At 33.5% G+C, this 241,341-nt stretch overlaps 9 protein-coding genes, 1 long non-coding RNA gene and 2 other non-coding genes across 18 annotated transcripts; 7 read left to right on the top strand and 5 right to left on the bottom strand.

Moving 5' to 3' along the window:
- Positions 1–1,541: 1,541 nt before the first annotated feature.
- LOC128162863 (ankyrin-2-like) lies at positions 1,542–15,353 on the bottom strand. Its single transcript, XM_052826283.1, has 4 exons — positions 14,895–15,353; positions 13,279–14,224; positions 8,113–8,175; positions 1,542–4,214 (listed from the first exon to the last, which is right to left on the bottom strand). Exons 2-4 carry the CDS (start codon positions 14,185–14,187, stop codon positions 2,247–2,249), a joined length of 2,940 nt encoding a protein of 979 aa, XP_052682243.1. The 5' UTR covers positions 14,188–14,224; positions 14,895–15,353; the 3' UTR covers positions 1,542–2,246.
- A 4,271-nt stretch (positions 15,354–19,624) lies between these two features.
- LOC128156813 (ER degradation-enhancing alpha-mannosidase-like protein 2) lies at positions 19,625–32,948 on the bottom strand. The gene is made up of 10 exons (XM_052819118.1): positions 32,836–32,948; positions 32,057–32,167; positions 26,311–26,456; positions 25,828–25,953; positions 25,062–25,273; positions 24,593–24,734; positions 24,312–24,436; positions 23,868–24,012; positions 21,555–21,676; positions 19,625–20,935 (listed from the first exon to the last, which is right to left on the bottom strand). The coding sequence occupies exons 1-10, from the start codon at positions 32,934–32,936 to the stop codon at positions 19,640–19,642; spliced, it is 2,526 nt and encodes an 841-aa protein (XP_052675078.1). The 5' UTR covers positions 32,937–32,948; the 3' UTR covers positions 19,625–19,639.
- On the top strand, positions 32,260–32,334 carry Trnas-aga (transfer RNA serine (anticodon AGA)). The gene has a single exon. It is a non-coding gene; the product is annotated as a tRNA-Ser (tRNA).
- Trnas-aga (transfer RNA serine (anticodon AGA)) lies at positions 32,489–32,563 on the top strand. Its single transcript has one exon. It is a non-coding gene; the product is annotated as a tRNA-Ser (tRNA).
- Positions 32,949–33,115: 167 nt separating the features above from the next.
- On the top strand, positions 33,116–38,200 carry LOC128168229 (40S ribosomal protein S10-like). Its single transcript, XM_052834420.1, has 6 exons — positions 33,116–33,204; positions 35,229–35,370; positions 35,614–35,788; positions 37,153–37,215; positions 37,534–37,589; positions 38,107–38,200. The coding sequence occupies exons 2-6, from the start codon at positions 35,230–35,232 to the stop codon at positions 38,155–38,157; spliced, it is 486 nt and encodes a 161-aa protein (XP_052690380.1). The 5' UTR covers positions 33,116–33,204; position 35,229; the 3' UTR covers positions 38,158–38,200.
- Positions 38,201–61,641: 23,441 nt separating this feature from the next.
- LOC128168248 (uncharacterized) lies at positions 61,642–80,527 on the bottom strand. 5 transcript variants are annotated; one of them, XM_052834463.1, is made up of 8 exons: positions 80,465–80,527; positions 71,243–71,853; positions 67,653–67,747; positions 64,603–64,807; positions 63,844–64,493; positions 63,431–63,598; positions 62,922–63,050; positions 61,643–62,479 (listed from the first exon to the last, which is right to left on the bottom strand). In XM_052834463.1, exons 3-8 carry the CDS (start codon positions 67,689–67,691, stop codon positions 62,411–62,413), a joined length of 1,260 nt encoding a protein of 419 aa, XP_052690423.1. In that variant the 5' UTR covers positions 67,692–67,747; positions 71,243–71,853; positions 80,465–80,527; the 3' UTR covers positions 61,643–62,410. The 5 variants fall into 5 exon arrangements, with proteins under 5 accessions (XP_052690431.1, XP_052690423.1, XP_052690415.1 ...); XM_052834455.1 differs by lacking the exon at positions 80,465–80,527 and adding an exon at positions 77,866–77,993; XM_052834447.1 differs by lacking the exon at positions 80,465–80,527 and adding an exon at positions 77,847–77,983.
- A 599-nt stretch (positions 80,528–81,126) lies between these two features.
- LOC128181797 (secretion-regulating guanine nucleotide exchange factor-like) lies at positions 81,127–117,982 on the top strand. Of its 2 annotated transcripts, XM_052850332.1 has the most exons (10): positions 81,127–81,229; positions 85,452–85,617; positions 86,358–86,507; positions 87,282–87,367; positions 94,238–94,316; positions 105,012–105,110; positions 110,919–110,984; positions 111,105–111,269; positions 112,008–112,160; positions 117,417–117,982. In XM_052850332.1, exons 1-10 carry the CDS (start codon positions 81,206–81,208, stop codon positions 117,584–117,586), a joined length of 1,158 nt encoding a protein of 385 aa, XP_052706292.1. In that variant the 5' UTR covers positions 81,127–81,205; the 3' UTR covers positions 117,587–117,982. The 2 variants fall into 2 exon arrangements, with proteins under 2 accessions (XP_052706292.1, XP_052706301.1); XM_052850341.1 differs by lacking the exon at positions 94,238–94,316 and having other exon boundaries at positions 87,282–87,371.
- A 13,152-nt stretch (positions 117,983–131,134) lies between these two features.
- On the top strand, positions 131,135–140,999 carry LOC128190537 (WD repeat-containing protein 48-like). The gene is made up of 18 exons (XM_052862619.1): positions 131,135–131,256; positions 131,371–131,511; positions 131,866–131,941; positions 132,617–132,699; positions 132,820–132,949; positions 133,327–133,529; positions 133,842–134,066; positions 134,579–134,653; positions 135,193–135,283; positions 136,189–136,286; positions 136,802–136,909; positions 137,110–137,212; positions 137,462–137,533; positions 137,693–137,759; positions 138,413–138,539; positions 138,654–138,733; positions 139,187–139,370; positions 139,714–140,999. The coding sequence occupies exons 1-18, from the start codon at positions 131,203–131,205 to the stop codon at positions 139,807–139,809; spliced, it is 2,013 nt and encodes a 670-aa protein (XP_052718579.1). The 5' UTR covers positions 131,135–131,202; the 3' UTR covers positions 139,810–140,999.
- LOC128190543 (D-beta-hydroxybutyrate dehydrogenase, mitochondrial-like) lies at positions 140,985–146,611 on the bottom strand. The gene is made up of 7 exons (XM_052862631.1): positions 146,554–146,611; positions 145,823–145,946; positions 144,467–144,673; positions 143,492–143,644; positions 142,198–142,391; positions 141,828–142,058; positions 140,985–141,511 (listed from the first exon to the last, which is right to left on the bottom strand). Exons 1-7 carry the CDS (start codon positions 146,596–146,598, stop codon positions 141,395–141,397), a joined length of 1,071 nt encoding a protein of 356 aa, XP_052718591.1. The 5' UTR covers positions 146,599–146,611; the 3' UTR covers positions 140,985–141,394.
- Positions 146,612–147,557: 946 nt separating this feature from the next.
- LOC128165098 (D-beta-hydroxybutyrate dehydrogenase, mitochondrial-like) lies at positions 147,558–163,940 on the top strand. 2 transcript variants are annotated; one of them, XM_052829313.1, is made up of 7 exons: positions 147,558–147,693; positions 148,050–148,174; positions 156,058–156,258; positions 161,211–161,363; positions 161,626–161,819; positions 162,542–162,778; positions 163,297–163,940. In XM_052829313.1, the coding sequence occupies exons 2-7, from the start codon at positions 148,051–148,053 to the stop codon at positions 163,378–163,380; spliced, it is 993 nt and encodes a 330-aa protein (XP_052685273.1). In that variant the 5' UTR covers positions 147,558–147,693; position 148,050; the 3' UTR covers positions 163,381–163,940. The 2 variants fall into 2 exon arrangements, with proteins under 2 accessions (XP_052685273.1, XP_052685279.1); XM_052829319.1 differs by having other exon boundaries at positions 161,211–161,369; positions 161,632–161,819; positions 163,297–163,938.
- Positions 163,941–170,929: 6,989 nt separating this feature from the next.
- LOC128165112 (uncharacterized) lies at positions 170,930–172,450 on the top strand. Its single transcript, XM_052829328.1, has 2 exons — positions 170,930–171,312; positions 171,462–172,450. The coding sequence occupies exons 1-2, from the start codon at positions 171,219–171,221 to the stop codon at positions 172,229–172,231; spliced, it is 864 nt and encodes a 287-aa protein (XP_052685288.1). The 5' UTR covers positions 170,930–171,218; the 3' UTR covers positions 172,232–172,450.
- A 16,894-nt stretch (positions 172,451–189,344) lies between these two features.
- Positions 189,345–192,610, bottom strand: LOC128155171 (uncharacterized). Its single transcript, XR_008239553.1, has 2 exons — positions 191,909–192,610; positions 189,345–189,641 (listed from the first exon to the last, which is right to left on the bottom strand). It is a non-coding gene; the product is annotated as an uncharacterized LOC128155171 (long non-coding RNA).
- Between the last annotated feature and the right edge of the window lie 48,731 nt (positions 192,611–241,341).

Below are 241,341 nucleotides of genomic sequence, written 5' to 3'. Positions count from 1 at the left end.
AAATTGAAAATTCATAAAAAAGCAATCAGTGTGTAAAATTTCATTGATGGATTCAGTAACCTTAAGAGATGTTAATTATCAAATAATTCTGCGTTTTCAGTTTTTTGATGAAACATACTTTGGGGGGGGGGGGGGGCGTTTTTAACGTATTCGACAATTTCTAAAATTAAACATTCTGAACATTATAGTCTATCCACTCAACAAAATTATTTTATTAATTGACAGTTCCACTAAATGCAAAAAGAAATGATATACAGAGCAAAAGTAAGGTATTGAATAAAAAATAAGTGACATTATTGGATGCTGTGGCAACATTTGATATTGACCTTTTTGCCTAATAGAGATCTTATGCAATATAAAGTTTAAATACAAAAGATTAGAAAAATACAAATGTCATGCGTAAACATATATTATTACTGGTATATAGGAATTGACCTTTACCTTGACCTCAAAACTAATAGAAGACTGTTTACTTTGACCTTTTGATTTCATCCCAAACAAGAGGACTACGAATAAATTAACTGAGTTTATATGCATGTTAATAGGTATTTATAAAGATATCGTAAATGAAATAAATTGTCGGAGGGTTAGATACTTAAACCATCACTTGAGAATAACTGCTTCCCGCAGCCATATGTACTCTCACCTCTATTTTTAGAATATGTAAACAACGTATTCTGCTGCTCAGCATCTCTACATTGAAACTCGTATTAGAACTCTATTATTAAAGTATAAAAGGGGCATGTTCACTACTGTGGACATATTTTATTTTACTATTTTTGTTGTTTACAATGCTAAAGTAATGCATTTTTCTTTTTTAATGATCAACCATTTGAGAGCCAGTCTTGGAGTTATAAGCAAGATACAGAAATTACAATTCTTTGTTGTGTTAACAAGGTTCGTACCATGTTTTTGTTTGGTACAATATACTGGTAAAATCATTTACAATCTGATTTTTTTCAGTCTGCTAGTTCATTTTGAACATAAATGCAGCTCCTAGCGTTTGTCACATTCATTTTTGGTCTGTCAAATTCATCTTAGGTCTAAACATAGAAATTTTCATTCAGCATTTTAAAATGTAAACAAAAACATGACCTGAGTTTTGTTTACATTACAAAGAACTATGAGCTCTGTATCTCGCTTAAAACTTGACGACTGGTACCCAAATTTAGGTTGTCTATTGGAAATGACTTACTGAAGCATTGTAAATATTGAAAACGAAAAAATAATTTTTGACAAAAATCGTAACCACTCCCATTTTAATAGTATTAGCAAAAAAGGGTCAAATGTTATAGAAGCAGTACATGAACCGAAACGTTTATACATGTATCATAGTCAAATTAAGATAATGATGAATCGAATGTCTTTCATTGAATTTCAAGTACAGCGATACTGTACTCCGTTGAATAAACGCAGTAGAGCAAAGACAAAAACTTGGTAAGCATCTTTGTCAGATCATGATTAGGTATCTGTAGATAATATCATATCAAGGAAAAATATAAAGTTATGAATAAATTACACAAGAACCGTTTTATCGTTTCAGAAAAAAAGACGAAAAGAGAGACAACTTTAAAGCATAATCTCTTTGACATTTTACCGGGGTAATTTTGCTGCAAACCTGCTATGGTTATTATAGATGAAACGTTAGCAAGTCTAGAAATAAGATCAAAGTACGTAAATCATTAAATATTATCCGAAAAATAAAGACATTTCTATTAAGTAATAAGCAAAAATTGTGTACAAGACAATAATGTAATTCTGCTTATGTTAGGGTTTCTAAATAGTGTTTCCCACAAAAGATTATAAAATACCAAAAGAATTCTCTACTAACGATACATGTATTGTAATAGTATAAAGCAAACCATCTTTTGTTCAGGTTGGCAATTTTTCTTTAGTCAGGACCTTTAAATAGTATTATCCACAACAATATATTCTCCACAAAAATATGACTTATAAAGACGATTGTGGCCACGATAATCATTTTTGTTTTTTTACTAAATACCTCACTCATTAAAACATTTCGACGTGAAAATTGCAGCACTTAACATTGCTTTAAAAATGTAACAGTGTGTCAATTTTTATTGGTAGAGATTATATTATAAATATATTACAAAGGAATGAAACAAAACACACTTAATAGTACGGGAACGACCTGGTACCAAAAATCACCATCTTCAACTTCTAAATCCATAACTGAATAATATTTGCGGGTTACAGTCAAACAAACAATATGATAATATAAAGCCTCAATTCAGTTTTGACTTCTGAATTAATAAAGGCACAGCACCATTGGGGTAGAAATCCCTCGTAGTGTCTAGAGCAGACTGCGTCGTCTTGGTCCAGCATGGGATTTCACTACTACATCCAAATTCTAAGAACAATTTAATAATCCCGTCATGGTCGACTTCTTGTGAATACTTTTGTTTTGGAACCCATTTTATATTGGAAGAAAATTTCAAACAAGCCATGTCCCCTTTCATCAACAGGTCTCTTTTGAACATGTATGGAAGTTTGATATTTTCAAGGAGATATAGATTTCCTCTGCTAGAAGCCAACTGAAGACCCGTATATCCGAACGCATCCATGACGTCTCCGTCAACCCCATGTTGTAAAAGCGTTTTCGTAAATTTCCAATTGCCACTCGCAGACGAGTAATGAATAGGATATCGACCATTGCTATCAGGAGAGTTACAAATTGAGCCATGTTCTATCAGTAATTCCGCAATGTGAAAATGGCCTGCAGAACACGCAGTATGAATAGGAAGGTTCTCGTGTTTGTTCAAAGCGTTAACGTCTGCTCCGAACTCCAGCAAACATTGAGTTATGTTCAAACATCCAAGAGAGCATGCAAGATGCAAAGGCTTGAGTCCTTCTGTCGTTTCAATGTTAGGATCAGCACCATGTTTCAACAGAAAATTTGTTATGAAGATACTTTTCCTTGAGATTGCAATTTCGAGTAATGTATGGTCATTTAATGGTATATTGACGATTTGTTGGTTCGCCTTCAAACTTATGCTTGCAATATCGCCCGTGTATGTTGCTATATGTACATCGGAAAGTAACGATAGAGATACCTCCGAGAAATCAGTGTCGAAAAAGATGTATCTTCGTAGCAGATTGGCTGTGGGTAAACCCAACTGATTCTTTTCATATAATGAATAGTTTAATTTTCGTAACATGGAATGTCTACAGAGAATCTGTAGTGTCATCGACTTTTGGTCAAAAGTTCGACTGTCGTTGAAAGGAAAATGAACTGCAAGCATTTCGCTCAAAGCTTGTTCAAGTAACAACCGAAAATTATTTGTCTTGACTCTTTCAACCTTCGTGACATCCTCCTTTGCTTTGCAGTAAAACTGAAAAGAAAATCTGCAAAAGAATTTGTAAAAGTACAAGAATATGAAGAAAGCTATTTCAAAATGGTTCCTTGCTACGGTCGTCTCAAAGGCCTGTTGAATTGTTTCTGCCGTGAATGAGTTATGCTGTGCTCCCCATTGGATAAGTTTTAAAGTTCCCAAAACATTGTTATTCTCTATTGCATGATGCAGTGCCGTATAACCCTTGCTGTCGGTGAGGCTTAGATCTGCACCATTCTCTAGTAGAATATTTAAGACTTTTAAGGACCTAATATACATCTGTTGGCTGTTAGCATCGATGGAAGTCGGAAATTTTCCTGCACACAGAATCAACGGAGTCAGAGTGCGGTGTTCTTCAGCAGTGTTGACGTTGGCTTTGCATTTTATCAGGGCTTTGGTTACGTTCACGAGCGAGTTTTGTACCGCAATATAAAGCGGTGTTCTATTTCTTTCATCTACAGCATCAACGTTGACACCATGTTTCACTAAAGCGAAAACTATAGCCTCGTTATCACTCTCTCCGTACGCACATCCATGAAGTATTGAAGGCGTGGATTGGTTTATATGTGCTCCCAGTGATATTAGTTTTTTGACCAATGAAATTGATCCAGTTTTGGCTGCGAAATACAACCCAGTTCGACCAAATCTAACTACGGCGTTGACATCTATATTAGGACATGCCACAACAGCCTCGATTATTTCATTGGTCTTGAGTTCTAGAGCTAATGTCAACGCTGTATGGTTAAATCTGAGCTTGTTGACTAGGTAACCATTGTTTGCAAGGATACTCACCACTAATTTTAGATCATTCTTTTCTATAGCAACATGTAGAAGATCCAAGACTTCAAATGATTCTGTCATCTGGCGCTAGTAAACGTTTAACATAAACTGCATCTGCACGAAGAAAACAAAATTGCGTGCAATTTAGCATCGGAAAGGTTAAAACAAGTTTTAATTTTCGAGTATTGATTAGTTGAATAAATTTTGAATGCAAGGTAAAATTACCACCTGATCAAACGGTATTTTGTTAATTGTTGAAGTTGTGATTCAAAACTAAGATGTTCATTTAATGTACATGGGCCAAATACAGATCAACCTTATTTTATTTGTAACTGAAGAAATGAAATTGAAAAGTTGTATATTAGTCAGTATAAAATACTAGCAAGGGATTTTAATGTTGTTTAGCACCAAGAACTAAATACCATGAATTACAAAATAATGAATAAACCAAAAAAACCAACGCGAACCTAAAAAGATAATTGATGTCTTAGGTTTGTAATAGTTTTAGTATTTTTCACGCAGAGCTTAAAAGGAATACTTGGCGTTAAAAAAATCTGTAAAACAGGCAAGCTTACACTACTTCTTGACTTCCGATTCTTTATTACCCTTTTTCCGTAACATTAAATTTGAAAATAGTTATAGATCAGACCACTCCCCAGTTGTCTTTATTGTTTTAGCTCTGAGTTTAATAAGTTAGGAATAATTACCTGTATTGACAAGCAAGCTAAACTTAAACAGTGTTTGGGAAAAATTGGCGTCCCAAAACTTTATTAACAGTTGTATATAAAATAGCAACAGGCTGTACAACAGAATGAATTAAAAACGAATTAAAAAGTTCTTAGATAAATTAATTTGTACAGATCAAACAGGCTTTGTTAAGGGTGGGTTTATTGGGAAAATATCAGACTTGTATATGATAATATGATTTACACTAAAGTAAACAAAAAATAATGCTTATTAATTTTGAAAAATCGTTTGATGCAGTATCTTGAAAATTTATTTTTGAAACATTAGGGTATTTAAAGTATGGTAAGTCAATCAAAAAAATAGATAGAAGTTTGTTTACAACAATATAACTTCATGCATTCCACAAAATGGCATAATATCTGTATATTTCCAATCAGAGAGAGGATGTTGACAAGGAGATCCAATTTCCCTATATTTATTTATACTCTGTGCTAAAATTATTGGTATCTTAATTCGAAATAATAAGACTATAAAGGGCATAAATATAGATGTGGAAGAGTATAAAATATCACAGTACACAGACGGCTCCCCAAAATCTCTTGACTGAATTCTCCAAACACTAGACATATGCAAATGTAAACTTTCGTAGAAAAAAATAATATGGATGAAGAATGTTAAAAAAAAAATTCTCAAAAGAAGTTTATCATCACTATAAGTGGAAATTAACTGAATTTTACACAAAGTTTAATCTTTGGGTATAAACTTTTCAGCAAATCTGGAAGATATGATAGATATAAATTACAAATCAGTAGATAAATTCTTATCCAAATGGAATACTAGAAATCCTACAACGATAGGAAAATCAGTTATTAAAAAATTTAGTAGTTCCAAAAATTAATCATTTAATTTTGACTCGACCAAAACCAACACTAGAATTTATTAGAAGTTTGAAAAGAAAACTATTTGAAATTATTTGGAATGAAAAACCAGAACAAATTAAGAAGAGCACTCTCATTCAATGATATGAGAATGCCAGATTAAAAATGATAGATTTTGAAAACTTTATGATGGCACTTAAATCAGGTTGGATTAAAAGGCTTATACTATCAAATATAACAAATTTGTTTAAACCTTATTTTGGAAATCATATGCAAACACTAATGAAATCTGGTATTGATTTTGCTAAAATAATAATCAAAAATTCAAACAATAGATTTGGGGAAGATGTCTTTCACTGTTGAAAAACATTTATTGTTGTACAAAAAGGAAACAATGATAGAACGTCTATTACAGATACATAAAATCGACAATATATCAGTTTCCTTCCAGGATTTTTTTTAAAATTAGGTTTCATTTATATAGAGGATATGTATGAAAAGGACAATCAGACGTTTGATATAAGGAGTTGAAAAACATTCAACTTTTTGTTCAATTTTCTCGTTCTATCAAAAGCATTACAAAATTATTATGTGAAACTGTCAAATAAAGAGTTAACTCAGAATTAAGATATTTGTTATCTAAATACAGTAGACTTATTTTGTAGAACTAGGGAAAGGTTGTACACTCTTTTAATATCCAAGGAAAAAACTTATCCTAAATCTGAAACAAATTGTTATCAGAAATTGAACTCAAAAGCAATTCAAGAAAATGTATAGTCTGCATTTTAAGTGCACAAAGGATTAAAAAAACTACTATGGCTTCAATACTTACTATTACATTGGATCTTACCAGCTAAATATTATTTACAAAGAGTAGGGACAGTAAATTCTTCATTGTGTTACTTCTGTCAACAGACCAGTGAGACATTAGAACATTTTTGTTGACTGTTATTTAGTTAAAAGAAATTTGGATTAAATTGGTGTGTAGGTGATAGATATCCTTGGTTTACAAACAAATTTTGATAAATATTCCATCCTTTTTGGAAAGTATGATAATAGGGATATCCATAGGGTAGAAAACGTAATCTTTTTTTCACAAACAATATATTTTGCGAAGTAAAATGGGAACATCAAGGCTAAATGCTGTATCTAAAAACATTTTCACATAAATTTTATACCACCACTTGTTTAAATTACATTGTAACTTTTCTAGGGAGTGATATGTAAATGTACTTAAACATTAAAATGAAAATCGAATGTATCAATCAAACAAATACTATACATCTATATGTATACAGTACAACTACATACTTATGTTTATGCGCTTTGCTTATACTTTGATATGTGAAAATGTGAATGATCAATTAGAAAAAAAGAGTAAAAAAGCGTAATCAACTTTAGGTTCCTGACGGTGTGTTGAAGCAAGAGGAACCCACTTTAGTGCAAAACTGTAGTTATTTGACAAGTTTTGTTACCATATTATCTGAAAAGCTTAAAATAACATACATTAATTATTGGACTCATTCATTTTTACCCCGACATATACACCCTTGGTACAAAAAATGCAAACTATCTAAGGTTAATTTAAAACTGCAAGGTTTATTTGCAACCGTAAAATCAACACTTCAAATCCATGTACCAATAAAATCGCGTGTCTAGCTTCGATTATTTAAGGAAAAAGAATCATTCTTTGAATATTATGAGGTGAAAATTTTGGTCGGGGCGTGATCAAATCCAATAAAACCCGAAAGGCTTTATAATAGATTTGATCACGTTTCGACCGAAATTATCACCTACTTCATAATATTAAAAAATAATGCCTTATTACCTATGTTTATGTAAATTTCAGCCATTGTACGATTAGATGTTTGAATATAAATAAATAAACCCCGCTTGCACCCTAATTATACTTCATTTGACATGTACAAAATCGATACGTATTGTTATCACAGGCAAAGAAACTTAAAAATGTAAATATATATGAATGAAAAAAATATCTGGATTCCAAAAGAAAGTGTTACTTTTAAAAATAGACGGTTTACATTTCAAATAAAGATTTCATTACCTGAACAAAATGTTTTGAATGTCGACTATCGTAGAAGAATGCATGGTCTCTTCTTAGCAAGCAAGTTACGTACACGTATAATCAAAGTTAGCAAGAAGTCTTGTATCAAACTGTACATATCCTATTCTGTTTCCGGAAAGCACAACAACACGGATTCAAATCATGTTATATGGCTACCATTTCTAGCTGCCCTTCATTTGCATACAGTCAATAACTTATTATATGAACATACAATACATACACAGAACGAAAGTTCTAAGTGTTCTCCCTATAAAATGTGTTCTTGCCTTTGCGGTGACTAATTTCCACCTAATTCTTTAGTGGTTTCAAACGATGTAGCAATCTTTACCTCTGGTTGCGACTCGAGGTATAGATCTGTTTCGATACCTGGCAGACCAAATTCTATATTCAACTAAGTTACCAAGCAAATTATGTTAACACTGTATTCTTTTGTGTAATTTTTTAACATGAACGGTTTATTTCTTATCTTTTGATATTTCCATCTCCTAGTGTCTTTGTCTGAGATACTTAACACTATGAATCGATTGTGTAATGTATGGTCCCATACATTTCATCCATGGCTATTTGAAAATATAATGTAATATTTTATATATCGTATAATTATTGAAAATAATATAAATATGTGCGTAAGGTGCACAAATAAAGAATCATTCTTTGAATACTAGATTTAATGGGATCAAATACGGTTGGCATGATCAAATATATCATAAAGCTCTTCATGCTTTATTAGATTTGATCCCCCCGACCGTATTTGATCACCTCATAATACTCAAAAGAATAATTCCTTATTTCTTCAATTGCAAATAAAGCAGTAGAAACAAATATTTTAGAGACGATATGGTTTTGCGTAGAAGTGTCGGCTATTTCAAGTGTTAAAACTGCAAGCTATTTTACTTGATAATTACAAAATTAAAAAAGCATGACTGTCTGTCATGACTAGAAGCTTGATAATAACTCGGCAATGATGCTCTACAATCAGCAAAAGTCTTTAGCATAATCCACATGTGTGATATTGAAAAAAAATGTCATGAAATGTGACCAAAGAAGTGTGTTTCCTTGTATACTGCAAAAGCCAACACACAAAATATAAACCCTCCAACCAGTATTATATTATTTCCTTGTCATATCTTCTTGGAATGGAACACGACCTTCATTTTAATGGACTTTAAAGTCCTACACCCGAGGCTGCGTTGTACTAATTTAAGTTTAAATTGACAAATTGTTTATAGAAGACAATGTTACAGCAACACCAAGCAAAAGCTTAGGTAGGCATGAAAACAGCATTGTATGAATACTAAAACTGCAATCAAATAAAGTTATGTTACACATCAGCCTAATGAAATTCAGTTTTTGTTGTTATTTGTAACAATTCTATGATGTCAAACAGTTTTGCCTTTATCCTTTGGATCATCCCCCTTGAATATATATGCTCCACCCCATTTAATCTCATTTAAACAATAAAATGCTTTCTTTGATGATTCATTCGGGATATGAAGGTAGCAACATTGCAGAAAAAATACATAACTCGCGTTAGCGGGTTATGTAAATTTTTTCTGCAATGATCGCTACCTTCACATGATTCATCAAAGAAAGCATTTTATTGTTTATAAAAAGTAAATAAAATTCACTAAATTACTGTTAATGTACGTAAGTACGTTAACTAAAAGAAACAGCCAAATCGTCTCCTGTGAGGCTTTAAGTCTGACGTCGTCATGATTATTTCGTGCAGTCCGTGATTTTTCCTAGGTAGTTGTAGGTATCGACCAATCGATAAACTGGGCGTGTCAAATTTGGTCCTGTCACTTTCTTGTTAGTTTCAGCCGCTGTAGATTTCGACCAATCAATAAACGGGGCGTGTAGATTTCAATCTGGCTGTTTCTATAGAGCTATGAATTAACTATAAGTTTCCGTAAGAAATATTTGTTAGATGTAAATATAGTCTCTTATCATGATGTTCAACAATTTTGCCTTTTTCCTTTGGATCACCTCCCTTGGATATATCAGCTCCACCCCCATAATACTTTCATAGTCTCTTCTCTGGTCCAACTGGGTAGTGCTCCTACTATATCTTGTGCCACCGGTGAGGTAGGGCATGCTGTTCTGGTTTGAATTGTCTAACACATTTCTCCCTCTTTTATCCAACTGTTTCTCTAAAAGCTCGATTTGCTTGCTTGAGTTTAGAGAAAATACGCGTAAATACAGACACGATATAAAATCCCGCATTGTCCATCTTGTATGTGTCTCATTGTTCAGTTGAATTATGACACGTTTAAAGGGGCGTGGTCATGATTTTGGTCTTGTTCTATTTTTATTATTTACATTGCTTTAGAAATGCATTTCTAATGATCATAAGAAATTTAAGAGTCAGTCATAGAGTTATAAGCAAGAAACAGGGCTTACAATTCTTTGTCATGAAAGCAATGCTTGTTTCCTGTTTTTGTTTACATAGTTTCAATACATCCGTGAATAATAATATTCATGCTAATTTGCCCATCCTCTCATTCATTTTAAGCATAAATAAACAGTTCTTGACGTTTAAGATATTCATTTTAGGTCGTAACCTGGAAATTTTTTCTTTAAGATTCAAAATGTAAACAAAAAAAGGTTGTTAACATAGCAAAGAATTATAAACTCTGTAGCTCGCAAATAACTCAACAAATGACACTCAAATGTTGTTTATTGGAAATGCCTTACCAAAGCGTTGTAAACATTAAAATCGGAAAAATAATTTTTCACCAAAATCGTGAAAATGCCCCTTTGATGTTTTATTTCCCAATAGGACTTGCATATGCATTTTCAGCATTTCAAGCTTGATGTTTAGCACAGTGTACTTCACATTACTGCATCCATCTGCGCAATCACTCTTCTAATTTCTTACTGGAGACAGAGATCGTGAAAACAAAGATTACGCTCCCTAAAATCTTTCTATGGGCAGGCAATCATCAAGATTTAGGGCTAACGCACACCTGATATATAAAACGCAGAAGAAATTTGCATCCTAAGGTTTAGAAATGGATAAAGGCTAGTTCTGGGAGTGGAAGTAAAATATCGTGTGATACAATAAATCAATATTATTAAATCATCTACTTATATTTAAGAAGTATAACATGAACCGCACATTAAAAAAAACATTGATGAAGCGAAAATAGCACAGGACAAAATTAACCCTAGTTTACAGTATTTTGCTTTGTCAGGGTCTTCAAATATTGTTTCCAAAAAAAATATGACTACAAGATGGATGTTAATAATCACCATGATTATCCATTTTGTTAAATTAAAAGTAAATTACAATTTCCACAATAAACATTTTTGAAAGAGAAATTTGTCACAGTGTGCAAATTACTACATATCCCAGGGGTAGGTAGCAAGGGACAGTTTCGCATAAAGTAACCGTCAATATTTTAGTAAAAATGGGTGTTACTGTATTTGAAGGCCTGTATGTACTATGAAAATTAGTAAATTGATTATATGTGATAATTTTATGGTAGCAGGGAGTCATTCTTGTATTTTGATGTAAAGCATGTAGGTCCCATAGTGTTATAGGAGGTGCTTGGGAGTCAGATGCAAAACGGTGGCTGTTGACAGGTGTGCTCACTTTTCATGCAAGAAGAAAGTAGGACAGACGGTAAGTGAAATAGTGTGAAAATAACATGGATGGAAGGTGGGGCGGTACAGACTGGCAGGGAGGGGACATGTTAGACTACAGATTGCACCCTGTCCCGGGGGTCATCTCTCTGCAGGGAACACGGTAGGGTGGGGTCTAAATGCGCCGAAATGGGTAAAATTTTGACATTACACGGGGTGGGGGTCAAGGAGACATTTTATTTGACCAGAAAAAGATATGGGTTTCATTTTGGGTAAATTTTTAACATGTATGTCCTTCCTTAAGTCTAACAGGTAGTTACAAGTCATTTTGATCCAGGTTCAAGTTATATTTTCCCCGCAACATTGTGCTAAATGGGAGTACCCCCACCCCACTATTTCATGCATCAAAAAAAACTGTCCCCTGCTACCGTATTCCAAAACTATAACTAAGACATGCATAAAAAAGTCGACTTTTAATAGAATTATGTTTAGACTAGTGTTTTGATGACAGATCTTTTAGAGATGAACAAATACATGTATACTGAGTGTGGTAGTAACTGCCACGTAAAAGAAGTTCAATAAAATATACATGTAATAATATCGCAGGACCTGCAATATATCACGTGATAAAACATGGGAAAATATTATGATCAGACTGCGTGGCTCAAGAACTATCGAGCAAAAATTTAAAAAAAAAACACACTCTTTAATTTATAGTTCCATCACTAAGTTTCATTTGCGGGTGAAAGTCGAACATACTATACAGTATATATACCTGTACATATACATATTATATAGTATACTAGTATATATACCTGTACATATTCATACTATTCAGTAACAAAAAGCCTCAATTCAGTTTAGACTTCTGAAGAAATAAAGATACAATATCAGCGATGTCGATATCTTTCGCAGTATCTAAAGCATACTGTGTTGACTTGAGCATGCGTAAGATTTCACTACTACATCCGGATTTTAAGAGCAATTTTATAACCTCGACATGGTCAACTCCTTGCGAATACTTCGGTTTAGGTACACTTTTTGTATTACAGGAATACTTCAAGACAAACATGTGCCCTTTCATCAACATGTCTTTTTCAAACATAAATGGAAGTTCAATATTTTTCAGGAGATATAGATTTCCTCTGCTTGAAGCCAACTGAAGACCCGTATATCCGAAAGTATCTATGACGTTTGCGTCAACTCCAAGTTGCAAAAGCGTTTTCGTAAATTTCCAATTGCCACTCGCAGACGAGTAATGAATTGGATATCGACCATTGCTATCCGGAGAGTCACAAATTGAGCCATGTTTTATCAGTAATTCCGCAATGTGAAAATGGCCAGCAGAACAAGCAGTATGAATAGGAAGGTTCCCTTGTTTGTCGTAAGCGTTAACGTCTGCTCCGAACTCCAGCAAACATTGAGTTATGCTCAAACATCCATGAAAGCATGCAAGATGCAAAGGCTTGAGTCCTTCTGTCGTTTCAACGTTAGGGTCAGCACCATGTTTCAACAGAAGATTTGTTATGAAGATACTTTTCCTTGAGATTGCAATTTCGAGTAATGTATGGTCATTTAATGGTATATTGACGATTTGTTGGTTTGCCTTCAAAATTATGCTGGCAATATCGCCTGTGTATGTAGCTACATGAACATCGGAAAGTAACGATACAGATACCTCCGAGAAATCAGTGTCGAAAAAGATGTATCTTCGTAGCAGATTGGCTGTGGGTAGACCCAACTGGTTCTTTTCAAATAATGAATAGTTTAATTTTCGTAACACTGCATGTCTACAGAGAATCTTTAGTGTCATTTCCTGTGGCTCAACTGTACTACTTTCTTTTAAAGGAAACTGTACTGCAAGCATTTCGCTCAAACATTGTTCAACTATCAAGCGAAAATTATTTGCCTTGACCTTTTCTACGTTCATGAGACCCTCTTTCATCTTGCAGTAAAATTGAAAAGAAAAGCTGCAAAAGACTTTGTAAAAGTATAATAATATGAAGAAAGCTATTTCAAAATGGTTCCTTGCTACGGTCGTCTCAAAGGCTTGTTGAATTGTTTCTGCCGTGAATGAGTTATGCTGTGCTCCCCATTGGATAAGTTTTAAAGTTCCCAAAATATTGTTATTCTCTATTGCATGATGCAGTGCCGTATAACCCTTGCTGTCGGTGAGGCGTAGGTCTGCACCACTCTCTAGTAGAATATTTAAGACTTTTAAGGATCTTATATACCTCTCTTGACTGTTCGCGTCGATGGAAGTCGAAGATTGCCCTGCACACAAAATCAACGGAGTCAGAGATTGCAGTTCTCCAGCAGTGTTGACGTTGGCTCTGCATTTTATCAGGGCTTTGGTTACGTTCACGAGCGAGTTTTGTACCGCAATATAAAGAGGTGTTCTATCTCTTTCATCTACAGCATCAACGTTGACACCATGTTTCACTAAAGCGAAAACTATAGCCTCGTTATCGCTCTCTCCGTGCGCACATCCATGAAGTATTGAAGGCGTCGATTGGTTTATATGTGCTCCAAGTGATATAAGTTTTCTGACCAATGAAATTGGTCCGGTTTTGGATGCGAAATATAACCCAGTTCGACCAAACCTATCCACAGTGTTGACATCTATATTAGGGCATGCCATAACAGCTTCGATTATTTCATTGGTCTTGAGTTCTAGAGCTAATGTCAATGCTGTATGGTTAAATCTGGGCTTGTTGACTAGGTAACCATTGTCTGCAAGGATGCTCACCACTAATTTGAGGTCATTCTTTTCTATAGCAACATGTAGAAGATCCAAGACTTCAAATGATTCTGTCATCTGGCACTAGATAGGAAACGCTCAACATGAACTGCACCTGTACGAAGAAAATAAAATGATACGTAGTTCAGTATCAAAAAGAATAAAGAAACGTATTTCAATTTACGATCATTTGTTGGTTGATATCGATTCGTTACGATTGATGGAGAGAGAAACGAAGCGTAATCAACCATAAGTTGCCGACGATATTATTGAACCTCGAGAAATATTCTGTAATGTTGTAAATTTTGTATTATCACCCAACCAGTAAATTCAAAACTTTGATAGCTTTTTGCATATAGTTTTGAATATTCATTTTATAAATATCAATTCATATAGCTAAGGCACTTTTAACTGGATGTCATGAGGTGTATTTACACCCAACCAGCATATTTAAAAACATGAGACTACTTTAACATGAACCCTAGATTATATAATATGTTTTGTGACCGTAATAGTTCTTTCTTTCTGAATACATTTAAAGCACATGTATATAGTGCACTGAGTCATCTGTTCATGATCCCGAAACATACACCCTAGTCACGTGCAGAAAACTGCAAACTACTGATGTTAAAATAAAAAATTCAAAGTTCACTTGCAACTGTAAATCATCACTTTCAATGCAATATTAAATAATAAATTGCGAGTCTATATTTTCTGTATATCGGGATTCTGAAGGAAGGCGCATTTTTAAAAATTAGTTTACATTTCAAATGAAACTTGTTTACCTGAAAAATGTTTAGGGAGATGTCAGCATGGTCTATTCTCAGCAAGCAATCTACATACACGAATGATCAAAGTTGACAAGAAGTCGAGTAACATCTGTACATATCCTCCTCCGTTTCCGGATTACATACAAAACGGATCCAAATCCACTGTTTTCTAACTAAATTTCATGCAGTTAATAACTTAATCCATGTACAAACAATATACACAACAGGACTGTAATCCACTTTTCAAACACAAATAACTTTAAAAAAAAAATGAAACGCGTATTCCCACGGTGTACATCTCTTTAAAATAACATAAAAAGTTTTTAAATGTGCAGTAAAGTAAAGAGATTGCATTGATCCATAAAGCATGTGCACTGAGCATGACTGGGGCATTTGTACATTATCTTTCCTGGTCCCTAACTAAAAGCTTAATCCTTTTGAAATGTACAAGGAAACATACCTCTTTCTAACGTTTTCATGACATTTTAAAAAATTACACGTCTGGATTATGGTATACTACATTTAGCTACATCATTTTTGCTTTTTTTAGGACCATCATTACTGAGTTATCAACAACGTTCCAGCCGTGATAGCCATGCTTCATAAATTTTGTAATTATTAAGTAAAATAGCTTGTAGTTTTTACACTTCTTGATACAGATTGCGAGCAAAGCTTCAACACAAAAGCCCAACGACTCTAGAATATAAATGTATAATAAGCATATTAAGAGAACGTTAATGTGTTTCAGTTACCCAATTTTATTCTCTTGTATGAACACGTAATGCTCAATTGGGAGTAAAAGTGAAGGTTTAATAGATACAGCGAACATTCACGGATCAAGAGGGGGGGGGGGGGGGGTCCAGACCCCCTCCCTTCCTGCAAAATTCAAATTTCTTTAAATTTACATTATAATGTTACTAAAAATATGCCTCATACCCCCTTCCCGGCAAACTCAAATAACCGGATAAATAATAATCGGAACCCCTCCCCCCGGTAAAAAAAAAATTCTGAATCTGCGAATGGCGTATGATCACAAAATATCAGTAGTTTTTAAATAACTTGCTTGATACATGTGTAGCTTATGATAACGTACACTTTAGTTTGCCAAGTATTTAATCAAGTTTCTAACCCAGTCATAGTGGTTAAAAAATCCCACTTAAATCTTACAATCTGTGTGTGTGGGGGGAGGGGGGTATGACCGTTTCTAAAAAGTTAGAGTGAAGATTCCCTTAATTAACAAGAAGGTCGACCTCTTGACAACATCCTTGTATAGTTTACTATTTGCTTGTATATATTTTTTCAGTTAACAAGCTAACCCAGCGAACTGCACAAACAGCCACACAGTCATCATGCTTGAGGATTTTAATGCATCATCAAAAATAAAAAAACGGGGTTTCTTAAAGTATCTGGTTTATTTATTTATTTTTTTTTTGTTATATGAAATCCAGGAGAGTTACGGATGTTATGTGTATAACATTCCGTCTGAGCATGGTCAACACTTTAGAACTAAGCCAACGCTCAAAATATAAAACCTCCAACATACCCTGTATTACATTATTTCCTAAGCATGGTCAACACTTTAGAACTAAGCCAACGCTCAAAATATAAAACCTCCAACATACCCTGTATTACATTATTTCCTAATCATATCTTCTTAAAGGTGGGAACATGGTCCTTCAGTTGATTGGACTTTACAGTTCTTCACCCAAGGATGCTTTAAGCCAAGTTAAGTTAAAGTTGGCGATGTACTCATAGAACACCATGTTGTATTCTGGAGAGGGTTAACATAGGCATAGCCTGTTGCCTAGCTAATCCTTTTGATTCTCAATAAAATATGTTAAAATTAATCAAATAAAAGACCATGTTACAGAAACACCATGCAAAAGCTTAGCTTTGTTGAGCATGCAAATCACATTGTATAAATACTTAAACTACAATCAAACTAGACAACATTGAGATGATGACCATCTCAAAGGGCCCCGCTTAAATAATGGACAATAGGATAAAACAATTGCAGAGAATTTTGCTTTGACCTTGACCTATAACTTAGAAATCTTCTAAATCAATCTCATTACCCCTTACATACATTTTTGTTCAATTTGACCCAGATTAAGCATCTGGAAAATAATCTACGGTCTAAAACTGATTATAAAGAGATCTGCTATGACCTTCACATTGACTTGGTTCAAGGTCACTGCATGCCATTAACAAAAAAGCTATGTTTAGTTAAAGTATTAACCAAATAGGGTTAAGCGGAGTGTATATACATATGCTCTTTAACAATAGGCCAGTAGGAAATACACAAACTTGTCGAGGAGTCTCATATATGCATTTAATTAAATTTCATTCTGGAGTAAAAAAAAATTTAAATATTATAATGACGACCACTTTCCTGCCTGAAATCTTTCAAAAAGGACTGTGAAACCTATAATTTTAGCGAAAAACTTTAAGATCATATTAGATCATAAATGCATGACCCGATATTGAAAAGTTACAAGAAAATAGTTGAAAATAATTTTTCCATATTTGTTAGCTTTCAAGATAGGTTTTATGTGTATAATTATGTTTTCTTAGATAATCTAAAAAAAGATGGCTAGTAGACATGTTTTATTAAAACAACCTCCCACCCCCACCCCCCATCCCCAGGGGCAGACACTCTCCCTGTGGGCAAACAAAAACATAAGAGAATATGAAAGCTTAATTATACTTTTCACTTCTGATCAAACTTCTGAATTTTCATCCATAAGTGTATGATAAAACACCATCTGTTATACAAAACAAACTCATTTTACATGTACTGTTTATCAGTGATTTTGGTTAGCCATTTAATACTTTAACTATTAATGAGTTTATTTATTTATTTAAAGACTTAAAAAACTGGGGGGGGGGTTCAATAAATAAAAATACTTGCACAGTTGTTTTGACCAAACAAATTCTTAATTACATTATATTTAATGATTAATTACTCCATTATGAAGAAGACGGGAAGATAACTCCATTATGAAGAAGCAAGGGAAGATAACTTAATTAACTTTCACAATATCTTAACTTTGATACATTCTTTTTCTTTTCTAAATACACACGAATGTGAATTATCTCATTTCTTTCATTGAAATTCCTGAGCAGAATAAAATGACAACACAAATATACCCCCTTCTCCCAGCCATAACACTTGCCTTACATGTAGGTGGCATGAAATATTATAAAAGATGACAGCTTTAATAATGGTTTTTTTTTTCTAAATATGCAGTCAGTTTTTATTCTGTGTCAGTAGACCTTTTTTAAACATTCTCTATACATTAACACAAAATGACCATGCTTTTGGCCACACCCTGCATTAAGAATCCAAACCCTATCCACTATATGAGTGTTTTGGTCCTGCCCTATATTCAAAACCCCTACCTTTGGGGAAATGAAATCTAAAAATTTTGGTAGAGGACTTCCTAGTCTACAAAATAATGAATTCAGGTTTCCCTACAGGTGTGTGGGAGTAGAGAAGATAATGTTTAAACATTAAATGCATTAACACTATACATCCATTTTGGCCCCGCCCTAGAGTCAACATCCATTGTCTAAGGGACATAAAATTTATAATTTTAATAGGACTTCCTGGTTAACATAGTTATGAAGTCAGTCTTTCTTACAGATGTGTGAGAGTTTATAAGAAGATTTGTAAACATAATATGCATTAAAACTATATGGCCATATTGCCCCCCCCCCCCCCACAGGCTGAACCCCTGACCCAGGGGCCATGAATCTCACAATTTAGGTAGAAGACTTCATGGACATCATAACCATACATTTAGTTTTTATCAAATATATATGGAAGTAGAGAAGATGATTTTCCAAGATCTAATACATGTTTACTAAATAATTAAATAGCCATATTTGCCCTAGACTCCTGAACCCCTGACCCAGGGGCCATGAATTTCACATTTTGGTAGAGGGCTTCATGAAAATCATAACCATACATTCATATTTTTCCTTAATACATGTGTGGGAGTAGAGAAGAAGATTTTTGAATATTTGGATTTTTTTGCATATTTTGCCCAGCCCGTGGCGCCCTGGGAGTGGTAGAGCCAGGCCTTGTAGTTTTCAAAAAGAAGTTAAAAATGTAAATTGTTAACGCACAACAACGGACGAAGACCAATTGCTTTAAGTCACCTGAGTGTAATTTTGCTATAACCTTCACAGCTGACCTTGAAAATTGGTTCAAGGTCACTACACACCCTCAACCCATAAAGCTCTGTTGTATGTAGTATGAGCCAATAGGGCTAAGTGGAAAGTATAAATGCTCTGAGAAAAGGATTTTTGTGTGGTCCAATATGACTTTGACCCTTTACCTACCAAACATATTCAAGGTCACTGCACACTCTTTGATTTTTTTGTGAATTTTTTTGACAATCTGTGAGTGAAGTATAAGACAGATTGGATCAAATGGAGAAAAGATATTCCTGGACGAGGATTTTATATATAATTCTGCTATGACCTTAACCTTAGACCTAGAAACATGGTTCAAGGCCACTGCAAACACTTAACCCAAAGGCACTCTGTGGGTGCGGTATGAGCACGATTGGACCAAGGGGAGAGAAGCTATGCTCCAGGCAAGCAAACTTGGACAGACAGATGAATGGATGGACGGACGGACAGACTGATCACTATAGAGTGCCTGCAGACCTAATAAAAATTTGTGATATAACTTATCATTTATGCCTCATTTTAAAAAAATTAAAAATCTATATAGCTAATAAATAAATGATTTATTCGGTATCTTTGTTAGTAAACATTTCACCTCTAACTGATAATCGCATATGGAATGGCTGAGCTTTACAGACCATTAATTCTGGTTTCTGTAAGTATTGTAATGGGTAATGATTAATTGTTTGATATAAATGGTATATATTTGGATTAGGAACAGTTTCCTTTTGCTGTCCAGTTCCTAATATATTATATAAACTTTTTAAGTTAAATAAATTATTCTTTTTTACTGTTTTGAAGTTATTAATATGATGCACATGCTTAGCATTAGACTGCACGTTGTCACTAGTCTGCACACTGGCTTGTCCAGTACTATCAGTTTTTACACTCAGAACAACAGTCTTAGGGGCTTCTGCTTGTTGCATATTCCTGTTTTCACTTTCACTTTGAATTCTTTTGCTGTCATTTGTAATGCTTTCATGATGTTCAACAGTTTTGTCTTTCTCCAATGAATCACCATCCGTGGATAAATCAGTTCCACCCCCCAATCCCTTCACAATCTCTTCTTTAGGTCCACTGGGTGGTGCTTCTGCTTTGTCCGGCACCACATTTGATGTGGGGATAGGTGGCTCTGGTTTAAATTGTCTATCCCCTTTCTGCTGCTCTGTGTTTGATACTGGCTCACTTTTCATGGAATCCTTTGATCCCACGCTTCCTTCAACGTTCTCACCATTTGTGGTTTTTCTCAAATCGACTTCCACTTCCACATCACTCATAAAGTTTTCTGTGTCCTTGGATTTTGTTGATTCTAATGTGGAAATTTGTGATTTGAGCAACTCTAAACTAGCCCCCAACTTCAATAAAGTGTTATCCGCATTATCTGATGTTTTCAGGTAATTAGACAATATTTCAATCACAGAGTTCTGAAATCCATTTTCTGAAGACAAGCCATCAGAGGGCAATTCATAATTTAATTCTCCAAGTTTGTCACCATGTAAATCTTGTGTAAAGGATTTCAGTTTTTGTCCTCGGAACCTTGTTTCCTCATCTTCAATGTTGAACAGTGAGAGCAGGTTCAGGTTATCATGCATTTTCTGCAGCACTGCATCGTCTTGTTTCTTCTGGGTACTACAGCAATAAACCGAGGCTGCATCAATAGGGTGAGCTTCTGAGGTGAAAAAATATCCACCTGCGTCTATCACACATTCTCCATTTGGTGTCTGAATAACTGTTCCTCTGCTGCCATTGTTGTGAATAAAGTTGTCAGGATCAAACAACAAATACAGGTATTTTGTTGTCTCTGCTAGGAAAAAACTCTCCATTCTATTGTCTAGCTGGTGTGTGTTTACATTTTTAACCTAAATTTGTGAACAAGGGGCACTGTTATAGATAGTTATATAATAGTTATATAAACAGAATGTAATCATTACCATTCACTTCTTCTAAACATGCCAGTCTACAATATACTGTGGAATCATTAGAATTCAAGGTGGCTCAATTTTTGTCGTATTCGTGGGTAGCCCTTACCCATGAATTTACATCCTCGACGAAAACTAATTATAAAGATTTAGTATTTCTACTGAAACTAAAAACCAACGCATCCACAAAATTACATCCCCATGAATAACCAAAAATCCCACAATTCACGAAAAATGGCCCCCAGGAAATTAAATGATTCTACAGTATGCACTTAATCATACTTTCACTCTGGTCTTCAGAAAAAAATTAAGATTTTTTTTTATCCTTTTTCTATTCTTCTGACATGCAAAAACATAAATGTTTATTCATAACTTGCTCTCTTTACATATAAACTACATATTTTTTTCATACATGTACAATGTTGTTCAAAATAATTTGGGAGCATACTTGCATTCAAACTGATCTTTTTTTTAATTAATAGGACAAATTATGAGGCAGTACATGTACTAACAATAAACAAGATTTTTTTGTGAGGAAAACTACCGGTAATATACTCACAGTTGCATATCCACATTTTGTCTTTGTGCTGTGTTCAATGGCTTCCAACATGTCAATCCCTATCTCAAGTAAGAAGGGATCTTTGGTGGCTTGGTAGAGATATACAGCACTTTCTATCAGTTCTAAAAATAATATAAGCTGTGTAAAGAATGGCACGTTATGGTCACTCAGTTATACAACTACTAAGATTGGTAAGGGAATTACCCAGTACATTTACTGCATTTCTTAAACATAATTTTCCCAAATTATAAAATACATAATTATATTTTAGATACATGTATTACTTTTAGTTTTGGTTTACCAATTACTCGTGGGATTTTAAAAAAATATATGAAAATAAGTTAACAAGAGGCCCAGGGGCCACATCGCTCACCTGAGCAACAATTACCTTAATTCTGATCAAATTAGCATTACAGTATCAAAATATCTTGAAAACTGAGTACAGTAGATCTTGCTAAAAAAAAATTGAAAATCTGCCAATTTTTCTCCACCTCTTATTTTTTGGTAAATACCAAGCCCCTTTTGTTGTTGTACCTCTAAGATTTTTCTCCATTCCTATATACCCCCCCCCCCATTTCGTGGCCCCACTATTCTCTAGGGAATCATGGTTTCATCAAACTTAAATCTACCTTTAATCTCATAACCTGTGCTTTCACACTAAGTACTGAGTTTTGGACCAAAAACTTTCCCAGAATATTTTTAAAGATTTTTTCTATATATTCCTATGTAAAAATTCAAACCGCCATCACTCGAATAGTCTTTAAAAAGAAGATTTTGAAATATTTTCTCTATATATTCCTAAGTAAAATTTCATCCCCCATTGTGGCCTCACCCTACCCCTGGACTATTATTTAAACAAACTTGAATCTATATGATCTGGGGATGCCTCCACTCAAATTTGGGCTTTCCTGGCCTAATACTTTTGAGAAGAAGACTTTTAAAGATTTTCTCTTTATATAAAAAGGTATCCCCCATTGTGGCCCCGCCCTACCCCTAGGGACCATGATTTGAACAAACTTGAATCTACATTATCTGAGGATGGTTACAAATTTGAGATTTCTTGGCCAAATAGTTATTAAAAGAATTTTTTTTAAAGATTTCTCTATATACTCTTATGTAAAAATTGATCCCCCAATTGTGTCCCCACCCTACCCCCGGGGACTATGATTCGAAAAAACGTGAATCTACACTACCTGAAGATGCTTCCATTTTAATTTGAGCTTATCTGGCCTAATAGATTTTGAGAATAAGACTTTTAAAGATTTTCTCTATATATATTCCTATGTAAAACCTGATCCCCCAATTGTGGCCCCACCCTTCCCCCAGGGATCATCATTTGAACAGACTTAAATCTGCACTACCTGAGGATGCTTCCATTTTAATTTGAGCTTATCTGGCCAAATAGTTTTTGAGAAGAGGATTTTAAAAGATTTTCTCTATATATTCCTATGTAAAACTTGATCCCCCAATTGTGGCCCCACCCTACCCCCGGGGACCATGATTTGAACAATTTTGAATCTACACTTCCTGAGGATGCTTCCATTTAAATTTGACCATTTTTAGCCTAATAGTTTTTGAGAAGATGATTTTAAAAGATTTTCTCCATATATTCCTATATACATTTTGATCCCCCAATTGTGGCCTCACCCTACCCCCGGGAACCATGATTTGAACAAACTTGAATCTACACTTCCTGAGCATGCTTCCAATTTAGTTTGAGCTTTTCTGGCCTAATAGTTTTTGAGAAGAAGATTTTTAAATATTTTCTCTATATATTCCTATGTAAAACTTGATCCCCCTCTTGTGGCCCCTCCCTACCCCCGGGGACCATGATTTGAACAAACGTGAATCTACACTACCTGAGGATGCCTCCACACAAGTTTAAGCTTTTCCGGCTGAATAGTTTTTGAGAAGAAGATTTTTGAAAAATACCAACAAATTTATAATAATTCTCAATTATCTCCCCTTTAAAAAGGGCGTGGCACTTCATTTGAACAAACTTGAATCCCCTTCACCTAGTGGTGCTTTGTGCCAAATTTGGTTGAAATCTGTCCAGTGGTTCTTGAGAAGAAGATGAAAATGTGAAAAGTTAACAACGACAACGACGACATCAACGACAACGACAGACAACGGACAAATTGTGATCAGAAAAGCTCACTTGAGCCTTTGGCTCAGGTGAGCTAAAAACGATTAGGTCCCTGTAGAAAACTCAGTACTCTCAGTGTAAGATTTAAAAGAAAAAAAAAATTAAAAGAAATATTTTTTTTTCTGTATGTGTGTTTTATACATTTGAAAACAAAATCAATGAAATACCTGGCCTAAGTGGATACCCCTCCCTCCCTGTGTGGGCCTCACTCTTAGGGATGTTGTAGTATTCAGGTAAAAAACCAAACTGTCTCCAGACTTGATGGAAGTTGTGGATAGTCTTCATAGCACTATCTACATCACCTAATAAGCTCTGAAAAATAAAGACAATTAGTATGCTGAGTTTTTCTTTTTTTTTTAAATATTTTGCTAGCCTAACTCCTGTAGTTCAGCAGGAAATAAGAAAAATTAGGATTCAGTTGAATAGAAGCTTTTAGGAATAACAAATGATTGAAATTACTAGTATTAAATTGTCAAAAGACAATTCTGTTTAATCAAGCAAGGAAAAAGTACATCTGAAACCACAAGTCTCAATCGGATCATAAAAAAAATCTCGATCATATCTTAGATTTTTAAAATTATTTTTCTCTTACATCTATAGCAGTGAATTACCTGAATTCCTGGCCAATATGCATCTAATGAGGTAAACATTGGAAGAGTTATCCCTCCTTTGGACATGTGTGCCCACATATACCAGTCTTCTCTCTTCACATGCTTCACAATGGCTTTTTCATAAACTATTCCAATACAAAAGTACATATAGATGACCCAGGTAGCCTTTTCTATGAGAAAATATTTCTTTTCACCATAAATAAGTACAAAGTCTTGTGTACCGGTGGTGAAAAGATGGAAAGAGTATTCATGATCCTTTAAAAAGAATTCTGGAATTTTACCTCTGAAATGTTCCAGTAGCTCTGGGATATCAAACATAATGGCTCCCTTCACAAGGTACTCAAAGTAGGAATCAATTCCACCTCCAATTCCAGAGTCCAGGGCTGTCCATTTACCTGTTGCTACGTCAATATGATTGCCAACCTGTCAATCAAACAGTAATCAAATCACAATCAAACCTCATTATCCGAAAAAAAAGTCTTCACGATATCTGAAGACTCGAGATACTATGGTTGAACAACAATATAATACTATGGTTACAACTACAATAGTGATTGGGTCTTTCAAATCACTTTGATATAACCAATATCCATGAATATCATTACATCAAAGTTCGAGATTATATTTTTTTTTTTACGATTTAAATGGTGTAAAATGAGAGAGAATAGTCAAATGAAAGAAAACTAATTATGTATAGAAAACAAGAGCATTGCTGCTCAGTACAGCCATTAAGTTAATGTATTCACATACCAAGTCTAGAGAAGATTTTGCATTCCACAGAGCTCGCAATGCTCTTACTGCCACTTTTTCAAACACAGGGTCTCCAATTAATCGACTTAACGTCCCAAACTCAATCAGAAAGGTACCCACTCCTGCTGTACATGTAACAGTTGTCTCTCCCTTGGGTACGCCATGTCGAAGATTAACTGTACCATAAGGCATGCCCGTTGGTGTGTCAAATGCTGGTGGGAATAGTCAATGTTATGTTTCAATTAATCCAACTTAAATTTATCTAATATACAGAACTTTTCATTACAACAAAAAACTTTAAATTTTCTAAAATATATATGGTATCAAATATACTGCAACATGTTTAAATTTTAGCTCTAATTCCAACAATTGTACAAGCATGTATGTACTTTTGTACACTTTTCTCTGATAACATTCCACTACACTGTATAACCATAACAATAATGTACCGGTAAATAATAAATTGCTTTGGCAAAAATGAAACAACCTTTAGTTTTCCTGCAAAATTCTAAGAATGTAATGCAGCAGGCAGGTATTTTATTTTCATTTGCAAGATTCATTTAAATAGCGGAGCATGACAATTTGATCATTATTTTATTACTATAATAAAAAATAACTTAAGTTATTTCCCTTCACATTGTCAATTGCATTAATCAATTCAGTAGCATTTGAGACCACGCCGCAATGACTGAGACACTCATCATTAAAAGTTTTTGGCCTTTTGAGCTAATAGTCTTTATACTTAACTTGTGTCAATCAACAGTACCTGGAAGTAGCCGCCTGGCCACGTCCTCCGCAAGCCGTAATAGTGGGCCAGTACAGGGCCAGCCTGGCTCTACCTCCATGCCCGCCCTCTTTGTGAACAGATGGGCAGATAACAGACCCCCTAAAACTGTAGGAGAAGGCACCTGAATACTTAATGTTAAGAGACACAACGAACATACAAAATTAATGCATGCATTTTTTATAAATCATTTTATTTCTTGGTAAATTTAACTAGGAAACTGAATGAGTGAGACAATAGACCATTTAGTAAGGATGTATTTCAGAAAGTTATTAAACAAAGTATCGTTAATACATGTAGCATTAATAAAATGTATTGCATTGTATTTATTACATAAACAAAACACTTTGAAAATGGAAAGTAGAAAATATAAATATCATTTAATACTAATCCATGCATGTACTTAAGTACTTCCAATTTTTATTCCAAACTGTGCTCTATAGTTTAAGTATAAGCTGTACTTACTTCTGATATTGGTTTCAAAAACTGATGCATTTATGTCAAGATCAAAATTCATTTTATCTATGACCAATTCAGCCACTCGTCGGAATTCTGTGTAGTTCCCCATTATAGCTAATGTGTCTAATGCATCTATCAGGGTTAGTGAATAGCTGTGTAAAAAGAAAAAAATTTAAATGAAATAATTACATTGATTACACTTCAGGAATGTTCATTTTCAAGTGATTTCTGCTACATTAAAGACACAGCTAGTGTATAACTAATACATATGTGTCTATTCTCTAAAAAAGGAAACTGGTTTTTATTCTTTTCTTGTACATGTATCTATAATTCTGTATTGGTATCCAGCTTTCTGGGTTTTCATTTGAAAAAAAAAACAAATTTAATTAAACAAACAATACATGTATAATAATTATATTCATGCTTATAATAATGTACAGATTATAATTAAATACTTATCACAAAACTGCTTTATACCAGTATGTATACAGATAAATATTTTCTACACCTACTCATTGTAATATGTCTCAACTAAGAGCATTGTGAATTTGTGATTCAAAGTAATATTATAACCATATTCCTGAAAAATAACTTTGTCCTTCAGATGAAATACTAATATTAAAGCTGCTTGGTCTGATTTTTTTGTTATTACAGTATCAAATTTTTTTCCATACAAACCATTTATCTTAGAAAGTTATGGACTTTCTCCTATCTACACGAGCAGAATCAGTCTCCTTTCAAAGTTAGAAATATTCAAAGTAAATAAAAATAATTTCTTTTTGGGCAAGCGAAAAAACAAACCAAAGTGCATCACAGGAATTCTTAGAAAAGGAAACCGTTTGGTTTCGTCCCCCGAATGATTGGGGTTATTCAACCCGCATGCTATAAATCGATTGTAAAGAAAGCAAACTTCAGAAATATTAGCAAACAAAACGTACACATGTTTATTTGTAATTTGTCTGATTATTTCGACCTTTATTTAATGGGATGTCAAAGTCGTAATACAACCATATCCGTCTCGTTGTCAGGGGTGAAATTTAACATGAGGCGAAATAATGCGGTACCCTTTTATGTTGTTTGTTTGTCAGCAAATTTTGTACATATTTTTCTTCATTGAAATTTGGCTTAAGGTGGATCTCTACACCAAATAAGTGTAGGAGATTTTTGTTGCATGCATTTGTTACCAATACTAGGCACAGTATTCAACAATAATAGACCTCAAAATACAGTACACTATTTTCTAGAGAATTTTTAAAATATCAGTCTGGTTCCAGATAACCCCTTATTTATCAAAATTTTAAACATTTCTGTTTTAAAATTCTTATGAAAGTGAAATGTTATTAAGTTTAGAAATGAAAAACAAAAAAATCATGAATAAAGTTTGTATGATTTTTATTGGAATCCACATAAATATGAAACTAAAATATAAAAAAATTCTTTTAAGGCAAACTGCTGGACAAAATCCCACAAAAGCCTGAAAATATAAACAATATTCGTCGGTCAATGGGATGAAGAAAAGAAATTGAATGAAATTGAAAAATTAAAGGAAATACTTAATTATTGCAAAAATCTTGGTATGAAAGATCCTGTTTAAGAGTTGTCTTTCTTTATTTTACATGGTCTCAAATATCTTGGGATCAATTTTTTAATTAAGAAAAATCACGAAGAAAAATTAAAAAAAGGAACAAGTCTATGCTAAATATGTAGATATAAGATTGATAGTGCTTCTGATAATGTTTGAAGCTGAAAAATTATACTTTTGATGAATGCATTATAGCGAGCGCAGCTCGCCGGCGCGCAGCGCCGGCTAGCGAAGCGAGCTCTAAGAACCAGTGTGCGCGGGAAAAAGAACGAGCTAAACCTACAGTTCATCAAACAAAATTTTTTGTCTACGTCCCATAATGCTCTCTAATGTTTTCACCCGTGGTGCTATGCCAAAAATGGCCGACTTTCAACTCGTAATTTACGGTGACTTAAAGTTTGAAGACACGTTTTGAGTACCGCATATGCTTTGGCGAGACTCAAAAGATTTGTTACATGCTTCCATACCTTCGTATTGAGTCGAGAAACGTAAACAAAGACGAACAAAGTCATGGATGACGTCACAGTGCACTCGCGCTATATTTCCCGCGAAAAATTTAGAGGTGGATCAAACATCTGTAATGAGTGTACTGGCTATTTCAATATAGTCTGCGATACCTGCCTCATTGACATATGATTTGTTTTTAATCTTTTTTTAATATAGAGATTTTATATATATATATAAACTAACAAGGGCCATACTTTACTGTCATGTCGATCCATTTTTAAAGTAATTGTGCATGCATGTACCGTGCAGTAGGCAGGTAAGTATATGAATAGGAAGGAAATAAACAATAGGACATTTTGAACTAAATAAAAAGGAATAAAATGAAAAAATAAACAGTTAAAAAATTATGTAGATATTGCATATAGTCAGACCATTAAATAAAAGTGGGAAATTACACACCTACAAACAGGTACCGGGCTCTCTCTCTCTCTCTCTCTCTCTCTCTCTCTCTCTCTCTCTCTCTCTCTCTGGGTAGGGGGTTGCGCTGTATATATCATAACCATTAAAATTAGTACATTTGGCATACTTATTGTAGAGCAATACTCTCTCAAAAATTCTTTGACGTTCGTTGATACCTAAATAAAACTATAAGTTGACAATGATGCAAGGTACAGTATGTGTAATTCTTGCTGCACTCGCCAGAACGGTAGCACCGTAAAACATATTATATATTTAACTCTTTAAAACAAAATATAAGTAGTTAATTATATTATAAATTGCCTTTTACTTTTTTATATACAATAGCAATTATAAACAACAACCAAACGTATATTAATACATACATTAGATGTCCATAGTGATACACATGCATGTGTGGAAATGAAAAACATGCTCCTTTTCAGACTTCTGTCTTTCCCTCATTTGGCTTGCAAATCCGGGCTTCCACTGCTATTGCTACCTAGCTGTATTTATGTTAATCAAAATACATTAGTTTAATGTCAAAGTTTCAATGAAAGTCTTTTACTGCAAATGTTTTTTTTAATTTGGAAAGTTAGAATCAATTCAAGAGATCGTACTACGGTACTTTCGTTTTATAGCGAGCGCAGCGAGGCGGCGCGAAGTGCCGCTCGCATAGCGAGCTCCATAGACAACGTATACGAACGGAGGAAATTCGAGTTGAAATCTGCACATTGTTCAAAGAAATTTTTATGAGGCCACGTGAAAAAGTTCTACTATCCCAATGATCCTTTGCAGTGCATAGCAACATGGTGGAACAGGAAGCGTTTCTAAGGAAAATTCTTACCTCTAAATCGCATACATCATTTTCATTTAACAATAAAAAATCCTTTTATAAAATTGAAGTAAATAGCACATATGCTAACGTTAAAAAAAACGTACGTACCTATCTGAACTCTTGCTGACATGCATTTCCCTGCCCGAATTTGTCCGACAATTTACGAAAACTGTCGAGCAAAAGAAAGTTTAGAATGACGTCACAGTGATCTCGCGTTTTAATTTCCCGCGATACATTTAGAGGTGGATCAAGCATCTGTACTGAATATAACGTGTAGGAAGTACTCAGTATCAGTGTTAACGGTGATTCTTTGGCTAATTAGTTTTGTTTTGATGATTTTTTTTTTGCTCAGTAAATACATATGCAAGTTCCATATTCTAAATTTACTGTCATATTGATCCAATCAGATCATATATGCATACGTTAGGTACCGTAGGTGACAAAAAATAATTAAAACAGAAAAGTCCAATCATTATTAGATCTACGTGCAGCCACGTCATTTTGTACTGAATGAATAAATAAAAGAAAAAAATTAAACTGTTAAAATATCTACATTGTACATGTATTTGTTATAGTTGCATACGTGGTCAAACCTTTCAATAATATTGGATATCACACACTAGAAAAGGGTGAGGGCACACGTCTACATTAACGCTTATATAGCGTAAAAAAATTAAAAAGATTGAAAACAAAATTGATGTCACAGAGGAAAATGATTAAAACACTGATAACAACAAGGAACAAAATGAGAAATAACACAGACACACAATCTATTGTTTACTGATTTTAATGATTATTATTAAAAGGTAAAGGAATGATAAAACATAATTGTATTTACATGAAAAAAAACCAAACGGCTTCGTGTTTCTCAAAATATTTTAATGAATCTGTTTAACAATGCTCAGTGGTCGCATAGGCGTCGGAACCGGGGAGGGGGGGGGTTAGCCTAAGGTTTTTAGGTATTTCATGATTTGGTAGGTAAAAAATTTGTTTGGAACTATAGGTATACTTCCACCCCCCCCCCCCCCCCCCCCCCCCCCCCCCCACGAATTAGCATTTTCATGATTTTGGGAATTAGGTTTTTTCTTTTTGCTTTTCAAGATTTCTGAGGATTAGTCAAGCCCCCCCCCCCCCCCCAACCACTTTCAATTTGCTTCCGACGCCACTGAGTGGTAATTTGTTTAAGAGTATAAGCCTAGGAAGGGAACATTGGAATAAAAGTTTGATAACTTCGGGTTCCTTGCGGTGGTAAAAGTTTTCGAGGCAAATCCAAAGTTTTTTGGTTAGGGCAAGTCCACGGGTTGCATTTAACAATGATGACAGATGTGTGGTTCCTTCTGCGCTCGCCCCAACGGTCACACCGTAAAACATATTATTCATCATACATATATAGTTTAAATGAAAATTTGACATCTGCTTACCTATATCGATAATCCGTCACATATGTATGATCGTCTGTTGCAGATGACATGACAAAAATGTATTGCCAATATAGCAGCAGAGCAGGGAAACTGTATATTATTTAGATTCCACGTTTTCCGTACAAAACAGCTGATAATCAATGTTAGTTAAAAGCTTTAAACAGGAAGAAAATTGACATATTTTCTAAGCGTTTTGGTGATTTCCTATCTTATCTCCTTAATTAGAAGAGTTCAATTAAACGGTGTATAGCTATTTTGTACCACGACATAATGTTATCAATCCGGAACACAATGGCGTTTCGAACGGAAGTCAGACATGTTGTGACGATGTAGCCTTCCACCTTAATTAACTAGAAAAAACTACTGCAATGTCTATTATTATACATATACTAAGCATAATCATTAAATCATCATTTAAAAGCGTGCATAAAACTTGATATAAAATCGGACCAAGCAGCTTCAAGTTAGTTTGAAATAAACAGAGAGAAATTTTCATCTGAAGACATTTTTAAAGGTTCTCTTTGAGCAGTTAAGAAACAATTTTTACAATACAGTCAAAAAACTTCGAATTTCTTTTCTTGAATACAACTGAACATTCACAGAAACTCTGACTGAAAAATTCCATTGGATCAATGTGCAGCTGGTCATAATTTTCTTTTCACACACACCTTGCCGGTAGAGCTGACTTCACTGCCAGTGCAGCAATCATTATGATGACCTAATCTGATTAAAACTACCCTCCTCTTTTACAATGATACAATAAGAAAACAGGGTACGTGGTTTTAATCAGACTGCATGCCTCTTTCATGCCTCTAAACTAAAATTCTTAAATTTATTTGTTTGCTGGTAGAAAATGGTGGCCATCTTTCTGCACATGAATTTAACACATATCACTTTCTGAACTTGATGACTGTATTTTAAAAGATTATCTATTTAGCTATACAGTAATTCAGCAGCTAACATATGTTTGTCTTTCTATTTGCCTATTGAAAAAAAATACATCCTTACCTCCCCCAAGTGTCATGGCCATCACATGTGAGAGGACGCAACTCATCATATGGATAAGCATATTTTATGTATCCGTCATAAGCATGATGAAACATAGACACTACTTTCTCTCTGCAAAATATTAAAGGAAAAAATCACAATTATATTGACGACGGACGTAACATTGCATATATGTGTGACGGTCAGACCGGTTCGAATACCGGCGCCAGATAGCTCAGTTGGTAGAGCACCTGACTAGAGATTCAGGGGGCCCGGGTTCGAATCCCGGTCTGGTCCGTCATTATTTCTCCCATCCCGTTACATTTGGTGCCGTGACCAACCCCTGGAACTGACAGGTTAACTCCTGCCAGGGGAAGAGCCTGGGGTGTTCTTCGGGGACGAAGATCATTTAAGGGGGGAGGAATGTGACGGTCAGACCGGTTCGAATACCGGCGCCAGATAGCTCAGTTGGTAGAGCACCTGACTAGAGATTCAGGGGGCCCGGGTTCGAATCCCGGTCTGGTCCGTCATTATTTCTCCCATCCCGTTACATATGCAAGTATCATTACTTATCATAGCATTCATTTTTAAATAAACGCTCTTTATCAATTCAAACATGTAATATTTCTTCGTAAAACATTGGAATCAACTTAAATAGAATGTTATATACTGCACAGTGAGAAGGCAGTGAAGTTTTGTTTCGAATTTTCTCTATCCATCAGCAGACGATTTTCCATTTCTAACATTACTGAAAGTTGAAGGATAATTGTCATGTAAATATTTACTTTACAATATATTACCTGTATAATTTTATGTCATCTTCGGTAATTTTTCTCTGTGAACAGACTGTTAAAGTGTTTATATTAAAGAGAATAAATACACAGATGACACGTTCCCTCATTGTCGCCCCTGATTTGTTATGAAACTAATGAACGTAAAATACAAAATATTGGTTTTTATTTTACTAAAAACTGTCATAGAATATAATATATGACAATTTATATATATTTAGCATTTGATTTAATCGAAGATAAATTGTTAGAGTTCTAAGTATTTAAATAGAATTGATTCATAAATGAAGTGAAATTTAAAAGAACAAGATTTGCGTTATTTAACCAGTTTCTTATAGAGACTTCCTTTTCCGGTTTTAGGCCATATTGAATTGGCAAGTGAGTGTCTTGACGCAGTTAAATCTAACGATATCGGCTTGTATACACTATTTTTCTACATGTTTTAACCGATATTGCAAATAAAAAACATTCTTCTACACCTTGATAGGCTATTATTGATTTCGTTTGGAGTATGAAACCAATTTAACTCGTTTGTTTACACTGTCTCTCCTGTAAACCCATTTTCAGCATAGTGTTTCACGAGGTTGTTGAGTAATTCCAAATGTAACAATCGAATGAATAATGTATTTAAGTGATATTACTGTGTAAATGCCCAATCTGGTTAATGACACCAAGTCAAAGAGTTACGACTTAAGCATTTTTTGTTATGGAAGACACAAGTTTATATTACTTGGAATATATATTTTTCATCATATATTTTACATCTCCAGAGATTACTTAAATGTAAAATAATGAATTCATAACTTTAGGTATAAAAGCTGTAATATGTCACACTTTTAAGAATTGTTCATGAAGTTGCACTTCATTTTATATGTCTATACCGCACTATATTTCTACTGCTACTGTGTATATATATAAGGTTATCTTGCAAGACGTCACAGGGTAGTTTGTACTAAATATAAATACTTATAGGCTTAAGTGTTCAGAAATTTGTCCATTCCAAAGCTTTCGTAATTAGCAGTATTAAAATATTTTTAAACTGATCAGCTGTATCTATACTGTATTTTTCGGGGCATAGGCCGGTATTTTTTTCTCCGGTGAGCGAGCCCTGGCCTATCCCCCGGGATCGGCTAATGAGTAATTGTAGACTCAGAGTTGAAAAAATTAAACAGTAAAATATAAAATCCACTGTTTTTATCCATTGTACTGTTGTAGCAGTTTATTATGAGGGTTGGGTTTTTTTCATCTGTTTGAACTATTGTTCGATAGTTGTCCCGTTGATAAATTTTGTAATGACATCGTGAGTAATATAATGTACAGTACTGTACGAGGTATTTCTTTACAACTCCAATGAAAAGATTTTTTTTCCCACGTTCGTGTATGAACCCTGGAAACTATTATTGCGTAGTAAAAAAGAAAACGAAACCGGGTAGAATGTAATATGACGGAATTTTTGTGAATTCTTCATGTCTGCGTTTGTGGGAATTACTGGTCTTGGGTGTAGAATAAATTAAATGCTTTGTGTTTTTACAATTAATTTTCTGTTGGATGAAATAACGGTATTCTGGTGTCGTGTGTATATACAAAGGTGTGAACCCCGTGACTAAAACACAGTATGGGGGCACGTAGTGTACACCGTTGCACTTCTTTGCATGAACTGTGTTTTTAACATTACAACTTCTCTGCATAACGGCAAGTCACTATTTAATTAATGAATAGAAAGAACACAAATTAAATATTTTATGTTTGGTATTTCGTTTTCTCATTTCTCATAGCGATTACGGGGGATAACTCTATTTGAATATGAAACCACGTGTTGAGCTAATGGACGCCATACCCCGTATTTACAAATAGCTTTCAAAGTATAACTTGATTAAATGAAATTTAGCAATAAGGTATTAATAAAATATAAAAGGTTTGGTAAAATATTATACTTAGTTCTACAAGACAGAACCACGGTGGTTTGTGTTGCAATTAAATTTACACTATGTAAAATTACGATACGTAATGATACACCGACGAATACGGAAGAGACCAAACAGCTACAAAACACAGATGTATTTTTAAAAATTTCTTAAAATATATATGTTAAGCAAATTTAATAACTTTAATTACTCTTTTGACTTTCTACATCGATTTTCTGAAAGTATATACTTAATACGATGACTTCCTTAAACAGCGGTCATACTTTCACTATAGTAATCATTGATTGAAAATCGGCTTATCCTCCAATTCGGCTAGTCTAAGGATTTTCCTTGAATTTTGTCTAAAAATGAGCAATTCGGCCTATGCCCCACATCGACATATGCCCCGAAAAATACAATACTAGCTTTTGGCCTTTTTTTTTTTCTGAAAAAATGAACATCATCATGGTAATCTGCATTGATGTTATTGTTTTTCAGGATGTTGATGCCTAAGAAAAACCGTGTGCAAATATTTGAATACTTGTTCAAGGAAGGTGTTTTGGTAGCTAAGAAAGACTTCTCAGCCCCAAAGCATCCAGAAATTGATGTCCCTAACCTTCATGTTATTAAGGCATTAACAGTAGGTGAATTCTTGGATAAATGTATTTATTTGGATGTATATAAACAACAGAGAATTTTTTAAATCCTTGAATCTTGTTCAGTAATAAATTTATCTTCAAATCAAGAAAATTTCAACACATAAACATTTTAAACATTGTATATAAATTAGAGATAGTACAAGTGTTATTCTCTTTGGCCAGTGCTCTATGTCAATAAATAACTATTTTCTAGTTATTTACAAATATTAATTTCAAATTTGCAGTCTTTGAAGTCACAAGGCTATGTAAGGGAACAGTTCTCATGGCGTCATTATTACTGGTACCTGACAAATGAAGGCATCCAGTATTTACGTGATTATCTCCATCTGCCAGCAGAGATTGTTCCAGCTACGCTAAAGAGACAGACAAGGCCCGAGACGGCTAGACCCAGACCCAAGGGTAATTTGAAACAATTTTTATTTTATCACCATGTTTTATAATGTAGTTATCAAATGTTGAGTTGATTATTGTGCATGCAGAGGTTTGATCCGAAAGTAGTATATCGCAGATGTGATAAAATCGTGAAAGTGTTGGGTACAAGTGAACTATACATCAGCTAAAACTCATATGGTACAAAATTTCAGCCTTATTAATATTGTTTATGAAAGATTTAAAAATAATAGTCTCTTTTGATGATATCAATTTAATATGTAGAAGAGATGAGATGATCAAAAGTAATAAGATTATGTGAGTAACAGTTTCGATAGATAATTGACATTTTATTTTTGAAGCCTAATATTTGTGCTTTATGAAGTAACGAACGTGATGTTTTATTCATATTTCATTTCATACAAAGAGACTTGAAACAAATCCTTAGCACATCCCTAATGCTCATAAAAACCTTAGATGGCAGCTTTTAAGTTTCGATCTAACCAGCTTTATTTCAACCCACTGCATTCTATTTTTAAAAGATAATAGATGTTCAATTATATGCTTTCTAGAGTATGATAAATTTGTCTTCTGTATTATCTGAGTAAAAAAAACAGAATTTATGAAATTTTTCAATTCAAATTTATTATTATCCCCTTGCCAACTTGTTGCGAAGGGGATAAAGCATTGATGATGTGCATGTGTATGTGTGAGTGTGTGTCTTCAGCTTGGAAGCAAGTGTAAAAGAAAACCCTTGCATGGATATTTATCAAACTTCGTACACTTATTTGGCATGGTAAAAGGACAAACCCTGTTAATTTTTAAGTCAATTAAATGACTTTTTAATATATCGATCGTTAAGATAAAAGAATTTTAAACAGGAATTTCATGTACGACTTGACAATAACTACTTCCGCTTCACTTCTGTGAAACCAAAGGGAAAGTAAGCAGTTCAAATCAACAACCTGATATTTTTTGGATTTAGATCTAGTACAGGTGAAGAAAAAGTAGTTTTTGTAGTAATGGAGGGTTAGTAGAATGTGGTCTCCTCATTTACATAACTATATATTCCTAAATAATGCATCCCCCATACAATAACTCATGTCGCGAGGGGATGCTCCGCTTAGCGGTGTCCTTGTCAAAATTACATTGGTGCATCTGATATTTTCTATGATTTAATGCTATTATCATTGTAAAGTATTTTGCGACATAACCTTTGGATCAAACCTTGCACTGCTAGCAATAAATGAATGTTTGATTATGTATTAAAAATTGAAAAATTTCTAAAATTGATCTCTGTAAAATGTTTTTAAAAGTGACAAAACTAGAAATTATATGAATGAAGATAAAATATCTGTGTTAAATTTGACTGTATTATTTTATATATTGTACAGGTCCAGAAGGCCCCCGTGGAGCCCCTGGGGCACAAGACAGGGCTGAATACAGAAGAGCAGCACGTAAGTACCCTGGGACAAATATGGGATAGAGCTGAATATGATACCAAGAATTGATATTTTGATACTTTGGACTTCCAATATATTCTAATTAGATTCATCAATGACATGTACTTTGGTTTTATCAATAAGGAGTCAATCTACAAAATCATTGTCCACAAATTGAAGTATGCTCAATACTTTCTTTTTCACTATCGCATCGTTGAAGCTTCAGTGCAGATAGCAATTACTTAACAAGAAGCAGACCTAACTTAATTGATATTAATCACAAGACAGATTAAGTGGTTGTATACATAAATTTTGTTGTGTGAATTTTATTAGCCGGAGGAGACAAGAAGACCGAGAGTGGTGCTGGTGCTGACCCATCCTTCCAATTCGTAAGTACTGTATTCGTAATCCAGGCTTGGGGCGAATTACATTGTAAAGTATTACATTACCATTACAACTTGGATTTTGACATTAAATTACCATATCTATTGCTTAATTTTCTTGAAGTAAAGTAATGCATTACCATTACTTTGTGGAAAGACGATAAGTTGTAAAAAAGTTAACTTAAGAGATTAGCAAATGTTTCAAATATAAAACATAATTTAACATATATACGACGTTATTATTTGTTCACATCATAAATGTTTTTGAATTGAGTACAGCAATAAGTATTGATTTTATCAAACATGTTAGCGAGTCAACAACTACAGTTCTTTTTGTATTAAAGAAAGGATGAGAAGGTTTTCATTATATGTTCTTCATTGGTATTGTAGTTATTTTTAGACTATGAAATGAAAAATTAAACAAATGATAGAACTTGGCATTTTGAATCATTAACATTCCTTGGACTTTTGCCACTTCCTGAACTGTTTGAAATCTTAGATGTATTGATTTTTTTATCTGTAGAGAGGAGGATTTGGTCGAGGCAGGGGATCATCTGCACCCCCACCACAGTAGGGAGTCATGTGATATTTATAGGGACAATAAATCATCAACAGTCTGTCTGTCTTCTGGTTTGGTTTTGTCATCAGTTGATGTAGCTGCAGGGCTGTAGATCCTGGTCTTGAAAAAACTTCAGATTGACGTCATGGGAGCTACAGTGCCTACCATAGTATATAAATAGTTTCTGCTTGGGAGGGTAACAGTTGAAATTGACACCCCGAGGAAACTATTGTCAACAGACGCGAAGCTGTTACCCCGCTACCCTCCCAAGCAGGCACTATTTCATTATACTGAATGTCTTAATTTTAAAGAAAACTTTACTGCTTTTATATAGGAATAACTTGAATTCTGTGGCGAACTGTACGCAATTAATTTTCGCGCTTGTAACAATTCGTATTATTATACTTTCATGTTAAGTACTGAAATCTGATTGGTCTAGACACAGTTGATTATCCGTTCTATTACCCTCAGCGTTAGCAACATACTTGGCAACGGGTAACAACGAATTGTTACATGGGCGAAAATTATTCGCGTACAATTCGCCATAGAATTCACGTTATTCCTATATAAAAGCAGTAATTAGATAGGTTTGAACCATATTCTATAGGTACTGTGTGACATGTACAGAATTAAATCTTACGAGAGTGATATAGACATATTTTCCAGTGTCTGCCTGTGATAACACTACGTATCGATTTTGTACAATATATAAACCTTAACAAAATACGCCAAATTAAGGCGCCAGCGGGGTTTGTTTATTTATATTTAAATATCTAATCGTACGATGGCTTAAAATGTTATAAATATAAGTAATAAAGTACAATTCTTTGAATATTATGTAGTGATAATTTCGGTCGGGGCGTGATTAAATCTATCCTAAAGCCCTTCGGGCTTTATTGGATTTGATCACGCCCGACCAAAATTATTACCTCATAATACTCGAAGAATGATTCATTATTCCTTAAATCCTGCAAATATGTAGAAAATGTCTGAATTTTTGAAAAGCAAATTTTGCAAGAATTGTACCTTTGAGGCCATATAAAAAATTTGACATCAGTGACCCCTTTGTTTTAATTATGTCAAAATGATATAGGCAAACTGGATTAATTTTGTAAAACTCGATATTCAAAAAGTTTTTATTTCAAATCGAAATTGTATATTTTAAGTGCAAAAAGGTCGCACACAAATTAATGCAGCTTCGAACAATTTATTTTCGTAATTCTTCTATCCGTTGTGCATAATTAAAAACAATATTTCAAGAAAATAGTTTGCTTAAGGTGGCTCTATACCCCACTTTTTGATGACGCAGAACGCAAAAAAGTAAATCTGGAAGAATGCAATTCCGGTACTGGCTGATTTAAACTGAGGCGAATTATATGGGGACCGCTCTTATGAAAATTTGTTAAATGGATAGATTTAATTTAATTGGAAAATTCATTACTTAAGGTGGAATGTCCCTCTGATAAGAGAGATAACTTCTGTAGAAAATAATATCACTTTGTTTCTGTTAACTCACAATTATTAAGGCATGTAACAACAAGGGAGGTGGTGCTGGGTCCTAATTTATGTTGGAAGGCGATAGACTTATTTAAATTAATTCAAATATAGAAAAAAAATTTGACCGGAACGAATTGAACCCCAGGGCTTTTTTGAAGCAGGGGGCAAAAAAGTAAAGAAAACTTTTACAAAATATTACAAGAAATGTATCATAATGATTAAGTATTTATGAGACAATACATGTATCTACATTACTATTCCCCCCCACCCCCTCCCTCCCCATCCCGATGGATAATTTTTTTTCTAAATATAATTTTTTTTATATACTTGTTCAGTGAGTACATGTACAGTTGATGTTTGATGTTTTAGGCCAGAGAATATTTGGATGGAATGTTTTTATTTCTTTATCTATAGCTCGTTCACAGAGCTGAATGAATTATAATTGGGAAAAATGTGACTTATAATAACATTTCAAATGTTTAAAATTTAATTAGGCTTTTCTATTCTGAGGGAGCAGATATGGGAAAACAAAATTAAAAAAAAACCCACCAATATCTCATTTGATTCAATACAATAAATCCCTATATTGATATTATACCAATTCCTGGAAGATTATTCGCTTGATCCACTTGTGTTATGACAAAATTTATGCTCTGGTTTAAATTTTTAGGATTTCTTACAGAATATATGGATCCATTTACTATTATCTTATCCAAATTTGAAAACAGAAAACCTTTTTCTGAAAATTTAGAATCTATGGCAATTTATCATGCAGTGTATGTAAAACATGTATGTAAAACCTTCAAAAGTCTATGATAAAGAAAGATAACTCTTGCTGATTGAAGCAATTTTTGTTGCAAACCTATACAACAAAGTAGTATTCTGAACTAAAATGCAGCGCTTCAATATGTTTTGTAATATGAAATGAAAATGTATATAACTATATATTATTTTCATATACATTTTAGATTTTTAATTTTATGCTGCGATAATAAAATTTTGCTTTTTCTAATCACTATGTCTAGATTTCTTCATATTATGATTAGACACATTATCAATATTTGAAAAATCTAGCAGCGCTTCATCACTTCATTTTTGTTTCATATGAATCGATTGATATTGACTTTGATGAAAATCAATATGAATTTTTTTTAAAAATATATGGCAAAATTAATAGCAGAGGGATATTACACCTTAACAAGTAATGTGGTATGTGACACCTTCACGTTGTGTCGTATTATTTATCGAAATAAACAATAAAATCAAGTATAGTTTTAAAAATAGTAGTTTCTTTCCCATCACCGACATCTTACAGCGTTGCGCAGTGGGGTAGTGGGTTCACTACAAATCTGGAGATCATGAGATCGAATCCCGTTGAGAACAATAACTTTTTTACTTTCCAAAATTTTATAAAACGTATTTTTTGGTTGAATACTGTGAAAGAAAATTCTAAACCGGTGAAAGTATTTCAATTATGACATACTTTAATCCACATTCATATCGACAGATGTTCCTTACCACCTTACGGGGATGCGAGGGTGGCTTTGAATTTCTCTCAGGTTGGGATACATAAATCCTATTTGTTAATTTATTTATTTGACTTAGTTTTGCATTAAAGCGAATATATTCACTTACATAGGCCTATAATGAAATATGTATGTATTGATTATTCCAACATGATATTTAGGAAATTTTCTTCAACTCAAAAATGAAAAGTCCCCAAGGTGTTTGGGCCTTGGGACTTAAGAAGGATAACTCTTAACTAAGGAACTTTCACACCAAATAAAATTTCAAATATTTTTTGTGTTTATTTGCAATTATTTCATTCAATTTTTTATGTCACATTTATTGAAATACATTTCCTTATAACATCAAGCAGCTTTTTCAGATGATTTGTCAACAGAGTAAGAAAATATGAAAAATTATGTTTTGGGGAAATACTAAAAAAAATTGCAATAATAAGTTTTTTGAATGTTAAGAAGTGTTATATTTTTTTAAGGTGTCCGAAGGAAATATCCATCATCTGTCAAAAAAAATTCTCTCAATTTGTTAATAGTTAAGTTTTTAAAAATTATTTTACAAACTCTCGAAAAAACATTAAAAAATTCTTTAAAAATACCTATAGTATCCCTATCATCATTTTAATATATGATAAGTATATGTTTTGTGGTCTTCTATTGAAAATTGGAATAAACTGTGGGTGTATAGAGCCACCTTAATCAAAAATACTGACAACAAATCCGAATCAGGCTGAAATTGCATTTTAGGTGCAAAAAGGTCAAATTAAATTGGCCACAACTCAGAGGAATGAACACTGCATGGCCCCACATTATCTGTGTATTTTTTAAGTATGTTTTGTCTACATATTTCAGTGATATACTTCCTAAGATAATCTGGAACAAGAACATTCAGGAGTGGGGTACCTTAAAGAAGAAGTCTTTTCTGGACTTGTCAATTTGATAAAATGGTCATTAAATCAAGATGAAAGGAAGTATCACATTTTTCTTTCATTTCTACTATCATACAACTTGGAATAGAAATACTAATCAAAGTTTTGAATCTGACAAGGACTACATTTTTGACGGAGCATTGGCGTAGGAAAATATTACAATGTTTTGCATAGATTCACGAGTCTATTCAGCATTTTTAAAACAATAACATCAATATTGGATTTTTTCAACTAATGTGAACTAATGATAAGGTACTTTGGGTTTCTGAAAATGTTTTTAAAATATGATTGCCCATCAATTTACATTTTTATTAGCTTTTTTAATCGCTCGTTCTTTAAATAGATTTGCGTGGAAAATCACTAAAATCGGATTTTCTCTTATTATAAGGTCAATATATTAGTTTTTCTGTCAATTTATAACTTTATATAAGGTCTTTATTATGTGTAAAAATCAGGAATATTTTAAAATTGGAAGCATAAAAAATAATCAAAATACTGTATATCTTCAAATTTTAAGAAAATTGAAGGAAATGCGGGATAAACAATATCAATTTTAGTTTAAATATTAACTCCAATTTAGAAGTATAAGCTAATAGACATTCTGATATTCTATCATTTCATTGAAGAATAGACATTTCATAGTGACATTGACCTGACCTTGATACAAAAACAAGATGGACAAATTTGAATAAACTGATAGAATCATTTGGTTATATGATCTGTTTTATTGTGTCAAAATTTCATGAATTTCTTAACATAAGAAGTATGTCTGATAACGAAAAGACTCCTTCCTTGTAATTTTACAATTCGATACTTCCATGGATATATGGTCAAAATACAGGGGCTTATAAGGCGTTCAATACCCCCGCTTGAAGCTGTAAAAAGAATTATTTTCAAATGTTGCTAAACTACTATTTTCGGCTAGATTACATTGCTTATACTTAAAATTATACGATGCATGCCAAAAACATACTTTCATACTGTTAAAACAAGAGGTGAAAATTCCAAATTAAATCATGCGACGTTTTATGCTTAATCTTGACCATTGGTTGTAAAAAATTGCATTTTTTTTTTTTAGCATGAACGGATCTACACTCCATCTTAAAAGGACTTTAATTCAAAGGATACGTTTTTCATTCTTTGTTATTATAGACTTGGAGTCTATACCCATTACGGGTCAAAATTCGCAGTTTTCACAAAAACTTATAACTTGTATAAAAAGCATCATATCAGGTAAATTCCAATCACCAGATTTACCAGCAAAAGGTAAAACAATAAATGTATTATCAAAAGAGGAACACATCATAAAACGCTGGAAAGATTATTTCGAAGAAGTGTTTAACATAGCAGATCCAGTAAACGAAGCAGTCATAACACAGATTGTGAAAACTTTGGATAATAATAGCGATCCACCAAGTATAGAAGAGGTTGATATGGCTCAGTATAGCAAAGCTAAAAAAAAAAATGGAAAAGCAGAGGCATCGATCAGATTAATGCAAAGCTCGAGGCAACAACTCTCTGACAACAAGGCCTTATAGTTAGCCTACCGACAAAGGAGACTCTCTCAAACTGCAACAACTTAAGAAGCATAATGCTGCTCTCAGAGACCTAAGCAGAGTGATACTGAAAGGAATTACAGAAACAACAGATCCATGGGTGCGAAAAGAGCAAACCGGTTTTAGGAAGGGAAGGTCATGGGCTGATCATGTTTTTACTCTCAGACAAATGCCAGAGTATATCATCAACATGCAGTACACAAACTTAAATGCCAGAGTTACATGTGGAACAAACCTTGTATATGTGTTTAAACTGAAGAAATAAGAATGTCTGTTCTCTTTTCTTCTCTTCACATTCTCTTCACATTCTACATTGACTGGATCGGAAAAGAAACCATAAAAATGAACGGAAATCAGTTGGACCATGTCAGAAATGCTGGTCAATTTTGCCGATGAACTGCAATAGCACTGCTATCGCACAGATTCCGTGGCATGCAAGAAAAAAAAAACAAATAGCGTGTAAACACAGCAGAAAAGATTTGATGAAAATTGATCAAACAAAAACCAATGTAATGAAGGTCAACACAAAGTCTAGAGAACATGTCACTATAGGCGATACAAATATTGAAGAGGTCACAACTTTTGTGAACCTAGGAAGCAAGATCACTACAGATGGGAAATCAATGGCTGATATCCTGAGCTTTTCTGATCAGGATTTGTCTGATGTCTGTTGTCGGCGTTGTAAACTTTTCACATTTTTATTTTCTTCTTCAGGACTACTTGGCCGATTTCAACCAAACGTGGCAAAAAGCATTATTGGGTGAACATGGTGAAGGAGATTCAATTTTGTTCAATTGAAGGGCCATGTTCTCTTTAAAGGGAGATTATTTAGAAAAGCTCAAACCTGTGTCGAAGCTTCCTCCGGCAGTGTAGAATAATGATTTAAGTTTGTGCAAACCATGGTCCCCAGGGGTAGGGTTAAGGGGCCAAAATGGGGGATGAAGTTATACTTAGCATTACATAGAGAAAATCTTTGACAAATCTTCTTCTCAAAATCCATTTAGTCAGAAAAGCTCAAACTTGCGTGGAAGCTTCCTCAGGTATTGTATATACCAGTTTGTTCAAACCATTGTCCCCGAGGGTAGGGTGAGGCCATAATTGGAGGATGAAATTTACATAGGAATATATATATAAAAAATCTCTAAAAAAAAAATTCAAAAATATTTCGGCCAGAAAAGCTCAACTTGTGTAGGCGCATCCTCGGGTAGTGTAGATTCAAGTTTGTTCAAAACATGGTCCCCAGGGGTAGAATGGGGCCACAATGAGGGATACAGTTTTACATGGGATTATAAAGAAAAAGCCTTTAAAAATCATCTTCTCAAACACCATTTGGTCAGAAAAGCTGTAAATTGTGTGGAAGCATCCTCGGGTAGTGTAGACTCAAATTCAATGAAATTGTGGTCACTGGGGGTAGGTTTTAGCCACAAAGCGGGTATGCATTATACATAGGATTGCATACGTACAGACGTTCCTTAAGAATCTTCTCAAAAACCAATTGGTGAGAAAAGCTTTTACTTTTGTGGAAGCATCATGGGGGTGATTTAGATTCAAGTTTGTTCATATCATGATTCCAAGGGGAAGGGTTGGGCCACAATGGGGATCAAATTTCTACAAACGATGATTCAGAGAAAATTCTTTAAAAATCTTCTTCTTAAACCCATAATGGCCAGAAAACTGTAACTTGTTGGAAACCACCCTCTTGTAGTGTAGATTTAAATTTGTTCACATTTTGATCCCCAGGGGTACGGAATAGCCACGGTTAGGGGAGGGGGTCGAATTTGACTTCGGAAGATATAAGGAAAAATCTTTGAAAGTCTTCTGGAAAAGCATTCAGCCTAAAAATTGTTATTTATCAGAGAAATATGTGGATTAATATCGGAAGATCTTTTTACCATTGTGCAAGATTTACTCAATCGTCAAGATATTTTGAATTTGATACTGTAATGCTGATTTAATTATCTATATATATAGCTATTGTTGCTCCGAAGTGCGATGTGGTCCCTAATAAAAAATATGGCCGTACACATATTCTCACAACAACACACTTGCCCACTCACATGCAGGCACTAAATCTTGTTTCAAACCAAGAGATACATAAACATGTATATAATATTGAAGCTTGGTTACCCATGATTTATAACAACATACATCTGTCTTCAAATGATAAATAATTGTAATCATTAATTGCGGTTTTTATTGTTCGTAAGGTATGATGAAATATTGATTTGCTGAATGAAGTGATAATACATATACTTTCTCTGGAAATTAAAATATATATTTTTTTACAAGTAAAATTATCATATCTAAGCCTATGTCTTTATGTAAAGAGCCACTGACGAATGACTTTACTGAAACTGAACTTAACTACATGTATTAAAAAAGAGGATCAGGTGTTCCGATGTTCAGGTTCTTGGGTATTTTGATGATCAGTAATATTAAAAGAAACAAGTATTTATTCAAACCTAGTTTCTGTGCACAATTATACACTAAAACTAAACTAATGATGTATCTTTTGTTAAAGATTAAGAAATACACAATTCATTTGAAATCTTCTTGAAGGGATATAGCCTTAATCCATTTATTTTTCATTGCGGGCTACCTTAGGTTTGAAACATGAAGAGATCGTAAATTCTTTTGGAATATTTTTTTAATTTAAGTAAAATATTGATAAAATCAATCTTGACTGGTCTTTAAACAGAGGAAGGATCCGTTATCTTACTACTTGAATTGTACACAAACTAGAATGCTCGAGTCCTTCATTTACAGAAAAGATTAATTTTACTTAAAAAGATCATTCATTTTACTCTTCTTTTTTTTTTTTTAAATAATCACAACTGTTTTGATTTTGAACGTTGATTTTATTAATATAAAAGATTCATAATATTACAGAAAAAATTACATTAAAGTCTACACAATTTAAAAGAGTATCGTACCAGAAAGGACTCGAAATTGTCTTCATTTTTTGTTCAGTGTAAACCGGTCAAAACTGACATGACAGATATGTGAGGCATTTATTTAGAGCCACGGGTACTTGGATAACCCTCTCCTCTCCCCCTCCCCAGCTTACAGGGGCATGGTCACGATTTTCCTCAAATTCTATTTTTATTATTTACAATGCTTTAGAAATGCGTTTCTAATGATCAAATAAAATTTGAGAGTAAGTCTTAAAGTTTTAAGCAAGATACAAAGCTCACAAATCTGTGTCATGTAAACAAGGCTCGTGTTTACATAGGTTCAATAAACCAATCCAAAATGAAAATCGTTTATGACTATATAAATATGAAAGATGCAGCTGCTAAATAAATGTAAAAGTTATTTTGAAAAACAATAAACTGCATGGTTTGATTCAACTTATTTCAAATTATAATTGTAAAACCGCTCCTCTACGTTATTACAGAGATATAAATGTCTCTGGTTATTAATACAAACATATTTTGTATAGTAGAGGAGCGGTTATACAGGGGCGGTTTTAAAATTCTATTTTAATTAGATTGAGGGTTAATCCAAAAGTAATACCTACCTCTCTATATGATATGTTGTCTTTCGAAACAATGATTATTTTTACTTAAAATATTATAATTTGATTTGAAATAGGTAGATAATTAATTGATAGTACGAACTTTCGCTTTATATTACGTTTTCGTGGTTTTTAACTTTTATATCACCCTTTAAACAATATTCCTCGTGTTCAGTTTAAATGTTCGTCCTCTACATTTATGAGATATAATGCCATTTAAAAATCAGATGAAAGGTTCCGAAGATTCCCCATGGTTTAATTTGTATTTAGTTTAGGAAAAAAATAACTAACGAATTTTAGTTCGAAATTTAAAGTCGGCAAAATAAAATCGAAAATGGTGCTTTACCATCTCATTTCCTATGAATAGTTTTCTTAATGCTTATGTAAAGGTTTATCTAATTTTATTCATATAAAAAAATCTATTATTTGATTCTAATATTAAACTACATAAAACACGATACTGTACCTAAACGGCTGCTATCGGTAAAAAAAAAACGGTGTTCGGTGTTTCTATTCGTAAATTGAACGGTCGCTAGTTGTTATAAATTTCATGGGTCACGCCACAAAATCAACGAAAAATGTCCTACAATCAAGTAAATTTTGATACAATCCATGTGCACGGAACATGTAAGGAATTATTGTAATTGATAATAAATGTAATTTTCTAAATGGGCTGATAACCAAATATAGAGATATTTCTTATGTACGTGGGTGACGAATCAAGTGGCACACCAAACAAGGTTTTATGATTATATTTTCATTTAGAAAGCAGATCGTGTGAATCTATTCTGATTCATCAAGGAAGACAAAATGAACATGAAAGTATATTTTAAAAGAAATATATGGAATACACATGAATTTTTGAAAGTTACGGTTGCTTTTTGAAATATTGGATTATTAGCACCGGTGATAAACTGAAAACAATCCACCGGCTGCTAAATGAAAGTTTTTACTAAATGGGTGGAAATTAACGGGAATTTTTTTTTTATTATGAAGCCCCCCCCCCCCCCCCCCTTTGCCTCTCTGGACAAGTCATGTGTATACTTAGTTTTGATGGCAAAAAGCTAGTTAGCACTTAAGGTCAAGATCTAGTAAATGGTACATGTGTATTATTAGGTATAGGGTATTTTTTTTTAATATTTAGATTTTCAACTATCTTAAGTTTGTCTGTGATAACAGCACGAATCAATTTTGAAGCCTATAGCGTAATAACTTCATAAAAGATGAGTGACACAGAATGGGCGTATCTTATACATAACCGAAAAACGGCATTGGCTGCGCCGCGTAGTAATACATAGCGTGCGCTACAAGAAAAAATAGTGGTTGTAGAATGATGTATTAAAGTGTACAAATTAGAAATAATATAAATAAATATAAATAATTTAATTCTGAATGTAACGCCTCATTTGATTGGCTAAACAAATTCATATATATCGTATAACATAACATGCCTACGTCACAATAAGACGTGCGAGCGAAACGTATGAATCCGCTTGACGTTACGTTTAAATTTTGTACAAATTAACATATTTTAACTAATTAATGGGTCTTATTATCTAATTAAAATAGTATGAAATTAAATTATAAGGAATAAATTTAATTTCTACCTATGTTATACGAGTAAACATAACTTAGAACAGTTTACGCTTTTTTATAAACCGCTTCGCGGTTTATGAAGTGTAAACTGCCCCAAGTTATGTTATATCGTATAACATAGGTAGAAATTAAATTCATTCCTTAAATAAATGTAACAAGGAATCATTCTTTGAATATCATGAGGTGATAATTTTGGTGGGAGCGTGGTCAAATCTATCATAAAGCCCAAAGGGTTTTTGGGCTTTATTGAATTTGACCACGCCCCGACAGAAATTATCACCTCATAATACTCAAAGAATGAATCTTTATTCCTTAATTTTGAGAAAAATATATAACGTCGGGTACTTGTGGTGGAAACATCAGTCTATCTTAGGATATTATGTATCTCTTCGTAAATGAAATGATTATTCTGAACAATATTTTTTTTAATTTAATTTTTACCTATCCTGAGGATGTTTTTCTTAATTTATAAATTAACACAACACATATATATTAATTGAAATCCATTATACTGGATGTAAATGTAAACAATTAATGGAAAAAAAAACTTCTTGTCGAACGATTTAATTTCTATAAAAAGTAAAATTTACTAAACAGAAAAACATTGATCAAAGTACTTATTGACAATGAAAGAAAATACATACATGCAATAAGTATGGTACGTGTAAGTTTTAATATAATAGAAATCTACTGACGCATAATTTTTAGATCATATATTCAATAGAATATAGAAACACTGAACACACGTGTTTAATTCAATGCATAACGGGGATGTAACTTCATTAAAATTGGGAACATTTCCAATAGAAACCGGGGTATTTAAGGAATGAATTTATTATTTATTTGTTTTATACGACATAAAATGGTTTGGGGCAGTTTACGCTTTATAAACCGCGAAGCGGTTTATAAAAAAGCGTAAACTGTTTCAAACCATTTTATATCGTATAAAACTAATAAATATTGAATTCATTGCTTATAATTTAATTTTTGTACTCTTCATTGTAGATATAAACGGTCATTTGACCTTTAAAATGACGTAAAATTGTACAAAATTCAAACGTAACGTCAGGCGTATTGATACGTTTTTGACGTTAGTCTTACTATGACTTAGGCAACATTCTTTATACGATATAAAATAATTTTTCACCCAATCAGAAAGCGCGTTACAACCAGAATTAAATTATTGTCTAATAGTAGCCGTAGCATAAGTTCTTTGGAGTAAAATCTTTAAAGTTCCTTAATAAACGATTAAAATGGGAAACTCTGACCAGCAAACTATACACAGTACAAATAACAAGTAACCTGTCGCTTCAATTTCTTAGAAGTGTCTTTAAATAAAGCTCAATTAGTTCAGAATACTTGTACAAATTTTGTACAAATTAACATATTTTAACTAATTAATGGGTCTTATTATCTAATTAAAATAGTATGAAATTAAATTATAAGGAATAAATTTAATTTCTACCTATGTTATACGAGTAAACATAACTTAGAACAGTTTACGCTTTTTTATAAACCGCTTCGCGGTTTATGAAGTGTAAACTGCCCCAAGTTATGTTATATCGTATAACATAGGTAGAAATTAAATTCATTCCTTAAATAAATGTAACAAGGAATCATTCTTTGAATATCATGAGGTGATAATTTTGGTGGGAGCGTGGTCAAATCTATCATAAAGCCCAAAGGGTTTTTGGGCTTTATTGAATTTGACCACGCCCCGACAGAAATTATCACCTCATAATACTCAAAGAATGAATCTTTATTCCTTAATTTTGAGAAAAATATATAACGTCGGGTACTTGTGGTGGAAACATCAGTCTATCTTAGGATATTATGTATCTCTTCGTAAATGAAATGATTATTCTGAACAATATTTTTTTTAATTTAATTTTTACCTATCATGAGGATGTTTTTCTTAATTTATAAATTAACACAACACATACATATTAATTGAAATCCATTATACTGGATGTAAATGTAAACAATTAATGGAAAAAAAAACTTCTTGTCGAACGATTTAATTTCTATAAAAAGTAAAATTTACTAAACAGAAAAACATTGATCAAAGTACTTATTGACAATGAAAGAAAATACATACATGCAATAAGTATGGTACGTGTAAGTTTTAATATAATAGAAATCTACTGACGCATAATTTTTAGATCATATATTCAATAGAATATAGAAACACTGAACACACGTGTTTAATTCAATGCATAACGGGGATGTAACTTCATTAAAATTGGGAACATTTCCAATAGAAACCGGGGTATTTAAGGAATGAATTTATTATTTATTTGTTTTATACGACATAAAATGGTTTGGGGCAGTTTACGCTTTATAAACCGCGAAGCGGTTTATAAAAAAGCGTAAACTGTTTCAAACCATTTTATATCGTATAAAACTAATAAATATTGAATTCATTGCTTATAATTTAATTTTTGTACTCTTCATTGTAGATATAAACGGTCATTTGACCTTTAAAATGACGTAAAATTGTACAAAATTCAAACGTAACGTCAGGCGTATTGATACGTTTTTGACGTTAGTCTTACTATGACTTAGGCAACATTCTTTATACGATATAAAATAATTTTTCACCCAATCAGAAAGCGCGTTACAACCAGAATTAAATTATTGTCTAATAGTAGCCGTAGCATAAGTTCTTTGGAGTAAAATCTTTAAAGTTCCTTAATAAACGATTAAAATGGGAAACTCTGACCAGCAAACTATACACAGTACAAATAACAAGTAACCTGTCGCTTCAATTTCTTAGAAGTGTCTTTAAATAAAGCTCAATTAGTTCAGAATACTTGTTTGCTTGGACATGTGCCCAAATCAACGACAGTTATTCGATAAGTAGTTTAATTTTAGTTCTTTATTTTGTAGAAAAATAGAGTGATATATTAGTGTTAAAATGTAGGTTTTGTTCCGTAAGGGTTGGCAACTAGACGACTTAGCTAAAATATTTACATAAATGGGTATTTTGTTCAATGTGCGAAGAAAAATACTGCTTCGGTCCTTTTTTCAGCTAGTAGCCGTATACTAGTAACTTTCGAATAGAAACATTGACCATTTATACCAATACCAGCCGTTTAGGTACTACACCGTGTAAAACAAACATTAAACGTAAAATAATACAGCTATATTATTTGAAACTAATTATAAAATGCATTCGTTTTCACTAAATAGTATTAACCTTTACAATGGTTCTTGTTTGAAATTTGCCTAAAATCTGCAGACCAAACATTCTTATATTTTTTATTATGAAAAAATAATGCGTAGAATAACAATAAGGTAACAACAAGTTCTTACACGTTTCATTTCTTTTCGTTGTTGTTGTTGCTCAAATACATATTGTTATATGATTATTTAATATTTTCGGATATGAACTACACACTCTAGAAACATTTTGATTTGATAGGAATATATTTCAATTATACATAATTTTTCTTTTGTCATTTAGCAGTTTATAACATTAAGTTCTGAAAAAAAAAGCTTTAGGGACCTGTGAAGTTTTACCTATCATGATCAGAATTCAAATATTGTTTACCTATAAATGTAAATAAAGTTATGCATACTGCACAATAGATAATGAATAATTTAAATTCATAATTAATTTTGACGGTTATTATCTTCACATGTACATGTATACGTTAATACTCAGTAAACTATACCCGCAAAATCGCATTCACAACCCCTTTAACTAAATATGAATATCTAGCATCCAAGTTTTCCGGGGTTCAAATTTTTACCTAAAAAAGACATCTTGCTATTCGTAGAAGAAGGGGGAAATTTCCTAGAAATGAAACTGAAACACTTCTCTGAGCGGAAGAAAAAGAGACACATTCATCTTGTCTGTAGGAATCATAAGAATCTAGTAGTGTCAAGACCATCAATCGAGTCTCTTAGCTACAGGAACTGGCAGGATGAACCCTTTCGGTTCTATTTGTTATCTCCGTTTCCTGTCAATTTGAAGCCCTTGAATTGACTTTCTATGAGCACCTGAGTCACCCAGAACAGTATGTTCTTCCTGTTGCGCAGTCAATGTAGGTATTAGAATATCTCTTGACCCTTTTTCTTTACTTGTTTCCTCTATACTCTTGGGTTATCTAATTAAATCTCTCAAGCAGGGGCTATTTATAGTTATTTTTAATGCTGTTTTTGGAATGGGTGAAGTGAGCTAGTTTTTAGAGAGGTATTGCTGAAGTACGAAGATATAATGATATCTATAATTCATAGCAATACGTTAAATAATTATTTTTTTAAAAAAACACTGCTGTGGTGTCTTTCCTTTGTTCAAACCGTCTAAATTTTACACGGACAGTCCGATATAAGTGAGCTTCTTAAAATATCAGACCGTTACCAGTAGTTACGGTACTGATATCCTTCAAAATCGGACTGCCTTATGTAAATCAACAATTAATTTCAAAGTCTTTTAAGTGCGATATACATGTATGCCGAAAACAGTTCTGTGTGAAAAAAATGTCAGAGAGTTTTCGGCCCTAACGGACTTCGAAACTTTGTGATATTTTTTAATACAGAACTGTTTTCGGCATATATCCATTATAGAAATAATTGTGCAAATATTTGCTCAGCAGTTAAAACGCTTAAAATTTGACTTATTCAAATTATTTGTGGATGTTATTTTTTAAAATGTTTCCAGCTTATCTTACAAAAAACAATATCATGCATTCTAAAATCGACGGATTCGAAATAATAATGATAATAATAGAAGAAATAACGTTTATTTATGCATTTTTTATATTTTACAATTTAGGTTCATTGAAGCATTAGTTTTGATTTCTTGTAAAGTTTATAGGTATTAAAGAAAGAGTTTTAAAAAATCCGTGTTTTTTTCGTGGTTTTTTTTTTTTTTTTTTTTTTTTGGTTTTTTTGTTTTGTTTTGTTTTTTTTGGTTTTTTTTGCTTAATGGCAAATCAAAAAAAAAATCATGAAATTCAATACCATTATCTATGTACTTTTTATTATCTGCTACTTGAAACTAGTCGGTAATTTTGGATAATAATACTATTTAATACTTTATTTCATACTATTTTTCTGTGGACAAAATGCCAATGTCTTATTGGTGGTACTTAAATTAAACATTCGAATGGTCATGTGCCATTAAGATTTCATTTTTAGCAGATGGTTTCTGGACTAACTAAATATACATAAATAGGCATGTAACAGGCTGACTATACTTCTACAGATTAATAGTAAATGTTAAAACATTTCAAAGGTACAATTTTTTTTTAAATACATTATTTTCCTTTTATTCGGCCCATTTGATAGTACATTTGTATGTTGATATTGTGTGCGATAATTGTACACAAGCAAATACAGAATTGCTTGAAAAGGTTCAGGTAAAGACTTCAAGATATATTTTGTTTGAATGATGAGCTGGACTGGGAACCTTTATACGTCTTAGAAGAAGAGAACACACCAACTGCATTTAAAGTATAAGAAAATTAATGGATCTGTGAAAGATTATTTGCATGAATTAAATTACCCTGTTTACAGAGATATATACAATTTTAGGTCAAGATTTATAAATCGTCGTTTACAAACAGTTTTTTTCCTTCAATAATTACTTTGGAATATGGAAAAATATTAATTGGGATAAAAAAAAAACCAGGTCTTTATTCCTAACCATTAAAGCAAGGCTATAAAGTTTTGGGTAATATAATCTTGTGAATATTTCAATGTTGGTAACAGAAGAGAAAACATATTCTATTTTCAATAATATTGAGAAATAAAGATAGCAATTTTGATGCCCACTTAAAGAGTCATTTTTCGTCCGAAAAAAAAAAGCTTCGTGGAAATGTCCATATTACAAAAATATAAACATACTCTAAATAAACTTAGTAACATTGGTGTTGAAATTGACCTTAACATTCTGTTAAAGGGAATTTCAATATTCTTTTCAAACAGTGATTTTTTTCTTTGTATATGTAATTATTGAATCTTATTAGAAGATTAGTGATAGACTTATGCCAAACATGTTAATCATGTTAATTGTTGGCCTATACAAGAAAATGGTATATACATGTAGGCTTGACTGTTTCCCAATATCTATTTTCTTATTCATAAAAGTATGTTGTTTGAACAATTAAAATATTCATAAATTCAATGTCCTTGACAGAGTGAAAAACACGTTGTTACATGTAGCTGAGTAAACAAACAGGTGCTTAGCACTTATATCCTTTCTGATATATTTCATTTTATCAAATCAAATATACAACATAAGTAGTCATGTTGTATATTTGATTTGATAAAATGAAATATATCAGAAAGGACACTTAGATACCATTTGTAGCTAAGTGCTAAGCACCTGTTTGTTTACTCAGCTAACTACGTGTATTTCACTCCTACAAAACATATTTATTTATCATTTTTGAAATGAGATCATACAGAGAATCAGACAAGTACAAAAAGACCAAGTAAAGTTTTGTCTCTATACGTGTAAGGGAGAATTGAGGGTTACGTTCAAAAGTAGACCGACCGCCAATGTCTTCTTTTCATGAGCCTATTGAACAAAGTGCGTTTAAAATTGAAACCGAAACACTCAAAAACTAGTGAAAGACATAAGTAATGTCGTTTATTCTCCGTCATTCTCTCTTGAACCGCTGCGAATAACAGAAGGATGATTTCAGAGGAAACAATCAGTATGACCCTCGTCTTCCGTTTTCTTTCTCGTGAACGTTTCCTGTCTTTATAAAATCAACTTGTCGTTTAGAAACTCGTTGTTGTTGCCTATACTTATAGGGTCTTTCAAGAGCTGTTTTTCATTATAGGAAGATTCGGTTGGAACACGGACAATCGACAGAGCTTAAGACTCTATTCTCACATGTTTTTGTAATAGGCGGGGAAACTAAATTTGACTTGTTGATTGGTAATGCTGTAATGTAATTCTGAATCCAGAAATTCCTCTTGACGCAAGTGTTCGAAAGATCACGAAATAGGCTGTGTTCCTTTGATACTTAAACTACAAGGCAATACTACATGATATTTGGCTCTGTTATTTTTAAATAAAGTTGGTTGTTAAAAGTTTATTGAACATCTTTTGTCGTTCAGATATAATTTATGCTAAATATTTCTGTAGGAGATGATAAGATAGATTTTCAGCGCTGCCTGATGAAATTGATTGGAAGTATTGATATGAAATGTACAAGATATTAACAACTCTAATATAATATAATAAATGTTGAAAAGATTGTGATTAATGTACCTGCTATCCCCTATGGAGGAAATTTACATGGTTAAAGCGTTTTTTAAAAAATTCTCAATCTTTATGGCGATATATCAACAATTTTACATGAGTTCCAAGATTTTTTTTTTAATCAAAACATAAAATAAGTTTATTTCCACCCCCTTTAGTTTTGGGTATTTCGAATGATGCGTTTACACAAAACTGCACCCGAATAAATCAGGGCTTACAATTCACAGGTGTGGAATTTTTATTATTCATTTTATTCATGTCAATTCATATAGTAAATATAAACAACAGATATTATCGTTAGAATTTTTACAATTTGAAATTCATCGGGCTGAGGATTTTAAGACCTAAAACATTTGTACTAACTTCTTTTCCAAATTACCATTTTGGGACCGTGTCAATCGCATCTTCTCGGGCCTTTCCGGCAGAGCTCGGAAAACTCGTGTTTTATTTTCGGGCACGAGAAGTTGCGATCGGAGGATCATGCAATATATAGTACAACATTTTTGAAGATTTTAACTTACAATTTTTTAACCTGATTTTCCAACGGAAAAATCCGGTTATAAAAATAGTGAAAATGGCGGGCGGGCGGCTGCCAAAAGGGTACCCTCATTGTGCGGATAACTCCTCCTACAGTTTTCAAAATAGGAAGTTGTTCTTTTGCAGATCAATTGTATATATATTAGAGGTGTGCATCTTGCTAGGATTTTATTTTCTAAATTTTTATGAAAAAAATACCGGCTTTTGAACTTAGTCATTTTTTGGGGCAAAATATTGCATATAGGGTACCCTCATTGTACGGATAACTCCTCCTACAGTTTTCAAGATAGGAAAATGTTCTTTTGCATATCAATTGTATATATATATCAGAGGTGTGCATATTGCTAGGATTTTGATTTCTAAATATTTATGAAAAAAATACCAGCTTTTGAACTTAGTCATTTTTTGCAAAATACTGCATATAGGGTACTCCATTTCACTGGATACATGTTGACATTGATTATGGATACAGTTCACATAAAAGAAAACCCGATTTGCTGTCACATTGACAGCTTTTCACTTGTTAAAATTCTTATAACTGTTTCAACAAAACAAAGCCATAGACGTCAGAGAATCCAGGAAAAATCGCCACTGTACCCACCCACGATCAGATGAAAACCGTACGACAAGGTACGACCGGCTTTAATGACTGTACCCACCCGCGATCGGATTAAAACCCTGCGACAAGGCACGACTGGCTTTAATGACTGTAACCACCCGCCATCGGAGTAAAACCCTACGGCAAGGCACGACTGGCTTTAATGACTGTAACCACCCGCCATCGGAGTAAAACCCTGCGACAAGGCACGACTGGCTTTAATGACTGTAACCACCCGCCATCGGAGTAAAACCCTACGGCAAGGCACGACTGGCTTTAATGACTGTAACCACCCGCGATCGGATACGGGTTGACATGGATTATGGATACAGTTCCCTACGACAAGGTACGACTGGTTTAAATGACTGTAGCTACCCGCGATCGGAAAAAAACCCTACGGCAAGGCACGACTGGCTCTAGTGACTCAGTAGGAATATTGAAAACCAAATGTTAAGAAGACATGAGTGTTATAAGCTACTGAGCAGTTAGTGCAGCATCAAAAGGTTAATCTGTCAAGAAAAATATGTTGTTTTTTCAAAATGGAAAGGGTCGCGTACTTAATTTCATGCAAACTACTATAAATAAATCTAATATGTTTTAAAGTGCGAACGTTGGGACAAGGGCAGCAGGCTCTAGCATTATACATATATTGCATCATTGTCAAATACGGTGTTATTTTGACAATTATCATATAACATCAAATAATTTGTGTGTGTGTGTGTGTGTGTGATTGTGTGTGTGTGTGTGTGTGTGTGTGTGTGTGTGTGTGTGTGTGTGTGTGTGTGTGTGTGTGTGTGTGTGTGTGTGAGAGAGAGAGAGAGAGAGAGAGAGAGAGAGAGAGAGAGAGAGAGAGAGATTTAAAAATTCTTACAAATACCTTACATAGACTTGCTCCACCCTAAAACCGTCCTTTACTTTTGGAGGGAATTGATCAGTTTGTATTACATGTATATAATTTGTGTGTAACTTGATCAAGTCTGTAAACGATAAATATTACTTCTTTTATTCCTTGTTGTTATTTGACTTTGATTTTTTTTTCTTCTGGTTCATTATTTCGGAGTTTTTTTTATTTTTTTTTACTTTTGCATGCTAAATATTCGTTGTTTCTACCCCCCACCCACCTTGTATGTGAGTGATTGACCATTATCCAATTTAATAGAGTGACAACATGCAATATCTACATAGATTTTTTAACTGTTTAATGTCTCTCTTTAATACTCCTTATTGATTACAAAATTACGAAGCAGCGATATATTTTTTTTTATTTCCTCCCTACTTACACTTACTGTATGCAAAGTATATAAAATAGGACCAATATGACAAAAAAGTATGGAACTTGTGTGGACATGTATATAAGCATGTATCATCCCTCTCTCCTATGTAAAGCCAAAGTGATCAATATTCTATCTATGTAATGATATATTTGTCTTTTCTTAATGCATTAGGCCAATTAGTTTTAAAAATGTAAATGGAGAAATGCTAATATTTAACTCCGTAATTGCTAAAATTATATACAACCTTTTGTATATCGTCATTTGTAAGATTATAAGATTTTTCGGGTCTCGATAAATTGTTGATTCATAATCCATTCGATGAAAGTTTGACATCCGTATATGCGTCATTCGGGATTTGTATTTCTGGATTAGTAAGTCAACGTACCATTGATCTGCAGTAATGTAGCCCTCTTCGATTTTTATATCTGATGTTTACTGGAGAGGGCTATAATTTCATAGGATCTCCGTAATGGTGCAACATTACGAAAGCCAATTCAGCTCATATTCGTAGGTTAAAAAAATATTTTTTCTGCGAAGAAATGCAAAACTTTTGCAATATAACGCGTAACTTTCGCAAATAAACGCGAACTTCGCGATATGACGCGTTAGTTTCGCAAATAAAGGCGTAACTTTTGCGTTATAACACGTAACTTTCGCGAAAAAAAACCGCATGGTACATGAAGTAGTTTTGTATAAAATACAGAGGTTGAGATTTTTTAAAAACGTGTACGGGTGCATGTACTAAGGGAATCACCTTAATTTTTCGCTAATAGGTCATCAGTTTTGTGACGACAATGTTTCTACACGTTCTCTAAACTTGTAGAGTGTCGTCTGCACGTAAGTACAAACTTGTAGCATTTGCAATAGATTTAATTGTTGCTCTCAGGCACAAACTTGACTTTTTATGATCTGTCTCCTTTCATTTGATATTTATGTACATACATGTAACTTATTTTACTTTGTACATGTTTAATATTGTGCATTTATTGCATCATTCAATAAATGACCATTTCTATTCTCCATAGAGGTGTTATGTTTTATATCGATGGTGGTGGTAAGGCAAGCTGACATAAATAATCTAATTGATGAGTGAATATCTTTTTGTGATGCACATTGATAAGAAATTCACAATTTATTTGAATTAATTAAATAAATTCATGTTACAAACTGCGTTGATTAACGTACACGTTTATATCCTACAAGTTATGAAATCTCAACTGATAAACAGACGAGGTCGTCCATCCGAATTTTTTCAGACTGGGAGCTTCAGACCTGCCGCTATCTAGAGAAGTTGCGATTGATTGATATTGATATTGATGTTACTAATATTATATTAGTGACGTCATAGATATAATTTCACTTGCTCTGTTTACGTATCCCGACACAATACGAAGAAATGGAAACGCAAAGAAATCATCTTAGCTCCCAACAAAGCTTGTGCGATACTCGAAACTTGTCTTCAAACCCAAAGGAACCGTAAATTACGAGTTAAATGAGTTACGTGTTAAATGGCGATTTTGGCAGATATGCACGATGGGAGCTAGAAGGCATGCTGGGATACTGCCCCCCAAAAAAATCTTGTGAACTCTGTCCTATTAGCTTGTTCTTTTTCCAACGCAGGTTTTTCTAGTCTGTCCGAAGTTATTATTGCACCCCGACTGAAATTATTACCTAATAATACTAAAAGAATGATTCCTTAAATAATTACAATTATACTGCAGTAGTACATCAAAGAGTCACAATGAAAGTATACATAAAAAAGACATTTGTTTGTGTTGATTTAGATTAGACCTCCTTTTTTTGTTCCATTTCTGTCTTCATATCGTTTTAGTTTGTCACATATTTTTGGTGTATATATACTACAGTTATTAAAACATTTTCAAAAACGAAAATCCCTGTAATCATTCATTCCACACATTTGCCTTGTCCCATATTATAGATTTAGCAATTGTAATTTTAATTACATCTTGTTAACACACAAAACTTAATATGCCTATTTATGTTCTATCATTTCAGTTAGTAACAGTAAATTGTTTGTTTCAAACGAAAAACCCTATTTCATATAAACATTGTTTAATAGTCCAGATAAGCAACATGTAGAAAAAGTTTGCACTTATTATGAAAATTTCGGAGTTCTACAATGCATCAGGATCGATATGCGGGACATACTAAAAACCTTAAATACTAATGACCTGAATGTCATTAAATTTTATATAAATGATATATTTGAATTTCTACGTGCCGTGTCAAATAAAATGACTTTGCGTGTGTACTTATCATATTTCCATGTAAAATGTGGTAGAAAATATCATGAAATGACATTATATCAATTATTCACGCAAGAATATGACAGAAATGAAAATTTGAATTGACTGGAAAATTTGAACTGATCCATTTTTATTTTATTATGAGGTCCCTTGAAATCATGTACTAGTATTAAACTAATGCATTAAGTTTTCATTCAATACAATGCAACAACAACAAAAAACCAAAATGGTTTGAAATACATAATCTCCAAGAGAAAAATGATGAGTTGAACTTTGTATTAAAGTTATGTACAAATCAATGTGTTCTCCATTACTTCATACTATGGCAATGGTCATACAATTTCCGTTAGAAATGCTTACAGTAACGAAATCTATTCTTTATGATAATAGTAAAATGTTAAACTTCATAACAAGTTGCTGAAAGTATATTAAGATTTACCATAAAAATTAGTACAACCAACTCTTATTTTCTTCTTTGTGGTGTGTTTTTATGTAAAAACCAATGATTCATACAACAATTATATTTTTTGCGGCCCATTTGACGCTTGCGTCAATATGATTTCTTGTTAAACCATTGTTTAACATAATAATTGATTTATCACACAAATGATAGTAGCTTAAAAATTTTAGTGCTAAAAACACATGTTATATCAAATCAGAGCCAGTCATATGTCATATTATGACCATGCTATTCAGAATTATACAAAACTTAACAATAATATCTAATTTATTTTAAATCAATGTGCATAATGTTTTCCGGGGCGGTGCTGTAGAAATATTACACAACCTCTGAACAAATCCGGATGGACGACCTGGGAGCTACAGTGCCACCCATTGAAAAAAGTGTGTATTTATTCCACACAAAAACATGCGCTAGTTGTTTTGGGCTGATTTACCTTATTTTTACGCAATTTCTTTGAAAACAGTTAGTAACATTAAATTCGTTGTGCAATTCAAATATTAGAGTTGTTTTGTTCGTTGAACACATGCTGGATTAAGAAGTAAGGGAATAAAACACCATTTTCAAACAATATTTTATTGACATTGCAAAAGTTACGTTAACACAAGCTTATTAGCGTGATGTCAGCTGGGACGGAATTAGCAAAATATTTCGTAGAGTTTTATATGCATTTTTCAACCAAAAACCAAATCTACTTTGATAAAGAAAAGCTATCCGAATACACTAAATTAACCCAAGATCAGATCATCATGACGTCATCACGGATCCCATCCTGCTATTGAAATAAAACACAAAAATTGCGCCACAAGCGATTATTTACAATGCATATATTTACAAAGGCAGTTCATAAAATCTTATACAATACATGACTGCATAACAACATGATGAAAAATTTTCTTCTTTTTTTCGACAATGAAGAATTTTTTTTATGTTAATATTGCAACAATTCATATAACAAATAGAACACATTTTCAATAAATATAACAATAAATTATTTCTATACCTACATAACAGTATGTGAACACATTATTCTTGAGCAGATTTCTCATAACGTATAATCTTTATCATAAAAATAAGTTCTAAAGAAAGTGCATATTTAACAACCAAAGCGCTGCAAACGCTCGTCGAAGTTGCTTACTGTAGGACCTAATAGCTCATTTAAAATATTCTTAATTTTTGATCGGGTATTTAATTCACGAGTTTTTTTTTTTTATGCAGATAAGAAATTTGGAAATTTTTGATCTTGAAAACAAAAATAAGTAAGCCGATCATGAAGGAGTTTAGCATCGTGTCCATTATCCCATAGAACCGTTGTTTAGTGGGTTATCGTAGGCACTATCGATACCGCCAAGTTCCTCATAATCCTACAGAGAAAAAAAACATGGTATAATTACCATCAACAATATGCGAGTATTATTTAAAATGTTCAAAAAATATGACAGAGACTTTTATTTACAATGTTAAGGGGTTTGGGTTATTCCGTGTTCAGTGAATTCTGAAATATTATCCATCTTTGTAAACCATAAAAAAAATTCAAAGATTTATGACCTATGTTTTAGTTTAAATACTGTCTGTGAACAAGTTATTCTTTTTCTTACACGTCAAAGCTTTAGCAAAAAAGATTAGATTTTATGTCAGTCATTCTACTTTAAGAGCGTGTGTTTGATTATTTCAATACTTAATAAAATAACATTTATAGCATTGTATTGTAAACAAATTTTGACCAAAGATGTTGATGTTTTATAATATCGAAACCAGGTAAAAGAGCACAATACATGTATGTTTATTTATACTATAACATTATACCTTTGGCTCCTGCTTGATTGCGTCATCAGGTTCTGTTTTGATTTCTTTGGACATAGTGGAGAAGAATCGACCACCCTCCCCTCTACAGCGGTTCATGGCGTGCCGATGGCGGGACTCGTGAAGATATTTCTATATGAAATACAAAAAAAAGAACTATAATATATGAAAACAAATACAATCAATGTGTATGCTGATTGCAGCTAATATTTTACAGGCATCGGAAGGAGGGAGGGGGGCTTGCCCCCCCCCCCCTCCCTTTTTAACAAAGTTAGACATAATCACCATAACTTTAATTCTTTCTTTTGCTTTTTCAATTAATAAAGAAGGTAAAGAACTATAAGGCATATTTTCTTGTCTATCATAAAGAATATGTTTCATAAAATATGTTTTCGTTTCAAAAAAATATCACTAGCGCCATACATTTGTACACTAAATACATGTATTTTGATTTGCTCTGCATTGACTGTCATAAATGATTTATAAGTTATAAACGGGTATTTGTTAGCTACCTTTCTCTCTTTTGGAATTTTCCCCTGAGCCTCCAGTTTGGCTCGGGCTTGTCTTCGCTTCAGAATTCGATGGTACTGTTTAGCATTGACGTATAGCGGCTCTTCTTCTTGCACATCGGTCATGGGAAATTGGCAAGGCACTGGGTGAAGATTCTCCCCATTTAGAACCTGTGGAAACAAATTAGTCCCCCAAAAATTAAGTTGATGTATTACCTTCAAAATTGATTCTTTTGGCCGTTAAGTATCATTTAGCAAAGAGAAATTCCAAATATTTTTAGCTTTAAGATTTCAATATTTTCCTATATCGCAGCTCTTCGTCTAAAGTACGTTAATAAAGCCTTCAAATGGTCAGTGCGATCCAGCCTTTTTAACTTAGAAAAAGTGCCCGTTTTTGTTGCTGTTCATGAACATACCATAACTTGTTGGTGCGGAGACATAGGGTAGCCGTCTGGGTACTGTTGAAGATCAGTGTGAGGGAGGATTCTTTGATTGCCAGACTCATGGGAATTTGGCAACTGCTCTTGACAACTCATTATAGGCGAATGTTGATTGCCGCTATCTTCTTGGGAAATGGCGCATGGGTGAGGCGGCGAGGGAAACGTTTGTCGTGAGCATCCGGAGGTTGGGGGTAAGGCTGGGTGAGGGGGATACAATTGGGAAGCCCGGGTGTATGAGTTTCCTACCAAACCGCCGTTTTGTAGATATGAAGACCGAGGTACTCCGCTGTAAGCTTGATGAGGCGAAGAAGAGTTTTGGTGATAGGGCGTGCTTGGGGATACTATGGAATTGCCATTGTTTGGAGAATTGATCCGAGTCACGTGACCTCGACCTCGCTGCTGGTGTTCGAAATGACTGTAATTGTTGTCAGTAGAGTGCATCTGATTGCGCGGAAAGGCTGGATGGGAGAAACCTTGTTGGTTTGAATGGTATGCCGAATTAGAAGTCGGGAGATGGGACATGTTGTCGTAATGCTGTGGGGATGAAATCTGTTCTGGAAAATGAGATGATCGTGGACTTCCACAGCTAGAAATGGGTGAAACTGGGCAAGATGACGATTGGCTGTCTGTAAAATTAATGAAGAAAAAAGTGAGTTATGCAAGCATTATTTTTCGCAAAGCAAACAAATCAAAAAATGTTTACACTTGTTGTATGATATTAGCAGAGGAACTTACTCCTATGTGAAACAGGGCTTTCAGACTGCCTCATTATGCAATTGTTCTGTGAGTGGGAACTGACAGGCAGCCTCAGTCGTTGATGATCATCATAATAAGAGATCTTCAAGTCCTCCATTGCATGAAGGAAAGGCGCGGATTGGCAATGACCCTGGTAATTTCTAAACTGATTTTGGTGGTGCTGAGACTGCTGCTGAAGATAGAGCTGAAACTGACAAATAAAAAATACAAGGGTTATTTTAAAAAAGCTAAAGGTCGATAAAATTCTTTTAAATCTTAATGATATCATTTACTGGCCATTTCTGTACACATAACATTAAGTATGGGTTAAGTTATCTTTCTTCCGGTTTCAATTTTGTACACTTTGAACTTCCGGTTATTACATTAGCGAGTGGCATTAGATCGGAAGAAAAACCAGAAAAGAAAAGGCAAGAGCAAGAAATTTTTTCAGAAAAAGGGGGAAATAAGTTACAGGTCCCAAAAATCTTAGCTTTTCGTGCTTATTTAGAGAAAAGTTTTTATATGTGTTTTTTTTCATTTTGAGAAATCTTCTAGAAGTAACGCATATTGTAATTAATTTTAAAGGTCATGATGATTTTGAAGATAAGTCTTTATGAACGATTGATATCTTAAATATCTAGTTTATCAAATAAATCAATCAGTTTACTATCGATGAATAATAACCAGACATGACATGATCTGAGAACTCTTTGTAAAAAAAAAAATATAATTGCAAAAGTTTTGTTTAATACGAACTTTTTAATTACCCCTATGAATATTACTTTAAAGTGATAACACTACTTAAATTATTCAATATTCAAATGAAAAGAATAAAAGAATTGCGTGATTGACGTTCTTAAAAAGTTGGCTGTGTCCAGAACTAAAAACCATACATTTCACACATGCCAGATATTATCGTAATTTCTTAAATTTTGCATGTTTTTGAAGACACAAAACCATACTTTACACTAGTTCAGGTCGTTTTACCCTTATTGGAAGCAAAAAATACAAGCTACTTTGTCGTTAAAAGTACTTACTCTAGAACTGTTTTGACTATCAGATAAGTAGTCCATACACATTCTGTATGGTTTGAAAAAGGAATCAATAACATTATCCTTTCGGACCCGAACGAGTTCTTTTTTGTTTTCATCAAAGTCAATTTCAAAGTGAAACGAGTCTTTGTTCAGCACAAATTTATCCTCCACGTAATAATGATAGTAGTCTTCCATTTTGCTACACTCACAATCCATCATGTACAAGATACTAATAATTTTCATTCGTGATTATGAACAAACAACATATATTCGGTGATTAGGTGTAATGAATATACAAGCACCCTCGAGTGATTGTTGGGTATAGGTAACCTATCCTTTCCTAATTTCCATAATCAACAAAGGTGCATTACCCGCGCTAAATACAGATATTGCAAAAGAAAAACAAAAAACGGAAAAAATGAAGAACACAGCCAACATACACGTATTTGTCATGTTTAATGATTAAATGTGTCAAAATGCCATCAATGAATTAATTCATTTTTTTATGGGGGAAAAAGAGGGGGGGGGGGGTGAATATCAAATTTAAAGATTCTAAAATAGAAAGGTTAATTTCTGGATATTTAATTATCAATCAAGTCACTATGAGATACGAGATACAAATTTCGTTGGTAAGAGGTTAACATCCATAAAATTCGCCGAACTGAATTCACCACAACCTCACCTCGTAAGCTAAGGAGATACAAAGGGGCACCTCTTAATTGTGATGTTCTTTTAATCGAAATAAATGATGAAATTATCTCTACGGCATTATATTTTGGTTTTTCTCCGAAACCGTTAGCTTTTGATCTGTAATCATAAGTTCGAAACCGACCGTTATGAGTTTTTTCGGTGTTTTATTTCTTGTTGGTGTTTTTTTTAACTTAAAAAATGCATTATGTGGTTAACAAATCGTACCTATTGTTTAAAACGCTGATTAACAACGTATATTTACATCTACCAAGCATAATTCCCTTTATTTCTTACAGAAACTTAGAGTTAACTCATAGCTCTATAGAAACAGCCAGACTGAAATCTACACGCCCTATTTATCGATTGGTCGAAATCTACAGCGGCTGAAAGTGACAGGACTGAAATTGACACGCTTTGTTTATCGATTGGTCTGAACCTACAGCGACCTTAGTAAAATCCCGGACTGCACGAAATAATCATGACGATGCCAGACTCAAAGTCTCACAGGAGACGATTTGGCTGTTTCTTTAAGCTAACGTACTTTTGAACATTAACAGTAATTCAGTGAATTTTACTAACTTTTCATAATCAGTTTATTAATAAGTTAAAGAAAGATGTTAATATAAACAATAAAATGCTTTCTTTGATGATTCATGCGGGTTATGAAGGTAGCGATCATTGCAGGAAAAATTTACATAACCCGCTAACGCGGGTTATGTATTTTTCCTGCAATGTCGCTACCTTCATATCCCGAATGAATCACCAAAGAAAGCATTTTATTATTTAAATATTTCTTTTGCAATCTTTATGTTAACAGGGTAGCGCAAAATCCGAATTCCCTTAGAGCTACAGTTCTGCAGTTTCGTTGGCTATTGATCGTACACCTTATATATAGTTTTGAGTTTAAACCAGTAAGGTTTTTAATTTTCAAATTATGGCCAAAAATTGTACGATTAGAAAATTTTAAAACGATGGTTAAAATTTGAATTTTTAATACGTCATTCACATCTATATCTCAAAGTTTCCCACGCCACTATAAGGCGATATGGATTACGCAGTATTTTCAATTGAGTTTTCCTTCATGAGGTTGGGTGGTGGACATATACCCATCATGTCCACATTAGATTTTTTTTAAATATTATTTGCTAAGTTGTAAAGTATTATTTAATAATAAAAGAAATCAATAAATTTGAGCTTTTTTTTTTTAATTTGAGTATGTTTCTATATCTTTATATAGAGCTCTTCTTCCAAAGGAGATTAATACAGTCTAAAAAAATGGCCATGACCATGCGACCCTCTTAATAAATGATATTTTTAAATTTTTACTTGCGATTGCATTGGGCCATAGGGACTTGGAACATGCATCTTTGGACAGTAGACGTGATGTCAAGTTGTCGTGTAGCTGAGGAAGATCCAGTGGCCTGCAATAAAAAAGAAAGAAAAGAAGGTAAAAATACTGGTGAATGGAACTAATACTGTTAACTTTATAACAGATTATATGAGGAGAATACCCGCGGAGTCTTTCAATACAATTACCTGATGATTTCCAGTTCCTATGGATACCGAAAACTGCAATTTGCAAATTTATTACATGTATTTAAACTTTTTATCGTAAATTTGGGCATTATGGAAAGTTCTTTTTAAAAACAAATATTCATTTCATATTGATTTTATATCGCTTTAGAAGATATCTATATAAAAAAAACCTCAAATTTAAAAGAAAAACTTTCAGAAACTTCATACTCACACAAAAGGTAATTATTCTTTACTTTTCTATTTTAGAAATCTTAAAGATCAGTACGATTACGATTCCTGAAAAGACTTAATATCCTCCAATGCAAAGATACTGTCGCTGCATGAATAGTATGATTTGGAACTTAAATACTAAAAGTCTACGTAATGCATCATTGTTTACAACACCTTTTCTTTGAGGGTGTTAACAAGTAATTAACATCTTTACCAAAGTGAAAATAAGTGAGTCCAGATACTAATACTACTTGTTCTGGCTGGAAGAAACCAGTGATTGGGTTTTTTTCCTTGTTTCCAAATATATAAGATTTTTAGATATATATTCACTTTATTCATATTTTCATATTACGAGCCTTACCATTTTTTTCGCTGAAAACATTTTTTTTTTAGTTGAAATTTACAAAATTTATTTTTTTAAGGCGTGCTCCCCCCTCCCCCTTCTACTCTTTTTGGGAGTATATCAAATTCTGTAGTGAAATTAACATTAAATTAGAGATTTTAGTTACAATGCTAGTTTATGCTAACCACCCCCCCCCCCCCTTTCTTTCCACCATCCTCCACGGATTAGGATTATGAAGATTAGCGGGTTAGATTTTGTTTTAGATTGTTTGTTTTTTTTATTGATCAAAATTTCGGATAGATCCTCCCCTTCCATTCGTTCAAAACAATGCTACGTGTCTGTTTGTAAAATGACTACAAGCCAGATTTCCGTGTTTTAAAGAAAAATCAAAGAGAATCCAGATTATGCCATACATTTTCCAACATCAATCCATCTTTAACCAAAGATTTCCATGTGGTCAAGTGATCAAGATACAATTATGTATATACCGGTATGTGTAAACTAATCTTGGCCTTACAACAACAGCAAAAAAAATCTTTTTTGATGTGTTGGAGACAAGAAATGTTAAAAAGGTTAAAATGATAATAGTATATCCTCTCCTTGAGTTGCAGCACGACAGGGCATTGGTGAATGCATTGTACATTCGTGATTCTTTGAACAGCACGGGTGGCGTAGTTTACATGTAAGATGTAAAACACTAAGATGTGACTTTGAAAAGTTCATTGATTAAAAACAAAATGCGTGGGAAAAGGCGTGCTACCATCGATAATTGATTCAACATTTTAGAATTTTCCTCGCAGTTTTGATCAACCCGTACAGGAGATAAGTTTTATGATCGGGCAGTCACATTTTACTGAATTTTCATTTTGATAAAGCGATAATTCATCAATCGAAGAAATCATCATTAGAATTATTTATAATTATTACGTTGCCAACATGTTCCGAGAAATTGGGTGTGGCGGTTTTCATCGAGCGCTAAATGAAATTCAAATGGACAGTGCCTCGGTTCTATTTGTGTTGCTTTAAAAAAAACTTACATGCACATGCATCAGTGCATCAATTTCAGGCTTTTGTGTTAAATCTGAATGATTCTATCTTGTTGTATTTGTCCTGTGCAAATTCAGAACACCCCCCCCCCCCCCGGTGTCGGGGAGGGGTCCGGACCTCCAAGATCTGCCAATGCTTGGGGGAAATGGGGTTTAAAAACCTATTATTGTCTGACAGATATATAATTTAAATACTTCATATCTGAGAAATGTTTTATCCGCATTATACGTAAGTAAGGTAGACAGACTGCAGGACTCCCGGACCGGCTGGTGATGATTAATAAAGCAAATTATGAAACGTTGAAAATCCACTGTAAACAGAAAAATTAAGAATTTCATTGATAGACAGTTTTGAAGGGGGGGGGGGGATATATTCTTTGCTCAATTCATTGAGGAAAAAAATTAATCACGCAATATTTTAATTACATAAAAAAGCATGTCGGAAAGAAGCTAACCAAAAAAAAGGTTGCGTGTCATATTGTGAATTTTGCATCTAAATTAATTAGCTTAGCTCAGCATACATGTAAACATATAGCAATACAGGCAAGGAGCTTCAGGGGAGGAAGAACCCCCCCCCCCCCCCCCGACACACACCTTTTCTCTCAGCAAACTTTTTTTCTTAAATTGAGTTATGAAGGGCCCCCCAAGTAAAATTAACGAAATTAACATTAAAATTGAAGTTGTAAGTACAACCCCCCCCCCCCCCCCCACACACACACACACACATCTATTAAGATTTTGAAAATTGGGGATTGAGATTGGGGAGGGGTGCAAGATTTTGGATGAGTCTGCCCCTTTCGAAACTGATGTTTCGTGCCTGCAATTTGAAATAGCGTAGGGCAATTTTTCCAAACATTGACTCAGTTATATAATGAGTAGTCATTTGAATTTCGGCGTTCGTTCCCCTCACGATTGTGCAAAGGGACGAAGAAAAATTCTACGAATCAAAAGTTCGCTGACCTTAACCCAAATTTATGCAAATACATTTAATTAACTCGACTCATTACCAACAGGTCGCGCGGAAAATATTTTTTTCTCGATTCGGAGAAAATCAAGTTGAATTCCTCGTATCATTTATAACGAAGGAGTCATTAATAAATCATGAAATAATTTTTGTCCATTATTAATTTTATTTTTTGGTCTTACTGTCAAGTTATTTTATAACTTAATCGCAAAGATGAATGCAACAACCGAAGTCTGGGTGTCATTGGGTAAAGTGTATATAGTTTTCAGCGCACAACAAGTATTGATTTCATTAGCATTTTGATTTTAAAATTTTAAAAAATTATTATAATCGGTTTATTAGAGGAAATATCGATGGGTAAAGTACATACATGTTTGTATAAAATAAGAATGTCTCCGTAACGATAACCTGAAATTTGTGTGTTAAGTGTCCATAATGTGACCCGTCTCCTGTATAATGCATGACCTCTGAAGTCGCCTCAGAAGAAATCGAAACAACAAAACACACATCGGGTTCAGTGCAAATATATATTCCCAGTGTGTTGAATTCCTAATTAATCAATGCAAATCCATGGACTATCTACATGTTACCCGCTATTCGATAACCATACTATATACCCGAGGTGCACATTTGGTTAACATAAAATTTACGTAGATCATTAGAAATCCGGGGTATGAACATTCATTCGACAGGCATAATTAGAAGACTTTTTATTGTCACCTTCTATAGTAACTTCTACAGTTTGAACATAATCAATGGTATTATTTTTTAAAGTTTTAGATAAAAAAAATTATTATTATTATTAAAGTCTACATACCCAAATTATGGAATGTTTCCCACAATATATTTCCACAGAATTTTCAATTCGCTCAATGCGAAGAACCGTTTTCACGAATTATTAATGTTCAATAGCTTGTTCAATATTCATATATGCATTCACATGTTTCACAAAATACAAACATGCTCAACAATATATACGATGCACAGTTGCATACATGTCTGTTTACAATCGGAGCTTTTTTGAAAATAAGCACAGAATATTTAAGTTGGGTTTTAAATACATAATGAATTTTGCCTGTCGTGTGTCTTATGTGTATTTTTAAACATGGGAAGTTAAATCAAGTGGTTAAAATAAACAAACCAGGGAATCCGCACTTTATTGGATAAAAAAAGGAAGCAATGCACTACATAGCGATACGGCAGGAAGTAACGTTCTGATTGGCTAATATTATTAGAAAACAAAAAGGTCACATGGAATATTCAAAGTCCTGTGATAGCGAGTTGGTTATTGTCTTCATTCATACTGTCTGCTTTACAGGTGAATCGATTGAGCTAGTTGTATGGTTTTTTTCTGTCTAAAAGCGCCAACGCCATTGGCTTGGTTTCCTTCGAATGTGTTTGGTCGTCAAGCGAAGCCAGTCAAGCATGCTGAAATGATATAAAACGACTGCGGTAACATTGCTATAAATGAGTGTTTTGTCTTATAAAAAATTCTACCTGCACAACGAGAGGTGGTATCAATCAAACATGATTAGCAAGATGTCAACTTTATGACGTACAATTCTTTTAAATACTCTGATTTTAATGCACATGTCATAAGTACAAGAACATTGAAATTCTGATTTGATCGTTATTTTACGCAATTTTACGTCAAAAATTTAAATGCACCATACCAAGTTGCATTTGCTGCACCAATAGGAAAAGAACAATCTAGAATTTCATTTAAATCAGGCATGAAGAAAAAAAAGTTAAGTTGACAATTTCAGACACACATATATCCTTAGTAAAAAAAACACACAAACTCAACGTTTTATATAGGTCTTTGATGACGAAACAATTACATCACACCAAATTCCGTGCATGCTAAAAAATATGTATCTATGAAATATTAATGGTCACAACAATACAATAGCTTAGTTTTACAATTCGTCTGCATGATTTAATTGACTACAATCGCTCTCATTGGTGGATATAACCGGGTATACGGAAATAAGACAGTTATCCAATGGCTAGCCTCCTCTTTGTACACAAGATTATCGATTTTCATCCCTATAAACTAATGATGATGTTAAAAAATGCCAAATGGCAGCAATCTAATACAGATCGATTCTCTCAGAGAGAGAGAGAGAGAGAGAGAGAGAGAGAGAGAGAGACTGCGTTTGTTGTCTCTTTTTGCATTGACAATTCTTTAATGCTCATGTCTAATTAATTATTCGTGACAAAAGTTTGAATAGGGTTGAACTTAGTACAAGAAGCTGGTGCAGATTGCAAATCTACAATTAATTTTTATATTATAGGACTATGATAAAGCGGATTCGGAAATTGGTTTTATTTAAAATATTTTTGGGGTTTTGTTTTTTGTTTTTTTTGTTTTTTTTTTTAATAAAGCATGTGATATTAGAAAAAACTTTAAAGTTGGGGAAAGGGGTCGACATATAGACGTCAAAAAGTTAAATGATCCAAAAATAAAATTCATTGAAAAATAACGCAGGGAAAGAAGGATAAGGTTGTTGAGCATCTTGGTAACCCATCCCTTGATCCCAAAATCGATGCCTGTTTCGTTCAGTTTTTTGTTATTTAGTCGGATAGACAATTAATCTGAGGGCATAATTCACTCATATATAATACATTAGCAGAAGGTTGGTATATATATATTATTACCTCTTATTTTACATTATCTGTAGCAACTCCAATCTAACAACTATCTTTGAGAGAAGATCTTCGCTTCTTCGTAGGTAAAAGTGAAACACAAACGGTATTTTTAAATCGTTATCTTGGTATCACGTTTTCATAATTAAGATTATCGTAAACATTGCTATTTGTCTTTTTTAATTGAAGGAAATAGTCCAATGTGATAATCTCAAGCCGGCGATAATTACAACTTAATTTATCTAAAGCTATGCAACAACTGGTGGATAAGATCACAAAATAAGCATTTTATTACGTTTAAAACGAAGTCGTTAGCATATGTTATGAATTCAAATAAAGCCATGGACATATCGTTTGTCTCTGTGATTTATTCATTTTCGTTTACAACTGACTCAGAGCATGGAGTACAAACTTTCAACCAATCAAAACTCGCGATACAAAAACCTGCGCGTGAAATATGTCGACGCCCCTTCCTAGAGAATGAGGATGTTTGTCCACATGTAATACAAATCTTGGTGGACAGTTGTTACTGCTCTGGGGCGTTTCTACATGAAAATCATTTTTTCTGGCGTCGGAAAAGGTCAGTTTCTTAAATGCCGAAGCATGAAAAAATCTGATAGAGATATGCTTGTATCATTCACAGCAATCGTATGCTAACCTTCGCTGAAAAAACAAAATGCAAAGAAAACCCGCCTAAATCGGAGGCAGATTGGACGAATGCAAGGAAAAGTCGAGAAAAGAAATCAAGACCCCGCCAAATTTATTCTCTATTCATCATGAAAATATGTAATTAATTCATATTAGGTTATTAAAGAAAAACAGGATCTGTACAATATATTTTTCTTTCAGATCAATCAAGTTTAGGTCTACTGTGCTTTACTATCTGTTCGTAGGGCGTTCTCTATTTACATGACTTTGCATCAAGATCTGCGATAAAGATGAGGAAAATTTTTCTCTGAAATGGTCCTCTTTTTTCGTATATATAAAGATACTCCGAGGTTTACTTTTTGATTCATGGGACATGTTGCGGTCTGGCAGGTTAGCTGATTGTTTATTGCTCCTCTCTAGAAGGTAATGTTTTAGTCATATTCTTTTGTTTCTATCTAAAGTACAGAGGTGGACTTACACTCTAAACATGCACAGGTGTTAATTTGTGTTTGTTTACCGAGATAAATCGCTGTAATTAACGGTCACTCAAGATCATCGTTGCAAACAAGACATAATTCTTCAAATTTGTTTCAGAACCTGCAGTGGCATTATATATCATGTGTTTAAAACGCGATTACTTTGTATGATTGTTCTCAACTATTAACCCTTCGATAGCTTAAGATCATACAGGTTCGAGCTGCTTGCTAAACAGACATACATTGTATTATTATTTTTAACACAGTTTGCGATTGCTTCACTGCGAAGCTTGTGAGTATACAAATTAAAAACAAACCCTAAGCTTTTGAAACTTTGGGCCACACGTCTACATGGTCTAGAAATAATTTAATCTTTAACATGTAGTTGCCTTTGCATGTTTAGAATATAATGCAGTCATATAAATATATATGCATTCTAGGCCGACAGACCAAATTCAGTGTTCGCATACTTATGAGTAATTTAACCCAATTTTTGTTTTCTTTTAAAAATTACAAGGTACTGGTGATAAAAAAAGAACATACAAGTACATTGTAGCATTGTTTTTTAAGGTGTGTGAGACAAAATTTGACGAGCCAAAAGAAGTGGGATACACCAACTTCGTTTGTGTCCTTTGTATACTCAGATACTTGCTACTTTAGCTAAAATGGGGTTTTAAGATAAAGAGATAAAGGCCCAGTGCCATGAAAATTAGATGGGGCGATGACACCCCCCCCCCCACCAACCCGTTGTTTCCTGCCTGAAACATTCTTGGTTCATAGCGTTATGAAATGAAGCTGCTCGAATGGCATATTACAGCAGTTGATTTACTACAGAGCAATTATACCATACACATGATAGATAATTCTTACAAGTCATTTTATCGCCACGTTTAAATCTAGAAAATGTAGCATTGCGTTTATGGAGTTATAAATGCAGTCAGTGACTGTGCGATCCGATATATTTCAAAGTGAAGTCGCAGCACGAATACAAATATTTTATTAACGTAAAGTTTTTGATTTTGTTGGTATATATCTGCAAAACATATTCATGCTGTGTACGATTTCATAAAATTATTTAAAATTGAAATTGCAAGTGGCCATTGATTTGCCATTCTCATCTGTTTATATCAAGTTCCTACCGTTGTCTGTGCACTTTGTTAAATTGATGTATCCATATTTTCTTTTCCGATTTAGAAATGTTTAATGTAAATATTTTTTTACGAAGAAAAAACACCTCACTTTCAAATCAAACACATATCAAACATGACGTTTGTATTGATGAATTGTTGCTTTTAAGATTCAAAATTTAAAACCAATTTTCTATAGGACCAACGTTTACATGTAACTGGTTGCTTATCGTATTTTTGAACCTTTGTTTCAATATATATGAGACATTCAAATATTTTTTAAAATTTCTTTTGCGTTTTTGAAATAATAACGTAAAGGATTACCCTCTATCAATATTACTTTGCATCGATGAATAAACCAGTTATATTCACAAATGAATACTAAGTGGGCCCATAGAACACATTTTCGCAATCAAAATTTTGCGTTTGGGATACACGTATTGGAAAATATAAGAAAATCGCACCCCAAAATTTATATCTATGGATACAAGGACATTAAAGATTAATAATGATTCCTAATTCTTTGAGGATAAAAAAATAAATAAATCGACAACTGAGTCATATTTTGGACTGGTTCGCTGCTTTTCACCCTCTACAATATACCAGCGCAGCGGATATAATATAGTAGAACAATTTTGTAAAACTAGTACTTTTTGACGTCGAACACTTGAAAGACTGAAGTGGTTTTATGAATGACAAAAACTGAAACAGGAACAGTTAAGCAAATAGTCATCATAATTGACATTCTAAACGTGATGGTGGAACAAACAAGGAACTTGAAACGTAGATTTGTTTGAGATAAAGACTAAAACATTCGTAGAACGTAAACTGATAGCAGAAGCGAATACGATTAGCGTAAACCGGCCTATATTATATACACCGACACTGATTATTCAACTCCGCGGGCATTAAAATGTCACTCTGCCAAATTATCATAGAATTTCGTAACTTTATAATGACTGCTTTTAAGCAGATACCTAGTTGTTTTGTTGATAGTGTACCCTTAGTTAATACATGTACATTAGAACATTTTAAGTAATACACAGGGAAATATCTTTGCTAGAGAGCATACACTATGCGTTTTTTATAAGTAATAAGAACTGTATGACTGTTGCCTATTTACCATCAATGTATTTTAGACGACCAATTGCAAATGCTTTCAATTTTTAAAAATTATTTTCATGTAAAAAATTATCTGTTATTAACAACCTGTGTAAATTTATCAATATCATAAATAAGAATGTCAACTCTCAAGGTTGATGTGTACAGTATAATACACTCTTTCTTTTTGTTTAATATTGTCTGTATTGTATATTTTTTCTATGTTGTTTTATACAATGTGAATATAAATAAAATGAAGGAAAATGGATAATGAATGTGTTTAAATGAGCTTCAGATTAAAATTAAATTGTAACCTTGTTATGAATTGTTAACAGGATTCTGAAAGGTGCATAAAATCTATAATCGCTTAATTTCGTAAAAAGATACAGGTTTAGATGAGTACGAACTAAGCTATACTAATTAGTTTTGACATAAGATAAAAATAAAAAACCAGCAAGGCATATATCTTAGCAAATGGAATACTCCAAACACGATTAGACTCGATGAATGCTTCAGTGTTTGTAAATGTATAAGAAAAGATCTACAATCCATTGCAAGCGGAAGAAGAAACAATATGGACATTTTTATAAGAGAAGAGGTTCGAGTTTTGTATTTATAAACATATGCATTACTTTGTTTTTATCATACATGGGGTTGATTTGACAACACTGGTACTCTACTAAAATGCATGTATGACACTGTTTCAGGAAATTGTAAAAGTATACTAACTTGTGTATAGATGTAAGGATAACAGCCAGTATCAAAGACATTACCAAGGTGGCTTCGTTAGATACAAAAAAACTCATAGAAATGAGTAGAAGTGAAAGTTACAGTACATTGTATAATAAATTTAGATTGACCGAAAACAACGCAGCACAACAAAAGCAACACAACACAAGAAAGTAACACAATGCAAAACAACAAAACACACAACGATACAACATAACAAGACAATACAAAACAGCAACACAATACAATACTACAACACAGCATTAAACAACAGAACCAACAAAAATACAACACAACAACAATACAACATACATAACACAAGACAATACAAAACAACGACACAATACAACACTACAACACAACATTAAACAACAGAACCAACAAAAATACAACACAACAACAATACAACATTCATAACACAAGACAATACAAAACAACGCCACAATACAATACTACAACACAACACTAAACAACAGAACCAACAAAACACAGCACAACAAAAATACAACATAACGCAATACAGTACAACACAACAATACAACGCAATAATACAACACAATACAACAACAACACTAAACAACAGAAGTGACACAACGCTTAATCCTCGAAATAGCAATATCTTACGATGGTTATAAATATTCTAGAATAATCATGAACGATTTGAACAAAGGGGTTCCAAATTGTCACTTACGGTAAACCATTTTGTTTACCATTTGTCCGAGTTCATGAGAGCTTCAGTTCTGTTGCCGTGTATCCTTGTACATGTCTTGATTGGGCAATGAGAAAACGTTGACATAGCTCGCCTATTTTATTTGTTGTGGTTAGACCTTGAAAGAAAATGAAACTAATGTGCGAATAAATGTTGTGTATACATAAATACCAGAGAAAGTAGGCACAGCTGATACCTACGGTCAAACATGTTCGTAGCGGGACGTAAAATCTGATCGATAAAATTATTCTGTAATAGAGCGTGTCTTTGTATAAACGCTTTACTTGATTTTTTAGAGATGTAAATGAACATCAAAGAAATTGAACTGCATTATATCCTTGATAATAATTCTACTTTTAAAAATTAAAGAAGTTAATATATGTCAATTCTTCAGAAGATTTTTTCACTTAAAAAATTACTTAACAAAGGAAAAGTTAAACCCAAAATCCTTATGATTGACATTTTTTGTTTTTTCATCCTTTGTTTGTAAGCGTGAAAACCTTTCAAATGAAGTATAAAATTCCATAGCTGCAGCTGCAAACCATTATTCGTTATTCTCTTGGAGAGAAAAGATGGGGGATGGAGTTAGCAGACTAAAGAGGGATACATGTACGTCCTACAGAAATTTTAAAGTTCATCATGGAACCTTTAGGTATTCGGCCGCGGCCATGTTTTCTGAAGTCTGCACTACCTGTGGCTAGACATTTTCTTGTCCGATTACTCATGTTGTTCCGTTTTCCGACTTGGATGTTCCCCTCGGGGTGGTGTAAGTATGCGCGCCTTGCTCTTTCCTCCTGCTTTTTGTATCAGATCTGTCATTACAATCATCTATAATGTGATGTTTCATGTTCTAAAGTTGTGTACGCGTACAAACTAGATCCCGATCTGCGCGGATCTAGGGAGGAGGGAGGTTCCGGACCCCCTTTGGAGGATTTATTTTAATTTTACATAGTTATATTACCGAAAATAACTTGGCAAACTCAAATATCCCTCAGACTCCTTGGAAAAGGTCTGTAGATCTGCACATCTCGATTCAATCTCTTTATACGATTATGATTTAAAAATTTGATGATAAATGTTTTCTTTTTGGAGGACATACTTTATTTTTTTTTTTTTTTTTTTTTTTTTTGCTATTCAAAATGATCAGAATTTTTAGTTGGTTGTTTTTTTTATTCAGTGAGAAAATTAGTTGTGAATAACACTGATAATTTAGTCGTTGAAAAAATTATTTCAAGGTCAAATGGGAATTTAATTTGTTAGAAATATTCCTAATTTCGATTATAATTTAAAAATTTTCTAGTAGACATAGAGCCGCTTCTGGCAACAAACGGTTTCGTAATATCTGCATGCATATACTTATTATAATTCTTCCTGTTCTAATAAAGTGGTGTATGAGTTTTTCATTGATAATGCTACAATGCTTCCTTATTCTGAAGGACTTCATGTTTTAATAAATAATTAAAACCTAATGATAATTAAAATGCGAGTGTGTATCCGAAATGAGTAAGCATGTGATTTTCATGTTAATTTTGTTTTTGGTTAGTAATGGTTTTTCGCTCATATGATGTACATTTCTTTCTTTCACCCAGATATCAGACTGTTTGGCAGGGGAGTCCAATAAAAGACCAAGTTTAATTTGATTGGCTCAAAAAGTTACATTTTCACAGCTTATCGGCAAATCAGTGTGTTAACACGGCCAATAGACGTTCGCCCATTGGCTGAGCTGGTTTGGACACACCTCCCCTTACAAGATTTGTTAATATGTACCAATCACACATCTCGACTCATTGCCTGACCTGACACGAGATCAACATGTGACAGTTTATGAATTGCTGGTAGGAATGTGTCATTACTATATTGGTTTACAACGTTATGCGTAGTAAATCAGTACCTTACGTAATCAGTGGTGTTAGAGGACAAGGTATAAACTACGCTTAACCTCATCGGCATGAACTCTGTCAACCCTCTACCATCTTGTATATTTCGAACCCATAATGTCTTTAAAGCAAATTATATGTAGCTATGCATTTTAGTCCACTGGAAAATCTAAGGTTATGACCTCTTTGATAAAAACACGTGTATGCAAATCGAAGACGTATTACTTTGTCAACATATTGTACATCTTAGAAATTAAAAGCAACAGTAGTCTAAATATTTGATAATACAGGGGCCGTATTTGAACAAAACGATACGTAGATTTAACTATAATAATAGCTACAGTCGAGAATGCAGAAGTCTAGTTTTAATGTATGATTAAAACCCAAACTTTTGCTATACATGAATTGTCATTACCGGTAAGTAAATTAAATACCGGTATGTGTATCGTATCTGACAGAGATGCTTCAGAAATGCACAGTGAATGAGGAAGTGATTTAAAATTGTCATAAAACGCAAGTACATACATGTATATTATGTGTACATGTGCGTGATACAATATCCCAGTTTCATTAATATGTATATTTCAAATCAAGTGGATCGTGTGGAGTATAGAATAAAAAATTATTTTATTTACCGATTGGTCTTTTTTTTTTAAATTCCAATAGAAATTATACAGTTAGTTACTGCCACTGTAAACAATGTTATTTAAGACTATTATTTACCCGAACTCCATAACCTGTGTTAATTTCTTTGTCGATTTCTCTTATTTTCATCCTAGGACCTACCTGAAATTATACAGTTAATTAATACAGGTAACGCAACATGTTAATTAATACAGGTAACACAGCATGTATATATACATGTATATATATATATTACATAAACCTCTGATCAAAAGTTGTAATCTGAACGCCTTAACTAGAAATCCGTGAGAAAGGATTGATTTTATTACTCTGATGAAAACCATGCAGATATCAATTTAATCAACATTCGCGTTGAGAACTGACCAAGACACGTGAACATCATTGACCCCCTCGCCCCCCCCCCCCCCCCTGAAAATTTTACATAGGAAATATACTGAAAATATGCTTTCAACTGTGTAGTTCTAAAATGACTTATGAAACCAGTATGGACGCCACAAAACCATAAAGAGTGGATCTTACAATTAGCTGGTTAGATCTATCTGAAACTTCAGAAATAAAATTTTTAAAAAGATGAAACTAACGTTACCGTTGTGAAATATTAAAGAAACTAATGTAATTTTCTTGGGCAAGTTGTTGATTAGCGTAAAACTGTAATCATTTAATGGTTCCTCGAGCTTGGGATATATTACCGACCCCCTGAACACAAATAAAAAGTTGGCCGAATGAATATAATTATGAACCAATCAGTGTCCACCAAACCACGTGGTTCTCTGTTGTCTTTTTTTTCTCTCGCGTTAGGGAGATGATCGGACGAGCGAAATGACCGTTAATCTCTATTCATGGGTGGGTAATGAATATCCAAAGAAGGTTTTTATAAAATGTATAGCATATCAATCGTAAAGACTGTAAAATGGGAATCATGGTTGCAATTTATTCCGAATTATCTCGATGATTAAAAAAACGTAAACAAACAAGGAGCACATTCACCGGGACTCGTCAGGGACGTATACATTTGTATGTCTATGTTTACGTTTTACAATCCTGTTGCTTTATATGGCTCTTCATTAGTTATAGGCTTTATTTTATATCCATCAAGTTGGTGACAAGCACTTAATTATACTATTCTTCAGTTGTCTTAGCTGAGTGATACATAAATGCATACTTGTACATTTATTTCACATTACTACAGTGTATATATACAGATATACTGATATATGTATTATTGAAGGGTATTTTTCTTTTTGCGGGAGTTTGTCCTTTTCGCTTTGCAAAGACAGTGACATGTATGATAAAGGTTCCTAAAGATCATATATATAAGGAAAAGTTCCTTAGCCTTCCATATCGTTGTGGGAAAGAGGAAATTGAATTAGAAATATTATGGATCTTTAAGTATTATGATGGACATCCTAAAAATTTGGTAGTTCTCTGAATTTCTCATTTTTAGCTCACCTGAGCTAAAAACTCGTGAGCTATTCTGATCACTTTTTGTTCGGCATCCGTCCATCCTTCCATCTGTCTGTCTGTCTGTAAAATTGTTACATTTTCAACTTCTCCTCCAGAACCACTGGGCTGATTTCAACCAAACTTAGCACAAAGCATCCTTAGGTAAAAGGGTTTCAGATTTGTTAAATTGAAAATTTCAAAGGGAGATGAATTAAAATCATTGAAAATTTGTTGGTATTTTTCAAAAATCTTCTTCTCAAAAACCATTTGGCCAGAAAAGCTGAAACTTGTATAAAAGCATCATCGGGTAGTATAGATTCAATTTTGCTCAAATCATGATCCCAAGGGGTAAGGCAGGGATAATCTTTTAAAATCTTCTCAGAATCTGTTCAGCCCAAAAAGCTGAAACTGGTGTGAAAGTATCCTTAGTTAGGGTAGATTCAAGTTTGATAAAATCATGATCCATCCCCAGGGATGGGGCCACAGTGAAAGGTCAAATGTTTACATCAGAATATGAAGAGAAAATCTTTAAAAATCTTCTTTGAAATTGATCAGGCAGAAAATCTGTAGCTTGTGTGGAAGCATCCTCAGGTAGGAAAGATTCAGATTTGTTCAAATCATGATCCCCTGGATATGGTAGGGTCATAATTGGGGGGGGGGTGTCAAATTTTATGTTGGAATATTTATGGAAATTTTCTTCTAAAACACAATTTGCCTACAAAAGCTGTAACTTTTGTCAGTATAGATAGTGTAGATTAAGATTTGTCCAATTCATATTCTTCAAGAGTTAGGGTTTTGCCACAATGGAAAACATCTAAATTATTCACAAAAACTCAAATGTTATTATGCAAGTATTTTGACATATTGTTGATTCTTTAAAATTGTTTAGACTCAGGCCCCTGGAAATTCTTGGGCCTCACATGTGGTTCAAAATTTGATGTAAGTTTATGAATTAATATATGTATAAACAGTTGTTTAAGATCTTCTCAAGAGCTGCAGTGCGCAATATATGATATGACTGTACCATCCTGTTACATAAGGGGCTCAACGATAAGCACAAGAATATGCAGGGGAATTTTTTTTTATACAGGACCTATTATATGACATTATTTAGATATTTTGTATATGACTCTATAAAGCTGATTTTATTTTATCTATTGTTGCTCAAGTGAGCGATGTGGCCCATAGGCAGCTAGTCTAGTCATTCATTTCCAATATATAATTAATGAATTTAATATTTACTGTAATGTTTTATGACCAGAGTAAACTTATCCATTGAAATCATGATCAAGTTTTTCATGTTCATACTTTGACCATCTAAGAAAACTGTAGAATCATAATTGTTCGTTGAGGTCCAATATTGGTGGCATTAGTGGGTAACCCTTGCCTTTGAATTTACATCCCCATGAACGTATATTCAAGCATTTGTTTAGTATTTATTTATGAAAAACAACTTCTTACCAACGAAATTATGTCATCACAAACTAGGCTACTCACAAACATCGACCCCAACGAATAAAAATGATTCCACAATATTTCATATTTTTTGTGAATACTTAATTCTGAGATTCATCCAATTTACATCAAATTGCTAAAATATAACATCACTAATGTCCAATTTTTATCATGGTTTTATTTAATCAATATTTGAAAAATTCAAGCATTTGCTAGACAGTGCCTCTTGTGATTTAATTTGCACGGATATTACATGTTAATTTAACAGTATTACATCATGATTGATGCGGAAATACCTGTTTATGCCTCCATTGTTTGGACCCAAGCAGTGCCCCTGACCCCCCACATGTGTGTGGGTACATAATGACTTTGCTTTTATTAGTCCCCTGCCGGTTTCACCAGAGGGGACTATAGCTTTCCTCTGCGTCTGTCAGTCCGTCTGTCCGTCTGTCCCACTTCAGTTTTCCACACTTTTTTTCTTTATGCGTTTGAGGAATAATATGAAATTTGCTGAACAGCTTCAAAATGTCAAACTACAGATCAAGTTTACACTTTTGTAGCATCTGGTTGACATATTTTCGAGAAAATTAATTTTTTATATTTCAATTTTTTAATGTTCGGGTTCAATATTCTGCATAACAGTGCATTGTTTTCACAATTTCCACAAACCGGTAGGGGATGTGTATATCTCAGAATGCTTGTTTTAATTGTGTGTTTCACACTCTTTATTAGAACTCTCCAGGAGATTTCATAAACAGCAATTAGCAATTGTCTCCATGGAAATTTGTTGATTCAGTGCAAGCAGATCAAACTGGATTCTAGTTGCAGTGTCCTTTTTAATTGGTTATACTTACCAGTATTCCTCTTTATGGTTTAACATAGGTAATTTGCCTGTGTCACAATATGTCGCACATGCAATTTAATTCTATTCATTTTGACGTTATAACTTGTTGGATACACAAAGACTATATTAATTTAAACTTTTTCTGATTGGTTGTTTGTATATATAAAACAGTTAAAGCTTCGCCTCAGGAAATTGACTTGCTCTCGGGGAACTGGAATCTTACTCCCTCAGTGGTATACTGTAATTGTATACTGTACTTACAAAGCTCATAACTGGTATTAAACCATTACCAACATACTGATCATTAAAATCTGTTTATTAATTATAGTTACAAAATTCATTAGATTTTCCAATGAGGTGTGACCTATGGTACAGTAATATTTGTATTATAAGACTTAATACTTATGCTGTATACAGACCCTTTCGCCTGCACCCATGTACCCCCATTGGACAAATCCAAGAATGAGCATTCTAACATAGTGCAAATACGGCTTAACTGTTATAATCTTTTAATTTAATTACTTTCTGTTGGTTACCAGGTAACATGAATGTGATATAATATGGTCAATACAAGCAAGAATTATTATAAATGCATTACATTACAGTATTTACAGTGTTTACAGTATTTGGCGGGGTAATTAATTTGCTTGATATACATTATTATGTTTCTTAATATACCTTTTAGTAAACATACATTTATGGTACATGTATATATTTACACTTTAATATGCAACAAAGTTTTGAATTTTAAATTCTTCTTTCCTCATTCAGTTAAAATATAATCTTGTTGTGAGGGATACAACACAATTAAAAAAACATTAGCACTTACGGTAGTAAAACTCTTTTCTGTCAATATTATTACATGTACCCACCAATACGCACGTCTGTAAACCAACTTTTTCTTGCGTGCAATAAATTAGTCTGAGGTTCATAAGAACCTCGTCATCGCAAATATCTCTCACAGCAAACCGGTCCATAAATGTCTCTGGCATTTCATTTTCCAGATTTAAAATCTACATCTGATTGCAAGAATTAGTTGCTGCAAACCAGTTTATCTCAAAAATTATAAATTGTGAAAGAAAGACATCACGATTAAAAGTTAGTCTAAGTATATACATGTACAAGCTACATGTATTACAGAAGTGTTTCATCATAGGAGGCAAGAGAAGCAAGAATGCATGCCCACAGGTTTCAGATGACGGAAGAATTATTGTCACTATAAATCAATAATGTTTGAATGGAAGTTGCATAATTATTTCCATGTATTTATATAGTCGAGTATGATTGATCTAAGAATTCTATCCACTACCTCTGGAATTACAGGGAGCCAACAGCTACGGTCAGCTGGGGCTTGGAAATCAAGACGATCATCTCTTACCACAGAAAGTTGTCCTCCCTGAAACCTCGGATGGCACCATATTGAACCAGCCAGTGGCCAATAGGATCAAATCAATAACTGGAGGGGGAGGTCACTCCATCATTATTCAGGGTAGGAAATGCCAAATTTTAGTCGCAGGTTTGCGAGGTATTTTAAAATGGAATATGTATAGGGGCCAATTTACGTGGATTGTCAATTTTTCAAAGAAAATTCATGGTTGAGTAGTTTGGTGGTTTTACTTATATATGTAATAATTGAATTTGAAAAATAATGTGTTTCATAATTTGTTTAATTTTTTTCGTGAGATTAGGACCCATGAAATCCACTGGAATTGAGTAATCATGAATGAGGATCATTCTGAAGACTCTTCGCACAGTTTTAATCATTATCATTCTTGTATTCTGTTGTTTACAATGCAAAATCCTTGTAGACTTTTAATATTTGGTTGTGTATTGATACCTGTAGCGATGGGGGGGGGGGGGGGGGGGGGGTTCAAAACAGAAAAACTAGACTTTTCATTCTATCGAAAGAATGTAGTTTTGGCGCAAATGTATTGATGATTTTAGAAATTTTAAGCAAAAGTTGTAGAAACAGAAACTTGGGACAGAGTATAGCCCAAAATTATATATGACAACCTAAACTATCCTGATAAGATAACGGTTATGTTTTCATTTCATACTGGGATAGGCCCAGAGTAAAAAACATATCAATTTTTAGAAGTAGCTATGTTTTCATTGATTGTTACCCAAGTTTTCAAAAAAAAAAAAAGAAAAAAAGTCAGTTTTCAGAATTACTCGTTAAATGTATAGTACTTTTTTGAAATTAGAGATGAAGTGTTGCCATTTTTTCAGATGATGGAAGTTTATTTACATGTGGAAACAACTGTAATGGCCAGCTTGGTTTGAATCACTACAATAATATAGCCGCATTCACACGAGTGAATCTGCCAGCAGTCATTCTCCAAGCCTCTGCTGGATGGGATTTTACAGTTGTTCTCTCAGGTAAAGGATATAGATACTGTGGTTTTATTGATATACTGGGTATCAAGTTTCGTGGATAAAGTGAAAATCATAGATTCAAATCAAGGATACGTAAGTAAATTCTGATCCTATCAATACAAAATGTTAGTAAAAATTGTACTTCAATGAACATTAAAATTTGTGGATCAACTTATAATGGCAATCCAAGAAAACTGGTATTCAACCAATATTGATGAAACCAGTACAGTATCAAGTTCTGCCAACATTTTTGGCGTATTGAGGTTTTCATAGTTTTTTAAATTTTTTTTTAAATTTTGTGTTTGTCCTTAGGTGCTTTATATCAATTTTGAATTTGAACTTTTTTAATGAGAGTTAATAACATGATTCATTAACATCAGGTTATGTAAAAAGTTTATTATCTGATTATTGGCAAAATTCAATAGCAAATTTGATTCCAACTTAGTTCTGGTTTTATTTATGGAACTGAATCTGATATTCAACTAAAACTACCATAATGTTTTATAAATCAATAGCTACTATCTTGACTTTAGTGACATAAGTTTGAACCTTACGTAAAAGAAATAATAATGACCCTTTGGTTTTTTTTATATGTAGTGGACTTGCATTTAATTTGCAAAACCTGATTTGGTTGCAATGCAAACTGATAACTTGCAGTTTTTAGTCCCGCTGGGACTTACTGCAAACTGAATGCAGTTTTCAGTTCATTCAGGTAACCATAACATCCCTTCTTTTCTAGGTTGGGCTGTTTTAATGCATGGGGCTTTTTATTCACAGACAGGGGAGAAGTATTTGCATTTGGCTCCAATGAATTTGGACAACTTGGTTTTCATCCTAAAGAGCTGCAGAAATCCACCGTACCTGTAGGTAGGATTGATCATACAGAAATTAATGTCCCTTCATTCCAATACTGATAATGGTCATCAAACCCAACAACCTGACTAATACGCAAAAAAAAAGTATATCTTTAAACAATAAAATGCTTTCCTTTCGTGATTCATGTGGATATGAACGTAGCTAGGATTGCAGAGAAAATATGTAACCAACTAATGCATGTAATGATATGACCCCCCCCCTCCAACCCCCACCCCAAAACAATACAACAGTATATTTTTAATGTATGAAAAGGTAACCATGGTAACTAGTCTAAGGTGAGTCAGTGGAAGTCTGTTGTTAAGTCTGTGTTTTCAATACAGCTTTAGTTTAAAAAAAAATCCACCTCAAGTCAACAGCAAAAGTATAAAGAAAACATAAATGAACAATGTAAAAACAATTCATTATCGCTACTTAAGTTAATGAATGACATTAATTAAGCTAAATGATTCATCTAAAAGTAGCTTTTAAAAGTTGAAAGAGTGAGTATATTCTTACGCTAGGTTTTTTTGCTAGATTGCATTGATTGCTTCCTTAATTTATCTTGCCCCGAATGTCATGATCAATCAATTTTCATTAGAAATAGTGGAAAAAACTTAGTATATGTAAAGGTATCAATTTTTACCCATCATTTGTATAGAGTACGTGTGAAATTGGCCATACCCGAATGGAATGGAAAGAATTTTCTTGTTGTAAACAATTTTAAAAGATAAAAGTGATAATTAAAGTGGCAAATGAATGCTAACTTTGAATTGTAAGTGTGATATGTGACATCTGTCTCTGTAAAATTTTCATGTTATTAAATGACTTCTTTTCCTGAACCATATAGTGGGCTAATTTTAACCAAACTTGGCAAAAAGCATCACTAGGTGAAGGAGGCTTAAGTTTATTAAAATGAGGGACTGAGTTCTTTTTCAAAGGGAGATAAATGAGAATTTTCAAAAAATTGTTGGCTTCTTAAAAAATCTACTTCACAAAAACTAGCCAGAAATGCTGAAACTTGCATGGAAGCATCCTTAGGTAGTGTAGATTCAACTTTGTTCAGATTATGATCTCCAAGGATAGAGTGGGGCTTGAATGGGGGGGGGAGGGGGTTGAATTTTTATATGGAAATGAATAGAAAAAAGTCGATCAAAATCTCTTTCTCCAAAACCAGTTGGCCAGAAAAGCTTTACCCCCTTATTGCCACCTTTCGATGCATAAGCCATATCCTTAACACTTTACCCTGGGCTACCCTTAGACTGTTTTCAGATGAGTTTAAAACAGCTGGTGTGTGTTTTTGAATTGACTTATTACAGGTCTTTAATTAACAAATCAAATGTATGGAAAATTAAGTATGTGTTGACTTATTTTAAAAAAATTTAATTTACCGTTGTATTCATGTATTAAAGGGTTGCAGGTAATTCGGCTAATGCACGCCTTGTGTTCTGTTTTTAACCGGGTTTTCCAACGGAAAAATCCGGTTATTAAAATGGTGAAAATGGCAGGTGGGTGGGCGGCTGCCAAATGCGTATCCTCATTGTATGGATAACTCCTCCTACAGTTTTCAAGATAGGAAGTTGTTCTTTTGCAGATCAATTGTACATATATCAGAGGTGTGCATATTGCTAGGATTTTGATTTCCGATAAGTTGTGAAAAAAATACCAGCTTTTGAACTTAGTCATTTTTTGGCAAAATATTGCATATAGGATACCGTCATTGTACAGATAACTCCTCCTTCAGTTTTCAAGATAAGAAGTTGTTCTTTTGCAGATTAATTGTACCTTGATTTCTGATTATTTATGAAAAAAAATACCAGCTTTCGAACTTAGTCATTTTTTAGCAAAATATTGCATATAGGGTACTCATTTTTTAGCAAAATATTGCATATAGGGTACTCCATTTCTCTGGATATGGGTTGACATTGATTATGGATACAGTTCACATAAAAGAAAACCCGGTTTGCTGTCACATTGACAGCTTTTCACTTGTCTGTAATTACATAGATTTTTCCACAAAATTTTGCATGAATTTTACAATGTTCTGGCTTTCATCATTCACTACTAATAATAAGTCTAGAAAATTTTGACTCTAAACTTGCTTATAAACAAATATTGAAAACATGTGCGATGTCCGCATCATAATCCGCCATCTTTTATTAGCTCACCTGAGCTGAAAACTTAAGTGAGCTTTTCTGATCAAAATTTGTCCCTTGTCTGTCGTCGTTGGCTTTGTTGTTGTTGTACACTTCTGACATTTTCATCTTCTTCTCCAGAACCACTGGGCAAATTTCAACCAAAGCATCAATGGGTGAAGGGGATTCAATTTTGTTTAAAAAAGAGCCACACCTTCTTTAAAGGGGAGATAATTTAGAATAATTAAATTTGTTGGTATTTATCAAAAATCTTCTTCTCAAAAACTATTAGGAGAGAAAATTGTAACTTGTCTGGAAGCATCCTCAGGTAGTGTAGATTCAATTTTGTTCAAAACATGGTCCTTGGGGGTAGGATGGGGCCACAATGGGGGGGGGGATGGACTTTTACAAATGAATGTATAGAGAAAATCTTTAAAAATCTTTTTCTCAAAAACCATTCGGCCAGAAAAGCTTAAACTTGTGTGTAGGCATCCTCAGGTAGTGTAGATTCAAAATTGTTCAGGTCATAGTCCCTGGGGATAGGATTGGGCTGCAATGGGGGGATGAATTTTCACAAAGGAATGTATAGAAAAAAATCTTTGAAAATCTTCTTCTTTAAAAATAATTGGCAAGGAAAGCTCGAATTGGAGTGGAAGCATCCTCAGATAGTGTAAATTCAAGTTGTTTAAATCATGGTCCCTGGGGGCCGGGTGGGGTCACAATAGGGGGATTGATTTTTACATTGGAATTTACACAGAAAATCTTTAAAAATATTCTTCTTAAAAACTATTTGGTCAGAAAAACTCAAACTTATGTGGAGGCATCCACAACTGGAGTAGATTCAAGTTTGATTAAATTCTGGTCCATGGAGGTAGGGCTGGGCTATATTGGGGGAATGAATTTTTACATGGGAATATATAGAGAAAATCTTAAAAATATTCTGGGAAAGTTTTCAGTCCAAAAAGCAGTAACTTGTGTGAAAGCATGGGTTGTGCAGATTAAAGTTTGATCAAACCATGATTCCCTAGAGAAAAGTGTGGCCACAAAATGGGGGGGGGGGGTTATATAGGAATAGAGGAAAACAAAAGGGGCTTGGTATTTACTATAAAATTATGTGGATAAAAATCAGTAGATTTTTAAAAAATTTTGATCAAGATCTACTGTATCTAGTTGTGAAGATATTTTGATTTTGATACTATAATGCTTATTTGATCATAGTTAAGGCTTTTGTTGCTCAGGTGAGTGATGTGGCCCCTGGGCCTCTTGTTATTGTTAGTGGTGCATCCCGCCACCTACACTGGTAAATCACATGATATCTTTACTTACAGACCCTGAAACGTACTACTACACCAAAAAAGCGTGCGACTTTCGTGCGAGAAACGTTTCGTGTAAACCGTGTAGCGTTTCGTGTAAACCGTTTAGCGTTTCGTGTGAATCGTGAAGCGTTTCGTGTAAACCGTTTAGCGTTTCGGGCAAAGCGTGCAGCGTTTCGGGCAAAGCGTGTAAATCGTTTCGGGCAAAGCGTGCGAGAACCGTGTGAAACGTTCATCAGATTTCATTCGGAACTCTCTGAAAATTTAATTGTTTTAAAATAGCGCTCGTGTTAAACATTACTTTAAACTGATTGGCAAAACTCCTTTGAGATATTCTCATGAAAAAAATTTATAAGAAATGATATACTTATCTTTTTACAAAATTGAAATAATTTTTAACAAACAAAAGAAAAGTACGCGTATTGAAAGAAGACTAGTTACTGAAACTATTCGGCTGTGTACAACCAGTGCACATAACCTCGGACATCGGGTAAGACCTGCACCTGGCTGAACCTGTCAATCAAACTCTGTGTATTCGTTTTCATTGGATGGTCACGCGTCTCTTTTTTTTGTCAATAGCCAATAGAAATTTAATGACTTCAAGGTAGTCGGAATCAGTATTTGTTGATGCACACAATGTCAATGATCGATTATTTACATGTAACATTAATTTGAACAAAATTAAATGTAAACATAGAAAGAAAATATACCGTTCATTTCTATGAAATGCGGGAAGTAAATTCTTTTGAATCCCGATTAAAAATATTTCTACAAGTTATTATTTTAATTATTTAAACACTGATAACGGAAAACAACAAGTAATTAACACACTGAAATTTTCCTAAAATGTACACATGCAATTAATTATTATGGGAATCTATATGCATGGTACTTAATTCAAATAGATTATGATAGATATATTCTACGCCGTTATGCGGGGTGCCGGTAATGTAAACGAATATTACGACAAAAATCTAAATCATTTTTTATTTTTTGTTCTTTTCGAAATCCGAAATAGAAATGACAACTTTCTTTATTGTTTAATCTATTGATTTTTCTCTGTGATATTATTTACGGAACATTTATTTACGCGAATGATTCGACATAAAAAAAATTAGTCGGTTGTTTTATAGCATTTTTCTAACTTATGTGACTAATTAGATTTTACATAACTTTCAAAATTGTCAATGTAAATAATAACAGGTTTATTTACAGTAAGTATTTTTACATCGTATTCTCTAAAACCAATAAAAATATTAATGTGAGAAGAAAAAACAAATCCCGCCGAATACTGGAAAACCAAATTATCAATGTAAATAATCACAGGTTTATTTACAGTTAGTATTTTTACATTGTATTCTCTGAAACCAATAAAAATATTAATGTGAGAAGAAAAAACAAATCCCGTTGAATACTGAAAAAACCGATATCAGTTTGTAATCATACGGATTTTATTTTTGGTATTGAATATTGTGTTACGGTAACTTTTTTCTCTGAAATATTTATTATTTACGGTACTAATAAGAATCATCGATATTTCTTTGAGCAATAAATATATTTATAGAAGTATTATTTTTGGCTAATTCTGTGAATAAATAATTTTTTGCTTTAAATATAAGTACCAAATTAATTAAATCAATCAATTCAATACCTATGTACATATATGTTTCTAATATCAGTTTTTCTATTATTTCGTGTTTTCTTAAAATTAATTCTTACTAACAGAGTCAGGGTAAAAATCCGAGAGGACCCGAATCGATCAGGATAAAAGCGTGTCAAAAGCGTGTGAAAAGCGAGCAAATCGTTTCGTGCGAGAATCGGTTCGTGTAAACCGTTCAGCGTTTCGTGTAAATCGTTTAGCGTTTCGGGCAAAGCGTGCAGCGTTTCGTGTAAACCGTTCAGCGTTTCGTGTGAACCGTTTAGCGAGCGTGTAGCGAGCGTGCAGCGAGCGTGTGGTGTAGTAGTACGTTTCAGGGTCTGTAGAATTAGTGAACAATCATCTGAATACATGTCGAGGTATATACAAGTCAATGTTTATTGCAAACAACAGGTGTTGAGAGGTCTACATTAGTGCTGTATATAGGGTGCTTCAAAAGTCGTCATTGAGGATATGGCCAGGGTCGTCAAAATGCATCACTGGGGGTTAAAGGATGAAAACCTCTAAGGGGAAAAGAGTTAAACTTGTGTGGCAGCATCCTTAGGTTATGTAGATTCAAGTTTGTACAACTCATGATCCCCTGGTAGGGGAAGGGTTGGGCCAAAATTGAGGGGGTGACTTCTTTTTTTTACATAGAAATAAATAGAGGAAAATTCCGATAAATCCTTTCACAAAAACAATTGGGCCAAAAAGAATTAACCTTGTGTGTAAGCATTCTCAGGTAGTGTATATTTGAGTTTATCAAGTTCACAATCCTTGGACATTGGGTAGGGTCACTATGGGGGCTTCAATTATTCAAAGGAATAAATAGAGAAAAATCTTTCAAAATCTTCATCTCAAAAGCTGAACAAGGAAAGGAGCTCATTCTTGAACATGGAGAAAAAAAATCAAAAATCTTTTTACCAAATTTTGACTAAATTGTCCAGATATTTTGTACCGTAATGTATCGTGTATAATACGCACTCGTGTATAATGTTTACCGATAATTTTATAACCCAAGCGCATTACTGTAATAGCATGATTGGAACACAGTCCAAGCGATATTAGAGTCAAAGTTCTTACAATTTTTCTTAAAAGGGAATGAATGATTTACATGGGTAGTATCAAATATCATTTCACACTTCGTAATGAGTTTCTTATACAACAGCGGAGACGTTAAAGATCATCATATGTAGACTCGGCGCGTGGTCAATGTTTGTTTAACAATTTCCGGTGTCAGAAGCATGCACCTGTCTTGTGTCGGACTTCACAGGGTGTTTTTAAGTGCTGATTTTATTAAACTTGATTACTACTTGTCCATTTATGCAGTAAAACGTTATTGCTTTACATATAATAGTGTTGAGAGAGGATAAGTATTTCAATACATGGAAATAAAACTAAGAATAAGGTATTTCTGATGCAGTAAATTTAGTATACACTCATACAACTTGCATAACATGCTATATCGGCAGTCACTACTCGCATGGTATCAAGAATCACGGCTTGAAAAAATGGGGTAAAATTTTAGTCCTATGTACAACACACACCCCCCACTTTTGATCCAATTTTGGCTGAAAAAAAGTGTGTGTTATACACGCGACATTACGGTATTTGATACCATAAGGTGATTTGAGTTCTGGTTATTGTTGCTCAGGTAAGGTGAGCGATGTTGCCACTTGGCCTCTGTTTAGAATTCACTTGAGATACTACATTAAATTTTAATAATATCAGTAATAATTTTCAGTTAAATCAAATATTTTTAATGAAGATTTACGAATAAATCTCTTTTCTCTCAAGGTAAAGGTGACTTTGCCAGCTGTGAATGGAAATATAGTGGACATAGCTACCGGTCTCCGTCATACGGCAGTCTTAACAGGTATGTGTCCTTCACATTGTTGTTATACTGGACTTATGAATGCAACTTTTGTCTGACATTAGACTATTCAATCTGTCCTCTAATAGTTTACAGCAAAACTAGATTATAAAAAAACCCACATTTTATTTTTTTAAGCTGGAACAATACTGGTTAATATACATGTGCGAAGGAAAAGAAAATGTCCTTTATCTGTGACAATCCTCAGCCAATCCTTGTGTGACGTTTTCAAGTTCATATCATTTAAAATGCTCCAGAATATACATTTAAATTAATCCTTTATTAACAGAGATGTCCTGCTCTTCTTCCCTACTAACTACCTCTTTAGTAGAAAACTTGTGATTATCTGCTAAGTAATGAGAATATCATGCTGTGGGTCCATCATGAGTTCTGGCAATTCACATTTGACCTTTCAGAGAATCCATACCTGTTAACCTTTCAAAGCTGCTATGAGGGAGAATCTCCCCCATAACAACTTGGCTAAGGGGGAGATTTGGCATAAACGACGTTTTTTCACGTGAAATGCAAATATATATTTAAAAAACTGTTATATACCTTATTTTACCATTGTTCTTAATGCACTTACAATCATTTTAAATTTTATTATTTCTATGACTACTAGTGTGCAATTACAACTTGTGTTGCTGTACATGTTCAGAAAACTATTTTTTTTGTTTGCATGGTACAATACAAGAAGTCAATACTGCCACTTTTTAGCTCACCTGAACCGAAGGTTCAAGTGAGCTTTTCTGATCACCCGTTGTCCGTCGTCCGTCCGTCCGTCTGTCTGTCCGTCCGTCTGTAAACTTTTCACATTTTCAACTTCTTCTCCAAAACCACTCATCCAATTTTAACGAAATTTGGCAGAAAGCATTATTATATTAAGGAGATTATAAATTGTAAAATTCAAAGGGCAATCCCTTTTTAAACGAGAAATAATCATGAAACTGTGAAAAAAGGGGGGGGGTATCTTTTAAAATCTTCTTCTCAAGAACCGCTGCTACAATATTACCAATATTTATATGACAACTTCTATATATAAGGCAGATTCTAAATTGTAAAAATGGTGACCCTCAGTCTAATACTGGGACCCTTAGAAGGGTTCAAACTATGTGTTGTAAGCGTGTTCTGATCGTGTGTTCATTTATATAAGATCGGGCTCGTTATTCGGAATTACGAAACGGAAGCTCTTTGTTTGTACTAACTAACCGCCATTTTGAAGAAGATTTCAGACGTCAATTTTGACAAAAGAAAAGTTTGTGATTTGCCGGTTTAACTATAAAAGTAACGTTTTTAACGAAGAATGATATAAAGAATATTTTATGAAATAGTGGTAAATCGTACTTCCGAATTCAGCTCTACAGTAAACTATCAGCATAATCACCATGCCATTTGTTTTTACACCGCGTTTCCAAGATTCTTTTTTTTTTATACTTACAGCTATTTAATTTGTCATCGATTATTGGAATAATTGTTGCGTAATTTAATTGTAAAGTTTACCGATCGAATCAAACAAGTGCAACCACGACCTTGGTAAATATGAATGGTACTGATATCGGAGAACAATGTTACTACGATTTGTTTTTGCAATGAAAGATTAAAATCGGGGTTAGATGTTCTACAGACGTTTATATCATGTTGATGCTACATTTTGACAAGCATAAAATGAAATAAAAGAAATTGTTTTTGTTTTTCAATGTTTTGTTTATTAATAATAATTAGTTTGCATGACTGTATTGCATTTGGAGTAAACATAATTTTAATTTTAAGCTGTGATAGCAGTCTAACAATTTTTACGATAAATTGGCAGGCCAATCAACATCAAAATTGTTAGACTGATTTTTATGGACCCTTATTTGTAAAATATGAACTATAAAGAACAATATTTATTGTTATATTACTGGCGTGCGACCAGTTCTCGCCGAGTACCATTTCTCGCCGGGACATTGTGGCGTCATTTTATCAACACATAAAATTATATACGAAAACTGACGTCACAATATACTGGCGAGAAATGGTACTCGGCGAGAAATGGTCGCACTCCAGTAAGGTTCTCGGACACTGCTAAGGCAAGAAAAACAAATATGTGTGTTTCCTATTTCATCAGATTTTAAAATAGGGTAGGTAGTTTTTTTTTATGAGCTTTTCAGTTTTCCCCTTTCCTAGCATATGATTTTTATATACATTAATAAAATGTATTTTACAGGTGGAGCAATTGTGAATAGTGACAACATGCGAAAGATAAAATTGTTATTATCTTCTTTTTATATATTGTTTAATATATGGCAAAATCTTGAAATATATGAGTTTTACAATATTTATTAAGAGTTCACATCATAATAAACCCTTTCGAAAAAAAATGATGCAAGGACTATTGTTCAGGTGAGCGATTTGTGGCCCATGGGCCTCTTGTTATATTAAGTCTTCTTATTGTTCAGTAATGAACCATTACTGCATGCTGACATCTAGGGTAAACACAGAAAATTTATCTTGCCTATTTTGAATTTGCAGTGAAACCCAGTTAAGAAAATACCAGAAAATAATATTCATTAAAATTATTTTTGGCATTATATATAGGATAGATTTTTAATTCACAAAACAACATGTATTTCTCCAGTATCATTTAAAAATGACCTAGCTCTGTTGTAATGTCTATAGCATCCCTGTAATTCATAGTACCGGTATTATAAACTTTAAAAACTCTTTTGAAATGCTTTTACACTTTTTCCTCGAGCTTCACTTTATTGGTAGCTTGTATAAACACTCAGTGTTCCAAACTCACTTTGATTTTTACGGACCGTGCTGGCCAGACAGAATTAGTCACGACTCACTGCACGTGGCTTGGGTGCTTTACCTGTGCACCACTGGCTGTTATTGTTTTCTTTGGTGTTACAGAGTAAAATCAAGATGTTTAAAGCTTTCTCTTATTTTTTTATAAGGCAATCAATCTAATTTCCAAACACATTCTGTACAAATATATGATCTTAAAGAAATTCTCAGACATTTTACTAGTACATGTGTCTACAGATTTCGTTGCCTCTAAAATTCATTTAAACACCAAAACAACACCCCCAAGGTGCAGTACCATGGTTTGTTTACATGTAAAAATGGTGACTCTTGATTTGCAGGTGAACATAACATATTTCACATTCAGTGGTCTTTAAGCGTGTTTGAGAGAAAGGCTGAGGCAAGTTAAGCAATGAAATCTATAATAAATTGTTTGAAGAATTTTATTGTAAATATATTAAGTATTTTCACAAAATAAGCCAGGAAATATTAGGTTAATCAGTTCAAAACTAGTGCAGTTAATACATGTACTTGACGTGTAAATGTGGTGGCTCTGGTGAGTTATGTAGCCCATGGGCCTCTTGCTTATATTTATACATCTTAAGTTTTATTATTAGGTCTTGGATGTCCTAAGATTGAATGTGTCTAGATAATAACAAAAAATATCAAGTGAGCCTAAAGTTGTTTTAAAAAAATGTGTGATTACAATTTTTGTTAGCAGTCACCATTCAGTTAGAATTAATTTTACTAATTAAATAACGTTAAAAATACCAATGTGATGTCGACCAATGAATTACAAAATTTTTCCATCTTAGCCATCTGTGATTTATGACAAAACAAAAGTTCTTGTTTTAAAATGATTTATGTATGATAGCATACAGGGAATAAATAAAAATTAATTAAACATTCCAGATCCTGATCTTTCTGCTTTGAATTATGCAATCAAGATGGTATACACCTGGCCTAGAGGCCATAAATCTTATACTATTTCACTTTTAATTAGATCTTTGCCTACATATTCTTAGACTATTTGTTAATGTGAGACTTTATCAAATCCAAAGTGAGCTCATCTAAGTTTTATAGCGCCAGAGCCTGCTAAAATATTAATCAAGGCAAAATTAACTTGGGTATCGTGGTTTCACTGTGGCGCCTTAGACCAATATTTACCTGTTCTTATGAAATGAAATTGATAATTAAGGATCTCCCTGATGTGTGATGGATTATGATTCTTAATCAAAAACTTGTGCATTAAAGAGGTTGGTTGGTCCACAAATTTTTTTTTTTTTATTTACATTTTTCAAATTCAAACATAAAAAATTTCTGTTAAACTGATGTCAATTTTTTTAAGAACATTTTAATCTCTCTTTCATACGCTCATTCGAAAATCAAAAGTAAAACGAATCTGAGGTTGTATATTAAAATGGATAGAAAAAAAATGAAATAATAATATACAAAGCAAGTTCCACTTCTGTATAATATAGTTATACAACTATTTCCCACTGTTTGGCCATGGTTATATTCTAGCAACAGGAGTTAGAATCCTTCTGTTCCATTGTTGAATCAGTGAAAGAATTTTTGGCAGTTGTATGTTGTAATTTAATTCAGTAATTTTATCTAATTCTACACAGAATTCTATCCCTAACAGATTTAAAGTTGTACTACCCCAATCGAGTTTCCATAGAGTATGGTTAAAAACCTGATCTGAGAACTTTCTTGATCCTATCCAAACCACCTTGGTTTTTGAGCTATTTATTTTTAATCCAGAAAGTTTTGAGAAAAAATCTAAAGTATCTAGAGAATTAAAAAGAGGCTCTGGTGAACCATCAAGTGTCAGTGTTGTATCATCTGCATATTAGTTATTTTATGTTCTTTACCATTGACTAAATACCCTTAATGTTTGTATTCTGTTTGATAACATCGACGGAACCCATGGGTTTTCTATCCGTTACACTGCTTAAAACAGTGTAACGGATAGAAAACCTGTGGGTTCCGACGATGGTTTGATACGTATGGCTAAGATCTCTGCACACAGTAAAAATAGATATGGAGCAATTGGATCTCCTTGTCTGCAACCCTTCTGTATGTCAAATTGATCAGACAGATATCAACATTGCAAAATAGCTGCTTTAAAATTTGTATTTAAAATCTTAGCCCAGCTAATTAAATTTTTTGCAAACCCCCAAAAATTCAAAACTTTGTAAATAAACTTCCATGTAATAGAATCAAATGCCTTTTCGAAATCTATGAGAACAAGTAAGCCAGGAATTTTAATGACTCTGTATATGCCATAAGGTCATATATAAACCTTGTGTTTTCACCAATGTATCTGCCTTTCATAAAATCTGACTGTGTTTCTGAAATAAGATAATCAAGGGTAGATCTTATTCTATATCTAATACACCATGAGATAAGTTTATACAAGACATTTAGCAATGTAATTGGGTGCAAATTTTTTTAAAAATTGTCTTGGCTTATTACCCTCTGGTAAACAGGATATAATTCCAAGCCTTTGAGTAATGGGAAGCTCTTTTTTAAACTAAATATCATATCAGCAATTAACTATAAATCAGCTATTTAAAGGTGATATAATGTACAACTTAAGATCCTCCCAATAAAATATAAAGAACTCAACAGTGAATCCATTGCTTCCTGGAGATTTGTTATTTTTCTTGTTTTTAAAACTAGGGAGAATTTGTTTTCTGTTCTGTTCTGATATTACCCTTGAGGGAATCTGAAGTCTTTCTATCGAGCCTCTGAAAATATAGGGATTTAATACATCTGTATGGTTTATGTAGATGTGTACAGAGTCTCTACAAGTACACAAACTTTTGTAAAAAAAAATTAACCTGCTGTAAAAGATATAGAAAAATTTTGATCCTGTTAGTAAAAAAAAATTGGAACTAGAAAGTCTTAGGAAAGAAAAATTTACAGGGACATGTTATAAGGTCGTGTGCCAAATGGGTAGAAAAAGGGGAAAAACCTACCAAATATTTCTGCAGTCTGGAACCTCGAAGTTTTTAAAATAAAACTATCAAGAAGGTGGAGTTGGATGAAAACAATACTATTTATGATCAGTCTGAAATTGTAAAAATTGTTGCTATGAATTATTATGTTTTGTACATATTTGTCACCAAAATGTAATAAATAGAGAGGTTGAAATTTCAAACGTGTACGGGTACATGTACGTGAACTAGGGGAATCACCTAAATTCTTCGCGTATAACATCATCAGTTTTTGTGACGACATGGTTTCTACACGTTCTCTAAACTTGAAGAGTGTCGTCTACAGGTAAGTACAAACGTGTAGCTTTTTACAACAAATAAAATCTTATTGATGAATGAATGTATTCTTGGGATACATTATATAGATTTTTAAACTTCATTTGCATGAAAATTGATAAGAAATTTACCATTCATTTGGAATTAACTAAATAAATTCATGTCACAAAACTGCGTCGATTTACGTACACATTTATATCCTACAAGTTAAGAAATATCAACTGATAAATTACAAAAACGTGTACGTGTAGTTTTAACACATGTCCGCGTACCCGTGCACGTTTAAAATCTCAACCTCTCTAATGTTTAACCACTTTGTTGCCATGAATTTCCAAAAAAAATATCTATCCATTAGTCTTGCTGACTTTTGTTAACCAGAATCTTAATCCAAGAACATTTTAATGACACTAAATAATAATATCCAACATTTTAATTCTACCTTTTAAATAGGTTTGAGTAACTTGTTGTCTCTTGACTTTATCTATTTCTGAACTTCATATAAATTCATATACCCAGTAAAAGATTGTTCAGGGAAGAAATAATTTCTTTATTTGGTCTTGGAAAGGAAATAAAAAGATGATTGAGTTTGGGAAGGGGTACATGTAATATGTTTAGACCAAAATGAGTAAATATTCCCCTTTTCCATTGTTGTAAAATCAAAATTAAAATTATCTTGATTATTAATCCCCATCTTTTAACTTGTTCTTAAGGAAAAAAATTCAAATTGACCTGTTTAATGACCTTCAAAAATTGACGTCTTCTCAAGAAGTGGGTCAGAATTAGGTTGATTTATAGAGATTTGAATTTGGCATGTGACAGAAATATGCCTGATTTGCATTTAGTTATAATGGTATTGGTGCATTTTTGACAAAAGGCATGAATTACTTCTGTCCAAACAAATTTATCTATTGGAGAAAGAAGCAGACCAGTAAATTTTCAATTGTTGAAAAATGTATTATCTGACTTAGTTCAATAAAAGTAGGTTAATACACAATCATGTTTTATTTTAGGAGGAAGGAACCTCTTATCTAGACACTTGAACATGCAATCAGAATGAGTTCAGTGACCCTTAATTTTGAGAACGAGTAGAGTACTGTTTTATTGAACTGGGCCAGGTTGCATTGGAAAAAAATGAAGAATAAATTGATTAATTAAACGATGCTTCAATTTTTACATTTTCAAAATACAATTTAGTTTGTACATATAATTGTTTATTATTTTGCTTAGTTTTGGGGTTTTGTTGTTGTTGTTTTTTGGGGGGGGTTTTAAGGGGAGGGAGGAGGGGGATTTTGTGGTGAGACACTTTTGACTGAATGCCAAGGTATATAAGGAGTAGAGGAACTGAAGAGACTCTCGTAGGAGGTGAGAGGGTGGGGGGTCGAGGTAAGTACGAGGGTTGTCCCAAAATAGCGTAGACAAGTGGCGTTATTCAGTTAATCGAAGACAAAGGAAGATGAAATTTGTGCCACAAAGGGTTCAAGAAATTTGCATTCAAATAATGTTTTAAAATCGAACATTGTTTGAGATTAAATTAGTGAAATGAAAGCATGTTAGATCAGAAATTCGACATGCGGCGCAATGTCAAAAACAAAAAGTTAAAATCAACATAATGAATTGAAAATTGGGAGGAATAGTACTTTTCGAGTGAAAAAATTCAAATAAAACAATCACTGATATTTGATAATAATTCTATTATTTACTCAGAAAATGTTTTGGCTATAACAAAACTTTTAAATATTTTATAGCGCGTTTTGTGACAAGTTGAAAAGTTAACTGGTAATAAAATGACGTTGTCAGCGTTTAAGGCGGCGCAGCAGTAACTGATACAATTTTGTAAAGACCATGAAATAAATCCTAAGCGGCTTTGGAAGTAAATGAAATTAACAAAATTGATGAGAAATGCGTTTTGTGAATAAGTAGTTAAACAACATTGTAACTATTTGAACAAGTATGATGACAATAAGTGGAAAAAAGAAACCCCGAACGATATCAATGGACGTCAAAATGTTGAACGACACATTTCGGTAAGACAGACGTTAGACAACAAGTAATACGGGGCAAGTTTGGAGCCGACAGATCGTTTGTACTTGGAAAATATTTAAAAAATACAAAACTAGAAATATATATATATGAATGTGCAAGCAGGGTACATGTTCAAAGATAATATTTTTTCTAAGACATTTTCGGAAATGAAACGTAAATGTTATCGTAAGCGATAAGGAGGGTTTAGCAACAACGTAAAACTGGAAATTTTCTACATCGCATATTGCACTGCCTGACAAAACTTGTTGTTACTAATTATTCATTTTCTCGAGAAATAAATAAAGTACAGATTTGAACTTTTCAGCATTGTTTGCCAAAGGGTCATTGAAGAAAACACAGAAGTCTAATGAAATTGCTGTGGACAGATTAAAAATTATGTGTCCTGTCTACATTATTTTGGGACAACCCTCGTATGCTACAAACAGCAAGAAATGGTCAGTCTGCCAGCTAAATCAATTAATCAGAAAAAAAAAATCACAAAAGGGGGAAAAAAAATAATAAAATATAAAATAGAATTTTGACTCTATTGAATTTTAATTATGGAATCGAATGGTACCAAGTACCTAATTCACCCCCTTGATTTATGAAGTAGTTGCCCAACACTAATTAAACAATTGTGTCACTCTTTAATCTATATATTCAGTACTAAGTCGTATCAGGCTTTGAACTTGATACACTTGATTGTACAATTGCTTTAAACTAAATCGGAATTCTCAAATCTCATAAAAAAAGTACATATTATAGTTAGAATGCAAAAAGGTATCAATTTGAGTTGTTCTCTACAGAAATCTGTTTCCTTAAATAAAGTGAAGGAATAGCAACAGGTGAATACTGTTCGTACCAGTTGAAAAGTTCTTGACTATGAAATGCGAAGTGTCATTTGAATTGTATAATGCGGCTGCCATGCATTTATTGTTAAGATATTTTTTTCATTGATCATTGGTTTTCAGTTATAAAAAAGCAATGATAATGAAGTGTCTTAACTTCCCATCATAGTGCCCACATGTTGAACTTTTGACTTGGTGTTAATATTTTATCATATATTTTTTCTTTATATAAGATTTCAAAGGATTCAAGTATCCAATTTGAAAATGATGAAATATTAACACCAAGTCAAAAGTTCAATATGTGGGCATTATGCTTGGAATGAATAGGGAAGCTAAGACATGTTTGTAACAAAATATCTTAACAATAAATCATTTGATTCACTGTATTTTAAATAAATCTATTTTGTCATTAAACACATTATTGTATTGTCTGGAAATACATATATTTAGCAATGTATTCTTTGCTTTCTGCCAATGACATTTCAATCCTCCTTAATAATATTGAACTTCGGTATCTTGAACACCGATATCTCGAATACAATGGATATGTCGAAGTGATTTGTAAGTCACAACCACTTCTACTTTTAGTAATTTACCCTTGATATCTAGAATACTTCGTCTTGGATATCTCAAAGTTTTTAACCACTTCAATCTGGTGAGATAACGAGGTTTGACTGTACTTTCAATTGCCAGATGGACATTAAGCATTATTCATTCTTCAGGCTTAATTGGTTAATGGCAGCAATTCAAATGACACATGCTTCGCATTTCATAGTCAAGAACTTTTCAACTGGCACGAACAGTATTCACCTGTTGCTATTCCCTCACTTTATTTAAGGAAACAGATTTCTGTTGAGAACAACTCAAATAGATACCTTTTTTGCATTATAACTAATATGTACTTTTTTTAATGAGATTTGAGAATTCCGATTTAATTTAAAGCAATTGTACAATCAAGTGTATCAAGTTCAAAGCCTGATACGACTTGGTACTAAATATATAGATTAAAGAGTATTTTAAAACTTCTCGTAAAAGGCATGGTCCACTATATTTATCTTTCATTGCTGCTATCCGTACAATCTCTATGTAAGCCACAGACCTCTTAACAGTTTAAAATATTTCACTGTAGAGGTCTCACCTGTGTGGACGTTAATCTTGCATCACTGTGAAACTCGGTTGCGATGAAATTATCAAACTTTTATGCATAAATATAAAATTTACAGGTTAAAGCCAAAATAAAATTAGAGTTTGTTTTGAATTGCCTCCCATCTCATTGAAATACCCCCATTGATAGAATTTTATTAGCAAAAAATAAAGAACTTTTTTTTAATATGGAGATTTTTATTTTTAACCAATTTTTCACTAGTTAAACTTCAAGTTTGAAAAATATAAAAAAAATTCCTTCCCTCCCTCCTGGGTCTAGAAACTTCCAGGCGGCAATTCCAAACAAAAATTTTTTTTAAGGATGGCCTAATGCATTTATTGATATTTACAAGCAGAAATGCACATAAAACGAGAATGGATAAATGCACAAAATTTAAGACAACAAAGGGAATACTACACTATGCAATCAAGTTTAACAAAATTGGAAGGTTTATTATGTACCTTCAGCTTTGATGAAGTTTCGTCAGTGAGAGGCAATCAATCAATCAATGTTAAACCATTTAAATGTAGTGGCCAGGCTCTTGATATCCATGTAGGAGTAAGTTGTAACTACTATTTAGATGTATGTTTGTTAAGATATTTATTTAAAATTTTTACAGCCGAAGGGAAGATCTTCTGTTGGGGAACGAGAAGAAAAATCAAGGATGAAGAATTACTGAACCAAATGATAACGAAGTCTTTAGAGACACCTGTTCTAGGTAATGTATTTCACCTGTTTATTACTTGTATATCAGAAACTCATCACACAACAACTTTTGGGGTGGGGGTAGCAGGGTTGTCTCTAAAAATTAAAGTAGAAAGAAGAAATAAACGAGTAGAAGGGGGGTATGGGCGTCTAGCTTATAGTTAGATTGTATTTGAAATGCAATAATTGCCGGGTAGGTAAGGCATTACAGGCAGAAGAATTCCCCCCCCCCCCCCCCGGGTCTTAGAGACAACCCTGGGGTAGGGGCTCATGGTTACCCCCAGAGGCGATGACCTACTGATACCATAAGATTAGCCTTGACATGGTCATGGTTCAAGAAACAAAAGTATATATGGTTAAGGAGTGGGGATTTCGATTATTTTGAAAATATTTTAAAAATATTTGACTATTCATGTTTTCAGGAAAGGGGTTGGGGTTGGGGGGATTGTGGAGAGATTCAGAGTCTCTTCTTACATTTTTACAGTAGCAAAATCATTTCTTGATTTTTTTTTCCTTAAGATGTAAATAAAGATTTTGGAATTTGCTTTTTAATCTTAAAGATAAACAAAATACTTTATATAATTGGGGAAATTATAAAGTCAAGTCAACAAAAACATTGCTGTAAAAAACCAAAGCAGGGTCATCATTGGGCTAGGGCTAGGAATGACCTGTATATGTACATAGTTCAAACACTACATATGAATAAGATAAAATACTTAATTCCAACTCTGGAAAGTCACTGGGCATCTTCATAGGGGGCATAAATTGTACATACCAATTGATAAGCAATGACACAGGAGCAAGAATAAATACGGTTTAGGGTTACCGGGGATCTCAACAGTTATTAGTGGTTTAAAAATGACTCCTGGGAGCCATGTACTTTATACCGTTTTTTAAGCAAAAGGCCATCTTTAAAAAAAGATTTGTGTTTGGCGTACTGCAACCCACATTTTCAAAAGTGGGTCAGTGGCAAGTGCACATGTATAGAAGTGTACAACATTGGCTCCGATAGGATGGCAGAGGTGTTAAAAATAAAGGTAAAACGTATCTTCAAGAAGTCTGAAGAGTTGTTTCAATTTAAATAGTAGTAATTAATCAGGTCCTTAAAATTGCGTATGAATTTAGAAACAAAAAGGGTATGCTAACTCAATCAGGCCCACAATCAAGATCTATTGCACTGTTTGCACAGATCTATTACATGTAATAACATCTGTAACGACAGAAATCATGCAGGATATGAAGGTGGTACACATGATGTTGCAGAAAAAAATACATAACCCGAGTTAGCGGGTTATGTAAACTTTTTCTGCAATGATCGCTACCTTCATAACCTGCATGAATCACCAAAGAAATCATTTAATTGTTTATATTTACATCTTTCTTTTAACAAATAAATAAAGTGATTGTAAAAAGTAAGTAAAATTCACTAAATACATGTAGTACATTAGCAAAAAGAAACAGCCAAATCGTCTCCTATGGGAATTTGAGTTTGACATCATGATGATGATGAATATTTTATTCAGTTGAAGGTTTTACTTCGGTCACTGTAGGTTTGGACCAATCGATAAATAAGGCATATAGATTTCAGTCTGGCTGTTTCTATAGAGCTATGAATTATCAATAAGTTTCCGTAAGAAATAGAGGGGATTATACTTGGTAGATGTAAATATATACATTTAATTATACATGTATATTTGTTAACAATCAGGATTAATATGCACAAATTTTCATGAGTCATAAATCTTGACATACCATATACATGACATTGTATCTCTTGACAAAAAAGAATAAGCAAAAGAAAATTGCAATCATTAACTCTTTTTCTATTACTGGTGTGTACTGATGGGGTAGGGGGTTTAATGAGTGAAAAAAAAAGCTGCGGCATGCCTTCATTCTCACTAGAAATGTATCTAATCCACACATCCTGGGGATGGGGAAGGGTTAAGAAGGGTTAAGCCCCCTTCCCCTCCCTCCTTTAACTCATATAAACATGATAAGTCTTTACACTTATTTTATTAATACACAAATTTAATACAAAATATTATAGGGTCAATATGGGGTTAACTCAATGGTGTAAGTCTGACAAATGAAAAGATAACTTTTGAAATTAAAGTAACAGAAACTGTACAACTGCAATAGGAAAGTTTACGATGATAAGCTTATTTAAATAAAGATGATGATCAAGTATTCTGGCACTTTTTAGAAAGTGAAAGTAAAACTTCACTGTTTTGTATAACTTTGTCTCGTAATATTGCACTACTACAAGTATGATACTTTCCTATATTTGTCAACATCATAATGATAATCCAATTAGAGCATATGAATTTCTTTAGCTGATCACCACAAAAGAAACGTTTATTCACTTTAGTTAATCCTATTCTGCATATTGAAAACACATGTGATGTACACCATGTGAAACCCATCAAACCAAATTAAGAGCTGGGGAAAACTTAAGTACCCGCTCAATGCAACCTGTAGACCTGTGTTGTGTACGTAACTTCAGACAATGACAATTTTATTCTTTAAAACCCCTTGCGCAATTTTATTAGGTAATTTACCATATAGAGCACAAATTTCAGCTTTAAAGTGGTATGGGACACTGCATACTAGCTGTGATGTACTCCCTACTGAACTAAACAAATACAGTGTAAAATATAAATTAATATTTTCCCGCAAAATAATGTTACCTAACGGCTTAGCACAATGGGATAGAGCATAAACTATGTGTCTGTTAATTCTAAAACGATGGAGGTATTTTTAATTTTAATATAACTATATACCGATAATATAAAGAACACATTTTTATCCACATAAATATCGACATATGTCCAATACCACCTAAACGATCTCCGATCCTTAGCAATGTTCAATAACTCTAAATTATCCAAAAATTTAATAAGTCTTGAAGTATTAATATTACGCAAACCCATTTAACAAACTGCTTGGGTTAGTGGCTCCATGGAGGCTTACTTCCAAGAGGTAAGGGTGCTTAATCAGAGGCAACGATGCACCAGTACAACTAATTTTCTAATTTGATCTCAACTTGCAGACGTTATTTATTCAGTTATATTCATCGTGGCCCAAAATTGCAATAACTTTGTAAAATGCATGGATACCATTAATACATTTCTCTTTTATATTTCATTTATAAAGTTTGAAGGATAAATAACATTTTTATGATGAAACAAAAAATACTTAGAGGCTGAGGATCGGAGAACTTTAATCAATAATTATATCTTCTGTCCTAGCAGTCCTGCAGTGAAAATTATTGTGCAGTATGTCATTAATTTTGCACTATTTACAATCTTCTTTATTGCAACTACATGTACAGGCTTTCATTGTTACTGTTCTCAAAATATTCTGATGTTTATTTATCCATGATTAGTGGGGGAGGGGTCGCCGTAACAAAATGTGTTTGCAGGGGGCAATGTGTGTGTGTGTGGGGGGGGGGGGGGGGGGATTGTGGTCTAACATTTATTTTTGGTAAATTTACTACATAAATGAATTTTTAGCTCACCTGAGCTGAAAGCTTAAGTGAGCTTTTCTGATCAAATTTGTCCGTTGTCTGTTGTCGTTGGTTTTGGCGGCGTTGTCGTTGTAAACTTTTCATATTATATTCTTCTTCTCCAGAACCACTGGGCAGATTTCAACCAAATTTGGCACAAAGCATCACTGGGTGAAGGGGATTCAAGTTTGTTCAAATGAAGGGCCACGCCCTCTTTAAAGGGGAGATAATTGAGAATTATTGAAAATTTGTTGGCATTTTTCAAAAATCTTCTCAAAAACTATTCGGCTAGAAAGCTCAAATTTGAGTGGAAACATCCTCGGATAGTGTAGATTCAAGTTTGTTCAAATCATGGTCCCTGTGGGTAGGGTGGGGCCACAATTTGGGGATGAATTTTTATACAGGAATATATAGAGAAAATCTTTAAAAAAAATTTTTTTAAAAACTATTAGGCCAGGAAAGCTCAAATTTACATGTAAGCATCCTTAGATAGTGTAGATTCAAGTTTGTTCAAATCATGGTCCCTGGGGGTAGGGCGGGGCCACAAGGGGGGAAATATTTTTATATGTAGAGAAAATCTTTAAAAATCTTCTTCACAAAACTATTAGGCCAGGAAAGCCCAAATTTGAGTGGAAGCATCCCCAGATCGTACAGATTCAAGTTTGTTTAAATCATAGTCCGAGGGTATGGTGAGGCTACAATGGGGGATGAATTTTTACATAGAAATATTTAGAAAAAATCTTTAAAAATCTTCTTTTTAAAAACTATTTGGCCAGAAAAGCTTAAACTTGTGTAGAGGCATCCTCGGGTAGTGTAAATTCAAGTTTGCAAAATCATAGTCCCTGGGGGTAGGACCGCAATGGCGGGTTGAATTTTTACATAGGAATATATACAGAAAATCTTAAAAAATATTCTGGGAAAGTTTTCAGTCCAAAACTCAGTAATTTGTGTGAAAGCTCAGGTTATGCAGATTTAAGTTTGATGAAACCATGATTCCCTAGAGAAAAGTGGGGCAACAAAATTGAGGGGGGGGGGGGGGGAATTATGGATTAGAGAAAAATCTTCTTACAGGTACAACAACAAAAGGGGCTTGGTATTTACCAAAAAAAGATGTGGATAAAAATTGGCAGATTTTCAATATTTTTTTTGGCAAGATCTACTGTACTTAGTTGTCAAGATATTTTGATTTTGATACTGTAATGCTAATTTGATCAGACTTAAGGCAATTGTTGCTCAGGTGAGTGATGTGGCCCCTGGGCCTCTTTTTTTTTGGGGGGGGGGGGGTGTCTAGACCCCTCACCCCCACCCCTTCCCTAAATCCATGCACATGATGATGGCAGACAAAAGCATATCTACAGCAGGCATAATTTAATTTTGTTTGTAATAATTATTAGACCATACTTCCTATGACATGAAATGTTTAGATTATTGATTAATTTAAAATTCACATGCAAACAGTTCAAATTGTACATAAAGGGCAGTACAGTAAGACTTGGTTAAAGCGAAGTCCTAAGGGTCAATGGATTTACTTTGTTATATCTGTGATTCATTGTATCCATATAAGGAATTCGTAATAATAATTATAATAGCGAATTCACTATATACATGTTTTTTTTTTTGCTAATTGAGGCTTTAAATAAAAATACATTACTTTTATACCTTTAATAATCAGATTTCAATTTGAAAAAATTTTATGAAAATAAATTCATTAAAACTTTTTTGTTAAACAGTAGTTCAAACTTTTTTGAAACTGTTAAGAAATTCGTAATAAAAATGTTAAATTTCGTTATTATTTACCTTTATGGGACTCAAAATCAGATCACTATATCCGTAAATTTGTTATATCTGAATTCATTATAACTGTAAAATTTTGCAAAGATTTGTTAAGAATTTTACCAGGGACTCAAAAAACTTTGTTATATCCGAGAATTTGCTATATCAGTGTTCGTACTAAACGAGTTTTACTGTTTGTGTATCATGGGATGGGATCTCATCAACCACTTGGATGAATTTGAATTAGCATATTCCTGAGTGTTCCTAATCTTATATATATTGCATGTCATATAGCAATGCACATAAACTTTATATAGTGGAAGTTGCATTCCCCAAAAAACACTAAATTATGTGAATATACACAGCCAAATATGATATGATTATGATATGTGAGTAAATCAGGCAGTCTATACGTAAATTTAGATGCCATGGGGGAAGAATTTTTTTCTGGCCTGTTGGGTCGGGTATTTAGGTAAGACGTGTATACTTTTGACATCTTTTTAAGTTCTTTTGTTAACAAAGTGCATTTTTCCTTTCTTCTAGAGCCACAGGATGGATACAAGTTTGTGAAGATATCTGCTGGCTCATTTCATACTTTGGCACTCACAGGTAAAATACTACTGAATATTCCTATGATTGCACGTCATTTTTTATCTCCAAATTTTGAGATGGACATGGTATTTTGATGCATTGAAAAAATAAGAATCTGGCTCTATTTTTGTTTGAAAGAGAATGGTAACTTATGGTGTTTTGGAACATTCAAATACGGAGTTGCAACTAATCATAATCCCCCACCTGGGCATTCCGTGTTGGTTTACGCTATTTCCAAATCTTTGTTTGATGGTCCAATAGTTAAAATCGCTTGTGGTTGGACACACTGCCTTGTCCAGTCAGGTAAGTATATTAAGGAGTCTGTTTTGTTTACAGTATACTAACTGTGAATTCCTTATTTTATGAACAAAAATATACAGTAAAACACGCTTATAACGAAGTCCAAGGGACGGGCAATTTTACTTCCTTATATACATCAAGTTTACAACATGTAATAGAGTCTTGGGGAATGAAATTCACTTCACTGTAAGCATCAATTCATTTCAAGCATGTTCGCTATAACTGTGTTTTACTGTATTGTATATTTGTTAATTTGTCCTGAAAACCACATATTTAAAGTGTGGTGCTTTATAATTCATAGATGATTAAAGATCATATGCAATTTCTAGCATTAATTGTTTCCCCATAATGTGAAAATTTTTTTTTTAAATATTTATGAAGTGAATGAAACAAGTTAAGCAAATGTGCATGTATAATGTTGGATTAATTTTAGAATTTCAATTAGGGCCTTTTTTTATTGGACCTAAGTTGTTTTTCATGACCAACCTACTCAAATTTTGAAGAATTTGAAAAAAAAAATAATTTTTGTCTGTGAAATCAGGTAAATGGATTATAATATATAGTATATTATATAGATATTATATTTTTCATCTAAAAAAAATCAGCATAAAAAAATGAGACTTGAAGATTTTAAAGAGGGAATTTTCTTAGGACATGTTCAACCTACGGACCCAATTTTCTGGAAAATCTTGAAAACATCTAAATAAATAATGAAAATGGCATTAAATATATTTATTCCAGCCAGTGAAAAAAATTTTTCATGGGGAAGAGGAGATTATGGTCAGCTAGGTAGATCATGTGACCAATCACATGATAGCAATCCACAACCAATAGAAGATCTACAATGTGTGAATTCCTTCAGATGTGGATCCGAGCATAACTTAGCCATAACAGGTACCAACTTACAGTACAGGCAACGCGGATCCCGTATTGGCCCGCGTTACCGTCATGGTATTTTTATCGTTCCCGCGATACACCATCGCGGTTTTTGATCGCGGTATGGATAGCGACCGTGATGACACCGCGACGGTGTGATTTACCGTTATTCCTACTGCTGCTTGTTGTTGTTACTTTACCTGTACTGTACATTACAGGCAATGCAGGTCGCGTAAATCCACGTCAATAATGCGACTTCAGATTTAAGCATAACAGCTGCATTGTATATAAATTGTAGTCCATATTATTATAAAATTAATAAATTATATTTATGAAATAGAATTTCATGAAATCGGAAACTACATTCGAATTACAACATAACATGATTATTATGCTGTTAAATTTTGTAATGTGTAAATAAGAACACATATCTTTGTATTTGACGTGCTTATTTCAGTTATTATTTCTATAAGTTGATAATCCTGTTTTTATAACAATCTTAAAATTAAATATTTTCATAAGATGAACTCGTATCAATGCAGAGCAATTTTATCTTCTCATTTTATAAGTTGACACGCATAGCGCCGTAAACTGTCAATACATGACTTGTGTATGTTTTAAATTGAGAAATGAACAAATGTCGGGAATCAAATAAGAAATCTATTTTTCCATTCAATAATAAAATTATCATTCATATATAAAGTTGGTGCTGCGTTAAAGCACATGGAATCATAACGTGTATCAGTATGCGTTTCCTGTGTATACATATAAAGTTTAAGTCACGATCATTTTCTGTGTATACATGTAGTGATTAACAAACTCAGGGTAGAAAACGACATGCCCTTGAGGGTTTTCACACCTATTCACGACAAAAGAAAAAGTCTATATCGCGTACGGCTTCGTCTAATCGCACAACACCTTACGAGAGAGAGAGAGAGAGAGAGAGAGAGAGAGAGACGTTTAGGCGTAATTTAACGTACACTTATGTGAAATATACTAATATCAAATACTAAATATTCATAAAATTAGTATTCATAAAAGAATATGGTACACTGTGATTGAATCCATCATGCAATTTCAGATTCGAGTCCACGTGCTGCACCTGTCAATCAAATCAACCCGCTAGCTCTACCATGTGTGTCCTCCATGATAAAGTTTCGTTCTATAAGTTTTATTCTTAATAAAGAAAATAAGAAGTATGTTTAACAGTTAAGTTTTTTTACAATGTTCGTGATGCATGATATACTGTGTTTGGAAAGTTTAATTCGTTGTGTTTTTTCCCTTTTCTCTTTTAGTTTATAATGGAGGTTTTTTGCGGGAAGGAACATCTTCAACACGTTTAGTGGTTAAAGAATGTAGTAAAATGAATCAATTATTTGATATAACTATTAGTAAAATTGTTTGATATGCATGTAGAATTCTTCTTGGTCAATCGTTACACAGATTATCTACCTGCCTCATTCCTGTGAATTCTGTGCGTTCAAGCGTAGAGTGATTTCCTGTCAGTGCGACGGTTTCACACCTTTGTGTAAAACAATTGGGACTAAAGTCAAATAAAGTTAACTTCGACAGTCAAAACGCGGGGGGGGGGGGGGGGGGGGGGTAAGGTTACGATAACGGGAAACAGGTTTACATACACTGTATTTGTAGTAGCTTTATATTCAATAAGATTACATGTACATGCCCACATAAAATGATATCAATACATTTACTGAAATGAAATGTTTTTTTATCGGCAAGAAATGCAAAACTTTCAAAACATGTTCTTAATTTCTTCAAATGTGTAAGAACATAAGAACGGTTTAACAACATTTCCTTCTCAAATTTTTTTATCTAGTTATTCTGTTAAGAGAGAGAGAGAGAGAGAAAGAGGGGGGCTCGGTCGCGAGCGAACGCTAACCTCCATCACGGCGGGTAGCTGGTACACCATCACGACACCATGACATGGGATACCCACAATATCTTTCGATTACATAATTTTATGCAACTCTGGGTATCTCTAAGGCTCCTTACTCTCTCAGTCAGACTGAGTCTTGAAGAACACACGGCTTCGCACTTAAAGATTGTCGTCGCAAACGTAACGCACTAGAAAGTGGGAATCCTCGCGCTATGATAAAAAACGACGTGCCATATATGTATCTAAAGTAACGCAACACAAATTCACTTAAACGTGAATTCACAGAAAATGTTCTTTACACGTAGAAGACCTTGTAAGAAATGAACGGAACATGCTAAAAATACCGGGTTGGTAATTTTATAGGAAGCCCTCATTTTTAATCACTTGCTCATCATTAGTTGACACGCATGGACTTCAAAACAAACAATACAAATTTAGGCGGACCAATTAATTGTTAAGAAAATACAATCACACTGCGTACAAATTTATAATTTTATTGGCAATTAAAATCATTTCATGATAATTTTTAATTTAACGACCTTCTTAAAATATGATAATGGATTCGAAAATATTTTATTTGCAATTGCTGCACGAGTATTAAATTAAATACTTTTATAATTTATTTAATAGCTATGAAATAAAAAAAATAGTAAAACAGACTCCAAGTATTTCGTATTACTATCTCTGTCAAAATCTGGTTAAATATCGTCTTTAAATATTAAGAAACATTCAATTTATTTGTCATTCGGGGAGATAACTCTTGTATACGATACTTTTCCATCGATAATTTTACCGTGGCGGGGACAGGTAGATGATGAGTTTACCGTGATGGAAACGCGGTATACCTGTCTCACCTGGCCGATCACTTCGATGTGTTTATACCGTGACGGGGCGCGGGAAACACGGGATCCGCGTTGCCTGTACTGTAGCTTTTGAAGATTAGTTGGGATGGATGATCATCACCATTTGTAGATTATTTAAATCTCCTTGAAGAGATGAGCTTTGTTTCAGTATTCAACTTCATCAATTAAAACCAAACACATTCAAGTTTCTCCGACCTTTTGCCTCAAAGTATTTTTTTTTATCTTAAAAATGTTTGTTAATGTTGTTCAAACTTTATTTAAAAAATGAAATGAAAAGAAATTTATTGATGGTTTCCATGCATTTTACAAAGTTATTGCAAATTTGCTCACAATGGATATAATGGAGTAAAGATACTTGTTGACATCAAATTTAAACAAAGTAAGGTTGGATCGTTGGCTCAGACTTCTCTTCCTATGTATAGTAGATCTCCATGGAACCACCAAGCCAAACATTTTTAACCGGGTTTTCCAACGGAAAAATCCAGTTATTAAAATGGTGAAAATGGCGGGCAGGTGGGCGGCTGCCAAAAGGGTACCCTCATTGTACGGATAACTCCTCCTACAGTTTTCAAGATGGAAAGTTGTTCTTTTGCAGATCAATTTTACATATATCAGAGGCAGGCTTGGGGCGAATTACATTGCAAAGTAATGCATTACATTACCATTACTTCATGAATTTGGGCATTAAATTACCATTACCATTACTTGATTTTCTTTAAGTAATGCATTACATTACCATTACATGAGTAAAGTAATGCATTACCATTACCATTACTTTTTTTTAAAAAGTAAAGCTAATAAAGAGTTTTTGCAAATGTTTCAAATATACAACACTCTTTAACATATCTACAGCTTAATGCTCAGTATCAGGTTCAAATTCAATGAATAAACAAGAGTCATTCTTTATTTGCTCAATATATAATCATATTGTGGCAATATGAACAACATATTACATAAGTAAAATGATATTTATAGACATTTGGCATGACACAATATCAGATATGAAATAGAGACACAGGATAACATGCGTAACAAAAAACAATTGATGAAATAATGTTGCGGTTTTTAAAAGCTAAATATAGATATATCCCCAGATTACACAAATCTGTATAATTTTAGACACTTAATTTTATTAATTTATAAACAGATGATTTTTCCCAGTTATATTTCTTAATATATTTTAATCGTATTTCTTTTTTCGGAGGATACTTTAAGACAAAAGATTGCTGTTGCACTTATGATCGAAGTTTCAAAGGGTTCATCTTTTAAATGCATCCATCTTCCGGGCTATACTAAATAAATGTTATGCAGGAGCAGTCAAAGCTTGGGCTGGAAAATACTGTTTGACGATCTTTATCTTAGGATATATTAAGTGCAATAATAGATTAAATACATAAATCTTGTATTTTCCATCAGTCCAAACTAATGTACAGTGTAATTAATATACAAGAGAGAGAGAGAGAGAGACAAAGAGACAGAGACAGAGAGAAAGAGAGAGAAAATAAGTAAGATTATTTTCAAATGGGTTATAGTATTGGAAGTGATATTGATTTTCATCATGGATGGACAGTGCATTCATTTTGCTTTTAAAGGTGCATGTCTGTCTCCTATTCTATTGTGACATAGCGAAGGGAAGGGTATTGGGGTGTTTAACACTTCTTATAACAATAGATTGTTTTGATACTTAGATTATCCTGGGGGCATAGTGTTTTGTTGACACATTTCTTATTGAAGTGCAAACTAATTGGAGTAAATTGTTTAAATGATTAAAAACTCTTAATAACAACACTCTTAAAAATGTTATGAAATTGTGCTGTTATCTTTAGTAATGTAAACAATTCAAAAATGAATTTTAAAAAACCTTTTTTAATAAAACGTGTACAATTAAAACATTTTTTCTTAATTAGAATTATTTCTTTCTTCTTTAAAAATAAATTTAATCAAATTCAATTTCAACTATTCATTTATTCATCGCATTTTTTAAAGTGAACATGCATAAATATGCATAGTAATGCAAAGTAATGCCATGTAATGCCAGCATTACACTAGATTTTGGAAAGTAATGCATTACATTAGCATTACTTGTAATGCTAATTTTGAGGCATTACACATTACTAGCATTACTTTGAAAACATGTAATGCATTGCAATGCATTACCATTACATTTAGCATTACCCCAAGCCTGATCAGAGGTGTGCATATTACTAGAATTTTGATTTCTGATAATTCATTAAAAAAAAACCCAGCTTTTGAACTTAGTCAGTTTTTGGCAAAATATTGCATATAGGGTACTCCATTTCACTGGATATGGGTTGACATGGATTATGGATACAGTTCACATAAAAGAAAACCCGGTTTGCTGTCACATTGACAGCTTTTCACTTGTTGGAATTTTAACACTTAGATGACAAATTAAAAGACAAAAGACTCTGTACTTTGAGTTTTATGATTCCCACATTTAATGTAATTTATGTTCTACAAATGCACCTTCATCTGAATAAATTTTGTTTGTAGATGATGGAAAATTATTCACCTGGGGTTGGAATGAGCATGGAATGTGTGCCACTGGAGATGAAAACAATGTTGTCCGACCGACACAAGTGAAGGCTGTGTCGAACCTTCTTTCTGTTGACTGTGGGGCTGGTGCTGGACATTGTTTCATTCTTTGTCAAGACAAAGACTGAAAATATAGCTAGAATGGCCAGGCTATTGGCCCTGTCACAGAAGGGTATAGTTCTTGAGCGGAATACACAAGACTAGATCAGCTGTGAAAAGAGGACAGAATTAATTTCCCTTTACCGGTAGTTGATTGTGGTCCAGCTGATTTCGTGACCTCTTATCCTGAATCTATTGCAACTATACCCCCCACCTCCAACATAAAGAGAGATGGTTTAAAAACATTCTTAAAATGCTATCATGATTTTGAAGATCAATACAGTATAACTAGCATGCAAGACTTTACTTTTTCTAAAGTGAAATTAGATAAGGGGCTATTGGATTGAAGCAAAACATGATCAGCTTCTGGCCTGTTTTCTCTGTCACTGAAAAAACGAATCTGAATAAATTTTGATTTAAAATGATATATTCTTTATCTTATATCAGACATTTGTATATGGTGTGGCGATTCCACTCTGTTTCTCCATCTTTTTGCTGTCAGCATTTTTAGCCCTTTCTTGTCAAAGGCTCAAATACATAATAGCTATGGTGTGGTGTGCATCAACTGTTTGGAATGTGAGCAAGAACCTCGTGGCCAGTTTTTATCAAAGGATGATATCCCTGAACATGTGAGGGGTCCCTTTTTATGAAATGAATGCAATAAATTTTTAACAAAACCACATTTATACATTTATTCCTATACATAGCTTTATAGAGCACTTGAAAATATTGTCACATACCTTCTTCTTAAATTATTAGAAATTAAATACATGTATTACATTTTTTTTTACAACCATGTTGTCGAACAGGAAAGCTCTATAGGTTCAAGCCTCAGTAATTTATCTGTGAGTCAAAAGCTCGAAACCTGCAGAGGCTGTTACAATTTTTACCTTTAATGGGAAGAATTGTTATATAGACAACAAAAATATGTAACAATTGTTCAAATTTTAAACATTTTTTTCCTATATCGAGTTAATGTGCTTTTGGTTTGGTTAGAATAAAAATAAGTTGTGTGACAATCCGGAAATTATCAGTAGGCCAAGGGGAGTTTCAGTAATTTGATTTTTTTGCCGCTGTTAAAAAGGGTATATAGGGAAATCCATGGTGAGCATTGTTACAGTAACAGTGCAGATCGAAGGATATCAAGTGAAGTGGGCCATCCCAATTCAGTATTGTAGTTGTGGGTTTTCATGTGCATCAAGTCTTGGATGTGACTGAAGAAGTCTTTCCTGGCATTGTATATATATATTTTTTTACTATAAAGCAATTGCAATAACGTGATAGAGCTGGAGCTAGAAGCTGGAGTAATAAGAACCCTGCAGTAAGAGCCAGAGTATAAAGAGCCAAGCTGTATGAAGTATGAAGAGCCACAGTGTAAGAGCATGAGTATAAAGAAGTAAGCTGAAAGAGCCGAGCTGTATGAAGAGCCAAGCTGTAAGAGCCGGAGTATGAAGAGCCACGCTGTAAGAGCCGGAGTATGCAGAGCCACGCTGTAAGAGCCGAAGTATGAAGAGCCACGCTGTAAGAGCCGAAGTATGAAGAGCCAAGCTGTAAGAGCTGGAGTATAAAGAGCCAAGCTGTAAGAGCCGGAGTATGAAGAGCCAAGCTGTAAGAGCCGGAATATGAAGAGCCACACTGTAAGAACCGGAGTATGCAGAGCCACGCTGTAAGAGCCGAAGTATGAAGAGCCAAGCTGTAAGAGCTGGAGTATATGGAGCCAAGCTGTAAGAGCCGGAGTATGAAGAGCCAAGCTGTAAGAGCCAGAGCATGAAGAGTTACACTGTAAGAGCCAGAGTATGAAAAGCCACGGTGTAAGAGTGGGAGTATGAAGAGCCAAGCTGTAAGAGTCAGAGTATGAAGAGCCAAGCTGTAAGAGCCGGAGTATGAAGAGCCAAGCTGTAAGAGTTGGAGTATGAAGAGCCAAGCTGTAAGAGCCTGAGTATGAAGAGCCAAGCTGTAAGTGCTAGAATATTTAGAGCCAAGCTGTAAGAGCCAGAGTATGAAGAGCCAAGCTGTAAGAGTGGGAGTATGAAGAGCCACGCTGTAAGAGTTGGAGTATGTAGAGCCAAGCAGTAAGAGCCTGAGTATGAAGAACCAAGCTGTAAGAGCCGGAGTATGAAGAGCCAAGCTGTAAGAGCCGGAGTATGAAGAGCCAAGCTGTAAGAGCCAGAGTATGAAGAGCCAAGCTGTAAGGGCTGGAGTATGAAGAGCCAAGCTGTAAGAGCTTAAGTATGAAGAGCAAAGCAGTAAGAGCCGGAGTATGAAGAGCCAAGCTGTAAGAGCCAGAGTATGAAGAGCCAAGCTGTAAGAGCTGGATGTATGAAGAGCCAAGCTGTAAGAGCCGGAGTGTGAAAAGCCAAGCTGTAAGGGCCGGAGTATGAAGAGCCAAGCTGTAAGAGCCGGAGTATGAAGAGTAAAGCTGTAAGAGCCGGAGTATGAAGAGCCACGCTGTAAGAGCCGGAGTATGAAGAGTAAAGCTGTAAGAGCCGGATTATGAAGAACCAAGCAGTAAGAGTCAGAGTATGAAGAGCCAAGCTGTAAGAGCTGGATGTATGAAGAGCCAAGCTGTAAGAGCCGGAGTGTGAAAAGCCAAGCTGTAAGAGCTGGAGTATGTAGAGCCAAGCAGTAAGAGCCTGAGTATGAAGAGCCAAGCTGAAAGAGCCTGAGTATGAAGAGCCAAGCAGAAAGAGCCGGAGTATGAAGAGCCAAGCTGTAATAGCCGGAGTGTGAAAAGCCAAGCTGTAAGGGCCGGAGTATGAAGAGCCAAGCTGTAAGAGCCGGAGTATGAAGAGTAAAGCTGTAAGAGTCAGAGTATGAAGAGTAAAGCTGTAAGAGCCAGAGTATGAAGAACCAAGCTGTAAGAGCTGGAGTATGAAGAGCCACACTGTAAGAGCTGGAGTATGTAGAGCCAAGCAGTAAGAGCCTGAGTATGAAGAGCCAAGCTGAAAGAGCCGGAGTATGAAGAGCCAAGCTGTAAGAGCCGGAGTATGAAGAGCCAAGCTGTAAGAGCCGGAATATGAAGAGCCAAGCTGAAAGAGCTGGATTATGAAAAGCCACGCTGTAAGAGCCGGATTATGAAGAGCCACACTGTAAGAACTGGAGTATGCAGAGCCACGCTGTAAGAGCCGAGGTATGAAGAGCCAAGCAAAAAGAGCGGGAGTATGAAGAGCCAAGCTGTAAGAGCCGGAGTATGAAGAGCCAAGCTGTAAGAGCTGGAGCATGAAGAGCCAAGCTGTAAGAGCCGGAGTATGAAGAGCCAAGCTGAAAGAGCCGGAGTATGAAGAGCCAAGCTGTAAGAGCCGGAGTATGAAGAGCCAAGCAAAAAGAGCGGGAGTATGAAGAGCCAAGCTGTAAGAGCCGGAGTATGAAGAGCCAAGCTGAAAGAGCCGGAGTATGAAGAGCCAAGCTGTAAGAGCTGGAGTATGTAGAGCCACGCAGTAAGAGTCAGAGTATGAAGAGCCAAGCTGTAAGAGCTGGAGTATGTAGAGCCAAGCAGTAAGAGCCTGAGTATGAAGAGCCAAGCTGAAAGAGCCGGAGTATGAAGAGCCAAGCTGTAAGAGCTGGAGTATGAAGAGCCAAGCTGTAAGAGCCGGAATATGAAGAGCCAAGCTGAAAGAGCTGGATTATGAAAAGCCACGCTGTAAGAGCCGGATTATGAAGAGCCACACTGTAAGAACTGGAGTATGCAGAGCCACGCTGTAAGAGCCGAGGTATGAAGAGCCAAGCAAAAAGAGCGGGAGTATGAAGAGCCAAGCTGTAAGAGCCGGAGTATGAAGAGCCAAGCTGTAAGAGCTGGAGCATGAAGAGCCAAGCTGTAAGAGCCGGATTTTGAAGAGCCAAGCTGTAAGAGCCGGAGTATGAAGAGCCAAGCTGTAAGAGCTTGAGTATGAAGAGCCAAGCTGTAAGAGCCGGAGTATGAAGAGCCAAGCTGTAAGAGCCGGAGTATGTAGAGCCAAGCTGTAAGAGCCGGAGCTACAGATCACCTGCATCGGATTATTCTGTACATACTTAAATTTACGACAAGCAGTTCAGTTTTATCAATCAGCATTTGTATATACATGTATTGAATATTAAACTACTGGCCCTCAGAAAGGTAACTGATTATTCCAATCCAATTCTATTTTTTATTATAATCAAAAGGATTCCATGCTACAATTGATATGAAGTTTACTGTAATGCAAATTTTAAAATGGTCATACATGTACATGTACTGGTATTATTTTCAATGCACCAAACCATAAAAAAATGCTTTGAAATGATGACTTAAAATTGCAGAGTTTTGCTCTGGCACAAGATACTAGCATATTCCAGTGAATACCAGTTTGTTTAGCTAGAGTATGGAATATACCAGTGAGTAAAAGGGAGGTTTATTTAATGTGTTGTATTAACGGTGACATTAAATTATCCATCTATTTTAGAATATGCTATTCCTATAAATCTAGAATTGACGTCAATGCAGGTGTTTAGTTATTGTAATTGTGAAAATCTACAATCATATTTACTCGCGAAATAAACAATCACATCAACATATATAATTGGGATGAGTTGGCATTAATTGCAGGCAGCAACAAGAGATGGGGTTTTCTTAGACACTGTATATAATAATAGATGAGTGAATATTTAAGGTGGTATGGGACACCTACATATTTTGATGTATATCTGTAATCCCATGGAAAGGAACAAAATCTAGAACAATTTTATTAACCTTTTCTTTCCTGAAATTGTTACCTAATCGTGTAGTGCAATGGGTTTGAGTTCTAATTATGAACTGTTAAGTCATGAGTTCGAATCCCGCTGGAGATTTTATAATTTTTTTCCTTTTCCAAAAAATTTCAAACATTTTTTGGGGTCAAATGTTTTAAAATTTGAAAATTCTAAAACAGTGAAGGTATTTTGATTTCTTGTACTTTTATCCACATTAAAAACGACCTGTTCCTTTACCACCTTAACCCAATAGACTTCCCCTTTTTTTGACAGTATAAAATGGTTTTGAAAGTTGATACAAGATAAATCCCCTCTTTTCATTGAGGAATTTTAGATTTTATTCATTGGTTTTTAGCTCAACTAAGCTGAAAGTTTAAGTGAGCTTTTCTTATCCGGTTCAGTCTAGCGTGAGCGTGATCCCTGTTTGTCCAGTGTCTGTCCTGAAACTTTTACATTTTCGACTTTTTATCTTCTGAACCACTGGGCCAATTTCAACCAAACTTTATTAGCACAGTGGTTCTCTTTGTAAAGGGAATACAAGTTTGTTGAAATGAAGGGCCACACCCTCTTTCAAAGAAAGATAGTTAAGAGTTATTGAAAATTTGTTGGTACCTTTAAAAAAAAAGCGAGAATAGCTGAAGCTTTAGTGGAAGCATTCTCATGTATGGAAGATTTCAGTTTCTTCAAATCATGATTCCTCAAGATGAGGGTGGGGCCAAAATTGAGGGTTGAATTTTAACATAGGAATATAGAAAAAAAATCTTTTGAAGATCTTCTCCTCAAAAAATGATATAGGCTAGAACGTAAAAGTTGTAAATTGAGAGGAAGCATCCTCACGTAGTGTAGATTCATGATTGTTCAAGTAATAAACTGGGGCCACAAGAGGGGGGGGGGTCAAATGTTTCATTTGAAAAGCATATGGTATTACTTGCATGCAAGGATTTTACATATTCTTGACATGTTGATTCTTATTTGTTTTGACTGTGGCCCCTGTAGGGTTCTTGGGCCCCACAAGAGGGTCAAAGTTTGATGTAGTTTTACATGTTAATATATATAACAGTTGTTTAAGATCTTCTTGGGGACTGCAATGCTTATTCTGTGACATGACTATAAAATTTTCTTGTTACAAATAGGGGGTATATGTTTAAAGCTGCTTGGTCCGATTTATTTGTTATTACAGTATCAAAATTTTTTCCATACAAACCATTTATCTTAGAAAGTTATGGACTTTCTCCTATTTACACCAGCAGAATCAGTCTCCTTTCAAAGTTAGAAATATTCAAAGTAAATAAAAATAATTTCTTTTTGGGCAAACGAAAATGCATCACGGGAATGTTTAGAAAAAGAAACCGTTTGGTTTCGTCCCCCGAATGATTGAAGTTATTCAACCCGCATGCTATGCATCGATTGTAAAGAAAGCAAACTTAAGAAATATTAGCGAACAAAACGTACATACATTTATTTGTAATTTGTCTGATCATTTCGACCTTTATTCAAAGCGATGACAAAGTCGTAATACAACCATACCCGTCTCCTCGTCAGGGGTGAAATTTAACATGAGGCGAAATAACGCGGTACCCTTTTATGTCGTTTGTTTTGTTAGCAAATTTTGTACGTATTTTTCTTCATTGAAATTTGGCTTAATTGACTGGGAAAACTACTGCAATGTCTATTATTATACATATACTTAGCATAACCACCGTTTAAAATCGTGCATAAAATTTGATATAAAATCGGACCAAGCAACTTTAACATAAGAATACCTGGAGAAAACTCGTAAATCTATTTATACAGGATCTCCTCTACTTCATTGTCCAGATACTTTGTATATGACTCCATAAAGCTGATTTTATTATGACTACAAGCTTGTCTTTTAAAAAGATTGGTGAGCTAGCGCTGTAGCCATCGTAAAACACAGAAGCAGATTTCTAAAACGATTAACAATAGGAAGACACAGTGGTGTAGCCTACTGGAATTGTGCTGGAGTGGGGTCTTAATTTAGAACTGTGAATCTAGAGTGGACGTCACATCGGCAATGGCATAGCTTATTGCCTTAATCATTATGTAGTTACTGTAATTTCAATTTCGAGGTGAAAATTTTCAAGAACCATTGGTACTGTTTTGTAGCAATCGTATCTTCTCGGGCCTTTCCGGCAAGTTCGGAAAACATATCCGAAGTTGTTTTCCGAGCTTGAAGGAATTTAAAATAAAGTAAGCTATCTATTATAATATTGATTGTTATACTTTCATGTTAAATACTGAAATCTGATTGGTTAAGACGCAGTTAATAATATTTACTATTACCCTCAGCGTTAGCAACGCACTTGGCAACGGGTAACATTAAAAAATATTACATGCGCGAAAATTATGCGCGTACGGTTCACTGTAGAATTCACGTTATTCCTATATAAAAGCAGTAAAATTTTCTTAAAAATTTTAAAAAAGACATTCAGTATAACAAAATAAATAGTGCCTGTTTGGGGGGGATAACAGTTGAAATTGACACCCCTCGAAAACCATTGTCAACCTCCGCTTCGCGTCGGTTGACAATGGTTTTTTCGGGGTGTCAATTTCAACTGTTACCCTCCCAAACAGGCACTATTTATATAATATAACGTATAAGACCTTAAGATATAGTTACTTTTTGACTTTTGCAACTAAAACACAAAACTTCATATGAATATGATAAAACGAAATTTAAATGGTACAGTTTATCTACAGTAGTAAAGTATTCCCAGAATCCCCCGAGAGCGCTAGCAATTATTGTTCAGGTGAGTGATGAGGCCTATGGGCCTCTTGTTTTGTTGGGGTTTTTTGTAGTGGTGGGGAAGGAGTAATTTTTGTTTTAACAATTTGCGAAGATTTATGCTTTAAAAAAAGAATTCAAAGTATTAAAGCAATTTTTGACTTAAAAACGTCCGGTATTGCATATTGTATTATAGTTATATCGTATTTATACATATTTATTTTTTCTTTGCTCGGTAGGTTATTCCACCGTGTACAACCGGGATGGGGAGACTCGCGAAAACTTGATGATGTCTGAATAAATACAGTATAATTATACAAATACATTCCTGATACACGTCAAGCACGTTTTTGTAATATATATTAATCGTACATACCACACACAAAGCGGATTATGGGTCTTGAACAGGCGATTATTGAACTAACGTTATTTAGTAAGCATCGTCGGTAACCCACGGTTGATTACGCGTCGTTCCTCTCTACATCAGATGTAGAGAGGAACGACGCGTAATCAACCGTGGGTTACCGACGATGTTTAGTAAGATTCTCTGACGTACATCAATCTTCGTTTCCATGTTTACATTGTAACCAAATTAATAACTGTGGGCGGTAGATCTCGCTTGAAACTAAACAAATGGCATTAAAATTTGATTAACCATTTGAAATACTCAAGTAAACCATTGTAAACATTAAAAAATTGGATAATAAAATTTTAAAAACTTTAAACATAATGTATGTCAATTTTCCTGGTACTTATGGCCGGGTGTCGAAACCAAAAGTCTGATATTTCACACGCAAAGAAAGAATGGGGTGGGAATGAAAGTGGGACCGCTGTATCAATTGGATCTCCGTTATCTGCTGTACAATGTACAGGCACGTGGCATCGGGGGCAACCCCCCCCCCCCCCCAGTTTTTCTCGCAGGAACTAAATTTTTAAAATTTACATATAAAAAATTGAATTATCATGGAGTTGCCCCCCCCCCCCCCCAAAAAAATTTTTTTTTTGGGCATGTACAAAATTAATAGAAAAATAAGGAACTTAGGATTGAAATTGAAGTTATATACTACGCCAGCCCCCCCCCCCCCCCCCCCCCCCCGGGATTAGGATTTGGAAGATTTTGGGAAAGTCCTAATTTCCTTTTTTTTCTTCTTTTGCTTGTCAAGATTTTTTGGATGAGTCTGCCCCCCCCCCCCAATCTTTCAAAAACCATGCTACGTGCCTGATGTATATATGGTTAACTGACTTAAGTGACATGGATAAACAGTCCCACTGAAGTTCAAACGTGGATCCAGGATTGGAAGTTAGAGTGAGGGCCAGTTTTAGGAAGGGGTTCTGGGGGCTCCTGGATTCTATATATTTTGCAGGGTAAAAATGAAGGCTTCAAATTTAGACTTGCGTAATATTTCTTCTCGAGAGTATACTTAAAATACTTAACAATTTTGAAAGGTTTGGAGACTTAGGATAATAATAGGTTAATAATTATTTCACGCGGAAATATACATATTAATATTCAATTTAACTTAAAGGATGAACAATAAGTAAAAAGATTTTATGTTTGTCACAAAATGGTACATGTAACTAAGGTGGCCTTCTTGAATTTGATGCTTACCGTAAATTATTCAGGCTACGAATATCTACGTAGTGGCTAGGTTAGCCTACCGTTCAACTACGTAGTAGCTACGATCTTGAACGCAGCCCTGCAGAAATCCCATCATAACCGTCTGCATTGAATAAATATAAGAAACTTTTCCATTTATTTTTTTCTTACGAATAGCTGTAAATTAATCAGTTTAAAAAATCTATTTCAAAGGGACGATGTAAATGAAGTTTAAGAAAAGAAATGACGCAAGCTTGTATCACACAAGCTATATATGAACCCCAGGAGAGCGTAACTAGAAATGGGCTTTTTAGAACCATTTGAATCACCAATTTAACAAGAGCTTGGACTTTGGGTAGTTGTGTCAAACAGCAGTGTGACGTAGGCCTGTCTATTTCATTGCTTGCCACTCAGCCATTGCTCTTTGAAATCAACAAGATTTGTCTGGCTTTTGAGCTAATACTACGCAATCGGTGCACATTTCGCTTGAAACCGCGTCATTTTTAACTTGTTTTGATGCAAGAAATAGATACAGTGTAGCTGCAGTGTCCGTTGAACCGAAAGTCCAAGGTCTTGTTAAAATGGTTCTATGTAAGCTACACCATCCATTAAACCCACGAGTTTTCTTTATACTACTCCCGGAGTTAAAATTAGTCTAACGTAGAGTAATCTCATGAGTTTCCAAAAAGTTGATAATTAAGACTCGCAATTTGTACATTTATTTGCCAGAAGGAGTACGATTTAACTTTAGAGGGAGGGCGTGCCGGATGCGCCCCCATCCCTTTAATCCGCCACTGACATTTTCTTTTTAACAAAAAAAAAACCGCAGAAAACAGAGAAGGCAGTTATAACTTAAACCTCTATACGTACATTTTACATAAATGCTTTCTTTGGTGATTTATATGGGTTTGAAGGTAGCAAGCATTGCAGATTTTTAGCGGTGTTTCATATTTTGGGTTGCTGTTTTGATACGCAAAGTTATATTTTTATCATGAGAATAAAATTTGAACGTTTCAATTATTTTATTCATGTGTTGTTTTATATATATATATATATATATATATATATATATATATATATATATATATATATATATATATATATATATATATATATATATATATATATATATATATATATATATATATATATATATATATATATATATATATATATATATATATATATATATATATATATATATATATATATATATATATATATATATATATATATATATACACACACACAACGTTTGTTTCCCCTATGTTTTAAAAAAAGGTATGAACAACTTCGAATAAACAGATCTACAGATCTGCTTGTACATGTACGTCAAATTCTATTCTTACCAAAACCCATCCCCTATGCTACAGGTATGAGTTATCTGGACTTTGAATATATGATATTACTACACATATGTAAACACAAAGTTCATTTTATTGACTTCTCGATACTGGTTTATGAAAGTGCGTAATATTTTGTAAAATACCTGATAATTTGTTATGACGTCATTTACATAGTATTAATTATAAAGCTATATATATACGCTTTAATTTTCGTTTATTATGAATGAAGATGAAAACATGTTTTTGTTATGTCGTGCTGTAAATTTTGAATTTACCGGGTGGCAGTAAATACAAAATTTATGTTGTAAATTTTGTATTTACTGCCACCCGGTAAATTCAAAATTTACAACATGGCAGTTCAGTTACTTATAAATTTTACCCCCTTGTACTGTAAACTACACTGCTTAATTCGATGGTGTTATAAAGATTGCTTATGCAATCCCCCCCCCCCCCCCCAATTTTAGCTCACCTAGACGAAGTCGAAGAACCGCGTTATGCAATAGTACCACTGGCGTCGACGTCCGGACCTGGTTAAAGTTTTTGGAGCAGGTTCTGTATGACTATCCAAGATATTACTAGTCCTATACATTCACCAAAATTACATGGATGGTGAGTCAGGACCTACTCGTGAACTTAAAGAATTTGAATGCTGAATCTGGGCCATGAATTCCAGATGATGGAGAAGGTTAATGTTTTTGGAGTAGGTGCATTTTGATAACCATTTCAAAGTCTACTGGTCCTATCTTCACCAAATTTGCATGGATGATACGTCTTATGATACGTATACACTTGACAGGCTGAGCCTTAGGTTTCGGATGCTGGAGAAGATTAAGGTTTTTGAGCTGGTTAAAGTTTTTGGAGCAGGTGCCCTCCGATGATTATATCTTATTTATTACTGGTCCTAACTTTACCAAACTTGCATGGATTGTGTATCTTATGATACTTGTGCACTTGACATGCTCAATCTGAGCCATAGGTTTCGGATGCTGGATGAGGTTAAGGTTTTTGAGCTGGATAAAGTTTTTAAAACGAGTTCTCTTTGATAGACAAATCATATACAATTATTGCTGTATTTGAGGTCAATACGATGATTTAGCTACCCTCGAAGTCAAGTATTCTCCTTGTCTCCGGCTCGGTGAATATAGATAAGTTTAGAAATCTTTCATTTTAAACTTGTTTTATTAAATGATTCAGCGATGAATTGACAGACATATCAAATTGAATATTTTAGTTTGAAGCCATAGCCGATCAAATTGAAAAACGTGATTTTTTTTATTGGACGATCTATTTTTATTCCAATGTAGAGAAAATCAAATGTAATGTTGACATCCTAGGTCACGTGCAGGTGAATAATTAATTTGTTTATGTCATTTTAACTTGAATCATTTGGTTCCCCTATTATTTAGATTTATTTTCAAATTCTTGAATATTTCAATTTTGATAAACAGTTAAAATTTCTCGATGTTGTCTATGCAATCGGAGACTTTCTGACCATGTTGACGTGTATTTTTGAATTTTTTTTTTTTTTTTTTTGAGGGGGGGGGGGGGTATTTCTCTTATGTAGTTACTCTGGCAAACCGGTAGTGTAACAGTGTTTAGACCTAAGCACAAATCATCACCACTGACAAAACTCGGTAATTTTAAAATATTTTAAAATAATCGATAAATCCGATGCAATGTATCCAGAAGCATTGTTTTCAAAGAGGCCTATTTATAAATACCTTGAAAATACAGGTAGTCAGATTTTAGATAGTACAAACAATTTCAGTATTTTTGTAGTCGTATACGTATATTCCTACGCCAGAGTTCAATACTGGCTGGGTTACTTCTATCTTTTAATATTACACAACATGATTCATATCGGGTTTTCCGTCTATAGCTCGGAAATCTTGTAGGAAAATCCCGATAATTCATGTAGAAAGTGTGTGTAGTTATTCAAACATAGCTAAGAAAGTGCTTGTCATGCAAAATTACATATTTTTCATTTTAAAATGAATAATAATCAATAAAATCAACTCCCGTCAGTACTTCAGTACTTTGATTATATAAAGCGGTATGGGGCACCTCAGGATGTTAGAATTATGGATGAAGATACATTTGTATATCAATTAAAATATGTTAATCATGCATCGTTTTAAAATTTCAAGATTATATTTGACCATAACTTTGCATTTCTAAAATTCTTTTACAGGAAAAAAAATAGAAATAGTCTTAACAGGTTTCGACCGTTTGACTTGCACTGACCTTTGGCTCTACGCTGTTTGACATGTAGGCCTAAGTGAGTAAAACAAAATACGTAAGACTTAAAGATAGAGGAAGAAAAATTCAGCTGTGTATTGTAAATTTTTTAATTTTAAAGTATATTTTAAAGGAAGTACTCGCAATATGGAAGCCTATTGTGCCTAAAATAATCATTATATGTAATTGCAACTTAATTTAAGGTGGCTCAACACACCAGTGCATTATATTTGTTGGGTCGATAAAGAATCAATTTTGAAAAATTATTGTACAAATATGAGGCCGAATAAAATCATTTGTGATTTTTTTTTTAGTAAAAACATCGTTTCGGCTACGAACAGGAGAATTTGGAGTAAAAAATTTGGTATCGATTTATGCACAATACAATTTGATTATTAGTAAATACATATCAAATACGGCGAAAAAGCTTTATAATATATTTTTGAAAAAAAAACTATAAAAATCAAGAATTGTAGATTTTTTTTTAAAACCTATAGATAAAAACTACAAATCAACTTTCGCTCGCATTCGAAAACAGTCTGTAGGGCTTATATTAATCTCTTTCCGAGGCTCTTTGATTGTGCGGATCAGTCTAGAGATTTAAAGCTAAGAGGGTGTCTAATAATTTAAGTTTTTTAGCAAAACCATTGTAATTCGTAAAACATGTCCTCGTGGAATTAGTTATCAACATGTGTGCAGATTCCAGAAAATTTTCTGGGGGAAAGGGAGGTGGGGTCCGAGGCCTTTTTTACGGGAATTTTTCAATTAATGTGAATGTCAGAAAATAACTGCCAAAATATACGAAAATTTCATATTGTATATTAACCTTACATTATATTTCAAAACAGATGCTCTAATATTTACATCAAATAATTTACGGAAGTCTTAATTGACTTTTTTATTGAGGCACTTTCATGGAAGAACTCGAAATGTTCATAGAACGAGTTACTCTATACCCTGCAAGACCAAAAACCGAGCCCGAAAACAATTCCCAAATATTGTAAATTATCATGTATGATGTCTTCTCTCGGCAGGGGCTCTGTTGGACAAGGGAAGAAAAAGGTTCAGGTAAAATACAACGTATAATCTAGTTTCACAACATATGCAATATTGCTCTTTCATTCCAATTCACACCTGTATTAGAGTTTTCAAGGATCTCGAATTTCCTCTAAATATTTGCAGATTTCGTTTATCATAAGAGATGAAGTTGAAAAATACAATCGATCAGGAGTTAATGCTATTCAACATGATCCAGATTTGAAAAGGCTCTATTCGGCTGGAAGAGATTCCATTATACGAATATGGGATACCCGTACAAAAAAGGTTAGTTGGTGAATTACATTTCATTTTACTTGGTGATAACAGTAACTGAGTAACAGTGAGGTCGATTTAAACATACGGAGCACTGAAAAAAGGGTGCTTTTTCAGTTATTGAAATGCCAGTTAATTGAATTGATCTTATTGTCCTATGCAAGCTCAAACAGTCAAAGACATTCACGTATGAAATATTTGACCTAGCTATGAATTAAGTTTATATGAAAATCCTTCTGTGACATTTGACAGTGCTTGATTGTAAATGATAAAATTTATGAATGTTACGTTATTATGACGAAGATAGTAGTAAATACATTAACTGGGGTCCATGATCTTTAGTTTATTACTTTGTTCTCTTTGTAGGATCCGTATCAGAAATCAATGGAGCACCATATTGACTGGGTCAATGATATAGTACTATGTTGTCGAGGAAGAATAAGTAAGTTTACTGTCAAACTTTTTCATTGTAAGCACGTTTGGATGTTGTTCTTGGAGAAAGGTTTATTTCAGTTAGCTTGATAATCCAGTCAACTTTGTAATACCTACACTACATGGAGCCTACAGTGTTTACTTTGTGCATATAAGCTTTAATAAGATATTGGCACTTCATCTATTTTTTTTTTTAAATGTAATTTCAAAGAATTCAGAATTATTACTTTATCTTTTGAGTAAGTAATGAACAAATGATATTTAATTGATGTGGTATTTTTCTGTATGGTTTAAGGTCATTGAAAAATATGTAGAGAAATTTTTGACATGTCATCTCATAAGATTTTCCATACTGGAATAAAAGCAATCAAATACAATTCAGATGCGGTATCTTCCATGCGAGTACAGTGTATTACCTATACATGTACTGATTAGTCTATTTAATGATGCTTAAATTAATATTCATACAACATGTACAAACACCAAAGTAATCACACTTAAAAGCACAATGGAGTGATAAAAAAAAAGCACAAGTACAACACTTTATGTAAAATGGAATGAAGATCTCACTGTAAATATTGTAATTTGTATTGATTTTATTCATGTTGAAAATGTTTACGGTATTGAAGATTGTCAGTGTTTTATTCTTCTAGCTACATGTAAAAGTTTTATTTTTGTTTTACAGTGTTATCTGCTTCTAGCGACAGTACAATTAAAGTCTGGAATGCTCATGAAGGAACATGTATGGCTACATTACGTCCCCACAGGGTAAGAAATCCACATTGAATCCCACACATGCTGGTACACATGTATATAATAATTGATCAGATTTGTTTAAGAATGCTGCATGTATGAAGATATTTTGTAATAGCAAGACGCTTTTTGCAGGATTATGTTAAATGTCTAGCATATGCCAAGGACGTTGAGGTGGTAGCATCTGCAGGCTTAGACAAGACGATATATTTGTGGGATGTGGAAGAATTGGCAGCCCTTACCTCCACCAATAACAATGTCAAAGGTAAAAACTCTGATGGGAAAGTAGAGTTCTCAAACACACTACCATTACTTGTAAGATTTGTAACATCTACTGGAACATATATTGGTAATGTTTAAAACAAAGATATAATTCAGTGTGTTTCATGATACAATAAATATAATTTATTCAATACAGGGAAAAATTTTGCCCACAGTTTCGTTATGATTTGAACAATTTCGATAGCTCTGAATGTTAACAAAATTTATATAAAGGATAGGTAAAGGATTACCGTAATGAAAATAATAAGTGTTGGTCAATCAATTAAGAAAATCCATCTGGCTATCAAAAACTGGAACATTCTTTCATCATCAAAATTATTGAAACATAACATATTTTAATTAACCTCTGAATAATTACAGAGTCCAAAGTCCATGAGAAGTCTTCTATCTACAGTTTAGCCATCAATCCCCCTGGGACGATTCTAGCCTGTGGATCCACTGAGAAAGCAGTGGGGGTGTACTCGGTGGGAGTAATGGATACAAGGGGTCCCCAGGATATAATGCGGCTGAAAGGACACACTGATAATGTCAGGGCTCTAGTGTTGAATAGGGATGGAACACAGGTATTACTGTGTTCATGTACTTTCCATCATGTGAAAAATATCCACGAAATAAGTATGCTTAGGAAATTCTGTTCATTTCCAGATTAAAAAAGCCAGCTTGATAATTTCAAATTTTAATTTATGAGTTTTTTATCTGATTTTTTGCAGTTTATTTGAATTTGATTTTACTATAAGCTTATAAGAATGAATGTTCCACGTTTCTGAATTATAGTAATAATTCAGTAGTTTCCAAAAAGATTAAAACTAGTTGTTAATTAATCTACAATTTTTTCAAGCAATCTCCGAGTCCTGAGCATGACTTTTTTGTTCCAGTGTTTGTCTGGTAGTTCTGACGGAACAATACGCCTGTGGTCCCTGGGACAGCAGAGGTGTGTGGCCACGTACCGTGTCCATGATGACAGTGTGTGGGCGTTACAGGCCAATGAATCTTTTACCACGGTCTACTCAGGGGGGCGAGACAGGAGGGTCTGGGCCACAGACCTACTGAATCCCGACTACAGAACTCTTATATGTGAGGAAAAATCACCCATATTGAAGGTACACATCTGGTATTTCTTTGTTGACACTATATTAAATGGAGGGTTGTAATTTAATGAAAGATTGGGCCAGGGTTTTTTTTTTCAGTATTGACTTTTGATAAAAAAAATTTTAGTGATGATTGCCTTCAGTGATAGAAATCCCATATCTAAATATGATCCAAATGTATTTCATGTTATTTTGAATCGATATCATTTTACATTGGCATTAAAATAGATTCTACCTTGTACATTTGTACGAGTAATTTACAGTAAATAGAAAAAGAAAAGCAATATATTGAAAGATTGTACCAGGGTGCATTTTTTTCAGTCCTGACTAGACTTAAAATATATTTTTTTATCAACGCTTGTCTTTAGTAGTAGAAAACCCATATCTATATTTGATGATTCATGTTAGGTTGAACAGAATATCACTTAATGTTGTCTTTGAAATAGACTTATACCAAGTGATGTACATGTACACGAGTAATTTACAGTACATAGAAAAAATAATGCAAGGTTGATTTATTTTAGCTGGAACTTGTGAAAGGGGACACAGACTATGACTCCATGTGGGTGGCCACTACAGACTCCACCATCAAAAACTGGGTTTGTTCACAAGAACTTCAAATTTTAGTTCTTTTCATTAATGCTAACATAAAATAGCTTGAGCACTAAAGTTTCATTGCAACATTCTTCTACATTCTTAAGAGTCTTTGGTACAAAGATGACTTGCTATATCTTTGATTTTATTATTGATTTTCAATGGAATTTTTATTGCAACATTCTTATAATAATTAAATGCATCTTCAGCATGGGGTCAAGAGAGGGAATATTGTAAAGACAATGTTTAATATTATTTATTCCTCATAGAAGTTAACAAAGTTGATCTTTTCTTCACATTTTGAAAACAATCTAATTAAAATTAGATCTTTGATCCACTCCAAATAGATCGCTACACAAAGTATGTTAAATTAATGTCTATTAAACAGTATATCATCAGTAAAAATAAAATTGAAACCTACAACAATTGGTTTTAATTTGCAAAATATTGCCCGAATTGGAAGTTGTATTATTGATTTTCTTCAGTGATTAAACAGAAGTACTTTGTTGATGATCTGACTTGCAATTTGATTTTTATTTTGTAGTCCTTGAAGAATATACAGAAAAGACTGTCAGGGGAATATGACAATGAAAATATCAAACCAGTGTATACACAGCCCAACTCTACAATCAAAGGTGGGTGCATAGGCATTGGAATCAGAAGGGAAGGGGGGGTGGCTTGTCCTCACCCCCCCCCCCCCCCCCCCATTTTTTTTTTTTTTTTGGCAAAGTTAAAAGTTATACAAAACCATTACCAAAAACCTTTTTTTTTTATTCCTTTCCTTTTTTTCTTTTTTTTTTGCTTGTCAAATTGTCAAGATTTTTAAAAAGTTTAGCCCCCCCCCCCAAACTTTCAATTTGCTTCCAACACCACTGTGGTGCAATACATGTACCAGTCCAGTACTCATACAAAAACAAAGTCTGTATTCAAGGTCTGTATAGTGCATGTACTGGGTAGATGTGTAAGGTTATCAACTTTTAAGGTATGTGCTGCAGCAACAGTACTGAAAGACAATATGTGTACCTGTACATGTAGGTTAAAGATCAAACAAGTATATGTTACCAGTGTACTGTACTGTGGTTTCATCAATATTCGTTGAATACCAATTTTCGTGGATTTCGTTATTACATGAAGGTTGATCCACGAAATTAAGTGTTCATTGAAGTGCAATTTCTATTAACATTTTGTATTGATAGGGTCATTGGCCACGAATTTATGTATTCACGAAACTGTGATTTTCACTTTATCCATGAAAATTGATACCCTTGAAAATTAATGAAACCACAGTATTACAGGGGTATTTTTGCCTAATAATAAGTTGCAAAGATAGATTTTGCCTCATGTTAAATTTGCCCTTAACAGAGTTGTAGTGAAAGAGAAAAAACTTGCAGTTATCAATTAATAGACTTGTTCTAAATTTGCCTGTTGTCAATTTGGGTAAATCGACTGAAAATAAAATATGGGGTAAATATCCTTGTAAATAGTATGTTCCTTTTTTTCAGAAAACTTTATAATTTTGCTATGGTTTCTGATTTGGCAGGTGGTTCCAGCATCAGACAGTACCATGTATTAAATGACAAATGTCACATCCTGACCAAAGACACCGAGAACAATGTAGCACTATGGAACGTCCTCAGTGTAAGTCTATAACCAACAAATATCAGTCAAAGATCCTCTGAGCTGGGTAAATTCGAATTATGATAACCAATCATGAGACTCTGTCATTGTATTGGTACATGTACATGTCTTGATTTTTTACCAGCTTTTTTCTGAAAAGGATGTTTTTATACAACTCAAACTTAGTTAGAACTTATTGATAATTTAATGCAGAAATGTACAAAAAAATTTAAGGTACAAGCAGTTAAATTACAGAATAAAGTATGATATATTATTATAAATACAATATTTCTTAGCTTTATACATGTACATATATGCACATCTTAGATTCATTGATATTGCAATTGTGTAAAAAGCATATACCGGCACGGTCTACATGTACAGTACATGTAGATATAATCTTGTACCTTGCCCTTCTTTTTAAAAGGTAGATCCAAATATCCTTGCCAAGTTTAATTTTGCAGAGAATACATGTAAATAATATGATATAGATTCTATTGAAAAACTTGTGTTTTTACCGAAGATAATAATTTCAGGCCCAGCTGATTGAGAAATTGGGAAAGGTCAGCTTTGAAGAGGAGATAAAGAAACGGTTCAAGATGGTCCACGTCCCTCATTGGTTTACAGTAGATCTAAAAATAGGGGTAATAAACTTCATCTCTATTAAAATATTGTCTGTTGTTCCACTTAATGGATTACAATGTGTTTAAAATTTGGATTTCAAATTGTGGAGTTTAAAAGAATCCATGCTGGCAAAACACTTAGAAACAAGAAACTGCAAGATAGATTTCTTTTAAACCACACTTTTGACTGCTATGTAAGACATGGTCGTTGTTTTTTGCAGTTATTAACAATACATTTAGATGAATCAGATGTTTTTTCTGCCTGGGTGTCATCCATAAGAGACCTTGGCATAAATCCACCATCTGAGTGGGAAGATTGCAAAAGTAAGATACCAATTATTTCAATTCATCAGTAAAGTATGTATATGAATTATTTTTTTATCGTATAAATCCGTGGTGGTTTAATATTTTTTTTTTCGTTTTGTCTTTTCAAAAAATCTTAGATAAATACCCAAAATTAATATGTTAGATGATATTGCCATGAACTCGAAAAAAAAAAATCCATTCTGCCATCTAAGGGGAACAACTGTAAAATAATGAAAGATGAATGACAACGTGCCTTTTACATTTCAGTAAACCTAGGCCAACAACTTTTACGAGCCCTGTTTGAGCACTGGCCAAAGTCTCACATGTACGAGAACCAAGGTAAAAACATGCTATGTGTTTCGTAAAGGATAAATGAATTATTTAATCCCTGAATTAAAATATTTCTCCAACTGCCTCATAATTCAATTTGTAAGATTCCTAATTTTACTTGAAATGAAAGAATTGGGGTAAGAAAAAGAGAATTGTTGTTTATTTCAGATGGGATGAGGGAGATGGCTGATCCTCTACTGTTTTCAGTACCGGAGCACACACCCATTCTAATCAAGTATGTATTCGTCTAGCCAATGTCTGTGCTCTGTTCCGTGTAACACAACCACTTACCACACACCACTAGGAATGGTCCATCATATGGAGTACTGTGGTTTCATTCATATTCAAGGGTATCAATATTTGTGGATAAAGTGAAAATCACAGTTACAAGGATACATAAATTCGTGGCCAGTGACCCTATCAATACAAAATGTTAGTAGAAATTGCACTTCAATGAACACTTAATTTTGTGGATCAACTGAATAACGAAATCCATGAAAATTGGTATTCAACGAATATTGATGAAACGACAGTATCAGATACTAGTTATGCAGAATGTCATACATAATTATGGTTTTAATCTTGTGATGCTTGCAGTGAGAGAATTTTATGAGAAAAGTAAATCATCTTGAATTTCAATCAAGATAAAAAAAAATGCATTAACTGAGTAAGAAAACTTTTGATATTCAAGCATTTACAATACAGGCACATGTACATGTACAGTAAAAAAGACTCACCCTGACAAAAGCTTACTTTTATGTTTGATTTAAAAGTATCATAAAATGGGTGGAAAACAAAACTTGTACTAGTGTAGTTACGGTAATGAATTTTTGTTGGGGGTACTTTGTTCTCATTAACCTTTGTCTTTACTTGTGACTACTTTGACAGTACATGTGACGACGGACATGGTCGAGCACATTTCCATCCTTTCCTATGCAGGGATGCAGACAAAGAGACCCAACAGAAATGTCTCAACGAAGAAGTCCCTTCCTGGGCAGCTGAAGTTCTTGCTCATGTCAGTTTTATTCAATATTTTAATCTGTGAATTATAATTTCTACTGTAATATTTAATTAGTGGGTAAGAAGTCACTTCTTTGAAAAAGGCTTAAATTTGTTCTGCTTATTTCAGAAAAACATGTCCCAAACTGTGACCAAAATTGCATTCTTTCTTCTACAATATCCAAATAGTGGGATCAAAACAGCACCAAAGTGAGTGTTCATCATAGCTTAAAGCAAAGTGTCAGCTTAACCCTAAAAGAGATTGTAAAGAGCGTTAATCTTCAGGCTAAAATAAAATTATTGTTTGTTTGGAATTGCCTCCCGCCTCATTGAAATACCACCCGCTGATGAAATTTTATTAGCAAAAAATAAAGAACTCTTTATATAGGGAGATTTTAATTTTTTTTTTACCAATTTTTAATTAGTTTGAAAAATTAAAAAAAAAATCCCTCCATCCCTCCTGGATCTGGAAACCCCCGGGTGGCAATCTCAAACAAACATTTTTTTTTAAGGATGGCCTTATTGCAGTCAGATCATACTCTCTTTAATTTTATTACCTTGAATAGGTTTAATATGATTTATGGTATAATATAATTTACAGTCATAATGTTGGAATAGTTTACAGCAAATTTGTGATAGATAAATTCCCTCCTCTGCTTCCAGGGACCGTCTATCAGCCAGTGATATGATACAGGTGAGGAAGGTGATAGAACATGTGTATGAGAAGGTTTTACGGCAGGGAGTCGAAAACGGGCACCAGTCAGGTGAAAGTGGCGACCACGAAAAAGAGGCTCAGGACATCAGTAAACTTGCTGCGGAAAAAGTGGAACTTCTTTGTAACGACCAGGTACAAATTATATTGAAGCAGATCAGTGTTTTTGAAATATGAATATATATTTTTTATATGTTTTTTTTATATACGAATATATATTTTTATATGAAGTCTCGTGTATTAATTAGACTTTGGGTAATGAAACCGACTTTGTTATGAGTGTGAATTTATTTTTAGCATGTTTATTGTAAACATGTTTTACTATTGTTTTCATATAACTTTAAAATGATATTTTAAGTAACTTCAGAATGAGATAAACGGGCAACTGGTAACTAACTGGTATTTATTAAAATCTTTGGATGCAAACAACAAAGAGCAAAATTAAACACAAATTCATTTTTTTTATCGTTATTTTCAGGTTCTTGATGCAAACATGGACCTTAGAACTGTCAAACATTTCATTTGGAAACAAAGTGGAGACCTGACTTTACATTACAGACTACTCAACAGGTGATTGTATAAGTGTTATAGGAGATGGACCTACCAGTTTTACAAACACTACGTCGGGCGACACTGTACCAAGGTTTTGCACCCGTTCATGACCTCTGTGTCAAGGGTCAAGGGACCACATTTGGAGATGTGCAAACTTGAAGAAAATTTTTTTTAAATATTTTTTTCAATGACACTGTTTTAAGTTGTTTTGTCTCGACACACAGAACCAAATTTTGTTGTAAATGTGGAACGGCCTGACCTAATGTGGTTGTGAAAGCCATGCAAGGTGACATATTTGCACCTTTGGTAACAGCAATCATTCATACACCCCTCATCAAGTTGGAGAGGTACCGAGGAATGTACGTCCATTTTCTTGTTGGCCTGTCTGTGAAAGTGTGTGTTTTGTAACTTTAAAATTGTTGGTTAAAATACTGATATTAGTCTATATCTGTTGTAAATTTTAACCATTTGTCGAAAGTTACAAGATTGTATGTACAATTGTCAAAATCCATGGTCAAGATCATCACTTTTCAACTCAGAAAATCAGCAAGGATTTATTATTGAAAAAAGAATGACTTTGATTAATGATTAGTGGTTAAAGTTCAAGGTCAGAATAAAGTCAATTAAGAAGCGTTCATGGCCTTATGATAGTCAGGTGCCAGTAACCATGGTACTAAGTATACATGTTGTCTCTTGCCTTAAGATACGCTGTGACCTTGGGGACCATTTTGTGTACCATACAAGCCTAGGTTACCATATCTAAAGATGCAGTAAAATTTATCTTGTCAAAACTAGCAAGGTATTTAAACATGGTCATTTGGTAGAGTTGAAATTTTGACGTTGTGAATTTAAGGGTTTATCTGATCAAAGGGTGTGTTGTGATCTCCATACAAAACCATTTGGTCAGTGGTGCTTTGTCTACATCAGATGTTACTTCCTCTGCTTTATAGAACAGCCTATTGAAGGTTAAAGTCTCCAGGAGACAGCTCTAGTTTTACTTTGTTATCACACATCACACGTGTTGAAATAGAATCTGCTTGCATCTATAAGCAGGGCAGATTTTTACATCTTTGACTTTGTTATTCTATTTTTCATTATTGAACTTCAGTAAGATTTAAACAGAAGAAAATGAATATTTACATGTATGTACACTGCATGTTCTGATAATGGCATGATATTGTTATCTGAATAATAAAAGATAGTTAAACCAGTTTTATTAGCTTCGTTAATGCAGTAATGATTGAAATTTAAAACAAATATGATTCCTTTAGAGTTACATTGATCAAAACTCTGGTTGACTCTGAACTAAATAATAGACCCAAACTTTTGAGGTCTATCCCTCTATTCAACAAGCTGCTCCACCCAAAGCACTTCACACAAAATAATATTTTAACTTTTTTATGGACATGAAATTGGCCAGCATTTTTTCTTGTCTGTGTCTTTTTGAACATGACTTCAACCCCCAATTCAAGGGTGTTTTAATCAATCCAGGATGTCACATCTATATTGACATTGGTTTTAAAAATCAGATCTTTCATATTTCCCCCATTTTGAGTGCTTATAGCTGCGTCTGTTATCTGTTGTGAGAGGATCACCAATCACCATGATCACTTTGTAGTAGTCTTGTCTAGCGCTTTGATCTTTGGTAGACCTTTGGTCATCCAGTTGGTTGACAAGTAGTCCATGACACAAGTTGGAAGAACGTTAATAAATCTCGCCAGTATCTAAAATTTAGAAAATATATCTTAATAATTCATTTGTTACTATACGGCGGTATGCAACAAAATATATCAACCCAGGAGCGACAAATCATGGCTTACTTTATTTACTATAGGAAAATCATACGCTGATTGCTAGAACTGCAGCTCGTACTGAACGGTTTTGAATATCTTACCCCCCCCCCCCCCCCAAAAAAAAAAAAAATCATGCAATGCCCTTTGCCAAGCCCCTTTGACTTTAGCATGCCCTCGGACAATTGACAATTTTACTAAATAAATGTATAAAATTATTATTTATTATTTTAAAAAATGAGTAACCTACACAGTCGTCATAGAGACCAGAGCCACCAGCCACTAGGTACCTAGCGGCCGGGTTCTCGTTAGCCAGGGCGTCTTCTATAGCATCCGATACAGGATCACAGTTAGGGTACGATGACGTCAGGTGGGAAAGTCTCTCATATTGTGCAAAGAAGTACTCCTTCCCATAAGTCTCTTTAACTTCCGGGGATGCTGCCTCCCACATAGCATCTCTAGCCTTAAGGAGTCTTTGGTACTGCAGTCAGAATTTAAAATAATAAAAATGCGACTTGCCTTACGTCATTCATATATGAATTTGATAATTTCCCCAAAAGGTGGCGAGGATCCATGTAAAACAAATGGAGAGAGACGCCATTTTACTGTGACAATCTTACGTTTTCTCCTTTCACAATAGCTGTACAGGTACTGAAGTTCCCGGGTTCCACGAGGGATACCTTCACTCCAAACCTCGCCATCTCCACACGGAGACAGTCCGAGAAGGTTTCGATACCATGTTTGGTCACCCCATACGCCGATATACAGGGGTAGTAGATCCTTCCCTTGACACTGGTTACGTTGATCACTCGTCCTGTGAAAAAAGAACTCACGCTTTTCTGAAATGTCCCCCCTCTTTTTAATACCATTCTGTATTTCTCATTTTATATTTATTCATACATGTATATGAATCAGTTTAATTAACATATGAAACGCTGAAGTTAAAACTGATAAACGTTAATTGTTTACAGTTTTCTATCATAATTACTTAAAACACATCCCCACTAGTACCCCCTTTCTTTCTCACAGATTGAAAAAAAAAATTAACATCACAGCAGCAGAAGTCATTTAAGCTTCAAAAAATTAAATGCATGTCAAAATTAACTTGGAAAATGTTTATGAGAATTCACGAAAAACTCTTCCACACCACGGGGAATCGTACATATCAACCTCAGCGACTTTCACTTAAATCTTTGTTTTATTTCAAGCCCCTGTCTTTGAAGTTTAAACCTTAAAGTTCAGAGAAGCGAAGCAGAAGAGTACACAGAAAAAGAGAGCAGATAATTAATAGTTACGGCTGAGTTTATTGACAGAACCTCGTCAGCATACACGGGATGAAGAACGATTTTAAGGCTGTTCACCTACATAAATACAGAGTAATTGAACCATTCCGGCAGGAAGGTTAGCATTCCTTCCATTACACTACATAGTAATGGCCGAACTTGTCCTGAGGGAAAGATGTAAGCTTCTAGTCATTAGTCTATTCTTCGTTCAATAGAAACAAATTTACGACATTATTAGGAGCAATTAAATCTATGTACCTTAAGTTTGGTACTTTTCTATGATTTGACTTTAATTATATATCATGAATAGTGTTTGGACTTCTCAACGTTTCTCCCCCCCCCCCCCCAAAAAAAAAGAGCATTTATTTTACAATGTTTTCCATATGGTTTATAAAATGTTTGATTGTTACATTTTTGGATGTCTTTGTGATAACACTACGAATCAAGTTTGTATCGTCCAATAAATGAATTTATATCAATATCAATGCCGCAAATGACGTATGGTGGGGAGCAATTTGATCACTTGACCCATATCTGTATACTTTTAAAACAAATACATGTATAACTCTTCAACGAAATAAATTACTAGTATCATCAATTCAATAAAATCAAGAGAAAAATAATCGGGAACCTTTTGATTTTCTTATCAAAGGTAAAAACGTCTTAGTGACGCTGATGGTTCCAAAGAGATTCACGTCTGCTACACGTCGGTACAAATCCAGCGTCAGAAACTCAACGTCTCCGTACAGGTCTATACCAGCATTGTTCACCACGCCCCATAGTCCTGGAATAAACGTCCGAACTTATCATCTAGACTGTTGCTAAATATGACATTTTACCCTCAATACCAGGGCAAGGTATTTTTGCAAATAAGGCATTACATTATATATATTATATGAATGAAAGCTACATATTATTTGGAAAGTCTTTCTAGTTATCCTTGATTTCAAAATTGTACATACAATGTATGTTTATAACAAACCATTGGGTAACAAATGATAGAAACAGCGCAGACGACGCACAGTGATGCCATCCTTAAAATGTTTCACAACTGCTAAATCAGCCATGTTGTTTACGACTATAGTCTGTCCCAAGATATTTTTGCCGCATATTTTCTTAAATTATTCAATATTTATAAATACCTCTTGGTTCAGACGATGTTCATTCAATAGTATGAAAAAATCCCAAGATTTCCCCTTTGAAACGCCCCCTCTAGCTTGTCGGGTATCAGTACACGGCTAAAAATAAAAAGTCTACGAGGTTTTCCCATTGCCTAGGAGATGGAGACGCCCGGATGATAACGTTGAAAAATTACGCGAGGGGTCCCGAGTACTTCCGAATGGGGAAAAGATGTCAACATTCCCCATTATAAATCTCCGTAGGAAATCTGTTTTCGTTCCTGTGAATTTTTACGAGGGAAAAATGATAATGTGTGAATGAAGTTATCTTGGGAATTTTCTCTTTCATCGATTTTAATTGCACTTCAGTCACAGGTATGTGTATTATAATTAAAAATCGTTCAAATATGCAGCATAAATATCTTGGGACAGACTATAAAAACATGCAACTTCTCTCTGAAATTAGGTCAAGTAATAGTTTATCTCACCACAACCCGTCTCCTGGTGCACTTTCTCCACATATTCGCGCGCCTTCTCAATGTCGTCTGCTTTGGTGACGTCAAGCTTGACAATATGGAGGTATTCCGAACAGGTATCCCGCAGTGCTTTCGCCCCCTCACCGTCCGGATGTAAACAGCCCGCGAACACCGTGAATCCGATCTTATCCAGCCGTTTTACCACCTCATGACCGAAACCTGAATTCCGCAAAAAGTGCTTTTTTCATTGCAATAATCAATGTACTTTTGATAAGATGAAGTACTATAGCAATATTCTCCGATAATAAGCCTTAAGTAAAAGATAAACAACTAAAATTGCAAACAATTTTCGAAAGTGAACAAAAACTAGGTGAAACTATATATTAACTGCCCAGCAAAGAAAACGGAAATTGTTCCACAGTATGTTATCAATCTTCGTGCGTCACGAGTCATTGTCTGACGTGTAAATGTGTTTGATGACTTGAAAAAATGTTCTAATATATTATGGCAAGTACCGTGTGAAAACCGTCATGACGTTATGGAGAAAATGTATTTGGTAAGAAATCCGATTTAAAGCTGGACCACGATCTAACCAATCAAAGTGTAGAAATACAATCTTAGAACTTTTAAAAACTGCCTTCAAACAAATTGTTTAGAAATGTTCATTTCATAAAGTGGTAACGTTTTCAAATACATAATACATGTATCTGTAATGAACAATGCTTACATTAGTTGTCATATGGTGCTTAGTTTGCTAAGCGTTGATCGTTTAATGCTACAATAAGTGCACGGACCCTAAGGACATACGTCACTACGTCAGATTTCCAAATAGTTCATTCGGCAAGCCTCTATTGGCCGATTCCGTTGCCTACACCATTAGATTAGATGAGGTTCGAATCGATAGAGGTTGGCTAAATGTTTCTCCCATGTATATATGGAAGTATTGGCCGTATACTCAATGCAACGTAGTGCTCAATAATAATGATAATTTACGTGGTTTTGCTCTCTTTAATGGTCTTTTAAAATGAAGATACCAGAATAGATTTTTTTTAAAAGACAGTAAAACTCTATCCTTGACGGTTTGTACTTGTATAATAATCTATGAAGAAAGCGAGTATTACAGAAATAAAGTTAACCTACGTCAATTTTGCAATATTAACCTTCAAGGAAAATTCTTCTAACAAGAGCATCATGGATCAAATGTCAACTAAGATTTTAATGACGAATTCCGACTGATATTCATTAAACTTTTCTATGAATGCAAGTGTTACGGCAATAAAGTTTCGATCATCAACATTGACTGTGCAGATTTTTCCCTAACTAATTATAGATCAATAAACGAAAAAAAAACCCGACTTGAAGACATACCTGAATCACAGCCGGTAACGAACACGCCTTGCCCTTGTATGTGGATCATATGTTTACCTCGCCATTCAAAGCCAAAGTAGTAAACAACTACCACAAAAACTACAAGGGCTATTTGTACAAACATCTGGAAAAAAATGGAACGGACTAATAACTAAACTAAAGAAGGATTCCCGGGAAAGCCAGTCAACAAAATCAAAAACTTTTTCAAACTAAATATACATTTTAAAAATTACAGCAAAATAAAATCTCAAAAATCAAGGAAAATTTGCACTGAAAAACATGTAATTTGTTAAGGATCGAAAATTTTAATAACTTTTTTTATCGGGTTAAATTACACGTATATTGTTATAGCACATACTTGTTTCCGTACTTTTTTCTTGCCAAATATTTTGGCTATAAAAAATCAAACTTTTCACACCGTTGATGCGGTGTCATATAATCTGCATTATGCTTTTAAGAATGAATGTTTTCAAATGTAAAGAAAAAATGACGAAATTGATTCAAATTAACACGAGGAATTAAAATGCGACGAATCATTTCACGTCGTGGAGATAGAGTGTTAACGTTATATACGCAGCTCTTATACCGTTAGTAAATAGTAAAATTATGGATGAATTATTGACAAGCAATCTCTGATGTAAACAATTCTCTTTCAACTTCTCTTAAAACAAACATCTGAAACGAGCTTTACTCAAGAGATTACGAATTTTAACAGTTTAAGGAAAACTTACGCTTGAATGCTGTTTAAAATGTGTACGGAAGCCCACAATCATCATCTGTAAAAATGGATACCCGTCTACTGGTACTAAATCCGCATGATCCAAAGGGAAGGGGGGGGGGGGGCGCACGGGCTGTGCATGAACATTTGTAATTTCTCTAACAAACCACCTTTATTTCATTATCTTTTATTATGATAGAAATTATTTTGAATTTTATGTTAAATTTCATTACACGAAGGGGATATTTCTTAGGACTTTAAAGTCACTGAACATGTGTATCATATTTCATATTTATAATATGATATATAAACAATAGTCTGGAAGGTATGTAATAATGATTGTTATACTTTCATGTTAAATACTGAAATCTGATTGGTTAAGACGCAGTTAATAATATTTACTATTACCCTCAGCGTTAGCAACGCACTTGGCAACGGGTAACATTAAAAAATATTACATGCGCGAAAATTATGCGCGTACGGTTCGCTGTAGAATTCACGTTATTCCTATATAAAAGCAGTAAAATTTTCTTAAAAATTTTAAAAAAGACATTCAGTATAACAAAATAAATAGTGCCTGTTTGGGAGGATAACAGTTGAAATTGACACCCCTCGAAAACCATTGTCAACCTCCGCTTCGCGTCGGTTGACAATGGTTTTCTCGGGGTGTCAATTTCAACTGTTACCCTCCCAAACAGGCACTATTTATATAATATACAGGAAAACATTCATTATAATGCATTCGCGGATATATAGGGGGTCGGGGCGCTAGAAAACTCAAATTTATTCGATACACATTGTAAATTTACCTCCCGGAAAATAGGTATCGGACTCCCACCCCACCCCGGCAAACACGATTATCCCTGGGACCACCCCTGTACATTGTAAAACAAATATTGAAGCATGGTAACGGATGTCTTTTATTCTCCTTCCATTTTTATTATTATAGGTTTTTGTGTCACAATGAGAATGCTCGTAGTGTCAATTTCCATATAGGAGAATTGTTAAATGTAAAGAATTAGCTAGGCAACGCATGTTAAACATTGCCCAATATTGACCTAAATTAGATTGACGCTATAATCAAAAGATAGGAGACTCCAACTCGGAAATAATTTCACTCCTTATCTGTTTCGGTGGTTCACTTGTCCTCATAGTAAGTAAAATATAATACCTTTAAAACTTTCTTTGTAAAAATTTGGCCGAACATGCAGTTGATATTTTTTTCTTTAAAACATACTGCTCTAACAGGGCGAGGCAATTATCGATATTCCTAATTGATATATAAGTTTTGATATTCATCCGAAAAAAAACCCCAAACTTTTAACAGTGCAAAAGAGCAGTTTTCACTATAACTTTGTCAAGCAGGCTTTATCGAGTTTGAAAAAAATGTGTTTGTTTTCACTGCAAATATTTGAAGAAATGACATACAGTAAAATATGTATAAAGTAGAATTACAAAATCATAATTTGCGATAAAATTTTCGATAAAACATGATTTCTTACGTTTCAGAATGTTTCTGTCTGCCATCGTTTTAGTTCTTGTAATATGTCTTTATGTCATCTACACGAAAACCAAAAAAGTACCCAAGGTCAAGATAAACGGGAAAGCAGTACTGATAACTGGTTGTGATACAGGTAGGAATCTATTATATAGCCTGAGAGAGAGAGAGAGAGAGAGAGAGAGAGAGAGAGAGAGAGAGAGAGAGAGAGAGAGAGAGTTTAATATCTTTACATTTGAAAAATGTGTTAAAAATTCCTGTAAAGCTGAGTATGTACTCGTAACAATAACTATGGTGTCCGGATAGGGCCATTTGCGTTAGCGCGACATCGCGTTCAGGTAAACGAGACATCGCGCTAACACACAACACGCCGTCGCGCTAACGCAACTTTGCATAACATGCCGTCGCGCTAACACACAACACGCCGTCGCGCTAACGCAACTTTGGACAACACGCCGTCGCGCTAACGCAACTTTGCAAGTTTCACAGTCTAGTAGGAAGTCGTGTCCGGAAATATCAGACTGCGCATGCTTAAATATGTAGGCATGCACGCAAGCATGGATGAAAAATAAATAAAATGTACTTTGAAATACATATGCACATATATTGTGTTCAATTATTATCAATACATATGAATAAAAATATAGTTACTAGTATGTCACTGTATAAGGATATGCTAGAGTGCATATAAATTATTAATAAATCTACCAATTGATAAATTTAGCTTAAATATTTGATGTAATTTATTAATTTAGCAATGATAAATTTATAACATGTACATGTCACAAATTCACATTAGGTGCTCTGTATATTACGAAAGCAAAGAAATTTTAAAATGTAAAATTACAGGTATATAACATGTCACACTGGCGTCGGAAGCAAATTGAAAGTGGGGGGCTAGACTGATCCTCAGAAATATTGAGAGAGAAAAACCTAATTCCCAAAATCATGAAAATCCTAATCCGTGGGGGTAGGGGGTTATGCCTTTTACTCCAACTTCTAAATATTTCAAACGTACGTTATGGAACAATTATGTTTCCTGCGATAAAAAGGGGGGGGGCTGAACTCTATATTCTGCTATGTTCCTAAAGGTTAGGGCTCCCCCCCCCCCCCCACCGGTTCCGACGCCTATGTGTCATGAATATATTATTGTTGATTTAATGAATTTTATTAAATTATAATAATTCATATCCTTATACAGTGACACACTAGTAACTATATTTTTATTCATATGCATTGATAATAAATGAAAATAATATATATATTTCAAAGTACATTTTATTTATTTTTCATCCATGCTTGCGTGCATGCCTACATATTTAAGCATGCGCAGTCTGATATTTCCGGACACGACTTCCTACTAGATTGTGAAACTTGCAAAGTTGCGTTAGCGCGACGGCGTGTTGTGCAAAGTTGTGTTAGCGCGACGGCGTGTTGTGTGTTAGCGCGACGGCGTATTATGCAAAGTTGTGTTAGCGCGACGGCGTGTTGTGTGTTAGCGCGACGGCGTGTTGTGTGTTAGCGCGACGGCGTGTTGTGCAAAGTTGCGTTAGCGCGACGGCGTGTTGTGTGTTAGCGCGACGGCGTGTTGTGCAAAGTTGCGTTAGTGCGACGGCGTGTTGTGCAAAGTTGCGTTAGCGCGACGGCGTGTTGTGTGTTAGCGCGACGGCGTGTTATGCAAAGTTGCGTTAGCGCGACGGCGTGTTGTGTGTTAGCGCGACGGCGTGTTGTGCAAAGTTGCGTTAGCGCGACGGCGTGTTGTGTGTTAGCGCGACGGCGTGTTGTGTGTTAGAGCGACGGCGTGTTATGCAAAGTTGCGTTAGCGCGACGGCGTGTTGTGTGTTAGCGCGATGTCTCGTTTACCTGAACGCGATGTCGCGCTAACGCAAATGGCCCTTTCCGGACACCATAAATAACAATGAAAACTGCATGAGCCGATTACAAAACCGTCAGTTTGTTCTTACGGATGCATTGTTCTTGCTTATACTGTTTCCATGGTAATATTTCTAGACTTTTGATTACCCTTGTTTTCACTTCCATTCACGACTCCTGAATGTCTGTTCATTGTTTGCCTGGCTGAGAATGACTTTTAACATGTCATATAAAACATTTTCCGATACTTTCCCTCTGCATGACTGCTCTACGTACTAAAACCTGGTTTCATTGATAATTCTTAGTGGTTTGGAAAATCTGGCAATGACATTGGTTGCTCGAGTGCAAACAAGTTAATGATGGCTTCTGACTTGGTAACTTGTATGTTTGAAGGTTAATATTTACCAATATTTCTTGCAGCATTATAGCATTGAATGATTTATTTTTGACGTCGTCGTGTCAATAACTGCCGTCAGGTGAGCAGACAAATTGAATAACGCGCGTTAGCGCGTTATGATAATTTGTCTGCTCACCTGACGGCAGTTATTGACACGACGACGTCAAAAATAAATCATTTAATGCTTATATTTACATTCCCTTACTGAAGAAATCAACTGTTTACTGAAATAAATCGATATAAAGTGAAGACCACGGAGGGAGTAAATTAGTAACAGCAAGAACAGCTGATTTGTAATACCGGTTTAAACTGGTTTTCACAGAGACCGTTGAGATGAGATCGACGAGCATGAAAATATAATCCATGAAAAATAACTATTGAAATGTTGCTTTTAACAATAAAGTCAACTGTTTTGTTGAATAATTATAAAACATGGTGTTTTGACAACATTTATGAAATACATTTTTAACCGATTACATAGAAATCACTGTTTGAGAACTACTTATGTAAATTACATGTAAATTCATACGCAGTGAATAGGTGTTGCATTTAGAGGCATTTAAACATCACGGAATTCAATGGAAAAACACAGTAGAATGTAAATATTGCCATGTGTGTGTCTTTTTGTGAGTTTGTTAAACAAATGAATTAATCATACTTGCCCAACTGCAAATGGTCAAAGGTGTCGCATTGTGAATCTGTAGATCTTGCTATACCGATTTACATCTATAAAAAGGTTTTCAAAATATTTATTAGGCCAACTGCTTACATATTGGGTACATATTGGTGAATAAGGGAACATTTTTTTTTTAAATATATAATCTTGAGTGTGTAAGTTTCCTCTCCTCGGTCTTAAAGAATCCAATGAACTGACGTCTTGTCGTCTTCTTCAGTTCGTTTAACCAATTTACAACCTTGCATTGACAAGTTCCTTGAAACCTCTTCGAAACGGTTGTACTAAATACTACAGGTTATTAAGGGCGGATTGACATTAAAAAAAAACGGCCATGTCTATGGATTATCTTTTATAATCCCATGTTCATTTATTCTTGACACACAGAAATTAATTCACAGAAACTCGCAGCAAAATGACGCCGGCTTAGTTCAAGCACAAGTTTTCATTGATTTTATGACAAGTTTAGTTTGTTCACATACCATCATTTATATGATTTGATTTGAACATATTTTATTGCATTATATATTACAATGGGATTGGGCACAAGTTATAAAAACTTAATTCGCCCTCTCCATACATGTTAAACAAAAAAAAATACAATATTATTGCAGATACCTGATACAATAAAAAAAAATTACGCCAATACGTAGATATTTGATAAATGTAGTAATTTTAAGAAAGTTAATGTTATCTCATATTACATGTAGTATTACATGCATGCAAGGATGAACTAGATAAATAAATAAAAATAAGCAAGATGTTATCAACAAAAATAATCAGATTTGTGTTTATTCAAATCTGCCAGTTCCTTGAATATAGATTTGAACAATTGAAAAAAGGTATTTATTTTCACCCACACTGAGTGAGTCGTCTCCCCAAAGTAAGGAACGAGAGTGAAGAATACGAATTTTGCCAAATCTAAGAAATGTATTAATAAACTCTTCCCTTACAGTAGCATACTTAGTACAAGAGAAAAAGAAATGGTGTGCGTCTTCAATCTACCCACATGAACAGAGAGTGCTTGATATAATATTGCATCTAGATAGATCTATGTTTAGCGCACGATTTTGACGGAGTTTTGTGTGTAAAATATTAGTACGTCTTTTCCCACAACTGAAATAAGGAGGAGCTGGTTTGAACATATTTTATTGTATATATAATATACAAAGGGTTCGAACACAAGTTCTTGCAACTTACTAGGTTCTCACCCAAGGAGGAGCTACTGCTAGAGGTTTGGAAATTTTGTTTTTAAATAAGGATAACGAACTCGAATCTCTGATATCCAAAGGTAAGGAATTCCATTCGTTGACAACAGTTGGAACGAATGATGACTTATAAATTTGCAGTCTACACACGGGTATAATGTAGTTTTGTAAGTTTCTCGTATAATATGCAGATGCATTACATCGCATATCCGGTACAATATCTGACAGATATTCAGGTACTAAGATATTTTGTTATACTTTCATGTTAAATACTGAAATCTGATTGGTTAAGACGCAGTTAATAATATTTACTATTACCCTCAGCGTTAGCAACGCACTTGGCAACGGGTAACATTAAAAAATGTTACATGCGCGAAAATTATGCGCGTACGGTTCGCTGTAGAATTCACGTTATTCCTATATAAAAGCAGTAAAATTTTCTTAAAATTTTTAAAAAAGACATTCAGTATAACAAAATAAATAGTGCCTGTTTGGGAGGATAACAGTTGAAATTGACACCCCTCGAAAACCATTGTCAACCTCCGCTTCGCGTCGGTTGACAATGGTTTTCTCGGGGTGTCAATTTCAACTGTTACCCTCCTAAACAGGCACTATTTATATAATGGATTTTATACATTATATTTAACCTTTGAATTTTGCGTCTTGCATTAAGTGGTTCCCAGCCCGTTTCAAAATACAAAGATTCTCTAGAAGCAAAAATAGTTAGCCCAGTAACAATTCGGGCTGCTTGCAATTGTAGTTTCTCTAGTTTTTCAGAATCAAAAGCGTGATACCCTCCCCATACTACTGACGAATATTCCAACTGTGGTCGAATAAACGAGGTATACACAAGTGAAAGAGTTTTACGATTAGCTTTAAACTTAAGTTTTTTTTAGCAAACTAATTTTCTTATTAGCGTTACACAGTAAAATTTCTATGCGAGACGACCAACTAAGGTTTGATGAAAAAGTAACACCAAGATGCTTATGAGTTTGAACATATTCTAACTGACTATTTTGAAAAAGATTATAAAGATGTCATCAAATTTAAAATATACTAGACTTTGACCCGTGCGTGCACGGGTTGACATTGCATATTATGTCGGGCATTTTTAAAATAGTTACATCAAATTTGCACACCATGTTGACATTCAGAACTCTCGGAATTTTTCATATAAAACGCACTTCAAGTTATCTCCCGTAATTTCCTACATGAACAGAATATATAGCAAATTTTTAATGAAAATTTACACGTATTTGTATTATCGTTTTTTTTAGTTTATCCATGCACATGTGATATTGTGGAAACATAAACTAAAGAGCATCCCGTGATTTAGCGTGAATCTAATGCGCATGCGCAAGATTGTAAAATCCGAAAAATTCAGACGATTTCCGGATTTTTTAAAGGAATTTTTGTTGATTATTAATTAGCGAAGCCTGATTGAGAAAAAATAAAAACAAATTGGTAATCTCCACGTACCAATGATGTTAAAAGTATATAGAACAAACGACAGTACTCTTCCGATTCCTCGGTATTAAAGCCCAAAAATTCGAGTCTATTATTTTAATATAGTAGTATAGATATAGATATACTCTCTTTGTGAGGTATATATGCATTTCGTCAAGTAAGACCCCGAGTCAATATCCAGTATTTGATGACTATGCATGGATCTCCTAGTATTCCTTTATATCATGCTGCCTAATACTTATAAATACTCCACGGTAGAGACATTGGCACCATTAACGAGATCCACCGTTTAATTTTATACTGAATATTCTGTAGAATCTGCATTTGATTACGATCAAGGATAAAGATGATGGCAGTGTGAAATTAAAGCCAGGAATTACCATATACGACGTACTTTAGACCCTAGGGATATGGGCATCATATACGATCAAGGGTTATAAAACTTGACAATGAGGCCTCGCATGAAATAAATATCAATGAAATGGACAAAGCAAGCTCTCTCTCTCTCTCTCTCTCTCTCTCTCTCTCTCTCTCTCTAATTCTCTAATTCTAATTTCCCTAGCCTACCTTCATTATACAATCAAGATATTTGTGAAATTAGTTACATTACTTAGTAAGTATTGTAACTAATTTCACAAATATTTTGATAAGTATTACTTACAAAGTATGATTGTACTCAGATGTAATTGGGGTGTTAACATTTCAGTTTATAGTCTGTCCCAAGATATTTATGCAGCACATTTGAACGATTTTTATTAAAAATACACAAACCTATGAAAGAAGTACAATTGAAATAGTTGAAAGGGATAATTTTCAAGATACTTTCATTGACACATTATCATCTTTCACTCGGAGAAATTCATAGGAACGAAAACAGATTTCTTACGGAGATTTATAATGGGAAATGTTTACATCTTTTTCTTCATTTGGAATACACTCTGAATACATCGCACAATTTTTCAACGTTATCATCCGGGCTTGCTGCAATACAAAATCCCCGTAGACATAACATTTTTAGCATTGTATTGAAACCTGATAAGCTAACAGGGGCGTTTCGACTGAGAAATCTTGGAAATTTGTCATACTTTTAAATGAACATCATTTGAACCCTGAGGTATTTATAAAATATCGAGCAATTAAGCAAAATGTGAATCAAGAATATCTTGGGACAGAGTATAAAAAAATATGCAGGGTGTATCATTATTCTGACAAATCAAAACATTAAAATAGAAAAATAACTGGAATCTGACTTGTCTTCAGGGAATTTTTGTTTACATCATGCAATGCCTCATATTTCATCTTTCGTTTTCCCTGGATTGTAAATTTACCCTTTTCCCTATATAAACGAAGCAAATGCAGGCTTCATGTTATATTTACTTATAGATGTTCATTATTAACACCTAACATAGAAAAAACGTTTGGTTTCAGTATTCATAACAATTATTAAAACCACTCGATGGAATTTGGAAATTCAGGCGTCTTAGAAGAATTGCCAAGGAGAACTTGCTTCTTTACTTATAATTCCGTTTTTATCAGCCTTGGTTTTTTCAGTTTGCCTCCTAGAACAATATGGTTATTACCTATTTTCAAAATCGACAGTGAAAACCTGTCGACAATAAAAATGTCAGCTTCAATTACTGATATTTACCTGAAATGAACCCCGCAAACACCTTTTTGTCATTTTTTATTGCTTAACAAGATATCAGGTATTTTACTGGCACTAAGGTTTCTGTGGAATATCCCCTAAGTAACTTCTAGGACCTCGTTAGTTCGCCGTAAAATATCAAATGACTGATAATTAGGGAATTTTATTTAGAGATAAAGATTTAATTGCAGAATATTAGTTAAAATACTACTGCCAGCTTAAGTGCAGGTCAAATTGTTTATAAGGTAACCTTTTTATATAAAGATTGCCCGGAAAAACTAAACTTGACTGCAGGATGAAGGCAACGAGTATCGGATTAAATGACTATGTAAACCATATTTTAATTTAGATGGAAAGTAACAATTTGGTCAGCAGGATTAATAATGTTTCTGTCTTTACCGTTTTCAAATGGTATTTATAAGATTCCGTGGAATATATCTTGTCGTTTTTATTGGTGTATTGGTGTTTTAAGTAATACTAAGGGTCAAGTGACCATTCTTCTTCTTTTTTTTTACCAGAGCTGTTGAATTATCTTTCAAATATCTTTGAAATGTGATTGATTTCAACTGTGTAATTTGTAAAACAGCATATATTTTATAGAAGTATTATTAAATTTAAGACATATACTAGTATACATTTATCATTACCAATTTATGATAAATGATCTTGTAATTTTCAAAGAATTATTTTAGTGAAAAAAAAAATTCCTATTGACTAAGTTGTTCTATTATATCTTGAGTGATTGATGTTATTTCAGGGTTTGGACATGAACTCGCTAAAAGACTAGACCAGCTGGGGTTCACTGTATTTGCTGGATGCTTATCTGAAAAGAGCACAGGGGCTCAAGATTTACGAAAAACAAGTTCCAGACGTGTCCATGTCCTCAAACTAGACGTAACAAAGTCAGACGATATTGAACGGGCAACAGAAACCGTCCGGAAAATTTGCAAAGGCCCAGGTAAGGGCTCTCTCTCTCTCTCTCTCTCTGACTCTATCTGTCTGTCTGTCTGTCTGTCTCTCTCTCTCTCTCTCTCTCTCTCTCTCTCTCTCTCTCTCTCTGTTAATTAATCAGCAAGAAAAATATACCGTACCAACCATTACCATGTTCATTGCAAACAAGACACAAAATATCAAGTTTTACCAGATTTGTTGAAATTACAAGTATTTGTTCACTCTTAAAACAGTTTTAATATTTACTATTGCTTTGTAAGAACATAGAGCAGGAAAACTGTACATTTCCGGATATATTTCGGAGCCTGACCGGAGAACTATACACAATCGCCAAATAAAGCACACATCAAAAATTCTCTCGCCTCTTACTGAACAAAAAGACAGTATCAAAATCAAAGTATGTCATATTTTCTGTACATGTGCTTCCAAAATTTAGTACACACAGAGCAAATTATTCTTACATCATATTCAACCCCAGTGCACCGGTAATTCTGAATTATGCTGTTTTCAAACCCAAGGGCGTCAGGTTTTAATTTTCTGTAATGAATGACTTTAAAAACTCTGCATTTTTTGGTTTCAATTATCATTTTGCTTCAGTCTGCTTGTTTTGGGGTTTTTTCTTCATATTTACACGTTAAAACGATATAAAATAAAATGCATGTGGAGAAATCAATTATTGATCTGTGACAAAAATATCAGAAGGGAGTTTTGTTCATTTAGAGGGTGAAAGTTTAAGGTCATTCCAAAAATGCATCAATAACCTAATAGAATACATACTGATTATGCTTTACATAATTTTCTTGCGTTAGTTTCTAATCTTGTAAGCTATTTAACTTTTGCACAAGTAGATTTGGCGAACCTTTTAGACATCAAACATTTCTGGTTAATCAGAATGGTAATTATGTCATATCGTGAAGTTAAAGACGCATGGTCACGGTTTTGGTCATAATTTTTTTTCGTTTCTAACGTTTACAATGCTTCAGTAAGGTATTTCTTGTAGTCAACCAGAGTGTCAGTCGTCGAGTTATAAGCGGGATACAGAGCTTACTAGTACTATGTTTTGTTATGTTAACAAAGCTCAGGTCATGCTTATGCTTACATTTTCAATGTTTGATAAAATTGCCAGGTTTAGACCTAAAATGAATGTGATAAACGCTAGCATAGGAACTGTTCATTTAAGTTCAAAACGAATTGGCAGACAGTAAAAAATCAGATTGTAAAAGAAGTTTGGCCAGTGACTAAATTGAACCAATGTAAACAAAGACATGGCACGAGCCTTGTTTACATAACAAACAAGAGGCCCATGGGCCACATCGCTCACCTGGGGAACAATGGGTATGATAAAATCAGCTTAATGAAGTCATAATACAAACAATCTGGACAATGTACAATAATACATGTAGATCCTGTAAAAATAAAATCCATTTTTCCCCCTGGATATTCTTATGTTTATAATCATTAGTCCCTTTTCTAACAGGATGATTTTATAGTCATATCACATGTTGAGTATTGCAGTCCTCAAAAAAGATCCTTTACAATTGTTTATATATGGGATATTAAGCTACATCAAACTCTGAACCTTCTTGTGAGGCCGAAGAATTGTCCTGGAGCCAAAGTCTTAACAATTATAAAGAATCATCTGGTTGATTAGTTTCTGAGAAGAAGATTTTAAAAGATTTACTCAATATATTCCTTTGTAAAACTTTAACACCCCCCCCCTCCAATGGGCCTCACCCTACCCCAAGGGATCATGTTTTCACAACTTTGAATCTACACTACCTGAGGATACTTCAACACAAGTTTAAGCTTTCCTGGCTGTTTAGTTTCTGAGAAGAAGATTTTTAAAGATTTACTCTATATATTCCTATGTACAACTTCGACCCCCCATTGTGCCTCACCCTACCCCGAGGGATCATGAATTTCACAACTTTGAATCTACACTGCCTGAGGATGCTTCCACACGAGTTTCAGCTTTCCTGGCTGATTAGTTTCTGAGAAGAAGATTTTCAAAGATTTACTCTATATATTCCTATGTAAAACTTTGACCCCCCATTGTGGCCCCACCCTACCCCTGGGGGTCATGATTTTCACAACTTTGAATCTACACTGCCTGAGGATGCTTCCACACAAGTTTCAGCTTTCCTGGCTGATTAGTTTCTGAGAAGAAGAATTTTAAAGATTTACTCTATATATTCCTATGTAAAACTTCGACCCTCCATTGTGGCCCACCCTACCCCCAGGGATCATGATTTTCACAACTTTGAATCTGCACTACCTGAGGATGCTTCCACATAAGTTTCAGCTTTCCTGGCTGATTAGTTTTTGAGAAGAGGATTTATAAAGATTTACTCTATATATTCCTTTGTAAAACTTCGACCACCCCATTGTGGCCCCACCCTACCCCTGGGGGTCATGATTTTCACAACTTTGAATCTACACTACCTGAGGATGCTTCCACACAAGTTTCAGCTTTCCTGGCTGATTAGTTTCTGAGAAGAAGATTTTTAAAAATTTACTCTATATTTCTATGTAAAACTTTAACACCCCCCCCCAATGTGGCCTCACCCTACCCCCAGGGATCATGATTTTCACAACTTTGAATCTACACTGCCTGAGGATGCTTCAACACAAGTTTCAGCTTTCCTGGCTGATTAGTTTCTGAGAAGTAGAATTTTAAAGATTTACTCTATATATTCCTATGTAAAACTTCGACCCTCCATTGTGCCCCACCCTACCCCCAGGGGTCATGATTTTCACAACTTTGAATCTGCACTACCTGAGGATGCTTCCACATAAGTTTCAGCTTTCCTGGCTGATTAGTTTTTGAGAAGAGGATTTTCAAAGATTTACTCTATATATTCCTTTGTAAATCTTTAACACCCCCCCCCCCCATGTGGCCTCACCCTACCCCTGGGAGTCATGATTTTCACAACTTTGAATCTACACTACCTGAGGATGCTTCCACACAAGTTTCAGCTTCCTGGCTGTTTAGTTTCTGAGAAGAAGATTTTTAAAGATTTACTCTATATATTCCTATGTACAACGTCGACCCCCCCATTGTGCCCCACCCTACCCCCAGGGATCATGATTTTCACAACTTTGAATCTACACTACCTCAGGATGCTTCCACACAAGTTTCAGCTTTCCTGGCTGATTAGTTTCTGAGAAGAAGATTTTTAAAGATTTACTCTATATATTCCTATGTAAAACTTCGACCCCCCATTGTGGCCCCACCCTACCCCTGGGGGTCATGATTTTCACAACTTTGAATCTACACTACCTCAGGATGCTTCCACACAAGTTTCAGCTTTCCTGGCTGATTAGTTTCTGAGAAGAAGATTTTTAAAGATTTACTCTATATATTCCTATGTAAAACTTCGACCCCCCATTGTGGCCCCACCCTACATCCAGGGGTTCATGAATTTCACAACTTTGAATCTACACTACCTGAGGATGCTTCCACACTAGTTTCAGCTTTCCTGGCTGATTATTTTATGAGAAGTAGAATTTTAAAGATTTACTCTATATATTCCTATGTAAAACTTCGACCCCCCATTGTGGCCCGCCCTACCCCTGGGGGTCATGAGTTTCACAACTTTGAATCTACACTACCTGAGGATGCTTCCACACAAGATTCAGCTTTCCTGGCTTTCTGGTTCTTGAGAAGAAGATTTTTGAAAATTTCTCGAAATTTTTCATTAATTTCTAATTAACTCCCCTTGAAAACGAGTGTGGCCCGTAATTTTCACAACTTTGAATCCCCTTTGCCTAAGGATGATTTGTGCAAAGTTTAGTTGAAATTGGCCCAGTAGTTCTTGAGAAGATGTTGAAAATGTGAAAAGTTTACGGACAGACGGACAGACGGACGGACAGACAGACAGACGGACGACAGACAAAATGTGATCAGAATAGCTCACTTGAGCTTTCAGCTCAGGTGAGCTAAAAAGTGTAAGCTTTGATCTTGCTTATAGCTTCAGGCCGATTCTCAAATTTTGGTTGATCATATGAAATGCATCCCTTCAGCACTGTAAACCAATAAAAAGTTGAAAAATAACATTTGACCAAAATCGTGACCATGCCCCTTCAACTTAATATATAGACGAAAATGCAAAAGAAATCAAGTAAGTACATGTAATATGATCACTACTTGATTTTACGATTAAGAGTTTTTTTCTTTACATGGGGTTAAAAGGGAGGAAGAACTTTAATGAAAAAAATTATTTAATTATTAATGAGTTTACTGCGGTTTCATCAATATTCATCTGCAAAAGTTTTTGTGGATTTGTTAAGTGTAAAAAGTTTTTTTTAGACTATTTAATATAATTGAACAATTGCCATGTTAATGACATTTATATCCATTTATCTTTCTATCATAAACATTTGATTTTAAATTTATGAATCAATATAACAACGAAATCAACAAAATCAGTCTGAACGATATTGATGTTTCCCTTGATATACTTCATCTTGTCCAATAAAATATAACAAAATAGTCAAGTTATATCGAAAAGGACATTCATGAACCCCAAATAGAGTTATTCCAATTGGTCTCCACTGAAAGGGATATGTATATTTGCTAAGAAAATTGACAAAAAGACGGAAATAGAAACCTGAGACAGAGTTTACAGACCTCCGGTGACTATCAATAAAAATCTGCACTAACAGAAATATTGAATTCGCCCATAATCTTATTTTCCTGCATTTATTTTTCCGCGGAATTCTCACTGTCATAAATCATTTCAAAGAAGTTTTGCCATGCAGCTCATGTACAGCTTTAATGACCCACCATCTTCGTTACAATCTGAATCTTGTCATAGCGACGGGAACAGGAAATATTAACAAGAATTAGCGGGAGAAGTCTGAAGACGTGTAACCTGAGGAAATCCGATTTATGGGACAGTGTTCTTCTTGATTATTTACGATACATACCGCCAGACTGCGCCAGCTTTCTTTTTTCAGGTCTCTGGGCCCTCGTTAACAATGCCGGTATTGACAGTTTTGGTGATGTAGAGTTTTGCACCATGGATATGTATCGCAGAGTTGCGGAGGTTAATTTGTTTGGAATGATCCAAGTCACCAAAGCGCTACTTCCGTTAATAAGACACTCTAAAGGTAGATGTCTATACAAAACTCGTGAAATTGGGTCAGATTTATTTAATTTGATTAAACCTTACAAGAGCACATAAATGTAAGAGTTTTGAATGAAGCGTTTTATACACGATTAATTGTAAGCCTATATTCTATACGGACAGAACAAATAATTAGTTTGAATAAACATTTAATTATTTGATTAAGTAAGTGTATTTAAAATATTTCAAAGTTTTTAAGATTTCTGCTTTTAACACATTTATAATGTTTTGTTTATTTGATAAAGGTAGAGTTGTCAATGTCACCAGCGTGAAAGGTATCATCGCTCGACCAACAATTTCTGTTTACGGAATCACCAAATTTGGCGCCGAAAACTTTTCCGATTGCCTTCGATTGGAAATGAGGAAATTCGGAGTCAAGGTCTCCATTGTAGAGCCTGGAAATTTTGGTGGATTGACAGGGATTGTGAAAGACCAGAATGTAATTAATCTTGCTTTCAAACATTGTTGAATCGTTAATTTTCGCGGGGACAAAAATTCGTGGATTGCATGGGTACATACTTTTCATGAATATCAAAACCCTGCTTATGCCTCCATAGTTATTAGTCACCTACCGGTTTTCACCTCTTTTTCCTCTGCGTCCGTCAGTCCGTCTGTCCGTCCGTCTGTCTGTCTGTCGCACTTCAGTTTTCCACACTTTTTTTCTTTATGCGTTTGAGGAATAATATGAAATTTGCTGAACAGCTTCAAAATGTCAAACTACAGATCAAGTTTACATTTTTGTAGCGTCTGGTTGACATCTTTTCGAGAAAATCAATTTTTTATATTCCATTTAATGTTCGGGTTCGATATTCTGCATAACAGTGCATTGTTTTCACAATTTCCACAAACCGGTAGGGGACGTGTATTGTTATGCAATACTCAGAATGCTTGTTATTTATAGAAAACCGTTGATCCTCGAACAGTATGTATTATGCAATTCAAATAAATATTCCCCTTTAATATTACAGATGCAAGCGTGTGAACAATACATCTCTTTATGAATTTAAACCTAAATTGATCACTTAATCATATAATTACATATATAGCACTTTGTCTTGTGATGCAGAATAGACAAATGCATGTGAATCATATCATGGACAGTATTCTGAAAGAATACACACTTTAGTTTTACAAGCAAGTTTGATATTTCTTTTTTAAAAGCTCAAACGACTAGTGGACGAGATGGAATTGATGTGGGACAGAGCCGATAAAGAGATCAGAGAAGCGTATGGGAGAGAGCATTTAGAGGAACAGCGCAATGGCCTTTACAAAGCTCCCGAAAACTGCGCCTTAAGCTTGGAACCTGTCCTTTGCGCCCTAGAAGACGCCATAGTAAGCGAAAACCCTGCTATCCGGTATCTTGTCGATGGCGGGAGGGGTTTGCTCGACTGGCATAACGTAAGTGTAAAAAAAAAAATGCATTTTTCTTGAAACGTAATGGGCACAAAAAAAATGGAATTACTCATTTACCAAATCTAAAAAAAAAACAAAAAAACTAGTTCATTACACAATGTTTTCATTAAAAGTTCATCAATATTTTTCAAAAAGTAGATTGAAGAACTTTTTTCAAAGTGTCTCACTTCTGACTTTTTAATAGATGTTAAACATTGTATGATTAGATTTCAGAAGATAGTGAACTTGGGTGCCATTTTTAGCTAAATTATTTATAAATACGTAGATTGTCTTCAGAGAGAGAAAGAGAGAGAGAGAGAGAGAGAGAGAGAGAGAGAGAGAGAGAGAGAGAGAGAGAGAGAGAGGTTTAAATATATTGGACTTTTAAAGATCGAATTTGTTATCATGTTTGCATGGTTATAGATATTCAAGTGTGTCAAAGACGAAATTGTTAAAAGCTTAACCCCATGGCTCAAAATAAAAATGCATTGAGGTTTACAATATTAGTTTGTGTTGAATTTTAGTGGTTTGGACGTTTACATTATTACTTGCCAACCGAATGGATGGATTTCATCATAGACCAGGCTTGGAAATTTGGAATTCGCTAATGGATTACTTGCAAGCAAAGGGACTACTTACGATTTTAAAGCTAAAAAGAGCATTGTGAAAAAGGTTAGCGAAAATGAAGGCTTAAATACTGTATGAAGCTAGCTAACTACTAAGTTCAGGATTACCATGGGGACTCAGCGATTTATATTGTATGCCCTGTACATGCATACCCAATTTGGGCACACATGCGGGGTTTAATACTTTAAATTAATTTTTCTAATTTACATGTATATATCTAACTCCTTCTTGCATGATATTGACAATAAATTAAAGTATCCAGGTTTTTATGAATTGTGTGGCTAATGAGCATGTACACATTTTGTTTTTATTCAACTCTATTTTCTGAGAATTGTGGCACTGCCGCCTTACAGTGAATTTATTCTAGCTTAACTACAACGCAATATTAACACGGTTAGGATATTTTTGAAACTACGTATATTAAAGATGAAAACAAAACAAGACGGAAAGCTTTCTTTCTCTAAATATTTAAACACTTCCTGCAGACAAAACTAAAAACAAAGATTTTAAGGCCATGGTACCAAAAACAATGCATGCAAGCAACAGTAAAACTATTTATACGTATATAAATACAGTGATTCATGTTGACTATTGAGTTCAGAAGGAGAAGTAGCCTTATCTTCTTTTTTAGGTGATTTTCAAAATGTTTTATGACACCTCTGAGTATTTTCCCTCGAACATCTCTGGCAGTTGTAGTTGCCTTACTCCGGAATTTGTGCTTTTATTTCTTTTAGATTGTTTTATCATGCAGGATCTAGACATATTTAATATCTATAATAGAGGAAGTACTAGGTTTCTGGCTGTGATTTTCGTAAGGCCGGATCATAAAATATAGCGATAAAAGTATTTAAAGTGACAAAGTCCAATTATTAGGAAATTTTATGGAAGATGATTGAAAGATGACAGAGAAATAATCGTTTTCTAAACAACCTATACAGATACGTCGCATTTTCGTTATTTTTACTGTAAGGTTAAGACATTTATGCATCATAAATTAATCTAAATATCCAACCATAACAAAATAGCAAAAAATAATCATAATTGTTCGTAAAAAAAATAAACAAAAATTATCATTTCCCTTGTATATACACATGTATATTTAAACCCCATCGAAATATGAATACTTTTTATACTTATCGTTATTAATAATTAATATGTTTGAATTTCAGAATCTTTTTTTTAACTTTTAACTCTCTGGGCATGATAACTTATCGCTGAATGTAAAGTGTACACAATATTTAAATAATAATTAAAGTGTATAGACCAATACTATATACTAATGAATACACCCAAACATATCTGGCAAGTCATCACAGGGTAGTGTAATCATAAGTGTTAAAGAGACATGGTGACACACAAACCAATGATTAATTACCAAACATCAAATTTTAAAATGAACCCATTGTTTAATAATTATACTATATATATATAAGGCGAACTTTATTTACAGAAACAGGTGCTTAGGAACTGATATACGAAACTGCTGATTTCCAGGCAAAATAATTTAAGTACAAAAAAGTATGTATGGTTCTACTGCATTCTATTCTCAGGAAATATAATCTTGTTATAGAAATTTTTTATGAAAAGCCTCCCTGTAAAGCTATTGATTTATCTTTCATTTCATTTGTTTGAAGAAAAATGAATTAATTACGTTCGCAGTCCCTGTTCATTTATTATTATACCTTTGAGCAAAGAGTTCCACACCTGCGTCTTTTATAAGGAAAAACAAAGATTATACTTAGGCAAATTTTAGTATACCGGATATTAGATTGCGCATAGCGACATTGCGTGCAACAAGCCACTTAGGAAAGTCTTCAGTAAAAGGAGTACAAAAAGGTAGGGAGGCTGGGTGGTCAACCAAATTACCGTCAGATCTACCTTACATTTTTAGATATGATTTTTTTTAGCTATTTATAAACTATTATTTACTAGTAGTTTAAAAAAAGCTGATATAAATTGTAGCTTCATAAATTTCAATATAGTTTGACTTTAAAGTTTGAATGTTTTCTTAGATCTAAAGGAACTTAGACATGATTTGAGTTGAAAATTTTATATTTAATTTTTCTGTACCAAATGATTTATTTGTGTATTTTGAATGATTCACCAAAATCCCAATGCTAAAAATCAAGTTACAAGCGAGATACCGAGGAAAGAAGTCAGTGTTATGTAAACAAAGCTCGAGTCTTACATTTGTTTACAAATAACGTATAGTAAAGAAATTATCATTTTTTTTTTACAAGAAACTTGTGGAAACAAGATAAACTGATTTAATTTGTTCCTAAATACTTTTATCAACAACAAAAAGCAACATTAGAGTGAAACTTATACCAATACCATGCATATGTAAACAATAACAAAACTCGAGCTTTGTTTACAAAATGAAGAATTTTAACCTCTGTAACTTGCTTGTAACCGTATATATGACTTTCAAATTTTGACAAAGCATTAAAAATATCCATATTATTATATTAACCATTATAGTTAACAAAATCGAGCTCAAATCGTGTCCAAGTCCATTTAAATCCTTATACAGAGCTCTTCTCTTAGAGGAGGTAAATACAGTCTAAGAATGGCCTCGATTGATCAGCCTTCCACAAATTAACAAGTCGATGAATGGATTTTCACATTTATCAGAGACATTTATATATTACATCGCGAATTATGATTACCTGTAGTTCTGCTCAATGTTGGCATCTTTTTCCTTTCTATATTTCATGATTTATTCCTGTGCTTTTGTTACAGACGAATATTATATACAATGTATACATTGATCATGCGGACATGCCAATAAACAATATTTATTTCGTAATTTACACGCTATTATAAATCATAATTACAGAAAAATATTATAGAACCACTGCACTATAAAGTACGTATATATACATTATATATGAGTAAAGCGTTATTGTTAACTTACTTTTCAGAGATATTTTTCCTTTCTGCCGAAAGGAATTCAAAATTATTGTTAGTAATACCAGATACATATCTACGTGTATTTTCATATCACAATTTACATAAATGCTATTATTTACAATAATGCTGAATATTTCTGTTGCTAATACTGTATACTTATTTCTAACAGGTTGTAAGAATCTTTTTCTTTTATCATACCAAATAGCAATGAAAGGTTAACAAAAAAGAAAATATTTATGTCTCTATATGACTATACATTTAAGATCATTATAGTATATGGTGAAAATAACAATACAATGGCTGTCAAAAATGTAACAATTATCATTTATTACAGTGTACAAAATCCATGTTCATCTTGCTGTAAGACGTTTAATCAAAGAACATCATGACTTCTCTTACTGATATATTCCCCTCATTAGGTTGCAGTCTTTATCATCCAGCTAGATAAATATCGGTCATAGAAACAACAAGTAAAGAGCTAGAGATTACGAATTACACTCATTATGACAACCTTCTTAACTCCTCTCATTCATCAAAACACGAGTTTAATATTAAGTGCCGTGACAGCTGAAGATGTAGGATTATAGAGGTCCCTTTTGGTAATGACATATTCCTTGTCAAAGAACATAGTATTAGCATGTTAAATTTAAAGGCATTCATTCCACTGAGTCATTAAGAGCTTAATTTTGTCAGCGTTTTGTTTGAGTTTTAATCTTCGGGATTTCATCAGAGCTTCGCCACCATGTCAGAAACATAATTTTTATTAAAATGAACCATTTTCCACTTTTTTTAACACTAACTTTGACTTGAAAATTGGTCGAAGATTAATGGCCTCTAATTTACTAATTGACATTTTCTCTCTAAAATTTGAAGTCTAAATCACTTAGATGAGGACAAATACGCTAATATTGCCACTTAAAGTCCGGGATTTCAAAGTTTTTAAGATAGACTTCATGTTTATCAAGGGAAGCTATTCATGTTGTTGTGTTATTAGGATTTGCAACCAATTGTTTTTTTATAGTTTCAATCTGTTCTTCCTATTTTTGTTAAGCCTTTCAGAGGCGTTTATGATTATACCACCAAAGCTCCTTTAGGTTTAAAATTTCTATTTAAAGATATATTGCGACTTTATTTTATGTAATATAAGCGGGGATTGAGACGGAAAGCAGGGAATGTATAGATGTTCTATATTGATTGTCGTCTACAGATACACTACTACACTGCTCTACATTGGGGACGCTGGGGAAATGTCAGTTGAAAATAATCTGCAATAAGAGGATCAGGCATTCTCTTCAAGTTACTTACCTGCATTTTATGTTACAGTATTTTCGTGTTGTCTGATCCATTTAGACTTGGCAGCGTACATATATTTCCCTACGAGACAGTATACAGCAAATAAACGTTTGTGATTTATTTCGTATTTACCCATTGTATCGTTAGGAAGTAAGAAATAATGTGAATGTGAAAGTTGAAGTTCATAAAAATCCCTTTCACATACCTATAATTAGTGTAATTATGAGATTCCGGAAATCTTGTATCGTTTATTTGTACCACATGGATTTTGATTGACAGTAATTGACACGTCCAGAAAACTACAAGATCTCCGCCTGACTAAGGTCATCATGGAATACGAGGTAAAAGGGACTCTCTGAACTGAACACATCGTCATTTTCTCGATAAATTACAAATTGTTTACCAATTTCAGTTCATTTTACCATGAGCAGACATAAATAAGTCAATCCTTCAAGGGGCCCCACTGGAGAATTCGCAGCCCTGCATGTGTTTTGTCTATTGTAAATACGCATGCGTAAAGGTATAGAAGGCGGAACTCCGTAACACGTTGCGATGTATATATTTATATTTACATTTTCCGGTGTCTTTGCCTGTGATAACACTACGTATCGATTTTGTACTATATAACCCATAATACAAATGACGCCAAATTGAGGCGCCAGCGGGGTTTGCCTATTTATATTTAAATATTTAATCGTACGATTGCTTAAAATTATTTAAATATAAGTAATAAGGAATCATTCTTTGAATATTATGAGGTAATAATTTCGGTCGAGGCGTGATCAAATCTATCATAAAGCCCTTCGGGCTTTATTGGATTTGATCACGCCCCGACCAAAATTATTACCTCATAATACTCAAAGAATGTTTCCTTATTCCTTATATGAACCATAAATTATTATTAATTTTTATGAAATAATTAAGAATTACGATCCATGTATTGTGTGTTATAGACCTTTCATGGTAGTGTTATTTTTCACTTTCAAAATAGGTCACTGATAATTGAGCTTACTAAATAATATAGTAAAATATCGATTGGTACATTGTATGTCAGTAATAGTTCATTTCAATAGTACTTTATGTGTTTAGAACAAATTTTACTCATGACATATTGCATTGACTTTATAATAATTTAAAAGTTGGGACCTCAAACCCCGAGTAAAAAACGTCCTCAAATTGATTGGAGAATTTTGTAACTTTTGAGAGTTTATGCATTAATGAGTAGTACAAAAATATCGAACCCGATCGGAAAAAAATTTAAGTCGGGTTTTTATTAAGATGCACCGTAATGACTCTTTAATGAATAGCATACGAGAACTTCAGCACAAAATATGCTTTATAATGATGAATTTTCTTGCCAATTTTTTGGAAGTAAATGGAGATCTATGAAAATATCTTCAAGTTAAGGTCGAAAATACAGACATAGTTGAATTGTTCTCACAATTAAGTACCAGTAGATAGTATTGTTTAGAGTTAAAACATAATAAAAATAGCACAACTTTTTTCTTTAAAATTAGAAATTTGAAATACAGTTAACATCTCATCTCTTCTCTCTCTCTCTCTCTCTCTCTCTCTCTCTCTCTCTCTCTCTCTCTCTCTCTCTCTCTCTCTCTCTCTCTCTCTCTCTCTCCCAAAAGTCCATTTAACATTTAATGATATACAATTTTCAGATAATAAGGAACAATTAATACTTTATATTGTTGATTATATGCCGATAGTATATTTAGAATTTCATTTATTATTCATCTACATGTAAACATAATGCTTCGTAGGTGAGAATTTGAGGCCATTTGTCCTTGGTATGAAATGAACCGTGACATATTGAGACAGTCACCAATGATAGGAATGGGTCACGTTATCACGGGAAAATGTAGGACATTTCAAGAGTGCATGTACTACAACACACTAAATCCGTACCAGATTGTTACCCTCTGGTGCAATCGTCATCTTTTTATCGATTAACAACTGGTACATGTGAGCAAACAGTCAAGATTATAAGATCTCTGATCAAATGTGAAAACTACACGAATACTGGGCTTTTAAAAGAGCGATTTGGATAATTGTACAAAAGTGAGAAAAGGCGAAGACAATTGGTTGTTGTCGAGACCATCCCTACGACCACTGCACGACAAGGCAAAGACCCGTGAGGACTGGCTGATCGATCGGGGCTGAATGACCTCTCGTCAGCTCATAATAGACGCAAGAATGAAACTTCTGTTCTTCTGATGGCACCTAATTCATTATTAAGCCAATTTGCTACAGTTCTGTCACTGTCAGTCACATTCTGTATCGTGTCTATTCTGTTATAAGCTTTTAAGTCCACTTCTTTTAAGTATTTCTGGGTTATTTTTTATTTCGAACGACGCATGTTGGTTTACCAGTGACAATGAACAATGTATTTTACGCATTAAGTTTGCTCTTATAGCGTGAGACATGAAATTATCCTGAATTGACGTTCATAGTTGATGATTTTATTCAAACTAAAGAAGATATTCAATATATCAATATCTTTTGTAAAGGTGGTATATGTCTGTTTCTTTATTCAGGATAACTAACTACAAATATTTTGGTAAAGAATTATGTATATTTTATGTCACGTTTTCGTATTGCACAAAAGATAACCTTTTTGCCTTGGTTTGACCTTCGATGTTCAGAACTACACGATATGTTCAAGGTGAAAATAAACAACATTTTGCCGATATATCTTTGCAGAAAACAATATGAGTTGGCTTAGATTGGTGCAATTCATCATGTCTATTACCTATGCTTGGGGGCCGTTAATTTGTGAGCATAAATAAGCTGTGTTTGTAAATTTTAAGGATGTTCACCAAATTTCTATCTGAGCAGTTTCGTTTTTTTGTTTCTTACGCAAATAAAATGAATACGTCTTAAAGTTAAAACACACAGTAGGTAAATTTGTTTGATTGCCCGGGTTATTTTAACGTTTTGACTTTCAATTTACTTATAATAGCAATAGATTACTACACAGGCAACATCAAAAATCTGGAACAGTAATTGATACTGGTTCAATTGTACCCTCATAAAAGCAATGGTGGTCAGATATTTTAATGGACTAGGACTAATGGAGAGATTTGTTATGAATATTATGAATAATAATTTTACATATGTGATGTCAAGAAAATATATTAACTTTTTAAAATTGATTGTATTATATGCTTGTTTTAATGTACAACAACACAAAGAAAAAACGAATAAAGATTTTTCCAAACATAAAGTTTGATAAAAAAAAAAAACCAGTTGTCTAAATGTACGAAATCTGCCCACGTGACTCATTCTAATGACGTAGATAAGAGGTCGGTAAAGTTTGTGTAAACTACGTAAACCTTATTGAGTTACATTGTCCTTTTGCCCCATATTCTGACAACAAGAGACACGATACTCCACGCAAACACTCAGATATGCAGCACAAAAGTACAACTGATATCCAACATAGACCAATCGGAGCAAGTCCAGGCTTTTTATTCATTCAGATGATGGTCTTCTCTATATTTTTCGGTGCCCTGCTCTAAATTAAGAATCACAAACCTGTCAGAGACAAACTCTTACTAGCGGTGACAAGTCTGTTCATTGCTGTTGATTTTTGCTATTCACAATGGCTCTGAATGCTGTACATGATCGAAGGAAAAAGCATAATGTGGTCGAAGTAGTGTTCCGTGGAATACCTTATGCCGATTTTGACCGAACAGGTAACTAATGTTTCACTGTTCATGCCTTTTATCTTAGAAAGAAATCAAACTTACTATAACTAAACACTTAAGCATTCAGACCTCTGAATTTGAAATTCATGACTGTATTTTACGTTTCATGGAGTCTAATAGTCAGGTTTTTATGATAGGGCATTGGAGTACGTGGTCTCTATTAAGGATGTTTGAGGGTTCTTTATTGCTCTCCGCATCTCTATCGCCTATTCTTACAACTGCCACTTCCAAAGACGAGGAATACATAATACTTCGGCAACACTGTAAAATCAGTCCACAATTTTACGAAGACATCAACATTCATACTCATTTTAACCCTAGAATAATGTTTTGGTGTCATGAGGTAGGAAAGACATCATTGAACATGAAAGTAAACTTGTTGAGTCTGGACTCGGATCACGTTTACGCAACCAATATAAGAAAAGCAGTGAACTTTAACATGAAAACAAAGAAAGCTGTTCCAAACAACACATTCTATCTCGAGCAGGCTGAAAGAATAAACAGTCTAAGACCTAGCTATAAATGGTTAGCGTTTCCAAAAGAGTTGCCTACGAAACGTTTTACGGTCAAGAAACGTCCACTTTACAGTGATACTGACTACATGAATCACGTGAACAATGCTTCCTACGTCAAATTCTGTTTAGACTGTTGTGCATGCGCAGCTCAAGCTAAGTTTTATATTCATTTCGAGGCTGACTTTATATACCCAGTTTTGGATGTAGATATTCAATATCTGGGCGAGAGTTACGCTAACGATGATTTAGAAATTTCAACATGGCAGAGCACAGTTAACATTAGCGACATTTATTGCATCATTCGCCGAAAAAACAAGACCATTGTCAAATCGTTTTTCCGTTTTGCTCTTACAAAACTAGATCAAGTTGATTACTTTGTTTCCAGATTGTAGTAATTCATTTTATACCTCACATTTTACCAGGTAATATTATGACAAATATGAAAATGGAAAATATGAAACGATGGAAATATAACATCATTGCTTCTATCTCGATGTATGGATATTGATCCTATCACATTGTGTTGCAAACAGTAAAAAATATTAGAATTCTGCAAACGATGCTTCAAAATTTTTGTGTTTTGTTGCAAACGCATAGCACGCAAGTATAAAATGTCAGATTTGAATACAAGCACAAAAAATATTCAAACTGACTTGGTGAAAGTTCCAGTATGGAAAAAATGTTTAATGTCAAATGCTCACTCATATAGGCCTGTCAAACGCATTATATCGTAGACTCACAATATGATCAATGCACATGCATTGCATTCCAAATACTTCAGATTACTGTAATTAGCAAAATACCCTATCTCTTATTTTTAATCATTGATCATACTTATGTACATCATGTTGATTTTATCATGCCTCTATTGAACGGTTTTATTTTGATCAGAGCAATGAACTTACTTATAATTAAATGAAAAAATATTTGGTTTTATCAAATATATGGATGTCGGATTTAAGGTAGAAAACATGAAATTTAGTCTTGAATGTAAGCGTTTCTAAATACCTGTATTATTTGATATCCGTAATAAATTAAAACATACGCACTTGAATATTTAAATTTACTAGCTAGTGAATATCTTATAACGTTTGATTTTATTTTATCAAATACATGCAAAAAATTCATTTAATACGTACATTTTTTTTTTAGAAAATAACAGAATCGATTACTTTCAAAATTCAAAAACTATATGGACGTGATTTTTTTTTATTTTCCCTATCATATGTTGAATAAATTGATTATGTTTGGCAAAGAGTGTTCGACTGATCAGCCAATTTGTATATTTGTTCATTCTGAATACTTGGTTAGAATATGTATGATTATTTCTGTTCGATCACGTACGTTTCTATTGGAATTTGAAACAAATTTTTGAGATGCCTCGTTAATATAAACCTTTAGAAAAATTGTGTACTTCATCGAACGTTCTCGTTCAATATTGTTTAATCACAAAAAATTACAAAACCGTGTTTTCTTGCGTTCTGCTATTTCACTTTCTCAATAAACAAAATAATTCATCTGCGAAAGGAGGGTGACAGATGAGAATTCCCATTTGAATAAAAAAATCTAAAAAAAAAACCCTATATTTCACGGACAGAATCAATAAAAAAAATTATCCTCTAGGACAGGGGCAACATGATCTAATGTTAAGTATCGTGTCTAATGCCCGCTGGGTTCTGATAGGAACTTCATCACGCTTTCTTGCAAATGACGGTTGCTTTGGTGACCTATAACGAAAACAAAAATGAGACATTGCAGTAAAACACCGACTTTAAGATGACACTGTACTGAATGGGAGAACAAGTCAGAAAATGACGACGTCACTATCTGATCTATGGACCTCATCTCCGTTGCATGTCTAGAATTACAATCAATGTATGAGAAAAAGGAACTGTCATTCACAGAAATGTGTTGATAAAGCGACGTAATTTTTATCCTACCCTTTGCTAGTTCATTTACTTGTCTATCTAACCTTTTGTCAGGAAATGTTCTCTTTGAACTAAATTCGTCTTCTTCTTTTTTTCTAGATACTTCAACTGTACAGACCTTTGAAAATTGCCAATACATGCATTTAATTTAGAACGTGATATAACAAAGTTCATTTCTAGAAATTATTCCATTGCATAAGTTGATATTTAGCTCTTGTCATTTAGAATGGATGGTAAAGAACAGGCTACCTTAAGAAGGCTGTGTGATCGACAAAAAATTCATCAGATTCACCTTAAATTTTTAGAAAAGATACAAAATATCATAAAGTAAAGAAAATTCCCATATATTTTCCCTTTTAAATCTAAGTTTGCTATACATTGTATTTTTATTTAGAGCTCTTCTTTTGAAGTCTAAAAAATGGTCACAACCATCGAGCCGTCGTAACGTGACGTGTTTCTTGTTGTCGATGTATCGGAAACTTCTGAAAAGTTTTAAACATACTCCTTCCTCCGAACAAGTATGATGAATGAATTCAGCTAAAACAAGCATAATGCATGACAAAAATGCCGGAAGAATAGAAAAGAAGTACTTTAGTGAACTGTTTTTCTCATAAACTTCAACTTACTATTCTGGACTAACTGTTATGTAAAATAAAGAAGGAATTTTGAAGAAAATAAACGCGGGATTATTAGTTTTAAAGATATTTTGTTCCTTCAATATTGATCTTTATTTAACTGCCTAAATCTCTGTAACAGGATAACTTTTCCCTGATGAGATACGGAACTAAATTCTGTGAATCAAGGCTCCAAGACAATTGATGGACAACATAAAGAATTTGCAATTAAGGAAACTGCAGGCAGCGTATTAGAGTTGATAATACAATTGTCTCAAAATACATGTGTTGACCAGAAAAATCGTCTTGAGATCATATTTTATCCAAAGTTCTAGATAATCCTTGCAATATTCAGTATCATTCATATCAGAGAATATCATCGATAAACACAACCGTGTTACCGATACATGTAGATGGGGTTGTCTTTAACGACAAGCCATTTACTTTGAATTTGCAAGACTTACTAATCAGCAATAATTATTTGTTAATGTTCAATAAAAAAGTTAACATTTAAGGTAGTATGGGACACTTCCATGTTGTAACGTACTACTTATCGAAATAACCGTTAAAACCAAGTGTAATTTTATAAATTGTTTCATTCCCAAACTTATCACCTAACAGCGTGGCGCATGCAGTGGGTTAGAGGGTTCGCTACGAATCTGTAAGGCATAAGTTGGGAATCCCGATTTTAAAATTTTTACCATTCCAAAAATTTTTTAAACGTATGTTTTGATTAAATATTGTAAAATTTGAAATTCTAAACCGGTGAAAGTATTTTAATCAAAAGTTACTTTAATTCAGATTGATATCGACAAATGTCCAATACCACCTTAAATGGTTACCAAGAGGTCCATGGGCCACATCGCTAACCTGAGCAACAATAGGCATGATGAAATCAGCTTTATGATAAAAAATATCTGGACAATGTAGTATCATACATGTAGATCTTTTATAAATAAAAATCAATTTTCCCTTGGATATTCCTATGTTTATAATAAAGTCCCTTTTCTAACAGGATGATTTTAAAATCATAACACATGTTTCATGCTGTCAACAACATCCTAAACAATTGTTTACATGTATATACGGAATATAAATCTACATCAAACTCAGAATTCCTTATGAGGCGCAAGAATCGCCCAGGGGCCAAAGCCTAAACAATTTTAAAAATCAGCAATTTGTCAAAATGCTTGCATATACTAGTAAGTAAAACCAAATGTTAAACCATTTTCGTTTTTCGGAATTAAAATGTTTTCCTTTGCAAAATTGGATCCCCAAATTGGCCCCACCCTACTCCTCAAGATTTTAATTTCAAAAAATTTGAATCTAGACAACCTATGGTTGCTTTCACTAAAGTTAACGCTTTTCTAGACAAATAGTTTTTTAATCCCGCGGGATCATGATTTAGACAAACTTGAATCTACCCAGTCCCTACCTGAGGATGCTCCAAGTTTCAGCTTGGTCAATAGGTTTTTGAGAACACGATTTCTAAAAATAAAAATTTTATATAATCTTATAATCATATAACTATATACAATTTTCTTTATATATTCCTATGTAAATATTCAACTCCCCATTGCAGCCCACCCTATCCCCGGGGATCATGATTTGAACAAATATGAATCTACCGTACCTAAAGATCTACAAAGTTTCAGCTTGTCTGTCCATTCGGTTTTTAGGAAGAAGATTTTTTAAAGATTTCTTCTGTATTCAACATAAGTTTCAGCTTTTCTAGCTGAAAGGTTTATAAGAAGATTTTTGAGAAATTCTCAACATTTTTAAATAATTCCTATTTATCTCCCTTTGAAAAAGGTTGAAGTCCTTAATTTTCACAACTATAAATTCCCTTTGCCTGAGGATGCTTTGTGCCAAGTTTGGTTAAAATTGGTTATGTGGTTCTGGAGAAGATGTTGAGAATGTGAAAAGTTTACAGACAGACAGGTGGACAGCCGGATTACAGACAAAATGTGATAAGAAAAGCTTACCTAAGCTTTTAGCTTAGGTGAGCTAAAAATACGTTAATAAAAAACAAATATTTGATTTTTAAAACATCCTGAAATACAAAACAGTCCAGCTAAAACAAAATCAACAGACTCGTTTGCAAAATCAACAGACTCGTTTGCAAAATCAACAGACTCGTTTGCAAAATCAACAGACACCGATTCAAAACAAACGATGACTAACGCAAAACCAAGTCTTTTACTGAACTAACTCTAAATAGTGTGCATATAGGTATCAGTGGAAATCGTACCCTGGAGAAAACGTACCCTTGACTTATAGGGAACGTTTTCTTATGCGATTCCAACTGTTTTTCCCGGGAGGAGGATGTCCGACGGATATTTAAGTTTGCCAGGGGTGGGGTGGTTGTGGGGGTGAGTGGGTTCTGGACTTGAGCTTATCTACATAACAAACATTTTTAAGCTTTTAATTTCATTTGTTTCTAGACGTTTGACATTTAAAGTTTGGTCAAGCATAAAATGCACCAATTTACTATTTTAGACGTTAAATTTGAAAAAGTAAATTTTTTAATTTTTTGACTCAATCGTGTCGAATTTTAAGTCACTTTAAGAAACTGATTCAGAAATTATATTTGTAATGACGGGTCTGTTGATGCCGGTGTGTTTCGTATTTCAGGATGTTTTTAGAAATTTAATGTCCGTTTTGCAAAAATGTCTTTTTACCTTCTCCGCTGCCCATATAACTCCCAACATATGAATCAGTTAACATTTCAAATATCTAAATTCGATTTTTGGATCGCTTTTTCATGTTAAGATTCTAAATTTGAAATGTCTTTTCGTCTTCGGTCATTTACTTTATTAATAACTGTGTGACTTTGGTCCAAGATGAATTGAAATATAAAATTCAATACATCGACTATCATTTTGTATTATTTAACAAATACTTAAAAGTGAGTGCTTGTTGATTTTCATGATGATTAAGAATGACCTATACTTAAATTTGACTTAATCCAGAATCACATCCAATTATGAGACGAATTCATTGATACCATGTCTTGATTCAAAAACCTAATTAAGAGATCCAATTAGCAGGAATGCATTTATGGATTTCTGTAAAATTTTACGAGAGCTTAATTTCCGGAAAGGCTTAATCTGCAGCGTCTTATACTCCAACGCTTATTAAACAGTCGACGACTGATCTTGTTAATTATCTTGTAAATCTAGCTTAAAAAGCCGTTCAACTCTGAGACACTTTTCACCAGATATGAGTATTATACAGCATGCAGACTGGTAATATACTAGGATACTTGTACTAATAGTTGTTTAGGATACAGTACAGACATCGTAGAAGAACGTTATAATAATTGATAACTAGGGGAGTGATTTTTGGTCAGTGTAACTCAGGAATGAATAGTGATGTAGAATTGACTTTAATCAAAATTAACCAGAATGCACGTAGTTAGTGGGAGAGACATTAACACGATAAAAGCAATAAAACAGAATTTAGCCTTGTGGTAGTTGAATCAATACCCAATCGATCCAGTCCTCCCGTCAAGTTCGTGACGTCATCTACATGCATTGTTTAGTAAGGTCAATGAATAACTACAGTTCATTTCATTTTGTTGCTTTAAGTAACCAGACCACAAACCTTTTGATGTGTTCATTAATACATGTATAACGATATTTTTCAGCTCATAGTAAACATGACGTTTTTTCATATTTCCTTTAAGCCTTTCCTTGCAATAATAATGAGTGCAAAGTCAAGCAGGGAATTGGAAATTCAGCTTGCTACTGTGAGAGTTTTTACACTGTAAATATATGTGCAATATGCATTTGTGTACTCGCGTACATGTATATATGCATACAAATGCATTTTAAATAACGGTTTCCTGTCATTTGAAGGATGTTTGAGCCAAAGATGATTCTATGAGCAATTTAATTAATTACATAGATTGATCATTACTTTGATAGAATATGTTTACATATAAATTTATAAAAAATAATTAATATTGAAAACCTGCATTGACCTGACTAACACATTTCTAAAGCTATTAACGTTAACCATAAAGCTCTCACGTAATATGTTCAAATTTATGTTAAATCTGGCGTCATCGTGACCATCTTATGAATTTACGACGTAACTTTGTAAAAACAAGCATAAAAAATTCACCTTCACAAATTTAATTGGAATAAAATTCAGTAACGATAACTCCTTATGACGTGCTCGTCGACAGTGAGCGGGGGTAAAACACTTACTCATTAAGTTTAGATTAAAGACAGAATGGATAATTCTTTCTTTATTCAATGGGCTCTCATTTAGACAGGAATTCCTACTTGAAGTATCTTGAACCACTGAAATATTCCTCCCAAAGTTATAATGGTATTATGTATTGTTTTCTCATAGAAGCTTTATACCACTTTTTGATATAATAGCTTTGTCATTTTATTTTTTGGTTTAAACTTCTGTCTTATTAATCTGTTCAATTCTACGTCTGATCTTGCCATTGCTTGTTTTGGTTTAAACTTCTGCCTTTATGAATCTATTTATTTTTACGTCTGATCAACAAGCCACACAGAAATCGCTCTGTAAGGAAAACACTTCATTTGAAAATACATGTATATATTTACATCCACCGAGTAATTTCTCTTCTATTACTCAGCAAAACCGATTGAATTCATAGCTTTATAGAAACTTAAAGATCTAGTTTTAGCCATTTATCGATTGGTCAAAATTTTAAGTAACCTAAGAAAAATCAAGGAAAGCACTAAATGATCATGATGATGTCAGACTCAAATTTCCATATAAGAGGACTTGGGTAATTACTTTTATCCAACGTATAGATTTAAATTAACAATAATTTAGTTAAGTTTATTTACTGTTTACGATCAATTCATTAATTTTTAAAAGAAAGATGAAAATATAAAAAAAAAATAAAATGCTTTCTTTTATGAGTCATAGGGATATGAAGGCAGCGATCAATGCAGAACAAATTGCATATCACACTAACTTGGGTTTTATACTTTTTTTCTGTAATGAATGTTAGCATGTTATGTGATTTTTTACCTGCAAAAATCGCTACCGTCATACCCCGCATGAATCAACAAAAGAAGCAGAAAGCATTTTATTGTTTAAACAACTGCGTGGTCTCTGCGACTCCATCTACTTTCTTCGAGATACATTTTACAAGGGTATGAATTAAAGAATATACAACTACTAAAAAAACCCCTTAAATGATAAAACCAGGTTAATAGTGATATGGACGTTTTTTGATACATTGCTGATTTCTGATTGTTTACTTCGTCCCTCTATCAATCAAAGTACAACGAGCGACCAACGTTATCTAATAAAACCTGTCGGCTGTCAAGCTCTTGGAAGAAAGTCATTCATTTCATGTTGGTTGAAGTCTTTTATCTGACCGGAAAATTAATGATTTCCGGAATAAGTATAGTCTTTTTAAAATGAAATTACAGAGAAAACTATATCGCTTTTGAGATAAAAAGTACATGTCAGAAATGAAACAAAAGGAGATTGATTAATAAACTTCTTTAATGGGGCATGGTCACAATTTTGGTCAAATTTTATTTTTCTGTATTTATTATTTACAATGCTTAAGGAATGCATTTCTAATGATCAAATGAATTTTGAGAGTGGGTCGTACAGTTATAAGCCTTGTTTTTGTTTACATAGGTTCAATATACCAGTAAAAATTATTTTCAAACTGTTTTGTCTATCTTCCTTTTCATTTTAAGCATAAATAAACAGTTCCTAATGTTTAACACATTGTTTTTGGTCTAAAACTGGAATTTACACTTCAACATTCAAAATGTAAACAAAACTGTCAGCGCCGTAACTCGCTTTTAACTCAACGAATGTCTCCTAAAAATTGGTTGACTATTAAAAATGCCCCACTGAAGCTTTGTAAAACATTAAAATCGGAAAAATAATTTTTGACTAAAATCGTGACCATGACCCTTTGAAGAAAGTTGATGAGTTAAACTTTGAGAGAGCTAGAAGGGGGATATCAGATAGGAAAGTCATATTGAAGTTAATTTCATTTTAAGTACTTTGTTGAACTTTACATAGTTTTAATTAGTATATGAATGATCTACACTTTTTATATATATATATATATATATATATATATATATATATATATATATATATATATATATATATATATATATATATATATATATATATATATATATATATATATATATATACAGTACAGGCAACGCGGATCCCGTGTTTCCCGCGACCCGTCACGGTATAAACACATCGAGGTGATCGGCCAGGTGAGACAGGTATACCGCGTTCCCATCACGGTAAACTCATCATCTACCTGTCCCCGCCACGGTAAAATTATCGATGGAAGAGTATCGTATACAAGCGGGAGTTATCTCCCCGAATGACAAATAAATTGCATGTTTCTTTATATTTAATGACGATATTTAACCAGATTTTGACAGAGATTATAATCGAAATACTTGGAGTCTTTTTTAAATTTTTTTTTATTTCATAGCTATTAATTAAATTATAAAAGTATTTAATTTAATACTTGTGCAGCAATTGCAAATAAAATATTTTCGAATCCATTATCATATTTTAAAAAGGTCGTTAAATTAAAAATTATCATGAAATGATTTTAATTGCCAATAAATTATAAATGTGTACGCAGTGTGATTGTGTTTTCTTAACAATTAATTGGTCCGCCTACATTTGTATTGTTTGTTGTTGAAGTCCATGCGTGTCAACTAATCATGAGCAAGTGATTAAAAATTAGGGCTTCCTATAAAATTACCAACCCAGTATTTTTAGCACGTTCCGTTCATTTCTTACAAGGTCTTCTTTGTGTAAAGAACATTTTTTGTGAATTCACGTTTTAGTGAATTTGTGTTGCGTTACTTTAGGTACATGTATGGCTCGTCGTTTGTCATTGCGCGAGGATTCCCACTTTCTAGCTATATATATATATATATATATATATATATATATATATATATATATATATATATATATATATATATATATATATATATATATGTATATATATATTCTAACGTAAAATCATATATTAAGCATAAGGTTTTTAAGCAAAATATGAAATGTTTGCAGATATATTAACAAATCTATTGAAAAAAATGCATTTTTGTTTTAAGATTAATATATCTGTTTTTAATAGTTACAGTGAATACAATTGTATTCTTAATTTGAAAATTATTTTTGCATAATTATTATTTCAAATCGATTTAGCTCAACTTGTCACAACAGGATGTAAAATTGCAGCGAAAAAAGTTTATCTTTTAACGTGATTAAGATTAACAAGAATACAAATCAAATTTATTTAATGGTTTTTTTTTACAAAGGCTTCTTTGGTGGTGCATTCAATTGCAATACTAAGGAATTGGTTTGTTTTCACATTGTCAATCGTTAACCAAATTGCATAATACGACTCGAATATCTTTTACAACGATATAGAGGTGTATCGATAAACTCAATGACTTAATAACACCATGTAACCAGCTAGCAGATCTAGAATAACAGTTCTGATACAGCTCTTGCAATTAGAGAAGATCTTCAGCAGTGTATCAATCAGTACTGGAAAATGACTCCATCAACTAACAAAACTATAACAAGCTCGAAGAAGATGTCCTTTTTTGATAAGGTTAGTATAGTTTAATCTATTTCCATAATCTAAATTTTCCGATTATTCATGAAATTTTTAACACATAAATGACTACCTTTTTATGCGTGGCTTATTCTATACTGGTTCCATGAAATGGCCTTGATCGAGATGTAGCAAATGTTGCATGCAATGTCCTTTTTTCTCCAGGGAACAAAATTCCGGTTTATTGCATTTTGATAAGATAACTGTTCATTACCCAGTCTGTATAGTTTCTTTTTGCAATAAAAATCTTTGTCGACAAGGGGTATTATTTAATTAAATTGAATAGCAAATCATTATAAACATTGCACCGAAATTTCCATTGCACATAAAATGGCTTTTTACGTTTAAATTTTCTATAAGGAGAATGCATTTAATTGCAGAATAAACTAGGATTTATGAAGACCATATATGAAACACGGGCTGCCTAGGTAAAGAATGATTTTCATTTCCATACCGGTAGAGTCATGCGAGGTTACCGCGTTTTATGATAGACTTAGAGGAAGTTACGCACACCACTTTTAAAGAGCCAAGGGTCAGATAATACCCCGAAGTAGCAACCCTGATTTTTATTCTTATCTTCTGACATTTCGTGGTATTTTTTGTCAGAGCTTGTGACATTGCATGCACACGTAATTAGCCTACATTCGTATGTATGTACCTTTGCGGGAAAAACTGCAGGACTTTATATGGTTATTTGATTCTAACGACGCATTACTCATCTTTGATGTATGCAACCGTTGGGTGCTATAGACCATTGAAGGGGATTTAAGCAATACTTTTAGAGCCCCGTATTGCTTTATCTATAACTTAGTAGTATACATTATATGGGAATCAAGATATTTTAATGATGAACTTTGGGCTATTTGATTCACTCTTTGGACACACATTTATAACGTCATCCTCAACATCTTTTAAAATATCTGGCTTTTTATAACATTTTAATTTACCATACATACATTTTGTTTTTGTGATAAAACCTTTCATTTGAACGTTAGGAGGTAAGAACTGTACTTACTTCTCTGTCAAAACCTAACTTTCAAAAAGATCGAGGCAACAACAATCGTGTTCACTGATTTTGTTTTTATTTCATACCATAGTATAATTTGATTTAAAAAGTAGCAAAGCAACTGGCATTGAAGTTGGTTGATTATGGTATGTACTGTAATTCAAACATACAATAAAGTTGGAAAATGGCCAATTTTGGCTCTTTCAAAGTCATATAGAATGATAAAAATAGCAGATATAAGCTTTCAAGGTCAATATTAAAATGCTTTATTCTTAGTTTTCAAATTACAGAGAAAAAATAGGTGGTGATTTTTTGAATAAAGAAGGTTACTAAGATAATTACCTAATATTCTCAAATAGTTATTCTTAAAATGGTTGTGTTTACGCAAAAATGGGTAAAAAAAATAAATTACATATTTTATTTTTTTTAATAACATAGATTACAAAAAATTGACACCTAGAGCATCAAAGTAGAAAAAAATTAAAAAAGGAGAAAAAAAATCTTATCAAGAAGATAACTTTTAACTTCTTATCGCAATTCTAACTTTTAAAAACTTCATAGCACCAGGAATGTTTTGTTGACAGTTTCAATTGATATTGAACGAGTGTAAACAACGTGTGTAATATCAAAAAATATCAAAACTACAGCTTGCATAATATCGCTTTCATACTTATAGATTCGGAAATTTTTAATTGTATAAATGTAAATTATAAACTGAACAAAACTCCGAAGTATTCACCCTATATAATGTTTTAATTATATCAGATAAACACATTCGTTTGTCATGCCAATGGGGTGCCTTGTTTCCATCTACATTATAACTCCCAAGTGGTTAAGAACAATATAGAGATATTGACCTCTGGGTGCGTTCCGGGACCTACATGTAGGCTTTCGCTGGATATCATATAAGGATAAAGATAAACACTTAGAAGTTTTGATTGCGTATAATATTAGGATTAGAATTTAAAACTAGACACGATCTCGTTGCGAGCAACGAGGAGGTCTTCCGTCTGATTTTAGAATTTGTTCTATCTTGATTTTGCTATTTAACAGCTAAACATGATTTAGAATAAAAAAACAGGGTCTACATTCTAGGGGACCAGATACTATTTTGTTACAGGTGTAAGTGTTTAGAATTCGTCACTGTTCTTGAGATATCTTAGAAGAAAAAGTTTTAGGGGCCGGTCCCTTATCTCCTTATTGGAGCCGCTGAACCAAATTTTGAAGATTGCATGTTGTTAAGTACATCATTTTTAGCATCTTTTCTTCTACACTGCATTTCAAAATATTTTTTCTTTTTGAGATATAGGTGGTCATAATTTTGGACTCTTGACCCCTAAAAACCCCTCATTACATAACACATGACATTACATTGCTTGGATACATAATTGTAAGATAAACATATTTGCTTCTATAGCCTTTCACAAAATATCCCTCAGTAAAGAGCAACAGATGAAAGACTTTAGAGCCCTTTGGTCCCCTAATTTGAGGGGCCAGCCCCTTTTTCTTGATATCAAATAAAAGGTCATTTAAATTTCAACACATTTTGTTTAACAAGTGTTAAGAGATTTGTTACCGTTCTTGAGATATATAGGAAAGAACGTTTTAGGGGCCGATCCCTTAACTCCTTATATGGGCCTTTTAACGAAATTTTGAAAATTGCATATTATTTAGTACATCATTTTGACTATCTTTACTTCTCTACTGCATTTCAAAATATATTTCCTTTTTGAGAAATGGGTGATCAAAATTCTGGACTTTTGGCCCCTATAAACCCCTAATTACGTAACACCCGATTAAATCATTACATTGCTTGGATAAATAACTGTAAGATAAACATATTTGCTTCTATAACCGTTCACAAAATATCCCTCAGTAAAGGGCTACAGATAAAAGACTTTAGAGCCCTTTGGTCTCTTAATTTGAGGGGCCAGCCCCTTTTTCTTGATATCAAATAAAAGGTCATTTAAATCTCAACACATTTTGTACAAAAAGTGTTTAAAAATTTGTTACCGTTCTTGAGATATATAGGAAAGAACGTTTTAGGGGCCGATCCCATAACTCCTTATAGGGGCCATTTAACGAAATTTTGAAAATTGCATATTATTAAGTACATCATTTTGAGCATCTTTACTTCTATACTGCATTTCAAAATATATTTCCTTTTTGAGAAATGGGTGATCAAAATTCTGGACTTTTGGCCCTTAAAAACCCCTAGTTACGTAATACATGATAAAATCATTACATTTATTGCATACATAACTGTAAGATAAACATATTTGCTTCTATAACCGTTCACAAAATATCACTCAGTAAAGGGCTACAGATGAAAGACTTTAGAGCCCTTTGGTCCCTTAATTTGAGGGGCCAGCCCCTTTTTCTTGATATCAAATGAAAGGTCTTGTAAATATAAATCTTTTTTGCATTACAAGTGTTAACAAAATATTTTTCAGAAAAGAGACAAACTAAGAAAACCATTAAAAATTACGACGTTTTTTTAGTCTCAATTTTCGGGACCAGGCGAGCTTATACGCCTTTTGAGCATGACAAATATGAACGCCAAATAGCACATCTACGATCTCTTGTCTACAATCCCTGAAAGTTTGAACTCAATATCTTTTACCGTTTAGGAGGAGATCCCTGGACAAGCCGACCCTCTGAAAATCGTTAAAACGTCATTTTCTCAAGAACGGAAATGACGTCATCAAAATAAAAAAATGTATATTAAGTTCGGATTAATATCTATTAGATCTGAAAGTTTCACGAAAATCGGCTGAGCCATTTTTGAGAAATCGCCTGCACAAATTTTGTAAGAAAAAAAATAATAATAATAGGGAACTAGAGCAAAGCTCGTTGCAAAGCAACGAGTGGGTTTTCCGCTAATGTCGAAAGCAACGCTAGAAGTACGTCTAAGAAGCAGAGTTCTTAATCTAGAAACAAAGAAACCTAAGTACAAAATGATAAAAAAAATCGAATGATTCTTGGTACAACTTAACATGATCCGAATGTTTTTAAGTACGACTTAACCAAAAACCCTTAACCATTTCAAGAACGACTTAACAAAAAAAACAATGTGTTTAAGTACGACTTAACAAATTTGACTTCATTTTAGGTACAAGTTTACTTTACCTTGAACTTACATCTTTTTTCTTAACCCAGAATGCAAAATTAAAATTTATGTAAAAAATCAATTTTGTTTAAAACATAATTCTAAGCAACTTTTCCTCTTCACTGCTTTTCAAAAGGTTGACCTTTCGTACTGTGTGCTCGTTGCATCATTAATTGTCAGAAACTTATCGATGTAAAGTTTACTTTATTGTACTTCTGTGAATATTTTCTATGTAAAATTACTATGAACCAGACAACATTGAAATGGTGAACATTTCAAAGGGCCCCGCTTATGTTATTTCAGAGAATTCTGCTTTGACCTTGACCTATAACTTGAAATTTTTCCAGCTGGCATAGAACTTTTAATTCAATTTCATTCCCCCTAACATACATGCATTTTTGTTCAATCTGACCAAGATTAAGCATATTTGGAAAATAATCTACTATTTAAAACTAATTTTAAAAAGATCTGCTATGACCTTCACATTGACAGACTTGGTTCAAGGTCACTGCACGCCATTAACCAATAAACTCTTTAAAGGTAAAATATTAGCCAAATAGGGGCTAAAAGGAGAGTATATCTATGCTCTTAAAATATGGATTTTTGTGTGATCTGATATGACCTTGACTCTTCATCTACAAATATCATTCGAGGTCATTGCATATATTTTGAACAAAGGCATCATGTGGGTAAAGTATGAGGCTGAATGGAGCAAAGGGAGAGAAGATATACTCCGGACAAGGATTTTTAAAAACATAATTCTGGTATGACCTTCACAGTTTCTTTTCACTGAAAATAGGTTCAAGGTCACTACACACCCTTTCACCCTTTACTCAAAAGCTCTGCTTATGTGAAGTCTGAGCCAAATAGGGGTTAGTAGAAATTATATATGCTCTCAAAAAAGGATTTTTGCATGATCCGATATGATCTTCACCCGTTACCTAGAAATTTCATGCAAGTTCACTGCACATCGTGTAACCATAGAGACACTCTGTGAGTATTAGCCAGATTGGACCAAAGGGAAAAAAGATATGCCCCAGACAAGGATTTTATATATATAATTCTGCTATGACCTTAACCTTATACCTAAAAACATGGTTCAAGGTCACTGCACATCCTTCAACCAAAGGAACCCTGTGGATGAGGTATGAGCCAGATTGGGCCAAGGGGAGAGAAGCTATGCTCCTGTCAAGCCATCTCGGATGGACAGACGGACAAATTGATCACTAGAAGGCGCCCGCATAAACATGCCTTTTTATCTAATTTAAAATAGTATCCATGCTATCTGCCCATGGTGAATAGTCATCAAAACCATTCATCAGCAGAATTTGATTTCCCTCCTTTTTAAGGTGGTATGGGACATCTGTCGATATTAATGTGGATTAAAGTACTATATAATTGAAAACTTTTCACCGGTTTAGAATTTTCAAATTTTACAATATTTAACCAAAAAATAGCTTTTAAAAATATTTGAAAAGGTAAAAATTGTAAAAACCCCAGCGGGATTCGAACTCATGACTTACAGGTTCCTAGTAAACCCTCTAACCCACTGTGCTAAGGAGTTAGGTGACCATATTTGAAAAGAAACTACATGTACTTATATAATTACACTTTATTTTATTGTTTATTTCGATAAACAATACGTCACAACATGGAAGTGTCCCATATCACCTTAAACTCGGAACACCTCTGACCTAATAAGATCGCCGCATTAAATACAAAGTTTGATTTAACTCTACTTTGTTTATCATCCAGAAATACTGCATCCCTGACAAATAAAGTTTTCTGTATAATGAAATACCAATTAACTGACTATTCGGACAATAGCAAGTTTATTGTCCCATTCCACAGCAACTATTTCCCTTGGCTTTGCCTCATTAAATAGTTGCTGTCTTGGGGGACAATAAACTTGCTATTGTCCTCATACCCAGTAAATACTAAATAGGCATATAATATCCCATCCACCTACATTTCATGTTATATAACCTCCCGTTTGTAACCTTCAATTTCACTGTAAAGTCAACATATCTGTCATAGCTGCAAGTTTCACAATTTATTTCTGCTTCTCATGTACTTAAAATTAGGGGCCTTAATATTGCATACCAATTCCAACAAGAGACATCCCTCTAACTATTGATAATCATTAAAATTCATTTCATGAATCTACGCAACAATGATAAACCTTCAAGTACAGTCACTCTCAATTTTACAAAAATATTGACGGTACTTTATCCGAAACTGTTCCTTGTATCTTTAACTTAGTACACTAACATTTTTAAGAAAAGACGGTTTGTCTTAGAATAAGAAAGCTAATGCAATTCTGAGAAAAAGAATACCACATATTGCCAATTCCATTGAGGTTTAATAAAAATATGGCCATTTAAGTGAACCCACCATTTCCAATTTCCTTTAGTAAACACAGATTTACAGGGTTCTCCATAGTAAAACATCTTTACCTGACCTTTTAGAGGTCAACTTTTGTTCAACCACCTTTAAAAGAAACCTTATTCAATACAACATATGCCTACATGATATAATCATGATACTTAAAAGCTTCACATCACTTAGAAATACCCTTACATGTATACCCCCCACCCCCCAATCTTTTGATTTTCATAAAAAGTCATGGTTTGAAATGTTTTACCTAATTTTATGAAACGTGTGGCAATTTCCTTGAGTCATTTCTCACACATATTTGAAAACAATCATCAATGATTCTAAAATTTGATCTTTATTTGTTTATTGTATGATTTGTACCATTTTAATTAACAAATAGACAGCTGTCCTGCTTGTGATTTCTTCTTTTCATGAAAAAAGTAAGCTAACAATCATATTTAGTGAATATCTAATCTATTCTGATTTCTAGTCTTCTTCTAACCATGCTAAAACAGTAATTACAACCTACAAGTTAGACATCTGCCTTAAATTAGAATTAAATTCAAACACACCCAGGTAGCTGGAGACAGAGTTGATTTCAATGAAAAATGTTCAAATTTGACATGTTTTTCTACTTTTTTATGCATATATACCTTAGAAAGGTAGAAATAGGTTGTTTCTTGTTCATTTCAAAAGTAATTATCATAGCAGATGTTATTTCAAAGTCAAATGTACATTTACATATCCTACATGTAATCTTAATGCAGACAATTAAATAGGGGGGGGGGGGTTCAATTATGTAAACACATCTAAATATCTTTATGAAATAAAAAATAAAGGAAACATAATTGTATACTTTTATTGAAAAACAAATTTTCACAGCAATTATGAATTTCTTTAAACAGCCTTAATTTTGTTTTCATAATTTCTTATCAAACACAAACCACAACATGGCATGATGCTTTCTTCAAGTTCCATTATTGTTTATGCATTATCGGATTTAATTTGAATTACCGGTAAATAGTCTGTAGAACACAAGGAATATGCATGTGGATAGAGGTGACAGGTTAATCTCAGGAGCTGACCCACAAGAATCAACAGGTACCGGTAAAAGCCATGTGGTAACAAGAGTCTGTTTTGAGCTGAAATAAATAAAAAAAATAATTAGCTGTGTTTACATACACGTTCTAGTAATAGCTGTGTTTACATTAACATATGCATAGTATTTCTGTAAAAAATACACTGACCATGCAGTGTAATAAGTATGACATATCCCAATACATGACATAACATTTAGGCAGTACAAGATCAAAAATTTGCATATCAAGTCATAATATAATATCAAAAAATTTTCATAGGTATAAACACTTATCAAATTGAGAAAGAGAGAGAGTTTGAGAGAGAGAGAGAGAGAGTTTATTACCGTACTTGTAGTGCAACAGTCAATATTTCAATTCGTAAATTACAAACGAATATTACCCACCGAACAGCGTCAAAGTACATGTACTGGTATTAGCTTCTGGTATACCATTTTTTATCAATTCTACTGTGTTTTTTTTTTTTTGCAAATAAATTTAGCGAGGGTTTTTGTTTATTTTCTAAAAATTACATGTTTTAAAAACAATACTACGTGTAATACGCATAAAACATGTAAGAGTAAACTTAATGAAGAATTTTTAATAGATTATTTTTCAAAGAATGTGGTACATTACATGTATGTCAATCTTTATAAAACTAGCGTATATTTCGTGCGCCATAAATTGCAAGTTTTTTGTAAATATCATTTACTTGCACGATAGGTATATATGGTCTAACCAAAATTTTCTTCATAAAGCTACAGCTGTATGTACCACATATATGTTTTGTCACAAGTAAACATTTTAAAAAAAAATACCCAAATTCCAACAGTTTAAATAAACTCAACTCATTCTCTGATAAGTTCATTGTGTTTTGTGCGTGCATATCTTATTTGTCTGCTGCAACAGCAGCCAATCAGCGGTAAGCTGAATCCATAAAAAGAAAGTTTGTGTTTTAGGAGCGGGTAAATTGTTTATGCGACACTGTCAAGAAAACCACACCAAATAATAACAAGAAACATAAATATTCACTTAAATGTATTCTGTTGTAAAGTAAAGGTTTTTTAACACTTATTGCATCTTGCAAAACATGTGATGACCTTAATCATCTGTCATATATCTGATATACATGTATATGTAAAAGATGGGAGAAATAACGACGGAACAAAGTGGGATTCGAACCTGGCCCTCTGAATCTCTAGTCAAGTGCTCTACCAACTGAGCTACATGTATCTGGCACCGGTATTCAAACCAGTCTGACTGTCACATTCCTCCCCCTTAAATGATCTTCACCCTCGAAGATCATCCCTGGCAGGATCCAGTTAACCTGTTAGTTCCAGGGGTTGGTCACAACACCAATATTGTAACAGGATGGGAGAAATAATGAAGGACCAAACCGGGATTTGAACCTGGGCCCCCTGAATCTCTAGTCAGGTGCTCTACCAACTGAGCTATCTGGCACTGGTATTCAAACCGGTCTGATCGTCACATATATAAAGAATTATTTTAAACAATGTTGTTCAATAAAAAATAACACTCGCAACCTTCAGTTTTTGTCTGTAATTAATCAATTTTGGCGTGCGATCAGTTCTCGCCGAGTACCATTTCTCACCAGTGCATTGTTACGTCATTTTATCAACACATAAAATTACATACGAAAGTATGATGTAACAGTGCACCAGCAAGAAATGGTCCTCGGCGAGAACTGCTCGCACGCCAGTACTGCCAGTAGTCAGATTAAAAAAAGAGAATAAAAAATTACATTTAAAACATTAACAAGGACAATTTAAGTACACATCATAACTGCTAAACAAGAAAAATTATGTGAACTGGTAGAATGGTAGGCATAGTTCTAACTTGTAACCTACATGTACAAGTACATGTACCGGGTACCCGTTGGTCTGCTAAACCTCTTTAATGATACAATGATCGGCATCATAAAGATATTAAAGTCATGTTTTAACTCTGAAGTCTGAAGTATACAATTTTATTTACTTGAAGTTATGTCTACAGGGTATTCATGACTACATTTGGAGTCTTCTGCACAAGAATATATGATATGTTTCTAATTAGACCCTGCTTTGAATTTTGAGTTGAAAATTCACAATCTGTTATTTTGTTAAATAGATAAATTCAGTTACCCTTTCCAGTCCCCCATGAACCTCGAGCGAGTCTAAACATCCATGAAACATGTAAAAATTACACGTTAGTAAACAAACACCCACACCATAACAAAAACATCTAACAGTGTGCACGTACTTACATGTACATCTATACTATATACTAAATTTTAACCAGTTAACAAGAAACTTTAAAAGGAGTAAAAGCCTCACCTTCTTCGGTAACATCCACATAAATCACACACTTTAATGTCCATCTTTTCTCCTTTATTACTCGTAGCTTATCAACGGCTGATCGTCGACAGAAGTGTGGCTGTCAGAATTTCCTCGTAAACGATTCACACGAGAACATATCCCTCCTTATACAAATATGTAGTATTGTTCCCTGTGCATGTTCATATGTTTCACAGTAACTTGAAAATGCATGTGTACACCGAAAGAATACACAACTTCTCTTCTGCATTACGGCTCTCTCTTTTCTACAATGCCGTTCGTTACTGTTTACATTCGGCGCGCGCGCGGGGGTTACAAACAGGGGCGCCCCGACAAATAGTTGCACATAGAACGTTTAAATAATGTGTGTTCATTGAATTCATAAATGATATAGATGAAAAAAATGAAATTGAATCACAACAATATATCTAAGACGCAACACAGCGTAATGCAGTAAATTCCTGGGCCTTATTGTGGCATTTGTTCGCTTGTGTGTCTATGTAGACATATTAACTCGTTCATGTACGATTCTCACATATTTGTTTTATGAAATTTGAAAAAAAATATAGCACAGAACTTGTTTAATTTGATACCAAATGACATTATTTAATATATTAACAATAACTGAATTAATTTTTTTTCATAAAATGATAACGATTTTTGCTATCAGAAAAATACGTGTATGAGCTGCTGACCCCTAATTATAGGGGCCAGCCCTTTTTTCTTAATTTTAAATGAAAGCTCTCGTTATTCTTAACAACTTTTGTTCTATATGTATTAACAAAACATTTTTAGTTTAAAGGTTATAATACAAAAAGCAACAAAATTTCAGCCCCGAAAAAATCTTAAACTTTGGCGACAAATAGCTCAAAAACTAATAAAGAAATTACCAAAATTTTCATGCCAGCAAAACTATAAAATGTTACCGACAATTTCGCCAAATTTCATGCATCTATCATCTGTAGTTCCCGAGATCAACTCTGGACAAAAGACCCCCCAAATTTCAATTAAAGGGCAATAACTCATAACCGGAAGTGAATTTTAAAAATTTGAAAAAAACGTCTAGAGATATTAATATCATCTACATACCCTGAAAGTTTCATAGCAATCAGACAAAAAATGTTCGAGAAATCTCGTGCACAAAATTTGCGGGAAAAAAAAAAAAATAATAATAAGAAACAGTAGAATAACAGAAGGGTTTTCCGTTGAAAAACGGAAAACCCTAAAAAGAAACCGAACGAAAACAATAAGGTCTTCCGTTGGAAAACGGAAGACCTTAATTACTACTGTTTTCAGACATACTAAAAACAAGTGATTCATTTGATTATCTCATTGTAATTCTTTGTTTCAAAAAGTGTGTTTAAACACAAGTTCAAATTGATAATGTAATATATACATGCATAGATGCCGTTGGTTTGAAGATTGTGTATAGACAAAACAGACTTGAAAAATAAATACCTTTTTTAAAAAATAATATTTGATACAGCTCCATCAAACATATCATCTGTGACAAACACATTAATGGATATCTGCAAAAACAGACCATTTCCTTTATTAAAATTTGACGTGGTAGACTGTTCTGTGAGGATGTATACAGTATTGTCAATATAGAGAACTGTGAAGTAGAGATTTTCCCAAGATATTACAACCACTACACGTTGGGTCATTGAATGTTATCGTCAATACACTGCCATTCTAAGTAAATATCTGTAAATGGAGAAATCCCAACAGTATTTTGCAGCTTCTAATACCAACAAGAAGCGTTTACGAGGATGTCCTGAAGATTTCCCCAAGAGTCCAAACTTCTCATGAATTTCCTGCATATAGTGAAAACTGATTTCATATACAAGTCTCGTGTGATTTGAAGTCAAATCATTCAGAGTAAACGATCGTGATTTTTGATGGAACATGTATCAAATCAAAACTTTTGAGAGTTCTGGTTTCTGGATTTAATATATTTATAGAATATTTTGATTTTAAATGCTGACTAATGTGGTGTCTACATGGTACTTTAAATTGACACATGCCACAAGAGCCATGAAATTGCTGGAATCACGTGCATTGTCATACTCAAGATCTCTGAATGCAACACTGGTATGCCAATTAAATCTCAAACGTTTCCTTCATGTTCTCGGTTCTTCTTTTCTATTTTGAAAGGAAAGATAAAATAGAGTGAGAAAAATATCGCATGGCATTCTAAATCTTCCTACAGCATGGGGAAAAATATTACGTTGACGAGAATTTTTGGAAGCAATTGATCAATGTCCGTTAAAAAAATATCGAATTTCATTCAAAATTAGAAATTCGCGTGAGGAAGTTTGATGTTTTACTAAACAAACTGGATAACCATTGTCAACTGATCTGGTATACTATCATAGTCTGGACCCCCAACCAATCTTCCCCATAAATAGTATTCTAGATTAATAATGGATACGTTATTCATTTAAAAATATAAGTTTTTACTTTGTCGCCTACAGTACATACATTCTACACTTTGACAAATATTAAGTTTATTTCACAACTTTGAAAAATGATCGAATTTTTTAAATACCTGTACACAGATGTTTTTCTGATTGTACAACAATTGTTTTACTTTCTTTTTTCGTTTACTGTGGAATCATTAGATTTCGTGGTGATTCAATTTTCGTGGAATTCGTGGGTACCTCTCATCCACGAATTAACATCCTCCGCGAATTAATAAATTTGGGTAATAAATGATATTTCCACTGTAAGTTTAAGAGAATACACGAAATTACATCCCAACGAACCTGTAAAATTTTAGCAATCCACGAAAATTAGCCCCCACGAAAATTAATGATTCCACAGTATTCCATGTTATGCATCAAAACTGTTGAAGGCGGGGAAGGGGTTGTCAAAGTTTTATACGCTCATTGCATACAATAAAGGCCTGATTATCTATGATACATTCGTACTTGCACTGTCAAATACACAATAAATTCCTTTGAATGCATTAGTAATCAACAGAATATCAATTAGAGTACACGTTATGCTCTATTTGTAATTTATGTAACACTGTTAGAAATACATTTTGAATTGATTTTAACTGACGATGAGACATAATATCCACATTCCTTTCAAAATACATATTTACATGTACTAAAATTTTTAAAAAATTCAAAATCGTAGATAAAATTAACTCGCACGTTTATATTTTGTGTTCAAGTCAGAATTGAACGTTTTCTTTTTCAATAAAACAGGTTTACGTAATTTTTGTCAAAACCTTTTTTTTACACTAATGGTTCAGTGTGTACTTATATGATATACAATTTATATTTTAAAAAATGATCATTAAAATGGGCGGACAAACGTTTGAATAATGTTAGCCATCTGCATCTGTATGGAATGAATGTACCTGTATTTAGGATTCAAAGATTTCAGACCTTTAAATACATCAACAACGTTATTGTAACATCCGATCGATACAGGATACAAAATAACGAATAATTTGTTGCAAAGATTTACATATCTTTATGTTCAATATTCTTTTTGTTATATCATGAATCTACGCGATGTTGACTTGTTTATTTGGAATTCATTTGGGGGGAATAATCCCTAACCCGTGTTTCGTCTTTACGATTGGGTTAATGAGAGGCTTGCATTTCTCGCGGCAATTAATTCTCACTTAAGGCGATTTTGCACAAAAGCGATTATTTGATATATACCAGACATATTAGCATCTTCAGTGCCGAACACACTTGATTTATGCTTATTGCTGTACCTTTTATCTGGTCTGTGTCGGAAACAGAATCTATTTCTCTTTTGCTCTATTGTGATGCCATGATCTTGACTTATCGAAACTGTTCCATGCATGCGGGTGCATTTTTCTAGTAAATGATTGCTCTTTTCCTGTAATAATAAGCACGATGTTCGCAGTAATCTCGAACTTTATCGAGGCTCTCTCAAAATTTTTACATAAAAAGCCCAGCCATAATGTGACAGTATAGTCTTAATGAACTAATAAAGCTTAGCGTTCACATATAAATGCATCTGAATTCGTGAATTATGCTAAATAAAAATTCAGGATATACTAGTATATATATACGGCAAATCAGTTTATAATGTCTACAAGTTATATGCATGCATTAAATAAGATGGAGGAGCTATGGTTTGATTGGCATCTCGCGTAGTATAAGCCAGTGTCGGTAGGAGGGGATGCGATAGATCAGCAAGACAGCATTGATTGATCGCACGGAGCTCCCAGAAACAAGCAGGGTTTTTTTCAGTGTCGCTTTAAACCTTCAGGATGAACAGAACCAATGCAACCTACGAAAGTTACTGGCAAGGGAAATTATTTGAAATGGAAGGCATGTGGAATAAATATATTCAACCGTGTTTCATCGTTTCCGCAATTGCGACAAATTCTCTGCCGCTGTTCATATTTAACCGTTCTAGATTCAACTGTGTTTCCATTGGATTTTACTTAAAGGTGCTCTGTTGCCAAAACCTTCTGTTTATGTTGCTCGTTTACTTTCCTTCGTGGATTGCCACTATTTTTCAGCTGAACGATATTGAGAATCTGACCGACTGGGGATGCCTCTTGTATAGATTTGTAGCTTCAGTTTTTCAATACACCGGTCCCTGGATAGTAGTTGCAATGTCCGTGGATCGCTACATTGCAATCTGGCATCCAGTCAGTGCCGCGGACAGAACAACCGTGTTTATGGCAAAAATCGCCATAGCCATCATTTATGTAGCAATGGTCTGGCTAAGTGTTCACGAATTATGGTTTTCCAGATTGAAGGAAGGAAAATGTCTACCGGATATAGATTTGCTGGAAGTAGTCATCTGGACAAATATCACTGGATTCGTCAAAGGAAGCCTCCCGCTTCTTGTGCTGTTATTGTTCGGTGTCTCAATAATCGTAGGGCTCATTGTCAAGGGAGCCGCGCCAAGTTCCAACTCTAACAGGCCTTCTGCGGACCTGACGAATTCAGTGGTGGCGCTAGCGGTATTTTACGTTTTGTTCTTGTCACCAATTACAATAGTACATTTTATTTACACGTTTTACCTGGAAAACCCTAACATTTATAATGTTCATCTTCATGAAAAATATAGGTTTCTTATCCATGCCACGGATAAAATTCATCTGGGTATTCAGTTTTTGCCATTCTTCGTGCTTTTGTTTTTCTCGCATTCCTTTCGAGAGGAATGTAAAGAAATTTTCATGCATATCAGAAGGACTCTTTGTGGATATCGCTCCATTGACTCTGAAGTTAAGCTTCTTAGAAGAAATAGTACTTGCATCGTGGAGCTAGAAAACGGACGAGAATTCGCAACAGCCGTTGTGTAATCAAAGCAGTGTCTTTCTATTGTGATTGCTGTTTGTCAAATTAAAATTTCAGGATAACGTTTTCATTTCATATTATATCAGTTTTGAGGAATGGGAATTCTGCAATTTTATGAAGTGGTCCAAAAATAAATATTCTTGTATTAGTTGCAAGAGTTGAAAAATTCTTGTCCTCGAAGAATTCATACCTTTATTAATGAAAAACAAAACATCACTATGAAGCCAGGCCGTAAAAAAATACAATGCCATTAAGATATTTGTAAAAAGAGTTCTATAATTGATGATCCGTTGTCATTTGTCATACACATGCTCATTACGATGGAAGTTCACTGACATCCTGTAATGTTGCAATCATTGAGTAGAATAATTATACCGCAAGGGGATTACTAGGTATTTGCCACCATATTTATTAACCATCGGTTTCAAATTTAAGTACCATAAAAAAGCTTTTGAAAATTGTTGCAAAACAATACATTGAGCCAGAAGATTTTCTGACGTTAAATAAAGTATGCACACTCTAATCTTTTGTGGATGCTTCGAGTATAATGTCGGTATGTTTAATATCTTGTACGTATTAATATCTAACCTCTTAAGGGAATGATGCTCCATTTATTAACAAATGAATTGTTGGCATCTACCAACTCATGTTGTAAATTCCAATCGGAATGAAAAAAAAAACAGTACAAAAATAGCAAATAAGATATAACATGAATATGATCGAATCTCAGTCATACAAAGTTGATAATGTTACACAATTAACAGGTTTCAGGTTGATAAATACAGCATTTAATTTGTCATCCAACCACGATACCGAGTAACTTTCCCTTTATTAACAATCCACAAATAGTGCTCCATCAATGAGTGATCATTTGAAAATATATGTGTTTAAAAATATATCGGAACAGAGACACAGAACCTTGCGACCATTTTTTGCAAGATTTTATAGGGAAAAGGGGTTTGACGTCTTTTAATTGCAGGTATATACGTATCTTCTAATCGCATATAAATTTTGATCCACAGAATGTCAAAAAAATGGGTTTAACCTGTAACCTATTGGTTTTTCAACTGCTGTTCGTTGATTTCAAATACAGAGCGTCTTGATACACGAGTCATACCAGTTAATATCTATTTCGATATCTCGGTTGTAACAAATTTAGATATTGTATGTTTTGCTATTTTTTGGTAAGAACGTGTTTCAATGAGATACTGGTATGAACTAGGTCAATCTCGTGCTGTTATCCTATAAGTTACATGTTCATTAACAATTCGATATTCTGTGTGCTCCAAGAATTTCACAGGATCGTTATACATGTATTTATATTTCAAACTGTGTTCTTCGACTCTTCTTTCGTTGGCATATCTCTTTTTTTAAATAACAACACACATGTTTGGACATTTAGACATTACATGTCTAAAACGAAGAATATGTTATATCTGCTTTCAAATGCATGCATTTTTTCTTTAGAATTCTAAAAAGTAAATATGGGGAATGTACACAAATTGAACAAGAATGAACATTGATAAATGGTCATATCAACAATTGAACAAGGGCATTGGACAATGACTTAATGTGTGATACAAGACCAATTGTAAAGGATACTTTTGCACATGCAAATACATCTATGATATTAGGCAGTTGTGAGCTTCTTGGTTTTTTTTATCTTTTCTGTTATAGTCCTGACACAAAAAGGATATATATTTAGACACTTTGGGATTTACTATTTATATCTTGGTTATGCACGGATCTGAAATACTATAAAAATTGAAATCATAGTAAAATGGCAAACCCGAATGTCCCTCGAACCCCATCCCTACCCCACCCCGGAGATTTTTTTCGATCCGATCCGCACACGATGCAACCTATCTTGTTCTATAGCATATCGATTCCAGTATTCAACTAAATTTAAGAATACTAGTAATCACATTTTAACAGCATTGTGATTAGACTGATCATATAGTAAAAAGAATCGTTGAATGATCGACTTTTCTTTTGTTTACTTTGAAGATCTAGTCTATACAATTTTTGAGAGAAAGGGGCTTTTGAAAAAAAAGATAATACAATAGAAATGAATTTAAAAACTGATTTATTCAACAGCTTACAATCATCCAAGCAGACGACATTTCATCTCTCACATTGTTCTACGCGATTCAAAATGTCAAAGGGCCTACTTCGTCAAGTGAAGAATAATCTCTGCATAAAATGAAGTTTTAAAATATTCATCAATGTCTTTGAATTTGATTTATGAAACTCTGCAAATTGAAGTATCAATATCAATAGACGTTGTTCCGTCAAAATAAAGATGCAATGAAAGGAAGATGGACTAAACCTGCGAATCGAGTTACTTGTGATTGTCCATTGCACACCTTTATCTTCATTCCATAAATAATTGATATGATATAGAGAATTTTCCTATTGTAATTCACGACACCAGTCGTCTTTGAATAAATCCCATATCTCATTTATACTGTTTTCATTCATAGATAATCCATTAATCCAGACAAATTGATTTCGACATACGAGCCATTCGAATAATGTCTGTTGGCATAAATATTTTAAAACATTGATGCGTGATTCGTGATTTATATAAAAAAAAATGGGTCTCCATCCGGAGATTTGATGGATTCTAGAGAATAAAGAATGATTTTAATAACGGAAATTTTGCCAGTAAAATAATGTGAATACATATACACGAAAACACGTTCGATAAGTAGGAAGCAAAACCATGACACAAAGAACACAAAAGATAGATCTTAAAACTAAAAATTCGAAAGTCATTTAAGTAATTGAATGGGTTTTTTTTTTCATAAAGGTATGATAGTAGACACCGCTGCAGAAATACTAGTATATATTTAGCCTAATTCACTATTCAGATTAAGTGAGAAAAGAAAAATCAACAAGATTTTGCCAATCAGTTGTTACTCATAAAGCAAGGTCAATTTGTCCATGTATTGAAGTTTCTACAACTATTTGGAAGTCTGACGCCAGTGCATGCATTCTTATATTTAAATATAGCTTTGTGCCAATCGATCCGGTAATAATCCACATTAAGTCAACATCCAAATTAAAAAACAAGACTTTATTTAACTATGTAAACGTTATTTATTATAGGAATTTGAATAAACGCTGTCTATCAACGAACACGAACCCAACGTTGCCAAGTACACCTACACGGGTTACTCGATATGTAAAGTATATTGTACGATGACTCAAAAGCATTCGACTCAAATAGTTAAATGAACATTACATGTCTTCAAAGAATTCTCCGTGGTTTAAATACATAACTTCAATCTATGAATCAATTTCTGAAATGGGTCACGGTACGATGATTTAGGTGGTCATCCGAGATACCGACTGATGACTGTGCCAAGGGTTTGTTGTGACTCATAAGGCGACCAGATAAGAACCTTTTTATTTAAAAAAAATCAAAAAGGTAGGTCTTGATCCGAATATCATGGTTGGTGTAGCAAGACATTAACCTTTTTCGACTCCAAAAATTACCTCGCAAGCTCATGTTTATATGATGGAGCATAATCATGAACTAGACAAAAAAGTGCATTAAACATGGCATTGGGCGTCGTTTATGATAATATTTTTTGAGATTGTTTTAGCAAAATATTTTGGTAATACCGACCTGTAACAATTTTGCCCTTTGGTACTGGAATTGGTACGGCTATACCATCACACGAGAAAAGTATGCAATAAAGATCCTTTTTGTGCTTCTGGTTCTTTTGGCAACTACAGGCAATCTACCGTGTTTAGTTAGACATATGTTGTTTCCAACTGTTCGTGCAGGTTCGAAATATTGAACCTATATTTTGTAATTAGAAACAATATTTGCAAATTTGATTTTTAAACATTTTAGCAATTGCTTAGCATACCCTTTGTTGAACACTTGTCAATGTAAGCAAAGTCCATCTGCCAGTGGCAGAAATCTCTGGCACTTTCAAAATATGCTTCAATATGACCCATGATACAAATGCAGCGATATGTTAACACCTTTGACAAAATCAGGAATCATTTATCTGCCATCATTTCCAATTATTTTCCTGACTTTTGAGACAATTAATTTCCCTATTACAGTCACAGGTTGGCCAAATTTTGCTGCATCTTTATGGACACTATGCCAGTCAGATCTTTCATTTTCCACCTACGAACCGTCTCATAAGATACCAGATCAAACCCATAAACTTCCCTCAATTCAGTAATAATCTGCATTAACGAATGACTGAGTTTTTTGCGAACTTATATGTCAGCTCTTATTTCCTCGATCTTTATGAGTAATGTGCTTGGGTGTCCTCCTATATGGTGCTGAATCTTGGAATATGACGAGAGCCATCTCAAACAAGATACACACCTTCCAGGCCCGATGTATTTGCAGATTACTGAGTGCTGAGCATCTTTTTGCCAAACACCATATCCAATGAAGAGCAGTGTATCAAGGGTTGCAATGAGGAAGACAATATTTGAAAAGAGAAAGAGAGGAAGACCAAAAGAGACCTGGAGAAGATAAGTTGAGAAACAAATGAAGGATATTGACTGGGGATGGGAACAGGTCTAGAGATGGAGATAAAACATACCTGCATGGAGGTCTCTGGTGATGGCCTTATGAAATATAAGTAACCAACATGAAGAGGACTTATTAAGTAAGAATTTCTCAACTCTTTTCCAAACCATTTTTACAACAATGGTCAACGACTAGCTGTATTAAAATGACTATAAGGTCTACACTATGTGAAACTTAGGACTCATGTTAAAAACCCTTGAAAGGAATAAAATAGAACTATATAAGAATATTATCATAATTATAAAATATCGAGCAAATTCTTACTGCGCTGTGCTACGCTACACATTATTTATCGAATGGCCCCCGTAATATGTTTAAAGGCAGTTTTATACAAATTAATGGATGTTTAGAATCAGATATTAATTGATCAGATTGCAATTTGGTTATGTCTATAACTAACTGTTAATAACAGAGGTACTTAATTATATAGAGGCGAGAATATTCATCAATTATTATTTTTTTTCGGTATTGATGATCATATCATTTACTTATAAATACAGGGTTTTATAATGCAGTAAAGCCTATTTTACAAAAACTGTATCAGCTTTTATGGTGAAAATCCAGAAAGTCTGATATAGATCTGCAAGAATGATAACTATATGGAGGCATGAAATGAAGAAAATCAACATTTTTGTCTTAATTAAGAAATTACTAGTAGGCTATTTTAAACAACATGTTCAATATCTAAATAAAAGTCCCAATCAAAAGGAAAAATTAGTTAATGAGATTAAACGAATTCTGCGAGTTTTAAGTGAATACCTAAAGAAGAAGATGCTCATTAAAGAAACAGGTATGGAAATAAAACATATTTTTAAAATACCATTGTGGAATTTAAAGGCAAAACGATTAAGGAATATATAGAAAATATAGATTTTTATTTTATATATATATATATATATATATATATATATATATATATATATATATATATATATATATATATATATATATATATATATATATATATTGTTGTTTGTGTGCCATTTTTAAACAAGCTGTGCACCGTCTGTGCACCGTTTGTATTCAACAGAATATCCAAAAACATACTCAGAATAATCAATTCTTTGGAAATTGTTTTGAATTCCAACTAAGAAGACTTTCTATATCTTCGAGTCATTCTTAAGAACTTTGTGGCAACCAGCTGCAAAAAAAGACACGATGCCTTTGAAAATTATGTTCATTTCCCTCAACGCCCATTACCTTATAGAAAAAATCTATATTGTAATCGTCAAATCGGAGATGTTTGAAATATTGTGTCGGCTCGTTTTGAAATTCTCGGATCAGGAAGTGTTTAATTGTCCACATGAGCTTTTTTTTCTCGACAAATTGTACACCAATGGATAGGCATTAGAAAGGTAATCCAAAACCACACGCCATTTCCTTGAACAAATTGTTTGTCTTAAAGCGAAAGTATGCATTAGTTGGTTTGATCGTCCGTCTAACTGTGCATGTAGGCCTTCTCTAATGATGATGATCACTCTCATATCCTTAATGCTAATGGGATGAGATTGATAAATTTTCTTCGCCAGGATTAGACATCCATTCATCATCTGCCTGATACATTTTAATCAAATATAAGACTCTGGACATTTTCTGTGCTTTTTATTTTTCCTTTCTAGAACTCTTTACTAATGACATCGTATTTTTGTTGTTTGTGTGCCATTTTTAAACAAGCTATGCACCGTTTGTAGATCAAGAATGCCAAGGTTTTTGCCTTCAATCGAAGGTGTTATATATTTATATATATATATATATATATATATATATATATATATATATATATATATATATATATATATATATATATATATATATATATATATATATCTATATCTAAGAGTTACAAGAGATAAAGAATTAAAAAATTAGACAAATCCTCAAATCACCTTTGTCATTTTGGGACGGTGTAGGTAGCATATACCTACATATTTGTAGCACATGGAGTCTTCTTTTTTATTGTAATGTTTTGGGGGGGGGGGGTTTATTCTCATTTATTCGATATGATAAAATATCTACCAAATTGTTACTTAGGTATAAATAGATGGCTAACTCTTGCCTTCATCATGAAACATCGCCTAAGTTAATGTTCAGATATAGTAATGTCTATTGACGTAATACGTCGTTCATTTGCATGTAGGTTTGTATTGACTTTGCAATTAAGAATATAAGCGCATTCAAGATTTTGCACAGTGGTAATCGTCTTTAAAGATGACAGCGAAAAAATAAATGATAAAATGTCTATTATTGAAGGTTAACATTTTTAAAGAGCAAGGCAATATTGGAGCTTATTTTTTCCATAATGTAAAAGAATATCGTGTAAAGATATTAAATGACTCAAAATATAGAACCATTATTGACGACATCAAAAGTGGCTGGAAGACCTACAAACAGTTTACTAGATAATAAAATGTATAAGTTTGATATAAAAAGGGATCTCTAAGGCAAACAAATTCTATATCTAGTACACAATTTAATGAAAAATAACAAGTATTATTACGAAAACATGTAGAAGTACTAAACAAACTGGCCTTCAAACAAGCTGTCATCGATTCAAAACTAAAGATCGCCAGCGCAAAACCAAATTCACAGAATTATGACGGCGTAAGATGCAGCGAAGACATTCTTTGCATGCAATGCGCTACAGTCTATCTACGTGTTGGTTATTTTGGTCATATATAGAAACGTAAAATTTCGTGATATTGCCTATTATGGGTAGGCGGCATATCTAATTCCTACGACTCCCGATCACACCATATATAGCTACTTATATTATTTGCTGTATTATAGTACGTCATGCTGGAGAGAAATATTTCAAATCCACCTACAATTTGCAGCAAATTTAGATTAATAAACACTGTGATTCAAGTAGAAAAATCTAAATATCCAATAGGAATATAATTTGTCTTCTAGAAATTACTATTTTACCCATAGGCTTTTAAGAGGTTTCTATCTGAGCTGGCAGGATAGATCCATCAATAGGTCTATCAAATGACATGTTTAAATCTTTTGGAAAGTGATCTTAAACGGATGCAAAAATCATCATGGCATAAATATTGGGCGCTGTGTTTTCCAGTCTCCGTACGAAACAGGATAAACGAACCAGTATATTTTACACTGATACTTTCTGGAAATTATTAGAGTTCATTCAATTTCGGTTTTTATTTGATGAACCTCATTTCTTGCAAAGCTTGGCGACTGTAATCATCACCATTTTGGGTTCTAATTCTATCACCAAAACTTCTTTATTTTACTGTTTTGACCAGATTAATTTATATGAAGGCATTTGAATCTCCTTCACTAAAATATGTTTGAAATTGGTAAAATCGAAATATCTCTGAAAAGTATTAATAATACTTACAGGAATGGAGAAAATACAGACTAAATAGTTCTCCAGAAGAGTCAGGATTTGAAAAAATCAGATTTATTGTCTGCCGATGCTAGACAATTTCGCCAAAGTTTTGTCTCTGAAGGTAGCTTGCGGTTTTGCTAATGTCACGATTGGAATTGGCGGTGAAGGATAAACGTCTTAGCAAAATTATATATTTATATTTAAAGGAACACGTATATTTTTTGCAATCTACCTTTAATTTGCAAATTGCCTTTATTGGTTCGCTATTAAGCGTTGTTCCAGGGAGCAGCTGTCCCAAAGTGTATATCAGTATGTTTCTGATAGTAATTCATTCTTCGTTAATGTCATCATTGTCCCTTTGAACTACTACTTATTATTTCAGGAAAGCGGCTTAACTGGTGGTTGATCTTGATAGGCAACAATGAAACTAACAATAAACGTTTACTATAGAGAGAAGGCATGCTTAAAAAACTTGAGTTTTCCAGCTTAAACATTTTAATATTATTTTGTAAAGTAACGAATGAAATGAATGTCTTGTGTAGATATACACACCAATTTGAAGTAATAAGTTAAAGTGAAATGATATTTTCTTGCCAAAAAAAAGATATGGAAGTTTTAATTCGTGTTTACGATTATAATTAAGAACCAAACACATATTCTGTGATGTGTGCATATGCAATAAAGGCGATAAGAGTTGTAGATATTTATGTAAGTGTATTAACGAATTATACACCATACTTTCCTTGGTTACATATAAACCGACATTAGACATGTTTATGGTCTTCACGCAAGGTGCGGGATAACCAGAATGTTGCTTTCCCCTTTATTCCTAATTTTGAAAAAAAGTCAGAAATTGTACTCTCATCAATTCATATCGAAATTATTAATACATATGCGAATCAAATTTCATATGAAATAGAACAAACGTCCTGAATAGTATCGTAAATCTTTAACAACCACGGTTATAAATGATCTATGTTTCATAAGTTGTTATTACCGAGATTTATGCTGCTAACATATTATAATAAAGCACTACCCTGTCATTTCTGACGTATTTACGATCGCTCGGGTGTGTAAAACAGTCAGTGTGCTCGTAAAATTTTATGTCTTGAACACATGTTATGATCGCTTTTGCTGGAGACTCTGAAGCAAAGAAAGAGGATGTCGTCATGTGATCTGACAGATGCAAGTAAGCAAGCGCCACAGACTCAGCGGAAGAGAGCAGCTAATTGAATAAGTGCACGGAATAATTGATGCTGTCACCCCTAATTTTATATTTTTAAGTTAATAATTGAGCGGCCAATGCATGATAGCGATTTTTGAAGAAGCAATCTTATGGACAGAACAGGTCCATGGGAAAAGTTTTAAAAACAAAGTCTAGGAAGTAATGGAATTGGATATTTTTAAATCCCATCCTTCCCCTATAATTCTTTCAAGGTAATTGGTAGAAGAAATTTATTTCTACAGACAAGAAGCAAAAGAAAATTCGTTTAGAAATAAGGCGACCTTTCAGACTACAGCAAGGCAGAATTGGTGTTTAGCTTTCTTGAGAGCGGAAAGCTTCAAGTGAGTTATTAGGATCAACAATTAACTTTTGTCGTCGACAACTTTTCGTATTGTCATCTATTTATTTAGGATCAGGTGAATCCAGTATCAACTAAAATCTGCTCACACAATCCTCGGATAAAGTGTCCGGACGTTTGTTCTTAAAAAGAGTCATGCCTCATCTTAAGACGTTAGAATATAAAAATAGGTTGATTTATTTACGGAATCTCTCTCCTCACCAGGATTGTATCGTGATTTTCTTGAAAAGTATTTCGTATACAACATATTTAAAAAATTACAGGAAAAATGGGAGCAGTCTTCATTCATTACAGTTATCGCCAAATGACTTTTGTAATTAAAATAAAATGCTTCCAATTATACGAATTGTCGCTAGTATTTTTAACCAAGTTTGATAATAAAGTACCACCTTTTGCGCCTAAAATCGGCTAATTTCAAATAACATTGATTTGAAATAAACCTTTTTGAATATCAATATTTTAATTTTAAAACAGCGTGTTTAGATAGGTCCTAACAAATAAACAAACAAAGAAACAGTGATGTCAAATATTAGGAAAAGGGCTTCAGATGACAATTTTTGTAAAAAGTACTTAAACATTATTTTTCCGCACAATTTGTTACATTTACATGATTTCACAGTGAACATTTATTTTGATTTTTGTAGGTTAAACAATGCCTACAGAATGTTCCAAAACATATGAAACTTAAAAAATGTTGCCTGTGCCAGGCACGTGGCATCGTTTTTTAAAATGGGGGGGGGGGGGGGGCAGAGGGTAGACTCATTCAAAAAATCAAAAATCTTGACAAGCAAAAAAAGGAAAACTTCTCAAAATCTTAAAAAGACCTAATCCATTGGGTGGGAGGAGGGACGTAGTATATCTTTAACCTCAATTCCACTCGTAATTTCTTATTTTTCATACCTATTTTTACACGCTCCCGAAAAAATGGAGGTGGGCAACTCCATAACAATACAATTTTTTTGATAGAGTGGTGGAGCCAGCCCCCGCCCGCCAATGCTACGTACCTGTGTGCTAAACAGTTAAATCAATTGATATTTTTACAACTTCATATTCCTTTAGAAAACCCCCTGCACGATAAATATTTACTTATAAGGCTTACTGTTTATTGATCTCAAATCGGTTATTTTCAACCAAAATTCAGGAAAGCGTCACAATGGAAGGTGAAATATGGACAGAAATATGAACAAAAATTCAAGAATGAGTGATTACATCAAGATAAGAATAATTATGTGACTACTTCAACGTTATGATGTGTGATTAACCCTACAGAAGAATATGTAACGAGAGTGTAACCCTACAGAAGAATATGTAACGAGAGTGCAACATCATTATTAACAAGATGTGCACCTACTTGATAGAATCATGTTTGTCTATTAAATGGGAGGTATTTAAGAAAGCTCTAAATTAATATATATATATATATATATATATATATATATATATATATATATATATATATATATATATATATATATATATATATATATATATATATCTATCTATCTATCTATCTATCTATCTATCTATCTATCTATCTATCTATCTATCTATCTAAAGTTATCATTAAAATTCACTGATAAACGTATAGAAGGGTGTTATTGCTAAACCATTAGAAAGTGCCTGCATCGCTAGACTAACAGAAAGATACAACAATAGAGAGATATGTGTCAACACAAATAGAATGATGTTTGTCTACACATTATAGTAGATTTTGTGACTACAACTCTTGCAGTAGAGAGACTCTACCAATAGAGGGATCTGTGACCACCAATAAAACCATATTTGGCCATACTAGTACAAATGTGTGTTACAACACAAATAGAGAGATGTTTGACTACATCATTGAAATGGTGTTTCGCTACAGCAATAAAGCAATAAAGAAGGATATATATGTGACTTTATTAACAGAAGGATGTGAGACTTTACCAATAGAAAGATTTGTGACAACAACGAATGTTTGACTACAATAACAGAAGAAAGATGTCAAACTCTACCAACAAGGGATGTTTAACTACTGCAATAGGGAAATGTGAGACTATACCAATTGAAAAATGTAACACCAAAAGAAGGGTGTTTTGCTACATAAATGGAGGGATATGTGACTTTACAAATAGAGAAATATTTGGCCACGCCAATAGATGGATATGTGACTATACATGTATATTATAAGTAGAGGGATGTTTGGCTATATCAACAGAGGGATGTGACTTTATCAATAGAGGGATGTTTGGCTACACCAAAAGAAGGATGTGAGAATTTATCAATAGAGGAATGTTTTGCTACAGCAACAGAGCGATGTGTTACTTTATCATTAGAGGGATATTTGGCTACACCAAAAGAAGGATGTGTGACTATATAAGTAGAGAGATGTTTGGCTACACCAACAGAGCGACGTGTGACTTTATCAATAGAGGGATGTTTGGCTACACCAAAAGAAGGATGTGAGAAGGATGAAAGACTTTATCAATAGAGGAATGTTTTCCTACACCAAAAGAAAGATGTGTGACTACATGTATTTCTTAAGTGTGGAATATCTAATGTTTTATACATTATTGGCTTTTCCTTAGTTATGTTACAAATTTTAAAATCGTTGCACTCTGTTTCAAGCATTGTACAACAAAGAATGCGTAGTTAATCTTTCTTCTTTTCAAAAGGCGTTATCATGTAAATAAAAGACCTGCACAACATGGGTCATTAACTCATATAAGCAACCCATCCCACATTTTGTCCCCACTTTTCATTCGTGACAATGGTATTAAAGATAAGTCATTCTTACTTACTTTAATATCATTTTCTATTGAAAAGGCGTTGTAAATTCACATTTTGAAATGGTGTCATATAGCATTATAAGATCTATAAGTTTGCATCTATATGAATTTCACTTAACAATGCATTTTGGAAAGGTTTTAAAACGTCGTTTTGCGTTATTGATATGATACAAACATTATCAAAAGCTAAAAATCATATTATAATTCAAAAGAGGTGTTTTAGCTATATATTTAAATCGACTTTGAATCATCCATATGTTTTTGTATGAAAAATTAGTGGGAATCTTTAATGAAAATCCCTTATATTGTAAGCTAACTGCAGCTTGTGAGAAAAACACAACACGATGAGGGAAAATACCAAAAGCTTGGTATCTGAACATTGCTTTCAGTGTTAAAATTTGTTTTAAAAAATAGATAAATTCTCTCTCTCTCTCTTTCTCTCTCTCTCTCTCTCTCTCTCTCTCTCTCTCTCTCTCTCTCTCTCTCTCTGTGTGTGTGTGTGTGTGTGTGTGTGTGTGTGTGTGTGTTTGTAAACACCTTCAACCCACTACAGTACCTTGTTTACACATCAACCAACTCAATTCATTTCGGAAACTCACTACACAAATCACTGTAGTGAGTTGCAATTCTTTTGGAATAGCTATATTTTGCCTTATTATACCCCAAAAAATCAAAATTACTCTTGGTGTCTTTTGACGGTATACACACGTTTTTTCACACTCCAATTCCATGGTCATTTTTATTCGTTACACACTTTGCCATGTTGACAGAATCTGCGCATGCGCAATCGATGTAAAAATGGCGTCTATGAAGTGATGCAGATAACAAATTCACTCTGGATTATTTCTGTAATACATACGCAACATCAAGGTAAGCTTTAGTTGCAACTCAATCAATTTAATCTGATGGAATAGAAATATTAAATGAAATTAAACGTGAACACGTGCTTTTCAGTTATAGTCCATGATTATAATTCCGATAGTGAATCCTAAATAAACACATCTTTCATTAAATTTCATGACTTAAACAATGTAAAACTTTTCGTTACAATTAAACCTAATTTAGTTTTAAACTTGTTAACGTACAGAAAACAATCTTGAATTAAATTCTTTTAATAATAGGAACCAGTTTGTTTTTTTTCGTATGGTGTAGTGACTTGTTGTGAGTGTAAACAAAGTGTCATTTTTGTAACTTTAAATAATATCATGTTTTATAAATATTTGAAAGGTATGGTATCTAATAAAAGTTAACTTTATTCTTTATAATTTTTTAATCATTAATTTAAAACAAAAACAAACATAAGATTATCCAGGAAGTTTGTATAGCACGATGTAGTGATTTGATGGGTGTGTAAACAATGTAAACACATGATATTTTGTTAAAGTCAATGTTATTCAGAATGTATATTCTAATCAAACACATCTTTCATCATTTTTAATGACTTAAACAGGGTTAAATATTTCACTATACTTAAGCTTAATTAAGTTTTTAACTGAATGACGTACATAAAAAAGCAGCCATTCAATTTTAAAGATGACGTGTTTGTTTTGTATTTGTTTTTCGTATGGTGTTTTAACTTATTGTGAGTGCTTACAGAATGTCATTTTTTAAAATTTAAATACTTTATTGAAATTGTTAAATATCTAAAGGAAATCGTATCTGATATGAGTTAATTTTATTCTTTATAATTGTTTAGTCATTATTTTAAAACTAAAACATTCAGGTACATGTAATGATTTGATGTGTTTGTAAACAACGTGGCGTGACTTTTTGGATGTAACTATTTTTCATATCTGCATTGCAAAAACTAATAATATCTTAGCACTTTTTATCGGTATGATCAAACAATACGAGCTTATTTTTATCATTTTGATTATTTTAAAATCCATTGATTTCAATTTTAAAATGTGCCGTTTTTAGTAATAAAAGTTACACAATCATTAAATTTACTGATTTCATTTCAGAGTATTTTAGACCAGTTATGGGCGACTTTAATTTGATTTTATGATTTATTTCTCTGTATTTCTCTGAAACAATCAATAATTTTATGTTGTTTTCGGGATTTTGTTTTAAGTAAAGAAAAAGAAGGTTTATTACTCCTAAAATATACATTCATTCTGGATTTATTTTTTAACATTTTTAAAAAGTTAAAATTCAGTTCATTTTACACCATTAATCCAATGATGCACATTTGCAATGCCCCTGTCATATTTCAGTTAAATCGATAGCTAAGTTTGAAATGAAAAAAAAAACAGTTCTTGATTAAAAGGACTTAATTTTTCCTACTCCAGAAGAGACGAAATAGTTTGTTGAAGAGGAGGAACGTGAAGACGAAAATGAAATTTAATTAATGAAAAGGAGAAACATGGTATTGTTTCTTTACCCATGAATCTAATTTAAGTTCTCAGCTTATCAAGGAACCTATAAGATAAGGAGTAAACATTATACAAGTTGAGGAGGTATGTTTAGATATTGAACAATAGAAATGTATTAAATGGCGTACGCATTAAATATTAGGTATACCGTAATTTCCTTATTTTACACTTAATTCCGCTGTTTTGTATCAAATCGCGAGAATAAGATATCGCGATCACAATTTTGTTGTTATTATTTCCTCTAGTTCAAAACGTCTGAAAAATGATAGCAAGATTTTAAAATCCACGAGGAATGCTTCTCGCGATTTTACGCCGAAGTTAATTCCTCGCGTTTAAATTTGGAATATACAGTACACAGTGCTGCATTTCATGAGCTATGTGAGGATGAGCAATTCTGTAACTCATCGCAAAATTTTAGAATGTTTAAAATACTTCTCACCTGCAGTAATAACTGACCTTGTATTGTAGAATGCAAAGCATCAACAGAACATGGAGTATTAAATGAAATAATTTATCATCTAAATATTATTACATGTATTTATGAATTGTAGATAAATAGATACATATTTCTTTCTTTTTTTTGACAACTTCTTGATATCAAACATTTTTTCAATTAGCACTATTTTATAATGTAGTTCTGAACTCTGACTATGTACGAGGGTTCGATTCCCTCCCTAGGCATAACTAAAGCTGGTGCAAAGTGGGCAGAAAGCCTAGTGGCCCCGCATAGTCAGAACCGCACAACTCTGTGTACAGGCACACATTTTATAGGGGGAAGAATTTAGCCGTGCTTACATAACACTATACACAAATATAAATAAAATATGTACACCATTGCCAGTTGAAACGATCGAGGTCAAGCTTGAAATACATTACGTTTATATCAGCTACATGTAATATTTAACATATAACACAAACAGACACAAGAAAATACATTTTCACCACAAAGTGGCCTCCGGATATAACGAGCTCGGATATTACGAGGTACCGCTTACAACGAGATGATTTTTTGGTCCCAAATTATTTCTTAATTATTTCCTTTTAAAAAATTCCGGATACAACGAGATCGTTTATAACGAGACTCCGTGTATTACGAGGTAGAAATTTGTGCCCGTTAGTGCCCGCTATCGGATATAACGGGGTACTCGCTGCGCGCTTGATTGCACACGCTAGTCACAGGTAACTAACGGTATGGCCATGTATGGCCATCCAATTTCTACGTAGCTCCCGCGGCGTGTAACTGCGTTTCCACAGAGTTCTACTTAGCGATAGACTGCGCTCTCGCTGAGTATCCGCCGAGCGCTCATGACATGCTAAAAAAATTTACCTCGCATCCACAGCGTGCTTTACTTATTGGTAGGTGAATCAGTATGTGTACAATTGTGTGGGAAACAACTTTACATCTAGTAAATATATGATAAAAACATTGTTTTTGTTTTAAAGACATAAGGTACCTTGTAATTGAAACGTAACTAATTTTTAAATACTTTGTGAAAGACAAAAACTTAGTTAAAGAACCGTTATTAGTTGTTATAAACCATAGAAACAAGTGAAAACACCAGAACAAAATGGCACGAAATCCATCCACGCGCTTTAATATGCCCTGTAATATTTGCAAATGCTACATTTTACTTAGTCATCCACATCAAGTTTGAGAATACTATACATGTACTGTTGTTTCATCAATATTCGTTGAATAATCCAATTTTCGTGGATTTTGTTGTTAAGTTGATCCACAAAATAAAATGTTCATTGAAGTGCAAATCTATAAACATTTTGTAATGATGGGGTCATTAGCCACGAATTTACGTATCCTTGAGATTTTGATTTACACTTTCTCCACGAAAATTGATACCCACGAATATAAATGAAACCACAGTATCGCTTAGTATTGTACAACAGCAATTGTTCTTTCTGTGGCCAGACTGACATTGCACTAGAAACGCCGTGGAAGCGCGGTATAATTTAAAAGCATTGAATGCTTATTTCTGGATGTCGTCGGTACCTAACACACCAAGCGTTGCAGACAAATTGAATACGGCGCGTTAGCGTGATATGATAATAGATTTTGTCTGCATCGCTTGGTGTGTTATTTAGCATTCAATGCTTATATTTATATTTTCATACTGATGTCTATTTGTATAAAATATTGTGTATCGTCGCTATAAAGCCATTATATGCGCTCGTACTCAGAAATATGAAACATACATGGAACAGCCATATTAACATGCTATTTAGATCGCCTCCGCCAGAAACTGTGTCAAAATTTTTTTTTTCGAGGAAATGATATGATTTAACGAATATTTTCAATTAGTACATATCAAACTGGTTATGTAAGTTTAAACGTTTCAATTAATCTTACATTAAAGAAACATACTCAAAACGCGTGATGACGTTTATATTTGTGCTCTTGGTGCATTAATTAGCTAAGTGTATTCACAGGAAATTGAACGTCGAACATGAGGGGAAATACACACTGAATGTAAATATACGCTAATATTTACAATTTCCAGTGTATTGCCTGTGATAACACTACGTATCGATTTTGTACAATATAACCCATCACTTCAAATGACGCCAAATTGAGGCGCCAGCGGGGTTTGCTAATTTATATTTAAATATTTAATCGTACGATGGCTTAAAATAATGTAAATATAAGTAATAAGGAATCATTGTTTTAATATTATGAGGTGATAATTTTAGTTGGGGCGTGATCAAATCTATCTTAAAGCCCTTCAGGCTTTATTGGATTTGTTCACGCCCCGACCGAAATTATCACCTCATAATACTCAAAGAATGATTCCTTATTCCTTAATTGAACGCAGAAGAAATTAAACGTCAAGAGAGCGCAAGACTCCGAGAGGTCTCTGTGCACGCACTATCGACCAATTACTGCGTCTATATTCGATTAGGTGCGTTCCTTTAGCGCGCCAACGGAGCTCTCATGACGCTCTTGGATACCTTACGGCGCTGTCACGGCGACCTCACTCCGTTACTACTGCGTGTTTATCAGAACGCAGAGCCACGGCGCGTTCCTTGTGCGTGTTCAAAGTGCGCGCCGTCGCATGGCGTTCTACAATTTTTTTGGCGATCTCATCGTGAAAAAAGAAGATGCCGTTGCGTTGTTACGGCACTGTAGGAGACTATTCTGCAAGTACCTTGGCGTTTTACATTATTTAAGGACGCAGCGGGATCGCCTTGCGGATGCAGCCCCGGTATGACAGGGTTTTACTTCTTTCGCAAAACGCATTCACACAAGTTTCTGCTAAAATATTTTGTCTGTTATGATGAGGACCAGAATCAAATGAAGGTCACCATGACAAAAGAATGAATTATGTCAACATTTTATGTTAACACACAGCCAACTTGCAACACTATTTAACGCACTTGCAACTAACTACATCTGTGTTAAACAAAATCTTTCAGTTCCTTTAATTGCAAAATGGATTCAAACCAGTATCTATTGGGATATTTCTTAACGTAGCTGTTTATTATGAGAATCAGAATACAATGAAGGTCAGCATGACAAATTAAATGAAATTGGTCGGCAATTTATACACATGTACATGAACACACACCGGCAACTTACTACACACTTTTACACATTCAACTCACTACACATTTAAATTTAACATTCCCAACAGTATCATGAAATCGCAAGGTGGATTCAAATTAGTGTCTTTTGAGCTTATTTCTTAAAGTGTTTCTACAGAGAATCGGAAAAAATTGTCACAAGTTGAAAAAAATAAATTTATTCTGTTTTTACTTCTATCCGTATACACACCAGCAACTTACGTCACCATTTAACACACAAGCAACTGAATACATCAAACTTTTATTTCGCAACAAGAATTAAACCCAGTACTTATACGGGATCAATAGGGTCTAAAAATGGCCACGGCCATTGAGCCCTCTTAACACACGTGCAACTAACTACATTTATGTTAAAATGTTCGTGCAGTTCCCTTCACTCGCACAACACATTCAAACCAGTGTCATTTTAGTTATTTTTTTCCTAAATGTAATTGTCTGTTGTCACCATGACATACATGTATTGAATTAATGATGTCCTCATTTTTTTCCCAACAACTTACAATGCATATGAACACAAATACAACAGTCCTTTATCAAACCAAATATCGTTACATTGTCCTTACTCCTCATCAAGGTTCTAATCAGTGTATTCAAAAATTCTGCATGATTTTGTATGATGATCAGAACGGACATCATGGCGACATATTAAATTGTAATATTAAGCATGTAATTTTTTAGTAGACTGGTCTGCATCCTAAATACTTACATGTACGGATACATTGGACAGCTCCTACTTTCGAGTATATTACATACCATGTGATCCTTGTAGTTACTAGTTGGCTGGTAGTTACTATTAATTTCTTTGCATTGTGCCGATAGAGTTATAAAATTAATAAAGTTGGAAATAATATAACTATAAATAATAAGGTATCATTCTTTGAATATTAAGAGATGATAATTTCGGTCGGAGCGTGGTCAAATCTATCATAAAGCCCTTCGAGCCTTATTGGATTTGACCACGCCCCGACCAAAGTTATCACCTCATAATACTCAAAAAGGATTCCTTATTCCTTTAACAAAGCAGTTGATTCTGCAAATTAAATGTATCGATGTCTTCTTGCAAACGAACATCATTTATAAGGCAGGGGGTTCCATTTGAATGATCATTGCACATACATCACAAGGTTGTCGTTTGTTCCCAGTGCACTTTACAGTATGTACATGTGTTATATTAAAAGTTTAAAATCAAAGATTTTTAAACTTATCTATAGATAAGTTTAAAATTCTTTGATTTTAAACTTTTAATATAACACATGTATCAGTAAAATTGCATCTAATTAGCATTTTTCACACACGAAAACAATACTCGTAAGATCGTAAGATCGTAAGCCATATCCTCCATGTAGATTCCCAGTTCTGTTTATATTACCGATACGTTTACCCACTTAACTGGCCCGCTCCAAAATTGTTTTTGTTTTTGAGAATAACCATAAAATAATAAAAAATTCTACACATCCCCCCGTTTACGAGTTCTGTCTTCTCGATCAATGAAAAGCATTGTCCTTGGTACCATACATTTACCATCATGGAACCCTCTACCACCTACGTATCCCCATCGGCGCTTAATCCGTACTAAGAATTTCTCGTATCAAAATTGAATGTTATCAACTGAAACTACTAGTTCTTCAATTTTTAATGAAATGAAAAACGAATATGTTGACAGAGTTTAAATTGACAGTATATATATATATATATATATATATATATATATATATATATATATATATATATATATATATATATATATATATATATATATATATATATATATATATATATATATATATATGTGTGTGTGGCGCCTCAATTTGGCGTCAATTGAAATCGATATAAAGGAGAAAATCAAAGATTTATCAATTCAATTTGACACTTTTTACCCAAAGAAATTAACATATCTTACGGAGATTTAAAATGGGCAATGTTTACATTTTTTTCTCCATTCGGAAGTATTCGGGACACCATGCACAATTTTTGAGCGTTATAATCCGGGTACTTTTCTTGTCTTCTGCAGTGCAAAATCTCCTTACTCTTACTATTTTTGGTTGTGTATCGCAACCTGAAGCGGTAGATGGGGCGTTTCAAAACATTATCTGGACTTTTTTTTTCATTCTAGTGGATAGACTAAGTTTGCGCACCAAGGTATTTATGTTTATCATAAAGCAAAAATGTAAAACGAATGTATCGACTTAACAATATACCCTTCTAGGAGGAAAGGTAAATCGTTATTCAGACACATATATATCAACTTTTTTTGCAGTGTTAGCGGGTTATGTAATTTTTTTCTGCAATGATCGCCACCTTCATAATTTGCATAAACCATCAAAGAAAGCATTATATTATTTATCATTACATCTTTCTTTTAACATATTAATGAATTTATCGTAAAAAGTAAGAAAAATTTACAAAATCATTGTTAATGTACATCAGTACTTTAGATAAAAGAAAGAGCCAAATCGATCTCTATAGGAATTTGAGTCTGACATTATCTTAAAATTTTAAACGTATTGTTATTCAAATGATATGAATGAATAATTGAAACTTTTTTTTACAGGAATTTAATTCATAATGCATTTAATTTTGCTGAGTACTTATCAAGGTAAGACAAAAATGAGCATTAAATAATAATAAAGGGCGATATATTAAATTTCTATGAGATATCTAGGCCCAGCAAAGCCTATAAAATTGCACATTAAATAATATTACTGTAAAGATAATTAAGATCAGTGATACAAGTACAGACTCATTTGTGTTGAGTGTGTACTGTAGTATGTATAGACGTACGTATAATTTCTCAATCCTTCTCTTTCTTTCTCTTACCAATTTATAGAGTGTATCGATATTGCCCTTTCCGATATATTTCATTTTGTCAAATAAAATATACAACATGACTACCGAAGGCTTCCTTGCTTCTTTTTTCAGGTAAAATCTAATTTATGGTTTTTTCTCTTTAATTTTAAGGTTAATTTAATAGCATTTTCATTTCTTTATTTTGAATGTATAACAGTTCTTTTCATCGTTGAAGTTAATTTGTTTTTAAGCTTTCGGCTCTGTTAAAGATTAATTTTCTTAATCAAGTTCTCTTTGGTTTAAACCTTGCTTTTATATTCTAAATTGTTAACTTTAGTTGCAATTCTGTTTTGGTTTATGAATTCATTATTTTAATCAGTTAATTATAGATATTTTTGTTTATTGATTCATATCTGACATCTGCGGCACTAGCGCTTCATTTCTTTTTACAAAGTCGGAAATAGTTATTCCGGTTTTGGTTCTTGATTTTAAGACTTGTGTTAATGCAACAGTAATACAGTTAACATTTATATAGTAAGTTTGTACTTTAATACTTAATTGATCCATATCTAAAAGAATACTCAGGTAAATTTATGCATTGTTTGAAGTACTGTGTCGTTTGTGTAAAGCCTTGTTCACCAGATAACTGTTGACTTTATTTACTTCAATAAGTTCGAATTTCCTCGACAGAAAAATGTTATTGTTTAGATTTTTTATACAGAGTGAGTGTTTTTTTCTGTTTAATCACTCTGATAGACACCAGCTTTAGGTTGGCTAGGGCACCCACATTTGTAATGCGTAATGCAGATAGTTACATGTATGTATACCATATTTTTACTGGTGACTAAAATTTTGTTCATTTTGATCGGAGACCTGCATCAATAAAGTAATCATCATTTTCTAAAGGTTTTTCTGCTTCTATTTTCAGTGCAAAAGTCTCAAACCTTTTTGGACCGGACTTTGCCAAACAGCGAGTTTTAAAAAGAATCGATCCCCATGCATATAACATTGTAGTAGTTCAATCAACACAACAATATCTATATGTATCGATAGGTAAGTACAGCCATATTGTTCTCACTTACTGACTTGAAAAGAGCTTTGCAATCAAAATATGCGATCTTTATAGTATACAGTATAACATGAGCATATTAACGCGGGATAGGGTACGTACTCCGTTCTCTTGCTCTTTCTTTCTATCGGTCTTCCTCTGTCTCTATCTCTGTCTTTCTCTCTCTCAGAAATTTGAGGATGATAAGTTTTATACTAACATGGACCTAATGCTGTGTGTATCAATGATGTAGTGACTTGTATTGACATCTTCTGGTTGTGTGCTGTGATAATGACATAATGACTTGCACCTTAGAGCAATGCTGTTTCTTAGATGTAACACAATATAATATGCAGATATTGCTCATGTATTACATGTGAACATATTATTTTTGAGAAAACTTCAAATATTTGTCCACATATATGACAAAGGTGTAGTGACTTGCTCTGCATCAACAATGTAGTGACTTATTGTGTGTGAAATAATGATCTCTCTCTCTCTCTCTCTCTCTCTCTCTCTCTCTCTCTCTCTCTCTCTCTCTCTCTCTCTGCAATGCAAATGTTCTCTAACAGCTTCCTATTCAAAATATGCAATCTTTTGAATACTAGAATGCTTCAGTCCTCGAAAATGTTCTACCTTCGCATTTGTGCGTTCGCTCACTGTGCGTTCATCGAGCATTTGCATTTGTTGTGCGTTTATCGTTTACAATTCACCTTTCACGAAGCATTCAGTATTCGCTCATATTGAGTTTTAGAGTATGCATGCGCTCAGCAATCATTCAGCGTTCGCTTACTGTTTAATTTAATTTTCGTCTCCATTGTCATTTGGGACATCATATTAGAAAACAGACTGGATAACAAAATTGAGCATTGGCAGAAAATTCATATAATACAGCAGGGATGCCTTTATATATGTTTTATTACATGTTGCAAAGTATGAAGATTGTTGGCAGTAAGTAAATAAATTAATTATGCATTGGCTAGTTAAACTTTTTTAATCATAAAACATCATCAATGTTTGGTTCTATCTGTCTGAAAAGATGTTAATTGTTTTAAAAAATATTCTATCCACTTAATCAAAACTATGTTGTTAGCAATTTTGTATATAATGATAATGAATATCGAGTCTGATGCTATACACAAGCCGTCAGCATGTAAAGGCATTATTGCATACTTGTTGTATGAAGAGTTTTAAGGAATTGTGGATTTAAATATTTATAGTGCCCATGGGCCACATCACTCACCTGAGCAACAACAGCCTTATATACTAATATCAGATTTATGGAGGCATGTACAAAATATCTGAACAATGTACAGTAAAACACGGTTATAGCGAACACAGTCATTTAAAATGAATTGACGCTTGAAGCGAAGTGAATTTCATTCCCCGTAACTTTATAACAAGTTGTAAACTTGATGGATATAACGAATTACGCTTATAACAAAGTTAAATTGCGTGTTTTACTGTAGTAGAATAGATCCTAATATAATAGATTTGTAAATTTTTCTCTGGATATTCTCTTGTTGAATATTACCATAAAGTCCCGTGTATAACACGCACTTTTTTCAGTCAAAATTTGATTAAAAGTGGGGTGCGTATTTTACATATAGGACCAACATTTTACCTCATTTTTTTCAAGCCGTGATTCCTGATACCACAGAGGTAGTGACAGCTGATATAGCGTGTTATGCAAGTTGTATGAGTGTATACTAAATTTACTGCGTCAGAAATACCTTATTCTTAGTTTTATTTCCATGTATTGAAATATTTATCCTTTCCAGGTACTTAAATAACAAAATTATTTACGTCTCTGTCCTCTCTCAACACTATTCCTTGCATCAAACAAATTTAAATATCGCCAGTGTATTCCGTATTATGTAAGCAGCCACCTGTTGACTCGGCGCATGGTCAATGTTTGTTTAACAATTTCCGGTGTCAGAGGCATGCACCGTTTTCATGTCGGACTTCACAGGGTGTTTTCAAGTGCATGTAGATTAGCAATAATTATGATTTTATTTAACTTTATTAGTTTATGTCCAGTTATGCAACTTAAACGTTATTGCTTTACATAGATTCTGCTAAAAATACATCGATCATTTGTACGACTTGATAATGACGGTATATGACATACATACGTTTCTTCACAATGTTTATTTAACAACAATCAAACAGTTTGATTATAATTAATCAATTAAATCATTTCTCTTGATGTTGTTTTGGTTTATATCTGCAAACATTATTACTTAGCACTAGGCTCAGTTGCCGTTCTTCTCTACTTATGATGATCTTCAACTTCTCCGCTGTTGTTTAAGAAACTGTATCTGTACGAAGTGTCGAATGATAGGCCCTATTTGATACCACTTATGTAAATCATACCGTTTTTTAAAGTAAAATTGTAAGAACTTTGACTCTAATATCGCTTGGGCCATGTTCCGACCACAAAATTACAGTAAATTGCGCTTGGGTTATAAAATTATCATTAAACATCGATAGTTATTTGGAAAAATGGCAGCCTTCGATTTTCATCGTCTGTCTAGCTATGTTCTGATTACAAAATTACAGAAATTGCTTATGGATTATAAAATTATCATGAAACATTGATAGTTTTGGGGGAAAAGGCGGCTGTTGATTTAGACATTTTTTGAGTGCGTATTATACATAGGACCTGCTGTTTTTTCACCATTTTTTGGACAACTTTGGGGGTGCGTATTATACACGATACTTTACAGTAAGCCCCTGTTGTAACAGGATGATATCATCATATCACATTTTGAGCTTTGCAGTTCACGAGAAGATCTTAAACATATAAACCTACATCAACCTTTGGAATCCTTGTGGGCCACAAATATTGTACAGAGGCCAAACTCTTAACAATTAAGAGTCAACAATATCAATACTTTGCATATAAGTAATACTGTATATGTATATCTTATCATTTGAGTTTTTGAAAATAATTTAATTTTTTTCCTATGCAAAATTGTACCCTCTAGATACTGTGGTCCCAACCAACCCCCAATTTGAAAGAACATGATTTTGACAAACTTGAATAAACATTATCTGAGGTTCTTGAAATCATTAAAGTAAGGTTTAAAAAAAATAATGGTTTGTTTCCGCTTTCATGCTTAAAAAAAGTAGGGTTGGTAGGTCAGAATTTTTGTTAATTTTTACCAATTTTTTTTTTACCTTTATTGTAGTATGTTTACATGTATGTGCCTGTTTGATACTGTAAAAAATAATAAATACTTATAATCTTTAACCATAAGTTGAACAATGCCTGAATTCTTCAAATTGATATTTATTTTCATTACAATACATGCTACATGTACATACAACACACATTGGCATAGTCATTCTAATGAAATTTATTGCGGGAAGCCATTGTCTGCTTTCACTTTTAAAAAATAACAAGATTTATCTTGCTTAAAAGACAGTGTCATTGTTTGGTGGATAACATCTACCATAAGACCATATAAAATTAATATTTAGATTCTCATCCTGATTTGCAAAAATATGGGGTGGGTGGGGGGATTTTATTTATTATTTTTTATTTTAAAAAAAAAATTTCACCGGTCATGTTCTAGAAATAACAATTGCTCTATTCTTTTAAGTTGTAAATGCTTAAATGAGTACACAAACCCAGTTATAATCTTTTAATTCCATTTTATTTTAATGCATGAAGAAATTTTTATCCTTATGATAACAAACATGACTAGAATCAAAACGGTAATCAACATACCGGGGTATTTAGGCATGTTTTGAATTTTTTGTATACGAGCCAGACTTTTTTCCCCAAAAATTTTTCCACACATTTTTTTTTTCAAAATGAAATAAAATACATCGGGGCGGGCCATTTTCAGAGGGGCGGGCGTGGATGAGAATCTAAAAATTAATTTTGTGTGGCCTAACAGGTGTTTGCTTATAAGGGCTGAGTGTTTCATGAAAGTGGCCAACCATCCATGAGAGTTGACAGAGGTGTAAGCTGAAAGTCATATACACAAGACATTTCAATAAATACTTTCTCATGGATGTCACCTGACTATTTAGCTGGCCTATCAATATATATTGTATATATGGTATATTCTCTCTCTCTCTCTCTCTCTCTCTCTCTCTCTCTCTCTCTCTCTCTCTCTCTCAGTTCCTATCATTTTTGCTCTTTTATTTTTCTGATGTAAAGTTTATTGTCATTCTTTGTTTGAATTTTTTTTGGGTGAAATTTGCATTGAGATCGACACATGTTTTTGTCATCATAAACAGGGTGATGAAGCTCGCATTTGTCATTTGATAATGCATGTTTTCTGCTGTATGGAACATGGCAATGCTAACAAGATTATGTTGATCCAAATCTTGATATCAATTACACACATTTTATTTTGAAATAAAGTGTTTTTATGGTATAGCTCAAGAAAATTGCATTTTAACAAAAGTTTAGTTTTCACTTACTTTCTCAAACCTGCAAAGCTTATTCCTTTTTTTTTTTTTTTTTTTTTTTTTACAATTTTCACATTCTATCTAGGCAAAACCATCATGTTGAACAAAATTATGTAATAAAAAAATGAAGTATAATTACTAAGGTCATACAATGCAGAGAAAATAATATCAATTTGTTAAATGCCTAGTTTGATTTTAAAGTAATTTTTTTTAATTACATAATTATATAGGTCAAGTAAACTTTGAAAAAAAATTGAGAGCTTTTTGGAATGTAAGTGTGTTAAAGAAAAGGTAGCAAGACCCAGTAACTTCATACTGAGTTTAGGATAAAGTACCCTATAATGTTTTTGTAAAATTGAGAGTATAATTTTATGTATTTGAAGGCTTTTGAGTGTTGCTAGAATTCATTAATTGATTTTAAATGATTATCATGAGAGAGAGAGAATGAGAGAAAGAGAGAGGTGATATACATATCATATATATACTAATGAAATAAAGTTGAATAAAAACAATTTAGTAAAATAAACCATGATGTACTTTTGTGCATTAATCAAAAGTCATAATTTAAAATGTAATTTGTTATCATGATCATGTAATTTTATGTAGATTATGCTAAAAATTTTGATTTTGATGATTCTTACATACCTTTAAACTATTATATATTATTCTCTTGTTAGTTGTCAAGAAAAGTTACTTGGTTCATAAAGGGAGGGGGGTCCTTCTATTCACATTTTCAAAATTGGTTCATTTTACACCACCTATCCAATAATCCACATTTGCCAAGATCCTGACTTAAACTTGGTCATATTTCAATCAAATTGATCGCTTGGTTTAAAGTGAAAAAACATTTTTTGATTATTAAAAGGACTAAATTGATATTCTTACTCCAGAAGAGATAGATTTCTTTTTAAAAGGAAGAAAGTGAAGATGAAAAAGAAATTTAAAGAATCATGGTATTGTTTCTTTGCCTATGAATCTATTTTCAGTTTTCAGTTTATTAAGGTTCTCCGATCTGTCAGCCTCAAGTTTTTTTTCATCATAAGAATGATATTTTTCTTTCAACCTTTATAAATAAATTGATATAAAATGAAAGTTTTAGAGGGTATCCATGCATTTTACAAAGTTATTGCGAATTTACCTACAATGGATATATAACGGAATATATAAACAAGTTGAGTTTTAAAAATAAAATGTTGATGCATCGATGGCTCGAACTCTATAACAAGATGTATCTACCTGGGAGAGCTCCGCTGATCCACTACGCCAATCATGTTGTTCTATGATTATTTGTTATACTAGCAGTATAATACTAAATTAAATTGTCTGTATAAAAGTCAGATTTATGGTACGAATAAAAGAAATCTGGATAATTTAGAGTTATCGAACTTAGCTGAGGATTGGAGATCGTTAAGGAACCTTTTACATAAATAGTTAACATTATTAAATTGAGAAGTTATGCTTAATAGATATTAAATGTATTTAAGTTTCACAATATGTATTGCATGCTATTAAAGCATGAAATTGTAGGTAAACATTGTGCTGCATTTGATGAGATAATTATTGTGTGTATCAAATGCATGTGATGATGAGCATATCTGTAATTCATTGCAAAAAAACTTGCCTCCTGCAGTGATAATTAAGTTTATTTTGTTGTTTGCTATACATCAGAAGAACGGCAAGTAAATCTGTTGTCCTCATAAAGCTTCCTTGTAACCAAACGCACATAAAAAGAGAAACAACAGGTAGTCATTAATTAATTCAAAATGTTTTAAATGACATAATTTATCATTACAAATATATTCATTTAAACAATGCAGATAAACCTTCCTGTCTTTTTGACCACTTTTTCATATAAAACATTTTTTAATTGATAAATGACATTTTTATGGTGTAGTTCTGTACTTTGACTATGTATGAGGGTTCGATTCCCTCCCTAGGCATAACTGAAGCTGGTGCAAAGTGGGCAGATAGCCTAGTGGCCCCGCATAGTCAGAACTGCACAATTATAATTATATTCTGTGAGGCACAAACTATAAATTATATTGGGTGGGAGGGAATTAACTCCTGCTTGCAGGAGACTACAGAATTTTCAACTGAGCTAATTGTAGCAATTTACATGCAAAACACTCAGGTGGTCTATAAATACAGTAAATATATTTTCGCTATATGTATTTTAGTGACTTTCCTGTGTGTATAAACATTATGTAGTGACATTACTTGTATGTATCAACAATGTAGTGACTTGGCTGTGTGTCTCAACAATGTTGTGACTATGTCGTGTGTATCAACAATGTAGTGACATTGCTGTGTGTATCAACAATGTAGTGACTTTGCTGTGTGTATCAACAATGTAGTGACTATGTCGTGTGTATCTGAGCAATGTAGTGACTTTGCTGTGTGTATCAACAATGTAGTGACTTTGCTGTGTGTATCAACAATGTAGTGACTTTGCTGTGTGTATCAACAATGTAGTGACTTTGCTGTGTGTATCAACAATGTAGTGACATTGCTGTGTGTATCAACAATGTAGTGACTTTGCTGTGTGTATCAACAATGTAGTGACTATGTCGTGTGTATCTGAGCAATGTAGTGACTTTGCTGTGTGTATCAACAATGTAGTGACTTTGCTGTGTGTATCAACAATGTAGTGACTTTGCTGTGTGTATCAACAATGTAGTGACTTTGCTGTGTGTATCAACAATGTAGTGACTATGTCGTGTGTATCTGAGCAATGTAGTGACTTTGCTGTGTGTATCAACAATGTAGTGACTTTGCTGTGTGTATCAACAATGTAGTGACTTTGCTGTGTGTATCAACAATGTAGTGACTTTGCTGTGTGTATTACAATGTAGTGACTTTGCTGTGTGTACATAAAATATGTAGTGACTTTGCTGTGTGTATTAACAATGTAATATTTACATTCAGTGTGTATTTCCCCTTATGTTTGCATTGGACGTTCAATTTCCTATGAATACACTTTGCCAATTCATAAAATATGTAGTGACTTTGCTGTGTGTATTAACAATGTAATATTTACATTCAGTGTATATTTCCCCTTATGTTTGCATTGGACGTTCAATTTCCTATGAATACACTTTGCCAATTCATGGGCCATGAGCACAAATATAAACGTCACACACATGTTTTGAGTATATTTATTTTTGTAAGATTAACCGAAACGTTCAACCTTTCATAACTAATTTGATATGTACTTTTGAAAAATAATCATTGCATTATATCTACTCCTTAATTAAAAAGATTTTTCTCTACTAAGTTTATGGCACTATATTTTTAGCCGTGGAAGCGTACTAAATAACATGTTAATATGGCTGTTCCATGTATGTTTCATACCCTTACTGAGAGCGTATGTAATGGATTTAAAGCGACGAGGCACATATATTTCATAGAAATAGACATCACTATAAATATAAATATAAGCATTGAATGCTTATTTTTGGATGTCGTCGGTCCTATGACACACAAATGCGGTGCAGACAAATAATCATACCGCGCTATTCAATTTGTCTGCACCGCATTGGTGTGTCATAGGACCAACGACATCCAAAAATAAGCATTCAATGCTTATTATAAGTGACTTTGCTGTGTGTATCAACAATGTAGTGACTTTGCTGTGTGTATGAAAAATGTAGTGACATTGCTGTGTGTATCAACAATGTAGTGACATTGCTGTGTGTATCAGTAATGTAGTGACTTTGCTGTGTGTATCAACAATGTAGTGACATTACTGTGTGTATCAACAATGTAGTGACTTTGCTGTGTGTAATAATCAACAATGTAGTGACTTTTGTTGTGAGATCAATGCAACATTGAGCAATGCATCTTCTTGGTTGTAACAAAATATGTAGATACATGTACTTGTTATTGACTTTGTGAACATTTGAATGTTTTGCTAAATGGATGACATCAGTGTATAATGTAGTGACATTTCTATGTGTATCAACAATGTAGTGGCTAATGTATGTGTAATTATGATAAATATCTTGCTGTGTGTATTAACAATGTAATGACTTGTGGTTGATATAATGATACACATCTTTCTCTTTTCTGTCTGTCTGTCTGTCCATCTGTCTGTCTCTCTCTATCTCTCTCTCTCTCTCTCTCTCTCTCTCTCTCTCTCTCTTTTCATTTCAATATACATCTAATGTACCTCAATTGTTTAAACTTTTCATCATTATGATATATGCTGTTTGAATGATGGAGAAAAGAATAAAACAGGAATATAAAAGAGAGAAAAATAGACTAAGATTTAAGGTACTTCACTACACCCAGACTTATACTTTTTAAGACATTACATCACAAGATGGCGATTTAAATGTTTTGTTAAACTGTTTATATCGTTCGATTCGGTTGTATATCTTCGTAGCTCAGTGGTTAAAGTACTGGGCTTCTAAACCGCAGATCATGAGTTCAAATCCGCCTGGAGCTTTTGTTCATGTTTACTGAATTAATTTTTCGAAAATGTTATTTTTCATCCAAAATTGCACTTTTGTTTGCCTATTTGACTTAAATACTTCTTATCCATTATATTATCTATCATAATCAAGTAATTTTCTGCTGATTTGAGAAAATACTTAAAGGTGTAGTGAGCCACCTTAATTAAAAATTGTATTGACGTGATTGCGAGTGTAACGTAAGACAAACGGACGTTTGACGTGCCAGTCGGATGTGTTACGTACAATTTTTGTTTAAAGACGGGTTGCCACTCGCAACGTGCGATGCCCGTAGGAACCGTACTTCCGTCTTACGATTGTCTTGCACCATACGTACGTTTGCCTTGCGAACGGCAGCAATAACATCCGCGTCGTAGGTTACCTGCAAGTCTTAATGTGCCCCACGACAGCTGCACGGACCATTATTAGTTTTCAGTTAAATAAAGAACAGTTTTTCTCTAAACATGTACTGAAATATAACTACTGTAAGCAAGTAAATATTGAAACGTCAAAAAGAACTCGAAGAAAAGAAGACTATTATTCTGTAATGACTGTTTTGGTGATTAGACTAGCTAAACTGGTCGACACAAATTAAGAATGTTTTGAAATCATCATTAATCTTTTATATCTAATACCATAAAATATTGAAAACTTTTCTGAAATCTAGAAGGAAGTCTTTGCAAAATCTCACATCAACGAATTAATTATCAACTGATAATATTTTTGGACACTGTAATGTCTTTAAGGTTGAATAACACATCATCACAAAATGGCTGACCTCTTATCATGTAAATTACTCCATAGCCGAGTGGATAACGTGTCGTGCTTGTGATCCGTACATTCCGAGTTCGAATCCCACAAGGGCTTTTGTTGTTACTTACTGAATTGAAATTTTTAGATTATCATTTTTTATCCCCAAACTGCAAATTTTTCGCTTATTTGACATATGTACAGTTTATTTATCACTATATCTTTCATAATCAAATAATTTACTGTTAATTTGAGTGACTTTTTCCAGTTATGTTATTCCATCTTAAATGAGTTTACAATTTTGTTTACTCTTTGTTGAACTTTACAATATCTTTGAAAAATGCCTTGACAAATCTTTCAATCTAAGTAAAGAAAGCCACATTGAATTACATTGTTTTTACATATGTTTTTTTTTTATTAAAACACCATTTACACTTCATACATTTTAAAAAATCAAAGTCTACCTATTCTTTTCTGATATTCTGATTATGATACAATTATGAAAACATTTTATAAAGTTTGAATGATCAAATGAGATGATAATCAATATTTTCAAAATGGAGAAAGTAATTTGTTTACAAACAAAAATTACATACTCATGAAAACAACAACTTCTTCCAGTAGGGTGTGTTGGAGTTTTTTGGGTTTTTTTGTAGTTGGTTTTTACTTAGTTAGAAATATCGTCTGCGTGTAAAGATCATTTTTCCTCTCCTTACTCCGAAAATGTACGTATGATTCTATCTTAGCACGCTTGCAGATCAAAGTGATTAGGAAATCCTATGCCTTTGTCAATTTTAAATAACATTGAATTATCTATTCCACTTCTAAAACTTATTATTTGATATACAATCAACATATATGAAACTATGCCTAGAGCTCTCTCTCTCTCTCTCTCTCTCTCTCTCTCTCTCTCTCTCTCTCTCTCTCTCTCACAGCGCCGATCAACGAAAAATCAGCCCGACGTCCAACTAAAATCACACGTACAGCAGTGTCTCCCCAAAAATGTATTTTCAGTATTAAATCACATAATTAATATAAATACAATGATAAAGTTCATTTTTGTAGAAAATAAGAAATAAATAAATACATAAAATAAACATATTCGTTATGCACTCGCGTTTGCGCTCTATTTGCGTTCTACGTGCATTCACCATTCATCAATGCGAGCCGTACAATCACCGTTCACTTGGCGTTCGGTAACCGTTTGCCTTTCCTTCATGTAGGAAAAGTACATGAAAAGACAGATTACAATGAATGAAAAAACAACAAACGTAAAAAATAATTAAAACCAAGATAATGTAGAACGTTTCATGGACTGTATATACTAGTAGCATATCTCTCTCTCTCTCTTTCTCTCTCTCTCTCGTACAGCACGGTTTATTTTACAAAGTTATTTCATTAGTATATATGATATGTATCTCACCTTCCCCACTCTCTCTCCCTTTCTCTCTCTCTCTCTCTCTCTCATTCTACGCGTGCTAGGGGAATCGATCCGTACTCTCGCTCGCTTGCTCTCTTTCTCTCTATCTCCTCTTTGTTTTCTTTCAAAGAAGTTGGATTATAAGAAATTTTACATGCGCATTGATTGCATATAAATACATGGTAAAATATTATTACCTCTGTTTGTTATCTTTATGGTAATTTTTGCGTTTTATAGTGTAGTGACTTGTCTGTGTGTATCACAATGTAGTGACTTGTTCTGTTGTGTCTTTAATAATAATGGCTTTAATTACCTAGATGTTATACAGTGGGAATATAGTGCTTATAAAAAATAATTTTGTAAAAACAGTGTAAAGTATTGCAAAATTTTTGACAGCTGTATAGTAACTGTGATGTATGTATTAAAAGTGTAGTGACTTGATGTGTTGTGTGAGTGTGATAATGACATGATATAATTGGACTCTCTCTCTCTCTCTCTCTCTCTCTCTCTCTCTCTCTCTCAAAAACATGGAGTTTGAAACTTTATACATGAAAACATGCATTACAGATACCGGTATATTGACAATATTTTAACCTCTGTTTCTAATTGTGTGTAATACCTTGCTTAGTGTTTGAGAACATGGTCGGCGCATTGATAATGTAGTGAACGCGAGTTTAAACCTTTTAGTAGGCCGTGATCACTGAGCAAAAGCGCAGTCATTTTTTTTTATTTTTATAATTTTCATAGTTTATAGAGCTCATTATATGTTTATGATCAAAATCTGTAAAAATAACCTACACCCGTTTTAATATTTCTTGTTTAGCTGCCGACTCCTTTTTAATTGGTTTAAAACTTTATATATGCAAGACATTCAACTCCTGTACAATATTAGGTATTGTGTGGACTTATGGTGTGTTCTTCTAATGTTGTAGTAAGCAAAATGTTTAATATGAATGTGGAATTTTGTCTCCAAGAGGCGTTGTCTAAATCGGCACCAAAAAATAAAAAAAACGCACCAATAAGAAAACAAAACAAACAAAAACAAAAACGACTAACAAATCAAATCAATACAATATGCATGTCATTCCTGCAAAAAACACAGCCGTTGGAATATGGAGTAGGCTTCCTCCATTTTATATGTTCACTTTAATTTATTTACTAACTAAAGACTTATGGATTTTTCAGAATCTAATATTACCCATGTTCAATCTGATATTATTTACCAATTTCCAGGGTGTTCTGTCTATATCAGCACACGTAAGTTTTAATGTTGTACATTGTACTTGTACATGTATGCCCATATTATCTGTGAGACAAAGATGTATGAAATATGCATATGGCAAAAATGTACACTAATCATGATAAAAAATCCAGCAAAATACCGGGTATATAAAGAGCAAACGCTGACATATAGAACATCAGATGGTGGATCAAGTACAGCTGATTCCCTGATGACCGATCGCACTTGTTGTTTAATTTGTTCATTAATGGTCATGATTCCAAGATGGAAAAATACGTAAACAGTTAGTTGTTTGCCATTAATGAGTGACTTGCTTGTCAAAAGTTAAAGTGTGAATGATTCAAAGGTAGTAAAAAAAAATTAAACAAAATGGTGACCGTGCGAGATGGAATTTTCACTGTGGCACTTAAGAACTCAAGTTACACCGGGTGCGTTCTCAATGCAGTCCTGCTGCGTTCTTTTAAAAATGTAAAGCACCAAACTGCAAGCAGTAAAAGCTCATACAGCTCACACAGCACCGCAACAATGCAGCAACATCTTCATTTGTCGCGGTGGGATCGCCTAGAACGGCATGAGGCGGCGCCCAATTTGAGCATACACAAAGTACGCACCGTGTTTCTGCATTCTGATAAGCACACAGTAAATAATGAAATGGGTTGTCATCATGACAGCGCCTTAAGGTCTGCAACAGCACCACTACTCTAGATCTCCGTTGGCGCGCTCAAGCAACGCACATATTTGCAGTAACGATAAGTTGATTGCGCATGCACAAAGACCTCTCGGAGTCCAAAAAATGTGGGATGTCACTGCGTCTCTGTCGCGCTCTCACTGCGCATACACAGCGTTTGAACGTGTTATTTTTATTTTCGCGCGTTCATACAGCGACCTCTAAGAGCTGTAGTTGCGATTATTGCGCTCTCTTTGCGTTCCTTCTGCGTTCAGTTTTCTTAACGTAGAACAATTCTGCTGAGTTTATGTAATAACACATTTTTTACGGGCAAAAGGGGAATTTAATTTTTTTCTATGTAAAATAATAATCGTTTTTTGTTTAATATATTAGAAGCGTGAAGTTTTTCAAAGTGGGAGAATGACTGGGGGAATTTGTTCTCATCAAAAATATTTTGACCAACCTTGTAAACTGTATATGTTTGTTTTCAGTGTTTAGAATACGTTGCAATTGTCAAGTATATATAGCTGCGTTAACTATCATGGTTCACAGTGTAAAATTCAAGTTTAGTCAATAATGTTTTATAAAAAATAGCTTAATATGTATTTTTTTCAGTTGATGTACAAACGATCACTTGTGGTGATTATGTTTTCTTGCTGACCAGCTATGTTTTTTTTTATGTAACTGTATTTTGATTTTGCTTGTAAAGCACTGCAATGAATAGAAAATTCAAACCCACATTCAGATGCGCAAGTTTAAGAAAATCGCTTAGAATTAAAACGCAGATAAGATTATTTATGAGATTATAATGGGATAGATAGTATATACATCAAAATGTAGTGATTTTCATGTGTGTTGTCAATAGTGTAGTGAAATGCATGCCATTCTGTCAGTATTGAGTTGCATGTGTGTTTTCATAAAGTGTAAAAATGTAGTGAGATGCACGGCATTTTACAGAGTCTTATTTTGAATGAAAATAAAAATCGCAGTATATAGCGATCATTAGGATACCATTTTAAATAGAATTCTGAATTTTCTTCGCTGTAAGTATACGAGAAAGCAGTGTAGTCAGTTGCATGTAAATTTTCAGGTGTAGTCAATTGACGGTGTTTACAAACCTGTGTGTGTGTGTGTGTGTGTGTGTGTGTGCTGAAATAATTTAATACTTTTCTACAAAACTACATAGACTGTAAAGCTGATGTTAATAGAAGAACAACGATGTTTGAAACCTGCAATATGTTGAAAATAAATCATTAAATATCAAGTAAAAAATCGTTATTATCACTAGATATCGTTTGGTTTGATTGACATACCAAATGTTTACTTACACATGGGCTCCATATTAGTAAACGTGTACGTTTGCTACAGTATATTAATACCGAGCCTCATCAGAAAAGGATATGAAGCAAATCAAGTGGTATGAATAGTTTTACTAGTTTAGCATGACTGATTAAAACTGAAGGTGTCTAATGTCTGCGCTAAAATTATATCCTTTTTCTGTAGAAGAGGTAGTTTTCTTGTGTTCTTTGAATTCATTTTTTTAATAACAATATTTACTTGATACTTATTAGAAAATGTAACACGAAACTCTTCATCTAAGGTTTTGAAAGAGATGAAACATGTTGGACCATATTAATTCTCGGCGCTATATATCTTTTCTTGACAAAAAATATATCAAAGAATAGTGGATTATAATTATCTATGCTGATCCTTTATGGCGATTTCATTTAGCAAAAATGAGTTTTTTATCAATAATTTTTCCAAAATAAAAAATACAGTGTGCATTATTATCCGAATGCCTTGGATCTTCTTACATTAAGTATATTAATAGCGTTTTATATTTCTGTGGGGTTTTTCAGAACTTTTGAAAAAAAATTATGTTTTGATACAGTTTACCAGTACTGGTTGGGCATATCAACAACAAAACCTGTTCTTAGGGTGAAATAAGGAAAAATTGTACGGCATAAAAGTTAAATCTTTTCATATTTAATGTCTTGTCTGAAATAGAGTAACAAGGGTTACAGAAACTTGAACAAAATCTATGAAACACAAGGGTAAGTAATCATCATAACTCTTGTCAACCTATTTCAAAAGAGACATACCTTGAATTATAATACAAGGGTATGCGTATTTTTGGTAACCCTTATAACCCTGTTTAGAAGAGATATTGTAAGTCGTGATAAGAAAAAACTTTGTGGCCATCGTAACTGGGCTACAAAATTGCAGCTCGCGGAAACTGTTCTGTTTTTTTTATCATATATGCTTCAGAATTTTTCTATATATCGGGCAGGAACATTCAAACGACAAGGAATCAATTTTCAGCGCATAATTATATGCCGTCATACTGCATGTATATACAACTATATTTTGAATGAAAGCACAAATATTTTTGTAACAGTTCCAATTCAGTTGTCTATCTTTATTTCTGTCAAAAACAAATTTTGGGTATATATCCACAGGAAGATGGGTTGAAAAAATGAATATGATATGTTTAAGCATATAGTAAGTGAAACTAATGGGTGCGATAAGTATAAGTTAGTATTCTTTACATACTTATTATATCATTTATATTATATACTAACATTAATATCATCTAACTTATTTTCTTAAGCAATCCGACTGTATTAACCCTGCTACTAAAATATCCGAATCACGATATCATTAGTATGTTAGTACCGTTCAGTTTATTAAGTTAACAAAAAGATTTATTCAAAGTAACTATAATACATTCTTGGTGGATAAAGCTATTGAAGTGGCTACAATTGCAGAAAAAAATCTTATAACTTCCTGATGCAGATTTATTTATTTTATTTTTTCTGCAGTGCTTGCTCCTTTCAAACCCACATCACCGAGGGTCATTTATTTTTATTAACTAATAACAAATAGCAGTATGGAAATGTCACAATATCATTTTTCACGGGAGCAGAAACCCTGTAGTGTTTCAGTTTTAATTGGCTCTCGTTGCATATGCATTCAAAAATTGATCAATCTCGAGCTCAAACAGATTTTGTTTCAGTCGTTCTTTGAACGGTTTCTATTTTACAAAATGCTTGGAGATAAAACACCTTCTCCGAACAGGAAATTAACTGTCGTACACAAAATGGATACGCTTTATAGGTTTCTATATATAATCTGGGTTTGAATCTTGTATTCCTCAGACATCGTGCTATTAATGGAACAAGTCTTATTGTTACATGTATGTTAGAGGTATACCGAATATGGCTCAATTTTTCATGATCAAAAGAAGAGAAATTCTTTACTTCATTGAACTACCTATGTAAAAATATAACTTTCCTGCAAATTACACATTTCAATAAAAATGATGTTTACAAAATATTTACAATTTCACTGTTTTAATTATTATGTCTGCAAACACAAAAATGTACTGCAAATGTTATTTTTGTTCTAATCAACTCTTGGAGCCTTGAAAAAAAGTAATTTAGATGTTTAATGATGGATGGATAAAATATCGGTAATAATAACTTTGAGCTCCTCTAACGAATACCAGGAATAGCACAATAAAAGTTCCGTGACGAACATATATATTTAATTGTCCCCGGCCCCGGTCCCAAATATAGGACCTAATTATATAAAATGATGCAAAATAATTTTTTTTTTTTTGGGGGGGGGGGGGGGGGGGTACGCGATAAAGTTTTTTACTGGTTTGAATCATCCAAAGTTTGGCTAACAGTTTTTTAGAATCGTATTTACCGATATAAAAAAAAACGATTTTGTCTTAGCAATGTTGGAACGGTTAGTATGGTGTGTGTAACAAACTGAATTGTTAATCTGTGGTGACAGACTATAACAAGCAGATGACCAACGTCAGGATTTTCTCCATACAAATTAAAATAGTGAGATAAATTGTCGGCGAAAATAACACGTCGGTCAATATTCTGCTTGATTTTACACGAGAGGCCATTTTTACGGTAGATTAGAAAAGAAAATCTCATCCTTGAATTACATGTATTCTCATCGTGTTCAAGAAATGCTATGGTGTGGGTTTAAAAAAAAATAAGCAGAATCACATCCACTTTGTGGCTTATAATGAGCCTCTAATATTGACAATGATTTCATTTACAATGATTTACAAGTAATCTGCATTGTGAAAGCCATTTTCAATTGTCTTTATATTAGCATAACCTTGTCCTATTGCAGGTTAAAGACCAAAGTATTATGTATTATCCAAAAATCAGAAAATATAAAAATGACTTTTTGAAATTGCAAATCGAGATACATCTATTTTCTCTCGGGTCCTTGAAAAAAAACCCACTTCATCCAATCGAAAAATTATTAAAGAATATATGTTCAATCTTGTGATAAATGGAACAAATGACGTTTGTTATTGAATATCATTTTTTATAATTATTTACGAAATACTAGTATTTAATTTTAGGCTGTAATTTCTTGAACGAAGTATTTTTAAACTAATGACGCGCAGTAAAACAATGCATTTGTCAAGAACAAACATCTTGCAAGCGGAAACATCTTTAGGACTTGTTTTCAATTGGTGTATGTCGTTTCTCCATTTTTTAAAAAAACGTTAACCAAGATTGATTTAAATAACTCCACAGAAAGTAAGAAGATAAATTACCCTCTCTTTATTTCAGAAAAATCGAATTGTCATGCCGATAATGGATAGAATTTGTTGAAATGAATTTGTTAATCGTTAGATCCATGCTTCAAATGACAGAACAGACAATGATAACATGAATAAATAAAACATGTAAGTAAGTAAGTAATTTATTTATTTATAGTGACATGTGTATCCATTTCCAAGTGTAATATTAACAACAGTAAACATAGATTTAACACCCGGCCTGTTGGGCCTATATGCCACTTTGAACACATTATATATGAAAAAAAGAAAAGATATGATTGAAAATATACATGTATAAGCATAAAGCTTCCTTTATAACCCTTGAGTTTGCACAGTTTAAATAATGCAGTATATGTTTATTTTCTGAACAATAACGATAGAATGACATAAGTATTTGGCAACCTGCCGAGGATAATTTGAAATTAGAACAAGAAGTGCATCTGTATCTGACAACTCTTGTAATTGATTAAATCCAGTATTCTCGAAAAGGATTCTTCTATAATCGTTATATAGAGGACAATGTAATTACAAGTGAATTTCAAGTAAATCATATATATATAGGCATATTACAAGCTGCTTTAGTCCAGATGTACTCTGATGGGCTTTCGTGCCTTTCTACTTTGGAATATTTTTTTATATTTACTCAAAAAAAAAATCATATTAAAATTCTTTATACTTATTCTAATATGGTACTATAAAAAAATTTCAACACGTTTTTACGTCTCATGAGGGATTAATTGCAGTTCAAGAATAAGACATGAGTCATTGAGTGACGTCACGAACGTCAATCTCAGAACTCCAAAACCGACTTTCCCAAGATTCTTATAAGTTAATGTATATAGATATTAAAGTGTGTTATTTAAATATCCATATACCCCTATACATACACTACAACCTTCAGAAATCAAAACAATCTGTTTTCATAAACACTGATTGCACTGAGAATAGCCCTTATTTAATCACAAGAAACAATTTGATTCAGATTAATTTATTGGTCAAGAAAGACAATTATATCCATGCCGTCGGTGATGGTATAAGGAGAAACTCCGATGTTATTGGGGAGTCGTAACTTATTGGTTATGTGTAGTCCAACGCTGATGTCATTCAGCATCATGCCTGTACTGTATAGTGATGAAATCGAGATGTGGCTCAACAGTCTTTGGGGAACAAAACTGTGAGTGAAGAGCAAGGACTGACTACCTTGAAGATAAACAGCGTCAATGGGTCCTCGATACAAATGTAAATAGGGAGATAAATTGTCGGTGTTAATTACTAGTGGTTCAATATTCTGCCCAATTTCACAACGGAAGACGTTTTACAGCATTTGGGACCAAGTACATATAAGCACTACTGTATTGTCCACTAATAGACGGCTTAACCACATGCAGTCATCCTGTGATTTATAATGAACACTTCGCATCGACAATGATTCAATTTTCAGGTATTCCCAGCTGCCTAATAGCCATAATCTTTTGACGTCATATTATACGCTAGAAGTACCAAGATGATATAGCAATTTCAAAATCGTACATCGATAATGAAATTTTATTGATACATGTAGGTTGGGGCCAGAACAACTAGAAGCTTGTTTTTCGTTTGTTTTGACACTTAAGGTTTCAACAGAACCGAGTTACCATGAAACTATATATTTCACTTATTTTTGCATATACTTAATCTTTGACATATTTACCTTCATGAAATACCATTTTTAAGAGCTGGAGGTACCAGCATTTAGTCATTGACCCCCAGCTCTTTCAAGGTCTTCCACACATAAGCAGAAGCACTATTTTAGAGAATGAGTTCCTTCCCAGAGGGTTATGTGTCTTACTGTCTCAAAGTCCTAAAAATGTCTTCAAATGTTTCTGGTATTTTATTTTCCATATATAATCTACATCTTGCGAAAGCCCAATGAGCTCATTTTCGTAGGTAAAAAAAATATTTTTCCGCGAATAAACGCGAAACTTTCGCGAATAAACGCGAAACGTTCGCAAATAAACGCGTTACTTTCGTGAATTAACGCGAAACTTTCGCGAATAAACGCGTTAGTTTCGCAAATAAACGCGTTACTTTCGCGAATAAACGCGAAACTTTCGCGATTAAACGCGAAACTTATTACATAGAAGAACCCCTATGAAGAATAATTACTGAAAACAAATATTTCAACTTAAATAAAACAAAATAATATTATATAAAGATGTAAATGAATTAGATTTAACCTTATACAAATTAACATAAATTCAAACGTAGGAAATCTTTAAAATCTTAGTACTGATTTTCAAAGGACATAATGCATCGCGCTTCTCACATTCTAATGGGCGCTGTATTAATGAAAATGAGTCAGCAACATATTTTAATTATAACAATTTTAATTCGAATTAAATGTTTTATTAAGTATCGTTTTAGAATTGAAAGGATAGCATTGTTTAAAACGTTACAATATATGTTATATCGCTGCGACACAACTTAACGTCTAGTTTGATATTAAAAAGATAAGTCAGGCTGTGAATTGAAATTTTCAAGCATTTGTTCAAATCTAGAAGACGTAAATTCGTCCTCCAAATTTATCACATGTCATTTGAAAAAGAAATACTAAGATTTTAAAGGTTTCCGACGGTTGAATTTATATCAATTTTATAAGAAAAAGATCATCAATGAATGCCTGTTCGAACACAGGGTCGGCGAACAACTGAAAATCGTAATATGATGCCCAAACTTATTATCAACTTTGGACATATAACATATAAAAATGTTATAAAGTTTAATCAGATTTATTAATACCTATATGCAAAAAAGATAATTTTGTCTTCATAAATCAACCTAACACGGATATCAGAATAATAGTGAATAATAAGTATTTTAATGATATAAAACTAAAAATGTGTTTGTTTTCAATTGTTTTTCTTCATAAGGGTTCTGTATGAAATGACAATATTTATATATTGGTTTCGCGTTTATTCGCGATACTAACGCGTTATATCGCGAAATTTTCGCGTTTATTCGCGAAACTAACGCGTTATATCGCGAAAGTTTCGCGTTTATTCGCGAAAGTTACGCGTTATATCGCGAAAGTTTCGCGTTTATTCGCGAAAAAAATATTTTTTTTACCTACGAAAATGAGCTCAATGGGCTTTCGTATCATCTTGGTCGCAAAAAAATAGTTTCCGCGAACCAGTTTATCTTCGTTAAAACGCAAAATAAAGAAACGTCGCGAATAAATGTTGGTTTCGAGTTTAGCAGATAGAAGAATGGAATTATTTTTAGTGTTTTTTATGGGCTGTGAAAGGGGCTATCATTGCAAGCGCAGCTTTTGCATTTTTCTGCAATGCCCGCTACCTTCATGTTCAAATAAACCCCCATTTTTTTTTTTTTAGAAAATGAATGCATTTTAAACAACGATAAGGAAAATCAGTGTACGTGTCTTGATTCGTCAAATTCGATGCAATCAACAAGCCAAATCAGGATGTGACCAAACTTGGTAAAATGTGCACATCAGCTTTTCTGTCTATGAAGCATGCTGATCGATCAATGATTCGATATATATTTTAAGTAATATGACAGACTTTATATGAATGATAGAATATCTTAATAACAACCAATTATATACTTTTTTAGTTGTTTCATGTAAAACTTACCGGTTGGAATACTAACACACAAAATAATTTCAGATAAAATTCGCAGCAATGGAAGGGGCCCATGGTTACTCCTGGCTCAGTTCATCTAAAAAAGCAATGACAAACCAGGGAACCGCAGGTAATGAAAGAGGAGCAGAAATACGAAGACTGCCATAGAGAGTAAAAGTTGGTATGCAGGTTACGGCGAAGACGGAGCTTGAGGTCATCTACAGGCGGACAGTGATTTTTGCCAATCGTTGTCGACTTATCACCCTGGGCCAAGGTCAAAAGGTCATACAACTCTGATATTACTAAAAAAATAATGGCCAACAAACTAATTTAGTCTATTGAAGCGTAGAATGTTAACTCAACAAAAGAAGGATTTGTAGAGTGTATTATATTAATCTTTAAGTAAATAAAATTAATGGTGGAGATAGTGGAATCAATTTTGGTATTTCATCAACGTTTACAAAAAAAGTCTTATTTTCGGTTTTAAATGAAGTAGGGATCTTAATTACTTTCTTTTGACTTCATGAACATCGTTACCTCTTTTCTAATTAAAAAAGTTCATTAAATTCCTATACTAACGACGCATCGCCGCATGCACATGTCAATACCATTTTCCTTGAAGCATTTCAGTTTAATTAGCTGTCATTGTATATGCATTCTGAAAAATGTAAATATCGACATGATATCGTTTCAGTAGGAAAACTTGGAGATATATTTTTCTTTATAGAACTGGAAATTAGATGGCATGAGTATTGAGGAATCTGGAAATGAAATATCATACGTTCTTATTCATTTATATTGATAGCAAAATTGGCCTGGTATTCTTCAGTTTTTATTCTATAGATTGTACGTTATTCATGTTTAATCCTATGCTTTTTAA

This window comes from Crassostrea angulata, chromosome 1 (assembly GCF_025612915.1).
Source record: "Crassostrea angulata isolate pt1a10 chromosome 1, ASM2561291v2, whole genome shotgun sequence".
In the NCBI taxonomy this organism is placed as follows: Eukaryota; Metazoa; Mollusca; class Bivalvia; order Ostreida; family Ostreidae; genus Magallana; species Magallana angulata.
Note: the sequence above shows the minus strand (reverse complement) of the source record. Positions and strands in the feature narration are given on the sequence as shown.

What these genes read in the sequence shown, in the direction of transcription:
- LOC128165098 (XM_052829313.1), top strand. Translation starts at nt 148,051, where the DNA reads ATGTTTCTGTCTGCCATCGTTTTAGTTCTTGTAATATGTCTTTATGTC. An exon ending in GAAAATTTGCAAAGGCCCAG is followed by an intron (nt 156,259 to 161,210) that starts GTAAGGGCTCTC and finishes TTCTTTTTTCAG; the next exon opens with GTCTCTGGGCCCTCGTTAAC. An exon ending in GGATTGTGAAAGACCAGAAT is followed by an intron (nt 161,820 to 162,541) that starts GTAATTAATCTT and finishes CTTTTTTAAAAG; the next exon opens with CTCAAACGACTAGTGGACGA.
- LOC128168248 (XM_052834463.1), bottom strand. Translation starts at nt 67,691, where the DNA reads ATGCATGTTCCAAGTCCCTATGGCCCAATGCAATCGCAA. An exon ending in ATGGCCCAATGCAATCGCAA is followed by an intron (nt 64,808 to 67,652) that starts GTAAAAATTTAA and finishes TGTCAGTTTCAG; the next exon opens with CTCTATCTTCAGCAGCAGTC. An exon ending in AAGCCCTGTTTCACATAGGA is followed by an intron (nt 64,494 to 64,602) that starts GTAAGTTCCTCT and finishes TTAATTTTACAG; the next exon opens with ACAGCCAATCGTCATCTTGC.
- LOC128168229 (XM_052834420.1), top strand. Translation starts at nt 35,230, where the DNA reads ATGTTGATGCCTAAGAAAAACCGTGTGCAAATATTTGAATACTTGTTC. An exon ending in TGAATACAGAAGAGCAGCAC is followed by an intron (nt 37,216 to 37,533) that starts GTAAGTACCCTG and finishes GAATTTTATTAG; the next exon opens with CCGGAGGAGACAAGAAGACC. An exon ending in CTGACCCATCCTTCCAATTC is followed by an intron (nt 37,590 to 38,106) that starts GTAAGTACTGTA and finishes TTTTATCTGTAG; the next exon opens with AGAGGAGGATTTGGTCGAGG.
- LOC128162863 (XM_052826283.1), bottom strand. Translation starts at nt 14,187, where the DNA reads ATGACAGAATCATTTGAAGTCTTGGATCTTCTACATGTTGCTATAGAA. An exon ending in TGAACGTAGAAAAGGTCAAG is followed by an intron (nt 8,176 to 13,278) that starts GCAAATAATTTT and finishes TTGGTAACTTAG; the next exon opens with TTGAATATAGAATTTGGTCT. An exon ending in ACCTCGAGTCGCAACCAGAG is followed by an intron (nt 4,215 to 8,112) that starts GTAAAGATTGCT and finishes TACTAGCGCCAG; the next exon opens with ATGACAGAATCATTTGAAGT.
- LOC128190543 (XM_052862631.1), bottom strand. Translation starts at nt 146,598, where the DNA reads ATGATGATTGTGGGCTTCCGTACACATTTTAAACAGCATTCAAGC. An exon ending in CGTTACCGGCTGTGATTCAG is followed by an intron (nt 144,674 to 145,822) that starts GTATGTCTTCAA and finishes TGCGGAATTCAG; the next exon opens with GTTTCGGTCATGAGGTGGTA. An exon ending in TTTGATAAGAAAATCAAAAG is followed by an intron (nt 142,392 to 143,491) that starts GTTCCCGATTAT and finishes CTTTTTTCACAG; the next exon opens with GACGAGTGATCAACGTAACC.
- LOC128156813 (XM_052819118.1), bottom strand. Translation starts at nt 32,936, where the DNA reads ATGAGGGAACGTGTCATCTGTGTATTTATTCTCTTTAATATAAACACT. An exon ending in TTTTGAAACCAATATCAGAA is followed by an intron (nt 25,954 to 26,310) that starts GTAAGTACAGCT and finishes CTTCTCCTACAG; the next exon opens with TTTTAGGGGGTCTGTTATCT. An exon ending in CATATTGGCCAGGAATTCAG is followed by an intron (nt 24,013 to 24,311) that starts GTAATTCACTGC and finishes TTTATTTTTCAG; the next exon opens with AGCTTATTAGGTGATGTAGA.
- LOC128190537 (XM_052862619.1), top strand. Translation starts at nt 131,203, where the DNA reads ATGATGTCTTCTCTCGGCAGGGGCTCTGTTGGACAAGGGAAGAAAAAG. An exon ending in AAGGGAAGAAAAAGGTTCAG is followed by an intron (nt 131,257 to 131,370) that starts GTAAAATACAAC and finishes AAATATTTGCAG; the next exon opens with ATTTCGTTTATCATAAGAGA. An exon ending in ACTCCACCATCAAAAACTGG is followed by an intron (nt 134,654 to 135,192) that starts GTTTGTTCACAA and finishes TTTATTTTGTAG; the next exon opens with TCCTTGAAGAATATACAGAA.
- LOC128165112 (XM_052829328.1), top strand. Translation starts at nt 171,219, where the DNA reads ATGGCTCTGAATGCTGTACATGATCGAAGGAAAAAGCATAATGTGGTC. An exon ending in TGCCGATTTTGACCGAACAG is followed by an intron (nt 171,313 to 171,461) that starts GTAACTAATGTT and finishes TTTTTATGATAG; the next exon opens with GGCATTGGAGTACGTGGTCT.
- LOC128181797 (XM_052850332.1), top strand. Translation starts at nt 81,206, where the DNA reads ATGACCGTTAATCTCTATTCATGG. An exon ending in TCACTCCATCATTATTCAGG is followed by an intron (nt 85,618 to 86,357) that starts GTAGGAAATGCC and finishes CCATTTTTTCAG; the next exon opens with ATGATGGAAGTTTATTTACA. An exon ending in TCATACGGCAGTCTTAACAG is followed by an intron (nt 94,317 to 105,011) that starts GTATGTGTCCTT and finishes AAATTTTTACAG; the next exon opens with CCGAAGGGAAGATCTTCTGT.